Here is a 276726-nt window from a genome sequence, read left to right as displayed (position 1 = left end):
AATCACAATCTCTCTCTCTCTTTAGAAATAAAGAGTTTATTAGGCACACTGAACGAGACAGACGGAATCCCTGAGCACGAGACAATACGTTATCATTGAATCTATAATAATAAATGTCAGTGTGTGTATGTGTGTGTGTGTGTGTGTGTCAGTCAGTGTCTCCCCCATAACTCCAACACCATGCAATCTAGCGGCCTGAAACTTTGTATGAATACCAAGGGAACTCCAAGTGAGTGCATGGAAGAAAACTGGGTATTTGGGTAAATTTTAACACCCCTTTTTGAAGATAATTAACGGGTGCTCGTCATCAGGACATCTTTGGTCACCCTGCTCTCCCTCGCAGGGGCCTTAATTCACCCAACCTTGCCTTGGAACAGGCCGCACAGGCCTGTGTTTAAAGACTAAACAACGCATCTTCTATCATTAAATGAAGGTACCGTTTTGAGGAATCAAAGGTACATTTTGATTACAACTCATGCAGAGGAAACGAGTTCATGCATGCGTGCTTTCTTTGCAGTGATCGCAGCAGAGGTACGTTCTAATATGCACCGCCCAATTAAGGTACGTTCTCATAATTCAGATGGAAGTTTGACTGGCTTCTTCAAGGCTTATAAACAAACTTATGGACACGTAATTCACATATTATGTGAAGTAAATAAACATCAGCGGCACCGGAAATTGGCTTGGTAGAGCGAAATACCTGCTTATACCTAATTAATTCGTTGGGAGCTTGGGAAATTACCAAGAGATTTTTTTTCCCTTCCTCTTTTATAAGTTATGTACAAACTTAAAACATGTGCACACGTACTTTAAAATGTACATGTACACTTTCGTACACACGACATAAACTCTGAAATTATAGACATTTTATAAACGCGATGAAAATTGAACAAGGTACGTTTTCGTCACAAGAAAAATAGTTTAATATTTGACGTCTTTAATTTAAATAAAACTGTCGTTTTGTTGGCATTTTGTATGTATAATGTATGCTGTCGAGATGTCCAGTGTTGTATTTAGTTACCAAGCAGCTTGCTTGCCAAGCCATCCGTTCCTTATCAACAGTTTTGATTTGAGTGCTTAATCCACTTGGTGATTGCCCATGACCCCGCTAGTCCCTCCTTTTCCCAAAAGGTGGACATCAAGCCATGTCCTGCCAGCCGAGTGGCCAGGATGCGGGCGATGGCAGCAGCAGGCCACCGATCAAGGCTGTGTGCATGCATGAACCTCACAAGCAACCCCCAACCTTCTTCACCAGCTTCGAAGTGACAACACACGGCCTGTTCTGGCCCACGGTGTTCTTTCTGATCCAATGTCGACCACATTTACCTGGCCTCACTTGGTTCCAGAAATGAGGGAACATGAAAACACAATGCCGTCCTTTCTGTCCACTATTTTGGACAGTGTTGTCACCCTGGCAATGCAACGATGGACAACTTGTCCTTATCCCCATACACTCTATACACGTCAAAACATCCTAGAAAAAAACTACACAAACACAAATGGTGTTAAGGCTAAATACCCCTTTATTCCATAAGCCTGAAACGATTGTATGTCATTGTTAAGTGGGCTTAAAGAAAGAACAAAATGTAAAAAAGAAAGACAAAGACAGTGTTTGTTCTATCAGTTAAAGTCAAATGAAAAAACTAAGTTGAGTTTAATTTTTTTAAATGATGTAAACTTTATAAACAGCTTCAGTGCAACACAAAGCACCACAAACCTGCTGTCGGAGCGTATCACTTCCACATCGTCGCTTTGGCTTTTGTTGCCCGTCACTTCGGCAGCATCGTGCAGTGATGAGCTCCTGAACAGCCGTCGGAAGGCGACAGGCCTGCCAACACAGCAGTACAAGCTCACACATTGATGAGACATTGTCAACACAAGGTTATTATGGGAAAGCAATCCTTTAGGGAAGACTAACCTACCTGCTAATACTAACCTAGGAACGTTGAATATCCCACAGAATATTTTTCAAACAGTAAGCCCCTTAGTTTGTACCAAAGCCAAGGGGTACGGGAAAAAACAGCATATTGGTAACCATTGGCAACAGACAAATAATCCCAAAACTGGTTGCAGCATTTGAGTGCTGGATTTGTCGGTCTATGTTAGACTTCTCATCTTTTCAAGACTCACTTAAAGATGGTGATTTTTTATTACAACCTGATGATTTTTCTTGAAAATGTGTCATGTTCAGTAGATACGTCACCTTTCTTGTTTGTTGATGTTATTTTATTGGTCGTTAGGGTGTATCCGCGTCCTTGCTCATTAATTTAATCACTTAGTGGATCCAGAGCAAGGCAAGAGAGGAAGTGGGAAAGGCTGTCTCCTTGGAAGATCATGGGTCACACCTTTACTCTTGGTATTTCAATCTTTCCTTCTGAGTGCTGCAGGATTAGTGTGGTATTCCACAGATTCCATAGATCGATGGCTTTCTCAATCAGCTTGATTATTTGGGGATTTATCTGGTACATTTGCATGCACTTTATCATCCGTGAATGTGGGACACTGTCAAAAACCTAGCGGGGAAAATGGCCTTAAAAACGATCATTCATTCATTCATTCATGCTGTGGACATTTTGTTTCTTCTCTTACTGCAATTTTCGAGTATGGCTCTGCTTAGTCGTAAGTGGTCTATTGTTCCGTAACATCCTCTCGCATCCCTTGTGAATACGTGTGTATGTGTGTGTGCTCATGCAAGTTGCTGTTGTCAGCTGCTATCTCCACATGTGGAAGCATACCGGACCTGGGAATGTCATAGGAGGAAATTCTCCTGGGGAGGAGGAGGGGGGGGGGGGGGATGGGGAGCGAGGGGGGGGTGGCGAGGGAGGGGGGGGGGGTGGCGAGGGAGGGGGGTGGATTAATGGGGAGGGAGGGGACAGTCACACAGATCCAAGAAGGGCATTTTTACCATGGTCTATGTCATGTTCAGGGTTAAAGTTAACTCCACAACAACATAACATGCAGTGACAAGCATAACATAACATGCATAACATGACCGAACAACATAACATGCAGTTACGCACCTCATGTGAGAGGTATTTATGGGCGAGAGGTCATTTTTACATATAAATAACCAAATTTGGGGGGGGGGGGGGGGGTTGGGAGGGAAAATCATCCCCTAGAGTTCAGTTCAAATTGAAGAGAGTAACATTCACCCAAAAATACAATATTGAGTCTATTTTGCTATCGTTTCAAATAATACTTGATTATAAAAGCAAAAGGGATAACCTGCAGTGTATCCTAATAAAGATGGGAATTTAAAGTGAAATGGAATGAGTCACCTTCAAACGAACAAATAATTTCAGGCACGTGAGGAGTTTAGACCCAACGTGAGGAGTTTAGACCCAACGTGAGGAGTTTAGATCCAACGTCAGGATTTACATTCAACGTGAGGAGTTTAGACACAACGTGAGGATTTTATTTTTAGACCAAACGCGAGGATTTTAGATCAAACGTGAGGATTTTAAACCCAACATGAGGAGTTTAGACCAAACGTGAGGATTTTAGACCAAACGTGGGGATTTTAAACCCAACGTGAGGATTTTAGACCCAACGTGAGGAGTTTAGATCCAACGTGAGGATTTTAAACCCAACATGAGGAGTTTAGACCAAACGTGAGGATTTTAGACCAAACGTGGGGATTTTAAACCCAACATGAGGAGTTTAGACCAAACGTGAGGATTTTAGACCAAACGTGAGGATTTTAAACCCAACATGAGGAGTTTAGACCAAACGTGAGGATTTTAGACCAAACGTGGGGATTTTAAACCCAACGTGAGGATTTTAGACCCAACGTGAGGAGTTTAGATCTAACGTCAGGATTTACATCCAACGTGAGGAGTTTAGACACAACATGAGGATTTTATTTTGACCAAACGCGAGGATTTTAGATCAAACGTGAGGATTTTAAACCCAACGTGAGGAGTTTTGACCAAACGTGAGGATTTTAGACCAAACGTGGGGATTTTAAACCCAACGTGAGGATTTTAGACCCAACGTGAGGAGTTTAGATCCAACGTCAGGATTTACATCCAACGTGAGGAGTTTAGACACAACGTGAGGATTTTATTTTTAGACCAAACATGAGGATTTTAGATCAAACGTGAGGATTTTAAACCCAACGTGAGGAGTTTAGACCAAACGCGAGGATTTTAGACCAAACGTGAGGAGTTTCAACCCAACGTGAGGAGTTTAGACACAACGTGAGGAGTTTAGACCAAATATGAGGATTTTAAACCCAACGTGAGGATTTTAGACCCAACGTGAGGAGTTTAGACCCAACGTGAAGAGTTTAGACCCAACGTGAGGAGTTTAGATCCAACGTCAGGATTTACATCCAACGTGAGGAGTTTAGACACAACGTGAGGATTTTATTTTTAGACCAAACGCGAGGATTTTAGATCAAACGTGAGGATTTTAAACCCAACGTGAGGATTTTAAACCCAACGTGAGGAGTTTAGACCAAACGTGAGGATTTTAGACCAAACGTGAGGAGTTTAAACCAAACGTGAGGATTTTAAACCCAACGTGAGGATTTTAGAACCAACGTGAGGAGTTTAGACCCAACGTGAGGAGTTTAGACCCAACGTGAGGAGTTTAGACCCAACGTGAGGAGTTTAGACCCAACGTGAGGAGTTTAGACCCAACGTGAGGAGTTTAGACCTAACGTGAGGAGTTTAGACCCAACGTACCCCTCACAGGTCGAGGACTTGCCCACACTCGTGCTGAGGATGTGCCTGGTCCAACTCCAAGATGTCAATCTGTTTCTCAAAACAAACATGCTGTACCGTCTCACTGAAACGTTTATAAAACCACGCACGGCACACTTTAACCACCGTGGCGTATAATACACCACAGGTAACAAATCGTACAAAAAACCTTATCATTCACACCAACATCGCAGGAGAGACACGGACGAGAATGACGTCATGACGTGTTCAACATTGACCGCCCAAAAGTCAATTACGATGCTAAACTACATAGTAACGTGTTAGAAATTATTAACATTTTAATAGCCATTCAGTCATAATATAACATACACCACTTATTTACACGTAAAAATAATACTTTGTATAAAATATATCAGAACAACTAGCATGACGAAATGTTATACACCGCCCAGAAGTCCATCGTAAATTTATGATTGAGGGCAACACCTTTTGACTGACAAAAGCGATATATCACACGTGTTTTGTGTTGGTTCGACTGATGCCAATTGTGTATCCATGATAAGTTGATAACCTACTGCGTTACCGAGTTATGTGGAGGGGAAGGTGGAGTTGAACCATGAGCACCGAAGAGTCTGAAAAACGGTTTTAAAATTACAGAACGGATCAAATGATATAAAACTGCAGGAACTTGTGTTTATGCCTAAGCGTTGAAGTGCGTGGCGTATATAGAGTCTTGCGGCTATGAAAACGCCATTTTCAGAAAAGAAGAAGAAGAACAGTGTAATCCCGTCCCGGTGTATTATGGTATATTCCAATATGGCTGCCCCCATGCGGTCTCTGGCTTCTGTCATTCGATCAAATGGAATTCGGAAAACGGCGAAACCTCTCTGCCTCTGTCCAATTGCAGGCCGTCCGTTCGCGACAAAGGTCGAGGCCATGACCGACGTGGAGCGTCCGGCGGCGCCATGGCGGTTGTTCGCGGCCACTTGTGTGGAACGGTTTCCTGTGGTGACCCAAGAGCGCTCTGACATTGAGGAACAGTACTGGCGTTTCGTACAACAGCTGGAGCTACAGCAAAGCGCCTTGTCTGACCACGAGGTCCGCCTGACCATGGAAGCGGGTGTGTGTGTGTGTGTGTGTGTGTGTGTGTGTGTGTGTGTGTGTGTGTGTGTGTGTGTGTGTGTGTGTGTGTGTGTGTGTGATCGGTGGCTAGGCTTTAATATAGACCAGAAATCTACCAGGTCTCAAAGTAACCTCCTCTGAAGGTCAATGTGTGTATTGTAATTGTATAACATGTGTGTATATAATGTACAGTACATGTCATGTATAACGTGTATAAATCGCAATTATGCATGTGTACGTGTAAATTGTTGTGTGCGTGCGCATGTCCACGTGCGCATGTCTGCAAACCCCATCAAGCCACGGGTGCTTCCCCGTACCCCCACAAAGCGTCCCACAAAGCTGTGTTATTCAACGTGTTACTGTATCTCACGGAGCACGGTTACCTGCACGCAGAACATGGCATAAAGGGAGTCGCCAAATCTCCTGTTTTCGCTCTCAGCATCACGAGGTCTGAGAAACCCAGCAAGCCGCAGGGCCAGGCCATGTCCCAGACAATCCACACGACTTCAGGCTCTACGTGTGCGGCCTTCTGCCTCAAAGCTGCTGTGCATCCAGAAGCCGCCGCATCTGCGCATTTGATTACACCTCGGGCCCACTTCAACGCATGAAACACTGCTGGAGGAGGTCATGTGCGTGGCCTTCTGCTTCACCAAAGCTGCTGTGCACCTAGAAGCCATCACATATGCAAACACACACACACACACAACCATTACAACAACTATTGGGGATGCCTCTTTGTGGTGGTTGTACCACCCAACGCAAGTTGGGGGCCAAATCTTCCCCATTCTTCCCTGCTGCTCGGATTCCACAGGGCAGCATGGTCACAGTCAGAGTGCTGATCGGTCCCTATGGACCGGCCCTTTCCCTCTTGTCTGTCTCTCTTTCTAACTCTGTCGTGGCCCTGACTGTGGGGAGATCCATCCTGGATGGAGGTAGGGGCACACCATCCTGGATGTGGTGAGATATATAGGTCACTCCTGCGAGATTGATCGGCTATCTCTGTGCCGCAGGGTTCTTCGAGAGAACTGTCCAGGGCTATAAAACTACAACAACAACAACAACCATTACAACACACACTGACTTTGAGATGTGGTAGATCTCTGGTCTAACTCTTGAAGCCTACCCACATGTGGAGGTAGCCATCAATAACAGCAACTACACACACAAACACACTTTTAGGGACAACCATTATTCAAAGAAGGATGTAGTAATGGTTTCACATGATCATTTCTTGTAATCATCCCTTCCTTGTTTGCATACTTTTTGAAATAACATCCCTGCATCCCTTTGCATTAGAAAAAGTTTTTATTACTTGTAGAAATACATCTGTGTTGGTTGTTGCTGTCGCCAACGTCCTAATAATATTCCACCATTAACCATGCTGATTGGCACTCGGTCTGATTGGCACTCTGGCAAATGTGTCTAGCGGCCCAATCCCAATCAGGCTGCTCAACAGTTGTAATCCCGCCCACCCATCTGATCCCTTCCGCGCCCACCCCTGTGATCCCTTCCGCCCACCCCTGTGATCCCTTCCGCCCACCCGTCTGATCCCTTCCGGCCACCCGTCTGATCCTTCCGGCCACCCGTCTGATCCCTTCCGGCCACCCGTCTGATCCCTTCCGGCCACCCGTCTGATCCCTTCCGCCCACCCGTCTGATCCCTTCCGCCCACCCGTCTGATCCCTTCCGCCCACCCCTGTGATCCCTTCCGCCCACCCCTGTGATCCCTTCCGCCCACCCGTCTGATCCCTTCCGCCCACCCGTCTGATCCCTTCCGCCCACCCGTCTGATCCCTTCCGGCCACCCGCCTGATTCCCTTCCGGCCACCCCTGTGATCCCTTCCGGCCACCCGTCTGATCCCTTCCGGCCACCCGTCTGATCCCTTCCGGCCACCCGTCTGATCCCTTCCGGCCACCCGTCTGATCACTTCCTATTTACAAAGGAATGCAGTTTGGCGTAATTTTCTGGGAATCTTCAAGTTATTGTCCCACGTCGCACCGCGGAGCGAAAGGGGGACTATGGTTTTCACGTGCGTGCGTGCGTAAGCGAAGGACCGAATTCTAATTTGGTGTGTGGGTGCAACCCACGTCAAAATCCAAGATGGCCGCCTCGCGTCTTCCGTGTTGTCAACTCGCATCACTTCACCGACGGGGGACCTAGGCGTAACGCTCGTTTTGATTTAATTGTGCTTTTCACACATGCAGAAACATTGTATTTATTTTAATATACAACGTCATGTCTGACTTCTACATGTTTTTTTAAAATTGGTATTCAGAAGCAGATGAGCTGGGTGACCGTTCGACACACCAACGCCGCCTCACAGACAAGCTCGTATTGTTGTTTCGCCAACAAGTGGCTGCAGACGCCCCTGTCACCTGGTGCTTACCGCAGGCCGAATGGATGCCAGGCGAGAGTCTGCGACAAACTGCCGAGCGGGCCCTCATCACTGCTGCAGGTTGAATTGTCCCTATAGTTGTCTGGAGCTCCACCTATGCTCGAGTAAAATAAACCGGCTCGGCCAACCTCACAACTGCTTTTTGCATTATCACCTGTTCTGAAGTAACGAATTCCCGTCTCCCCTCCTTATTCGTTGTTTTTCGCAGGTGACGATTTGAATGCAAAGTTTCTTGGCAACGCTCCTGCTGGATTTTACAAGTACAAATTTCCATCGAATGTCCGTACAGAGAACAGTGTCGGAGGAAAAATCTTCTTCTTCAAAGCGTTCTTACAAGGGGGCGATGTTCGTGCAACGAAGAATGGCAGTTATGTTTGGGTCACGAAAGGTGAAATGCAGGAGTACCTGAAGCCAAATTATCTGAAAGAGATTAACAAATTCATCTTTGATCTTTAATTGTCAAGGCCTGTCTATTACAAACTTTGTGCATAAACTAGTTTGATAGTAAAACCGACCTTTGCCTCGGAACATTTTGGTTGTTCTCTGCCACAAAGGAAGGACGGACAAAGTTTAAAACCCCTTCATTAATACCAAAGATGTAAGCTTGAGGTACTAACAAAAAGGTGACTTGTGGATATGGTGGTGTTAATATGATAACTGAGAAAGATCGGATATCATGGGCAACGAGATGTTTTTCTCTCAGGTTGACGTCAGATCGTCGTTTTGTCTGTTTCTCATCACATCGTGCAAGTCGTGTGTAGCTTAAATAATTTATTCACATCATCTTGTACTCCTCGTCCAATAAGATCAACACAAAGCATGCAGAACGTAAAGTGAAGTGAAGCGGAGTACAAAATCCAGGTTTGTACATGACCTTATGTACCGACACACCTTGTCCAAAGTAACCGCAGGCTCTCCTCCACCTGCCTGCAAAAGTACAAGCTCAATATTGGGGATGAGTACCACAGATCAATACAATGCAATAGAATAATTTACACGTGTCATGTGATGATAAGTTTCCATGAGCCTCGATCTGTGTATGGAACTTCAAGGGTAAGATCAACATAATCCACAAGTTTACGATGTCGGCTAGGCCTTAGGTGCTCGAGCTGCTCTGCTGTAGCCAAGCTTTTGATTATTGCATCAAATAAATGTGACAAAAACAACAAAAATAAAAGATGAATCCAATCATGTGGAAATTGGTAATGTTTTCACCATCCATGGAATAAATTATTAATGAAACACGACGCAGGCCTGTCGGTTTCGCTTGATGATGCTAAACCAGGATTCCATTTGGGCGGAACGTCACGACACCGCCGGCCTGCTTCCCGCTTATCGACTTGGGTTTGGTACTTTTGTTGCGAGGGACTCATCTGAAGGCAAGGCCTTGAAACAAAGAAATCTATATATATATATAAATGGATACAATACATTCAAGTGCAGTTTCTAAATGTTTAACATTTCAGGTTCCCCCTCTTGCCCCAAAATATACCCTAAATGATCCTGGACATCAAATTCAAACTTTTGGAGCAACAGCGAGTTTCTAGATAAAAATTAAAGTGGGACTTGGCAAAATAAAACGTCACATTAAACACCGAGCAAAGAAAAAGTGTCACATGACAGACAAGTCGGCATGTTATTCCTCCGCTCGGCAGAATTCGATTTTTTAAACCCCTTTTTCAGTAAATTTGACAGGTAAAACGATGGGAGGGGGCGAGGGTCATCACTGGAGGGCCAGACACTTATTTAACGAGTATACATCGTTTCATAATGTCAAACGATAATCAAAACATTTAAACTGTGTCGTTAAACACAAACTCTACAGGCCAAAATATAGAAAGTAAGTACCGTTCAAGCATGGTCAAAACAATCATGATAAGAGACAAAGCTGCAGGCTGGACGAAGAAGCTCACCTCCTCCAGGTGTGAAAGCACCCACATGGATACTGGGGAAGAGCAAACTGTTTCTGGCACATTTGATGGGACTGGATCAAACCCGCAAGGAAATGCAGTCTCTAAGGCCACCAGAACTACAGAGATACGACCCAGCCAATGATCGATCAACATCAGAGGTTGAAAGGACATCAAGTGAACACCTGATTCAGGTATCGCTCACACTTCTGCAGCAGATTTTTTTAAATGTGGAAGAAGTTGTATGGGAAGTTGCAGGAACTGGTCGAATACGTGCCAAAAGGAGATGTTTTAATTATTATGGGAGCCTAGAATGCAAATGTTGGAGAAGCAGGAGCACCAGGTATTTCAGGAAAGCACGGATTTGGTATCCAAAATGAGCTAGGGGAGCGAATGCTGAAGTTCGGTCTGGAGAATAAGCTCGTAATTACAAACACGTGGTTCGTACAACCCAAGCATAGACTGCACACATGGACTTCACCTAATGGGCGACATATAAATCACATTGACTACATTCTAATCAATAGAACATGGAGATGCCAGGTGTAGACTGTGGGACAGATCATGATCTCTGAACTCCTTGTGGAAAAACGAGTCAAATTGAGAAAGGTAAAGGTAAATAAAAACTGATCAGAAAAAAACCTAACGAATATATGCAATAAAGGTAAAAAAACCAAAAAAACTGCGGAGCCTTCGGCATGCCGTGCAACCCTTGCCAAGAAATGGCTTTGGCAGTTCCACAAATTTCGCTTGGAAACACCTGAACAAACTTCATCGATCTGAGTGATCCACAATCACCATTTACCGATTTTAAAAAATCCAATCCTGCCAAGCAGACTTATTTTACAGGTAAGAGCAAAAGTTCATTTAAGTGTAAAAATTGAGCACAGTTGAAAACAAACAAAAAAAAAATGAAAAATCGGTCAGAGACCGAGGACTTGCCGGAATTTACCTTTTTATCGGCCATTTAGGACAAATATGGCGGACAAATATGGCGGCCAAACCACGTGACCGATGACGTCATCATTAACATATTTTATTCCCCATGGAGAGTTCTTTACAATGAGCCACGTCTCAATTTTTTCTATTCAGCACTTTCGGAGATATGGAGGTGCAAATTTTTTCGGTTTTTCCAAGATGGCGGCCGAACCACGTGACCGATGACGTCATCATTAACATTTTATTCCCCATGGAGTTCTTTACAATGAGCCATGTCTACATTTTTTCTATTCAGCACTTTCGGAGATATGGAGGTGCTAAGTTTTTCGGTTTTTCCAAGATGGCGGCCAAACCACGTGACTGATGGCGTCATCAATTGGGCACAGTCCATTCCAGGGCAAGATAAATAAGTGTGCAACGTTTGGCGATTCTACGTGCAATGGTGTAGACGTAGTGCTGCAAACAGACAGACAGACACAGACAAACAGACAGACAAACAGACAAACGAACAGATCAACATACTTGCCGGAATCTTTTCTGGCAAGTAATGAAAAATCGGTCAGAGACCGAGGACTTGCTGGAATGTACTTTTTTTATCGGTCATTTAGGACAAATATGGCGGCCAAACCACGTGACCGATGACGTCATCATTAGCATTTTATTCCCCATGGAGAGTTCTTTACAATGAGCGTCTCAATTTTTTCTATTCAGCACTTTCGGAGATATGGAGGTGCTAAGTTTTTAGGTTTTTCCAAGATGGCGGCCGAACCATGTGACCGATGACATCATCATTAACATATTTTATTCCCCATGGAGTTCTTTACAATGAGCCATGTCTCAATTTTTTCTATTCAGCACTTTCGGAGATATAGAGGTGCAAAGTTTTTCGGTTTTTCCAAGATGGCGGCCGAACCACGTGACTGATGGCGTCATCAATTGGGCACAGTCTCTTCCAGGGCAAGACAAATACGTGTGCAACAGTGTAGACGTAGTGCTGCAAAGACAGACAGACAGACAAACGAACAGATCAACGTACTTGCCGGAATCTTTTCCGGCAAGTAAAAAACTAATCATCAGCACCACTCGTTCACGTGATGAGATGCTGCCACCACCATTCCCCGGCCTATGATTCACGGGTCGCACATACTATCCAAATTGCAAGACAAAACGGAACACTAGTCTATGTGAAGGCTGCTGTCTGTCTGTATTGGCAGACAAGATGGATTTTACCAAGTTAGTTTGCTTTACCATGTGTGGTGACATTTCAAGCATTAGTCCATCATCATAACAACAACTAGGACGGCACTAAGTAGAGAGCAAACCTCCGCCTGGTTGGCCATATCACTCAATGGTGAAGAATAATTTTTAAAATTCTACTAGCTGGATCCGGATCTTCACCAACATTGAATCGATTCTTCCTTGTCAGACACACGACCTGTCCAACAAGTTTCGTCCAAATCCATCTGTAACTTTGAGATATCCTGCTATGTATCGTTTTTAGCCGCATCTCCCAATGGTGAAGAATCACTTTACAAAATTAAATAATTTCCATACCCGAATCCATATTCAGATCTTCACCAAAATCGAATTGAATAGTCCCTGTCAGACACCCAACCTCTCCACCAAGTTTCGTCCAAATCCACCATACCGTTTTGAGATATCCTGCTATGTATCGCTTTTGGCCCTATCTCCCAAAGGTGAAGAATCACTGAGAAAATTAAATAATTCTCATATCCGAATCCATATTCAGATCTTCACCAAAATCGAATCGAATCGTCCTTCTCAGACACCCAACCGATCCACCAAGTTTCGTCCGAATCCATCCACAACTTTTTGAGATATTTTGTTCACAAACAGACAGAAAAACGGACAGACAGGGGTGAAAACAACCTCCATCCACCTTGGTGGCGGAGGTAAAAAGGTATTCAAGGGAGTCGCACATCATCTCATCAGTTGGACTTTTGTCCCCTCAGTTTCCAGTGGGCCCAATTCCACAGGGTTCCCATTTTTTTAAAAAGCCCTTCCATGTGACATGCATGTTCCGTTCTGTGGGAGTGAAATGGCACAACGGTTGAAAATATTGAGCGGAAAAGCGGATGCAAAATCAACCACACAACTGTTGTTACAACAAAATGGAGTTCTGCGCGGCCTGGCAGCGTTCAAGAATCCGCCTTTGCAGAGGTAGCAATTGATAAGAAGCTCACACTATCGCTGCCTCATTGTGTAGAATAATCGGTATTTTGTTGGTGGAAGGGTGGTGACAGAAAGTCTTTTGGTTGTGCTCCGTAGCTCAACACCCCTCTGGTGTAACCTGTGGAACATGACAAACGAGTCAAATCAAATAGGCCCATGGATGCAATCAACGTGAAATTTTACCTGCTCTTATTCTAACTTCAATAATGAAATTAAACCTTGAAAAACAGTCCAAAAGGCTAGGAAAATGTACAATTCCACTCAAACAAACACAACATTCAAATTGGTCAACGGAACGCTGTATCTGTGCAGAGGACCACCTTCCGCGAGCTTCAGATGTCGTGGCAGCTCCTCCCGTGGCATGCTGGGATAGTGCCCGTGTGGAAAGCTGGGTGGGTGGTCGGGTTGCTGCCAGACATGAGTTCCGCTATTCACCTGTCCTGTTTGCGCTTGGAGATAATTACAGAACAAGGACACTATGAGCAACACCTTAACATGTTGCAGGTATTCACACCGACGAAACAGAAATGGGCTGGATTAGGATCAAACCATCTCAGATACACCAATCCATTTAGGCCCGATCCAAATGTACATTATTGTAGTTACTTTCATTGCCAACAGATTACAGATTAGACAAAGTATCCCATATTCAGGAAGTTTTGGAACAGTCGTTTACTTGGAGCAATCCACACAAAAGTTGTTTTTCAGCAGAATGGACAGAGACAGAATCAGGGGCCACGGTGGCCCAAGGAAAGGAGAAGAGAGTTGGGACGGTGGCATGGCAGGGGCGTTTCTCTCGGAGTAGTTAATGCAGGAAACGATCTCACTGGGAAAGTAGTGGCAGCAAAGCAGTGGATAGTTTCACTACCTACAATCAATGGTGGCAGTGAGGTTTAAATAAATCAGAGCCCTCTCCCACCCACACAAGCCTCTGTTCAATTGGATACGCACAAGACTTATCGATAGTCAAACCAGCCTCGGTGATCCGATGGTTGGAGCATCCGCTCAGAGTCTGGGAGGTCTTCAGTTTGGTTCAGACCTGGGTTGGGTCAAACTAAAGACTAAAAACAGTGTGTGCTGTTTCCTTGCTTACACCTAACATTAAAAAAATAGAGCAAGGCCAAATCCAATCCCAATGTTTGGCATCCATAGGGATGAAGTAATTCATCTGCAATTGCCTCGTGAAGGCGGAGAAAACCAACACCCATTATAACGGCGATCGGTAGAGCGCACACCTCTAACAGGTGAACGGTTTACGTTTTGTATCCCACCAATAGGTCGGATATGGATTTGGACCTGAACCAAAATACAATCTGCTTGTTCTCGTCACCGAACCAAATTTACTCCGAATACGTCCGTCTGTTTTGAGATACCATGTTATGTGTACTTTGACCCCATCTCTCAATGGTGAAGAATCACTTAAAAACTTATCGCATCTGGATCGGAATCTTCACCAAAACGTAATCATTTCATCCTTGGCACGCACCCAACATGTCCACAATGTTTTGTTTGAATTCATCCATAGCATTTTGAGATATCATGCTCGCAGACAGACATACATGAAAACATGACGTCCGTCCACCTTAGTAATAGGAGGTAATAAATATGGCGTCAGCGGTACCCACAGTGACTCAGGAAGTGACGTCATGACTCCCCAGCTCAGTGGCCGTTTCTCTGAAGTCAAGCCATGTGTTGGTCTGCAGGTGTGCACAATTTGGATTGCAGCTCTAAGCCTTCGACCACCCAAGTAAAAAAATAATATAAACAGAATCAAGCTCCCGGAAATCCCACATTGAAGGGCCAAAAGGAGTGTTATCAGATAATCAGTGTTATCAGTGTGCATCATCAGTGTGTGCCATGTATCAGTGTGCACCAGTGTATCATCTGTTATCAGTGTGTGCCAGTGTATCTGTTATCATCAGTGTGCCAGTGTATCACCTGTTATCATCAGTGTGCGCCAGTGTATCACCAGTATTATCAGTGTGTATCACCAGTATTATCAGTGTGCATCATCAGTGTTATCAGTGTGCATAATCAGTGTTATCATCAGTGTGCGCCAGTGTATCATCTGTTATCAGTGTGCACCAGTGTATCATCTGTATCAGTGTGCGCCAGTGTATCATCTGTTATCAGTGTGCGCCAGTGTATCATCTGTTATCAGTGTGTGCCAGTGTATCATCTGTTATCAGTGTGCACCAGTGTATCATCTGTTATCAGTGTGCGCCAGTGTATCATCTGTTATCAGTGTGCGCCAGTGTATCATTAGTGTGCGCCAGTGTATCATTAGTGTTATCGGTGTGCATCATCAGTGTTATCTGTTATCAGTGTGCATCATCAGTGTTATCAGTGTGCATCATCAGTGTTACCAGTGTGCATCATCAGTGTTACCAGTGTGCATCATCAGTGTTACCAGTGTGCATCATCAGTGTTATCAGTGTGCATCATCAGTGTTATCAGTGTGCATCATCAGTGTTATCAGTGTGCGCCAGTGTATCAACTGTTACCGTCTGTGTGCCAGTGTATCATCTGTTATAATCAGTGTGCGCCAGTCTGTCATCAGTGTTATGAGTGTGTGTCATCAGTGGTATCAGTGTGCGCCAGTCTATCATCAGTGTTATGAGTGTGCATCATCAGTGTGCGCCAGTCTATCATCAGTGGTATGAGTGTGCATCATCAGTGTTATCATTATTGTGCGCCAGTGTATCATCAGTGTTATGAGTGTGCGTCATCAGTGTTATCATCATTGTGTGCCAGTGTATCATCAGTGTTATGAGTGTGCATCATCAGTATTATCATCATTGTGCACCAGTGTATCATCAGTGTGCATAATCAGTGTGTGCCATTGTTATCAGTGTGTGCCATTGTTATCAGAGTGTGTCAACAGTGTGTGCCATTGTTGTCAGTGTGCGTCATCAGTGTGTGCCATTGTTATCATTGTGTCTCATTGTTATCAGTGTGCGTCAACAGTGTGCCATTGTTATCAGTGTGCGTCATCAGTGTTATCATCAGTGTGTGCGAGCTCCATTACGAGCCTTGGACCATGTTTTTTTTTATGGCAGTTGTGAAGAGTTGAATACGATTTTAAATGACAATCTGGATGTTGGATCCCTCCTTATTGAAATGTACATCTTATGATATTGTTGCGGTTTTGAGAACCCCTCACTTTGTAAATAAATAATCACTTCTTGTAAATATTCCATCATTTAAAAGGTCAAAGGTCGCACCCATAGTTAGTCCATATGCAGGACACCATAGGACTGTCAGTTATTTCCTTAGTATGTGTTTCAGATAAGGCTGTGTTCCCAATAGTTGAATCTGCGTTGCATTAATTAAATAAGATAGGCCCCATTCCGTCCATTTTGCCAGTCTCTCTCCAAATTGTGTTACACGCATCTGCTCGCCCAGCAGCGTTCGCTGCCTCGCTCCAAACGCCATTACGCACGCGGTCAAGCTTGGAGAAGAAGGGGGCGGAGCGCCAAGAACGAGGCGTGGCCCTGTCAAGGGCGGAGCCGGTGAGCCCTTGCTATCCAACCAGGGCTGAGGTGAGCTCACTGGCGGGCGTGTCTCTATGAAGCGCGCATTGATTTCAAAGCGCGTTATATAAGCGCAAGCTGAGGACTGCTTTCAAAACTGCGCAGGGGACCGTTGCTATTGACAGAACTGTGCAGGGGACCGTTGCTGTTGAAAGAACTGCGCAGGGGACCGTTGCTATTGAAAGAACTGCGCAGGGGACCGTTGCTATTGAAGGAACTGCGCGGAGACGTCTGATTGTAACGTTATCCAGAGGACAGCACGGAGGCACGCTTGCTTCAACGAACTGCGCAGGGAACCATCGTTTGATACGAACTGACGTTTGATACGGACCTTGATTGATCGGGAGAGAGAGAGCGTTCGGCACGCTATACGTACGCAGCATTCGAGCCCCTCGCATATGTAAGTTCCGGTCGCGCGCCAACGACACGCGAAGCTGCCTGCCGTTCTTCGCCCGCGGACCCGGAGCCTACCTGCCTGGACCCATCTGCCTGGACCTTCCCCCCCCCTACCAGCTGCCATCCCGTGTGAATCTGTCTGTTTGTCCGGGGTTGTAAGTAAGACTGTATTGTTATGATTGCCCTGTGTCCTTTTGCTCTTCTTCTTCTTGTACATTCTTTCCCTTTCCTCTTCTCTTTGGTTTGTTAATAAATGTACCTTGTTCTTTCTTGGTTTTTCCCTAATCCGATCGCCTCCGTCTTTTCTTCCAATTGAGTACCTGTGGCACGATTTGGAAACCGCTCAGGATCGGGTTAGTCTTTGTTAATGGCTCGGGCCGCGGATTGCTAACCGCTCGGCAATTTCCATCTTATCCGTGGTTCGAGCGTGAGTTATTTCCCTGCTCGCGGTCGGGGTTGGTAATTAGGTATTTGGGACCCCAAATTGACCAATCACCCTACCCAAGACCGACCGGGAGGAGTGTCATCATTTCCAGGATTGGGGGACGGCCAGCTTAAAAGACAAGGGGATTAACCACCCCCCCCCCCCCTTGATAAGGGGAGCGCCGACCCCAGAATCCGCAACAATATATAGTCCACTTTACTTCTCACGGACTCGATTATCAAATAATTATATCAACAATTACAATAATCACACAAAAAATAAAATTCTCACCAGCATTGATAAGCCAATGGGCACCAGAATAGGGCATGCAGTGTGGGTAATTGAAGAGGTTTGCGTGTGGTCGAAACACAGGCTGGAAATGTGGTAGGGCGTATGTCCCACCAAAAGGAAACTGCACTCCAGCATGAGGTGCTGCAGCAACAATGCCACCGAGTCCTGCTCCTCCAGCAACTGTGAGTGCTCCGTGATTGGGTGAAGTGCCAAAACCGCTCGCGCCGAGCAAATTTAAAGAGCCGTACGTGTGAGGGTCTGCAGCGAGTGGTGGAGGTGACGGACGCCTTGGAGGAACAATGACACCGCTACTTGTGTATCGACTCACCAACTCCCTGTCACTCGCCTGTCCGACAGCTGGCCTGCCTTTAGAAACATCACCGGGATTGGTAGACAAGGCGAACTTGGAGAAGCCATCGGCCGAGGTCAAAATATGAGGGGATCTACACGAGTCCACACAAGATTTCCCGTTGAAAGACAAGGGCGGTAGCTGCTGGGACATGGTACCGGCACCACACATGGGCACCAATTGGGGTACAGGGCCTGGAGAGGAAAGTGATTGATGCAAAGACTGTTGAACATCCGAGGTCAGTAATGAGGCCGAAACTCTTTGAATAACTGTAGCTGATTTGGGGGAGACATCTGTAGATGTCGTCCTCCTTTTGACCGGCAAACTACTGTTCCAAATAACATCATCCCTCACTCTCGCAGGGATATCATTAGGTGCCACACATTGCTGTACAATTGTCGAGGTGATGTTAGGTTTAAGAGTCTCGTCACACGGACTCATCACTGAAAGCTGCTGTTCTTGCAAAGGGTGATGGACACCTGGAGAAGCCGAGGGCATGTGGTGAGGTCTTTGGATTAAGGGCTGTTGCAATGGTGTCCTTTGCAAGACCGAAACGGCAGCAAGCCGCTCCATTTCACCGCTTTGCAAAGGTGAAGATTTGCTGGGAAAAGAGATCATTGGGATTGGTACACGAGGGGGAGCAACGGGTCTCGGGGAAGGATAAGGTGCGTGCTTTTTGGGCAAGCTGGTAGTTTGCCCATGCTTGGGCCAGTGAGTAATTGGCAAATGCCCACTTTCGCCCAAAGAGTGCCGGAGTGGATGCAGAGCGGCCTTGAGCATGCTGTCTCTGAGGCAGAGGCGCATGTGGCGAACCATGCTGAGATGTGTGCCGAACCTCTCTAAACATGTCTCGCACCTGCAGAGAGTGCAGACATTCACGAAAATGGCCATTCTCACAAAGGAATGCAAAAATGACCAAAAACACAAAAAAAAACATTCAGGATTTCTGAAAAATCAAGGTCAAACACAACTCTGCAGCAATGACAAGCACCTTACTTGTAATAGTGGTTCGGCTTGTGGTGGATCCGCAGGTGTTTCACCAAAAACTGCATACTCTCCGTTACTTCATAACATCCATCCACTGAGCAGTTAAACACCTTCCCTGATGGCAAGCAAATTGGCTACAGGTTACACTTTTAATAAATGGTGCAAAAAAATCATATACCCGTATCTTGAATCGATCAAGATTTGATTGGCTAATGGGGTGGCCTAGAGGTACGCGCACACACACCTCAAAGACGTCTAGCCTGGGTTCAAATCTCGGCCCAGCTATAAACCTGGTCATCCTGGTGTTATCGCCTGTCCGGCATATAAACTGCCATCGGATGGACATTAAACTGGTCGTCGCGTCTACCAGCATTAGTTGGTGTACGTTAGAGATGCCACGGTGTCCTTCACAAAGAGTAAGAGAGCTATCTCCAGCACCCTGAACAAATTCCAAGTTCCTTCCGTCATATTCTATGTGGAATCCTGGACCCGCCCAGGATTGTAACCTTGCCCAATAAACTGCTTCAGCAGCCCCGACGCTCTGTGTGCATGAATCATGAATAAATGAAAGATTTGATCCTTCAATTCCAGATTAATTTCCAAGCGAGCTCGGGAACCAAAGGTTGGTACGCAAGTTTTAACTTTACAAACCAAAGATTGGTACGCAAGTTTTAACTTTACAAACCAAAGATTGGTACGCAAGTTTTAACTTTACAAACCAAAGACTGGTACGCAAGTTTTAACTTTACAAACCAAAGACTGGTACGCAAGTTTTAACTTTACAAACCAAAGACTGGTAAGCAAGTTTTAACTTTACAAACCAAAGACTGGCACGCAAGTTTTAACTTTACAAACCAAATACTGGTACGCAAGTTTTAACTTTACAAACCAAAGACTGGCACACAAGCTTTAACTTTACAAACCAAAGACTGGCACGCAAGTTTTAACTTTACAAACCAAAGACTGGCACGCAAGTTTTAACTTTACAAACCAAATACTGGTACGCAAGTTTTAACTTTACAAACCAAAGACTGGTACGCAAGTTTTAACTTTACAAACCAAAGACCGGTACGCAAGTTTTAACTTTACAAACTAAAGACTGGTACACAAGTTTTAACTTTACAAACCAAAGACTGGTACGCAAGTTTTAACTTTACAAACCAAATACTGGTATGCAAGTTTTAACTTTACAAACCAAAGACTGGTACCCAAGTTTTAACTTTACAAACCAAAGACTGGTACCCAAGTTTTAACTTTACAAACCAAAGACTGGTACGCAAGTTTTAACTTTACAAACCAAAGACTGGTACGCAAGTTTTAACTTTACAAACCAAAGACTGGTACCCAAGTTTTAACTTTACAAACCAAAGACTGGTACGCAAGTTTTAACTTCACAACCAAAGACTGGTACGCAAGTTTTAACTTTACAAACCAGACTGGTACGCAAGTTTTAACTTTACAAACCAAAGACTGGTACGCAAGTTTTAACTTTACAAACCAAAGACTGGTACGCAAGTTTTAACTTTACAAACCAAAGACTGGTACGCAAGTTTTAACTTTACAAACCAAAGACTGGTACGCACGTTTTAACTTTACAAACCAAAGACTGGTATGCAAGTTTTAACTTTACAAACCAAAGACTGGTACGCAAGTTTTAACTTTACAAACCAAAGACTGGTATGCAAGTTTTAACTTTACAAACCAAAGACTGGCACGTAAGTTTTAACTTTACAAACCAAATACTGGTACACAAGTTTTAACTTTACAAACCAAAGACTGGTATGCAAGTTTTAACTTTACAAACCAAATACTGGTACGCAAGTTTTAACTTTACAAACCAAAGACTGATACGCAAGTTTTAACTTTCCAAACCAAAGACTGGTATGCAAGTTTTAACTTTCCAAACCAAAGACTGGTATGCAAGTTTTAACTTTACAAACCAAAGACTGGTACACAAGTTTTAACTTTACAAACCAAATACTGGTACGCAAGTTTTAACTTTACAAATCAAAGACTGGTACGCAAGTTTTAACTTTACAAACCAAAGACTGGTACGCAAGTTTTAACTTTACAAACCAAAGACTGGTATGCAAGTTTTAACTTTACAAACCAAATACTGGTATGCAAGTTTTAACTTTACAAACCAAATACTGGTACACGAGTTTTAACTTTACAAACCAAAGACTGGTATGCAAGTTTTAACTTTACAAACCAAATACTGGTACGCAAGTTTTAACTTTACAAACCAAAGACTGGTACGCAAGTTTTAACTTTGCAAACCAAATACTGGTACGCAAGTTTTAACTTTACAAACCAAATACTGGTACACGAGTTTTAACTTTACAAACCAAAGACTGATACGCAAGTTTTAACTTTACAAATCAAAGACTGGTACGCAAGTTTTAACTTTACAAACCAAAGACTGGTATGCAAGTTTTAACTTTACAAACCAAATACTGGTACACAAGTTTTAACTTTACAAACCAAATACTGGTACACGAGTTTTAACTTTACAAACCAAAGACTGGTATGCAAGTTTTAACTTTACAAACCAAATACTGGTATGCAAGTTTTAACTTTACAAACCAAATACTGGTATGCAAGTTTTAACTTTACAAACCAAATACTGGTACACGAGTTTTAACTTTACAAACCAAAGACCGGTACGCAAGTTTTAACTTTACAAACCAAAGGTTGGTACGCAAGTTTTAACTTTACAAACCAAAGCTTGGTATGCAAGTTTTAACTTTACAAACCAAAGACTGGTACGCAAGTTTTAACTTTACAAACCAAAGACTGGTACGCAAGTTTTAACTTTACAAGCCAAAGACTGGCACGCAAGTTTTAACTTTACAAACCAAAGACTGGCACGCAAGTTTTAACTTTACAAACCAAATACTGGTACACGAGTTTTAACTTTACAAACCAAATATTGGTACACAAGTTTTAACTTTACAAACCAAAGACTGGTACGCAAGTTTTAACTTTACAAACCAAATATTGGTACGCAAGTTTTAACTTTACAAACCAAAGACTGGTACGCAAGTTTTAACTTTACAAACCAAAGACTTGGGCACAGGTGCTCGGGATACCAACCTGGCTTGGACTGCGTCCCCGTTGCCTTGTAGTTGTTGTTCCCTCCCGGTGACTGGGATTTTCCCCCGAACCCCGTTTTGCCCTCATTACAAACCGGGGCACTGCATCCAATCACAGGGGGGCACACAGGTCATTCGTGTCACACCTGACGGTGCCGAGACTCTTGTAAAGGTGACAGGTAATAGGGTTTAAATAAGAAACGAGGTGTAAACTCACTGGCTGAAAGGCTGCTGGAAAAGTGGTACAGCCATGATAGATTGGTGCATGGTTATTCACCGACGGTACGTGGTGCACCTCATCGTGCACCACACATCTGCGACATCCAAGGAATCACCACAGGCAAGACCGACGGAGTCAGACGCAAAATGATCCGGAAGATGTCAGTGGTGTTCGTAAAATGCAACTCAACGTGAACCACAAACAAATGTCAACAATAACATGTGGAGGCCATGAAAATCACCGAACCAGAGTAGGGGAATCCGAGCAAGAGGTGCACTTACCCCCAAACCACCAAAAGTACACTAATGGGGCTTAGGCCTCACTTTCTTTAATCACCCCAAAGATCCAGGCCGAACCGGATTTCCTGTAATGTTAAACAATATTTAAATGACGCGAGTGAGAGAATCTACACAAATAAATACCTGATTTTAATACACGTCAAAATAATAACTACAATCGTCATATTGAAAGAGAAATGAGAAGAAAAATAACGTCAAATAAATTATCGCGATGTATCAGTTCACGTATAGTCGCACTTATCGCGAGATTTCACGAAGTTTAGTGCCTTCGTCGTGCTTATTGCCAGAATATCGCGATACTTCAACAAATCGCTGCGCGTCAGCCGTCAGATGGTTTACGTGGACCCGTGATGGGAAATTTAAACGTCCACGATCAGCTGGACTTTGTAACATCCGTCCACGTTTCTTCTCTCTCTCCAACGCAACATCGTATATTTTCTTTCTTTCCTATTATAATTTTTTAAAATCATTTAATTATTTGAGCCCATCTATTTATTACGTACGCCAATATCGCAGACTTACCGACGTCACGACAACCCCCGCGTGCGAAAGGAATCTTCTTCCTCTCGTTCGCTGTGGGTTGCACCTGTGAATTTACAGCACAAACCTAAATTGTTGTCGTGTTGTAGTCCGAATGGTGATCAGTATCGACTGGACTGGTAGTCAAGGCCGCAAGACCGAATGCGGCTGATCATCGGGATGGGTGCTCAGGTGTCCAGCGAGAGTCGATCCAGCTTCGTTGGATACCTGGGTAAGTTTATGGATACCTAGATAAGTCTATGGATACCTGGCTAAGTAAATGGCATGACAGAGGTCGCTAAAAATGGAAAAGAAAACAAGGACACAGACAAGAGACCCAGCATCACCACCAGGTACCATACCCCATACATGTACCAGACATACCACATACATGTTATGTACCATAAATACCCAACACATGCACCATACTTAGTACATACCCCATACATGCATCCATACTTAGTACACACCCTATAATAGCCCATACTGAACCATACTTAGTACATACCCTATAATACCCCATACATGTATCATACTTAGTACATACCCTGTAATACCCCATACATGCTATGTACCATAAATACCCAACACATGCACCATACTTAGTACATACCCTATAATACCCCATACATGTATCATACTTAGTACATACCCTGTAATACCACATACATGTTATGTACCATAAATACCCAACACATGCACCATACTTAGTACATACCCCATAATACCCCATACATGCACCATACTTAGTACATACCCTGTAATACCCCATACATGTATCATAACATACCCTATGCATGCTGCCAATGCAGTTACTAGACTACAACCCTAGTCAGGTCATCACCTCCATGTACCATACCCCATACAAATACCAGGATACATGCTGCCAATACAGTTACTAGACTACAACCCTAGTCAGGTCATCACCTCCATGTACCATACCCCATACAAATACCAAGATACATGCTGCCAATGCAGTTACTAGACTACAACCCTAGTCAGGTCATCACCTCCATGTACCATACCCCATACAAATACCAGGATACATGCTGCCAATACAGTTACTAGACTACAACCCTAGTCAGGTCATCACCTCCATGTACCATACCCCATACAAATACCAAGATACATGCTGCCAATGCAGTTACTAGACTACAACCCTAGTCAGGTCATCACCTCCATGTACCATACCCCATACAAATACCAGGATACATGCTGCCAATACAGTTACTAGGCTACAACCCTAGTCAGGTCATCACCTCCATGTGCCATACCCCATACAAATACCACGATACATGCTGCCAATACAGTTACTCGGCTACAACCCTAGTCAGGTCATCACCTCCATGTACCATACCCCATACAAATACCAAGATACATGCTGCCAATACAGTTACTAGACTACAACCCTGGTCAGGTCGTCACCTCCATGTGCCATACCCCATACAAATACCAGGATACATGCTGCCAAAGCAGTTACGAGGCTACAACCCTAGTCAGGTCGTCACCTCCATGTGCCAATTGTGCCATACCCCATACAAATACCAGGATACATGCTGCCAAAGCAGTTACTAGGCTACAACCCTACCAAGATACATGCTGCCACCTCCAAGGGCCTTTCACTCACTCACCGCAGGCAGGTTGGTGGTCTTTCCGTCTTCTACCGACTCCTCTCTGGCCTTGCCCCCCCAGCCCTCTCTGGGCTCTGTCCCCCAAATATTCCTACAGGTCGCACAAGATCTGCCTGCAACCCTCTTATGGTTAAACTGCCAAAATCAAGACTTTCTGCTCACCTTCACTCCTTCATTCCTCTTTTCTCCCGCCTCTGGAACAAACTCCCTCACTCTCTTCAATCCCACTCCACCCTCCAGGTCTTTAAAACAGCTGTTCACCACCAACTCTTATCCTCCCCCATCCAAAACCTTGATCTTTTCTACCCCCACTAATTTCGGTCCCCTTGTGTTTTATACTTCTCCCACCCCCCCCCCCTTCCCACTCCTCCTGCCCCCAATCCCTCTCCCTCCCACACTTCTCCCTGCTCTCAAATGTTGTGGTTGTGTGCTTCCCCTTCTCTCCCCATCTTGTCTTCCGCTCCCTCTTTTTGCATATTTTGTTTGTCTGGTTGATTTGTTTGTGAAATAAATGTTAGCTCTTTCACGAGCCTCGATTCAGTATACAAAAACAACCAAAAAAAAAACCCTGGTCAGGTCGTCACTCCGACGAGAGCAGTCACAGGAATTTGTTCAGAATGCCGGCGACAGCTCGTCGACTGTTTGCGAAGGATACCATCTAGGATCTTTAGCGTCCACCAACGAATGCCGGCAGCTGGGACGCCAGTTTAATGTCCACCCAAAAGATGGCACACACATTGTTGAATCACCCTACCTGTGAAATACCAAGATGAGTTTAGGGTGATGTCGGGATTCAAACCGACTCTCTACCCCATCCTACCAGCCGGAACCCATCCTGCGTGTGCCAAGATTCCGTCACCACACACCGAACTGGCTCCTCTTATTTAAAATCATCTGTAAAAAAAAAAAAAATAGGAGATAGGGGGGCACCTCAGGGACACAAAGGTGATCCCGGGGGAGGAGGCTGTTTCACAGCACCACTTGGTTGTCTGCGCCATAAGGGTGAATGGTGCGAGGAGAGCTCGGCGGGTGAAGTACCAACCGAGAATGAAGGTGTGGAGGTTGAAAGAGGTGACAGTGAGGGAGGCATTAAAAGAGAGGCTGAGTAGGGTAGAGGATGATGTGGCTGAGCTTGAAAGTGGTTCGATGTCAATGAAAGATAGTCTGTTGAGAGCCATTGGTGAGGTATGTGGATGGACAAAAGAACCACCGAGGCACTCGGAAACATGGTGGTGGGATGATGAAGTTCGAAAGAGGATTGACGAGAAGAGGAAGAAGTTCAAGGAGTGGCAGAAGGCGAAGGGTACGGGAGCAGAAACAGCAGAGCATGAAAGTTATAAGGCAGCCAAGAAGGCTGCAAAGAAAGAGGTAGCAAAGGCGCAGGAGGCATGTAGGAAAATGTTCGGAGAAAGCTTGGCTTTGGAAGAGGGTCAGAGAGCGGTATTCAGGATTGCAAAGCAGATAGCGAAAGAGAGGTGTGATGTGATGGGGGTGAGTTGCTTGAAGGATGAAGTGGGACAAATCGTTGTGGACCCAGATGGAATTAAAGGAAGATGGAAGAGATATATGGAAATGCTGTTGAATACAGAAAATGAATGGGATGGCAACATAGAGAGTAACCCAGTTTTAGGACCGGCAGAGAAGATAACTGAGAAGGAAGTTGAGGAAGCGATAAAAGCAATGAAGAGTAGAAAAGTGGGAGGGCCGACGGGAGTTGTGGGAGATATGTTGAAGGCAGCAGGAAGTTGGGGTGTGAAGAGAATGACAGAGATCTGTAATCTGGTGTTGAAAGAAGGTCGCATTCCAGTGGATTGGGAACTGAGTACCCTCGTCCGTCGATACAAGGGGAAAGGTGACGCTCTGGAGTGTGGTTCGTACCGAGCGATAAAGTTATTGGAGCATGGAATGAAGGTATTGGAAAGGGTGTTGGAGAGGAAGATAAGGAAGAAGGTGAAGATCGACGAAATGCAGTTTCGATTTATGCCAGGAAGAGGAACGACAGACACGCTCTTTATTGTGAGGCAGTTGCAGGAGAAGTACATGGAGAAGAGGAAGAAGTTGTTTCTTGGGTTTGTTGATCTGGAGAAAGCATTCGATAGGGTTCCACGCGAAGTATTGACATGGGCATTGAGGAAGTTAGGAGTGGAGGAATGGTTGATCAGAGTAGTGATGGCAATGTACAAAAGAGAGCGCACAGCTGCAAGGACGAAGCACGGGAATAGTGGTGAGTTTGAGGTGAAGGTGGGAGTGCATCAGGGGTCGGTACTAAGTCCACTACTATTTGTAGCTGTGATGGAGGTGCTGGCTCAGAACATAAAAGGGGGTTTGCCGTGGGAGTTGTTGTATGCAGATGATCTGGTGTTGATTGCGAAAAGTATGGATGGACTGAAGGAAAAGATGAACAAGTGGAAGGAATGTATGGAGACAAAAGGTCTGAAGGTGAATATAGGAAAGACGAAGGTGATGGCAAGTGGTAAAGCATGTGGTGAGGTGGAAAGAACTGGGAAGTGGCCATGTGCTGTGTGCAGGAAGGGTGTCGGAGTGAACGCCATTCAATGTACAATGTGCGCTGAGTGGGTTCATCAAAAATGTAGTGGTCTGAGAGGGTCATTAACCAGTGTGGCAGCTACCTTCAAATGTAAGGTGTGCACAGAGGGAGCTGCAGATGGAGGAAATGTTGAGTTGGATCTTGGAGATGGCGTGAAGCTGGAAGGTGTGAAAACATTTTGCTACCTCGGAGACATGCTGAATGGAGAAGGTGGATCAGACTCGGCAACGGTTGCTAGAGTGAGATGTGCATGGAAGAAGTTTCGGGAACTGAGTGGCGTGCTGATGAGGGGAGTGTCGTTGAAGCTGAAGGGAAAGGTGTATGCTGCATGTGTGAAAAGTGTTATGATTTATGGGAGCGAGACATGGGCCATGAATGTAAAGCAGCAACGAAGGCTGGAAAGGGTGGAAATGCGAATGGTTCGGTGGATGTGCGGAGTATCGTTGAGAGAGAGGAAGACAAATGATGAATTGCGAAAGATGATGGGAATAGAGCCTGTGATTGATGCTGTGAAGAGGAACAGGTTGAGATGGTTTGGTCATGTGTTGAGGAAGGATGAAAGTGACTGGTTGAGAAGAGTGATGGAAATGAATGTAGAAGGAAGTAGAGGACGGGGAAGACCGAGAAAGACTTGGCTAAAGATGGTGGAAGAAGAAATGCAGGCAAGGGGGTTAACAAGGAGAGATGCAGAAAATAGGGCAAGATGGAGAAGATTGTCATGGGGACCGCAAGGCTAACCCCCGCTCTAGCAGGGAAAATGGCCTTAAAATGCATGTTGTTGTTGTTGTTGTTGTTGTTGTTGTAATTTAAAAAAAGAAGTAATAATGCCTTTATTATTCTAAATAACTTGAGACCAAAATCATTTTAAATACTAGAATGGCACTCAGTAGAGAGCATACCTCCACCTGGTTGGCCATATCACTCAATAGTGAAGAATCACTTAAAAAATTATACTAGCCGGATCCGGATCTTCACCAAAATTGAATTGATTCTTCCATGTCTCACACACAACCTGTCCGACAAGTTTCGTCCAATTCCGTCCACAACTTTTTGAGATATCCTGCTATGTATCGTTTTTGGCCCTATCTCCCAATGGTGAAGAATCACTTTAAAATTTTAATAATTCTCATATCCGAATCCATATCAGATCTTCACCAAAATCGAATCGAATCAAATCGTCCTTGTCAGACACCAAACCTCCACCAAGGTTCGTCCGAATCCGTCCACAACTTTTTGAGATATTTTGTTGACAAACAAACGGACAGGCAGACAGGGGTGAAAACATAACCTCCATCCAGCTTTGATGGTGGAAGTAATGAAAACCTCTATGTGCAGTTGTACAATAATTAATTATGTTTGTTTCTTCCCCTCCACTACCAAACTCTGGATCTCTTTACCTTTTCAGGTCTTCCCAAACATTTGTGATCTTTCCTTTTTCAAAAAGCAGATTTTTTACTTGCTCAAAAACTTATTTTAACCTTCAAAAATTCTTAGACTATTCTTTATTTTTTCACTTTTCTATCAATGCAGCTCTTTTATTTAAAGCCCGGCCTAGATGAGGACCAAATAGTCCATGACTGGAGCCTTCAACATAAAATAAAGAAATATATATAGGTAAATAAATGTGTCGCTAATCAACACTTGAAAACCATCAACACTTAACCACTCGTTTGTAATGGGCTTTCAACATTTGACTAACTTTAGTCACGAGCTGGTGCTACATGTCAGCCGGTTGGACGATTGGTGTTAATTACAACTTATAACAGAGAAATGAAGCAACAAAATGGATTATTTAAACGATGATTTGAATTTTGAATAAGATTTGAACGATGATTTTGATTAAGATTATTTAAACGATGATTTTGATGAAGATTATTTAAAAGATGATTTGCATTTTGAATAAGATTATTTAAACGATGATTTTGATTAAGATTATTTAAATGATGATTTGCATTTTGAATAAGATTATTTAAACGATGATTTTGATTAAGATTATTTAAATGATGATTTGTATTTTGAATAAGATTATTTAAACGATGATTTTGATTAAGATTATTTAAATGATGATTTGTATTTTGAATAAGATTATTTAAACGATGATTTTGATTAAGATTATTTAAATGATGATTTGCATTTTGAATAAGATTATTTAAACAATGATTTTGATTAAGATTATTTAAATGATGATTTGCATTTTGAATAAGATTATTTAAACGATGATTTTGATTAAGATTATTTAAACGATGATTTGCATTTTGAATAAGATTATTTAAACGATGATTTTGATTAAGATTAGTTAAATGATGATTTGCATTTTGAATAAGATTATTTAAACGATTTTGATTAAGATTATTTAAATGATGATTTGAATTTTGAATAAGATTTGAATGATGATTTTGATTAAGATTATTTAAGCGATGATTTTGATGAAGATTATTTAAACGATGATTTGCATTTTGATTAAGATTATTTAAACGATGATTTTGATTAAGACTATTTAAATGATGATTTGCATTTTGAATAATTATTTAAATGATGATTTGCATTTTGAATAATTATTTAAATGATGATTTTGATTAAGATTATTTAAATGATGATTTGCATTTTGAATAAGATTATTTAAATGATGATTTTGATTAAGATTATTTAAACGATTTGAATTTTGAATAGGATTTAAACGATGATTTTGATTAAGATCATTTAAACGATGATTTTGATTAAGATTATTTAAATGATGATTTGCATTTTGAATAAGATTATTTAAATGATGATTTTGATTGAGATTATTTAAACGATGATTTTGATTAAGATTATTTAAACGATGATTTTGATTAAGATTATTTAAACGATGATTTTGATTAAGATTATTTAAATGATGATTTGCATTTTGAATAATTATTTAAATGATGATTTTGATTAAGATTATTTAAATGATGATTTGCATTTTGAATAAGATTATTTAAACGATGATTTTGATTAAGATTATTTAAACGATGATTTGAATTTTGAATAGGATTTAAACGATGATTTTGATTAAGATCATTTAAACGATGATTTTGATTAAGATTATTTAAATGATGATTTGCATTTTGAATAAGATTATTTAAATGATGATTTTGATTGAGATTATTTAAACGATGATTTTGATTAAGATTATTTAAACGATGATTTTGATTAAGATTATTTAAACGATGATTTTGATTAAGATTATTTAAACGATGATTTGCATTTTGAATAAGATTATTTAAACGTTGACTTTGGTTAAGATTATTTAAACGATGATTTGCATTTTGAATAAGATTATTTATATGATGATTTTGAATAAGATTATTTTAATGATGATTTTCATTGATTATTTAAACGATGATTTGCATTTTGAATAAGGTTATTTAAACGATGATTTGCATTTTGAATAAGATTATTTAAATGATGATTTTGATTAAGATTATTTAAATGATGATTTGCATTTTGAATAAGATTATTTTAACAATGATTTTGAATAAGATTATTTTAATGATGATTTTCATTAAGATTATTTAAACGATGATTTGCATTTTGAATAAGATTATATAAAACGATGATTTTGATTAAGATTATTTAAACGATGATTTTGATTTAGATTATTTAAATGATGATTTGCATTTTGAATAAGAATATTTTAACGATGATTTTGAATATAGAGGAGCCTGCTAAGTGTTAAATCATGTAAAATAATGGGAAAATGTTCATGTTGTTTCACGATCATAATGTGTGCACGGAGTTTGAGGTCTTGCTCCCAATGGGTCCTACAAATTTATCAACCAGCAAGAAACGCTGCCGCCCGATACTCACCCTGGCTCAGCACGTGCTAGTCTATGGCCTACTGCACATGAGCCGACGCAACGCAACAAAATTTTCTGTGACTGTAATCGGGCACAATTTTGGATAATCGTGTAATATGCGGAGGTTTAGGATCGTTGTGAACTAGTTTTTCGTGTACATTGGCGACAATCGTGAAGGTCAAAAATGTCTATCAATATAAAAGTACAAGCCTGAATGTCTCTCTCTACCTTTGAATTACATTAACATATGCATACTACATGTGTGTGTATGTGTGCGTGTGTGACAAGTTCCACGAGTAAGTTGTTGAACACTCCCTGAGCCAGTCTTCTCCCCACCTGAAGCAGTTTTACTCTCGGTACGCCAATAGTAACAGCACTATTGCCAAAGCAGCAAAGCTCAAAGCTCAAAGCTTTCAACCTTCTCATTCTCCAGTAAATTTCTTCATCGCCATTTTGTTGAAAGAAAATTGTGATGTCGACAGTCTGTCTGCAACCAAACAAGATTCATTGTTGACGGTCTCGTTTCGTCATGTTGGTACAGTGCCAGGTGGGCATAGCCATTTCTGCAAAAATCGATAAACTTTATTTTCCAAATTATTCTATTATTGCGGTTTTAGAACCCTCATTTGTAAATAATTACTTGTAAATATCCCATTATTAAAAGGTTAAAGGTTGCGCACCCCATAGTTAGTCCACAAGCAACATGTAGGCCACCATAGGACTTTAGTTATTTCATTATTATGTGTTTTAGATAAGGCCGTGTTTCCAATAGTTGAATCTGCGTTACATCAATTAAATAAGAGTAGGTCCCCCAATCCAATTCCGGCCATTTTGCCAACCTCTCTCTCCCAGCGACGCCATTACGCGCCTCTGCCAGCAGCAGCCGCCTCAGCGCTCGCTCAAGCCGCCATTAACCATGCGGTCAGGCCCGAGAAAAAGGGGGCGGAACGCCAAGAACAAGGTGTGGCCTGTCAACCAGCCGTCAAAGGCGTGGCCGGTAAGCCCTCACCAGCCAACCAGGGCTGATGTAACATCACCGACGAGCGTGGCTTTATGAAGCGCGGAGTGATCTTGGCCCGCGTGATATAAGCGCGAACACAAAGCCCTTTCAGAGGACTCGTGCGAGAGCGGCGCTATTAACGGGACTTCTTTTGATGAGAGCGCAGATTGAGAGGACTGCGTGAAGAGAGATACGGCAGCACTCGAGTGGAAGGCTGGCGGTAAAAAGGACTCGGGTGGGAGAGAGCGCATTTGAACGAGTTTGGTTGGAGACGCGCTTATTAACGAACTTGTCCAGGAGCACACACGTACAGGATACCAGCCCGGTACAAGATACCAGGATCAAACTCACAATCATGTAAGGTCCGGTCGCGTTCCAACGATACGTGGAGGTGCCTGCCGGGTTTTCGCCCGCTGGACTGGAGCCTCACCTGGAGCCGGACCCCATCACCAGACCTTCTACCTGACCACCTACCAGCTACAATCCCCGTGTGAATGTTTGTCTGGGGTATAGAATAAGACTGCTTTAAGACTGCCCTGTGTCCTGCTTCTTCTTCTTCCTTTCTTGTACATTCTTTCCTTTCCTCTTTTTGTTTGTAATAAATTCACCTGTTCTTTCTGGTTTCGTCTTAATCCCTTCGCTTTCGTCTTTTCTCAATTGAGTACTTGTGGCACGATTAGGAACCGCTCAGAATCGGGTTTAGTCTCTTTGTTAATAGCTCGGATCGCGGATTGCTAACCGCTCGGCATTTTCCAACATATCCGTGGTTCGAGTGGGAGTTATTTCCTCGTTTCCGGCCGGCGTTGGTACTTAGGTAGTAGTGAACCTCTAGGCCTAACAAACCCTATCTAACGCCGCGCCGGGAAGGACGTTATAACCCCCAGGACACGGGACGGCCAGCTAAAAGGACAAGGGGATTAACCCCCCCTTGATAAGGGGAGCGCCAACCCCCGAGATCCGCAACACTATATTTGACAGCAACGATTACAAAAATATAGAGGCCCCTACCAACCGATCGAAAGATATTTTTGTATTTCCACCCCTAATCATAACAATTCCTGCCTGGTCTGTAGCAGCTGCGAATTAATGGGGGCTCTTTTTTAAAACTCACAATCATTGTCAAATAGGATCATCAGTAGAAGATAAACATTTTTTGGGAGGTATGCCTTAGACTCCACATATTGCACTGGGATAAGTATCTCTAACACTTCCAACCCAGTTTCTAATTAGTGGGACAACTCTGTCATACAAGCAGCTGCGAAACCCCACCCACGTGGAGCGCTGCATGCAGCCATTGACTATATCGATCAGCCAGATGTTACCACACCGAAGCTCTCTTCCCGTACTCTCTTATTCTCAACTCTCAATGGCGGAGCAGATGTGATCTGTGATCTGTGACATGAGAATGCTCCAGCAGCAAAGAGGTTGTTGGCAGAGCAGGATAAACTGATCGATCAACACAACTTGAAATAAAACCAAACATTTTACAGGAACCAAATCACTCAAGTTACTCTTGAAACCATTTACTGCATGATTAGATTGCACAGAATTCAAATTTAAAATCCACAAAGATAAACATGATCTTCATTGTACAGACTTAAGATAATTACTCAGGGCTTCAATAAAACTGGTTTCACACAAGACATGTGAGAGAATTACTAGTGTTTGTTACTCAGATTGCAGGTAAAGACATAACCAGCCAGGAGTTTGATGGACAGGAAATTAGCAAAGGTGGATTGTAGAGGATTGTATATGGCTAAAGGAGGGGTGAGCGCCCCAATACCTCTGGGAAAAGGGGTCAGGGGAGTGGGGTGGATGATCAACACAAAGGTGCAAATGAAACGAGGAGGAAACAAATTCAGCACGTTCAACGCAACGGTTAAGTGAGCTAATGGGAAAAGGACGACGATGACAATTTTGCGTTCATATTTACAGTGGTTTTTCTCAAGAGCGGTTATTTCCTTTTTCCATTGCCTTTTCCAAGTTCTTGGTGATGGCACCAAGGAAGTCGGTTGTGTTCACAAAATGTTTGTTCAGTTTTACCCTGCGGGAGTGGTGAAGAAAACAAACCCAGCATATGCATGTGTCCAAGGGGTTTTAACTCGGCAACAGAATCAGAAAGGAAACGTTGCTTCATAATAATCCCACAATCAAAATCCCAAGAGTGCAGAAAAAATTCTATCCTATTTGATTTGACGTATCAAATCAAATAGGATAGAATTTTTTTTCAAAAGCCTCAATATAAAAATCTGACTTTTTGCTGCAGACTCGATGCACCGTGTTAACTAATAGCAATTGTATTTTTTTTTCATACTTGCTCATCCCGCCGTGGATGCAAGCCGCCAGATCCTTGGTCATGATGCCACTCTCCACCGTTTCCACACAAACCTTTTCCAGGGACTGCACAAACCTGCACGTTACACGGACACAGAGTAGTCAGCAAACCACATGTTTAAAGATTGAACATGGTAACATTCTCATGTGAACAATGAACATGGTAACATTCTGCTGTGAAGATTGAACATGGTAACATTCTCATGCAATGATTGTACATGGTAACATTCTGATGCGAAGATTGAACATGGTAACATTCTGCTGTGAAGATTGAACATGGTAACATTCTCATGCAAGGATTGAACATGGTAATATTCTGATATGAAGATTGAACATGGTAACATTCTGATGTGAAGATTGAACATGGTAACATTCTGATGCGAAGATTGAACATGGTAACATTCTGCTGTGAAGATTGAACATGGTAACATTCTCATGTGAAGATTAAACATGGTAACATTCTGATGTGAAGATTGAACATGGTAACATTCTGCTGTGAAGATTGAACATGGTAACATTCTCATGCAAGGATTGAACATGGTAATATTCTGATATGAAGATTGAACATGGTAACATTCTGATGTGAAAATTGAACATGGTAACATTCTGATGCGAAGATTGAACATGGTAACATTCTGCTGTGAAGATTGAACATGGTAAAATTCTCATGCAAGGATTGAACATGGTAATATTCTGATATGAAGATTGAACATGGTAACATTCTGATGTGAAAATTGAACATGGTAACATTCTGATGCAAAGATTGAACATGGTAACATTCTGCTGTGAAGATTGAACATGGTAACATTCTGATGCGAAGATTGAACATGGTAACATTCTGCTGTGAAGATTGAACATGGTAACATTCTGCTGTGAAGATTGAACATGGTAACATTCTGCTGTGAAGATTGAACATGGTAACATTCTCATGCAAGGATTGAACATGGTAATATTCTGATATGAAGATTGAACATGGTAACATTCTGATGCGAAGATTGAACATGGTAACATTCTGATGTGAAGATTTAACATGGTAACATTCTGATGTGAAGATTGAACATGGTAACATTCTGATGTGAAGATTGAACATGGTAACATTCTGATGTGAAAATTGAACATGGTAACATTCTGATGCGAAGATTGAACATGGTAACATTCTGCTGTGAAGATTGAACATGGTAACATTCTCATGCAATGATTGTACATGGTAATATTCTGATGTGAAAATTGAACATGGTAACATTCTGATGCGAAGATTGAACATGGTAACATTCTGCTGTGAAGATTGAACATGGTAACATTCTCATGCAATGATTGTACATGGTAACATTCTGATGTGAAGATTGAACATGGTAACATTCTGCTGTGAAGATTGAACATGGTAACATTCTCATGCAATGATTGTACATGGTAATATTCTGATGTGAAAATTGAACATGGTAACATTCTCATGCAATGATTGTACATGGTAATATTCTGATATGAAGATTGAACATGGTAACATTCTGATGTGAAGATTTAACATGGTAACATTCTGATGTGAAGATTGAACATGGTAACATTCTGATGCGAAGATTGAACATGGTAACATTCTGATGTGAAAATTGAACATGGTAACATTCTGATGTGAAGATTGAACATGGTAACATTCTGATGCGAAGATTGAACATGGTAACATTCTGATGTGAAGATTGAACATGGTAACATTCTCATGCAATGATTGTACATGGTAATATTCTGATATGAAGATTGAACATTGTAACATTCTGATGTGAAAATTGAACATGGTAACATTCTGATGTGAAGATTGAACATGGTAACATTCTGATGCGAAGATTGAACATGGTAACATTCTGATGTGAAAATTGAACATGGTAACATTCTGATGTGAAGATTGAACATGGTAACATTCTCATGCAATGATTATACATGGTAACATTCTGATGTGAAGATTGTACATGGTAATATTCTGATGTGAAAATTGAACATGGTAACATTCTCATGCAATGATTGTACATGGTAATATTCTGATATGAAGATTGAACATGGTAACATTCTGATGTGAAAATTGAACATGGTAACATTCTGATGCGAAGATTGAACATGGTAACATTCTGCTGTGAAGATTGAACATGGTAACATTCTCATGCAATGATTGTACATGGTAATATTCTGATGTGAAAATTGAACATGGTAACATTCTGATGCGAAGATTGAACATGGTAACATTCTGCTGTGAAGATTGAACATGGTAACATTCTCATGCAATGATTGTACATGGTAATATTCTGATATGAAGATTGAACATGGTAACATTCTGATGTGAAGATTGAACATGGTAACATTCTGATGCGAAGATTGAACATGGTAACATTCTGATGTGAAAATTGAACATGGTAACATTCTGATGTGAAGATTGAACATGGTAACATTCTCATGCAATGATTATACATGGTAACATTCTGATGTGAAGATTGTACATGGTAATATTCTGATGTGAAAATTGAACATGGTAACATTCTCATGCAATGATTGTACATGGTAATATTCTGATATGAAGATTGAACATGGTAACATTCTGATGTGAAAATTGAACATGGTAACATTCTGATGCGAAGATTGAACATGGTAACATTCTGCTGTGAAGATTGAACATGGTAACATTCTCATGCAATGATTGTACATGGTAATATTCTGATGTGAAAATTGAACATGGTAACATTCTGATGCGAAGATTGAACATGGTAACATTCTGCTGTGAAGATTGAACATGGTAACATTCTCATGCAATGATTGTACATGGTAATATTCTGATGTGAAAATTGAACATGGTAACATTCTCATGCAATGATTGTACATGGTAACATTCTGATGTGAAGATTGTACATGGTAATATTCTGATGTGAAAATTGAACATGGTAACATTCTCATGCAATGATTGTACATGGTAATATTCTGATGTGAAAATTGAACATGGTAACATTCTCATGTAATGAAATGATTGTACATGGTAATATTCTGATGTGAAAATTGAACATGGTAACATTCTGATGTGAAGATTGAACATGGTAACATTCTGCTGTGAAGATTGAACATGGTAACATTCTGATGTGAAGATTGAACATGGTAACATTCTCATGCAATGATTATACATGGTAACATTCTGATGTGAAGATTGTACATGGTAATATTCTGATGTGAAAATTGAACATGGTAACATTCTCATGCAATGGTTGTACATGGTAATATTCTCATGCAATGATTGTACATGGTAATATTCTGATGTGAAAATTGAACATGGTAACATTCTCATGCAATGATTGTACATGGTAACATTCTGATGTGAAGATTGTACATGGTAATATTCTGATGTGAAAATTGAACATGGTAACATTCTGATGTGAAGATTGAACATGGTAACATTCTGATGCGAAGATTGAACATGGTAACATTCTGCTGTGAAGATTGAACATGGTAACATTCTCATGCAATGATTGTACATGGTAACATTCTGATGTGAAAATTGAACATGGTAACATTCTCATGCAATGATTGTACATGGTAATATTCTGATGTGAAGATTGAACATGGTAACATTCTCATGCAATGATTGTACATGGTAATATTCTGATGTGAAGTTTGAACATGGTAACATTCTCATGCAATGATTGTACATGGTAATATTCTGATGTGAAGATTGAACATGGTAACATTCTCATGCAATGATTGTACATGGTAATATTCTGATATGAAGATTGAACATGGTAACATTCTCATGCAATGATTGTACATGGTAATATTCTGATGTGAAGATTGAACATGGTAACATTCTCATGCAATGATTGTACATGGTAATATTCTGATGTGAAGATTGAACATGGTAACATTCTCATGCAATGATTGTACATGGTAATATTCTGATGTGAAGATTGAACATGGTAACATTCTCATGCAATGATTGTACATGGTAACATTCTGATATGAAGATTGAACATGGTAACATTCTCATGCAATGATTGTACATGGTAATATTCTGATATGAAGATTGAACATGGTAACATTCTCATGCAATGATTGTACATGGTAATATTCTGATGTGAAGATTGAACATGGTAATATTCTGATGTGAAGATTGAACATGGTAACATTCTCATGCAATGATTGTACATGGTAATATTCTGATGTGAAAATTGAACATGGTAACATTCTCGTGCAATGATTGTCCATGGTAATATTCTGATATGAAGATTGAACATGGTAACATTCTCATGCAATGATTGTACATGGTAACATTCTGATATGAAGATTGAACATGGTAACATTCTCATGCAATGATTGTACATGGTAATATTCTGATGTGAAGATTGAACATGGTAACATTCTCATGCAATGATTGTACATGGTAATATTCTGATATGAAGATTGAACATGGTAACATTCTCGTGCAATGATTGTCCATGGTAATATTCTGATATGAAGATTGAACATGGTAACATTCTCATGCAATGATTGTACATGGTAATATTCTGATGTGAAGATTGAACATGGTAACATTCTCATGCAATGATTGTACATGGTAATATTCTGATATGAAGATTGAACATGGTAACATTCTCGTGCAATGATTGTCCATGGTAATATTCTGATATGAAGATTGAACATGGTAACATTCTCATGCAATGATTGTACATGGTAATATTCTGATGTGAAGATTGAACATGGTAACATTCTCATGCAATGATTGTACATGGTAACATTCTGATATGAAGATTGAACATGGTAACATTCTCATGCAATGATTGTACATGGTAATATTCTGATATGAAGATTGAACATGGTAACATTCTCATGCAATGATTGTACATGGTAATATTCTGATATGAAGATTGAACATGGTAACATTCTCGTGCAATGATTGTACATGGTAATATTCTGATATGAAGATTGAACATGGTAACATTCTCATGCAATGATTGTACATGGTAATATTCTGATAAGAAGATTGAACATGGTAACATTCTCATGCAATGATTGTACATGGTAATATTCTGATATGAAGATTGAACATGGTAACATTCTCGTGCAATGATTGTACATGGTAATATTCTGATATGAAGATTGAACATGGTAACATTCTCATGCAATGATTGTACATGGTAATATTCTGATATGAAAATTGAACATGGTAACATTCTCGTGCAATGATTGTACATGGTAATATTCTGATGTGAAGATTGAACATGGTAACATTCTCATGCAATGATTGTACATGGTAATATTCTGATATGAAGATTGAACATGGTAACATTCTCATGCAATGATTGTACATGGTAATATTCTGATATGAAGATTGAACATGGTAACATTCTCATGCAATGATTGTACATGGTAATATTCTGATATGAAAATTGAACATGGTAACATTCTCGTGCAATGATTGTACATGGTAATATTCTGATATGAAGATTGAACATGGTAATATTCTCATGCAATGATTGTACATGGTAATATTCTGATATGAAAATTGAACATGGTAACATTCTCGTGCAATGATTGTACATGGTAATATTCTGATGTGAAGATTGAACATGGTAACATTCTCATGCAATGATTGTACATGGTAATATTCTGATATGAAGATTGAACATGGTAACATTCTCATGCAATGATTGTACATGGTAATATTCTGATATGAAAATTGAACATGGTAACATTCTCATGCAATGATTGTACATGGTAATATTCTGATGTGAAGATTGAACATGGTAACATTCTCATGCAATGATTGTACATGGTAATATTCTCGTGCAATGATTGTACATGGTAATATTCTCATGCAATGATTGTACATGGTAATATTCTGATGTGAAGATTGAACATGGTAATATTCTGATGTAAGGTATTTCGGCAGATAAGCCATCAAATCATGTTTTGATTAACCTTTGGATCATTGCCATTATCGTTGTGTAAATAGCGGTTATGCGATGGTATTTTGACATTGAAAAGGTCTCACCGCACAAGATCTTGGTTTCCATCAAGCTTGCCCCGATGCTCCAAGCCACGGGTCCAGGCAAAGATGCTTGCAATTGGGTTGGTACTAGTCGGGTTACCCTACATCACAGAGTTTGATCGAGAGAAACGACCAAAAGGTGAGGCCTGCGTTCACAGGTGCACCATGGAATACATGGTGCAAAAATGCAATTGTATTCAACAGTTTACGTCAACTCCAGCGTGGTCCTCTTGGACCAATTTAATGTGTGCAGAAAAAAGGAAAATAAAAACCATGTATGTTTCCTGTTGTCTGGATGATCATTCAGGCCCCACGTTTCCTGTTCTCTGGATGATCATTCAGGCCCCACGTTTCCTGTTCTCTGGATGATCTTGCAGGCCCCACGTTTCCTGTTCTCTGGATGATCATTCAGGCCCCACGTTTCCTGTTCTCTGGATGATCATTCAGGCCCCACGTTTCCTGTTCTCTGGATGATCATTCAGGCCCCACGTTTCCTGTTCTCTGGATGATCATTCAGGCCCCACGTTTCCTGTTGTCTGGATGATCATTCAGGCCCCACGTTTCCTGTTCTCTGGATGATCATTCAGGCCCCACGTTTCCTGTTCTCTGGATGATCATTCAGGCCCCACGTTTCCTGTTCTCTGGATGATCATTCAGGCCCCACGTTTCCTGTTCTCTGGATGATCATTCAGGCCCCACGTTTCCTGTTCTCTGGATGATCATTCAGGCCCCACGTTTCCTGTTCTCTGGATGATCATTCAGGCCCCACGTTTCCTGTTCTCTGGATGATCATTCAGGCCCCACGTTTCCTGTTCTCTGGATGATCATTCAGGCCCCACGTTTCCTGTTCTCTGGATGATCATTCAGGCCCCACGTTTCCTGTTCTCTGGATGATCATTCAGGCCCCACGTTTCCTGTTCTCTGGATGATCATTCAGGCCCCACGTTTCCTGTTCTCTGGATGATCATTCAGGCCCCACGTTTCCTGTTCTCTGGATGATCATTCAGGCCCCACGTTTCCTGTTCTCTGGATGATCATTCAGGCCCCACGTTTCCTGTTCTCTGGATGATCATTCAGGCCCCACGTTTCCTGTTCTCTGGATGATCATTCAGGCCCCACGTTTCCTGTTCTCTGGGTGATCATTCAGGCCCCACGTTTCCTGTTCTCTGGATGATCATTCAGGCCCCACGTTTCCTGTTGTCTGGATGATCATTCAGGCCCCACGTTTCCTGTTCTCTGGATGATCATTCAGGCCCCACGTTTCCTGTTCTCTGGATGATCATTCAGGCCCCACGTTTCCTGTTCTCTGGGTGATCATTCAGGCCCCACGTTTCCTGTTCTCTGGATGATCATTCAGGCCCCACGTTTCCTGTTCTCTGGATGATCATTCAGGCCCCACGTTTCCTGTTCTCTGGATGATCATTCAGGCCCCACGTTTCCTGTTGTCTGGATGATCATTCAGGCCCCACGTTTCCTGTTCTCTGGATGATCATTCAGGCCCCACGTTTCCTGTTCTCTGGGTGATCATTCAGGCCCCACGTTTCCTGTTCTCTGGATGATCATTCAGGCCCCACGTTTCCTGTTCTCTGGATGATCATTCAGGCCCCACGTTTCCTGTTCTCTGGATGATCATTCAGGCCCCACGTTTCCTGTTCTCTGGGTGATCATTCAGGCCCCACGTTTCCTGTTCTCTGGATGATCATTCAGGCCCCACGTTTCCTGTTCTCTGGATGATCATTCAGGCCCCACGTTTCCTGTTCTCTGGATGATCATTCAGGCCCCACGTTTCCTGTTCTCTGGATGATCATTCAGGCCCCACGTTTCCTGTTCTCTGGATGATCATTCAGGCCCCACGTTTCCTGTTGTCTGGATGATCATTCAGGCCCCACGTTTCCTGTTCTCTGGATGATCATTCAGGCCCCACGTTTCCTGTTCTCTGGATGATCATTCAGGCCCCACGTTTCCTGTTGTCTGGATGATCATTCAGGCCCCACGTTTCCTGTTGTCTGGATGATCATTCAGGCCCCACGTTTCCTGTTCTCTGGATGATCATTCAGGCCCCACGTTTCCTGTTCTCTGGATGATCATTCAGGCCCCACGTTTCCTGTTCTCTGGGTGATCATTCAGGCCCCACGTTTCCTGTTCTCTGGATGATCATTCAGGCCCCACGTTTCCTGTTCTCTGGATGATCATTCAGGCCCCACGTTTCCTGTTCTCTGGATGATCATTCAGGCCCCACGTTTCCTGTTGTCTGGATGATCATTCAGGCCCCACGTTTCCTGTTCTCTGGATGATCATTCAGGCCCCACGTTTCCTGTTCTCTGGATGATCATTCAGGCCCCACGTTTCCTGTTCTCTGGGTGATCATTCAGGCCCCACGTTTCCTGTTCTCTGGATGATCATTCAGGCCCCACGTTTCCTGTTCTCTGGGTGATCATTCAGGCCCCACGTTTCCTGTTCTCTGGATGATCATTCAGGCCCCACGTTTCCTGTTCTCTGGATGATCATTCAGGCCCCACGTTTCCTGTTCTCTGGATGATCATTCAGGCCCCACGTTTCCTGTTGTCTGGATGATCATTCAGGCCCCACGTTTCCTGTTCTCTGGATGATCATTCAGGCCCCACGTTTCCTGTTCTCTGGATGATCATTCAGGCCCCACGTTTCCTGTTCTCTGGATGATCATTCAGGCCCCACGTTTCCTGTTCTCTGGATGATCATTCAGGCCCCACGTTTCCTGTTCTCTGGATGATCATTCAGGCCCCACGTTTCCTGTTCTCTGGATGATCATTCAGGCCCCACGTTTCCTGTTCTCTGGATGATCATTCAGGCCCCACGTTTCCTGTTCTCTGGATGATCATTCAGGCCCCACGTTTCCTGTTCTCTGGATGATCATTCAGGCCCCACGTTTCCTGTTCTCTGGATGATCATTCAGGCCCCACGTTTCCTGTTCTCTGGATGATCATTCAGGCCCCACGTTTCCTGTTCTCTGGATGATCATTCAGGCCCCACGTTTCCTGTTCTCTGGATGATCATTCAGGCCCCACGTTTCCTGTTCTCTGGATGATCATTCAGGCCCCACGTTTCCTGTTCTCTGGATGATCATTCAGGCCCCACGTTTCCTGTTCTCTGGATGATCATTCAGGCCCCACGTTTCCTGTTCTCTGGATGATCATTCAGGCCCCACGTTTCCTGTTCTCTGGGTGATCATTCAGGCCCCACGTTTCCTGTTCTCTGGATGATCATTCAGGCCCCACGTTTCCTGTTCTCTGGATGATCATTCAGGCCCCACGTTTCCTGTTCTCTGGATGATCATTCAGGCCCCACGTTTCCTGTTCTCTGGATGATCATTCAGGCCCCACGTTTCCTGTTCTCTGGATGATCATTCAGGCCCCACGTTTCCTGTTCTCTGGATGATCATTCAGGCCCCACGTTTCCTGTTCTCTGGATGATCATTCAGGCCCCACGTTTCCTGTTCTCTGGATGATCATTCAGGCCCCACGTTTCCTGTTCTCTGGATGATCATTCAGGCCCCACGTTTCCTGTTCCCATTAACCATGTGATTGAAGTCATTGCACTTCATGCTTTCAAACCTTCCAATGAGCTCCAAACCAAATTAGCATCGAGCTTTAAAGTGTGAAGCACCGTCAAATTAAAGGTCATGAAAGTATAGTACAATGCACTTGTGAAGTGTGTGTGTGTGCAGTGTGTGTGCAGTGTGCGTGTGTGTGTGTGTGTTCATCTTCTCCATAACTCCAAAACCATGAAACGTAGCGGCCCCAAACTTTGCATGCATACTTATCGACCTCCAATGGATTGCATGAATGAAAAATGGGTGTTTGGGAGTGTTTCTGAAGATCATTCATGCTAACAGGCTTACCTGTGGTCAGCCTGCATTCAGGTCGCCCTGCTTGGACTCTTAATTCTCCCATTCCCCTCCCCTATCCTCGACCTCTCTGCCCTCCTCCCCTCTCCCCACCCTCATCATATTCCCAGCACAAAGGGACTCTGCATTGCCCGGCAACACCGGTTACTTTTACAAGTACAGAATATAGATTGACAAATAAATTTGACATTTCTGAATTGAAACAAATTGGTTTCATGCCAATGTCGATGTACTCCCAATACACCAAATAAAATCAAAATAATTTATGTAACATGAAGATATCATTAATAAAAAAACAATCAATGTCACCACTGTGCACAAGGAAAGCAATAATTTTCATTCCGCAAGTTTCCTTTACCTGTGCAAACCGACATGTCCCCAGATTAGCACTGAACTCTAAACACCAACCCAACACCTGGCCCTCCGCCTTTACAGTTGTAGCCACTAATGGCATCATAATCCTAAAAATAATTATCCCAGATACCTTAAAAAGCCATGGCAGAATAGCAAATTATATATAAAATGAAAACAACTTTGGTTAATAAAATTGAAGAAGAAGGAGCAGAAGAAGAAGAAGAAGAAGAGTGACATGATGGCCAGAGGCATAATTCAGACAAACTACATTTCAGATCCATTTTACCCACAAGCACACACCTTCTGATGCTCACGGTAATGACGGGTCACCGTGCCATGGGCTGCTTCGGCCTCGATCGTTTTCCCATCAGGACACACAAGAACGGACGTCATAAGCCCCAGCGATCCGAACCCTGCGCGGCAAGTGCAGATAGTACTTAACCTCTCGGACAAACCGAGATTGTTTTAGAACCTGTGCAAGTGACAAGATATAAAATTAATGGTTCAGAAAGGAGATGGGGAGGGGACCGCAGGCACCAACTAACTGCTCCGAACCTTGAGCGAGGATGTCCGACTGCACATCTCCGTCATAGTTTTTGCAGGCCCACACAAAGCCCCCGGCTGATTTCAGCACTTGTGCCACCATGTCATCAATGAGCCGGTGTTCATACCAAATGGCCAGGCGGTCAAAGTCGGCCTTGTAATTTCTGGGGAGGGTCATGCACGCGTCGGTTTAATATTCTGACTCCCTTCAGTCTTCCATTTAGCACTCCACACTCTCCAAGCATTTCTGTCTCCAATTCATAAAAATATGCCATTCTATAATCGGTAATCCTTCACTTTCCTTTCCTTTTATTCTCAAGCTACATTACAGCCAAATTCAAACTTTAAACACAAATTATGATGAAGAAGCACCCACTTCTGAAAGATTTCCTCGAAGATGTCCTTGAAGCGACCGTCGTAGGCCTTCAAGATGGTGTTCTTGGTACTCAGGTACAGGGGCCACTGCTTGCCAATGGCGTACTGAAAGCAGCTGTGAGCAAAACCTGAGATGGACTGTGCAACACATGACCCGAGGTTTCATGTGAAAAAGAAGAAGAGTAAAAATTATGGTCTTCAGAGCACATCAGCATCAACCTACAGTGTTACTTTCCTGATGTGGAATACATGCTTTTGGGCAAGTCATACATGTTATTGTGTCACAATTTTATTTTTCACAGTAAAACTCAAGCTGTGTGGAAGAACAATTCCAACTCTGCACCCAATATCAAATCGTTCGTATGAATAAACGAGTGCTGCACCCAAAGTCAAAACATGCGCTTTGCAAGAATAAACTGGTGCTGCACCCAAACTCGAACCATGTGATTTGCATGAATAAACTAGTGCTGCACCCAATATCAAATCGTTCGTATGAATAAACGAGTGCTGCACCCAAAGTCAAAACATGCGCTTTGCAAGAATAAACTGGTGCTGCACCCAAACTCGAACCATGTGATTTGCATGAATAAACTAGTGCTGCACCCAATATCAAATCGTTCGTATGAATAAACGAGTGCTGCACCCAAAGTCAAAACATGCGCTTTGCAAGAATAAACTGGTGCTGCACCCAAACTCGAACCATGTGATTTGCATGAATAAACTAGTGCTGCACCCAATATCAAATCATTCGTATGAATAAACGAGTGCTGCACCCAAAGTCAAAACATGCGCATTGCAAGAATAAACTGGTGCTGCACCCAAACTCGAACCATGTGATTTGCATGAATAAACTAGTGCTGCACCCAATATCAAATCGTTCGTATGAATAAACGAGTGCTGCACCCAAAGTCAAAACATGCGCATTGCAAGAATAAACTGGTGCTGCACCCAAACTCGAACCATGTGATTTGCATGAATAAACTAGTGCTGCACCCAATATCAAATCGTTCGTATGAATAAACGAGTGCTGCACCCAAAGTCAAAACATGCGCATTGCAAGAATAAACTGGTGCTGCACCCAAACTCGAACCATGTGATTTGCATGAATAAACTGGTGCTGCACCCAATATCAAATCATTCGTATGAATAAACGAGTGCTGCACCCAAAGTCAAAACATGCGCATTGCAAGAATAAACTGGTGCTGCACCCAAACTCGAACCATGTGATTTGCATGAATAAACTGGTGCTGCACTCGAACCGTATGATTTGCATGAAATAACTGGTGCTGCACCCAAACTTGAATCGTATGATTTGCATGAATTAACTAGTGCTGCACCAAAACTCAAACCATGTGATGTGCATGAATAAACTGCTGCGACACCTAAACTCATTGATTGGAGACGACGTCACGAATTTTCGAAGCTCCACACGGTCTCCACGTTTTCAAAGTTAAGTCTGTTCACAATTGTATTTTGTCGGAACTGTATTTATCTTTCGGCGTGTGAACTTATAGTGTGTCCCTTGGATGTTTCTTGGTGTTTATCTTTCATAAATTAATCGTTTGTTTGCCGCACGGCGTGTGAGGCCTTGCAGCCTCAGGCTTCCCCCGTCGAAGTTTGTTTCTTCCTTCGCTGGTTTTGCTAGGTTTTTTGATTTTCCCTTCTCCCCCAAACTTCACCGAACATCTACTATTTGTCTAACGTTGAAACCCCCACACCCCCCTCCACCCCCCAAAAACACAACAAACAAACAAACAAAAAAAACTTTTATTTCCTTTTCTCCTCATGTGCTTTTGTCCCATCGTGTGCTTTTGCCTCTGCCCACGTGCGCTGTCTCACCCCGCCCCCATTTTCCCCTTGCCTTCCACCTTTTGCCCTGTTCAAGTGACTCGTGGTCGTCCCTTTAGGCTTCCTCTCCCCGTTGGTATTTTTGTGAATATAAGATTGTTCTTCACAGTTCTGTTTAAATATGTTTAAACTTTCCCCTTCATTGTTTTATTACAACATGCTGTTTTTCTTCTTATTTAAAAGGCTCCTTTCAATTTCCTCTTAACTCATTCCATTTCAAAAAACTATTCAATCTCTTATGATTCCAAATCCCTCCATGCTCTAAATTCTCATTCATTCCACCCCTCCTCCATCGTTCTTAAACGGATCGCTAACTTAAAAATCACAACAAACCCAATTTGTTATAAATGTTCATCTTTCATTAATCATCCACTTTATAAACTCCCCCCCTTGCCCCTCCCCTCCAAATCTCCCCCCTTGCCCCTCCCCTCCAAATCACCCCCCTTGCCCCTCCCCTCCTAAACTCCCCCCTTGCCCCTCCACTCCAAATCTCCCCCCTTGCCCCTCCCCTCCAAATCTCCCCTCTTGCCCCTCCCCTCCTAAACTCCCCCCTCCCATTCAAAAGTCTCCCCCAACCCCTCCCCTTCAAATCTCCCCCCCAACCATCCCTCCCAAATTCTCCCTCCTCCCACCTCCTTCTCAAAGCTGCCTCCTCCCCACTTCGTCTCCCTTCTATCTCATACCTCCACCTCCCCCAACCTTCTACTTTCCTCTGCCCCCCCCTCAAACAACCCCTCACTGTGCCTCATCCCATCACCATCAAACCTTTCGTCCTCCTCATCCTTCCCTTTCTTGTAACTCTTCTGTAATCTCTGACACACTATCAACTGCTCTTCCTACCTCCCCCTCTCACCCTTCATCTGACCCTACCCCTCCCATCCCCTGCCCTGCACCCGATGCTCCCCCTCTCTCGTCATTAACGGTATGGACCTCAAACATCCGGGGCCTTCGCTCAAACCTGATTGATCTCTCCATTCAGGTTGCTTCTGACAATCCAGACTTGATCTGCTTAACAGAAACTTTCCTCCTTCAAGATGTCTGATTCTTTAATATCTCTTCCTGGTTACTCCCTCCTCTGGTACGATAGACCTGAGCCTCGTCCTGGTGGTGGGGTGGCTATCTTTATCAAAAACTCTCTTCCTCACTCTCCCTGCACTGCCCTCTCTCCACCCCACCCCCAGGAGTACCTCTGGCTACGGCTTCCTCTCCGCTCCCACCTTTTGTACATATGTGTTCTGTACCGTCCTCCAAACAGTGATGACTCCATTTACATTTCGCTGTCGGACAACATGCGACCAACTTCTATCAACTCATCCAAACTCTCTCTTCCTCATATGTGGCGACTTCAACTGTCATCATGCCAGCTGGCTGGGTGTGGGTTCATCTCTCACCAGCCATGGCACCTCAGCAAAGGACATCTGTGACTCATTGGGACTGACACAATCTGTCAATTTCCCGACCCGGATCTCAGTCAATGGAGTATCTTCTCTTCTGGACTTGGTTATCACCAACTTCCCTGCAAATGTCTGCTGCTCTTCTGCTGCTCTTCTTCTGCTCCAATCGGTTCTTCTGATCATGTGCTTGTTAAAGTGGACATCTCTGTGGCCATTCTCAGAGAGCCTCCCCAGTGCCGACGAGTCTGGCATTTCACTCAGGCCGACTGGCATGGTCTGCAAGCAGCCATCAATCATCTGGACTGGTCTCCCATCTCTACTGCCTCTGACATCAATTCTTCCTGGGAATTCTTCCAAAGCAAACTGCTCTCTCTCTCTCATGCACAGATTTATCCCATCTCGTCTTCAGTTGTCTTACTCTTCCTCCCGTCCATGGTACACTGAATCTTGTGGTGAGGCAGTTGCCCTGAAACAACATGCCTTTGCCTCTTGGAAGGCAAATCCAACTGAAGGCAATCTCAGTTCCTTCCACCAAGCTCAAAACAAGTGTGTGTCTACCCTCAGGAGTGCCAGGAAGCACTATCTCTCCACACTCAAGATTTAACTCTCAAACCTGTCTCCTTCCTCCAAATCCTGGTGGCGTCTGGTCAAATCCGTTTCTGGTGTTTGTTCCCCCTCCATCCCCTCCCTTACCTCAAATGGCTACACAGTTGACACCGCACGTGACAAAGCCGAATGCCTCAACTCTGTGTTTGCCTCAAAATCTTGTGTCCCAAACCCATCTCTCTCTGTTCCCACCTTTCCTAGTCGAACCCAACTGCTCCTGGACTCTGTGTCCTTCTCTCCTGACAAGGTGGAGAAGTTTTTATCAAACCTCGACTCTGATTCTGCAACTGGACCAGACGGCATCAGCCCACGGGTCCTAAAATCCTGCTCTGCCGCTCTATCTCACCCTCTCTCTGTTCTTTTCACCCTCTCTTTTGCTCAAGGGCATCTGCCAGCATCTTGGAAATCAGCAAACATGACCACTTTACACAAAAAAGGTGCAAAAACAGATCCTTGCAACTACAGACCAATCCGCCTGCTTCCAATTATCAGCAAAGTCATGGAATCCATCATTGCTTCGGATGTCAAATCCTTCCTCTTCTCCAATGGCTTGATCTCTGATCATCAATTTGGATTCAGACCAGGTCATTCTACTCTGGACATGTTGCTTCTGCTGTCTCAACAATGGATGGAGGTCCTCAATGCCAAACAGGAAATCAGAGCTGTCTCACTTGACATATCATGTGCCTTCGATACGGTCTGGCACCCAGCTCTGCTCACCAAACTCTCCTCCTATGGTATCCATGGAAATCTCCACTCATGGCTTGCGGACTTCCTCTCTGGTCGTAGGCAACGTGTGGCCCTGAATGGATTTCTCTCATCTCCCCTTCCTGTTCTGGCTGGAGTTCCCAAAGGTAGTGTTCTGGGCCCTGTGCTATTTCTGGTCTTCATCAATGATCTCTCTGACTCTCTGGAAAATCCTCTCTATCTCTTTGCTGATGACTCCACTATCTGCCACTCCATTCCTCATCCCTCAGATCGGCAGTCTGCAGCCTCCTCACTCTCTGCAGACCTGGACAAAATCACAGACTGGTCAAACAAGTGGAACATGTCTTTCAATCCTGACAAATCTCACACTCTTACAATGTCTCTCCGAAAGGACCGACTGGAAAACCCTCCCATCTACTTTCTCAACAATCCTCTCCAAGAAGTTCTGTCGCTCAAGCTTTTGGGTCTCACTATCTGCCATGATCTTTCTTGGGAAAACCACATTTCCCAGCTGGCCTCCAAAGCCAGTCAGCGACTGGGCATCCTCCGTCGTGTGAAGTCCTTCCTTGGCACACCTGAGCTCCTCACCACATACAAGGCTTTCATCCGCAGCTCAATGGAATACTGTTCCCCCCTCTGGGCTGGTGCTCCTGCCTCACACCTAGCTCGGCTTCATGCTGTTGAGGCCAAAGCTTTCAGAATCATTGGAATCTCCTACGATGAAGTTAACTCCGAGGGCCTTTCACTCACTCACCGCAGGCAGGTTGGTGGTCTTTCTGTCTTCTACCGACTCCTCTCCGGCCTTGCTCCCCCAGCTCTCTATGTGCTCTGTCCCCCCAATATTCCTTCATGTCGCACAAGATCTGCCTGCAACCCTCTTATGGTTAAACTGCCAAAATCTAGGCTCTCTGCTCACCTTCACTCTTTCATTCCCCTTTTCTCCTGCCTCTGGAACAAACTCCCCCACTCCCTTCAATCCCACTCCTCCCTCCAGGTCTTTAAAACAGCTGTTCACCACCATCTCCTATCTTCCCCCATCCAAAACCTTGATGTTTTCTACCCCTGCTAATTCACCCCAGAGTCCTTGCAGTGTTCTTATGTTTTATACCTCTCCCACCTCCCCCCAAGTCCTCCCGATGTCCCTGCTCTCAAATGTTGTGATTGTGTCCTTCCCCCTCTCTCCCCATCTTGTCTGCCGCTCCCCTTGTTTTTGTGTGTTTTGTGTGTCTCGGTTTGACTTTTTGTGTGATTAATGTTAGCTCTTTCACGAGCCTCGATCTTGTATACAAAAAACAAACAAACAAAACAAAAAAAACTCGAATTATGTGATTTGCATGAATAAACTGGTGCTGCACCCAAACTCGAACCATGTGATTTGCATGAATAAACTGGTGTGACACCCAAACTCGAACTGTGATTTGCATGAACTAGGACGTGCCCGTACGTGGATGCCCGTTCCTTGCCAACAAAAAAAAAAAAATGTCTTCACCCATGCATGCATGGGCGTGCCCATGGGCCCATGGGCGTGCCCGTAAGTGCGTGATGTGACCGTACAATGAATGTATCGTCCCGACGCCGCAGCTCGGATGGCGCTGCAGTTAATCGGGCCTGTATCGGCAGAGTTATTATAAACGTGTACTACAATCGATCGTACCTTACAACAATCAACACAGATTGCAACGTCAAATAAATGAATACGCTCTCAAATGTGCCGTCCGAGGCAGCGTCTGCTCGCCACGTTCAGCATCAGTACGTCGTCACTATGACTATCCGTAAGTCCGGAAGTGACGTCCTCATTTGACTGTCCGGAAGGTCGCATATCGCAGTTACGATGAATCGCAAATTAGTTTTAATTAGTTTTAAAACATAGTTTAACGCCAACATAGCGCCAACATAGTTTGCCAACGTGAAATAAATGAATACGCTCTCAAATGTGCCGTCCGAGGCAGAGTCTGTTCGCCACGTTCGGCACACGTGATAGCTCGCTGCTCTCTGATTGGTTGAATCGTTTTTTGGACATAGCTCGCTAACTACTTGTCCGATTAATATGAAACCTTGAAAAGGCACATCCTCGGGTCCCCAGCAATATACCTGGCAAGTTTAAAGTATATCGGACCCGTGGTTGTCGAGAAACAGCGGTCACAGACATACAGACATACATACATACATACATACATACACACAGAGATTACTGGAATTATAGATAGATAAACTGGTGCTGCACAAAACTTGAACCATGTCATTTGCATGAATAAACTGATGCTGCACCCAAACTCGAACTGCATGATTTGACTGCATAAACTGGTGCTGCACCCAAACTCAAACCATGTGATTTACATGAATAAACTGGTGCTGCACTTGACCCGTATGATTTGCATGAAATAACTGGGTGCTGCACACAAACTCGAACCATGTGATTTGCATGAATAAACTGGTGCTGCACACAAACTCGAACCATTTGATTTGCATGAATAAACTGGTGCTGCACACAAACCCGAACCATGTGGTTGCATGAATAAACTGGTGCTGCACCAAAACTTGAACCATGTGATTTGCATGAATAAACTGTTGCTGCACCCAAACTCGAATCGTATGATTTGCATGAATTAACTAGTGCTGCACAAAAACGAACTGTACGATTTGACTGCATAAACTGGTTCTGCACACAAACTCAAACCATGTCATTTGCATGAAATAACTGGTGCTGCACCCAAACTCGAATCGTATGATTTGCATGAATTAACTAGTGCTGCACAAAAACGAACTGTATGATTTGACTGCATAAACTGGTGCTGCACCCAAACTCAAACAATGTGATTTCCATGAATAAACTGGTGCTGCACTCGAACCATATGATTTGCATGAAATAACTGGTGCTGCACATAAACTCAAACCATGTGATTTGCATGAATTAACTGGTGCTGCACCCAAACTCAAACTGTATGATTTGCATGAATTAAGTGGTGCTGCACACAAACTCGAACTGTATGATTTGACTGCATAACCGGTGCTGCACCCAAACTCGAACCATATGATTTGCACATAAACTAGTGTTGCACCCGAACTCGAACCACATGATTTGAACATAAACTAGTGCTGCAACTGAAGTTGAACCATGTGTTTTGCGGATAAACTAGTGCTGCAACTGAAGTTGAACCTTGTGATTTGCGGATAAACTAGTGCTGCAACTGAACTCAAACCATGTGATTTGCAGATAAACTACTGCTGCAACTGAACTTGAACCATGTGATTTGCTGATAAACTTGTGCTGCAACTGAACTCAAACCATGTGATTTGCAACTGAACTTGAACCATGTGATTTGCAGATAAACTAGTGCTGCAACTGAACTCAAAACATGTGATTTGCAACTGAACTTGAACCATGTGATTTGCAGATAAACTAGTGCTGCAACTGAACTTGAACCATGTGATTTGCAGATAAACTAGTGCTGCAACTGAACTCAAACCATGTGACTTGCTGATAAACTCGTGCTGCAACTGAACTTGAACCATGTGATTTGCAGATAAACGAGTGCTGCAAGTGAACTTGAACCATGTGATTTGCTGATGAACTAGTGCTGCAACTGAACTCAAACCATGTGATTTGCTGATGAACCAGTGCTGCAACTGAACTTGAACCATGTGATTTGCTGATGAACCAGTGCTGCAACTGAACTCAAACCATGTGATTTGCTGATGAACTAGTGCTGCAACTGAACTTGAACCATGTGATTTGCTGATGAACCAGTGCTGCAACTGAACTCAAACTATGTGATTTGCAACTGAACTTGAACCATGTGATTTGCTGATGAACCAGTGCTGCAACTGAACTCAAACCATGTGATTTGCAACTGAACTTGAACCATGTGATTTGCAGATAAACTAGTGCTGCAACTGAACTTGAACCATGTGATTTGCAGATAAAGTAGTGCTGCAACTGAACTTGAACCATGTGATTTGCTGATGAACCAGTGCTGCAACTGAACTCAAACCATGTGATTTGCAACTGAACTTGAACCATGTGATTTGCAGATAAACTAGTGCTGCAACTGAACTCAAACCATGTGATTTGCAGATAAACTAGTGCTGCAACTGAACTTGAACCAGGTGATTTTCTGATAAACTAGTGCTGCAACTGAACTAGAACCATGTGATTTGCTGATAAACTAGTGCTGCAACTGAACTTGAACCATGTGATTTGCTGATGAACCAGTGCTGCAACTTAACTCAAACCATGTGATTTGCAACTGAACTTGAACCATGTGATTTGCAGATAAACTAGTGCTGCAACTGAACTCAAACCATGTGATTTGCAGATAAACTAGTGCTGCAACTGAACTTGAACCAGGTGATTTTCTGATAAACTAGTGCTGCAACTGAACTAGAACCATGTGATTTGCTGATAAACTAGTGCTGCAACTGAACTTGAAACATGTGATTTGCTGATGAACCAGTGCTGCAACTTAACTCAAACCATGTGATTTGCAACTGAACTCAAACCATGTGATTTGCAGATAAACTAGTGCTGCAACTGAACTCAAACCATGTGATTTGCAGATAAACTAGTGCTGCAACTGAACTCAAACCATGTGATTTGCTGATAAACTAGTGCTGCAACTGAACTTGAACCATGTGATTTGCAGATAAACTAGTGCTGCAACTGAACTCAAACCATGTGATTGGCTGATGAACTAGTGCTGCAACTGAACTTGAACCATGTGATTTGCAGATAAACTAGTGCTGCAACTGAACTTGAACCATGTGATTTGCTGATGAACCAGTGCTGCAACTGAACTCAAACCATGTGATTTGCAGATAAACTAGTGCTGCAACTGAACTTGAACCATGTGATTTGCTGATAAACTAGTGCTGCAACTGAACTCAAACCATGTGATTTGCTGATGAACTAGTGCTGCAACTGAACTTGAACCATGTGATTTGCAGATAAACTAGTGCTGCAACTGAACTCAAACCATGTGATTTGCGGATAAACTAGTGCTGCAAATGAACTTGAACCATGTGATTTTCAGATAAACTAGTGCTGCAACTGAACTTGAACCATGTGATTTGCTGATGAACCAGTGCTGCAACTGAACTCAAACCATGTGATTTGCAGATAAACTAGTGCTGCAACTGAACTTGAACCATGTGATTTGCTGATAAACTAGTGCTGCAACTGAACTCGAAGTACGTGATTTTCACTTCCGAGCCGGGTCCGAGTCAAGTTGGGTTTGGCTGTCAAATCGGAAAAGAGCTCGATCTTTTTCTGTTACATGAAATGAAGTCATTGCAGAGTATTTGGAAGTGTTAGAAATGTGTGTTAGTGTACGAAGCGGATGTGCTATAGAATGGTCAGGTTGTTTCTTTTTGTGAGTTCAAAAGCAAAATGGTACCGTAATTGAGCACCAAGGTTGTAACTGTTACCTGTCCAGCTTCGCATTAGTCGTGAGCACGGCGAGGAATCGTATAGATAGCGTCGAGATTTGATTAGTCGATGCGAGTCACGCTTCATTGGAATAGGAATTGAAAAAACAACATGAGTAGCAGGCCTGCGGAGATAATGAGGAATTCTCGTCTCCACTTTCATGTCGTCAAGTATTCGTAATAGACTTCATTGTTGTGACAGATTACGGGTTTAATCAAAAGACAGCAAAGTTGTACTTGACAAACATATTGCATGTCTATCTGCAAGTGTCAATGAGGTTGTAAAATCCTTCCTAGAACTCATAGACTGATGTTTGTTTGTTTGTTTGTGGCGCTCCTACTCCTACAGTTCTGGGCCGATTACATCCACATTTGCTGCATAGGATCAGCATGACCCCAATTTGTGCAAAGGGGTGTTTTATCTTTGCCGGTGGTCTTAGGGTGTGGAAGAGGGGCTTGGGAGGGTCGAGGGGGAGGTAAATTGTCCATGTAAATGTGTACCGTTAAGCGCATCTCCAGGTGGGAGAGGGTATTGCAAGGTATTAAAGAAAGGATATTAAAACACCCTCCCACCTTTTACAGTATGTACAGTATATATTCCTGTCCCCATATTTTCCAGTTAAGTGAGGTGTTTTGAATTACGCAGAGAGGGATTTTGAATGACACGTTTGAATAAGGACAGCAAAAAAAAGCAAATTCTATCATATATGCATTCACAATAAATATATGGCCCCTTAAATTGCAATTTTAACAAAAAATTCCGAGCAATGGACTATACTAAGATTGCTTATCTCCACCCGTACTCCCCATTGGTGACAAAAGCAACATTTACATGCATCTGTGCTCGCACTGTCGACGGTAGAGTAGCTTGTACATGGTAAAGCCACAATGTGAACACGACCTCACCTCATCAGTGTTGTACATGCCCATACCCACGCCGCCAGCCAGGAACTTGAACACTTCCCACTCTTTACTGGCTGAGCCGTCAGCCGGAGAGAAGATCATTTTAAAGGTTCCTGCAGAATCAGCAACAAAGTCCGTGGCTTTGTACTGAGTGGGCCCGAAAGAAGAACATACAGGGTCAGAAAAAGTTTCAACAGAAACAAGATATATATATATATATATAGATATAACTGTAAGAAATAGTAGAAACTCCAAAGTACGAGCAGGGCGTCTCATTTGTATTGAATAAATAATCGTTAGATTAAATAAGACGCGGACGTAGCTTCAGGACGTCGATCTTTAATTGTCGACAAGCTTTCGACCAACAAAGGTCTTCTTCTGAGTCTACAAAAACAGCAGGCATGTATATCAGTCAAGTATGTATGGTGATATGTGTGTGAGATGTGTGATGTGTGTAGAAAATGCATACAGAAGGAAGAGCCACGCCAAAGTTCACTCACCAGCCCCAAGTTCAACGGAAGTGACCGTTTGCGTTACAGTTAGGGTGCACGTGCATATACAAATATAGAGATATACATACATAAACACACAAGCATATATTCATATCCCATTTATATTCATATAATATATTTATATATTTATATAAATGACATATAAAGGTAGAATGAATGAATGATGGATGAATGAATGAATGAATGAATGGGTTACGGTTAACAATTTGATTGGGTTGATGTGGGAACATGCTTTAGTCATCAAAATTTATGCCATGAGGGACTTTTGTCCGAAGTTTGTGTATCCAAAAGGACTCACGTTTCAGAATCGTGGTGTGTGATCGATTTGTGATTGATTCAATGGCAGAGATCTGAATGTCATTTATAGAGTGATCCGGTTGATTAAAGTGTATCGTGTAAGGTAGAGATTTGCCCTGACTGGTGTGGAAGTTATTGATTTCTGACCGGGTGTTATTAAATCGTGTGTAGAGTGTATTTTCAGTTTTTCCAACATATTGTTTGGTGCACTTTTGGCAAGTGATTAGGTATATGACCCATGTAGATTTGCAGTTCATATAGGAGGTGATGGGGAATTTTTGTCCAGTGCTAGAACTACAGAATTTGTTTCCTTCTAGTAAATGCTTGTGAATAATGCATTTGTTTGCTGTGCATTTATAGAAGCCAGGGATCCTAGTTTCTTTGTTGTGGGGCTGTGGGTGCTTTGCTTTTACCAAGAGGTCCCTGAGTGTCCGACCACGTCGAAATGATGTTAGTGGAGGTTGAGGAAATGTGGTGCCGAGTGTTTCTGATTGATGGAGGAGAGGAAGGGCCTTATTCAGAATACTTGGCAATTGGGATGAGGTAGCAGAGTAGGTGGTTACCAGTGGGACACGGTTAGTTGCAGGTTTGGGTTTGTAAGTCAGAAGGTCTGCTCTCGGTATGTGTTTTGCTCGGGTTATTGCTTCTTGCACAGAGTGAGGGTCATAGTTTCTTGCAATGAAGTGTGTTTCTAATTGGCAGAGAGAAGTTTCTTCTGCCATTTTTGTTGAGCAAATGCGTCTTACTCTGAGTGCTTGACTGTATGGTATGCTTGCAATTGTATGTTTAGGATGAGATGAAGAAGGGAGAAGGTAAGAGTGAGTGTCTGTTGGTTTGGTGTATAGTTCTGTTTCGAGGCTGTTATTTTGAAGCGTGAGTGATGTGTCTAGAAAGTGAACTTCGGACTGTGAGCTGTCGAATGTGAACTTGATGGTCGGATGAATCAAATTTAATTCATTTTGGAATTGTGCGAGACTACGGGGGGATTTTGACCAGATGAACTGGATGTCATCAATATAACGTACCCAGGATTTTTCCAAGATTCCGTGATGAGGTTGTGCATTGATCTTGGCCTCTATCATTCCCATGAAGATGTTAGCGTACGATGGTGCAACAGGGGTACCCATAGCGGTACCTTGAGTTTGAATGTAATGTCGTCCGTTGAATTGGAAATTATTCAGTTTGAGTGTCAGTTCTAATAGGCGCATAAGGTCTTGAGTAGGTGGCATTGGGACTTGTCGTGTATCGAGGGCTTTGCGGCATGCAGACAGGCCTTCTGAATGTGGAATATTAGTGTAGAGGGATGTAACATCTGCTGTGACTAAAATGGTTTGGGAGTTGAAAGGTGAGTATATTCTGTTCAATCCTTGGATGTGGGTCAGAAAACTGGTTGTGTCCTTGAGGTATGAGGAGAGCTTCAACACGAGAGGACGTAAATGACAGTCAACAAATTTTGATATGAGAACAGTTGGACATGTGCAGCCAGATACGATTGGTCTACCTGGATTGTTTACCTTGTGTATTTTAGGAAGAAAATAAAGGTTAGGGCAATGAGGATCTTTCAGAACCAAGCGAGATTTGATGGTTTTATCCACCCGAATAGAATCTACTACCTTTTTAACCTCTTCAAGATGTAAAAGGGTAGGGTCGGATGGGAGCTCTTTGTAAGTCGTGTAAGTGTAAAGAGATAAGTCGGATCTTTTATTTCAGAAAAAAAACTCGTTTTCAGAAACAACCTTGTTCTCACCAAATTAGTGCCCCGCCCACCACGTCACGTGACCTCCTTTCAGCCTCACGCGATTGGGTGGCGATTCGGCACGCGATTGGTGGACGGGGAGAGAGCGGGCCGCCATCTTGTGCGACGGACGTGGCTCGAAGGCGTCGAGTGGAAAATAGAAAAACGGGGATTTTTTAAGCCTCACGACAGCCGAGTTGTGCTGATCGTTTATAGTTCTGTATTTTAAGAGTGAGTAACTCCGGAAGAGAACGAGTGATTCCCGGATATTGTGGATTGAAACTGTGAGTCATATTGCCTGTGTCGTGTTTGGAGCTTCTGGTGCCGACAGTTCCTGCAGGCTTTGTGCTGTGTATTCCACTCGGTTACCATCCATTGTTTTGAGATCGAGCCAATAAATCATCGTGCCTACCCCTAGAGGCCGGTTAAAACACAGTTGTGTTTATTGAGTTCTCTTTGTCCACCCCGTGGACTACTTGAAGCCCGGACATTAACGTCAGTATTCCGGGCTGGAAGCATTTAACAGCCGGGATCGCGACAAATGGGTTGCTCGTCCAAGGATTATTCAAGTAAGAGACATTCGAACTGAGACGGGAATTCTGCAGTGGACGACATCTTCCTGCATCTGCTCATCGTTTCCTCACCAGCAGACGCCATCTTGGAGGAACTTTCTCACCAGCAGACGCCATCTTGGAGGAACCTTCTCACCAGCAGACGCCATCTTGGAGGAACCTTCTCACCAGCAGACGCCATCTTGGAGGTACCTTCTCACCAGCAGACGCCATCTTGGAGGAACCTTCTCACCAGCAGACGCCATCTTGGAGGAACCTTCTCACCAGCAGACGCCATCTTGGAGGAACCTTCTCACCAGCAGACGCCATCTTGGAGGAACCTTCTCACCAGCAGACGCCATCTTGGAGGAACCTTCTCACCAGCAGACGCCATCTTGGAGGAACTTTCTCACCATAGGACGCTATCTTGTGTGGTACTTCACTACCGGATAAGTGAATAGTTTCCGGATCCCTCCAAACAAACCGACATCATCAAAAAAAAAAAAAAAAAAAAAAAAAAAACGTGAGTTATTTGTACGTTGCATTTTTCTCATTGGCAATTTGATGTGCGTTGGTGATATTGTGTAGTTCGTGTCGTATTTCCCCAACAGAACGTTGTGTTTGAATTACGTGTACCACCCCAATATTGTTTGCCTCCCCTGGGTGAATTGCCGTCCCATGTGGTGAAAGATATTGCTGAAATATTTCGATCCAGCCTCCTTTTAGACTCAGTGTTTTGTGCCTTGTCTTATGATAACTCGTAGCCAAGCTATGTCGACCAGAGAAGTGAGAGTTCAACCTGATCATGTTGACAGTCACGTGGGTGGCGATGTGAGCGACGCAATCAGCCTTGACCCGGTCACTAAACCCGATATGTTAGGAAGCGATCCCATCATGACTAAATGCATGCGTTCGACCTTCTGGACCGGGCTGACTCCGGTTCAACAACTCGACATGTATAACAGGGAGAATGACAGGGCAGAGGCAGAGCGTATTAAGCGAGAAGACCGAGAGCAGGCGGCAGCAGAGAGAGAGCATGCGGCAGCAGAGAGAGAGCATGCGGCAGCAGAAGCTGAACGCGTCAGAGAGCATGAGTTGCGAATGTTGACTGAACGACTGCGGGCAGAGGTGTCTGCTGCAAGCGTCCCGGAAACTGTTCATGTTCGTTTGCCGGACTGGACGGGAGACACGAAGCCAGAAGCGTATCTGGAGATGGCGGAGAAGTTGTTGGCTTCCGGTGGCATTGATGAGAGCTTGTGGGTCGGCCATCTTGTTAGCCATCTATCTGAGAAGGCGAGGGAGGTATATGCGAGGATGGCAACCGAGGACGCAAACAAATACAGGAAATTGAAGGCCGAGATTTTGAACGCCTATGCGGTGTCCGCGTGTATTTATAGGCGTAATTTTTTCAGTTGGACTCGTCAGTCCAGTCAAACCTATGAGGAACATTCGCGGGTCTTGTTGGAACAGCTGCAGAGATGGTTCAAGGGGAGCAAGGTTGAGTTACCTCAAGCGGTTGCGGCACTCCTGGTGCGTTACCGTATCGATCAACAGCTTCCGCCTGACTTAGCGTTGTTTCTTGTCGACAAAGACACTGTTTCCTTGTCAGACTGCGTCAACCTTATTGATAAACATGTTTTGGCGTGCCAAATGTTGCAAGTCACGCAGTCGCGTCGTAAGACGGAGGATTCTGCGATCGAGACCGCCCCCCGTCTGCCCGGCGGCTGGATCGAGGGGAAGGGTTCTCTGATGCCCTCCACTGGTGGCGGTCGCGAGCTGCAGGCCAGGGCACGGCCCTGGTGCGATTTCTGCAAACGCGTGGGGCACGGTGGAGACCGCTGCTTCTCTAACCCAGCTAGTCCGGCCTACCGAGGCAACCCTGCTGTTAAATCGGAGGGAGGTCAGTGGAGGTCATCAACTGGGCCCTCGCACACGACGGTGGCATCGGTGACAGAGGTCACTGCCACCGAGGCTAATTCCATTCATCCTCTGTATCAGGATTATTCAGGGACAGCCTTAGTGGGTGGCCCTGATTCGGTGCTGAAGTTTGAGGCCCAATACCTTCGGGATACTGGGGCGACACTGTGTGTTCTCCGGGCGGGGGTAGTTCCGGCCTCTCAGATGCGTTATACCGGCGAGTATATCATCCTTCGGGGCATTAACCAGGTTCCTGGCCGGTATCCCCTTGCCCTCCTCGAGGTCCGGAGTGACATTTTTACGGGTCCAATGACCTGTGCGGTGGTACCCTACTACCCGGTACCCGGGGTCTCCTTGCTGATTGGCAATGATGCCATGGCCAGGGAGGAGTCATTGACTCTGACCTGTGGGGTGGTCACTAGATCCCAGAGTAAACAGGCGGAGAGAGTGGCGGAGTCAGACATATCTTCACTCTGGCCCGAGGAGCCTAGCGCCTCGACTCCAGTTCCCGACGGTGACGTTGCGTCAGTTGAAGTCCACCCGAGCCTCCCGTCAAGCCAACCTCAGGTGCCGTGCTCCTCAGGGACCGCTCCCGCCTGTAACACGGGGACCCCAGCTACATGTTCGCCGGTCGGCGAATCCGGGGAGGAGGATCAGTCCTCCGAGGCGGTTAGCGACCTCAGTTCTGGGCCGGAAGTCACTCCCGCATTGTCTGCGGTAACCAGTTTAGTGGAGGATCAGCACTTCGATCCCACCCTTGCCATCCTCTGGGAAATGGGAGACGACTCCGAGCCGGGACGAACAGGCTACTATGTGAATGGTGCAGGTGTGCTGATGCATAAGTATTCCCCAAAGAACATGTCCTCCACCCAGACGTGGAAGGTTCGACACCGAGTTGTCGTACCGGGGAGGCATCGTCAGTCAGTCATGCAATTGGCCCATGACAATATTTCCTCGGGTCATGTCGGAGCTGCCAAGACCTTAGCCAAGGTCAAGAATCAGTTCATATGGCCCGCCATGTCGCGAGACATCAAGCGCTATTGCGCTAGCTGTCCCATTTGTCAACGACTCGGAAAAGGAGTGAAGGTTTTCAAGGCACCCCTAAAGCCCCTCCCCGTGATCAGTCAGCCTTTCCAGTTTGTTGCCGCTGATTTTGTCGGACCTTTGCCCAAAACCAGTTCCGGGAAACGCTATTTGCTCCTCGGTCCGTTTTCCCTCCTGTAAACGCTTTCCCCAACTTGAGTTTGGCCCCCTTGTCTCTCTATTGTGCTTTGTGTGAAGTGTAACTCTTGTGGGGTAGATATTAATGTGGTGTATTGTGTTTAATATTGTGTTGTGGATAAACCTTGTTCATTGTATAAGCCTGTTAACGATTACCGCCATCATATTGCCATGTGATTTGCACCTACTACAAATACTGGTTTCAAAACGCCGTCTATCCGACGGGTTTTTTACTTAGGTGGGGAGGACTGTGAGAAACAACCTTGTTCTCACCAAATTAGTGCCCCGCCCACCACGTCACGTGACCTCCTTTCAGCCTCACGCGATTGGGTGGCGATTCGGCACGCGATTGGTGGACGGGGAGAGAGCGGGCCGCCATCTTGTGCGACGGACGTGGCTCGAAGGCGTCGAGTGGAAAATAGAAAAACGGGGATTTTTTAAGCCTCACGACAGCCGAGTTGTGCTGATCGTTTATAGTTCTGTATTTTAAGAGTGAGTAACTCCGGAAGAGAACGAGTGATTCCCGGATATTGTGGATTGGAACTGTGAGTCATATTGCCTGTGTCGTGTTTGGAGCTTCTGGTGCCGACAGTTCCTGCAGGCTTTGTGCTGTGTATTCCACTCGGTTACCATCCATTGTTTTGAGATCGAGCCAATAAATCATCGTGCCTACCCCTAGAGGCCGGTTAAAACACAGTTGTGTTTATTGAGTTCTCTTTGTCCACCCCGTGGACTACTTGAAGCCCGGACATTAACGTCAGTATTCCGGGCTGGAAGCATTTAACAGCCGGGATCGCGACAATATATATATATATATATATATATATATATATATATATATATATATATATATATATATATATATATATATATATATACATATATATATATATATATATATATATATATATATATATATATATATATATATATATATATATATATATATTGTTGCGGATATGAGATTGGCCTCCATCCATATCCGCTTGTAAATATTCCCCTATTTCCCCCAATACTTCCCAACTATCCCCAATCCCCCATTCCCTAGTCCCATTTTCTGTAAACAACACTCTGTAGCCCCGACCTTCCCCTATTTCCCCCATTAAATGTCGCACCCAGGTTCACCGCATCTCACGTAGACAACTATAGGACATCTTGCTAGTTATTCTTAGTCTATGTCAGTTAAGGACTCGTTTCCATTAATTCTGACTCTTCGTTGCACCAGAATGTGATTGTATGGCACCGTTAGAAAGTTTAGGACCTCCCAATACCTCCCCGCAGCTCTTCCTCATGGTACAACAACAACAACAACAACAGCGGCGCGGGGAGTGTGAGTCCTCACTCCGGCTTGGTTAGCCGCCATTGAACATGTGCTCCGACGGGGTTACCACGCAGGGGCTCGCTGTCAGCTCCTCGTCAAGGGCGGAGCCCGGTAACCCCCGCACCCAATAGAAGCGGCGGACCGATTCCATCTGGGGCGGAGCTAACGAGCCGAGGGCGTGTCACTCCCCGCTGGACATGCGCAGGAAGAGGGAGGTGACGTCAGATGCGCCCACACCACGGAGAGAGAAGACGCCACCTCCAAGCGCTGAATACCTCCCCGCATCTCTGGACTGGACCGAGCTGTATCCTGTCCCTGAGCCAAGGTGCACCTTGAACTATCGACTGCCTGCCCTTCCTGGCCATCAATCCCTGTGTAAGTCAGTCTTGTCCCGTTTGTCTGTGGTCTGTCGGGTATAAGATAAGACTGTGTCTAAGTGCCCATCTTTTCTGTGCTTTACCTCTTACCGTGTAATCTACCCGTTTCTGCATCACCAATATTATATCCTCCTCCGGAGGTCTTGAGAACTGTACCCCTTGTGTCGTTGCATTTATCCCAGCCGTTGTGTCCTTTCCTTCATTGATTTAGCATAGCGCGACTTGGTCAACGTCGAGTGGAATCGGGCGGGATAGGGTTCTAATCGGGGAGTAACTGTGCGGACGCGGTAATACCAAACCGCTCGGTAAACTAACATCTAAAACCGCGTCTGTAACAATATATATATATATATATATATATATGTATATATGCCAGGATCATGCCATATGCATGCCATATAGATATACATGCCAGAAAAATATATTAGGAGACTTCAGTGTACTTTTGCAGGAATCACAAGGATGATTATGAACAACTATATGGGATCTGAACTTGGAACCCAATATCATGAAGTAGGTGTGGTGTTCAGGTAGGAACTCTACCATTCAAGTTGCCTCAAAATAACAATAAAAACAGCCCCATGAGGGACTGACAGTCATTTCCCCAGCAGGAAGGGTGACCAGAGATGGGACACATCAAGCGGAATTCGGTAGGGACTGCTTCAACGGAATGGACTTTGGTTCATGGTGTCCTGATTGGGTTTTGCCAAAGCCCAGTTTTGAATGCCATAAAGTCTGAATTTCGCACAGTAGGGGCTAGCGGATCCAGATGAGAAGTACAATCCTAGAGAACTATGTGGCCCTGATGAATACTGTCAAATTTAGTTCAATTCTGGCTTGTAGTTATGAAGAAGATGTTGGGCGGGTCAGGGGGCGGAGCACACGGCGTCAGTTTGGTGGGAGCGGGTGCTTATGTGGAGCACAACTTTAGATCCTGGCCTGGTCCTAATGGCTCCAAGCGACTTTTGTTCAAATCTGGTGGTAAGTTTCAGAGGATGAGATTGGAAAAAAAAATATCCCAAGTTAGGAACTCCTTCGAGGAGACGGATCCAGAAGAGGAGCACAACCCAAGAAGACCTACCTGTCCTGATGAATCCTGTCAGATTTGGTTTGAATCGGCCAGGTAGTTTGGGAGCAGGAGGCATTTTAGTGAAAATGAAGTATTCGGGGAGGGAGCACGTGGGCCCCTTTCCAGGGGAGATTAGGGCATGGTGTCGATGCAGAATGGCCAGTTTGGTCTGGACTTGATTGGTTTCTGAGTTTTTTTTAATGACATACCCAAATTAGGGGCAAAACCCCACTTTTACTCCTCTATAAAAGCAGATCTGGATGGGGGAGCACAACCCCTCAAGACTTTACTGTCCTGAAGCATCGTACCAAATTTGGTCCGTACCGCTCAGGTAGTTGTGGAGAATAAGATGTTTTAGTGAAAATGAGAGATTCTGGGAAGGGGCCCAGGGCCACCTTTCCGGAGGAGATACGGCCATGAGGATCACAACTTAAGGTTAGGACATGGTCCCGATGCCTCTTGGTGAGAATCGTCTGGATCCGTCTGGTGGTTTCTGAGAAGAATATTTTTGAATAAAATACCAATATTTGGTGCAAATCCCCCCTTGCACTCCCTTTATAAGGGGTGCATCCAGATGGGGAGCACAACCCCATAAGACCTTGCTGTCCTGGTGCATCATACCAAATTTAGTCCACATTGGTTGGGTAGTTTGTGAGGAGAGGATGTTTTAGTCAAATGTGAACGGACGTCCGTCCGTACAGACACCGGGACCCACTATGAGGTTATTTCGGGGAAATAACCTAATAAGCAGGAATGTCTGAAAGGATGTAATCGATAATTTGATCACAAAATTAGCGAACCACATGGGCAGAACAACAAATAGGAAATAAAATATCTTAAATGGTAATTGATCGGCCACGAATAAAAGAGAAGCTGACGTCTCGGGCCTTGCCCTTCATCCGAACAAAAGGAAGGAAATGGGGCTGGAGCGGGAGTTGGTAAAATAAGACTTCCGCAAATGACTTCATCACTGACGCAAATGCCATAATCACTGACGTGCTGGGAGTGACATGATGGAGAGAGACGGTAGGGGGGAGGGGGTGGAGGGACCAGATACGGGGGGGAGGAGCTGAGATACAGGAGGAGGGAGACAAGATAGGGGGGGGGGGGGAGATGATATACGGGGGGCGGGTGGAGATGGGATACGGGGGGGGGGGGATGAGATGGGGGGGGGGGGTGGTCGGAGACGAGAGACGGGGGGGGGGTGGACGAGAGACGGGGGGGGGGGGACGTGAGACGGGGGGGGGGGAGGGGACGAGAGAGGGTGGGAGGGGGAGACGAGAGACGGTGGGAGGGGGAGACGAGAGACGGTGGGAGGGGGAGACGAGAGACGGTGGGAGGGGGAGACGAGAGACGGTGGGAGGGGGAGACGAGAGACGGTGGGAGGGGGAGACGAGAGACGGTGGGAGGGGGAGAGACGGTGGGAGGGGGAGAGACGAGAGACGGTGGGAGGCGGAGAGACGGTGGGAGGCGGAGAGACGGTGGGAGGCGGAGAGACGGTGGGAGGGGGAGAGACGGTGGGAGGGGGAGAGACAGTGGGAGGGGGAGAGACGGTGGGAGGGGGAGAGACGGTGGGGGCGGGGGGGGGAGACGGTGGGGGGGGGGAGACGGTGGAGGGGGAGACACGGTGGGAGGGGGAGACACGGTGGGAGGGGGAGACACGGTGGGAGGGGGAGACACGGTGGGAGGGGGAGACACGGTGGGAGGGGGAGACACGGTGGGAGGGGGAGACACGGTGGGAGGGGGAGACACGGTGGGAGGGGGAGACACGGTGGGAGGGGGAGACACGGTGGGAGGGGGAGACACGGTGGGAGGGGGAGACACGGTGGGAGGGGGAGACACGGTGGGAGGGGGAGACACGGTGGGAGGGGGAGACACGGTGGGAGGGGGAGACACGGTGGGAGGGGGAGACACGGTGGGAGGGGGAGACACGGTGGGAGGGGGAGACACGGTGGGAGGGGGAGACACTGTGGGAGGGGGAGACACTGTGGGAGGGGGAGACACTGTGGGAGGGGGAGACACGGTGGGAGGGGGAGACACGGTGGGAGGGGGAGACACGGTGGGAGGGGGAGACACGGTGGGAGGGGGAGACACGGTGGGAGGGGGAGACACGGTGGGAGGGGGAGACACGGTGGGAGGGGGAGACACGGTGGGAGGGGGAGACACGGTGGGAGGGGGAGACACGGTGGGAGGGGGAGACACGGTGGGAGGGGGAGACACGGTGGGAGGGGGAGACACGGTGGGAGGGGGAGACACGGTGGGAGGGGGAGAGACGGTGGGAGGGGGAGAGACGGTGGGAGGGGGAGAGACGGTGGGAGGGGGAGAGACGGTGGGAGGGGGAGAGACGGTGGGAGGGGGAGAGACGGTGGGAGGGGGAGAGACGGTGGGAGGGGGAGAGACGTTGGGGGGGACGAGAGACGGTGGGGGGGACGAGAGACGGTGGGGGGGACGAGAGACGGTGAGGGGGACGAGAGACGGTGAGGGGGACGAGAGACGGTGAGGGGGACGAGAGACGGTGAGGGGGACGAGAGACGGTGAGGGGGACGAGAGACGGTGAGGGGGACGAGAGACGGTGAGGGGGACGAGAGACGGTGGGGGGGACGAGAGACGGTGGGGGGGACGAGAGACGGTGGGGGGGACGAGAGACGGTGGGGGGGACGAGAGACGGTGGGGGGGACGAGAGACGGTGGGGGGGACGAGAGACGGTGGGGGGGACGAGAGACGGTGGGGGGGACGAGAGACGGTGGGGGGGACGAGAGACGGTGGGGGGGACGAGACGGTGGGGGGGACGAGAGACGGTGGGGGGGACGAGAGACGGTGGGGGGGACGAGAGACGGTGGGGGGGACGAGAGACGGTGGGGGGGACGAGAGACGGTGGGGGGGACGAGAGACGGTGGGGGGGGACGAGAGACGGTGGGGGGGACGAGAGACGGTGGGGGGGACGAGAGACGGTGGGGGGGGGGACGAGAGATGGTGGGGGGGCCGTGAGACGGTGGGGGGGACGAGAGACGGTGGGGGGAACGAGAGACGGTGGGGGAAACGAGACGGTGGGGAGCGAGACGGTGGGGAGCGAGACGGTGGGGGGGCGAGACGGTGGGGGGGCGAGACGGTGGGGGGGCGAGACGGTGGGGGGGGCGAGACGGTGGGGGGGCGAGACGGTGGGCAGGGGGCGAGAGACGGTGGTGGGAGGAAGGTGGTGGGGGGGGGGTAGATATGGTGGGGGGGGAGGGGGAAGAGACGGGGCTTCCGTCATTCATACCTGGTCGCCAAAAGCATGCCTGCCAATAGTAATGGCTTTCTCCCAGCTGGATACCAGGCGAGGAATATTCTTGCACAATATAGGCTCCCGGAAAACAGTGCCTCCCAAGATGTTCCTGATTGTTCCGTTGGGAGATTTCCACATCTTCTTTAAGCTGAACTCTGATGAAAATAATCAACAAAATGTGAGAAGCACAATGAAATTAAAGCTTCAAAATCAACCAAGAATCATGATGTATTTTTCAACTCCTTCAATGGTCATGCTAGTAATGATGCACACGGAGTGGGGCCAAGCATTTGGAATAACTACAAAATAGAAATCAAACATCAGTACCTGTTACACGTTCTTCGTCCGGTGTTATGGTGGCACATTTTACGGCGACATTGAACTTCTTTGTGGCTTCTGCCGAGTCAAAGGTGACCTGGTCATTCGTCTGCTCTCGGTAGGGCAGCCCCAGATCAAAGTATTTCAGCTCGACATCTACGTATGGCAGGATGAGCTGCAAATAATGATGTGATATCATGAGCTGTCCTCACGTTGGCCGCTAAAAATTCTGTGCAATAATTGTAATCACAATTGTTTCTGATGATTCTATTCCAAATATTGCTAAAAAAAAAAAAAATACCAATTTCTGATCTTTTCTATTCTCACAGACCTCAAGAACCTTCATCATTTTCCCAGCTCAATTTTTTATTTGAATGCCTGCTCTCTACCAACCTGTGGCCTCTGCAGTTTATCTCTCCATGGACTTTGACCTCTGCATTAAACACAAAACAAAACAAACCCACACATAGAGCTGTCCTTCAAATCAGGACTTCAATCTCGATGCTCCGACTTTTTTTTTTTAGGAATCATGTCAAGATTAACGACAGAACAGCAAGTTGAAAACATCATTTCCTTTCTTCCGGGGCTGACGTGAAAACGCACGTGGCTGGAAGTTAAACGTCCCTCGGATGGATGTTAAACGGACGTCCCATCTGCTGGCATTCATTGGTGGATGTTAAAAGTCCCATGGTGTCCTTCGCGAGGAGTAGGCAAGCTATTGCCAGAACCGTGAACAAATGACAAATTCCTGCCTTAACCAGCAGGGGGCACTGCATCAGCAGCACAGCCCTGCCCTCAGCCAATGACGCCACCCCACAGCCTTGTGCTGCATATAAATGAAGAAAACAACCTACGTACACTCTCAGTGGCTTAGGTAATAAAAAAAAACAAGTTTAATGATCAATAAATAAGGATAGGAGAAGCAATCATGTTGGCAGAAATGATGCTTCCTTAATTTTAAAACACAAACGCACTCACCCACTTAAAACTAAGCCTTAATCACACAGATAAATGCTTGAAGATAGAAAGACTGCACTGAGGGAAAGGAAAGATGAGTGATTACATGAGGGCCAGTCAAATAAGTAACCTTAAAATGCCGATATAAATACGAGAATGTAATGTGTGTAGTTGTAGACGACATATGTTGTATCTAAGGATAAGTCATGTTTTGCCTGTTTTAGATATGGCAACATTGAGCGTATGACGTCAGTAGAGCAGTTCCAAGATGGCGGCTCACTTAAAAGCATGCACCAGGGAGGAGCAACGTTCTGTCATCCGTTTCCTGGGAAGTGAGGGTGTGAATCCCAGTGAAATCCATTGCAGAATGAAGATGCAATATGGTGATGCATGTTTATCGCTACAGCAGGTGTACGACTGGGACAGGAAGTTTAAAAGTGGAGTGTCCATTGTGGCAGACGCTGCTCGCTCGGGCCGGCCTCACACAGCCGACACACCAGAAATGGTTGCAGGAGTTGAGCGCCTGCTAAGGGAAAACAGTCGCATTATGCTGGAAGCAGTTGTCTCCAAATTGAACATTATCCATGGTTCAGCACACCAATGAATATCATTCACAACGTGCTGGGGTTCCGCAAAGTGTCTGCAAGGTGGGTGCCGAGCCAACTCACACCCAAACAGAAAGAACGGAGCGTAGACGCATGTGAAGAACTTCTGCTAGATTACGAAACAAAAGGTGACGCTTTCTTACAGCGCGTAGTGACTGGGGATGAAAGCTGGGTCCACTAATTTCAGCCAGAAACGAAGTAGACCGTGGGCCGAGCCCCTGTTTTGTTTACTTTCGTGACCCACCTCGCATATCTACCTGCATTTATAATATGTTGTGTAAAAATATTACAGAATTAATATCTGAAACTCGTCAAGCACAAAACTTGCACGTATTTTCAAAATGCAGAAAAAACACCCAAAATGTTGACCATCTTTTTAATAAATATTGTCCAATCACAGCACATGTAACATAGGCCACGAGTGGCCGTGAGCGCTAATCAGCCAATCGCGCGCTTCGTTTCAGACTGTACATACAGTGCTGGCGCAGCTGTCATGGCGACTTACATGTAGTCAGATGCAGCCATGGAAGGCGAAGGAAGGCCATGGAATTATATGTTTTGGTTGCAAGTGTCGAGATGATGTTAACCAGACGAACGAGAGCATCTCGGAGCCTCGTGCCCGGGGCGCCAACAGACGCACGTTTAGAGGAGCAGGTCGACCCGAGCAAGTCGAGACGGCGGAATCGGGTCACGGTTCGTTATGAGCAACATGTAGATTCTGAGGGAAATGGGACAAAGTGCTGGGAACCTTTGCGTTGGCGGGAACAGCTGGAGAACATCCAGACCATGCGGCAAGCCAAGGACGCACCTGTGGACACGCTGGGCACCGAGAAGTGCATCGATGAACAAGCGTTATGCCTAGGTCCCCCGTCGGGGAAGTCATGTGAGTTGACAAAGTGGAACACGCAGAAAACATGCTATGATATGATATTTCGCTCACAAGGGTCAGACATACATGGAGGTGGCCATCTTGGATTTTGACGTGGCGACGCAATTTTCAATAGCGTTCTTCCTTATGCCTAGATACACCCACACACCAGAAGGTACTTCGCTTATTTTTCAAGATATTTCGCTCACAAGGTTCAGACATATATATGGTGGCGGCCGTCCTGGATTTTGACGTGGCGACCCACTTTACAATAGCGGTCTTCCTTATGCCGAGATACACCCACACACCAAATTAGAAGTTGGTACTTCGCTTATCTTTCAAGATATTCTTCTCACAAGATTCAGACATACATGGCGGCGGCCATCTTGGATTTTGACGTGGCGACCCAATTTTAAACAGCGTTCTTCCGTGTGCCTAGATACACCCACACACCAGATTAGAAGTTGGTACTTCGCTTATTTTTCGAGATATTTCTCTCAAGGTTCAGACATATATATGGTGGCGGCCATCTTGGATTTTGACGTGTCGACCCAATTTTCAATAGCGTTCTTCCTTATGGCGAGATACACCCACACACCAAATTAGAAGTTGGTACTTCGCTTATTTTTCAAGATATTCATCTCAAGGTTCAGACATACATGGCGGCGGCCATCTTGGATTTTGACATGGCGACCCAATTTTCAATAGCGTTCTTCCTTATGCCTAGATACACCCACACACCAGATTAGAAGTTGGTACTTCGCTTATTTTTCAAGATATGCAGGTTACAAGGTTCAGACATACATGGCATCAGACATATATGGCGGCGGCCATCTTGGATTTTGACGTGGCGACCCAATTTTAAACAGCGTTCTTGCTTGTGCCTAGATACACCCACACACCAGATTAGAAGTTGGTACTTCGCTTATTTTTCAAGATATTTCGCTCACATGGTTCAGACATATATATGGTGGCGGCCATCTTGGATTTTGACGTGGCTACCAAATTTTCAATCGCGTTCTTCCTAATGCCGAGATACACCCACACACCAAATTAGAAGTTGGTACTTTGCTTATTTTTCAAGATATTCATCTCACAAGGTTCAGACATACATGGCGGCGGCCATCTTGGATTTTGACATGGTGACCCAATTTTCAATAGCGTTCTTCCTTATGGCGAGATACACCCACACACCAAATTAGAAGTTGGTACATCGCTTATTTTTCAAGATATGCAGGTTGCAAGGTTCAGACATACATGGCATCAGACATACATGGTGGCCGCCATCTTGGATTTTGACGTGGGTTGCACCCACACACCAAATTCGAATGCGGTCCTTCACTTATGCACGCACGCACGCCCGGATGGACGGACGGACGGACACACGGACGGAGGGGAAAGCCATAGTCGCCCTTTCGCTCCGCTGAGCGACGGGGGACAAAAAGCACCTGCACAGGTGTGGCTCAGCTCGCTGACTCTGTACGTCTTCTGCCTTGGGGGTCGGCTCCCCCTGTAGGTTGTGCCGAGAGCTCACGTGGTCTGGACCAATATCCACAAGGGAGCGAAACCTTTCGTCGACTACGGAGTATGTTGTTTCCAATGTCACCCCGTTAACAACTTTCGCAAACGATTCGCTCGAGGACGTCAATGTGTCATAAAACCTCTAATGGCGGAAGAGAAACGGTCGATGTCGTGCTCTGTATGTTTATGAACGGTCGAGGTCGTGCCCTGTATGTTTAGGAACGGTCGAGGTCGTGCTCTGTATGTTTATGAACGGTCGAGGTCGTGCTCTGTATGTTTATGAACGGTCGAGGTCGTGCTCTGTATGTTTATGAACGGTCGAGGTCGTGCTCTATGTTCATGAACGGTCGAGGTCGTGCTCTGTATGTTCATGAACGGTCGAGGTCGTGCTCTGTATGTTTATGAACGGTCGAGGTCGTGCTCTGTATGTTTATGAACGGTCGAGGTCGTGCTCTATGTTTATGAACGGTCGAGGTCGTGCTCTATGTTTATGAACGGTCGAGGTCGTGCTCTATGTTTATGAACGGTCGAGGTCGTGCTCTGTATGTTTATGAACGGTTGAGGTCGTGCTCTGTATGTTTATGAACGGTCGAGGTCGTGCTCTATGTTTATGAACGGTCGAGATCGTGCTCTATGTTTATGAACGGTCGAGATCGTGCTCTATGTTTATGAACGGTCGAGATCGTGCTCTGTATGTTTATGAACGGTCGAGATCGTGCTCTGTATGTTTATGAACGGTCGAGATCGTGCTCTGTATGTTTATGAACGGTCGAGATCGTGCTCTGTATGTTTATGAACGGTCGAGGTCGTGCTCTATGTTTATGAACGGTCGAGGTCGTGCTCTGTATGTTTATGAACGGTCGAGGTCGTGCTCTTTATGTTTATGAACGGTCGAGGTCGTGCTCTGTATGTTTATGAATGGTACTGTAAACACAAGTCTTGCATTAATCAATTCATTCACTCATTCATTCACTTCACCTGGCTGCGTTCACACCTGATTTACATCATGCGTGAAACAATTTAATAAGATTTTTACTAAGTTAATTTTTTCATAAATGTTATTTTTTATAACATTCCAATTCATTTTTAATAAGAGCTTGGATAACTAGTTTGATAATTAATTTCAGTTCATGAAGAATTAAAAAATATATATCACTCAGTTTGATATTAAAATTAGAATGGCCATCTTCTGGCAAAAAATTTTTTTTCTCATTTCCTTGTTGTGTGTGTGTGTGTGTGTGTGTGTGTGTGTGTAGGTGTGTAGGTGTGTAGGTGTGTAGGTGTGTAGGTGTGTAGGTGTAGGTGTGTGTGTGAGAGAGGGTGTTGGACCTCGATCACCCAAACTCCTGGATGGTTTCCCCATCTCGACATAGACTACATACTTTATATTTAGAATTCCCATTCAGTTGTACAGTTGTACATTCAGTTGTACACTATATAATAATGGACACAAGATGGTGCTATAGATTTTGCTAATTAGCACAACTAATTAATGTGCAACTTTTTGCAATGACGAGTTGTGAATTCTTTCTAAGTGATTTTTTATCTAAATCTTTGCAAAATTTCAGGTAGATACCAGAGGTGGGTCATGAAAGTGAAAAACTAGACAGATTTTGGAGGCTTGGCCCACTGTCTAAAGATGGCAAGCAAAGAGTGGCGCCATTCAACTTCACCGAAGCACAAAAAATTCCGCATACAGCCGTCCGCTGGAAAAGTGATGCTGACGCTCTTCTCTGGGATAGCCGAGGCCCACTTGTAGAGCATTACATGCCCAGAGGGCCCAAAGTCACCAGTGCATCACACTGCGACCTCCTTAAAAATCATCTGAACCCAGCAATCAGACCAAAACGTCGTGGACGACTCGCTACCGGTGTTTTTCTGCAGCATGGCAATGCTCGGTCCCATACTGCCCGCACTACAGCTGCAACAATCGAGGACCTGCATTTTGAGTGTCTTCCTCATCCTACTCGCCAGACCTCGCCCCTTCCGATTACCACATATTTGGGCCACTTAAAGAGGCGCTTGGTTGAACCACTTTCCGATCCGACGAAGAGGTCCAAGAGGCAGTGCACAAATAGCTACACAAGCAGCTAAAATAATTTTTTTGGAGAGGAATCCAGGCCTCAGTAAAGCGCTGAAAAAAAATGCATTTAACACAATGGAGATTATGTTGAAAAATAACAATTGTTACACACGTACATGCAATAAACAAGTTGTGAAAAATATTTTAACATGACTTATTGACTGCCCCTCATGTATATATATATATATATATAATTGTATATGTATATGTGTATATATATATATATATATATACATATATATATGGTTTCGGCTCGTAGAAGAGCTAGAACACAGAAGAGATTAAGACACGACATAAAGGGAACAGCAAGAGACAGGGAAACACCAATGGCAGGGCGGATGGAGAAGGTAGACTGCAGGTAACAAAACAAAAGAGCAATCAGAGATTGCAGACCCTCGCCAGGATGTCTTTTCAGTGGTTTTTAAGGCTTTTGTGTTTTTTCACGAAAAACAAGATGACGGCCGAACCATGTGACGTATGACTTCGAAATTTTTTGCATTCTGAGTTTTTTTTAACTAAGCATCTGGGGAAAAAATCCCATTTTCGGTGGAGAAAATATTTTGTTTGACGAATTCTAACCTCAACGTCAGCATTTTTAATATACTCGATACACATGTCTTTTGTTCCCATTGAAGAGTTCTTTAGAATGAGCCATTCGTCAAATTTTTCCATTGAGCCGTTTCGGAGATACAGAGGGGCAAAGTTGAATGTGTTTTGCCAGATGGCGCCCATACCACGTGACCTATGACGTCATAATTAGCATTGAAAATTCTAGGAGCCGAGACAATCATTTGCTGAAAATTTCCTGTCAATTCGACCAGTGGTTGCTGAGAACATTAATTATGAAGTTTTCGGAGGTGCAAAATAGGGCGGAAGAATAATAAGAAAAACTCTAGCAGTAATAATAGGTTACTCTCCATTTCATGGAGAGTAAACCTAATAACCTTCTGTGGAATGTTTTTGGGTCCCAGCGGGTGTCGTATGGTAGGTATAAATCCCAGCGGGTGCCGTTTCAAATATGAATTTCAGAAATTCCTGAATACAATTATGATTTTGAAATACGATCGACACGGACCTTGCTCCCGAATCCGGAAGTGAACAGATGACGATGGTTCGCTGGTTTGATAATATCTCAATACAATCGTGATTTCACATTATGTTTTGATATATTAATATTATAGCATTGATTTGTGATTGGAACGATGAATGATGCTGTTTAGAATGATAATACGGAGATCGTGCTGTTAATGTCTGACGTTCGACTGAAGGTGGCACAGGAATGTGGAATTTATCGGTTCATCGTTTCCCATTCTCCGTTTTTTTTTTTTTTAACCCAAATCATTCATGAACCTGCTGTCCATTCCTGAAATCAAAACATTTAATACTTACATTATTTTATCCCCACACAGGTCCTACTATTCTCTTCAACTAAAGTATCAAACAAGCCTGGCTCCGCCGTTGTTAGACTTTCGGTCTTGTTGTTTTAGGTTTACCTTTCGAAAAACCACATGAAGATATGCTTTCCTTTTCAAATCACTGTGCTCCGTTTTGATAGACTGTAATGTACATGTGTGTGCATATACACAAGAGGATAATATAAAAGCACAGAAAGACATCTGGACAAGGAACACAGACATACAGAGGCAAATGCAGCGACAAGGGGGCACAGATCACTGAAGTGGTTCAAGATGCAAAGGTGGATGACGACAAACAGACGGGACAGCAACAAGGAAAATGTATTTGGGAAGTTAAAGGTTAACAGATGAATAAAGTCTGCAAGAAAATAAAATCATGGTTTAAACGTGGAAAATAATAATAGATGGTTGTGGGTCATTACCTGAATGAAAAAGAAGGAAGACGAGTCTATTATTGTGTTAAATCAGTCACGAGGATTGGCTTTCATCAAGCAGTACCTGTAATTCTTACAAAACCTCATGCTGTCAATTTGCTTTTCATACAAGAACTCTGACCCTCGTTGACGACACAGGTCATGCTCATTTGCCAAGTCAATGAAATATTTTCCCACCTGATCTTTAATCATGGACCATATGATTCGAGTCATCTCATCCCCATCCATCTCCACCACTGGGTTGGCCACCTTGATGCGTCTCCCAGCCCCAGCATCTGCAATGTACAAATAGATTACTCAAGGTTTGCACAGCCATGGAAGACCAAATTTCCAGGACTTTTCCATAAATTTTCCAGGACCTTTAATACAAATAGTTAACATAACAAATGACACTGGAATAAACCACAACAATAAGAATGAAACCTTGTTTGTTTGCTGTCATTCTATATAGTCTAGTAGGAAGACTAGGTCCCCCTGCACCCCCCGGAGATATACTTCTAATCAGTGTTTCTAGATTGGAAAAAATGTGTAGAAAATGACTAGCTATGGCCCCAAGCTGAAAAAATGTCCCACATACCATTTTTATGCAAATTACTGCTGCAAATTTTATGCAAAATTATGCAAATTTTATGCAAATTTTTGATGAGGAGTAGAGTTGAGGGGTCTTTGAGGGCTTCATCGAGGTGCTCTCGGTTGCAAGACTGGGTCATTCTGAGAAGCACAGCAGGGTCAGAGATCATGATGTTCTCCTCCTCAGTGAATCTCTCCATCAACAGCCTCTCCATTGCCTCACACACTGTTTTGAGGCAAAAGAGGGACTTTGCGTAGGCCTTTCCACTGAGAACACCTTTGAGAGATCCACTTGTTACTAGTTGTGCCTCAAAGAGAATCTCTGCATATCCAGAACCACGCATCTTGTGTCCAGTGAGCATCCCGATGTAGTTCATGGATGTGTGGAAGGGTCCAATCGTTACTACATGACTAGCAAATTCATTTGGCCAGCGCCAGATGATGGGAAGGGCTTTCATGCAGACACCCAGATCAAATGTATTCAGGACCCATCTCTGACCCACCTCAGCAGTTGCTGCCTCGGAACGCTTCAGTAGCTCACGAACAACTGCGTTGTCTGTGATCGGTCTGTGCCTGGTGCCTGCATGGCATGGCAATGGCCTGCAGCCTGTGCCTGGGCTAGGGGGTTTCACCTCTGCAACTGGTTCTCCCCCACCCAGCAAATCAACAGTCGACTACTGCACGCCTATCCACCAACCGATCACAGACAACGCAGTTGTTCGTGAGCTACTGAAGCGTTCCGAGGCAGCAACTGCTGAGGTGGGTCAGAGATGGGTCCTGAATACATTTGATCTGGGTGTCTGCATGAAAGCCCTTCCCATCATCTGGCGCTGGCCAAATGAATTTGCTAGTCATGTAGTAACGATTGGACCCTTCCACACATCCATGAACTACATCGGGATGCTCACTGGACACAAGATGCGTGGTTCTGGATATGCAGAGATTCTCTTTGAGGCACAACTAGTAACAAGTGGATCTCTCAAAGGTGTTCTCAGTGGAAAGGCCTACGCAAAGTCCCTCTTTTGCCTCAAAACAGTGTGTGAGGCAATGGAGAGGCTGTTGATGGAGAGATTCACTGAGGAGGAGAACATCATGATCTCTGACCCTGCTGTGCTTCTCAGAATGACCCAGTCTTGCAACCGAGAGCACCTCGATGAAGCCCTCAAAGACCCCTCAACTCTACTCCTCATCAAAAATTTGCATAAAATTTGCATAATTTTGCATAAAATTTGCAGCAGTAATTTGCATAAAAATGGTATGTGGGACATTTTTTCAGCTTGGGGCCATAGCTAGTCATTTTCTACACATTTTTTCCAATCTAGAAACACTGATTAGAAGTATATCTCCGGGGGGTGCAGAGGGACCTAGTCTTCCTACTAGACTAATATTCCATTGAATATTTCAGGGACGAGAAACACCCGCTCCCTTTGGGAGAAGCCTGGAGGGGGGTGGGGAGGGGGAGGGAGGGGGAAGGGTAGGAGAGGTGGAGCAAATATATTTTGTGCCATGGTGAATAATCCCCGGTCTACAGTAGGGGTTAGTGAACGACTTGCACTACAGCACGTGTACAGACAAATATTTCCAAGTAATCTTCCCTCCCCCCCCCCTCCCTCTCCCAAACCCTCCTTTGCAAGGGGGCAGGTTTGTGCCCATGCACTGACCCTGGGTACCACCAACACGGATGCAAAACCTGGTGAAGATTGGCCCTCCCCTGTTTTTACCTCCAACACCAAAGGTGGATGGAGGTTATGTTTTCACCCCGGTCTGTCTGTCTGTTTGTTTGTTTGTTTGTCTGTGAACAAAATATCTCAAAACGTTGTGGACAGATTCAGACGAAATTTGGCAGAGATGTAGCGTATGTGACACGGACGAAATGATTATATTTTGGTGAAGATCCAGATTCGGATCCGGCTACAATAATTTTTAAGTGATTCTTCACCATTGGGAGATCGGGCCAAAAGCGATACATAGCAGGATATCTCAAAAGGTTATGGACGGATTTGGACGAAACTTGGTGGAGGGGTTGGGTGTCTGACAATGACGATTTGATTCAATTTTGGTGAAGATCTGAATATTGATTCGGATCTGACATTTATTTAATTTTTACTTGATTCTTCACCATTGACGGATTGGGTGAAAAGCGATACATAGCAGGATATTCAAAAAAGTTATGGATTACTTATGACTAAACCAGGTGGATGAATGTGTTAGGTGACAAGAACAAGCCGAATAGATTTTGGTTCAGGTCCGAATCCAGATCCGGCCTATCAGTGGGATACAAAACAAACTGTTCAGGCTGGCGGAGGTGTTATAGTTTTATCTATGATGGTCAGACGTACGTACACGCACGCTCTCTCTCACACTCACACTCACACACACACACACACACACACACACACACACACACACACACACACACACACACACACACACACACACACACACACACACACACACACACACACACACACACACCTGCCTTATTTAATTTTGTAGGATACATTGTTGTAGATCCGGATTTCAGGGTTTACCATGAGGGGATCTTCTCGGACTCCTCCCGGTCCTGAGGCCATCGACTAAGGATAACTCTGTGCCCAGTGGGTTGTTTGCCGCCATACCTGGCAGGGTCCTTGCTGGTGGTTTGGCAGCATCAATTGAGGATCGCAACCTCGATGTGCATTTGTCTATCTACTTAATCGGGTACAATCGAGTGGTACTGTCAAGTACGTATCTGTACAGTCAAGTACGTATCTGTACAGTCAAATACGTATCTGTACAGTCAAATACGTATCTGTACAGTCAAATACGTATCTGTACAGTCAAGTACGTATCTGTACAGTCAAATACGTATCTGTACAGTCAAGTACGTATCTGTACAGTCAAGTACGTATCTGTACAGTCAAGTACGTATCTGTACAGTCAAATACGTATCTGTACAGTCAAGTACGTATCTGTACAGTCAAATACGTATCTGGACTGTCAAATACATATCTGTACAGTCAAATACGTATCTGTACAGTCAAATACGTATCTGTACAGTCAAGTACGTATCTGTACAGTCAAATACGTATCTGTACAGTCAAGTACGTATCTGTACAGTCAAATACGTATCTGTACAGTCAAATACGTATCTGGACTGTCAAATACGTATCTGTACAGTCAAATACGTATCTGGACTGTCAAATACGTATCTGGACTGTCAAATAAGTATCTGGACTGTCAAATACGTATCTGGACTGTCAAATACGTATCTGGACTGTCAAATAAGTATCTGGACTGTCAAATAAGTATCTGGACTGTCAAATACGTATCTGGACTGTCAAATACGTATCTGGACTGTCAAATAAGTATCTGGACTGTCAAATAAGTATCTGGACTGTCAAATAAGTATCTGGACTGTCAAATACGTATCTGGACTGTCAAATAAGTATCTGGACTGTCAAATAAGTATCTGGACTGTCAAATAAGTATCTGGACTGTCAAATACGTATCTGGACTGTCAAATACGTATCTGGACTGTCAAATACGTATCTGGACTGTCAAATACGTATCTGGACTGTCAAATACATATCTGGACTGTCAAATACATATCTGGACTGTCAAATACATATCTGGACTGTCAAATACATATCTGTACAGTCAAATACGTATCTGTACAGTCAAATAAGTATCTGGACTGTCAAATAAGTATCTGGACTGTCAAATACGTATCTGGACTGTCAAATACGTATCTGGACTGTCAAATACGTATCTGGACTGTCAAATAAGTATCTGGACTGTCAAATACGTATCTGGACTGTCAAATACGTATCTGGACTGTCAAATACGTATCTGGACTGTCAAATACGTATCTGGACTGTCAAATACGTATCTCTACAGTCAAATACGTATCTGTACAGATACGTATTTGACTGTACAGGGGGATAAGGAAGAGGGGGTTGGGGGGGCGGGGGGGGTGAAGTGAGACTTTGACAGTACAGGAAAAGTGAGAGGTGCAAATGAGTGTGCCTGCCCTGATGGCTAGGCTTGTTGTTGACTCTTTTTACCTCGGATCGTGATGCTCTTGTGTGGCAAGGGAGACAAACGAGATTAGTTTATCATCCCGGTGTGTACCCCGATTTAGAATAGGTACACAGTATCCTGCGCATCGTAGGAGGCGACTAAGGGTTGGTGTCAGGAAGGGCATCCGGCCCTAAAAAATTGCCCCAAACAGGGAACCATGATTGTCATGGGGCCCGCAAGGCTAGCCCCGCTATAGCAGGGGGAAATGGCCTTAAAACGATCATTCATTCATTCATTCATAGGGCAGCAAGACGCAGATGTGTACGCCAGTATGGAGCTTCAGTCTTCCCCAGAGACATCTTCCTGCGTGCTCTCTTTCACTCCTGACCTGACCCTTCTTATGGTGCTTCGGGCTTAGTTGACCGCAATGTAGCGAGTCCTCTTTCCAGCGCAAGGAGTATCTCTCAGGTCCTGGGGTTGGCAGGCAGGTTCTTCTCTTCTTGACAGTAGGTCTCCTGGTTCGGCCAGAAAGCGCCAAATGCCTCTGCGTTCTGCTTTTTATGCCGCTTCAGTGGGGCGGAGTCTGGTGGGATTAGAGTTCAAGAGGGGGCGGACCCTCAGAATGCAAAGTTCAGATCTTCACCTCTCATCCCACACAGAGCTTTCGGATTGGTGTTGTCACAGAAGCACCACCTTCCTTCCTCCCCTGTCAATCATCGCTGGCCGTGCCTGTGCAGTGCTCTGGAGTCCGATGTGCATCTTCACTTTGCAAAAGACATTCCCGACAAGGCACATTGAAAAAGGAAGCCGGCGTCACTTCCTTCCCAACCTTGGATTGGGGTTCATGTGAGGAGCTGGTGTTTACTAAAGGTGTCTGCGTGTGGTGTAAATTATGGGCAAATATGGAAACTGGTCATGGTGAATTTACGTTCAGTACAAGGATTGCTCATGTCTCAAATGTGTCCGGAGGGGTAAAGGAACCAAATTGGAGCTGTGTCTAAAAAGAGGAGAAGGCGAATTAAACACTGTGTGAAACTAGAACGGCACTCAGCAGAGAGCATACCTCCACCTGGTTGGCCATATCACTAAAAGGTGAAGAATCACTGAAAAATTCGAGTAGCCGGATCCGAATCTTCACCAAAATCTATTCATTTCGTAATTGTCACGTACTCTACCTCTGCCAAAGTTTGTCCGAATCCGTCCACAAATTTTTTGAGATATCTTGTTCACAGACAAAAACAAACGGACAGACAAACAGACAGGGGTGAAAACATAACCTCCATCCACCTTTGGTATTGGAGGTAAATATGCAATGGTGACCAAGCAATGTGGTCTCTGGATTTCAGGTTACGGAAGGGGGTGCTTGCCGGAGAGTAAGAAGGAGGAAGAAGAAGCTCTCTAAAGCCCTTCACAACGCATATGCCGCTCTCGTTTATACATAACAGTACATAATACAAAATAACAGTTTTTAATAAAAACTAGAACGCCACTCAGTAGAGCGCATACTCCCGCCGTGGGTCAAGTTGGAATAGTACGATTTCACAAAAGTTTGATGGAGTAGTTCAGTGACAAGACAAGACAACACAAGACAGACACTGCACAGATATATATTTAAAATATATATAGAAGATAATGTAAAAAAAAAAACAAAGCAATTTCACTTACATTTTCGGATTCAGCGTTCAATCCTATATAAGTGAGTGTATTTTGAGGCATGTGTGACGTCAAATAAAATTGTAAGCTAGGAAAACGTTCGTTTCATTCCTTCGGGATACAACATGTAAAACTGGCCCAAACGTGAAAACAACACTCGCTCATTTTAAGTCGCACAAGCTAATGCGACCACTCATTCTTCTGGGAAGAATCCCGTGCACATGCTGGTCACACTTATAACTCACCTAAGTCTTTATAAGTTCATCAAATACTATCGTTTATGTGAATCGTTTAAAATAAAAAAGCCTTCGATTTCTGATATTTTACCTTTTCATTTGGGCTTCCCAATTGAAGCCCCGCCGTAGGGCGGGTACTGTTGCTAGTATCATGTAATCTCCATCTATCATGTAATCTCCATCTATCATGTAATCTCCATATATCATGTAATCTCCATCTATCATGTAATCTCCATCTATCATGTAATCTCCATGTATCATGTAATCTCCATCTACCATGTAATCTCCATGTATCATGTAATCTCCATCTATCATGTAATCTCCATCTATCATGTAATCTCCATGTATCATGTAATCTCCATCTATCATGTAATCTCCATGTATCATGTAATCTCCATCTATCATGTAATCTCCATATATCATGTAATCTCCATGTATCATGTAATCTCCATCTATCATGTAATCTCCATATATCATGTAATCTCCATGTATCATGTAATCTCCATCTATCATGTAATCTCCATCTATCATGTAATCTCCATGTATCATGTAATCTCCATCTATCATGTAATCTCCATATATCATGTAATCTCCATCTATCATGTAATCTCCATATATCATGTCATCTCCATGTATCATGTAATCTCCATATATCATGTCATCTCCATGTATCATGTAATCTCCATATATCATGTCATCTCCATATATCATGTCATCTCCATGTATCATGTAATCTCCATGTATCATGTAATCTCCATCTATCATGTAATCTCCATATATCATGTCATCTCCATGTATCATGCAATCTCCATGTATCATGTAATCTCCATGTATCATGTAATCTCCATCTATCATGTAATCTCCATATATCATGTCATCTCCATGTATCATGTAATCTCCATGTATCATGTAATCTCCATGTATCATGTAATCTCCATCTATCATGTAATCTCCATATATCATGTCATCTCCATGTATCATGTAATCTCCATGTATCATGTAATCTCCATGTATCATGTAATCTCCATCTATCATGTAATCTCCATATATCATGTCATCTCCATGTATCATGTAATCTCCATGTATCATGTAATCTCCATGTATCATGTAATCTCCATGTATCATGTAATCTCCATGTATCATGTAATCTCCATGTATCATGTAATCTCCATGTATCATGTAATCTCCATCCATCATGTAATCTCCATCTCTCGGATGATTGCGTCGTGTTCGTGGACCTTGGTTTTTATCAATCTGCTCCCTCTCGAATTAGAAAATGAGGTTTCGAGCACGTCTGGCCCTTTCGAGGTGATTCGTCGTAACTACAAACAATGGTCTTCATGAATTATAACGTGTCACGTGGCAGGAGGCCACAGGCTCTCGGTGACCTTGCATCGATCGACCTTCCCACCATGGTGCAGCCGACACGGACAAAGTATTGTAACCCGAGGGGCTATCAACGAACTCAACGAGGTCCCGACCCCAACGAGGTCCCGACCCCCATTGTTAAACCAAACGAATCACACGATGAAGGTCGGTTCGTTGTTCATTTTATCATTCAGATTCACTCCTGACAAATACACCTCAAACCGCGAAATGCACTCACATTCGCGTCGTTGGTTCCCGGGGCAGAGCGCCGGCGCCAGAAATGCTGCGGTTCTGCCTTGTAACGAAGCAACAACATCGATAGATCGAACAAACCGCAAGTAACGCGCCATATTACTGAGGTAGACCCAAAAACCTAGGAAGACGGAACTAATTCCTTGCTCCCGGTATTCTACTTCCGTCGGAACGTATTTAGGACACTAAAATGGGCGTGGTTTCGCATGGCTCCAAAAAGATTAACCACGTGATCAGCTAATTTAATCTCATTGGTTGGTTTACAATCGAAACCACGTGATTCAGATAATTTAGTGTCATTGGCTGATTTACTTACATTTTAATCAACATAAGAGTGTATATAAAGCTCTGAACACAAACGGATTAAACGATGCATGTATATAATAATCAGCGATTCTGGTGTGTTCCATTACCAAGCAGCGTGCTATCGCTTGCTAAGCCACCCGTTCCTTATCAAGCGTTTCGACGGAGTGCTTGTTTGAATGCTTGAGCGATTTGGCGAGCGCTCTGCAAGCTGATTGGTTATGGAACACAACATTTTTCAGCAAACAAAATAAATATTTAACGTAATGTATATTACTGATGAAACAGAGAAAAACTTTCTAAGAATAACAGCGTCACTGAGTATTTAAAGAAATATGAATAAAGTCGGAGAATGAAAGGACGTGTTCGGGCGGTGTATGTAAACCAAAACACAAGTCGGTATATCTTGTGTTTCATAACGGCGATCGATGGTTTAAATGAGACAAAATGGCTTAAATATGTCGCTCGAACAACGTGATAAACATATATATAGAATACGAGTCTCAGAAGAAGAGTAGATTGAGTTCGAGATTGAAGACATAGTTATACTTATACTTATAGACATAGACATAGACATAGAGATAGACATGTGGACGTCCATGGCCGGGAGACAAACTGACTGCCATCCGTCGTCAACCGTGGAGGAGAAGAAGAAGATGGTGAAACAAACGTTGAAGTTTCTGTCGATGTTTGAAAACGTTTTGGACGCTTACACAATTGTATGTCGATTGTTGAAACGGTTTTAAAGCATTTTAAAGTGACCTGTACAGTGTGCACGTGTTGGCGGTGTACTTTATTTGCTCAAGCACTAAACGTACTGCTGATTTATGCAGGAATTCTTTACGGAAAATCATTGGAATAAGATTCCTGCATCATGGCAGTTTGTGCTGGAGCGTTTGTCTCAAGATGAACTCTGCCGTCTGCTGCTGGATGACCGTGTGGATCCGATCTGGTGTGTGCGCACAGTCCGATTAATAGAATCGTGTTTTTTTACATTCATTGATACCGTCGAGGCAATCTCCACCATAACGATTAATTATGATGCTCAGAATAATCATCGTGATCACTATCATGAACACGACCATAACACTTGACATCAACATATCCATCATGATCATGGGCAGCACTACCATCTCACTTATCGACATCACAATCACTAAAATCATGATCACACATCACCATTAGCTATGCCATCATCGCAATCATGGACAGCACTACCATCTCATATATATATATATAGATCACAATCACCAAAATCATGAGCATGGACAACACTACCATCTCATCTATATAGATCACAATCACCAAAATCATGATCATGGACAGCACTACCATCTCACTTATCGACATCACAATCACTAAAATCATGATCACACATCACCATTAGCTATGCCATCATCATAATCATGGACAGCACTACCATCTCATATATATATATATATAGATCACAATCACCAAAATCATGATCATGGACAGCACTATCATCTCACTTATCGACATCACAATCACTAAAATCATGATCACACATCACCATTAGCTATGCCATCATCGCAATCATGGACAGCACTACCATCTCATATATATATATATATAGATCACAATCACCAAAATCATGAGCATGGACAACACTACCATCTCATCTATATAAATCACAATCACCAAAATCATGATCATGGACAGCATTAACATCCCATCTATCTGGATCACAATCACCAAAATCATGATCACACTCATTATCACCATTAGCTATGCCAGACTAAGCTCCACATTAATTTATTTCAAACTCCAGCTTTAAATATGCTGTTACCTGTGGCTTGGATGCGTTTGGAGGGATGTTTGGGATGTTCGGGATGTTTTTAGATACTTGGTACCAATATACCTATAATTATTTTCACTGATTTGGTAATGCCATACAATATCCTCCCCAACCCCCATTTTTTTTTCCAGACAGATAGCAAAATCATTAAACTTGTACCGCGTGTTGCAAAAAAAAGGCGAACTTTTGAAATATAAATAACTTTTAATACAGGAGTTATTTATTCAACTGCATTAACATTTGTAAAGTACAGACAATGGAATTTATTCAGAATACACTCGGTTTTGAAAATGATGTCGGTTAAATGGCCTCCTTGGTGGGTAACACATTCTCCTGTTCAAGTATCCATACCATACCCCTCATAATCTTCACAAGAAAGTCCTTCGGAATGGCCTGAATTTCACTTGTTATCCCCACTCTTTTTGAAAAAGCAAGATTGAACGCACTGTCGTCACAACCTGCCACAAAATCCAGTCATGGGCCGACTTGGAAACCATGCATTAAAGCACTCTTAAACTAGAACGGCACTCAGTAGCGAGCATACCTCCACCTGGTTGGCTATATCACTCAATTGTGAAGAATCACCTTAAAAATTCTACTAGCCGAATCTGGATCCGGAGCTTCACCAAAATTGAATCTATTCTTCCTTGTCCGCACACACACACAACCTGTCCAACAAGTTTCGTCCAAATCCATCCATAACCTTTTGAGATATCCTGCGATGTATGGTTTTTGGCCCTATCTCCCAATGGTGAAGAATCACTTTAAAAATTATAGTAGTCGGATCCGAATCCGGATCTTCACCAAAATCGAATCATTTCATCGGTGTCACATACGCGATATCTCTGCTAAATGTCGTCCGAATCCGTCCACAACCTTTTGAGATATTTTGTTCACAAACGGACAAACGGACAGACAGGGGTGAAAACATAACCTCCATCCACTTTTGGTGGCAGAGGTAAATATGAACAGCTTGATTGGGATACACACATTTAATCCGCTGTTAAATAATTACTCTGAAACTTCTCATCCATGTCATCCTCAGCCATGGTTTTATCAGAACAAGCTGATTTGTCACACAGTCATGGATTGTTTAACACCAATATGGGGCCGTTCAAAAATTACGTAACTATTTTTTCAGGGAGGTGAATATCATGTGTGCTGACTGGCTTGATTAAACCTTACTATTAAGTTTTATTCGACATTGATTTGATTTTTCAGGGACGCCAACCCAGGGACGCCAATGATGAAGCAGGATTAATTGGGTGTGATGGGGTGTAGATGAGGTGTTGGGAGGTCTCCAGAGTAGAAAAGACACCGTTAGGTTGGTTAGGAAATTTATTAATTATTGGGAGAAGAAAGCTAGGCTTGATAAGCACAGATTACATACAAAGTGTAGCACACTTGCATGGAATAGTTCACTTGGTTACAGGACAGGATTTCACAGCATAACACAGAGCAGAGCAAGCAGAATCTTCTTCTCTCCTCCTTCCAGCTCTCTCTCTCTTTATAAGGCCAAAGTCCTTTGAAGCTTCTCTCAAGAGAGCGATGTGGGGTTTCTCAGGCATTCTGATCCCCACATCTGGCTCTGCTCATGCCGCAAGAGATAGGTATGTAAGAATAACAAATGTATTGGAGGAAACAGTTCTCTTGAGATCTCCCTGAGCATCATTATTTCTTTAGAATTATTTGGCAATGATTTCCACTGTCACAGTTTCGATGAATGCACATCTCATTTCACTTATAAAGAAAGATACATGCATTGGAAATATTTGCTGAGACCACAGTTTTTCATTGGCGCAGTTCGAGAGTACATACATTATTTACTGGCCCAGTACAAATTCATTTTCCATATGTGCCTGAGAGTTAAAATTGTGCATCCATTTTCTCTCCAGATCCAAATTTCTCTCCAATATCCAGATCTTCATCAAAATTGAATCGATTCGTCCTCGTCACACTCACAACTTGTCCAGCAAGTTTCGTCCAAATCCATTCATAACTTTTTGAGATATCCTGCTAGGTATCGTTTTTGGCCCTATTTCCCAATAGTGAAGAATCACTTTTAAAATTCTAGTAGTCAGATCCGGATCCGGATCTTCACCAAAATCTAATAATTTCGTCCTTGTCACATACGCTACATCTCTGCCAAATTTCGTCAGAATCCGTCCACAACGAGATATTTTGTTCCCAAACGGACAGACAGACAGGGGTGAAAACATAACCTCCATCCACCTTTGGTGGCGGAGCTAAATATGAACAGCGTAACAACAACAGCAATGCGGAGATCATGAAGACCTGCGATTGAGGGGTGGTGTGGAGGGGGAAGGGGTGGAGGGGGCGGAATTGTCATCAGCTCGTTATCTGTTTGTCCATTTGTCACGCCATCTCCTCATACACGGTTGGGCAGAACTTCACCAAACTTGATAGTTATGATCGCCACATGGCAAGAAGGTGTGACAGCAGTGTCATTTTTGGCCCTGCCTCGTGGGGCCAAAAGGTCAAATACCAGAAAATGCAATTATGGGCACATTTAAAAACATTTTCAAGGAAACTTTGTACATGCAATCAACATTGGGGGAACGCATGAAATATGTTACAATTTTGTGGATTTGATCCCCGGTTCATGCCCCATGGGGTGGGGACTTCGTGCCACAGGGGTTAAAAAAGAAGATCTTTTTCTGGTGTAGCCCGTTGGGCAATGTTGTCTAGAACAGTGTTTGTCTGTCCGTATGTCCCCACAAACAGATCAGACAATCAATCAGAGCTGAGGATTTGCTCACATGATGGGGGACGCATTTAGTAATCATTACAGTTGCATATTTTACTGAAAGGAAAAATAATTACCTTCTGTGGAACGTTTTGGGGTCCCAGCGGGTGTCGTAATGTAGGGAGGAGGTTTTGATTTTGAAATTATGATTTTGAAATGTGATCAACATGGATGGTAGATCAACAACATGCATTTTGATGTACATAAGTAGGGAAAATGTAGCTTAAGTTTGTGTTTAAATGCTCATCATATGAGGGACGATGACGTGTTAATCCGTAGTAAGGATTAAGATTAATTTGCCCTGTGCGTGAAACCCTCTGTGGCCATTCCTAACATTTTTTCCGGTACGGCCGGCCAAGTATGACATCGCCGGCCAAGTTAATCACGCTGCATGGACATGATACAGTGAAGACCCGCCGAGGAGAAGCGGAGCGACCATGGTATGGTGGGTGGGGGAACAGAGCCGGCAGGCCACACCTCCCGGGTGACGCAGCTGGATGATATGGCCGAGCTCGAAGTGGAAGCTTCACGATTGGTTCGGAGAGCGAGAGTGTGAGCGGTAGCAGGAAGCTTCGCAATTGGTTGGGTAAAGCAGAGAGCATGATTGGTTCTGGCTGGAGAAGAAGCTTGGAGATTTTGCTTCTGAGGAGAGCGCGTTGGTGGTGTGACTTAGGAGGCTCGTTGTCTCGAGTGTGCTTGCAGCAGGACGTTTTTCTTCCTTCCCCAAAAAGGAGGATTTCTTTCCTTTCTCACGCCGAAGGAGTGCGAAGCGGTGGACGGAGGAGAAGGGAACTGGGGCCGTGCTCGCCACCCACCTTGATACCGGGCACTTTCGACACGCGGCGTTGCTGCCATTTTGACAGGCTTCCCGCGTGGTGGCTCTGGGCTTCGACAGCTGCCGACCTTACCACAGGACCCATTTTGGGGCCAGCTGAGTGTGCTGGACCGTGAATTTTATTTTATTACCTCTCCCTGTGTGCGTGTTTGTGTCCGTGTTTGAGGATCCTCAACATAACCTTTTACCTCATCTTTATTTTCGTGTTTTCATTCCGCGCTTTATCTGATTATATATTATTATTGTTGCATTTTTGTTGTCGCGTTTCGGTTGGGTTTCGGAATAAACCAGTGTGTTTTATACAGATAAACGCTTTGTGTCTCTTCCATCCTGCGTGCACAATAACCACCATAATTGGGAGATCGCCTCGGGAGTTAAGGCTGGTGTTAACTAGCTACGGACGTGACATTTGGTGTCAGGAGTGGGATTCGAACCCTGCGGGACACTTGGTGTCCATGATTTTTCCCTAATGTTCTTATTACATTTGGCCAGCCAGGAAATCGAGGGCTCAGTAAAACAACAACTATAACAAATGGACTCATTTGCTCACAGCTCCACCAGGGCTGACAGAAACAGCATATGCCGATCTGCAAGGGAAAGACGTCATCTGAACATTCCCGAAGGACGAATACACTCCAGCCCTCCGACGACTCATAATGAGGAGGCCACACCGCAGTCTTCGTGATTGGTGGAGGCGCGATGCGATGATTGTGTCGCGCTCGATGATTGGACAGAGTGTGACGTCAGCATGGAACATTCGAGAGCTGAAGCAAAAAGACGTGGTCTCGCCATTTTGCTCTCTTTGTCCTGGCACTTGTTGGAGGCAGTCACATTTAGCATTTTCTCTCTGTCCTGACATTCGTTGAAGGCGGTCACGTGCTTCTCTTTGTGCTGGCGGTTGTTGGAGGCGGTCGCATTTCCCTCTTTGTCTGGCTTGGTCGCCTGGCGGTGGCACATCTTTGGCTCGTGTGCGCTGTAGAAAGAGACTGAAAAAGAGAGGTTCGTGGCAGTCAGCATCGTGAGAAGGACCTCACGTTGGGACATTGAGGAGCGTGACTCCGTGCCATTTTGTGTGCTTCCCGTGCAGTGGTTTGGAGGCGACGAACGACTAGCAAGCCTTACCAGCCATTTGGGGACGCAAAGCTGAATGCCGGCGGATTACCAAATCATTTTATTTTCTTTTATCATTCCCTTGTTTGTATATGAGTATGATTGGAGACGTCTCAAATTAGGAAATAGTCTCTACCTCACATTCATTTTATTTGGTTTACAATTACTTTTAATAAACTCATTATTTGTTGAATTTTACTTTTCTTGTCCTGGTTCGTTTCGTTGTTTTGTGGGTTCGGAATAACCCCATGTGTTCCCGATCAGATAAGAATTCGGGCCTTCCCGCACGCGCGATAAGATAATCCCGCCAAGTTCGAAATACACCTCGGAGTTAAAGATTGCTTTAGTCACTCGTCCTCTTGGGGTCTTAACCCCAGGGATGCGACAATATGTAGACAATATAAAAACATGTTGACATGGTCAAACATTTTCTCGCAGACTGCTGTACGTTAAACCCTATTTTGGCCAGATTTTGGTTCCCAAACTATAATATTGTCGTTTGCTCATTGCAGCTACCCGGCCGTGTGGCCCCTTTCACTGTTGGCTTTCAAGGCGACCTCAGCCGCTCTGACTCTGCCCCGGTGGCCCGCATTGGGGGGCAGTCTCGAGTTTAATGGCGATGGAAGTCAGAGCCGGCTGCTCGGACATGCTTTTCGCAGGCACGTCAAGCCCAAGAAACAGCATGAGATTTGCCGACTGGGTCAGGTATGTCTAAAAAGCAGGAAAGAGTGATTTTAATGCAGGCCTGGATGCATAGAGTAATTACCTATTTTCTTTTCTAAAACTATCATTTTCACTTCCTAATTACCTCTCGGTTATCGGTACTGCACAAACACCTTCTGTTGTTTACCTCTTCCATAAGTCTTGATATATGTTATTGTTTGGAAAAGTACTTACTTTTCCCAGATGGTGAAATGAGCAAAACTATGAAAGAAAAGAGCTGATTAAGTTTCTTCGGTAAACAAATCCTGTTGTAGTAGGAAATGAGTGATGCAGCCACCGGTCGGTTGCTATCACTGTGACGTCATTGTGACGTGACATGTACGTATATCATTACATTACTGTATGAGGAATGGTTGATCAGAGTATTGATGGCAATGTACGAAAGAGTGCGCACAGATGTAAGGACGAAGGACGGGAACAGAGGTGAGTTTGAGGTAAAGGTGGGAATGCATCAGGGGTCGGTACTAAGTCCACTACTATTTGTAGCTGTGATGGAGGTGCTGGCTCAGAACATAAAGGGGGGTTTGCCGTGGGAGTTGTTGTATGCAGATGATCTGACCTGTTGATTGCAGAAAGTATAGATGGACTGAAGGAGAAGATGAACAAGTGGAAGGGTAAAGTAAACCATGTGGGTAAAGCATGTGGTGAGGTGGAAAGAACTGGGAAGTGGCCGTGTGCTGTGTGCAGGAAGGGTGTCAGAGTGAACTCCATTCAACGTACAATGTGCGCTGAGTGGGTTAATCAAAAATGTAGTGGTATGAGAGGGTCATTAACCAGTGTGGCAGCTACATTCAAGTGTAAGGTGTGCACAGAGGGAGCTGCAGATGGAGGAAATGTTGAATTGAATCTTGGAGACGGCGTGAAAACATTTTGCTACCTAGGAGACATGCTGAATGGAGAAGGTGGATCAGACTCGGCAATGGTTGCTGGAGTAAGATCTGCATGGAAGAAGTTTCGGGAACTGAGTGGCGTGCTGACGAGGAGGGGTGTCGTTGAAGCTGAAGGGAAAGGTGTATGCTGCATGTGTAAGAAGTGTTATGATTTATGGGAGCGAGACATGGGTAATGAACGTGTAGAGCAGCAACGAAGGCTGGAAAGGGTGGAAATGCGAATGGTTTGGTGGATGTGTGGAGTATCGTTGAGAGAGAGGAAGACAAATGATGAATTGCGAAAGATGATGGGAATAGAGCCTGTGATGGATGCTGTGAAGAGAAACAGGTTGAGATGGTTTGGTCATGTGTTGAGGAAGGATGAAAGTGATTGGTTGAGAAGAGTGATGGAAATGAATGTAGAAGGAAGTAGGGGACGGGGAAGACCGAGAAAGACTTGGCTAAAGATGGTGGAAGAAGAAATGTGGGCAAGGGGGTTAACAAGGGGAGATGCAGAAAACGGCAAAATGGAGAAGATTGCCATGGGACCGCAAGGCTAACCCCCGCTCTAGCAGGGAAAATGGCCTTAAAATGCCTGTTGTGTGTTGTTGTTATGCAAAATGCCATGTTAGGTGAAGCCAACATTTTGTATAAAGCTTCATGGTCACCCAATAATCAAATGAGTGGGTTTTGTGAATGTTTCCATCTACAGTACAATCCTTTTGTTTGATGAAAATGAAATACAGTAAACCTTTAAATATTGCGGGGGTTACGTTCCTAGAAAATTCCGCAATAGTTAAAACCAATTTCCTATGGGAATAAGGGGCATTGAGAAAATATAGAGGTAGGTGGGCAGCAACTAAAATAAACACATCACAATTGAAATAAACATGTAAAATAAATATACTGAACATCACAAGAAACTTATCACTTTCATTTTTTGAAATGTGCAGCTTTACAAACACGTTTCTTCAATTGTAATGGCTGATTATGTAACGGGAACTTCACTTCAATCACCTGGTTGATCAACAATGGCATGCTTGAGGGGTTCTGTATAGGGATCTTTCCCTTTAAATAATGACCCTCATAATGAAATCCTTCAGTTCTCGTGGTTAGACATTCATTTACTGCTGTCTATAGTCACTCTAGAGGCTTCTGACAGGGAAAACAACAAGAAAATTCAAATTCTACGCCTGACATCTGAACAACGTTTAAGGGCAATCCTTGGGATGCTTGAGGCGGTGTAAGCCAGCGAACAATTGCCCAACGTCTTGGTTGATCACAGCCTGCAATTTCCAACCTGGCCAGGCGTTACGGTGAAACTGGAACTGTGAATGATGGTCCACGAAGAGGAAGACCATGGGTAACCACCCCAAACCAAGACCGCTGGGTTGTGCTGCAGCATCTTCGTTATCGTTTCCACCCTGCGACGCAAACAGCTGCAGTGGCAAAAGGTCGCCACAACAACCGCATCAGTGTCTGTACTGTGCTGAGGCGCTTGAGAAGTCGGAGCCTGGTGGCAAGACGTCCTTGCAGAGGTCCAGTGTTGGAACGCAGTGCATCGGCGGAACAGACTAAGATGGTGTCTGCAGCATCACCGCTGGACACAGCAACAGTAGAGTGCAGTCTTGTTCAGCGGTGAGTCCAGATTTTGCCTCCATGCTGCTGATGGGTGTCAACGGGTATGGCGCAGAGGTGGGGAAAGGTATGCATCATGCTGTATTCGCCAGATCAATCGTTGGGGAGGACCCAGTGTGATGGTATGGGCCGGCATTTCCACCCGTTTCAGGACACCTCTGGTCGTCATCTAAGGCAATCTCACTAGTCAGCGTTATGTCAATGAAGTTTTGAGACCTCATCTGCTGCCATTTCTCCAGGCTCATCCTGACATCACAGTTTTCCAGCAGGACAACGCTCAACCCCATGCTGCTCGCCTGCCCACCAACTTCCTCCAGGAACAGGGTGTTGAAGTGATGCCTTGGATGCCTTATTCCTCTGACCTCAATCCCATTGAGCATTTATGGGATGAGCTTGGTCGACTTAACGGCTGTCAATCGGAAAATGCTCATTCAAGGCTTGCAGGAGGAGTGGAACAGACTTCCCCAGGACCGCATCAGACGTCTGGCACAGAGCATGTGTCGGAGGTGTACAGCCTGCATCACAGCTCAGGGAGGACACACATGATATTGAGGACTGCTGTTATTCTGTCCTTGACTGTTCGGAGTGTTGTGTCCATTCCTGTGTCATTTTGTTATAATAATAATAATAATAATTCATTTATTTTGTATAGCGCTTTTCCAGAAGCCCAAAGGCGCTTTGACAGAGTGGAAAACATAATGCATAACAATACATGAAAACAACAATTGCAAAAAGACAAGAATCAAGAAAACAAACAGCAGCGATATACGGCATATATATAAGACAAGAATCAAAAAGACAAGACAAGAATCAATAGGGAAATATTTAAAGCAAAAGGAGGGAGAAGGAGAAGAGATAGTCAGGGGTTAAATGCTGTGGGTTGAATGTTGAATGCAGCGTTGAACAGGTGGGTCTTTAGTGATGTTTTGAATGTGGTGAGTGAGGAGGAGTCTCTGATGGTGTGAGGTAGTGAGTTCCAGAGGGTGGGAGCAGCGATGGAGAAGGCCCTGTCCCCCCAGGATCTGAATTTGGTCCGGATGGAGGGGGTCAGGAGGTTGGTACCAGCAGAGCGGAGGTTGCGGGTGGGAATGTGTCTGGAGAGGAGGTCAGCCAGGTAGGATGGGGCCAGGTTATGGAGGGCTTTGTATGTCAAGAGGAGGATTTTGTACTGGATTCTCTGGGGGATGGGGAGCCAGTGAAGCTTGTAAAGGACGGGGGTGATGTGGTCACGGGTCCGGGAATGAGTGAGTAGACGGGCAGCGGAGTTCTGAATGTATTGGAGTTTATTGGTGATTTTTGAGGGTGAACCATAGAGGAGGCTATTGCAGTAGTCCAGACGGGAGGTGATGAAGGCGTGGATGAGGGTTTCTGCAGCCGTGGAGGAGAGGGATGAGCGGAGACGGGCAATGTTTTTCAGGTGAAAGAAGGCTGACTTTGTGATCTGTTTAGTGTATTTGTCGAAGGAAAGGGTTTGGTCAAAGATGACGCCAAGATTCCGGATGTGAGGGGAGGTGGATACTGGGATACCGTCGATGTTGAGGGCAAAGTTATGGGTGGATTTTGTGAGCGTTTTTGGGCCAATGATGATTATTTCAGATTTATCACAGTTAAGCTTGAGGAAGTTGATTTGAAGCCAGGATTTTATTTCAGTGATGCAGTTTGTCAGGATAGAGTGGGTGTCGGTGGAGACGGACTTGGTGGAGATGAAAAGCTGGATGTCATCGGCGAAGCAGTGGAATTGGAGACCATGACGGCGGATTAAGTGACCGAGCGGGGACAGGTAAAGGATGAAGAGGAGGGGGCCAAGAACTGAACCTTGGGGGACACCTTGGGGGAGGGGAGCAGTGGGGGATTTGCAGTTATTGATGGAGATGAACTGGCATCTGTCAGAGAGGTATGATTTAATCCAAGAGAGGGCAGTGCCGGTGACGTTAAAGGTGGATTCAAGTCGGGTGAGGAGGATAGTGTGATCGATGGTGTCAAAGGCAGCGCTGAGGTCGAGGAGGACGAGAATGTTGAGGTTGCCAGCGTCAGAGGAGAGGAGAAGGTCGTTGGTGATTTTGAGGAGAGCAGTTTCAGTACTGTGGTTGGAGCGGAATCCGGATTGGAATGTTTCATACAAGTTATTGGCAGAGAGATGATGTTTGAGTTGAGTGGCTACAGCGCGTTCCAAAACTTTTGACAGAAAGGGTAGGTTGGAGATGGGTCTGAAGTTGTTTAGGGTGTCAGGGTTTAGACCAGGTTTTTTTAGAATGGGGGTAACAGCAGCAATTTTGAGGGAAGGTGGGACGATGCCTGTAGACAGGGAGGAGTTTATTGTTGCAATGATAAGTGGAGAGAGAGCAGGGAGGGAGGCTTTGACAAAGCTGGAGGGGATGGGGTCAAGAGTGCAGGTGGCAGTTTTCATTCCTATGAGGAGTTCAGAGAGGTCAGTAGGAGAGATTGGGGAGAACCGAGACAGGGGATGGCAGGACAAGGGGGGGCAGGTGGTTGGAGGGGGAGCGGGTGCGGCGGTGGTCAAGCTGTTGTAGATGTTGTCAATTTTGCGTTGGAAGAAAGAGAGGAAGGAGATGCAGTTGTCTACTGTGAATGACTGGGTGGTGGTGTTCAGGGGGCGGAGGAGTTTGTTTATTGTCGAGAAGAGTGCTTTTGGGTTTCCGGAGCCAGAGTGGATAATTTGAGAGTAGTAGGCAGAGCGGGCGCGGGAGAGGGCATCTTTGTAGTGTTGTATGTGGTCCTTGTAGGCTTGGGAGTGAACTGTGAGACCCGTTTTATTGCGGAGTCTTTCAAGTTGGCGAGCACGAGTTTTCATCAGGTGGAGTTCAGGGGTAAACCAGGGAGCAGAATGGGTGAAAGAAACTGTTTTGGTTTTTACAGGCGCAAGCTGGTCAAGGCAGGAGGAGAGAGTGTGGTTGTAGTAGTCAGTGAGGTCGGAAGGGGTGTGGAGGTCAATGAAGGGAGAAGTGGACATTTTTTCAGAGAGGGTGGATGAGAATGAGGTAGGTGAAAGAGCGTTTAGCTTACGGAAGTTGATTGTGCGATAATGCCTTGGTGTTGGGGCGGGGATGTTGATGGTCAGAGTGATGGCTAAGTGGTCAGAGAGGGTGAGGTCGGAGCCATAGAGATGGTGCAAATTTAATCCAGTGGAGCAGACAAGGTCCAAAATGTGACCACGGATATGGGTAGGAAAGTCGACATGTTGAGTGAGGTTAAAGCAGGTGAGTAAATCAGTGAAGTCAGTGGTTATTGTGGAGTCAGTGGAGTCCATGTGGATATTGAAATCACCAAGGAGGAGGATTGAGGGGGAGAGGGAACATAGCTGGGTCAGAAAGTAGGAGAAGTCAGACAGGAATGATGGGTGTGGTTTGGGAGGGCGGTAGACGACAGCCATGACTGACTGCGTGTGACCAGAGAGTTTTAAAGCCAGGTGTTCAAATGATGGAGCAGATGAGATGGAGATGAGGTTGGTCTTGATGTCTTGACGGTGGATAACGGCAATTCCACCACCTCGGCCCTCCGAGCGTGGTTTATTGACGTAGGAATATCCATTGGGTGTGGTGAGGTTGAGTGTGTAGTAGTCCAGAGGTTTTTGCCAGGTTTCGGTGAGACAGAGAAAGTCCAGTTTGTTATCCAGGATGTATTCGTTCAGGATGAGGCATTTATTGTTGAGGGACCGGGTGTTGAACAGGGTGAGCTTGATGTTGTTTTGAACAGCAGGGATGAATTCAGGTGATTTAGCCAGGGTTCGTAGGCAAGAGGTGCGATCGTGTGGGTTGCTGTGACCAGGTGCGCTGGGACGAAGAGTGAGAGTGCGCTGAGCCGACCAGAGGACGGGGATGGAGTGACCTGATTGCAAATAAACAAACTTGCGACCGGAGCCACGGTGAATGTACCTGGGTCGTCGGAGGAGTCCATTTGATTTGATGGCAGAGATGCATGATGGGGTGGAGCGGGTATTGAGCAGAAGAAGCCTTGCGGCGGAGTACTTCAGAGCCATGCCAGGCAGGAGCGAAGGGACGAGTACGAGGCCAAGGTCGAGGAGGCAAAGCGGCAAACGCAGCGGCAAACGCAGCGGCAAACGCAGCGGCAAACGCAGCGGCAAACGACTGCAGCCGCTAATCAAGACCACAGCGGCAAACAAGGCCACAAGGCCACCGGCAAACAAGGCCACGGCCACAATCAACGGGAGCGGGCCTTTCGAATTCCGTATTCCGTACCATCAAAAGCAGATTCCGTTATCCAGCCGGAGAACACGCGGCACGTGCGGGTGTGAAAAGGCAGGACAGGTGTGAGATGTCAGGTCAGAAAGGTAGAAGCAGACCCTGTACATCCATCCAGTCGGAGAAGCGGCGAATATGCAACGCCAGCGTCCTCTCGCAACCGAACCCGGAAGTCAATGACTGTTATGAAGTTATGACTGTATTCAGGTGCGTGCCTTTGTGTTGCAGTGCTGTGACTTTTGTTGCACCACCCCTTGTGATGTTCATGTTTTTTGTGATTGAGGCAACCTCTTGTTTATTGACAAGTGTTCAGTAAAGATAGCTGAACTTTACCTGTGTTCAAATATTTATCATTTTTGCATGGAGGATTTTAATGAGTGTCCTTCTAAAGATTTGATACGTTTATTTTGATGTTGAGTTTATCAATGCACAGCCTTTCCCTTCTGGAAATTGTCTAAAGCCCGCCTGCCTATCTGTCTATATCTGTCTATATCTATCTATCTATCTATCTCTCTCTTTCTCTTTCTCTTTCTCTTTCTCTTTCCCTCCTCCTCCTCCTCCTCCTCCTCCTCCTCCTCCTCCTCCTCCTCCACCTCCTCCTCCTCCACCTCCTCCTCCTCCTCTCCCAGAGTGTCGGTGATGCCGACGCAACTACCTGAGCAAGGGCTGAGTTATACTAGGTGGTTTGCCATTGCCCTCCCAACATTAGTTAGGACAGGAGTTTGTAATTTGTTCACGGTGCCAGCGATAGCTCACTTACTCTTCGCAAAGGACATCGTGGGGTCTTCGACGTCCTCCAAATAATCCTGGCAGACGGGATGCCTGTTGAACATTCATTTGAGGGATGTCACACGCATTGATGAATGACCTTGTCTCCGAAACACCGGGATGACAGTTTATAGCTGGGTCGAGATTCAAACCCCGACAAGATGGCTTAGCGGCGAGTGTGCGTACCTCTAGGTCATCCTTCCAGCACCAAAGCCTCCACCATTCCTCCCCTATGCCCACAATATCTTAAATTGGTTCCCTTTGTAATCTGTTGTTTCTTTTATATGTTGTTCTACAGCTCCTAAACCATCAAATAAATAAATATATAAACGCACTCTCGTCTGACCAAGCTTATCCAACACCTCCACTTTCTGAGTCAGACATCACTTTTCTTCGACATTTTTCCACTTGGGTCACTACTATAAACAGTTATCCTCTTGGGAGCGATGACTAAAAATCATTAAGGGCAATAATAACCAAAAACAAATAAATTTATTATGATTACACAGAAGATTATACCGGATGTAGTGTCTACGTGGAGATCGGTACAGTAAAGTACTGTACACACAACATGTTTCAGTTACCACCTGGACCTCAGCTGTGCTGCTGATTTACAATTATATGTGCAAGGTTGAAACTGGTAACATTCATCACATATTCTCCATCGTTTTATTCTTCAGCGTCATTATTAACGATGCACGAGAAACAGCAAAGGCTCGTGGTGGGAAATGAACTCGGTTCAAAAACTGTGATTGGTCGAAATTAAACCTGCGATAACTAATTCAATACACAAGAGGTTCCTCATAATTGGTCGAAATTAAACCCACGATAACTAAATCAATACACAAGAGGTTCCTCATAATTGGTCGAAATTAAACCTGCGATAACTAATTCAGTACACAAGAGGTTCCTGCGATAACTAAATCATTACACAGGTTCCCCACAATTGGTCGAAATTAACCCGGCGATAATTAAATCTGTCCACAAGAGGTTCCCCACGATTGGTCAAAATTAACCCCGTGATAACTAAATCAGTCCACAAGAGGTTCCCCACGATTGGTCGAAATTAACCCCGCGATAACTAAATCTGTCCACAAGAGGTTCCCCACGATTGGTCGAAATTAACCCCGCGATAACTAAATCTGTCCACAAGAGGTTCCCTACAATTGGTCGAAATTAACCCCGCGATAACTAATTCAGTGCACAAGAGGTTCCCTACGATTGGTCGAAATTAAACCCGCGATAACTAAATCAGTACACAAGAGATTCCCCGTGATTGGTCGAAATTAAACGCTATGTTTTACTAACTTTCCAACTTTGATGTACCAAGCTTTGTTTTCACTTTGTCTTTTGCAGATTGTGAAGGATCTTTGTGATGATTTAGGTTGCAGGGAAGTTGTCGACATTGGCTCTGGCCAGGTCAGTTGCTGTTTAATATGTTCTTATATATTTAAACGAGTTTACGAAGCTTTATGCTTTATCCTGGTACGAATTATTACGTGAGGCCTGCAGTACTTAAGTCGATCTTGGACCTGAGTCGATTGGTGTCCATTTTACGTGACTCTCGCACCTCGACTCATGACGTGGGAGATCGATGACTTAGCAGAATGTGGAACTCGAAGCTTTAGATTTGTTGTTAAATTTGCGACACTGTCGGAGTTATTTTCAAGATGGAAATTTAATTGTAAAAATGAAAAAACATCTCTAGAAAGGACTAAAGTAAATACTAGAAGTTAAAAATCAACTTGGTCTTGATCATGAAGGCTCGTGTCGTCCTGTGTCGCTGGACAGGTAGAACAATGGATAGAATGAACGGAGCATTGATCAAAGCATGCCAACCACCGTGGGTAACCAGGAGGTATGCCAACCACCATGGGTAACCAGGAGGTATGCCAACTACCATGGGGAACCAGAAGGTATGCCAACCACCATGGGTAACCAGGAGGTATGCCAACCACTGTGGGTAACCAGGAGGCATGCCAAACACTATGGGTAACTAGGAGGCATGCCAACCACCGTGGGTAACCAGGAGGCATACCAACCACCATGGGTAACCAGGAGGTATGCCAACCACCATGGGTAACCAGGAGGTATGCCAACCACCATGGGTAACCAGGAGGTATGCCAACCACCATGGGTAACCAGGAGGTATGCCAACCACCATGGGTAACCAGGAGGTATGCCAACCACTGTGGGTAACCAGGCAGTATGCCAACTACCATGGGTAACCAGGAGGCATGCCAACCACCGTGGGTAACCAGGAGGTATGCCAACCACCATGGGTAATCAGGAGGCATGCCAACTACCGTGGATAATGTAGTGGATTTTTAAATTAATTTAGCCTTTAAATTATTTGACAAGACTCGATCAAGGTCCACACTCGTCTCAGAAGACAATTAATGATTTAATGACACATGGGAGTACTTGATTCACCGGTACCAAAGGTATTTACAGAAAAACACTTCCATTTTGAGTTACACATACACGAATAAAACGAATACACTACGCTACATTCAACACAGATCAACACACTACATTTAATACATTACAACTGAACCAATAGCTCCCTGATCGTCAGCAGCATGGCTATTTATGGTCAAAGATCAAAGACAGTTCAAATGAGGTTTAAAGAGATAACAAGCATTGCGTGATTCAACTCCTTTGGTCAGCACCTCTCTCGGCCAAAAAATGTCAAGTCATGAAGAAACACAGAGATTTCTAACATCTTACAAAATAAACAAAGCCTACTGCTTCTTACAGATAATATGCATTCGCGTGACTGAGGACATCAGTTTTTTCTCAGTCTCTAAGAGAAAAACAGGGTTGGAGAAAGTTCAAATTAGTGAGGGTCATACATCATTGTTTTAAATCTTTTTAATATATGAGTGCATCTCCAATACTGCTGAGTTTTTGACACAACAGATATAATTGCCAGTGAATAAAAAATGTACACCTTTATTTAAATAAAGAACCCAAGAATTGCCTCATTATGTAAGAAAGATATAAGGAAAATAACATGGCGCCATTCACGTATTCTGTTTTTTTTGTGATTGATGCCTTAGCGGTCACTCTCTATAAGAAAACGGACACCAAAACCTGACATAGGGAACCGGGTTATAATTGAATGATTATAATTTGGATACAAACGTCGGTTGTGGTATGATGCTTCCCAAAACCATAACTTAGATTGTTGTTGCAAATTAGACATGAAAATTGTGATGTAAAGATTTGAATAACAAGAGTCAACAACTCGCGAAAATGGAATAACGATCGTTACCTGTCGTGTTTCTCTTCATGACGACCGTTATTGCATTGGTAGCTCATTCCAGCTTCGTGTTTGTACACTAACGGTATTACCTGCAGGAACACCTAAACATAGCCTACAGTTGTAGAGCCGGTTTAATGCAGCTGACTGAAATTAGTTATTAGTAATTTTGATTTGATGTTTAAAAATTATGGTGGTGTCCTCATCGTCACGATTGTTATTCAAAAATAAAACGGATTTTTTTTTTTTGTTCATTGCGCTACTTTATTTTAATAAAATAGTTATATTAGATAACTTTATACCCAGTAAATTTTCAATGCTATAGTAAGTCAGTTTAACTTGCGAGTCGGCTAGCTTCAGCTCCAACGTCCGCCGCGTCCTCCATTTTGCCGCGGCATCCATCGGCGACGATTGTTACTTCTGTGATTAACATCGCTAAAATTTAACTCTTTCATCGAGCCATCTGACAATCATCTTTCTTGATTTGTAAAGGTAAGATAATTTTGAAGGATTTTTGTTGATGTTTTGATGACTCATATATGTGCGCTTATAAGTTTTATGAGATGTTTTTTTTTTTTTTTTTTTTTTTTTTTTGTATACAAGATCGAGGCTCGTGAAAGAGCGAAATGCGAAAATTGTTCGTGAAAAGAGCGTGAAAAATTTCACGAAAAAAAATCGTGAAAAAGAGCGAAAATGTTTTCTTTTCCGTTCCTATCATGAGGTGTCGTTTACTTGTTTTGTCCTCTTGAACGCACGATCGTTATCTTGAAGATCGCATTCTATTTTTTTTTTGTTTACTGGAGCCGTCTACTGCTGTTTGAGAATACGGAGATATTATGAGTTATTAGCCACAGGTTTTACTGATTTAATATTTTTTTTCAAATGAAAAGTTAATTTCCTATGTTTACTTGTGCACATGCATGCTAGAAACGATCTTTGTGAGGACACCGAAATCCTAGTGTCGTTTATCACGAATGTTACCACATCGGGCGATTTCAACCCATAATCACTTTTACCAAAAGGAATGGGGAACTTTTGAGCTAGAATTATTCATGTATTTAATTGATGTCGAAAACAAAATGGTCGTCATATGGGTGGAGTTTTGTTGTTGTTAAGCCATTGTAAGTAATAATTGCTGCAGCTTTAGCAGTGCAAATTATTAACAGTTGGATGTAATTGTTGGATGCCAAGTTGGATCATGTCCCAATGTCAACATCACAGGCAAATGGGAATGGAGTTAAATAACAGATCAGTGCAAAAGGTAATTTTTTGGGGGGTACCAAAATTAATCCTAAGACGTTTTCTCCTTTCTTTCTCTTCCACCCCTCCCCCCCACCCCCACCCTCCCTTAGAGAAAGGAAAAAAAAAAATCTTACAATCCGTGCAGAAGGGAATAGTACACTTTGAATGTAAAAAGGGGTTAATATTTCATGAAATGGAATGATAAGATTACAATCTGCAAATTCTGATGCTTAAAATGGGGGGGGGGGGGGGGGATGTTTTAAAATGCTCAAGTTTCTGCTGACGAAATGAGGATTTATTTATTTTTTCAAATAGAAAGGGTATGACATCAGATGATGAACCTTCAAGCCTTACTGTTGCTGCTGCTACAATCAATTTATCTTTCCACTTCATGAAGTATGGTGTCACAGAGGACACCAAGTGATGAATGTTACTCTGAGCATAGGGTTATGTATCCAAGCAATTTTCATGAACTTGGCATTGTGATTTTATCTTTTGCAATGTTTTGTGTATTGTGGCAGTGTTTGAAGATTCTAATAAAGATAAAAGTTATGAGTGAACCTCAATTTGAAATTTTGAACCCATTATCACGTTTTTAGTAGCAGTATTGGAGACGCACTCATATATATATATATATATATATATATATATATATATATATATATATATATATATATATATATATATATATGTATATAGGTGTCATATGAAAAGTCGTATCATATATAAATATACTATTTATACAATATCAGGCTAACAAGGGACTTTAACACTGATTAATATCGTCACGTGAAAAAGTAAGTACATGCCAAGTAAAGTTTTGACTTTTTCAACATATTTCAACATACAGCTATTTGATCTTCATTTCAACAATATTGATAGATAAAGGTGATATAATATAACAAATATCATGAAACATTTACATTTTGTCGTCCATTGTATCTATCTATAATTCCAGTAATCTCTGTTTGTACGTTTGTCTGTGACCGCTGTTTCTCGACAACCACGGGTCCGATATACTTTTAACTTGCCAGGTATATTGCTGGGGACCCGAGGATGTGCCTTTTCAAGGTTTCATATTAATCGGACAATTACTTACCGAGCTATGTCCAAAAAACGATTCAACCAATCAGAGAGCAGCGAACTATCGCGTGTGCCGAACGTGGCGGACACACTCTGCCTCGGATGGCACATTTGAGAGCGTATTCATTTATTTCACGTTTGCAAACTATGTTGGCGTTAAACTATGTTTTAAAACTAATAAAAACGAATTTGCGATTCATTCGCTTTCCTGCGCGTTTGTGCACGCGATGGCGATTTCTTTACCAAACTCCGGAAGCCGTTCGCTTTGGACCAAACCATTTCATGTAAATAGAGGGGGGGGATATAATTTTAGATATAGATATAGTACGGGCAATGCCCTAGTAATTTAAATAAACATAAATGCAAATTTCGCATGTGGAAAAAGTAAGTACACCCCTACATTTATCACTACTTCAAATACCTAAAATTAGAATCAGGTGCACCAGCTCAGGTGCAAATGATTAGAACATTGTTGGAGAGGATCTTGGAGGAACCTGTCTTATTTAAACCTCAGACATTTAGTTTGGTTTGCTCTTTGTTGTTGAAGTGTGCGGCGTCACCATGCCTAGATCAAAAGAGCTCTCTGAGGCCTTCAAAAAGAAGGTTATAGAAGCGTACGAGTCTGGGAAGGGATTTAAAAAGATCTCCAAACAATTTGAAATCAATCATTCGTCTGTCCGGAAGATCATCTACAAGTGGAGAAGATGCCAAACAATTTGAAATCAATCATTCGACTGTCCGGAAGATCATCTGCAAGTGGAGAAGATGCCAAACAATTGCCAACTTGTTCAGGCCAGGCCGCCCCAGAAAGTTCAGCCCGAGAGCAGACCGCAAGATGCTGAAAAGTCTCTAAGAACCCCAGAATGTCATCACGGGACCTACAGGTAGCTTTTGCCACTGTTGATGTCAAAGTGCACGAGTCTACCATTAGAAAGAGGCTGCACAAATCTACATGGGAGGTGTGCCAGGAGGAAACCTTTGCTGTCCAGAAAGAATATCAGGGCAAGACTAAAGTTTGCCAATGAACACCCAGGCAAAGACCAGCACTTCTGGAACAATGTGCTCTGGACAGATGAGTCAAAGGTAGAGCTATTTGGCCACAGTACCAGAAGACATGTTTGGCGAAAACCAAAGACAGCATTTGACCACAAGAACCTGATACCAACTGTAAAGCATGGTGGTGGAAATATTATGGTTTGGGGCAGATTTGCTGCATCAGGGCCTTGGCTGCTCACCATCATAGAATCCACTATGAATTCTTCATTGTACCAGAGGGTGCTTGAGGATAATGTGAGGCCATCTGTCGGAGAAGTTGAAGCTCAACCGAAGGTGGACCTTGCAACATGACAATGACCCTAAACATACCAGTAAATCCACCTGGGAATGGCTGAAAAGAAAGAAATGGAGGGTTCTGGAATGGCCAAGTCAAAGCCCGGATCTAAAACCCATCGAGATGTTGTGGGGGGATTTGAAACGAGCTGTGCATGCAAGAAACCCTTCAAACATCGCACAGCTGAAAGAATTCTGCATGGAGGAGTGGGCAAAAATTTCTCCCAGTCGATGTCAGAGACTGGTAGACAGTTATGAGAAACGCCTACTTGAGGTTGTTTCTCCCATAGGGGGCAATACCACCTATGAGAGCCAAGGGTGTACTTACTTTTTCCACATGTGAAATTTGCATTTATGTTTATTTAAATTATACAATGGACTACAAAATGTAAATGTTTCATGATATTTGTTATATTATATCACTTTTATCTGTCAATATTGTTGAAATGAAGATCAAATAGCTGTATGTTGAAATATGTTGAAAAAGTCAAAACTTTACATGGGGTGTACTTACTTTTTCACGTGACTGTTTGTATTCATTAAGTTTACGTGTTTGCATGGCAAGGTCGAGGCTCAGGGAAAGCCACTTGATTTACACAAATTACGTACGCAAATTAATTTTCTTCTTTTACAGTAACCAGGAGGCATGCCAACCACCGTTGGTAAGCAGTAGGCATGCCAACCACCGTAGGTAACCAGGAGGCATGCAAACCACCGTGGGCAACCAGGAGGCATGCCAATCACCGTGGGTAACCAGGAGAAGCTAACATTTCAGGAGTTAACCCTTGCTTCCCATGGTGCTTGGTCATGGTTCTGTTGGTTTCATCCACCGACGTGACATCATGAGGTTGGCGATGTGAGAATTAGGAAATTGAGCGACTTGACCCGTGAGACCAGAGATGTGACTGAAGATCGTTACGATCATCAGTTATCCGATTGGTCTCCCATGTCCCAGATTTCAGTTCTTCAGACTTCTTCAGACTTCAGAATCGCCAATTACAGAAAAATGCCCGATCCACGACTTTACCCATGGCAGACTGGCTTTGAACAACCTTTTCCAATGTTGCAGCTTTCATTTTTTAAACTTCATAATAATTAGTCCACATAATGTAGACGCTGCAGTTATAAAAATTAAAAGTGCACAAAGTTCATATCCTTTTACCAACTGGCAGCTTTACACGGTAATCCCCTTTATTACCCCTTTACATGTTGTTTTTTGTTCCCAGGGTCACCTGTCTCGGTACATGGCAGCTGAACTCGATTTAACAGTCACCGCTGTGGAAGCGGATCCCCAGCTCGTGGCCATGGCAACCAAGTTTGATCAGCAGCTTGCTGAGACGCATCGCAAAAAGGTCACTATTTAATGTTTGAGTATTTTATATTATGTTCATTAAAATAATATAATTAATGGCCTGAAAATCCTTCCACAAAAAAACAACCTAGTAATCAAATGTTGGACTAGTAACTAGTAACTCATCTAGTGATCGAACACTTCTTTTCAGGTTGGACCAGTGGCAATCAAGCTGCCACGTCACGTGGTCGGACATGTGGAGTCAGATGCATCATGGGAAGAATTTGCTTCCATGGTCTGGCCAGAAGACAAAGGCCATAACTCTTTACAAAGTCTCGAACACCTTCACATCGACGGTCTTTCGGTTAAACGGTCTTCCGGTATGCATGGGCCTCGTGGTCGAAAAGACCGGCAGGTTTCTGAAACTTTTCCTTTGGCAGATGACGAGACAAAAACGGATGCTTCGACTCATCCGGTGTCCCTTCGGCATGCTGTGGACACCGGAGCGTTAAACGGTCTTCCTGGAAGAAAAGGTGGTGCGGGCATCGACGAGGTTCGTAACCGCGTGAGCGGGCTCGGTTTGGAGGGCCGACAAGCGGACGACGTCCGCGGAGGCCGCGCCCAAAATGGCGGCTTCGTGCTGACCGGCCTGCACGCCTGCGGTGACCTGAGCGTCACCACGCTGAGGCTGTTTGCCCAATGCCCGACGGCACGGGCACTCACGTCCATTTCTTGCTGCTACATGAAGCTGTCGACGCGTTTCCAGCCCCATCCACCCGGCGCAGCGGAGTCGCTCGGCAGGACACACAAGAGTATGAAGAGCGCACCCGTCTCGTGGGTGTTAAGTTGTAATCCTTGTAAAACATTCGCAACACTAATGTTGTTGAAGGTATTTATTTAAACATTTTTACTGTTAAATGCTTCGTGCTCATGGAGTCTTATTCACATTTCACTCTGACTTCTGTGTTTACAGTAATCCCTCATCACCCATACAATGTTTCTCAACACGCTTGTTCCGGTTTTACACGAGTTATGCATTATGAATACCCCCAATACCCCCCTATGAATACCCCCCCCCCCCCAATCCGCTCGCTCGATTCGGACATCCGCTCCTACAAAACGTGACCCAAACCTGCGATACGCCACATTGGGACTCACGTGACCACACTTACCTCAAGTTCACGTCCAGCTCGGTGTGGCTGAGAGTGAGTTATAGTTCACTCACCAAGGAGACAACGCATTTAATTTGTGCTTAACATGTCAAATGTCGAAGTCCAAGGAAATTAAACAAAGCTTTTCCCTTCAAGTTAAATTGGATATTTTTAAACGCTTCGAGAGTGGACAAGGCCGCGCTTGTGCATTTTCGTTTTCTTTTATACACTTTTATTAAACACTCGGAAGAGCACCTGTCCTGAGTGACGGAAAAAGCTGGATAAATGATCATCCTCCCTTCTGTCCCCCTCCCCCCCTCCCACCCACTCCACCCTCTGTCCCGTCTCCGCCACTCCCCCGTCTCCCCCACTCCTTCGTCGCCTCCACTCCCCCGTCTCCTCCACTCCCCCGTCTCCTCCACTCCCCCGTGTCCGCCACTCCCCCGTCACCCCCACTCCTTCGTCGCCTCCACTCCCCCGTCTCCCCCACTCCCCCGTGTCCGCCACTCCCCCGTCGCCCCCACTCCCCCGTGTCCGCCACTCCCCCGTGTCCGCCACTCCCCCGTCTCCGCCACTCCTTCGTCGCCTCCACTCCCCCGTCTCCCCCATCTCCCCCACTCCCCCGTCTCCCCCACTCCCCCGTCTCCCCCACTCCCCTGTCTCCTCCACCCCCTCCCCACTCCACATGTCTGTGCTTCCATCTTTTTAAACAGCTTTAATTTCCTTTTCAGGTTTTTATTGCTTTTGCTATTCAGTTGTTACTTCTATTTGATATGTGTTCCTGACCAAACTCGTTACAGAACGTGTGTGCCGCCAAATGAGCTTCCTGAGCAAGGGTTGTACTGGGTGGTTTGCCATTGCCTTGCCAGCGGTAGTACGGATTGGAATTTGCAATGTATTCAGGATGCCAGCGATAGCTCGCCCACTCGCCACGAATAGGACACCTCGGTATCTTTAACGTCCACTAACCCATGCCGGCAGATGGGCCGTCCATTTTGACATCCATCCGGGGGATGGCACACCCACCGATGAATCGACGAGCCTGTGAAACACCAGGATGAGAGTTTGTAGCTGGGTCGGGATTCGAGCCCAGCCTCGAGAAAGGTTATAGGTGAGGGTGTGTACGTGTAGGCCATCCTGCCAGCCCGATATGTACAATTACCTTTGTTTATTATATTTGTGCTTTTGTTCTGATATTATAAATCATATCTATTGTTACAGATACGACTTTGATGGTATGGTGGGCCGAGCGGGATGGCCGCCGTATCCGTACAAGTTACCCGATTGTGCCCGAATGTTGACTAATCGCGCTACGCTGGCTCAATAGGAAAGAGAAGACACCCGGCTGGGTTATAATGACACAATACGACACCAGGGGTTCAGTTCTCAAGTATATTCGTACGGAAAAAGGTTAGATTACAAGGACAAGAGGGAAACATAGGAAGGTGGGCACTTAAACACACTCTTATATTAACCCTAGACAGACCACAGATAAACGGGACAAGGCTCACTCACACGGGGTTTGATGGCCAGGAAAGCGGCAGTCGATGGCTCAGGTGCACCTGGCTCAGGGACAGAATCGCGTACGGTGGTGTCCAGCAGATGCGGGGAGGTCGCTCAGCGCTCGTGGGTCGCGACTTTGGTCTCAAGCTGGGGAGGTCGCTCAGCGCTCGGGAGGGTGGCGTCTTTTCCTTCCAAGCTCGGGGCGCATCTGACGTCACGTCCGGCGCGGGGCCGCGTATATCCGGCGGGGAGTCACGCCCTCGCTCGTTAGCTCCGCCCCATATGGCATCGGCCCATGGCTTCTCATTGGGTGCGGGGGTTACCGGCTCCGCCCTTGACGAGGGGCCGACAGGGAGCCCCCTTCTGGGTAACCCCGTCGAGCACATGTTCAATGGCGGCCAACCGAGCCGGAGTGAGGACGCAAAGCCGCTGTTGTTGTGGTTGTTGTTGGAGCTTGAGATGATGGGAAGAGATGCGGGGAGGTATGGGAAGGTCCTAAACTCCTACTGGTGCCATATCATCACATTCTGGTGCAACGAAGAGTCATAATTAATGGAAACAAGTCCTTAACTGACATAGATTAAGAATAACTAGCAAGATGTCCTATAATTGTCTACGTGTGGTGCGGGGGACCTGGGCACGACATTTAATGGGGGAATGAAGGGGAAGATCGGCTCTAATGGGTGTTGTTTACAGACAATGGGACTAGGGAATGGGGTAAGGGGAGAGTTGGGGAGTATCGGAGAAGATAGGGGAATATTTACAAGCGGATATGGAGGTCAAATTCCATATTCGCAACATTGCACCCTTCTCTACCCTCGGGGCGTCCCGACCCGATAAATTTTTACCTACTTTAGTGTGGCACGCAATGTAGTTCCCTCTACTATTAACTCTACCCTGAGTGCGACAGTTTTACAGATATTCACAAATGAGTAAATATGTCCCCCTGCGACGTTGCACCCTTCTCCTCTCAGAAACACACCCACAGGATAACCGAATCCGGAAAGAATTCTCAAACTAAACATACAGCCGGTAGGGAGCATTATTTACAAGACTACGCTGCTATTTACACTACGATCCAGGACCTGTTTTTGGAGGAACACATGCAGATGTTATGCATAGAGAGAGCGCGCTTGCCAACATCGATACACCAACCCACGAGTGCTCTGTGGCCGACGGCCTTTAATAACGTGCAGAGCACCCTTTCCTGAGCATCAACAGCACCACCCCACCACCAATCGGTGTAGTCACCATTGTTCATTGGAATAAAAATAAATTCGACAACCCCTAACCCTGCAGGTGTCTCTTGCTCTTCTTGTGGTGCACTTGGTGGTAACTAAAAGTGGTTCACCTGTATGGCATAGGTGCCACGTTGACCCATAGGTCCATCCCCGGGTGGTGCTTGGCCGCAAACGAACTGCGGTCCATTGTGGGTGGCCACAAACATTGCGGTCCATATGGTGTATCGATCCCGGCAGCAAACAGCGGAAGTGCAGGCCCACAACTGCGCAGCCAGCACCTCTCTCTCCTCTCTCTCTACCCCAAAGCCAGATCCTCGGAGGTGGGAGACAAAAGAAGAAACAAGTGAGTAAGGTGGTAAGGGCGCAAAAGTGCACGCAATATAAGGTAATGCACACTGGGGGCACATGGGAACCAGGTGAGACAGGTACGTTCCTATCGTACGCCCCCCCCCCACCAGGTAACCTACATGGCCCCTCCCTTACCCCTTACTGCATCCACACAACACAACACTACTCATAAACATCTACTTTACAAATCAACAAACATCCCTACTGTCTTCCCCGTTCCTCCCATATACCAAATTCGTCTTCTCTCCCTCCTAACCAATCAAATTTGCCATTTTCAACTCTCATCAAAATTTGCCATCTCCAACTGAACATCAAAATTTGCCATCACCAATTCATCATCAGTCCCTCCTAGGGAGGGAGAGATGGAATCACCCCAATGTCTCATCCACGTCGTGATGCGTCTCACAAATCCTCACAGCAATCTCATTTCCTGTGGTAAAACAAAGAAAACACAGGTGTGGAGTCATCATCATCACCACAGGTAAGTGGCTGCGTATGGTGCGACAGGTTCATCAATCCTAACTATTTCCTAAGTGACTTTAACAACTTTACACTACCCGGGGTCTTTCTCCGGCCAAACCATTGGCCCTCTTACACTATGGGTTCTAAAAACCAATTCCCATTGGCCAAACTGTGGTGCTTTCCAATTTGGGGTCTCACTCCCCCGATTCATCTCCCGGTGCCCTCGTACAATTTCTGGGCTGCGACGTGTACCTCTCCCAGTGGGTCTACCCACCTGCACACCTCCACCACTGCAGTTGCCTCCGAGCTTACCTGCTCCTTGCCCTAACCTAACTACCTGGGGAAGGCCCTCTGGCACTCTCCCCACTCGGTGCCCTCTCTGGCACTGGGCTACCCGGGTCCGTCCTCCGGATCCTCGGGCCCCATCCACAACTCTACCGGCTCCCAGAGCCCACCTGCGGCCTCACCTGGCCGACATCCTCACAGTGGTGGAGTGCTCAACCAACTACACACACTAACAGGCTACACGCCCAGCCATTTCCACAACACTAATGCACCCATTCACAACACCATTCTGCAACCGCACCACAAGTGCCAATATCCAACCACAATTTACCTGTACCCTCTACCTAACACTTACACTACCCGCCCCGGGTACTCGTGAAAGGGGGTCCACTCTTCCCCCATCCACACCTTCGCACCATGCACACCACTCCGTACCACTTACTCCAACTTTCTCCACACACCTGTACTTGCACACCTGTGCTCTCACACCTGGTGCCACCTGCACCCTTCTCTCCCCAAGCGCATTCGCGCTGATCCACACACTTACTACTCATACACTGCTCCACACACCTGTCCAATTGCACACCTGTGCAATCACACCTGTTCCATCCTCACACACACGGCATCATCCCAGCTAACTACTCCCTTCTGAAACTTGCGCTTCCCAGTCGTCCCTTTAAACTATTGCGCTCCCTCGTCATTATCATCCACTCTAATCTACCTGCGTCCCCACTACAGGTATCAGTCACTAACTAACCTTATCGTCACCTAATGTCAATCCTCGCTAGATCCCTACACACCATATCCTAACCCACCCGGGCTAGTTTTCACTGCCATACACCCCATAAACTATAGCTCCTTTGCCCCACTCATGGGAAGGATGGTGGATTTGCCATCCCACCACATCGGGGGTCTCTCACTACCAATTTTGCACATCAAATTCCAACAAATCAAAAATTTGGCCAATCACTGCCCATCATCTGCCAATCACTACTGCCAATCCTTTGCCAATCATCAAATTTCGCCTTTTTCTAATTTCGGGGCCAAAACACTAACCTCATCACCCAGTCTACTCACTAATACCTCTCGGTGCGCCAATCCCTGTCCAAAGCCCGGCTTCGTAAAGCCAAGCAATGGATGCTGGTTGTTTTGTGCCAGTGGCTGGATGCATCCCGCATTCGGTGCAGGGAAGGAGGTTTACCCGGGCCGAGATCCCACGCACCATCTCGGCACGGAGCCATCCCATGGCTCGATCTCGGCCTGCCGGAATGCCTCACCAAAAAGTGGTCGCCATGACGACCCTTTCTATCGGGCCGCCCGCTCCGCCTAGTGGAGCACGGACGCGGCCGTTCAAAGCGAGGCCCAGCACGCACCGAGGGCCCGATTCGGCTATAAGTCGTTCTCAACTCTACCCCATCTAACGTCGATGCTTCACCTGGACGCTTACACCCCGCAGCCCGTTCCTTGCTCACACATCCCGCCGTGCCCATGCTCCTCGTACCTTTCCTTACACACCCAGGTACACCCATTCCACTCACAGCCTTGGTCACACACCTGACCACCGAACACTTTGGCACACATTCGTTGGTAGCACACCTCACCAAAACACCTCTTCGCGCCCCCTCCTCTGTCACCTCCTCTGTGACAATCACAGGTGTGCCCTCATTCGCACACCCAACCACGTGCCTCACCACCAACTCCAGCGTGCATTCCCACTCACGCTCTACCATTCCAGGTGTACATCCTTCCATCCCAGGTGTACATCCTCGCTCACCTGTCACAACTAACTCACGCTCCATGTCACTCTCACTACTCTCACCTCCATTCTTGACAGCGCACTCACCCTTACTCTTGACAGCGCACTCTTTCCTCGTGCACCTGTCCGTCACACACCTTTCTCGCGCACACTCTCCCGTTACACCCTCTGTAACACTCACCACAGGTGGACACTCTTCCTTACTTCTGACAGCGCACTCTTTCCTCATGCACCTGTCCGTCACACACCTTTCTCGCGCACACTCTCCCGTTACACCCTCTGTAACACTCACCACAGGTGGCCACTCTTCCTTACTTCTGACAGCGCACTCTTTCCTCATGCACCTGTCCGTCACACACCTTTCTCGCGCACACTCCTGCGCACACTCTCCCGTCACACCCTCTGTAACACTCACCACACCACGCTTCCATGTGCTCCCTCGCACACGCGCTACGACCGACTCACTCTCGCCAGCACACTCACTCCTTGGCACGCACTTTTTCCTCACACACCCCAGAGTCGGACTTTCTTGCACACCTCCTTTTTCGCACACCAGACCTGTCGCACACCTCACCAACGGCCTTTCACGAACACCCGGGTCCATCTCGAACCCCAAGCCTCTTAAATCACCTGGCGCATCATACGCACGACCATATTGGTCACCACTTACACCGGGTCCTCTTCCTCTTCGCTTCTCCTCCATCACCTGCGAATCCCTCATCCGGTTAATGAGCACATCATCACGATCCAAACACAGACTTTGGACCAATTCTTTTACTTCCTCCTTTATCTCTTTCTTATCCTCTCTCCGTCGCTTCTTAATTTCGCTCACCCCTTCTTCCACTTCCTCTAATTTTTGCTTCATCTCCTTCATCTCTTCGTGCGCCCCTTTAAGTTCTTCCTCTAACTCCACTTTATTTTTTTCTATGTGCTCCCGCACCTCCCGCTCTTTAACCTCCATTACCTCTACCACCTTGTCCATTTTCCTCGTCAGGTCCTCATGTACCGTCTGGCACTCTTTTTTAATTACCCCTACGTCCTTTTTCATCTCCTTCTGTGTCGATTTTAAACCCTCTATTACCGCTGTGTTCTTCTTTACCTGGTCCCCCAACTCCTTTTGTCCCACTGTCAGTTGTTCTACTCCCAGCGTCAACTCCTCTATACCACCTTGCAATTTTACAGTCCCCTTTCTCACCTCTTTCTCCATGCGCTCCTTACAGTGCCTCACCTCCTCGCGCACTCCTCCGACCTCCTCACTCACTCCTCTTCTGATCTCCTCTCCCATCACTTGCATCTCCTGCCCAGATGCCACCCTCATCTGCTCCATTTCCTCCCTGTGAGCATCCAGTTTGGTTTCTACCCCCATTCTGACCCCCTCTATCTGCTGCTCCATTTGTTTAACTTCCCTTTCCGCTTGGTCCCTCATGTCCCTCAATTTGCCTTCCATACTGTTTTCTAACCCCTCTAACCCTTTTTGCATCCCTTCCATTTGATTCTCTTGAGCGGCCATTCTGTTTTCTACCCCCGTTAACCCATTCTTTACTTCTTTTATCCCGTTGTCTAACTCCTCAAAATTATTGTCTAACTTCTCAATTTTCTTGTCTAACTCCTCAAAATTATTGTCTAACTTCTCAATTTTCTTGTCTAACTCCTCAAAATTATTGTCTAACTTCTCACCGGTACCCCTCGCTTCGTCCCTCATTACCCCCATTTGGCCCTCTAATCGCTCACCCTGAGCATCCATCCGGTTCCCCATTACCCCCATTTGGCCCTCTATTCGTTCCATAAGGGCCCTCATTTGCAACATAAAAAGGTTCGGATCCACCAGGGGCGCTGCCACGGTCACGGGCGCGGTGACCAGCGAGGCGCCATTTTGCGCGTCTGCTACCCTCGCTGCTTCGCTCTCCTCACGTCCCTCAATTTGGTCCTGGACCGACCCTGCCTCACTCTCCCCTACCGGACCCCAGCCGTCTTGATCCGCCATAGCGCGACTTGCAAAATTCGAGTTTCGTAAAACAAAACAAATTTCGGCCGCTCCAAATTTTGACCAAATTTTTTTTTTTTCCTCTATTCGTTTTTTTTTTTCTTCAAAATTTGGTCGGGCCTCGAATCCCACTCCTGACACCAATTGTTACAGATACGACTTTGATGGTATGGTGGGCCGAGCGGGATGGCCGCCGTATCCGTACAAGTTACCCGATTGTGCCCGAATGTTGACTAATCGCGCTACGCTGGCTCAATAGGAAAGAGAAGACACCCGGCTGGGTTATAATGACACAATACGACACCAGGGGTTCAGTTCTCAAGTATATTCGTACGGAAAAAGGTTAGATTACAAGGACAAGAGGGAAACATAGGAAGGTGGGCACTTAAACACACTCTTATATTAACCCTAGACAGACCACAGATAAACGGGACAAGGCTCACTCACACGGGGTTTGATGGCCAGGAAAGCGGCAGTCGATGGCTCAGGTGCACCTGGCTCAGGGACAGAATCGCGTACGGTGGTGTCCAGCAGATGCGGGGAGGTCGCTCAGCGCTCGTGGGTCGCGACTTTGGTCTCAAGCTGGGGAGGTCGCTCAGCGCTCGGGAGGGTGGCGTCTTTTCCTTCCAAGCTCGGGGCGCATCTGACGTCACGTCCGGCGCGGGGCCGCGTATATCCGGCGGGGAGTCACGCCCTCGCTCGTTAGCTCCGCCCCATATGGCATCGGCCCATGGCTTCTCATTGGGTGCGGGGGTTACCGGCTCCGCCCTTGACGAGGGGCCGACAGGGAGCCCCCTTCTGGGTAACCCCGTCGAGCACATGTTCAATGGCGGCCAACCGAGCCGGAGTGAGGACGCAAAGCCGCTGTTGTTGTGGTTGTTGTTGGAGCTTGAGATGATGGGAAGAGATGCGGGGAGGTATGGGAAGGTCCTAAACTCCTACTGGTGCCATATCATCACATTCTGGTGCAACGAAGAGTCATAATTAATGGAAACAAGTCCTTAACTGACATAGATTAAGAATAACTAGCAAGATGTCCTATAATTGTCTACGTGTGGTGCGGGGGACCTGGGCACGACATTTAATGGGGGAATGAAGGGGAAGATCGGCTCTAATGGGTGTTGTTTACAGACAATGGGACTAGGGAATGGGGTAAGGGGAGAGTTGGGGAGTATCGGAGAAGATAGGGGAATATTTACAAGCGGATATGGAGGTCAAATTCCATATTCGCAACACTATAATAATCAATGTATTGTATGCGGTACTCAAACCACGGCCCATAACTCTAAACCGTGTCCTGTTTTTCCAACATCTTACAGTCTATGGCTTTCCACTGAGCGGCTGGCTGGCATCCCAACATCCTGATCCAGGTCGCCTGCTTACCTACAAAGCACGTGAGTTGGCTTGTCACGCACGAGAGGCGTATGGACGTCGGGCACGGAAGCAGGGTGCCACACCCCGAGCGCACGTGTACCGTGCCGCCCTTGAGCTCGAGCTGAGACGTCGGGCACCGCCGTCTGCTGCTCGGCTCAGTGTGCCAGGCTGGGCGATGGCCCAGAAAATGTCATTCGAAAAGTGAGCACCGACCATCATGACACGCATGTAATAGTGCGTAGTTATTTTGGAACATTTACATGTGGCGTGACTAACACAGGGAAACTAGAGCAGCAGTTTCATAGGAGGGTAAATCATTTTGAAAACTTCTGAAAATGTGGATGGGTTCATCAAATTGGGGCAATGGATCTTTTTTATATACCAGGTCGAGGCTCATATAAGAGCTTTTGTGAGGAGACTTTCCATACAAGATCATTGATGTTCCTGCTTTCCTGCACAAGTCTCTTTCATACCTTGGAAGAATCCACCTTGCAATTTAAACTTCTTCACCTCATTGGCTGGCAGGCTACTGCTTCATTGTCACTTCCTGATTGGCAAAACAAGCAAAATGGTCCACATCTTCAAAAATTATTTTCAACACAGACTCCCCCAAATCCAATCCCCCCCCCCCACCCCCTCAAACTCTGATTCCGTAATATCTCTTCCTGGTTACTCCCTCCTCCGGTATGGTAGACCTGAGCCTCGTCCTGGTGGTGGGGTGGCTATCTTTATCAAAAACTCTCTTCCTCACTCTCCTTGCACTGCTCTCTCTCCATCCCACCCCCAGGAGAACCTCTGGCTACGGCTTCATCTCCGCTCCCACCTTTTGTTCATACGTGTGTTGTACCGTCCTCCAAATAGTGATGACTCCATTTACATTTCGCTGTCTGGTAACATGGACCAACTTCTATCAACTCATCCCAACTCTCTCTTCCTCATATGTGGCGACTTCAACTATCCTCATGCCAGCTGGCTGGGTGTGGGTACCTCTCTCACCAGCCATGGCACCTCAGCAAAGGACTTCTGCGACTGACACAATCTGTCAATTTCCCGACCCGGATCTCAGTCAATGGAGTATCTTCTCTTCTGGACTTGGTTATGACAAACTTCCCTGCAAATATCTGCTGCTCTTCTTCTGCTCCAATCAGTTCTTCTGATCATGTGCTTGTTAAAGTGGACATCTCTCTGGCCATTTTCAGAGAGCCTCCTCAGCGTCGACGAGTCTGGCATTTCACTCAGGCCGAATGGCACGGTCTTCAAGCAGCCATCACTCATCTGGACTGGTCTCCCATCTCTACTGCCTCTGACATCAATTCTTCCTGGGAATTCTTCCAAAGCAAACTGCTCTCTCTCATGCACAGATTTATCCCATCTCGTCTTCAGTTGTCTTACCCTTCCTCCCGTTCATGGTACACGGAATCTTGTGGTGAGGCAGTTGCCCTGAAACAACTTGCCTTTGCCTCTTGGAAGGCTAATCCAACTGAAGGCAATCTCAGTTCCTTCCACCAAGCTCGGAACAAGTGTGTGTCTACCCTCAGGAGTGCCAGGAAGCACTATCTCTCCACACTCAAGAATGAACTCTCAAACCTGTCTCCTTCCTCCAAATCCTGGTGGCGTCTGGTCAAATCCGTTTCTGGTGTTTGTTCCCCCTCCATCCCCTCCTTCACCTCAAATGGCTACACAGTTGACACCACACGTGACAAAGCCGAATGCCTCAACTCTGTGTTTGCCTCAAAATCTTGTGGCCCAAACCCATCTCTCTCTGTTCCCACCTTACCCAGTCGAACCCAACTGCTCCTGGACTCTGTGTCCTTCTCTCCTGACAAGGTGGAGAAGTTTCTATCAAACCCCGACTCTGATTCTGCAACTGCACCAGACGGCATCAGCCCACGGGTCCTAAAATCCTGCTGTTCTGCTCTATCTCACCCTCTCTCTGTTCTTTTCACACTCTCTTTTGTTCAAGGTCATCTGCCAGCATCTTGGAAATCAGCAAACATCACCACTTTACACAAAAAAGGTGCAAAAACAGATCCTTGCAACTTCAGACCAATCAGCTGCTCCCAATTATCAGCAAAATCATGGAATCCATCATTGCTTTGGATATCAAATCTTTCCTCTTCTCCAATGGCTTGATCTCTGATCATCAATTTGGTTTCAGACCAGGTCACTCTACGCTGGACATGCTGCTTATGCTGTCTCAACAAAGGATGGAGGTCCTCAATGCCAAACAGGAAATCAGAGCCGTCTCCCTTGACATATCACAAGACTTCGATACGATCTGGCACCCCGCTCTGCTCACCAAACTCTCCTCCTATGGTATCCATGGAAATCTCCACGCATGGCTTGCGGACTTCCTCTCTGGTCGCAGTCAACGTGTGGCCCTGAATGGATTTCTCTCATGACCCCTTCCTGTTCTGGCTGGAGTTCCCCAAGGTAGTGTTCTGGGCCATGTGCTTTTTCTGGTCTTCATCAATGATCTCTCCGACTCTCTGGAAAATCCTTTCTATCTCTTTGCTGATGACTCCACTATCTGCCGCTCCATTCCTCATCCCTCAGATTGGCAGTCTGCAGCCTCCTCACTCTCTGCAGACCTGGACAAAATCACAAACTGGTCAAACAAGTGGAACATGTCTTTCAATCCTGACAAATCTCACACTCTTACTATGTCTCTCCGAAAGGACCGACTGGACAACCCTCGCATCTACTTTCTCAACCAAGAAGTTCTGTCGCTCAAGCTTTTGGGTCTCACTATCTGCCATGATCTTTCCTGAGAAAACCACATTTCCAAGCTGGCCTCCAAAGCCAGTCGCCGACTGGGCATCCTCCGTCGTGCGAAGTCCTTCCTTGGCACACCTGAGCTCCTCACCACATACAAGGCTTTCATCCGCAGCTCAATGGAATACTGTTCTCCCCTCTGGGCCGGTGCTCCTGCCTCATACCTAGCTCGGCTTCACGCTGTTGAAACCAAAGCTTTCAGAATCATTGGAATCTCCCGCGATAAAGCTAACTCCGAGGGCCTTTCACTCACTCACCGCAGTCAGGTTGGTGGTCTTTGTTTTCTACCGACTCCTCTCCGGCCTTGCTCCCCCAGCTCTCTCTGTGCAATGTCCCCTAAATATTCCTGCAGGTCGCACAAGATCTGCCAGCAACCCTCTTATGGTTAAACTACCAAAATCTAGGCTCTCTGCTCACCTTCATTCTTTCATTCCCCTTTACTCCCACCTCTGGAACAAACCCCCCCACTCCCTTCAATCCCACTCCTCCCTCCAGGTCTTTAAAACAGCTTACTAAAACCCCCATCCAAAACCTTGATCTTTTCTACCCCTGCTAATTCACTCCAGATCCACTTTTTTGAAATTCCAACTTCTTTCCTGGAAGTCCTTGCAGTGTCCATACGTGTTATACCTCTCCCACCTCCCCTGCAGACTGGGCATTCCATGTTAGACAAAGCCTTCCCATGCTATATTCCAGCACTTCATGATCTGTGGACTATTATGTGATGCAGACTGGGCATCCCTGTTAGACAAAGCCTTCCCATGCTATATTCCAGCACTTCATGATCTGCGGACTATCATATGATGCAGATTGGGCATTCCATGCTAAACAAAGCCTTCCCATGCTATATTCCAGCACTTCATGATCTGCGGACTATCATATGATGCAGATTGGGCATTCCATGCTAAACAAAGCCTTCCCATGCTATATTCCAGCACTTCATGATCTATGGACTATTATGTGATGCAGACTGGGCATTCCATGCTAAACAAAGCCTTCCCATGCTATATTCCAGCACTTCATGATCTGCGGACTATCATATGATGCAGATTGGGCATTCCATGCTAAACAAAGCCTTCCCATGCTATATTCCAGCACTTCATGATCTGCGGACTATCATATGATGCAGATTGGGCATTCCATGCTAAACAAAGCCTTCCCATGCTATATTCCAGCACTTCATGATCTATGGACTATTATGTGATGCAGACTGGGCATTCCCTGTTTGACAAAGCCTTCCCATGCTAGATTCCAGCACTTCATGATCTATGGCCTATTATGTGATGCAGATTGGGCATTCCATGCAAAACAAGCGTTATGCCTCGGTCCCCCGTCGGTGAAGTGATGCGAGTTGACAAAGTGGAAGACGCAAGGCGGCCATCTTGGATTTTGACGTGGCGACCCAATTTTCAATAGCGTTCTTCCTTATGCCTCGATACACCCACACACACCAGATTAGAAGTTGGTACTTCGCTTATATTTCAAGATATTCAGCTCACAAGGTTCAGACATACATGGCGGCAGCCATCTTGGATTTTGACGTGGGTTGCACCCACACACCAAATTCGAATGCGGTCCTTCGCTTACGCACGCACGCCCGCACGCACGCAGGGGAAAACCATAGTCCCCCTTTCGCTCCGCGGTGCGACGGGGGACAACAAAGCCTTCCCATGCTAGATTCCAGCACTTCATGATCTATGGACTATTATGTGATGCAGATTGGGCATTCCCTGCTAAATAAAGGCTTTATGGCTTTAATTTGCAAAATATTGGGACCGGTAGGGGACATGTATGTCAAAGCAATTTTCCCTCTTGTTTGCTTTCATTTCATACAATGTCATGTTGGCCCTGATTTTTCTTGTTTTATTCTTACTCACCTTGTATCGATCTTTTGACTTTTCCATGATGTCTGGCACTGTAATCAAAATTAACTTTGAGACTGGTGAAGATGAAGCTTTTTCCATCTGCTGTAGATATGCAGAGGAGGTGCTGAGGAGGCTGCAGCCTGGCAAAGCGGACGGATTGGAAGCGTCCACAGAAGGAAGCGAGACGGGGGACGAACGGTGGTGTGTGGGGGACGCAGCAAAGGCAGCAGCGCAGGAAGGTGGCAGAGTGGCAGCGTTCTTTGCCCTCTGCCTGCTTCTTGCCCCTCCTGCGGAAAGCCTGTTGTTGCTTGATCGGTCATTGTGGCTGCACGAACAAGGTAGAGCACAGTTTTCTCTATTCTCCTTTTGGCTCGTTCATGATTTTTTTTTTCATCGTGCTCCCAAATCACGCGAGCGTATCCCACACTTCTCATGGTCGAATGATTTTTGGGGGACATTACGATATCACTGATACGGGGCCCAATTTATTGTGGCTACAATTTATCATTTGGCTTTCATACCTGCACACAATGTCGTTGTTTTCCCCAAAGGCACAGTGGGATATTTAACATCCACAAGCGAATGCTAACAGATGGGCAGGCAGTTTAACATTTCCTTTAATGGACAACATACTCGTTAGTACAACACCCGCCCTACATGAATGACAGATTATAGTCGAGGTGAAAATCAAACCGAGACCATAGACCTCAAAGGTGAGTCCGCGACCTCCGAGACGTCCCCCGGCCCATGTTCATGAATGTTCACACAACTAACTGGTCCTTTTGTTTTTGTAATTCTCTGAAGATTCAGGTTTGACAAACCATGCCCACTCTGTTGTATCGTACTCTGCAGGTTTGGACAATGTCCTTGTGCCAGTGTTCAACCCATTACTCTCTCCTCGAAACCTGGTCCTCATCGCGAGCAAAGGCAAGACACTCGAGTGACATCCCGGAAATCCATGAAACACGTCCTTACGCACACACGGTGCAAAGGTTCAACGTTTCACTTTCAAATCCTGCTGCACCGCCGATATCCCCACTGAGCAACTGCCCTTAAAGAAGAAAAGTCTGCCAGTTCACTCAGTCTCCACAACACCTTCGGTGCACCACACTGGTTTTATTACCTTTATATATTTCCTCATTCATATGCAAGGTAAGCAGCATTTGTCATCAAAAATAAAACACTTTGTCACCATAGGGAGACATTCAGAAGGCAACATCAAATGCACAATCAAAATGATTCCCGCAGCAGGCAGGGAGCGGCGCAGTTTCAAGAAGCACTGGTTGTTGTGTCGTCGCCTTGTGTCAAACAAGCACAATATTATCGTATTTTGTGTATTCTCACCACGTGGCACCGCGGTGACAGTTTGCTACAGATTGACAATTCACCACGTGGGACAGTCAGAGAGTATTTGATAAGTTTCATGCCGGGCGATGCGATGGAAGATTTGATGGAGAGATGGGCACAGCACCTGGACAACCCGCTTCCTTATAAAAATGCACGGATCGGTTCTGCTCTGTTCGTCTGGCTAAACAACCTGGAAATTCTTCACCATAAACGAAGGGATTATAGAAAGTAAGAGTTTGTGAAGATTTTCTTTTTTTTAACTTTATATCGCCTCACCACATACAAGGCTTTCATCCGCAGCTCAATGGAATACTGCTCTCCCCTCTGGGCTGGTGCTCCTGCCTCACACCTATGGTGAAACCCTCTTATGGTTAAACTGCTTCACTCCTTCATTCCTCTTTTCTCCCACCTCTGGAACAAACTCCCTCACTCTCTTCAATCCCACTCCTCCCTCCAGGTCTTTAAAACAGCTGTTCACCACCATCTCTTATCTTCCCCCATCCAAAACCTTGATCTTTTCTACCCCAGTTAAAACACTGCAAATCGACCTCTTTCAATCTCCAACTTCTTTCCTGAAATTCCTAGTTGTGTGAATTTGTTGTATACCATGTACCCCTTCCCCACATGCCCTCTCTCTTCCACAGATCTACCGACGTCCCTGTTCTCCTCTGTTGTTGAGCTTGTATGTTTTCCTCTCTCTCCCCCTCTTGTCTCCCGCTCCCTTTATTTATTGTATGTTTTGTGGGGCTGTGCCTGTTCTCATGTGTAATGTGTTAGCTCTTACATGAGCCTCGACTGTATACAAAAAACAAACAAAATAAAACAAGAAGACGTCATGCAGAGCACGATACTTGCAAAAACCACCCCCAATCCCCCCCCACCCCCAACCCCAAAAAAGGTTTCCATTGATGCAGGAAATTGTCCATTTCATCAAGATTTTAATTGACGATCTTGATCAAAGCTCGGATTAATAGGATGAAAAGTGATGATTTTAGAAGTTTCACCTTGAGTTGACCTTTGACCTCAAAATAGTTTTGTTTCCCAATTCCGTGAGGCGCTATGCAAAGGCTGTTACATTTTCACTCAATACGACTGCAGAGCCGTTGGGAACAGCTGGAATATTTTAACTGTCGTCTGTCTTAGATATGCATGTTTTGTTGTCTTCGATATGCAATTTTGTGGCTTTTTGAAGAATGTTCCTTTTTCTTTATCAATCGTTGACAATATGTGGATTGTATTTATGTAGAAGCTTTTTAAAAATCCCATTATCCTCGATTAAAGTGCATTCAGCCCAGATTGTCAGGGATTTCCTTCTGCATAAAGATGTCGAGGCTTTTGTCATTTTTCCTGGAAGTTTTGCTTTGTTGTTCTTCTTTTACACATATTGTGTAAATAAATTTGGCAAACGTCTTCCAAGTGATATATCAAAGGAAACCAACTACAGGTCGTTCTGGATGAAAAGCCATGAATTTACACATTTACCAACAATGAAATATTAATGACACACATTACTTGTTCCTGTTTAGAGAAAAGTCTGAAGTTTTGGTTCAATCACGTTCCCACTACGGGCTGGCAAGATGGCCTGGAGGTACGTGCACTCACCTGAGCTGTCTCGCCTGGTTTCGGATCCATAAACAGACATCCTGGACCTTTGCATGGAAAGGTGAGACATCAATGAGTGTGCCGTCCTCCAGATGGACGTTAAGCCGGCCGTCCTTTGTCGACATTAGTTGGTGGACGTTAAAGATCCCAAACCCTTGATGAAGATTAGGTGAGCTAATCTCCGGCTCCCGTGACCAAATTCCTGCTCTAACCCACAGGAAGCAGTGCATCAGCGGCACAGCTGTACCCTCAGCAAATGTTGCTACCTGTCACCACAGGCTGGATAGAACCACCTTTAGAGGCCATTTTTCCCCACAGAGCAGGGGTTGGCCTTTTTGGGGCACTGTGGTCCCCTTTTTGAAGCAATGTTTTATGGCCGGATGCCCTTCCTGCCACCAACCTTGTTAGTCGCCTCATGCGACACACAGGGAATTACCAGTGAACTGGTACTCAATTTGCCGACCTCGGAAGGATGACAAGTCAACCCACCTGGTGTTAATTCAGCGATCGACCAGGATTCGAACCCAGGATCCTAGGATCCCAAGCCGGCACCCCAACACCAGGCTTAGCAACACCAGCACAGGCTGGATACCAAAAAACAAAAAGAAGACCGGGCCCTTCATTTTTTTTATGGTTATATCAATGGGAATGGATACTTGGAAATGCTTCAGACATTCCTTGTGGAATTGTGACATCAACATTTACTGAAAAAGGCGATACGAGAATACACCTGCCATGCACTCGTACCATCCAGGATACTTTGGGAAAAGTTAGACATGTGCAAACAGATACGTACTATGGTTAATCGGATTTGTGATCTGAACATGCAACAAAACTTTACACTTTCCTTTCTATAGTGGTACCAGTACCAGTTTATGCTCTTTTCATCAATAGTTCATTCTCCACAAAGGTGTAAAATCATGGCATATCAGGAACACTACACCAATTCACTGCAGTTAACGCAACGTCCATAGTTTCAGAACTGGAAGCTCAACTCCCAAAAATTTGTTCAGTTTTCAGAATTTCAGTGTCGGCACTCTGCGGACTCACAAATGAACTCCGAAATCTATAACAGAATGTGCCTACGTTGTACCTGTCAGATGACTTCACTTCCTATCAGACCCAAAACCCTCCCATGAAACTTTCCACTCGAACTAAAACACTCATTGGTGCAGAGACTGAACGAGAATTCTCGAACCTGTGCATTGTTGTCTCTCCTCCATGATCTTGGGCAGACTCTCAATGTCCACGCAGGGGTGTTTGTTGTGGAAAATTTGGTAATCCAGTTTGGTTTTGCTCACAAAATCAAACTCGGCGGTGTAATAGTTTGAGCGTCCGCTCCGAGTCTGGAAGGTCAGAAGTTCAAACTCTGGCTGAGTCATAATGAGTCAGCGGTTCAAACTCCAGCCGAGTCATAACGAGTCATTGGTTCAAACTTGGGCTGAGTCATAACGAGTCAGCGGTTCAAACTCGGGCTGAGTCATAACGAGTCAGCGGTTCAAACTCGGGCTGGGTCATGACGAGTCAGCGGTTCAAACTCAGGCCGAGTCATGACGAGTCAGCGGTTCAAACTTGGGCCGAGTCATGACGAGTCAGCGGTTCAAACTCGGGTCTAGTCATGACGAATTAGCGGTTCAAACTCGGGTCTAGTCATGACGAATTAGCGGTTCAAACTTGGGCCGAGTCATGACGAGTCAGCGGTTCAAACTTGGGTCTAGTCATGACGAATTAGCGGTTCAAACTTGGGCTGAGTCATGACGAGTCAGCGGTTCAAACTTGGGCCGAGTCATGACGAGTCAGCGGTTCAAACTCGGGTCTAGTCATGACGAATTAGCGGTTCAAACTCGGGTCTAGTCATGACGAATTAGCGGTCAAACTTGGGCCGAGTCATGACGAGTCAGCGGTTCAAACTTGGGTCTAGTCATGACGAATTAGCGGTTCAAACTTGGGCTGAGTCATGACGAGTCAGCGGTTCAAACTCGGGTCTAGTCATGACGAATTAGCGGTTCAAACTTGGGCCGAGTCATGACGAGTCAGCGGTTCAAACTTGGGCCGAGTCATGACGAGTCAGCGGTTCAAACTCAGGCCGGGTCATGACGAGTCAGCGGTTCAAACTCAGGCCGAGTCATTACGAGCCAGCGGTTCAAACTCGGGCCGAGTCATGACGAGTCAGCGGTTCAAACTTGGGCCGAGTCATTACGAGCCAGCGGTTCAAACTCAGGCCGAGTCATTACGAGCCAGCGGTTCAAACTCGGGCCGAGTCATGACGAGTCAGCGGTTCAAACTCAGGCCGAGTCATTACGAGCCAGCGGTTCAAACTCGGGCCGAGTCATGACGAGTCAGCGGTTCAAACTTGGGCTGAGTCATGACGAGTCAGCGGTTCAAACTTGGGCTGAGTCATTACGAGCCAGCGGTTCAAACTCGGGCCGAGTCATTACGAGCCAGCGGTTCAAACTCGGGCCGAGTCATTACGAGCCAGCGGTTCAAACTCAGGCCGGGTCATGACGAGTCAGCGGTTCAAACTTGGGCTGAGTCATAACGAGTCAGCGGTTCAAACTCGGGCCGAGTCATGACGAGTCAGCGGTTCAAACTCAGGCCGGGTCATGACGAGTCAGCGGTTCAAACTCAGGCCGAGTCATTACGAGCCAGCGGTTCAAACTCGGGCCGAGTCATGACGAGTCAGCGGTTCAAACTTGGGCCGAGTCATTACGAGCCAGCGGTTCAAACTCAGGCCGAGTCATTACGAGCCAGCGGTTCAAACTCGGGCCGAGTCATGACGAGTCAGCGGTTCAAACTCAGGCCGAGTCATTACGAGCCAGCGGTTCAAACTCGGGCCGAGTCATGACGAGTCAGCGGTTCAAACTTGGGCTGAGTCATGACGAGTCAGCGGTTCAAACTCGGGCCGAGTCATTACGAGCCAGCGGTTCAAACTCGGGCCGAGTCATTACGAGCCAGCGGTTCAAACTCAGGCCGGGTCATGACGAGCCAGCGGTTCAAACTCAGGCCGAGTCATGACGAGTCAGCGGTTCAAACTCGGGCCGAGTCATGACGAGTCAGCGGTTCAAACTCGGGCCGAGTCATAACGAAGACTTTAAAATGTTACGTGCAACTTTCTCGCTTGGCATTCAGTCGTTAAAACGATAAAAGCACGGACAATCCCCGTAGGTTGGCATCCGTTGAGAGGAGGAAATTTGCCCTTTGGAAATGCCCTGCTAGGTGCGGTGGAAAAAGGCAGAGCCATTGTTGTGACTACCCAGAGTTCCCCAGGAATTGACGTCACATCCCCCACTGGGTGTGTGTGTCTTGACTAAGTCGTGTGTCGTGTGCATGTGTCGTGTGTTGTGTGTGTGTGTGGGGCAACTTCACGACAGGCTTTTGATCCTCATTTAAAAATCCACAATTAATTGCATTGTTTGATATTTCCACTTTTTTCACCTCTGACTGTTTTATATGTATGTATCGCATGGCTATAAATGATGTTCGTCATCAACAGACTAGTTTTTATAGGTTTGCATCTTCACACGAGTGTAGCGCCGGTTCCAAGTCCTAAATATATTTATCGTTCTCAGACGATGCTCGGTGGTGACAAACCTCACCAAAAACCCGTTTGATGTTTACAATAATCCAATGGAATGACGAATGGAAATTTCAGATCGAGCAACAATGATTCACTTAAAACAAAAACATAAAACTCTTAAATGTTTCCTTGACCTGACATAACAAACGAAATGAACAAATAATGTGTGCCACCTTCGTCAAACAGTGTCAGCTGTCCTTGGAAATAATACAACCCGATCATGGTGAAAGGAGGACGCTACCGAGTGACGCTCTAGTTGGTCCAGGTGGAGGTATGCTCTCTACTGAGTGACATTCTAGTTGGTCCTGGTGGAGGTCTCTACCGCGTGACGTTCTCGTTGGTCCTGGTGGAGGTATGCTCTCTACTGAGTGCCGTTCTGGTTGGTCCAGGTGGAGGTATGCTCTCTACTGAGTGACATTCTAGTTGGTCCTGGTGGAGGTCTCTACCGAGTGACGCTCTAGTTGGTCCTGGTCGAGGTATTCTCTCTACTGAGTGACTTTTCTAGCTGGTCCTGGTGGAGGTATGCTCTCTACTGAGTGACATTCTAGTTGGTCCTGGTGGAGGTATTCTCTCTACTGAGTGACATTCTAGTTGGTCCTGGTGGAGGTATTCTCTCTACTGAGTGACATTCTAGTTGGTCCTGGTGGAGGTATTCTCTCTACTGAGTGACATTCTAGTTGGTCCTGGTGGAGGTATTCTCTCTACTGAGTGACTTTCTAGTTGGTCCTGGTGGAGGTATTCTCTCTACTGAGTGACATTCTAGTTGGTCCTGGTGGAGGTATTCTCTCTACTGAGTGACTTTTCTAGCTGGTCCTGGTGGAGGTATTCTCTTTACTGAGTGACATTCTAGTTGGTCCTGGTGGAGGTATTCTCTCTACTGAGTGACATTCTAGTTGGTCCTGGTGGAGGTATTCTCTCTACTGAGTGACATTCTAGTTGGTCCTGGTGGAGGTATTCTCTCTACTGAGTGACTTTTCTAGCTGGTCCTGGTGGAGGTATGCTCTCGACTGAGTGACATTCTAGTTGGTCCTGGTGGAGGTATTCTCTCTACTGAGTGACATTCTAGTTGGTCCTGGTGGAGGTATTCTCTCTACTGAGTGACATTCTAGTTGGTCCTGGTGGAGGTATTCTCTCGACTGAGTGACATTCTAGTTGGTCCTGGTGGAGGTATTCTCTCTACTGAGTGACTTTTCTAGCTGGTCCTGGTGGAGGTATTCTCTCTACTGAGTGACATTCTAGTTGGTCCTGGTGGAGGTATTCTCTCTACTGAGTGACATTCTAGTTGGTCCTGGTGGAGGTATTCTCTCTACTGAGTGACATTCTAGTTGGTCCTGGTGGAGGTATTCTCTCTACTGAGTGACTTTTCTAGCTGGTCCTGGTGGAGGTATGCTCTCTACTGAGTGACATTCTAGTTGGTCCTGGTGGAGGTATTCTCTCTACTGAGTGACATTCTAGTTGGTCCTGGTGGAGGTATTCTCTCTACTGAGTGACATTCTAGTTGGTCCTGGTGGAGGTATTCTCTCGACTGAGTGACATTCTAGTTGGTCCTGGTGGAGGTATTCTCTCTGCTGAGTGACATTCTAGTTGGTCCTGGTGGAGGTATTCTCTCTACTGAGTGACTTTTCTCGTTGGTCCTGGTGGAGGTATTCTCTCTACTGAGTGACTTTTCTCGTTGGTCCTGATGGAGGTATTCTCTCGACTGAGTGACTTTTCTAGTTGGTCCTGATGGAGGTATGCTCTCTACTGTGTGATGTTCTCGTTTATTCATGTGATTAACAGTTTCCCTCCCTCTCAAAAGTCATTATCTATTGAAGTAATTATTGTTAACAACAATGAGGGACCTTGAATAAAGTACAATATTTTGCCTATAATTTTGCCCTTACCAGTAAAAAAAAAAAAATAAAAAAAAATATTGATCCGTCTTCGCACAATATATCCGTTAACACAATTTCTGAAAGTTGGAATTGCAGCCGTGCACATTACTGGACTTGAGTTGATTCGAGAATTTTACTGAATCTGTTTGAAGATCATTTCTAAAAGACTGTTGAGAATACATGTTACGTGTGTGTGTGTGTGTGTGTGTGTGTGTGTGTGTGTGTGTGTTACATGAGTAATAAAAGTGTGTATTAAATGAGTAATAAAAGTGTGTGTTACATGAGTAATAAAAGTGTGTGTTACATGAGTAATAAAAGTGTGTATTAAATGAGTAATAAAAGTGTGTGTTACATGAGTAATAAAAGTGTGCGAGTGTGTGTGTGTGTTACATGAGTAATAAACGTGTGTGTATTACATGAGTAATAAAATTGTGTGTGTGTTACATGAGTAATAAAATATTTTGAGTGTTTGAATCTAAAGCCTCAATCTATAAACCAAAGTTATCTTGAGGTTCAAATGTTAAGTGTGAAATAATTGGACTTGATGGATTTGCATCTCAGGAAACTCATGTCTTCAAAACTTATTTCATAAAAAATCTTTGAAATTTATCGTTGAAATTTAAGCGAAAGACTTCGTTTCTTACGTCCTGCGTTTCATATTTAAGTTCCGCACATGCACGTATGCTTCCTGGATAAATTTGGTCTTGCTTGATACAGGTGTGTCATGTTCGAGATACAAAATGTCAACACCAGGCCACATATTAAACTCAACAGGTTTCTCATGATACTCTCCATCTTTGTTAGCTTTCCTGTTGTCACCACAAACAATGGAAGTTGAGGTTATTGTCTTTGTCAAATGCAAGGCCACACTAATCACCTAAACCAGAGCCACAAGCTGGAGCCGGCATAGCCGAGGTTCAACAATCACACGACAGGTACAAACACAAACGTGGATTACCAACTGTGCAAAATATTGAGCGATGTATTTTTATGTTTTATAAATCCTTCAAATGACCATCTGCGTTATCGTCACTGTGCTTTTAAAGGCCATCGCACTGTGATGTAATATGTGTGTTACATGAGCTTGCTGTGATGTAATGTATACGTGCATATACCCAATGGGTATGTAGACCCGCACCATTCGGAAGGTATGGAAAGAGACCATTATACACAGAGGACCGAAGTTGCCCACAGAGACGCTCAACTTCTTCAGCATGAATCGTTTAGCAGACTCTACCTTGGACTCAAAACTCAATCTTGCAAGCTGGAAATGAACCACCTTGGGTGACCACAGTGCTACTGCTTGCCAGGAGAGTAAGACCCAGCCTTTGTTGTTCCCTGCTGGTCTCTTGATACCACGAGCGAAGTTCTGGCGTGTCGTACGTAGGTATAAGGGTTACCTGCAGACGCAAAACCCGGTTAGTATTGGTGTTTCCACCAGTGGCTTTTGTTTATTCAAATTACTACAGTACTCAAACATGCTCGAGAAAAGCCAGGAAAATATATTCCAGCAGAATACCAAAGTAGGAAACTTTTCATTTTTGGTCTATACACCGATCTCACCTGCATGGGAGTTTCCCAAGATGCGATGGCAGCGAGAAGAGCATCTAGAGTGACTCTGCTCGGCTCACTGCGACTGTCGTCGTTTGCGCTCAGTACATAGTGAGCGGCTCGCACTCGATGGAAGAACCTCGTATCAACTCGGCCTGGACCACCATGCCCCGGCACGTATGCCAGGTCCAAGTAGGAGACGGGTGCTGGAGATCCTCTGGCGGTACAGTTTCCACCTGGTGATTTCAACCCTGTAACAAAGTCTCATGTTGAGTTATGTGGTTGGGAGTATGAAGCAGATGAAAAATGGCATGTTTGCATTTTTGACGTGTATCAATCGCTAAACGTTATTTTTCAAACTTTTTGGACATACTACAAAAATATTGGCACCCTTGCACTTTTTTCAAATAATGCACCATTTCTTCCACAAAATTGTTGAAATTAAGTAATCCTTTGGTTTCCACATTTGTATTTCTTTGGTTTGCAGTGGAGAAAAACAAAAAAAGCTGAAAAATTACTAAATCTTAGCTTATTCCACACAGGAATCATCCTAAAATGGGCCGGACAATATTATTGGCACCTTTTAGAAGTTGTTAGAAATAATAAGTTTTCAAACAGGTGATTCCTTTACTTTGGAATTGAACTCACCTGTGGTGAGTTGCAGGTGCCGGCGATATAAAAATCATTCATTCAACCAGTTTGAATAGAGAAAAGGAGTCATTCTGCTGTTTTGTGTCACTCTGTGTACCGCAAAGAGCATGGAGAAAATAAAGAAAACCAGAGAATTGTCTGAGGAGGTCAGGCACAAGATTATAGCCAAGCATGGACAATCTCAAGGCTACAAGTCTATCTCCGGAGACCTTGATGTTCCTGTGTCCACCATACGCAATGTTAGCAGGAAGTTTAAGGCCCATGGCACTGTAGCCAACCTCCCTGGACGTGGCCACAAGAGAAAACTTGATTGAATATTGCAGCGAAGGATTGTTCGAATGGTGGAGAAAGCACCTCGATCAACTACCAAACAGATTCAAGCTGACCTTCAAACACAAGGTACGACAGTTTCAACTCGCACTATCCGTCACCAACTCAATGAACAGGAATTCTATGGTAGGTGACCTAGGAGGACCCCACTGCTGAGAAAGCCTGACTGGAGTTTTCCAAAACACACCTGAACAAGGCAAAATCTTTCTGGGAGAATGTCCTGTGGGCAGATGAGATCAAATTAGATCTTTTTGGGAAAGCACATCATCTCTATGTTTACAGAAAACAAAATGAAACCTTCAAAGAAAAGAACACCTTCCCTACAGTCAAACATTGAGGAGGTTCAGTGATGTTTTGGGGTTGCTGTGTTGCTTCTGGCACTGGGTACATTGAATGTGTCCATGGCATCATGAAATCACGAGATTACCAAGGCATTTTGGAGTGCAATGTTCAATCTAGTGTCAGAAAGCTGGGTCTCCGTCGAAGGTCATGGGTCTTGCAGCAGGACAATGACCCCAAACACACTTCAAAAAGCACCCAGGAATGGTTCAAGACGGAATGCTGGACTGTTCTGAAGTGGCCAGCAATGAGTCCAGATCGAAATCCCATTGAACACCTGTGTGGAGATCTGAAAACAGCAGTTGGGAGAAGGCACCCATCAAAACTGGGAGAACTGGAGCAGTTTGCACAAGAAGAGTGGGACAAACTGCCAGTAGAGAGATGTAGGAACCTCATTCATGGCTGGAGGAAGCGCTTGACTGCAGTTATTTTGTCCAAAGTCTGTGCTAACAAATATTAAGTCTCGGGCATAAATAATTTTGTCAATTCCATTTCTTTTTATTTTCTGATTTAAAAGGATTTATTAAGTTCTGAATCAAAAACAAAGGTTCTGTAATATTAACAGTGAAATAAAGAATTGTGGAGACAAAATACTTTTTTCAATTTCAATTTCTTTTAGAGCAAATTGTGTTATTTGAAAAAAAGTGGAAGGGTGCCAATATTTTTGGCCATGACTGTATATACAGTCACGTGAAAACGTAAGTACACCCCATGTAAAGTTTTGACTTTTTCAACATATTTCAACATACAGCTATTTGATCTTCATTTCAACAATATTGATAGATAAAGGTGATATAATATAACAAATATCATGAAACATTTACATTTTGTAGTCCATTGTATAATTTAAATGAACATAAATGCAAATTTCACATGTGGAAAAAGTAAGTACACCCTTGGCTCTAATAGTTGGTATTGCCCCCTTTGGCAGAAACAACCTCACGTAGGCGTTTCTTATAACTGTCTAAGTCTCTGACATCGACTGGGAGAAATTTTTGCCCACTCCTCCATGCAGAATTCTTTCAGCTGTGCGATGTTTGAGTCATTGATGATGATGTCATGATGATGAATGATGTCATTGTCATGTTGCAAGGTCCACCTTCGGTTGAGCTTCAACTTTCCGACAGACGGCCTCACATCATCCTCAAGCACCCTCTGGTACAATGAAGAATTCATAGTGGATTCCATGATGGTGAGCTGCCCAGGCCCTGATGCAGCAAAGCTGCCCCAAACCATAATATTCCCACCACAATGCTTTACAGTTGGTATCAGGTTCTTGTGGTCAAATGCTGTCTTTGGTTTTCGCCAAACATGTCTTCTGGTACTGTGGCCAAATAGCTCTACCTTTGACTCATCTGTCCAGAGCACATTGTTCCAGAAGTGCTTGTCTTTGCCTAGGTGTTCATTGGCAAACTTTAGTCTTGCCCTGATGTTATTTCTGGACAGCAAAGGTTTCCTCCTGGCACACCTCCCATGTAGATCAAATTTGTGCAGCCTCTTTCTAATGGTAGACTCGTGCACTTTGACATCAACAGTGGCAAGAGCTACCTGTAGGTCCCGTGATGACATTCTGGGGTTCTTAGAGACTTCTTTCAGCATCTTGTGGTCTGCTCTCAGGCTGAACTTGCTGGGGCAGCTTGGCTTGAACAATTTGGCAGTTGTTTGGAATCTTCTCCACTTGTAGATGATCTTCCGGACAGTCGAATGATTGATTTCAAATTGTTTGGAGATCTTTTTAAATCCCTTCCCAGACTTGTAGGCATCGATAACCTTCTTTCTGAAGGTCTCGGAGAGCTCTTTTGATCTAGGCATGGTGACGCCGCACACTTCAACAACAAAGAGCAAACCAAACTAAATGTCTGAGGTTTAAATAAGACAGGTTCCTCCAAGATCCTCTTTAACGATGTTCTAATCATTTGCACCTGAGCTGGTGCACCTGATTCTAATGTTAGGTATTTGAGGTAGTGATAAATGTAGGGGTGTACTTACTTTTTCCACATGCAAAATTTGCATTTATGTTTATTTAAATTATACAATGGACTACAAAATGTAAATGAATGAATATGAATATGAATGATCGTTTTAAGGCCATTTTCCCCGCTAGAGCAGGGGTTAGCCTTGCGGGTCCCATGACAATCATGGTTCCCTGTTTGAGGCAATGTTTTTATGGCCGGATGCCCTTCCTAACGCCAACCCTTGGTCGCCTCTTACGATGCGCAGGGATACGGTGTACCTATTCTAAATCGGGGTACACACCGTGATCATTCATCCCAGCAAGCTGGTACTCAATTTGCCGACCTCGGAAGGATGACAGGCTGAGTCAACCCCCCTGGCGTTAATTCAGCGATCGACCGGGATTCGAACCCAGGATCCTGGGATCCCAAACCGGCACCCTAACCGCTAAGCCAAGCAACACCAGCCAACACCAGGTAAATGTTTCATGATATTTGTTATATTATATCACCTTTATCTATCAATATTGTTGAAATGAAGATCAAATAGCTGTATGTTTAAATATGTTGAAAAAGTCAAAACTTTACATGGGGTGTACTTACTTTTTCACGTGGCTGTATATATTTTAACATCCACATATTGTTGTTTCAACCTTTTGGTCACTATTGATTATTTAGCTTAACCACCCCCTCAAAATAAAAGGACTTAAAGGAAAGAGAAGGCAACAGTGCAAAAACAAAAATGTTATACTGCTTGCCCTTTTTCGATGGTGTCGGTGTCCGTGCTTGTCCACTGCTCTTTCTCCCAGAATTATCTTTTTTTCCTGAAGTAATTTTGGGTGTAGCCTTTCCAGAAGGGTGTGCTGCAGCTGCCTGGTTCTTATTCGCTCTTCCAGGCCCTTCCACTTTGGATTTCTTATGCATATCTCGTCCACTTGCTGCCATGCCCGCCCTCCCAGGCTCCGCCATGCCAACCTTCGGGTCCGGAGGAGCTGGCGGACGGTCAAAAAGGTGACCGACGAACGGGGTACCTGGTTGCCTGTCCTCTGGTTGCATCATCTCAGCGGGACGGTCTCGAAGTTGAGAAAAGCAGGTGTCACTTTCCATCTTATTCTGGCCAATGACGGCCCGGAAAGGCGAATAGTTTGCAGGACTTTCCGAATTAGGGTTCGTGCAAATGCTGTGCCCATCAGTGCCGCAAACAGTCGTGACAGCAACACTATTCATAGGACCAGTAGGAAACAAGTGGCCTTTGCAGTCCAAGCTCCCCGAGGACTGCTCGTCGAGCCGAGGAGACGTGAGCTGGTCTGGAGATGCCGAAAGAGGCCGTGACGAGTCATCCTTGCTGCCCGAGGCTTGCTCCATGGAGACCGACAGGGATTCGTCGACCTGCAATGTCGGATGAAATACTTCAAGAATTGCACCAGGAATATAGAATGTTCAAGGGTTGACAACACAATAACATAATGTGAACCATTTAGAAGGAAGGTTCACATTTTTAATATATTCAATAAGACAAAGTGTTTGCTTAGCGATTCGGGTGCCGGCTTGGGATCCTCGGATCCTGGGTTCGAATCCCGGTCGATCGCTGAAATAACGCCAGGGGGGTTGACTCAGCCTGCCATCCTTCCAAGGTCGGCAAATTGAGTACCAGCTTGCTGGTAATTCCCTGTGTGTCGCAAGACAGGGTTGGGCAGGAAGCGCATCCGGCCCTAAAACATTGCTTCAAAAAGGGGACCACGGTGCCCCAAAAAGGCCAACCCCTGCTCTGCGGGGAAAAATGGCCTCTAAAGGTGGTTCAAGACAAAGTAACAAAAGACTTAATCCAATCCGATTTATTTAAAATGTGAACATTCCACTCTGTGTTAAAGAGATGTTGGTTCTGCCCAAGCGGATTATAGTTCAGGGGCATGCAGGGAGGAGGTTTTGTTATTCCTCAGCCAGCAGTAGTTATGGCAGGAATTTGGGAATTTCTTCCATGGTTCCGGTGATAGCAAAGCTCTCCTGCTCTTTGTGAAGGTCACCGTAGGTTCTTTAACCTATGTCGGCAAATGGAGCACTATTTTAACATCCATCCGAGGGATGGCACACACAATGATGAATCACCGTGCCTGTGAAACACCAGGATGACAGTTTGTAAATGGGTCGGGATTCAAACTCAGGATAGACGGCTTAGAGGAGAGTGGTTGTACCTGCAGAGTGTCGACCATCTTGTCAGGCCAAAAATACAATAATACTTTATTAAAACTAGAACGACACTCAGAAGAGCGCATCCCTCCGCCAGGCTGGACAGTTTACGTTTTGTATCTGGATCCGGATCTGGACCTGAAACAAAATATAATCCCCTTGTTCATGTCACCAACTGAACTCATCCACCTAGTTTTATCATAAACCATCCACAACTTTGAGATTTCCTGCTATGTCGTTTTTGGTCCCATCTCTCAATAGTGAAGAATCCCTTTTAAAATTCTCAGATCCAGATTCGGATCTTCACCAAAATTGAATAGATTCTTCGTTGTCGCACACCCAACCTCTCAACCAAGTTTTGTCCAAAACCTTTTGAGGTACCCTGCTATATGTCGTTTTTGGCCCCATCTCTCAATAGTGAAGAATCCCTTTTAAAATTCTCAGATCCAGATTCGGATCTTCACCAAAATTGAATAGATGCTTCGTTGTCGCACACCCAATCTCTCAACCAAGCTTTGTCCAAAACCTTTTGAGATACCCTGCTATATGTCGTTTTTGGCTCCATCTCTCAATAGTGAAGAATCACTTTTAAAATTCTCAGATTCGGATTCGCATCTTCACCAAAATCGAATCAATTCTTGCTTCGCACACACACAACCTCTCCACCAAATTTCATCCGATTCTGTGCACAACTTTGAGATATCCTGTTCACAGACAAACAGGTGACAACATAACCTTCGACCATCTTTGATGGTGGAGGTAATAAACTCTCCACAGGTTGGAGTGAACTACAGAATCACAGTGAGAGCAAACAAGTGTAAACAAGTCAAGTGAATCCACTTGGATTCCGCCCAGGTTGGCACATGGAAATTATTATTCATATGGTACTTTCCATGGTGAAGTAGTTCGCAGCAGAACCGGCAGCATAATGATGTAGCATAATTATCATCTCGGGTCAAGATTTGAAATTATGCCATGGTTTTTGTAAAATTGCTACTAGTATTCACATTATGTACTTTTCACGAAATGTATTCACATTATGTACTAGCGAGCGGCCGCGTACCAGCCAAAGGGGTAGCCCATGGTTAGCCTAAATATAGATTTGATGACGTCATGTTTACACATCTGAGCGACAGAAACTGTTTACACATCTGAGCGACAGAAACTGTCGACACTGTTGGAGCTTCACTTTTGGAGAGACAGAAATTCCCAGGCAAACGCTATAACGCACCAGGTTTACAACCTGTGCGTTAATAATGACAACATGGTGTGTAAGCCTCACTTGGTACAAGTGTAAGGAAAGTGAAGAATATGACAAAACAAATAAACCGTCAGGGTTAGTGCTCTGTGTCCCAAAAGGTAGCGATGACGTATGCACAGGAAGTCCGACACGTGCACAGGAAGTCACGGAGAGCATTGTCTGCTTTGTGATTCTTTTGTGAATGTAGATTCTTCCACACACAAGGTATTTTATGATAGTTACAACTCCTCCATACCCTCTCATTCACTACGTCGATAAACATATCATTTTTACCTCCATCACCAAAGGTGGACAATGGTTTTCGCCCCTGTGTGTGTTTGTCTGTGAACAGGATATCTCAAAAAGTTGTGGACAGATTATGATAAATCTTGGAGGACAGGTTGGCTTTGTGACAAAGACGCATTGATTCGATTTTAGTGAAGATCAAAATCCGGATATGAGGGTTATTTTTATTTCAACGTGATTCTTCAGCATCGAGAGACGAAACCAAAAACGATACAGAGCAGGATGTCGCACAAACTCGCGGACAAATAATGACAAAACTTGGTGGACGAGTTGGCGAGGTGACGAGAACAAGCCGATTAGATTTTGGTTCAGCTCCAGATAGAGATCCGACCCATCAGTGAGACACAAAACATAAACTGTTCATCTGGCGGAGGTATACGCTCCACCGTTAGTGACGTTATAGTTTACAAACAAGATTTCCTTCAATTTTAATTCATTTTCACCTGGTGTTTTACTGATCTTGATTATCATATTTTACTCTGCTCGTAATATTACACATTATATCATAATACTACACATTATATCATAATACTACACATTATATCAAAATACTACACATTACATCATAATACTAAACATCATATCAAAATACTACACATTATATCATAATACTACACATTATATCACAATACTCCACATTATATCATAATATAATTAAAAAAAAATAACCACCTTTAGAGGCCATTTTTCCCCGCAAGCGGGGGTTGGCCTTTTTCGGGAACCGTGGTTGTTCTTGTTTTTTGGTCCCCTTTTTGAAGCAATGTTTTACGGCCGGATGCCCTTCCTGACGCCAACCATTTTTGCCACCTTTAGCGACAAATAGGGAATTACCAGTGAACTGGTACTCAATTAGCCGACCTCGGAAGGATGACAGGCTGAGTCAACCCCCCTGGCGTTAATTCAGCGATCGACCGGGATTCGAACCCAGGATCCTGGGATCCTAAGCCGGCACCCTAGCCGCTAGCCCAACACCAGGGATTAAACATCATATCAAAATACTACACATTATATCATAATACTACATTATATCATAATACTATACATTATATCAAAATACTACACATTACATCATAATACTAAACATCATATCAAAATACTACACATTATATCATAATACTAAACATCATATCAAAATACTACACATTATATCATAATACTACACATTATATCACAATACTCCACATTATATCATAATACTAAACATCATATCAAAATACTACACATTATATCATAATACTACACATTATATCACAATACTCCACATTATATCATAATACTAAACATCATATCAAAATACGACACATTATATCATAATACTAAACATCATATCATAATACTATACATTATATCAAAATACTACACATTATATCATAATACTAAACATCATATCAAAATACTACACATCATATCAAAATACTACACATTATATCATAATACTATACATTATATCAAAATACTACACATTACATCATAATACTAAACATCATATCAAAATACTACACATTATATCATAATACTAAACATCATATCAAAATACTACACATTATATCATAATACTACACATTATATCACAATACTCCACATTATATCATCTATCTATAATTCCATTAATCTCTGTGTGTATGTGTGTATGTGTGTTTGTATGTGTGTTTGTATGTGTGTTTGTATGTGTGTATGTTTGTCTGTGACCACTGTTTCTCGACAACTACCGGTCCGATATACTTGAAACTTGCCAGGTATATTGCTGGGGACCCGAGGATGTGCCTTTTCAAGGTTTGAAATTAATCGGACAAGTACTTACCGAGCTATGGCGATTTCTTTACCAAACACCGCAAGCCGTTCGCTTTGGACCAAACCATTTCATGTAAATAGAGGGGGGGGGTTCTGTGGTCGTTGCGAATGGACCAAACCATTCATGTAAATAGAGGGGGGGGGTTCTGTGGTCGTTACTGCCACGTGGTTTCAAAGTTTTTTTTTGTTGTTGTTGTTTGCACGCATGTTTTTTTGCACCCACGTACGGGCACGCCCTAGGATGTTTACACACACACACCCCTACACAAATTTTTTTTTTTTTTTTTTTGGCAAGGAACGGGCACCCACGTACGGGCACGTCCTAGCTTATATATAGTACGGGCATGCCCTAGTCTATCTATAATTCCACTAATCTCTGTGTGTGTGTGTGTGTGTGTGTGTGTGTGTGTGTGTGTGTGTGTCTGTGTGTGTGTGTGTTTGTCTGTGACCGCTGTTTCTCGACAACCACGGGTCCGATATACTTTAAACTTGCCAGGTATATTGCTGGGGACCCGAGGATGTGCCTTTTCAAGGTTTCATATTAATCGGACAAGTACTTACCGAGCTATGGCGATTTAGCCGTTCGCCGTTCGCTTTGGCGTTGCGAATGGACCAAACCATTGCATGTAAATAGAGGGGGGGGGTTCTGTGGTCGTTGCGAATGGACCAAACCATTCATGTAAATAGAGGGGGGGGGGGGGGGTTCTGTGGTCGTTACTGCCACGTGGTTTCAAAGTTTTTTTTTGTTGTTGTTGTTTGCACGCATGTTTTTTTGCACCCACGTACGGGCACGCCCTAGGATGTTTACACACACACACCCCTACACAAATTTTTTTTTTTTTTTTTTTTTGGCAAGGAACGGGCACCCACGTACGGGCACGTCCTAGCTTATATATAGTACGGGCATGCCCTAGTCTATCTATAATTCCACTAATCTCTGTATGTCTGTGACCGCTGTTTCTCGACAACCACGGGTCCGATATACTTTAAACTTGCCAGGTATATTGCTGGGGACCCGAGGATGTGCCTTTTCAAGGTTTCATATTAATCGGAGAAGTAGTTACCGAGCTATGTCCAAAAAACGATTCAACCAATCAGAGAGCAGCGAGCTATCACGTGTGCCGAACGTGGCGAACAGACTCTGCCTCGGACGGCACATTTGAGAGCGTATTCATTTATTTCACGTTGGCAAACTATGTTGGCGTTAAACTATGTTTTAAAACTAATTAAAACTAATTTGCGATTCTTTCGCTTTCCTGCGCGTTTGTGCACGCTATGGCGATTTCTTTACCAAACTCCGCAAGCCGTTCGCTTTGGACCAAACCATTTCATGTAAATAGAGGGGGGGGATTGTCACCGTACTCGCAAGCCGTTCGCTTTGGACCAAACCATTTCATGTAAATAGAGGGGGGGGGGGGGATTGTCACCGTACTCGCAAGCCGTTCGCTTTGGACCAAACCATTTCATGTAAATAGAGGGGGGGGGATATAATTTTAGATATATATATAGTACGGGCATGCCCTAGTAATACTAAACATCATATCAAAATACTACACATTATATCATAATACTACACATTATATCACAATACTCCACATTATATCATAATACTAAACATCATATCAAAATACTACACATTATATCATAATACTAAACATCATATCAAAATACTACATATTATATCACAATACTCCACATTATATCATAATACTAAACATCATATCAAAATACTACACATTATATCATAATACTAAACATCATATCATAATACTATACATTATATCACAATACTCCACATTATATCATAATACTATACATTATATCAAAATACTACACATTATATCATAATACTAAACATCATATCAAAATACTACACATTATATCATAATACTACACATTATATCACAATACTCCACATTATATCATAATACTAAACATCATATCAAAATACTACACATTATATCATAATACTAAACATCATATCAAAATACTACACATTATATCAAAATACTACACATTATATCATAATACTATACATTATATCAAAATACTACACATTACATCATAATACTAAACATCATATCAAAATACTACACATTATATCATAATACTACACATTATATCACAATACTCCACATTATATCATAATACTACACATTATATCAAAATACTACACATTATATCATAATACTACACATTATATCAAAATACTACACATTATATCATAATACTACACATTATATCACATTCCACACAATATATCATAATACTACACATTATATATCATAATACAACAACAACAACAACAGGCATTTTAAGGCCATTTTCCCTGCTAGAACGGGGGATAGCCTTGCGGTCCCCATGACAATCTTCTCCATTTTGCCCTATTTTCTGCATCTCTCCTTGTTTTGTTAACCCCCTTGCCCGCATTTCTTCTTCGACCATCTTTAGCCAAGTCTTTCTCGGTCTTCCCCGTCCTCTACTTCCTTCTACATTCATTTCCATCACTCTTCACAACCAGTCACTTTCATCCTTCCTCAACACATGACAAAACCATCTCAACCTGTACCTCTTCACAGCATCCATCGCAGGCTCTATTCCCATCATCTTTCACAATTCATCATTTGTCTTCCTCTCTCTCAACGATACTCCGCACATCCACAGAACCATTCGCATTTCCAGCCTTCGTTGCTGATCTACATTCATTACCCATGTCTCGCTCCCATAAATCATAACACTTCTCACACATGCAGCATACACCTTTCCCTTCAGCCTCAACGACACTCCCCTCCTCGTCAGCACGCCACTCGGTTCCCGAAACTTCTTCCATGCACATCTCACTCCAGCAACCGTTGCCGAGTCTGATCCACCTTCTCCATTCAGCATGTCTCCGAGGTAGCAAAATGTTTTCACACCTTCCAGCTTCACACCATCTCCAAGATCCAACTCAACATTTCCTCCATCTGAAGCTCCCTCTGTGCACACCTTACATTTGAATGTAGGTGCCACACTGGTTAATGACCCTCTCAAACCACTACATTTTTGATGAACCCACTCAGCGCACATTGTACATTGAATGGAATTCACTCCGACACCCTTCCTGCACACACCACATGGCCACTTCCCAGTTCTTTCCACCTCACCACATGCTTTACCACTTGCCATCACCTTCGTTTTTCCGATATTCACCTTCAGACCCTTTGTCTCCATACATTCCTTCCACTTGTTCATCTTCTCCTTCAGTCCATCCATACTTTCTGCAATCAACACCAGATCATCTGCATACAACAACTCCCACGGTAAACCCTCCTTTACGTTCTGAGCCAGCACCTCCATCACAGCCACAAATAGTAGTGGACTTAGTACCGACCCCTGAAGCACTCCCACCTTCACCTCAAACTCACCACTGTTCCCGTCCTTCGTCCTTACAGCTGTGCGCGCTCTTTTGTACATTGCCATCACTACTCTGATCAACCATTCCTCCACTCCTATCTTCCTCAATGCCCATGTCACTACTTCACGTGGAACCCTATCGAATGCATTCTCAAGATCAACAAACCCAAGAAACAACTTCTTCCTCTTCTCCATGAACTTCTCCTGCAACTGCCTCACAATAAAAAGTGCATCTGTCGTTCCTCTTCCTGGCATAAATCCAAACTGCATTTCGTCAATCTTCACTTTCTTCCTTATCCTCCTCTCCAACACCCTTTCCAATACCTTCATTCCATGCTCCAATAACTTTATCGCTCGATACGAGCAACAGTCCAGAGGGTCACCTTTCCCCTTGTATAGAGGGACGAGGGTACTCAGTTCCCAATCCACTGGAATGCGACCTTCTTTCACCACCAGATTGCAGATCTCTGTCATTCTCTTCACACCCCAATTTCCCGCTGCCTTCAACATATCTCCCACAACTCCCGTCGGCCCTCCCGCTTTTCTACTCTTCATTGCTTTTATCGCTTCCTCAACTTCCTTCTCGGTTATCTTCTCTGCTGGTCCTAAAACTGGGTTACCCTCGATGTTGCCATCCCATTCATTCTCTGCATTCAACAGCATTTCCATACATCTCTTCCATCTTCCTTTAATTCCATCTGGGTCCACAACGATTTGTCCCACTTCATCCTTCAAGCAACTCACCCCCATCACATCACACCTCTCTTTCGCTATCTGCTTTGCCATCCTGAATACCGCTCTCTGACCCTCTTCCAAATTCAAGCGTTCTCCGAACATTTTCCGACATGCCTCCTGCGCCTTTGCTACCTCTTTCTTTGCAACCTTCTTGGCTGCCTTATAACTTTCATGCTCTTCCTTTTCTGACCCCCGTACCCTTCGCCTTCTGCCACTCCTTGAACTTCTTCCTCTTCTCGTCAATCTTCTTTCCAACTTCATCATCCCATCACCATGTTTCCCAGTGCCTCGTTCTTTTGTCCATCCTTTTGTCCTTTTGTCCTTATACATACCTCACCAACGGCTCCCAACAGACTTTCTTTCATTGACATCCAACCACTTTCAAGCTCAACCACATCATCCTCGACCATACTCAGCCTCTCTTTTAATGCCTCCCTCACTGTCACCTCTTTCAACCTCCACACCTTCATTCTCGGTTGGTACTTCACCCGCCGAGCTCTCCTCGCACCTTTCAACCTTATGTCGCAGACAACCAAGTGGTGCTGTGAAACAGCCTCTTCCCCCGGGATCACCTTTGTGTCCCGGAGGTGCCCCCTATCTCGCCTACGCACCATCAGGTAGTCAACGGTTGTCGTAGACCCACCTGACGTGTATGTAACAAGCTTATTATCCTCTTTCTGGAACTGAGTATTACAAATCAACAAATCAGCTCCATCAGCAAACTCCAAAATCCTTTCACCTTCTCCATTTCTCACACCATATCCATAACCCCCATGAACTCCCTCAAAACCATCCATACTCCTTCCCACATGTCCATTTAGGTCTCCTCCTACCACAACAACTTCCTTATCTTTCACGTTTTCCATCAGCTTCTCTATCGCACACCATAATTTGTCCTTCTCTTCATCGCTCCGACCAACCTGCGGAGCATATCCCGAGATGACGTTCACCAAGAGCTTTCCAATCATCATTTTCACAATCATCAACCTTTCACTCACTCTAGTCACACTCACCACACTGTCTACAAACTTCTCAGAAAACAGGACACCAACACCAAGCACGCCTTCTGGGCACCCTTGCCACACAAACTTGTATTTCTGTCCCTGCCTACCCCTCACCATTCTCACACCACTTCCCTTCCATCTTGTCTCCTGCACACAACATATGTCCACTCTTCTTCTGACCAATACTTCCACCACTTCTCCTGATCTCCCTGTCATTGTCCCTACATTCCATGTCCCAAATCTCAGAAACCGATCTCCACGTCGGGGATCAGACGTTTCGTCGTCATAAATGGAGTGATTTCCACCCTTGCTTCGATCGGGTTCCCCACCTTGAGTTTTGACGAGAGGGAGTGGGGTCGCCCACGGGGTACTTCGGGCTGTACCCTGCCCATATGTAGTTGTAATTGTCACGGTTCTCTTTTTGAGGCAATGTTTTTATGGCCGGATGCCCTTCCTGACGCCAACCCTTTTAGTCGCCTCTTACGACACGCAGGGATACGGTGTACCTATTCTGAAACCGGGGTACACACCGGGTCTTATGATTATGACAAGATTATGGTCCGGTAGTATTATGACTATATATCATAATACTACACATTATATCATAATACTACACAATATATCATCATACTACACATTATATCAAAATACTACACATTATATCATAATACTACACAATATATCATAATACTACACATTATATCAAAATACTACACAATATATCACAATACTACATATTATATATCATAATACTACACATTATATATCATAATACTAAACATTATATCATAATACTAAACATTATATCATAATACTCCACATTATATCATAATACTACACATTGTATATCATAATACTACACAATATATCATAATACTACACAATATATCATAATACTACACAATATATCATAATACTACACAATATATCATAATACTACACAATATATCATAATACTACACATTATATCAAAATACTACACATTATATCATAATACTACACAATATATCATAATACTACTCATTATATCAAAATACTACACAATCTATAATAATACTACACATTATATCATAATACCACACATTATATCAAAATACTACCCATTATATCATAATACTACACAATATATCGAAATACTACACATTATATCATAATACCACATATTATATCAAAATACTACTCATTATATCATAATACTACACAATATATCATAATACTACACAATATATCATAATACTACACATTATATCAAAATACTACACATTATATCATAATACTACACAATATATCATAATATGACTCATTATATCAAAATACTACACAATCTATCATAATACTACACATTATATCATAATACCACACATTATATCAAAAAGTAACTTGATTTATGAGAGTCTGTGCCTTTACCCGACAGCAAGTGTTGTTGTTTTTTGTTTTTTTACACAAGTTGTAGAAATAATTTACCTCAGTTGAGTGAGGTGAGCTCGTGTCACGAGGCAGTGAGGGCAACACATCGTCCATTGTTCCCGCTGTGGGCTCATTCAGGACGGAGCTGGTCGCTAGGGATCCGGTGGATGCCGACGCTGCTCCGGTATCATCCGAGGGAACGTCCAAAACACCGATTCCTGAGGGTGTGCTCCTGCTGCTGTTGCCATTGAAAGGAGGTACCTTCGTTGGAACACGAGCCCATTGTGAGGTCAGGTGATTTGAAGACGGGCAACCTTGTGGTGACTGCGGAGATGTCAACGGTGGTGGCGATGTAGGAAGAGATAATGCGCTGGTGTCTGTAGTGCCGTATGAAAACGCTTTTCCTTCCGTGGGCGAAAGGTTGTAGGGAGTGTGTCCGGCACTCGATGGTGGTGTCCCGACAAAAGGATCCAGCTCCGTTACCCCATCAGCAATGCCCGCACCATAACCCGACCATGGAGTGGCCATGGATTGACATATTTCGATTGGTTTCAGGTCAAAGGTTACACTCAAGTCTGTTGAAGGAGCTCGAACCCTTTGTGCACCTCCAGACGTCGTGCAAGTGGAGAAACCTCTGTCCTTTGTGCTTGCACCTTCACCTACAGCGGGCACGTTTGGTGCCATAATACGAGCGTTGGTGGGAGGATTACTTGGTTGAACTTTTGAAAATGAAAATTGTGCATCACCTGTTGAAATTTCTACTTTGTCTTTTTCTGCCGTAGAGTTATAATATCCTGTGAGTTGTTGTTCCAGCGGTGCTTGTGGTACATTTGGCCGGAGCAATGATCCGGTCATACAACTGTCCTCCTGGCCCACACACACTGTACGCGGGTGACTAAACTCGATGTGTGATGGACTACGTCCATCAGGGGCTGCTCGGAGATCAAGTGGAGGGGAAATGGCTGTGGGCAAACCCCAAGCTCGAATTTCAGGCCTAAGCTCAGCAGAAGACAACCGTGCACCACTCAGTAAACTTTCTTCTACATCCCATTGCTCTAAAGGTGTCGGCTGTGATGTTATCCCACCTTCCACTATACGAGCTTCCACTCCAGAGCCACCAGGCATTGCATTTTTGACAAATCCTGAAAACGAGGGTGTTATAGAAGAAATCTGTTTAACCTCTGCATGCCCACCCATAAGATTTTTCATAATTGAAGAATCATGAGAAGGGAGAGATTCATTCGATATTTCTGATTGACCTGGAATTTCACCTGTTGCATGATGACCAGCCTTAGTGCTTCTCGGAATGTGTTGAAGCCGAGAATGGTCCAAAAGTCTCTGAGCATTGATGCTGCTGGCGTGCATTCCACTTTGCTTGCCCATCATTCCAGGTGAACCTACCATTTCATTGCTGTAGCTCAAGATTGCCGGTTCATGATCAAAAAGGGACGACTCCAAGTCTCCCTCAGCATCTGTAGAAGTGATTCCCTCATCAGGAGAAAGCAGAGAGCCCCCACCAGCACCAACAGCATCATCTTCTGATGATGCAGGTGTTCCACTTGCATCATCAGGACTAGGAAGAACTTTTGGCACAAAGCGCTCTTCAGAGATTAATATATCATTGGGACCACGACCAAAAGACGTCTGCAATTCGCGATGCCTCAGCGCTTCAAAGTCTTCACTCAGATCAACTGGTGGAGAAAGTGGACCCGGCCCACGACTGCTTCCCCTCGGGGGAACCTTGGTACCTCCGGTTGCCCCTCGGCCTCGGTTGGTTGTGTTTTTTGCTGGATTTCTTGGTGTGCATAGGTCTGCGGTCTCCTTTTTTGGAGTAGGCTGTCCCTTGGGGCGACCAGAAACTTTGCGGCTATCTACGGAGGATTCAGCCTTAGCAGGCTTTACTTTTCCACCTCTGGGTCCGATCGAAGGTTTTTCCTCTGAAGTAACTTTACTTCCTGCCTTTCCAGCCTTTGGACCATCATTTCGCCGAATCTCACGACCTGCTTTTGCCAATACATTTTTGTGTTCTCCAGCTTTATCTCCACGGTCTTGACTACTTCCCTTGTTTCTTGCCACACCAGCTTTTGCCACCGACACATTCTTTTTTGCCGCTGAAGTTGTCTTGGGTTCTGGCTCTGAAAACTGGCTTACTTTAGCTAATGGCTGCCTAAGCCACTCAAGATGACGCAAATTGTCTAAAGCATCAATAATACATTCTTGTGATGCAGCTCCTGGAAATAAAATGCGTACAATTCTTCCACCTGGTTCAGATGGATGCCAGGCAAGCAAAACAGCTACAGATTCACTGCTTTGTACCGATGTGCAATTGTCTGCAGCGGAGCAGAGCACGTACATCTCCAAACGTCCAACGCCCAACTTGTGATAAAACACGAGTGGAGACTGTGGTGGCCGGCTCGTGAAAGGAAGAGGTTTGGTGCCGAGGCAAGCGAGAAGGGCCAGGGTCTCCGCAGCATCAGAGCAAGCCCCACAACCAGACACGGTCTTCTCTCCAAAACGTGCGTCGAAAAACACAACTCCCAGTTCTGGAGACACCAGGAGGTTGGTGGGAATCTGGAAAAGCAAATGTGATCACTTTCAGGCCTCAAAATCATATCACCCTTAACAGAGAGTCAAATGTGGTAATTAAGTGAACAAAGTTTGTAGAAGATCAACTGAATAAATACTGTAGCGTCACAATGTTAAACAAACAAACAAAATACTCACCTGTCCTTTCTTGCTATTTCCTGACTGTTCATCTTCAACCAAAGTTGCTGCAACTTCTCTTTCCGCCATCTTCCTTCGTAAGAAAGAGTTCACCCCAGGAAGGCTATCAGGACCTGGCTGCGTGACGAGCAAGGCATCTAGTCGATCCAGGTGGCGTGCTAAGTTCCAGAACGCAGGCCGGACATCAGCACCCCCGTCCGCCAGCAACGTGAACCCAGGCACAGCCAGCAAGGCAGAGTCTCCACGTCCCGCCGGGAAGACGTAGCAGCAAGGCTGTACAATGCGCAGGAATCCTCTACAGGCTGGAGGCTCAAGGAGAGAGAATGGAGACATGGATGATGACCTATTGTGGAGCCCCTGATTTCTACCCAGCGGTGCGATAGAACTACCATTACTAATTGCCAATACAGGTACATCTCCTCTACCACCTGTATTGTAGTTTGGCGCCTCAATGCCAACGTTCCTCCTCTGAGCAATATGGCTGGTTTCCATCAAGTTATTGGTAGATTCTGCTGCCTCAATGACATTTCCCAGAATTCTCTCTGCAGGAGCTAGGCCATACTGTCCAGTTCTGTTCCTCTCTGTGGTTGCTACATTGCTCTCTCCAGTATTTCTCACCACGACAGCAGAGTCAGTTGTTACTTTGCTTCTGTCAAAAGTAGGGTCACTCTGTTTGAATTGTGTAAGCAACTCATTAGCCGGGTCTACATAACGAATCTCACCACAAACCTCAGGGTTTGGGTAGCTGGGTCTCATTATACTGCCAGCTCCAGCAACTGGGTAGTTCTGCCCAATTCCCCCAACTACTTTAGTAGTAGGATAGCTTTGTACCATGCCACTGTTGACTCCAGCAAGTTGGTCATGCGCTTCCATCGCATGACCAACCCTTGAAGTGGGGTAACCTTGTTCTGATTTGTTGCAAACATCATTAGCAGGGTAGTAGTTTCCTGTGTTGCCACTACTTACATCAGCATTTGCAGAACTTTGTCCAAGTTTACCACCACCCAAATTTAGTGAGTAGTTGTATCCCATTGGGTTCCCAACAACATTGGTGTCATAGCTTTTTGTCCCCATAGCTGTTTCACCACCACTCTCCACAAGTAAAGCCATGTGATGTTCCATTGCACCCCAACCACTTCCGTGCACCGTATTAGGGGAAAACCCACTTGAAATATTAGGTGATTTATTTGTAAAACAACCGCCACCCATAATGCCCTTGCTGGTAGTTGTGCCATGACTGGTTCGACCGACAGCTTCCATTCTGCCAGCACTGTCCTCAACAGCTGTCCTGACACTATTGTCCACGGCACCCACACGAGTCCCAACTGCAGGAGTTCCATGTGCCTCGACGTTGATGTCAAAACCAGCAGGAGTGTTGCTGTTCCTCTCCATAGGGAAGCAGAAGGTGCCTTGGGTTTGATGGTATAGATGGCAGAAAGAGGTGGAAGCAAATTTAGGGAGAGATGGGTTGATGGGAAATAAGACGGAGGGATATGTTAGACGTGCACAAAAGGTGAGAATTCAGAGTAGTGAGCAAGGAGTGTGAAAATACAAGCAAACAAGTACAGATACATTCAAAGTACACCGCCCCATGCCAAATAAATAACATCCTCCAGCGCGCGACATTGCCGGGGCACCTTCAGCGCCCGGCGATGCTGCCGTACAGCACATAAAGATGGTATTCGGAGGGAGAGGTGTATAATAATTTCTTGATTAGTTGCATCATTAAAATAAATAAATAACAATCATAAAATAATTTCTTAATCAATTGGCTAATGGCATCCCTAAACTGCCAGTGTTTCATCCAAAGCTGTAACTTTTTGAAAATGAAATAAATGTCATTAATTGAAAAACAAAAATGTTTTTTAAAATTAATCTATAAATAATCGATTTGTTGATTAATCAATAAATCAAAATTATCCTTTATAGCCACATCACCGTCACTGTCATCTCCAAATATTAGCTTCGTAGCTCAAAAGGTGCCCGAGATATTGCCCAGATTTTTAGCTCTTTCACGAGCCTCGGTGTTGTATCCAAAAAAAAAAAGATTAATAATGAAAATAACTACAAAATAATCATAAAATAATTAAATAATTTATCAATTGGCTAATAGAATACCTAAACCACCACCGTTTCATCCGAATCGAACTAAAAATTTTTTTTTTAAGCAAGTCATTAATCAAATAATTTATTGATTAATCAATAAATAATTAATTGACGAATTGATTAATCAATAAATCAAAAATATCCTTTACAGCCAAATCACTTGGTGCTTGTTATGTCCAAATATCAGCTTCCCAACTCAAAAGGTGCCTGAGATAGTGCCCAGAAGAGAAAGGAAATGTATAAGTACTTAATTAATCGATAATAATTAAATAACTAATAAATTAATTGATTAATCAAAAAACAAAAAAATCCCGCTTTTCCCAAAGCACGTGATCACTATTGTGCCCAAATTTCAGCTTCTTAGCTCAAAGGATGGCTGAGATATCGCCCGGACAAAAAACAAGAAAACAAACAAACAACCAGATTGAAAACTGAGTACTCCCTTTCAGCATGCATCATTGCCGAGCCCCCTTCGGTGCCCGGCAATGACGTCATGCAGCACCTGGCGATGGCATAGGAAAGGAGTGGTGTACAACAAACAATTAGAGCAAGCATACTGCTTTACCAGGGAGCGATCAAGATTCACCGGACGAGCTTGCACATATAATCATATGTAAAAGAAGATGAGGAGGCATTATTGTACTTTTACACAAATTATAACATTTGTATACAATAGAAAAGTCAACACAATTAATGAGATTTGAACGTGGGATCACATGGTCATTGCATCATCATCACATCATCAGGTGGGAATGCTCGACAGGCGGGCCCATGCAAACATAGACTGGTGCAAGACGAGGGCGAGACGTCTGGTGGTCTGGACACACAAACTTGAAAGGTTGGGAGAGAGGAGAGATACGAGGAGGAGGGAAAGTACAAGTGAAGTTTGTCAAAGGGCGAGATGAAAGCGTTTTTGTGAAAAGGCCCCTTTGATATCTCAGCTTTTAATGTGCACATTAGGACAGGAGCTTCATCGTCTGCACAAATCAACCAAAACGGCTGCACCAGCACAAGGGCGAATTACAGGAACACTACTCCAGGGCTCCGCTCTCTTGGAATGTCGAATGCCACCAAATTGAACCTCTGAGCTAACTGTGAACACCTGGCGTTAGCAATTCAACATCTGTTCCCGCAGAAGATCCACACCACAGGTATGCTACTGCTGCTGCACGTACCCCCGGAATCTGCCGACCAGCCATAAATGACTGCCACGGGTTTCACAACCATGGAAAGGCAAGAATGACGCCATCATCGCACCGTACCCTGCAAGGCGAGGATGGCGGTGCTGCCGAATCAGTCTCGTGGCAAGAAATACACCTTGGGGGTTTTTTTGCCATCGGCGTCCTCGCGGATTTTGTTCCAGGTTACCGAGTAACTCGACTACCCTCCAAGAGGCTCTGACGGACAATTTATATCCGGATCGGGAATCAACTTCAAACTACATCGAGCAAAGGTACGTGCCACGTGCACCATCTCGCCAGACAATAATTACCTGGGATCCAGAAAATTTAAATTCCAACCTTTTACACAAGGGCAAGATCAAGATCATTAGTGGGGCTAAAAAACAAAACAAGAAAATGTCAGTGATTCTTGTAAAAACAAGCAAACGTGGAAATTTAAACTTCCATCCCTCCTATTCCGTTACCAAACTCATTTCCCTCGTCTCAATTTTCTTTTCCCTCAATGTCCCCTCCCTCTTTTGTTTTGTTTTCCACATGAGCGAGGCTCATGGAAAAGTAAGGTTAGATTGACAATTGGGTAGCGGGGCAACAATTGGGTAGCCGGGCAACAATTGGGTAGCCGGGCAACAATTTAGTAGCGGGGCAACAATTGGGTAGCGGGGCAACAATTGGGTAGCCGGGCAACAATTGGGTAGCCGGGCAACAATTGGGTAGCCGGGCAACAATTGGGTAGCTGGGCAACAATTGAGTAGCGGGGCAACAATTGGGTAGCCGGGCAACAATTGGGTAGCCGGGCAACAATTGGGTAGCCGGGCAACAATTGGGTAGCGGGGCAACAATTGGGTAGCCGGGCAACAATTGGGTAGCCGGGCAACAATTGGGTAGCGGGGCAACAATTGGGTAGCCGGGCAACAATTGGGTAGCGGGGCAACAATTGGGTAGTGGGGCAACAATTGGGTAGCCGGGCAACAATTGGGCACAACCGGCAGGAAAGGGGGAGAGAAGGGGAGAGTAGGAGAGAGAAAAGAGGAGGAAACACTGTAACAGCAAGTAAGAGGTTTGGCTTAGGAAGGGTTAATGTGGGAATAAAGGTCTTCTGTCTCTTGTCGAGTGTTATCACTTCCTCTTTGAAGCTTTGGAGGGAAGAGTGATAAAGAACAGCCTCTTCCTCTGTGTTCTGTTACGGACCAGTATATTCATTTAATTGTGCTTGGAAATAGGTTACATTTCCTGTTTAATTTCCTGTTAAGTCACAACAACAACAACAACAACAAAACGGGAGTGAAAAGAAAACTGCAATTTTAGAATGGAAGAAGGTGATAAGGACGATGAGGAGAGGAAGACGTCGACACGCTCTGTTTCGAGGGGTGCACATCCTTTTAAACCGACATATACACAGTGAAAGAGGAATTGGGGCCTTCTGTCGCTGAACCGGTGGAGGTATTTACCTTCCCACAACAATGGGAGATTCAGCTTCTCGTATATACTGTCTTCAGGAAGTATTCACACCCCTTGACTGGTTTCCCCTTTTGTTGTGTTACAGCCTGAATTTAAAATGGGTTAAATTGGGATTTTTTGTTTCGATTTTTTTTAAATAGCCACAAGCGGACTCCAATCAAGTTGCAGACATCTCGAGGATGATCAAAGGAAACTGGATGCACCTGAACTCAATTTGGAGTGTCATCGCAAAGGGGTTGAATACTTATCGACTCAAAACATTTCAGTTTTTCATTTTTAATTAGTTTGTAACAATTTCTAAAAACAAATTCTACTTTTATTTATGTGTCGATCTGTGACAAAACATCTCAATTTAATCCATTTTAAGTTCAGGCTGCAACAACATAATGTGAAACAAGTGAAGGGGTGTGAATATTTCTGAAGGCCTTGTACATACCCATGGAGGTATTCATACCCATGGAGGTATTCATACCCATGTAGGTATTCATACCCATGGAGGTATTCATACCCATGTAGGTATTCATACCCATGGAGGTATTCATACCCATGGAGGTATTCATACCCATGTAGGTATTCATACTCGTGTACATACCCATCCATGGAGCTTATTCGTCCCTCAAACCTCTCCAGACCTTAAACCACCTCATCTATTTTTTTACCTTTGATTCCCTTCTTTCCTCCTTATCCATGGTGCAGCTTTGCCGGCTGACTCGGGTTCTCCTTCATGCTTTGGTGATTAATATTCTGAGAAATGGATGAAAGTGACTGACCTGCCTGTATCGGCTTCACCATTTGTGCGCACCGTCTGGACTTGGACTTCAAAACGGGTCTCACCGCCGCCCCTTCTCACATTAAACCCCAACGGGTTATAAATGGGTGAACTGCTCGATTAAACTTGGGCATGTATGTTCACGTGTTGCTCCACCCATGGCAATTTTGGACTTATTTAATTTGGCAATTCTTAGGAAAGTCATTAATTGGTACATTTAATTAATAGTATTGTGCTTTAGGTCGACATTAGGGATTGAATGAATTAATGAATGATCATTTTAAGGCCATTTTCCCCGCTAGAGCGGGGGTTAGCCTTGCGGGCCCCATGACAATCATGGTTCCCTGTTTGAGGCAATGTTTTTATGGCCGGATGCCCTTCCTGACGCCAACCCTTAGTCGCCTCTTACAATGCGCAGGGATACGGTGTACCTATTCCAAATTGGGGTACACACCGGGATCATTCATGCATGGCAAGCTGGTACTCAATTTGCCGACCTCGGAAGGATGACAGGCTGAGTCAACCCCCCTGGCGTTAATTCAGCGATTGACCTGGATTCGAACTCAGGATCCTGGGATCCAAAGCCGGCACCCTAACCGCTAAGCCAACACCAGCTTCAACCGCAAAGCCAACACCAGGCTCAACCGCAAAGCCAACACCAGGCTCAACCGCAAAGCCAACACCAGGCTCAACCGCTAAGCCAACACCGGGCTCAACCGCAAAGCCAACACCGGGCTCAACCGCAAAGCCAACACCGGGCTCAACCGCAAAGCCAACACCGGGCTCAACCGCAAAGCCAACACCGGGCTCAACCGCAAAGCCAACACCGGGCTCAACCGCAAAGCCAACACCGGGCTCAACCGCAAAGCCAACACCGGGCTCAACCGCAAAGCCAACACCGGGCTCAACCGCAAAGCCAACACCGGGCTCAACCGCAAAGCCAACACCGGGCTCAACCGCAAAGCCAACACCGGGCTCAACCGCAAAGCCAACACCGGGCTCAACCGCAAAGCCAACACCGGGCTCAACCGCAAAGCCAACACCGGGCTCAACCGCTAAGCCAACACCGGGCTCAACCGCAAAGCCAACACCGGGCTCAACCGCAAAGCCAACACCGGGCTCAACCGCAAAGCCAACACCGGGCTCAACCGCAAAGCCAACACCGGGCTCAACCGCAAAGCCAACACCGGGCTCAACCGCAAAGCCAACACCGGGCTCAACCGCAAAGCCAACACCGGGCTCAACCGCAAAGCCAACACCAGGCTCAACCGCAAAGCCAACACCGGGCTCAACCGCAAAGCCAACATGAGGGTTTAATAAACATTTTTTTATAAAGTTACTCTTCTGTCTCCTGTCATACGTTGGTGTCTCCCTTAAAACACGAAGGGCACATTAGTGTCTTTATTTTCTGCCGTGATGCCGTCCAGGTGTCCGACATGCAACAGTCCATAATACATGCGAATGTCCCCATATGGAAAACTCAAGATGTTGGTAATTAATCGAGGGCCCCAGACTTCACCAGGGCCACAGATATATTCGACATTTCCTTACACAGAGGTCGAGGCTCAATGAAGAGAGCCCCCCGCCAGCATGATAAACGCTTTGAAAGAAGTTATCAGTGATAAAGAAGTGGAATCGTTGTGCTCTGTGATACACAACATAAAACTACAACAGCACACGGTAGAGCGCATACCTCCGCGTGGCTGAACACTTTCAAGAACAGTTTCCATTTTATATCCCACTGATACGCCGGATCTGGATTCGGACCTGAACCAAGATCTAATTGGCTTCTTCTTGTCACTTAACCAACTCGTCCACAAAGTTTTGTCCTTACCTGTCCACTTGAGATATCATGCTGTGCCTTTATATATTTTGGCCCCATCTCTCAAACAATTAACATTCTTGTATCCGATTCCGGATCTTCACCAAAATCTAATCATTTTGTCCTCGTCACACAACAAACATCTGCAATAAACTTCGTCCGAATCCATCAACAAGTTTTTCGGGTATCCTGCTTACAGACAGACAGACACAGACAGACAGACGTGAAAACATAACCTCCGCCCACCTTTGGTGGCGGAGGTAACTAGAGCAGCACTCAGTGGAGCGCATACCTCTTCCAGGCTTGTTCTTGTCGCCTAACAAACTCATCCACCAAGTTTTGTCATAACTCGTCCTCAACTTTTTCAGACATCATCCATGTATCGTTTTTGTCCCATCTCTCAATGGTGAAGAATCACGAAAAATTCTCAGATCAAAATTCGGATTCGAATCTTCTCCAAAATCTAATCAATTCGTCCTTGACACACTCCCAACCTGTCCACCGAGTTTCATCCAAATCCATCCATAACTTTGAGATACCACTTTTGGCCCCATCTCTCAACGTGAAGAACCACCTTTAGGGGCCATTTTACCCCGCAGAGCAGGGGTTAGCCTTTTTCGGGCACCATGGTCCCCTTTTTGGGGCACCGTGGTCCCCTTTTTTTGGCACCGTGGTCCCCTTTTTTGAGCAAAGTTTTATGGCCTGATGCCCTTCCTGCCGCCAACCTTGTTAGTCGCCTCTTGCGACACACAGGGAATTACCAGCAAGCTGGTACTCAATTTGCCGACCTTGGAAGGATGACAGGCCGAGTCAATCCACCTGGCGTTAATTCAGCGATCGCCCAGGATTCAAACCCAGGATCCTCGGATCCCAAGCCGGCACCCTAACCGCTAAGCCAATGAACCCAGGATCCTAGGATCCCAAGCCGGCACCCTAACCACTAAGCCAATGAACCCAGGATCCTAGGATCCCAAGCCGGCACCCTAACCGCTAAGCCAATGAACCCAGGATCCTAGGATCCCAAGCCGGCACCCTAACCGCTAAGCCAATGAACCCAGGATCCTAGGATCCCAAGCCGGCACCCTAACCGCTAAGCCAATGAACCCAGGATCCTAGGATCCCAAGCCGGCACCCTAACCGCTAAGCCAATGAACCCAGGATCCTAGGATCCCAAGCCGGCACCCTAACCGCTAAGCCAATGAACCCAGGATCCTAGGATCCCAAGCCGGCACCCTAACCGCTAAGCCAATGAACCCAGGATCCTAGGATCCCAAGCCGGCACCCTAACCGCTAAGCCAATGAACCCAGGATCCTAGGATCCCAAGCCGGCACCCTAACCGCTAAGCCAATGAACCCAGGATCCTAGGATCCCAAGCCGGCACCCTAACCACTAAGCCAATGAACCCAGGATCCTAGGATCCCAAGCCGGCACCCTAACCGCTAAGCCAATGAACCCAGGATCCTAGGATCCCAAGCCGGCACCCTAACCGCTAAGCCAATGAACCCAGGATCCTAGGATCCCAAGCCGGCACCCTAACCGCTAAGCCAATGAACCCAGGATCCTAGGATCCCAAGCCGGCACCCTAACCGCTAAGCCAATGAACCCAGGATCCTAGGATCCCAAGCCGGCACCCTAACCACTAAGCCAATGAACCCAGGATCCTAGGATCCCAAGCCGGCACCCTAACCGCTAAGCCAATGAACCCAGGATCCTAGGATCCCAAGCCGGCACCCTAACCGCTAAGCCAATGAACCCAGGATCCTAGGATCCCAAGCCGGCACCCTAACCGCTAAGCCAATGAACCCAGGATCCTAGGATCCCAAGCCGGCACCCTAACCGCTAAGCCAATGAACCCAGGATCCTAGGATCCCAAGCCGGCACCCTAACCGCTAAGCCAATGAACCCAGGATCCTAGGATCCCAAGCCGGCACCCTAACCGCTAAGCCAATGAACCCAGGATCCTAGGATCCCAAGCCGGCACCCTAACCGCTAAGCCAATGAACCCAGGATCCTAGGATCCCAAGCCGGCACCCTAACCGCTAAGCCAATGAACCCAGGATCCTAGGATCCCAAGCCGGCACCCTAACCGCTAAGCCAATGAACCCAGGATCCTAGGATCCCAAGCCGGCACCCTAACCACTAAGCCAATGAACCCAGGATCCTAGGATCCCAAGCCGGCACCCTAACCGCTAAGCCAATGAACCCAGGATCCTAGGATCCCAAGCCGGCACCCTAACCGCTAAGCCAATGAACCCAGGATCCTAGGATCCCAAGCCGGCACCCTAACCGCTAAGCCAATGAACCCAGGATCCTAGGATCCCAAGCCGGCACCCTAACCGCTAAGCCAATGAACCCAGGATCCTAGGATCCCAAGCCGGCACCCTAACCACTAAGCCAATGAACCCAGGATCCTAGGATCCCAAGCCGGCACCCTAACCGCTAAGCCAATGAACCCAGGATCCTAGGATCCTAAGCCGGCACCCAAACCACTAAGCCAACACCAGGCTTTCAAGGTGAAGAATCACAAAACAAAATTGTACTATCCAGATCCGGGTCCTGACTAAAAATGTGCGTTGCTGTCCTGGGGCTGGGACGGTCACCTGCATTCCCAAAAAGATTCAGGACGATTTCTTCAAAACTGTGGACAAAAATCGTGCAAGAAATAGACCAACAGAGGCTAAATAATTTTGCCAAGTAACAAAAAGGGGTGAAAACGACTTCCGTCCACCTTCGACGGCGCAGGTAAAAAATATATAAACCCCAAATATGGAATAGGATAAAAGTGACGTCGCATTACCTCTGAGGAAGTTTTCGTTGCCGATTCGGAACTTCCTCAGCCAATTTAGTGCTTGCGTTGCCTGATCATAATAGCCCTGGCGAAAAGTTGGTGGCACCAGGTGTCTGCAATTTTTCAACCACAGGTGAGCTGCAGAAAGAAAAAAAGATTAACACGTGCTGACTGAGAACAAGCTGCATGCTTCCTGAAAACCCAATAAAGCTTTTGGCCACACAGGAAAACATATCCAAGACAAGAACGGCACTTGGTAGAGAACGTACCTTCGCCAGGCTGAACAGTTTACGTTTTGTATGAACAGGTCTGCTCCGCACCTGGACCAAAATCGAATCCTAGGATTGCCTCGTTTAATGTTTTTCGATTTCCTTTTTCTTATTAACATGATTTCATACCTGTTTGACATTAAAGTTACTCGGCGAATCATTAGTCAGCATCATGAACATTTGACCCCAGTCCACGTAGGCCCATTTCCATGACTTTATGACCCTCCGTGCGGCCTCTCCCTGCCCCACTGTGTGCGGAGGGTTAGTGAGCACACCCAGGGCCCCACTGTGTGCGGAGGGTTAGTGAGCACACCCAGGGCCCCACTGTGTGCGGAGGGTTAGTGAGCACACCCAGGGCCCCACTGTGTGCGGAGGGTTAGTGAGCACACCCAGGGCCCCACTGTGTGCGGAGGGTTAGTGAGCACACCCAGGGCCCCACTGTGTGCGGAGGGTTAGTGAGCACACCCAGGGTGCTTGTTACGCTTGGCCACGAAAAGGGATGGCGGTTTAGATCCCACCGAGGAATTGACCATCCACGGTGGACGTATCATCCTTAGGGAAATATACAAAGTACAGCAAGTACCGAGTCCTTGTTTAATCCTCGAGGTTTTCACGTTCGGACGATAAACGTGCGATTTCAACCGGCTCAATAAACACTGCAGCTCCAGCGACATTTGTTTTTACGGCGGCCATTGTAATGAGGTACGCAACACTGGCACACAATAGGGTGTGCTCAGGGTCTCCTATCAATAACCCGTGTCTCCCCCACCTCAGGATACAGGCATTGTTTGTCGAGGCCCGAGACTATGCCCAGACCCACGACAAGGCCACAATTGCAGGAAACGTCTATTTCAGGTTGTTGCAGTTTTCTCACAGTTCCCATCATGAAAAATTGCGGGGGAGAGACCAAAGGGACGCGAGGCCGGACCCCCCCACCACTCGGGGATCACAATTGGCTTCCTGCAACAAACTCGACTCAACCACGCACTCAAACTCGATACATTCATATGAAAAGGTATTCACGGTAGTTTTCATCACGGACGTTAATAATAACCAAGGTGCTGCTCATTGCTCAACAAAATGGAATTATGATATCACTGGAGTACATGATATTTAGGAACATGGGAAAAAGGTCACCGCCCCGTCCCCCGAACTCACACATGCGGTTCGTTATTGCTGTACATCGGTGTTCCATGAGCCTCGACTCGAGTGTGTGCAAATGTCGGGATGACGGGAAAAAGTGAAAAATAAAATGAAGGAAAAAGGTTAGGCATTTAAAAAGGGGGAACGACAGTAAAAATGGGGAGTAGGGAGGTTTTCATAAGGTACAAAGTAGAGGAGTGGTTGTACAAGGCAGATGGAGACACGGACCGACCACCACCACCACTTACCTATACACTGCTCAAAAGCGTGATGACGATGGAGGTGCAATTAGATGGAAAATCATAACGTGGTATCATACAATCAACAACAGAATTGCTGAAAGGGACGGCCGCTAACATTACGTGGGTCACCGCACTCAGTGGCACAGGATGTAAATTGGGAGAAAAATTAGGAGGAAGGAAAGGGGAGAATATAGAGAAGGAGATCCGAGAAAAAGAAAAAACAACTTTGGGTGAAATAGAAAAATACAAACGTTATTGCAGACATAATATGTAGATATCCCCTTCGTTAATTGGGATCATGCATGGTGATAGATCATCAGTGTGGATCCAATGGAACATCCTTGATATACTAAGGTGGTTTATAGGAAATACCGTTACAGGCCGATGAAAAGCAAAAACATTCCACACAATTTAATTTGGATACTTTGATTAATTTCGGATATTTCGTTATATTTACAAAAAGCGAAACAAACTCACTATCAAGCATTTTACAAGCAGACATGGGAAGCCTCTGGCGCAGACAAATGGGAAGCCTCTGGGGCAGACAAATGGGAAGCCTCTGGGGCAGACAAATGGAAATCCTCTGGCGCAGACAAATGGGAAGCCTCTGGCGCAGACAAATGGGAGGCTTCTGGCGCAGACAAATGGGAAGCCTCTGGCGCAGACAAATGAGAAGCCTTTGGCGCAGACAAATGGGAAGCCTCTGGCGCAGACAAATGGGAAGCCTTTGGAATGGGAAGGAACTTCTATTTCTGTAACATCAATGCCAGATGTTATTACGAAAGGTCCAAAATTTTCCCAAGATAATTGCAATATTGAAAAGCAAGTATGGACAAAAACTGTCCAAAATCATCAAGACGAATGATATTGTCCACCATCGTCCCGATATTGTCCACTATTTACAGACCATTACATATTGTTATGTCGGTGAGGGTAGTGATATGTAGAGCTAGATAGATCTGTGTCGGTAACATGCTTCGTCTGTCGCGGTAAGGAATCTACCTTGTAATAAGTTCCATGTCTAGGCGGTTTGTCGGTAAGGAGTATAATTGTGAACCTACCAGGAGGTTTGAGTGATAAGTAGAGTAGGGATTAAAGAGTAGCGCCCCTGTGTGTCTTACCTGGTCAGCCAAACCTTTGTCCCTTTTGGCACCGCAACCACTTAGACACTTAGTTAGGATCTTTATTGCAACACTAAATAACGATTCCCTTCCCCTGACACGACTTCGGAAAGAAACCAGGCCGGGGCACCGCCGATGGGCGCCGCTGCCAGTTACACCTCCGACAGGCCTATCCACCTCGAGTGCCACACGCTATGACCACGGAACAGGAGACGAGGGTTGGGGTGGCGCGGTAGGCGTGAACCTCCAGCCAGCGAGTCAGTGGAGGGCACTCATTGGGTAGCCCGCCAAGGCTGACGTGACGTCACCAGCAAGGTTATTTACGAGAGCGCCGAACACCATTTTAGAGAGAGACGGAGGGAGAGAGGGAGCACATCCAGTTCTTGTTTTACACAGCTCGCTATTGCAGCTCTTCTTCGTCTTGCGCAGCCCGAGGTGAGTTGAGATATAGCCCGAGTGGAGTTCGCTTGCTGGCACGTTTGCTTCGGGAGAGCTGACTGGGACGTGGCAGGCCGATCGTGTGGGAAGACTGACCTCCCTTGGAGCCGCTGGCCTGCGTTGGACGCGTGGTGCTTGGTGCACGGACCTAGTGGTGCTCGGTGCTGGAGTGTGGGACCTCGTGGGTGCATCGGGGCCGAACGAAGCCGCGTGTGGGCAGCGGAGACAAGACGACAAGAGCCAGATAAGCCCGAGCTGCGCGTTTACACTTTACACGATGAGACATTTTCTTTCATATTCATATTCCCTCGTCTTGTTTCTGAAGTCGGTGTGTGGGATCCCAAATTAGTTACTTTTATTTCATTGCCGTCACGTTTCATTGTTTCGGGGTCCGTGAATAAATCTATATTTTTGTACATTCTGATTTGTGTTTGTCAAGTTCATTAATCCTCTTACAGGACCGGGGCTACGTCGGTGCGCTGAAGGTAACCTTTTGCCGCAGCCTTCCATTTTCCTTCTTCCTCCCGCGTTAGATAACAAAATCCGTGTTTGGTCATTGCCTCCATTAAATCCGTTTCGGTCCATCCACGACTTTCTGGTGTTAACCGGGAGCCGCGCGACAATATGAAGTAATTACATACACTGTCTTTTTTATTTAAAGTGAACAAATGTACACGGGACATCTATATCTGTTTAATTACATACATTTTTGACCGTTTGTTCATTTTTACGGCGTAGCCTGTAGGCCAATGCCATCTAGAACAGCGTTTGTCTGTATGTATGTCCCACAAACGACCACCAATCAGAGCTAAGGATCTGGTCACATGACAGAGGGACAGCATTTAGTAACCATTACAGTTTCATATTTTGCTAAAAGGAAATATAATAACCTTCAGTGGAACGCTTTGGAGTTCCAGCAGGTGTCATAAGGTAGGTTCCTGGTTTCAGAAATTCCTCAATAAAATTATGATTTTGAAATGCGATCGACACAGACCTTGCACCCAAACCCGGAAGTGAACAGATGACGACAATTCGCCGATTTGATAATATCTCAATACAATCGTGATTTAACATTATATTTTGATATATTAATACCATTGTGTTAATTTGTGATTGAAATGATGAATGATGATGTTTGGAATGTAAATATAGAAATATTGAGCTTAAAGAAGAATGAGGAAATGACGTAAGGGTTTCCATCCGTGACATTCGCGAATTCCCCATTTGCAGTTTCTCCATTGACTGGATATAGCAACATTCAGACTGGGTACGTTTTTTTGTGCAAGTTATTCACGAACCAGCTGACCATGCCTGACGTTCGAATGAAGGTGGCACAGAAAAGTATCTCCTGAGGACATACGACGTCATATCTGTGGGCAATATCCCATGTTGAATTCCAGTATTCCCAACTGAGGACATATGATGTCACATCTGTGGGTAATATCCCATGTTTAATTCCAGTATCCCCGACTGAGGACGTATGACGTCATATCTGCAGGTAATATCCCATGTTGAATTCCAGTATTCCCAACTGGGGACATATGACGTCACATCTTTGGGTAATATCCCATGTTTAATTCCAGTATCCCCTACTGAGGACATATGATGTCATATCTGTAGGTAATTTCCCATGTTGAATTCCATTATCCCCTACCGAGGACATATGATGTCATATCTGCAGGTAATATCCCATGTTGAATTCCATTATCCCCTACTGAGGACATATGACGTCACATCTGTGGGTAATATCCCATGTTGCATTCCAGTATTCCCAAACTGACGACATATGACGTCATATCTGTAGGTAATTTCCCATGTTGAATTCGATTATCCCCTACTGAGGACATATGACGTCACATCTGTAGGTAATATACCATGTCGAATTCCAGTATCCCCTACTGATGTCTCATTGTACTATTTCTTGGTGGATACCCTTCTGAAATCAATCATGACATGAGGAACATTCATGGAAAATTTGTCACTTTTGGCCACCTGATGACAGTATTTCAAAAATATTTCATGAAGCCACCTTACTAATGTGGGTTCAGGAAGCATTTCCCACTCTGTTTTGGATCAAACAATCCATGAGGGCACAGCAGTCCTATTTATGCATCAGAGGCTGGAATTCAATGTCTAGGATTTGGAATCCAGTCTTTCGAAGCAATTTGTAAAAAGAAAAAAAAAGGAGTAAAGACTGGAAAAGCCAGAGAAGACTTGGAAGCACTCTTCCATAATCCTTGATCTTGGATGGAGGAGGAAAAGCCAGGGAATACTTGGAATCGTTCAGAGGCACAAGGTGCAGCTGGTAGGGATGAAGTGGAGACATCTTGAGAAGTATTTTATGACCGTTTCGTGGAGAGAGAGAGAGAGGGGAGAGAGAGAGCGCACCTGGTAGATATGAAGAGGAGACATCTTGAGCGGGATTTGGTTATCGTTTCGTGGAGAGAGAGTGCACCTGGTAGATACGAAGTGGAGACATCTTGAGCGGGATTTGGTTATCGTTTCGTGGAGAGAGAGACCGCACCTGGTAGAGACGAAGTGGAGACATCTTGAGAAGTATTAGTCATCGCTTCGTGGAGAGAGAGAGAGAGCGCACCTGGTAGAGACGAAGTGGAGACATCTTGAGAAGTATTTGGTTCGTTTCGTGGAGAGAGCGCACCTGGTAGATATGAAGTGGAGACATCTTGAGAAGTATTTTATGACCGTTTCGTGGAGAGAGAGAGAGAGAGAGAGAGAGAGCGCAACCGGAAAGAGACGAAGTGGAGACATCTTGAAAAGTATTTGGTTATCGTTCCGTGGAGAGAGAGAGAGAGAGCGCACCTTGTAGAGACGAAGTGGAGACATCTTGAGAAGTATTTGGTTATCGTTTCGTGGAGAGAGAGACGGCACCTGGTAGAGACGAAGTGGAGACATCTTGAGAAGTATTTGGTCATCGTTTCGTGGAGAGGGAGAGAGCACACCTGGTAGAGACTAAGTGGAGACATCTTGAGAAGTATTTAGTCATCGTTTCATGGAGAAAGAGAGCGCACCTGGTAGATACGAAGTCGAGACATCTTGAGCGGTATTTGGTTATGGTTTCGTGGAGAGAGAGACCGCACCTGGTAGAGACGAAGTGCAGACATCTTGAGCGGTATTTGGTTATCGTTTCGTGGAGAGAGAGACCGCACCTGGTAGAGACGGAGTGGAGACATCTTGGGCGGTATTTGGTTATGGTTTCTTGGAGAGAGAGACCGCACCTGGTTGAGACGAAGCGCAGACATCTTGAGCGGTATTTCGTTATCGTTTCGTGAAGAGAGAGCGAGAGCGCACCTGGTCGAGACATCTTGAGAAGTATTTTATGATCGTTTCGTGGAGAGAGGAGAGAGGAGAGAGAGGAGAGAGGAGAGAGAGGAGAGAAGAGAGAGGAGAGAGGAGAGAGGAGAGGAATGCGCATGTGCAAGATTGGAGGTCTCGTCTCTTCAAAGCTGTCCATGCGCGCTCGCTTTCGAAGTTAAGTAACTTTTCACAATTGCGTTTTTGTCGAAACTGGTCTTGTATGTACCTATTGGGGTGTCTTTAATAGTATTCTTGGCGTTGGTTTTTCATACCTGTGTACAGAATCGTCGGTCTTTCTTATCGCGTATTCTGAGGCCTAAGTGTAGTACTAGGCTACCGTGTCCCACTTTGGCTTGAGGCTTTGTTTTTGTCTCAGCGGCTCTCCGATCGCGCTGCAATTATTTTCCGGTCTCTGTTTTTCACGGTCTTTTCATCCCATACTTCCTTGTTTTAAAATCTCAAAAAAAAACAAAACAAACAAACAAACAAAAAAACATTTCCTTCTGTTCTTATTCGTTTATTCGTTCTTATTTGTTCGTTCGTTCTTCGACCACGTTGTTTGTGATCACGTTGTTAAAAAATGTCTCATCTGAACCCTGAAGACCTGTATTCTGTCATATTCTATAACACCTTTTTCTTCTTCTTCTATAAAAGGATGCTTTCGACTTGCTCACCAAATCAATTCATTCCAAAAAAAAATTCCATCTCTTATAGTGCATCTTTCATTCATTCCCTAAACTCTCCAGCACTCCATCCTCCCTCCAGCGTCCTCAAACGTATTTTTGACTCGAATGTCTCAAGAAACTCATTTTGCAATAAATGTTCGTTTCCCATTAATCGTACATTTTTCAAAATCCCATCACCCCAAAATCCCATTTCCCATCACCCCTCCCCTCTAAATCTACCCCCTTGCCCCTCCCCTCCAAATCATCCCCATCACCCATCTCTTTCAAATCTTCCCAATCACCCATTCCTTTCAAATCTCCCCCCACACCCCTCCCCTCCGAGACTGTCCCTCGCTCCTCCCCTCCTAGACTCCCCTCTCACCCCTCCCCCTCAAAGCGTCCTCCCCGCTTCTTCCCCCTTCCAACTTTCACCTTCATCTCCCTCAACCTTCTGCCTCGCTCTTCCCCCTCGTCAAATAACACCTCACTGCGCCTCTCCCAATCACTATCAAACCTTTTGTCTGCCCCATTCTTCCCTTTCTCCAAGCTATTCTGTAATCTCCGACACACCTTCAACAGCTCTCCCTACCTCTTCCTCCTCTTCCACATCTTACCCTACCGCTCCCCCCCCCCCCCCCCTGTTCTGTATCCGATGCTCCCCCTTCCTCTTCCTTAACAGTATGGACCTCAAACATCCGGGGCCTTCGCTCAAACTTGTCTGATCTCTCCATACAGGTTGCTTCTGACAAACCAGACGTGATCTGCTTAACAGAAACTTTCCTCCTTCATGATGTCTCTGATTCCTTGGTATCTCTCCCAGGTTACTCCCTCCTCCGGTATGATAGACCTGAGCCTCGTCCTGGAGGTGGGGTTGCTATCTTTATAAAAAAACTCTCTTCCTCACTCGCCCTGCACTGCCCTCTCTCCACCTCACCGCCAGGAATACCTTTGGCTACGGCTTCCCCTTCGCTCCCACCTTTTGTTCATATGTGTGTTGTACTGTCCACCAAACAGTGATGACTCCATCTACATCTCGCTGTCTGAGAATATGGACCAACTTCGATCTACCCATCCCAACTCTCTCTTCCTCATATGTGGTGATTTCAACTGTCACCATGCCAGTTGGCTGGGTGTGGGTACCTCTCTCACCAGCCATGGCTCTTCAGCAAAGGACTTCTGTGACTCACTGGGACTGACACAATCTGTCAATTTCCCGACCCGGATTTCAGTCAACGGAGCATCTTCTCTTCTGGACTTGGTTATGACTAACTTCCCTGAAAATGTCTGCTGCTCTTCTTCTGCTCCAATCGGCTCTTCTGATCATGTGCTTGTTAAAGTGGACATCTCTCTGACCATTCTCAGAGAGCCTCCTCAGCGTCGACGAGTCTGGCATTTCACTCAGGCCAACAAGCACGGTCTTCAAGCAGCCATCAATCATCTGGACTGGTCTCCCATCTCTACTGCCTCTGACATAAATTCTTCCTGGGAATTCTTCCAAAGCAAACTGCTCTCTCTCATGCACAGATTTATCCCATCTCGTCTTCTGTTGTCATACCCTTCCTCCCGACCATGGTACACGGAATCTTGTGGTGAGGATATTGCCCAGAAACAACTTGCTTTCGTCTCCTGGAAAGCAAATCCAACGGAAGGAAATCTCATTTCCTTTCACAAAGCCCGAAACAAGTGTGTGTCCACCCTCAGGAGAGCCAGGAAAAAATATCTCTCCGTTCTCAGGACCGAACTATCTTATCTGTCTCCCTCTTCCAAATCCTGGTGGCGTCTGGTCAAATCTGTTTCTGATGTTTGTTCCCCCTCCATCCCCTCCCTCACCTCAAATGGCCACACGGCTGACTGCGCACGTGAAAAAGCTGAATGCCTCAACTCTGTGTTTGCCTCTAAATCTTGTGTCCTAAACCCATCCCTCTCTGTACCCACCGTACCCAGTCGTACGCAGCTGCTCCTGGACTCTGTGCCCTTTCCTCCTGACAAGGTGGAAAAGTTTCTGTCAACCCTCGACTCGGATTCTGCAACTGGACCTGACGGCATCAGCCCACGGGTCCTAAAATTCTGTTCTTCCGCTCTTTCACTGCCTCTCTCTGTTCTCTTCACCCTCTCTTTTGCTCAAGGTCATCTTCCATCTGCTTGGAAATCTGCCAACATCACCGCTTTGCACAAAAAAGGTGCAAAAACAGATCCCAGCAACTACAGACCAATCAGCCTTCTCCCAATTATCAGCAAAGTCATGGAATCCATCATTGCTTCAGATATTAAATCTTTCCTCTTCTCCAATGGTTTGATCTCTGATCATCAATTTGGTTTCAGACCTGGACACTCTACTCTGGACATGCTGCTTCTGCTTTCTCAACAATGGATGGAGGTCCTCAATGCCAAACAGGAAATTAGAGCAGTCTCCCTTGACATATCACGTGCCTTCGATACGGTCTGGCACCCCGCTCTGCTCACCAAACTCTCCTCTTTTGGTATCCATGGAAATCTCCACGCATGGCTGGCGGACTTCCTCTCTAGTCGTAGTCAACGTGTGGCCCTGAATGGGTTTCTCTCATCTCCTCTTCCTGTTCAGGCTGGAGTTCCACAAGGCAGTGTTCTGGGCCCTGTGCTTTTTCTGGTCTTCATCAATGATCTCTCTGACTCTCTTGAAAATCCTCTGTATCTCTTTGCTGATGACTCTACTCTCTGTCGCTCCATTCTTCATCCCTCAGATCGGCAGTCTGCTGCCTCCTCACTCTCTGCAGACCTGGACAAAATCACAGACTGGGCAAACAAGTGGAACATGTCTTTCAATCCTGACAAATCTCACACTCTTACGATGTCTCTCCGAAAAGACCGACTGGACAACCCTCCCATCCACTTTCTGAATAATCCTCTCCAAGAAGTTCTGTCACTCAAGCTTTTGGGTCTCACTATCTGCCATGATCTTTCCTGGGAAAACCACATTTCAAATCTGGCCTCCAAAGCCAGTCGCCGACTGGGCATCCTCCGTCGTGCGAAGTCCTTCCTTGGCACACCTGAGCTCCTCACCACATACAAGGCTTTCATCCGCAGCTCAATGGAATACTGCTCTCCCCTCTGGGCTGGTGCTCCTGCCTCACACCTAGCTCGTCTTCACGCTGTTGAAACCAAAGCATTCAGAATCATTGGAATCTCCCGCGATGAAGCTAACTCCAAGGGCCTCTCACTCACTCACCGCAGGCAGGTTGGTGGTCTTTCCATCTTCTACCGACTCCTCTCTGGCCTTGCCCCCCCAGCTCTCTCTGGGCTCTGTCCCGCAAATATTCCTTCAGGTCGCACAAGATCTGCCTGCAACCCTCTTATGGTCAAACTGCCAAAATCAAGACTCTCTGCTCACGTTCACTCCTCTTTTCTCCTGCCTCTGGAACAAACTCCCTCACTCTCTTCAATCCCACTCCACCCTCCAGGTCTTTAAAACAGCTGTTCACCACCATCTCTTATCTTCCCCCATCCAAAACCTTGATCTTTTCTACCCCCGCTAATTTCACCCCAATTCCACTTTTTTGAAATACCAACTTCTGTCCTGGAAGTCCTTGGTGTCCTTGTGTTTTATACTTCTCCCTCCATCCCCCCCCCCTTCCCACACCTCCTCCCTCCAAGCCCTCTCCCTTCCACACATCTCCCTGCTCTCAAATGTTGTGTTTGTGTGCTTCCCCTTCTCTCCCCATCTTGTTTTCCGCTCCCTCTTTTTGTGTGTTTTGTTTGTCTGGTTGATTTGTTTGTGAAGTAAATGTTAGCTCTTTCACGAGCCTCGATTCAGTATACAAAAAAAAAAAAAAAAAAAAAAAAAAAGAGAGGAGAGAGGAGAGAGGAGAGAGGAGAGAGGAGAGAGAGAGAGAGAGAGAGAGAGAGAGAGAGAGAGCAACCGGGAAGAGACGAAGTGGAGACATCTTGAATAGTATTTGGTCATCGTTTCGTGGAGAGAGCGCACCTGGTAGACATGAAGTGGAGACATCTTGAGAAGTATTTTATGACCGTTTCGTGGAGAAAGAGAGCGCACCTTGTAGAGACGAAGTGGAGACATCTTGAGAAGTATTTGGTCATCGTTTCGTGGAGAGAGCGCACCTGGTAGATATGAAGTGGAGACATCTTGAGAAGTATTTTATGACCGTTTCGTGGAGAGAGAGAGAGAGAGCACACCTGGTAGATATGAGGTGGAGACATCTTGAGAAGTATTTTATGACCGTTTCGTGGAGAAAGAGAGCGCACCTTGTAGAGACGAAGTAGAGACATCTTGAGAAGTATTTGGTCATCGTTTCGTGGAGAAAGAGAGCGCACCTGGTAGATATGAGGTGGAGACATCTTGAGAAGTATTTTATGACCGTTTCGTGGAGAGAGAGAGATAGCGCAACCGGGAAGAGACGAAGTGGAGACATCTTGAGAAGTATTTGGTCATCGTTTCGTGGAGAGAGCGCACCTGGTAGATATGAAGTGGAGACATCTTGAGAAGTATTTTATGACCGTTTCGTGGAGAAAGAGAGCGCACCTGGTAGATATGAGGTGGAGACATCTTGAGAAGTATTTTATGACCGTTTCGTGGAGAAAGAGAGCGCACCTTGTAGAGACGAAGTAGAGACATCTTGAGAAGTATTTGGTCATCGTTTCGTGGAGAAAGAGAGCGCACCTGGTAGATATGAGGTGGAGACATCTTGAGAAGTATTTTATGACCGTTTCGTGGAGAGAGAGAGATAGCGCAACCGGGAAGAGACGAAGTGGAGACATCTTGAGAAGTATTTGGTCATCGTTTCGTGGAGAGAGCGCACCTGGTAGATATGAAGTGGAGACATCTTGAGAAGTATTTTATGACCGTTTCGTGGAGAAAGAGAGCGCACCTGGTAGATATGAGGTGGAGACATCTTGAGAAGTATTTTATGACCGTTTCGTGGAGAAAGAGAGCGCACCTTGTAGAGATGAAGTAGAGACATCTTGAGAAGTATTTGGTCATCGTTTCGTGGAGAAAGAGAGCGCACCTGGTAGATATGAGGTGGAGACATCTTGAGAAGTATTTTATGACCGTTTCGTGGAGAAAGAGAGCGCACCTGGTAGAGACGAAGTAGAGACATCTTGAGAAGTATTTGGTCATCGTTTCGTGGAGAAAGAGAGCGCACCTGGTAGATATGAGGTGGAGACATCTTGAGAAGTATTTTATGACCGTTTCGTGGAGAAAGAGAGCGCACCTGGTAGAGACGAAGTAGAGACATCTTGAGAAGTATTTGGTCATCGTTTCGTGGAGAAAGAGAGCGCACCTGGTAGATATGAGGTGGAGACATCTTGAGAAGTATTTTATGACCGTTTCGTGGAGAAAGAGAGCGCCACTGGTAGAGACGAAGTGGAGACATCTTGAGAAGTATTTGGTCATCGTTTCGTAGAGATAGAGATAGAGAGAACCTAGTAAAGACAAAGTGGAAACACCTTGAGCGGTTTTTGGTTACCGGTTCGTGGAGCGCGCGCAGAGATGGCGCAGGAAGGTGGACTGGCTGCACGTGACGTCATTGGCCTTTATTAATTTCCGATATCTTTAGCTTCGCTCACATTGATATTTCCAGGACAATCACGCGCCTAATCACGAGTCGCAGGTGTGCTCTGCCCCACGAGGTATGCAAGGTGATTGTTATATTAACGGTGACGTTGACACGGATCGCACCTTCACAATCGCATTTGAACCAATCGTGACGCATGAAGAAACGATGTAAAAGGAAAAGAACCCTTACCGCACACCACAACCAGGGCAAGGTCGCGCACACTAAAGCCGTAAAGGTACGAGTCGTTGGTTTCACCACTCGGACCCGCACACCTTGCTCGCCGCTCCTCTCGATCCGTCGGTCACCCGCGCAGACACGCGCCTACATCCCATGAAGGATACGCCCCATTCAGCCGTCAATCATACGTGTGTCCCAGCCCCGAGCTGTCCACGCCTACATCCCATGAAGGACACGCCCCATTCAGCCGTCAATCATACGTGTGTCCCCGCCCCGAGCTGTCCACGCCGACATCTCTTCGCCCACCTATTAATAAAGCGAACATTTTAAACAGCAAATTCGAACAGGTATGTCTTGTATCGACCTGGTGTCGAGATTCAAAACTAAAATCGCACGTGTTATAAAAAGATAAAAATCAATAAACAGATTATGTAAATTAAAACATGCATTATAGTTATCGTAAAGAGTGACAATCTTGGTTGCAAGGAAGACACGCTTGGATGTAAGGAAGCCAAGCTTGAATGTAAGGAAGACAAGCTAGGATGTAAGGAAGACACGCTTGGATGTAAGGAAGACAAGCTAGGATGTAAGGAAGACACGCTTGGATGTAAGGAAGACAAGCTTGGATGTAAGGAAGACAATATTGGATGTAAGGAGGCAAGCTTGGATGTAAGATAGAAAGCTTGGATGTAATGAAGACGAGCTTGGATGCAAGGAAGACACGCTTGGATGTAAGGAAGACACGCTATGATGTAAGGAAGACAACCTTGGATGTAAGGAAGCCAAGTTTGGATGTAAGGCGGACAAGCTTGGATGTAAGGAAGACACGCTTGGATGTAAGGAAGACAAGCTTGGATGTAAGGAAGACAATATTGGATGTAAGGAGGCAAGCTTGGATGTAAGGAAGATGTAAGGATGTAAGGAAGACAGTCTTGGGTGTAAGGAAGACAAGCTTGTATGTAAGGAAGACAATCTTGGATGTAAGGAAGACACGTTTGGAGGTAAGGAAGACAAGCTTTGATGTAAGGAAGACAATCTTGGATGTAAGGAAGACAATCTTGGATGTAAGGAAGACAATCTTGGATGTAGGGAAGACAATCTTCGATGTAAGGAAGACATGCTTGGATGTAAGGAAGACATGCTAGGATGTAAGGCAGACAAGCTTGGCATAGTCGTTGATTCTGGGGATGGTAGTTGATTCTGGGGATGGTAGTTTATCCTGGGCATGGTAGTCGATTGTGGGGATGGTAGTTTATCCTGGGAATGGTAGTTTATTCTGGGGATGGTAGTTGATTCTGGGGATGATAGTTTATCCTGGGAATGGTAGTTTATTCTGGGGATGGTAGTTGATTCTGGGGATGGTAGTTTATCCTGGGCATGGTAGTTTATTCTGGGAATGGTAGTTTATTCTGGGAATGGTAGTTTATTCTGGGAATGGGAGTTTATTCTGGTATGGTACCGGTAGTCGATTATGGGCATGGTAGTCGATTGTGGGGATGGTAGTTTATCCTGGGCATGGTAGTTTATTCTGGGAATGGTAGTTTATTCTGGTATGGTACCGGTAGTCGATTGTGGGGATGGTAGTTTATCCTGGGCATGGTAGTTTATTCTGGGAATGGTAGTTTATTCTGGGAATGGGAGTTTATTCTGGTATGGTACCGGTAGTCGATTATGGGCATGGTAGTTGATTCTGGGAATGGTAGTTTATTCTGGGAATGGTAGTTTATTCTGGGAATGGGAGTTTATTCTGGGAATGGTAGTTTATTCTGGGATGGTAGTTTATTCTGAGGATGGTAGTTTATTCTGGGAATGGTAGTTTATTCTGAGGATGGTAGTTTATTCTGGGAATGGTAGTTTATTCTGGGATGGTAGTTTATTCTGGGCATGGTAGTTGATTCTGGGAATGGTAGTTTATTCTGGGAATGGTAGTTTATTCTGAGGATGGTAGTTTATTCTGGGAATTGTAGTTTATTCTGTGATGGTAGTTTATTCTGGGCATGGTAGTTTATTCTGGGCATGGTAGTTTATTCTGAGGATGGTAGTTGATTCTGGGGATGGTAGTTTATCCTGGGCATGGTAGTCGATTGTGGGGATGGTAGTTTATCCTGGGCATGGTAGTTTATTCTGGGAATGGTAGTTTATTCTGGTATGGTACCGGTAGTCGATTGTGGGGATGGTAGTTTATCCTGGGCATGGTAGTTTATTCTGGGAATGGTAGTTTATTCTGGGAATGGGAGTTTATTCTGGTATGGTACCGGTAGTCGATTATGGGCATGGTAGTTGATTCTGGGAATGGTAGTTTATTCTGGGAATGGTGGTTTATTCTGAGGATGGTAGTTTATTCTGGGATGGTAGTTTATTCTGGGCATGGTAGTTGATTCTGGGAATGGTGGTTTATTCTGGGCATGATAGTTTATTCTGGGAATGGTGGTTTATTCTGGGAATGGTGCTTTATTCTGGGAATGGTGGTTTATTCTGGGAATGGTGGTTTATTCTGGGAATGGTGGTTTATTCTGGGCATGATAGTTTATTCTGGGCATGATAGTTTATTCTGGGCATGATAGTTTATTCTGAGGATGGTAGTTTATTCTGGGAATGGTGGTTTATTCTGGGAATGGTGGTTTATTCTGGGAATGGTGGTTTATTCTGAGGATGGTAGTTTATTCTGGGAATGGTGGTTTATTCTGAGGATGGTAGTTTATTCTGGGAATGGTGGTTTATTCTGGGCATGGTAGTTTATTCTGGGCATGATAGTTTATTCTGGGCATGATAGTTTATTCTGAGGATGGTAGTTTATTCTGGGAATGGTGGTTTATTCTGGGAATGGTGCTTTATTCTGGGAATGGTGGTTTATTCTGGGAATGGTGGTTTATTCTGGGAATGGTGGTTTATTCTGGGAATGGTGGTTTATTCTGTGAATGGTGGTTTATTCTGGGATGGTAGTTTATTCTGGGATGGTAGTTTATTCTGAGGATGGGAGTTTATTCTGGGAATGGTAGTTTATTCTGGGATGGTAGTTTATTCTGAGGATGGTAGTTTATTCTGGGAATGGTAGTTTATTCTGGGAATGGTAGTTTGTTCTGGGAATGGTAGTTTATTCTGGGATGGTAGTTTATTCTGGGCATGGTAGTTGATTCTGGGAATGGTAGTTTATTCTGGGATGGTAGTTTATTCTGGGATGGTAGTTTATTCTGGGAATGGTAGTTTATTCTGGGAATGGTGGTTTATTCTGAGGATGGTAGTTTATTCTGGGAATTGTAGTTTATTCTGGGAATGGTAGTTTATTCTGGGAATGGTAGTTTATTCTGGGAATGGTAGTTTATTCTGGGAATGGTAGTTTATTCTGGGAATGGTAGTTTATTCTGGGAATGGTAATTTATTCTGGGGATGGTAGTTTATTCTGGGAATGGTGGTTTATTCTGAGGATGGTAGTTTATTCTGGGAATTGTAGTTTATTCTGTGATGGTAGTTTATTCTGGGAATGGTAGTTTATTCTGGGAATGGTGGTTTATTCTGAGGATGGTAGTTTATTCTGGGATGGTAGTTTATTCTGGGGATGGTAGTTTATTCTGGGAATGGTGGTTTATTCTGAGGATGGTAGTTTATTCTGGGAATTGTAGTTTATTCTGGGAATGGTGGTTTATTCTGGGCATGGTAGTTGATTCTGGGAATGGTAGTTTATTCTGTGAATGGTAGTTTATTCTGAGGATGGTAGTTTATTCTGGGAATGGTAGTTTATTCTGGGGATGGTAGTTTATTCAGGGAATGGTAGTTGATTCTGGGAATGGTAGTTTATTCTGTGAATGGTAGTTTATTCTGAGGATGGTAGTTTATTCTGGGAATGGTAGTTTATTCTGGGGATGGTAGTTTATTCTGGAATGGTAGTTTATTCTGGGGATGGTAGTTTATTCTGGGAATGGTAGTTTATTCTGTGATGGTAGTTTATTCTGTGATGGTAGTTTATTCTGGGAATGGTAGTTTATTCTGGGAATGGTAGTTTATTCTGGGAATGGTAGTTTATTCTGGGGATGGTAGTTTATTCTGGGGATGGTAGTTTATTCTGGGAATGGTAGTTTATTCTGGGGATGGTAGTTTATTCTGGGGATGGTAGTTTATTCTGGGAATGGTAGTTTATTCTGGGAATGGTAGTTTATTCTGGGAATGGTAGTTTATTCTGGGGATGGTAGTTTATTCTGGGAATGGTGGTTTATTCTGAGGATGGTAGTTTATTCTGGGATGGTAGTTTATTCTGGGGATGGTAGTTTATACTGGGCATGGTAGTTTATTCTGGGGATGGTAGTTTATTCTGGGAATGGTAGTGTATTCCGGGAATGGTAGTTTATTCTGGGGATGGTAGTTTATTCTGGGGATGGTAGTTTATTCTGGGAATGGTAGTTTATTCTGGGGATGGTAGTTTATTCTGGGGATGGTAGTTTATTCTGGGAATGGTAGTTTATTCTGGGAATGGTAGTTTATTCTGGGGATGGTAGTTTATTCTGGGAATGGTGGTTTATTCTGGGAATGGTAGTTTATTCTGGGAATGGTAGTTTATTCTGGGGATGGTAGTTTATTCTGGGGATGGTAGTTTATCCTGGGGATGGTAGTTTATTCTGGGAATGGTGGTTTATTCTGGGGATGGTAGTTTCTTCTGGGGATGGTAGTTTATTCTGGGGATGGTAGTTTATTCTGGGGATGGTAGTTTATTCTGGGAATGGTGGTTTATCCTGGGGATGGTAGTTTATTCTGGGATGGTAGTTTATTCTGGGAATGGTAGTTTATTCTGGGAATGGTGGTTTATTCTGAGGATGGTAGTTTATTCTGGGATGGTAGTTTATCCTGGGGATGGTAGTTTATTCTGGGCATGGTAGTTGATTCTGGGAATGGTAGTTTATTCTGTGAATGGTAGTTTATTCTGAGGATGGTAGTTTATTCTGGGAATGGTAGTTTAATCTGGGGATGGTAGTTTATTCTGCAATGGTAGTTTATTCTGGGAATGGTAGTTTATTCTGTGATGGTAGTTTATTCTGGAATGGTAGTTTATTCTGGAATGGTAGTTTATTCTGGGAATGGTAGTTTATTCTGTGATGGTAGTTTATTCTGGGAATGGTAGTTTATTCTGGAATGGTAGTTTATTCTGGGAATGGTAGTTTATTCTGTGATGGTAGTTTATTCTGTGATGGTAGTTTATTCTGGGATGGTAGTTTATTCTGTGATGGTAGTTTAATTCTGTGATGGTAGTTTATTCTGGGAATGGTAGTTTATTCTGGGAATGGTAGTTTATTCTGGGATGGTAGTTTATTCTGTGATGGTAGTTTATTCTGTGATGGTAGTTTATTCTGGGCATGATAGTTTATTCTGGGAATGGTAGTTTAATCTGGGGATGGTAGTTTTTTCTGGGCATGGTAGTTTATTCTGTGATGGTAGTTTATTCTGTGATGGTAGTTTATTCTGGGATGGTAGTTTATTCTGGGCATGGTAGTTTATTCTGGGCATGGTAGTTTTTCTGGGCATGGAAGTTTATTCTGTGATGGTAGTTTATTCTGTGATGGTAGTTTATTCTGGGATGGTAGTTTATTCTGGGAATGGTAGTTTATTCTGGGCATGGTAGTTTTTTCTGGGCATGGTAGTTTATTCTGTGATGGTAGTTTATTCTGTGATGGTAGTTTATTCTGGGATGGTAGTTTATTCTGTGATGGTAGTTTAAATCTGTGATGGTAGTTTATTCTGGGAATGGTAGTTTATTCTGGGAATGGTAGTTTATTCTGGGCATGATAGTTTATTCTGGGCATGGTAGTTTATTCTGGGAATGGTAGTTTATTCTGTGATGGTAGTTTATTCTGTGATGGTAGTTTATTCTGGGATGGTAGTTTATGCTGTGATGGTAGTTTATTCTGTGATGGTAGTTTATTCTGGGAATGGTAGTTTATTCTGGGAATGGTAGTTTATTCTGGGATGGTAGTTTATTCTGTGATGGTAGTTTATTCTGTGCATGATAGTTTATTCTGGGCATGATAGTTTATTCTGGGCATGGTAGTTTATTCTGGGCATGGTAGTTTATTCTGGGCATGATAGTTTATTCTGGGCATGATAGTTTATTCTGGGCATGATAGTTTATTCTGGGCATGATAGTTTATTCTGGGCATGGTAGTTTATTCTGGGCATGGTAGTTTATTCTGGGCATGATAGTTTATTCTGGGCATGGTAGTTTATTCTGGGCATGGTAGTTTATTCTGGGCATGATAGTTTATTCTGGGCATGGTAGTTTATTCTGGGCATGATAGTTTATTCTGGGCATGGTAGTTTATTCTGGGCATGATAGTTTATTCTGGGCATGATAGTTTATTCTGGGCATGGTAGTTTATTCTGGGCATGGTAGTTTATTCTGGGCATGATAGTTTATTCTGGGCATGGTAGTTTATTCTGGGCATGGTAGTTTATTCTGGGCATGATAGTTTATTCTGGGCATGATAGTTTATTCTGGGCATGACAGTTTATTCTGGGCATGATAGTTTATTCTGGGCATGATAGTTTATTCTGGGCATGGTCGTTTATTCTGGGCATGATAGTTTATTCTGGGCATGATAGTTTATTCTGGGCATGATAGTTTATTCTGGGCATGATAGTTTATTCTGGGCATGATAGTTTATTCTGGGCATGATAGTTTATTCTGGGCATGATAGTTTATTCTGGGCATGATAGTTTATTCTGGGCATGGTAGTTTATTCTGGGCATGATAGTTTATTCTGGGCATGATAGTTTATTCTGGGCATGATAGTTTATTCTGGGCATGATAGTTTATTCTGGGCATGATAGTTTATTCTGGGCATGGTAGTTTATTCTGGGCATGATAGTTTATTCTGGGCATGATAGTTTATTCTGGGCATGATAGTTTATTCTGGGCATGGTAGTTTATTCTGGGCATGATAGTTTATTCTGGGCATGGTAGTTTATTCTGGGCATGATAGTTTATTCTGGGCATGATAGTTTATTCTGGGCATGGTAGTTTATTCTGGGCATGGTAGTTTATTCTGGGCATGATAGTTTATTCTGGGCATGGTAGTTTATTCTGGGCATGGTAGTTTATTCTGGGCATGATAGTTTATTCTGGGCATGATAGTTTATTCTGGGCATGATAGTTTATTCTGGGCATGGTAGTTTATTCTGGGCATGATAGTTTATTCTGTGCATGATAGTTTATTCTGGGCATGATAGTTTATTCTGGGCATGGTAGTTTATTCTGTGCATGATAGTTTATTCTGGGCATGATAGTTTATTCTGGGCATGGTAGTTTATTCTGGGCATGGTAGTTTATTCTGGGCATGATAGTTTATTCTGGGCATGGTAGTTTATTCTGGGCATGGTAGTTTATTCTGGGCATGATAGTTTATTCTGGGCATGGTAGTTTATTCTGGGCATGGTAGTTTATTCTGGGCATGATAGTTTATTCTGGGCATGGTAGTTTATTCTGGGCATGGTAGTTTATTCTGGGCATGATAGTTTATTCTGGGCATGATAGTTTATTCTGGGCATGATAGTTTATTCTGGGCATGGTAGTTTATTCTGGGCATGATAGTTTATTCTGGGCATGATAGTTTATTCTGGGCATGGTAGTTTATTCTGGGCATGATAGTTTATTCTGTGCATGATAGTTTATTCTGGGCATGATAGTTTATTCTGGGCATGGTAGTTTATTCTGGGCATGGTAGTTTATTCTGGGCATGATAGTTTATTCTGGGCATGATAGTTTATTCTGGGCATGATAGTTTATTCTGGGCATGATAGTTTAATCTGGGCATGGTAGTCGATTCTGGGCATGATAGTTTATTCTGGGCATGATAGTTTAATCTGGGCATGGTAGTCGATTCTGGGCATGATAGTTTATTCTGGGCATGGTAGTTTTTTCTGGGCATGGTAGTTTATTCTGTGATGGTAGTTTATTCTGTGATGGTAGGTTATTCTGGGCATGATAGTTTATTCTGGGCATGATAGTTTATTCTGGGCATGGTAGTTTTTTCTGGGCATGGTAGTTTATTCTGTGATGGTAGTTTATTCTGTGATGGTAGTTTATTCTGGGATGGTAGTTTATTCTGTGATGGTAGTTTATTCTGTGATGGTAGTTTATTCTGGGATGGTAGTTTATTCTGGGAATGGTAGTTTATTCTGGGAATGGTAGTTTATTCTGGGCATGATAGTTTATTCTGGGCATGGTAGTTTATTCTGGGAATGGTAGTTTATTCTGTGATGGTAGTTTATTCTGTGATGGTAGTTTATTCTGTGATGGTAGTTTATTCTGTGATGGTAGTTTATTCTGGGAATGGTAGTTTATTCTGGGAATGGTAGTTTATTCTGTGATGGTAGTTTATTCTGGGAATGGTAGTTTATTCTGTGATGGTAGTTTATTCTGGGAATGGTAGTTTATTCTGGGCATGATAGTTTATTCTGGGCATGGTAGTTTATTCTGGGAATGGTAGTTTATTCTGTGATGGTAGTTTATTCTGGGCATGGTAGTTTATTCTGTGATGGTAGTTTATTCTGGGAATGGTAGTTTATTCTGTGATGGTAGTTTATTCTGTGATGGTAGTTTATTCTGTGATGGTAGTTTATTCTGGGATGGTAGTTTATTCTGGGAATGGTAGTTTATTCTGGGAATGGTAGTTTATTCTGGGCATGATAGTTTATTCTGGGCATGGTAGTTTATTCTGGGAATGGAAGTTAATTCTGTGATGGTAGTTTATTCTGTGATGGTAGTTTATTCTGTGATGGTAGTTTATTCTGTGATGGTAGTTTATTCTGTGATGGTAGTTTATTCTGGGAATGGTAGTTTATTCTGGGAATGGTAGTTTATTCTGTGATGGTAGTTTATTCTGGGAATGGTAGTTTATTCTGTGATGGTAGTTTATTCTGGGAATGGTAGTTTATTCTGGGCATGATAGTTTATTCTGGGCATGATAGTTTATTCTGTGATGGTAGTTTATTCTGGGAATGGTAGTTTATTCTGTGATGGTAGTTTATTCTGGGAATGGTAGTTTATTCTGGGCATGATAGTTTATTCTGGGCATGGTAGTTTATTGGCGCTGAGGAAGCGCCTCTAGCGAATGACTTCCAGCCAGTGTAACGCTAATTCCTGTCACAGGAATTCTGAGATCATATAAGTGGGCGTGGCAGTTCCTGATTGGTTCGTGTTGGGGAACGCCTTCTCGCTGCCGACGTGACGTAAATTCGCGCACGCGCACTGGTGAAGCTTACTCGATCTTACTCGATCCCATATTACATGTACTTTCATTGCATACAAATTATACTTCCTCCTAGAAATTCCATGCCCGAACCTCAGCGCAATCCAAGAGGATTCACTTGTTCTGGGAATGGTAGTTTATTCTGTGATGATAGTTTATTCTGGGAATGGTAGTTTATTCTGTGATGGTAGTTTATTCTGGGCATGATAGTTTATTCTGGGCATGGTAGTTTATTCTGGGTATGATAGTTTATTCTGGGCATGGTAGTTTATTCTGGGCATGATAGTTTATTCTGGGCATGATAGTTTATTCTGGGCATGATAGTTTAATCTGGGCATGGTAGTCGATTCTGGGCATGATAGTTTATTCTGGGCATGGTAGTTTATTCTGGGCATGGTAGTTTATTCTGGGCATGATAGTTTATTCTGGGCATGGTAGTTTATTCTGGGCATGGTAGTTTATTCTGGGCATGGTAGTCGATTCTGGGCATGATAGTTTATTCTGGGCATGGTAGTTTATTCTGGGCATGGTAGTCGATTCTGGGCATGATAGTTTATTCTGGGCATGGTAGTTTATTCTGGGCATGGTAGTTTATTCTGGGCATGATAGTTTAATCTGGGCATGGTAGTCGATTCTGGGCATGGTCGTTTATTCTGGGCATGATAGTTTATTCTGGGCATGGTAGTTTATTCTGGGCATGATAGTTTATTCTGGGCATGATAGTTTATTCTGGGCATGGTAGTTTATTCTGGGCATGATAGTTTATTCTGGGCATGATAGTTTATTCTGGGCATGATAGTTTAATCTGGGCATGGTAGTCGATTCTGGGCATGATAGTTTATTCTGGGCATGGTAGTTTATTCTGGGCATGGTAGTTTATTCTGGGCATGGTAGTCGATTCTGGGCATGATAGTTTATTCTGGGCATGGTCGTTTATTCTGGGCATGATAGTTTATTCTGGGCATGGTAGTTTATTCTGGGCATGATAGTTTATTCTGGGCATGATAGTTTATTCTGGGCATGATAGTTTATTCTGGGCATGATAGTTTATTCTGGGCATGATAGTTTATTCTGGGCATGATAGTTTATTCTGGGCATGATAGTTTATTCTGGGCATGGTAGTTTATTCTGGGCATGGTAGTTTATTCTGGGCATGGTAGTTTAATCTGGGCATGGTAGTTTATTCTGGGCATGATAGTTTATTCTGGGCATGATAGTTTATTCTGGGCATGATAGTTTATTCTGGGCATGATAGTTTATTCTGGGCATGATAGTTTATTCTGGGCATGATAGTTTATTCTGGGCATGATAGTTTATTCTGGGCATGATAGTTTATTCTGGGCATGGTAGTTTATTCTGGGCATGGTAGTTTATTCTGGGCATGGTAGTTTAATCTGGGCATGGTAGTTTATTCTGGGCATGATAGTTTATTCTGGGCATGATAGTTTATTCTGGGCATGATAGTTTATTCTGGGCATGATAGTTTATTCTGGGCATGATAGTTTATTCTGGGCATGATAGTTTATTCTGGGCATGGTAGTTTATTCTGGGCATGGTAGTTTATTCTGGGCATGGTAGTTTATTCTGTGCATGATAGTTTATTCTGGGCATGATAGTTTATTCTGGGCATGGTAGTTTATTCTGGGCATGGTAGTTTATTCTGGGCATGATAGTTTATTCTGGGCATGGTAGTTTATTCTGGGCATGGTAGTTTATTCTGCGCATGATAGTTTATTCTGCGCATGATAGTTTATTCTGGGCATGGTAGTTTATTCTGGGCATGGTAGTTTATTCTGGGCATGGTAGTTTATTCTGCGCATGATAGTTTATTCTGGGCATGGTAGTTTATTCTGAGGATGGTAGTTTATTCTGCGCATGGTAGTTTATTCTGCGCATGATAGTTTATTCTGGGCATGATAGTTTATTCTGGGCATGATAGTTTATTCTGGGCATGATAGTTTATTCTGGGCATGATAGTTTAATCTGGGCATGGTAGTTTATTCTGGGCATGATAGTTTATTCTGGGCATGATAGTTTATTCTGGGCATGATAGTTTATTCTGGGCATGATAGTTTATTCTGGGCATGATAGTTTATTCTGGGCATGATAGTTTATTCTGGGCATGATAGTTTATTCTGGGCATGATAGTTTATTCTGGGCATGATAGTTTATTCTGGGCATGATAGTTTATTCTGGGCATGGTAGTTTATTCTGGGCATGGTAGTTTATTCTGGGCATGATAGTTTATTCTGGGCATGGTAGTTTATTCTGGGCATGATAGTTTATTCTGGGCATGGTAGTTTATTCTGGGCATGATAGTTTATTCTGGGCATGGTAGTTTATTCTGGGCATGTTCGTTTATTCTGGGCATGATAGTTTATTCTGGGCATGATAGTTTATTCTGGGCATGATAGTTTATTCTGGGCATGATAGTTTATTCTGGGCATGATAGTTTATTCTGGGCATGATAGTTTATTCTGGGCATGATAGTTTATTCTGGGCATGATAGTTTATTCTGGGCATGATAGTTTATTCTGGGCATGATAGTTTATTCTGGGCATGGTAGTTTATTCTGGGCATGGTAGTTTATTCTGGGCATGATAGTTTATTCTGGGCATGATAGTTTATTCTGGGCATGATAGTTTATTCTGGGCATGATAGTTTATTCTGGGCATGATAGTTTATTCTGGTCATGGTAGTTTATTCTGGGCATGATAGTTTATTCTGGGCATGATAGTTTATTCTGGGCATGATAGTTTATTCTGGGCATGATAGTTTATTCTGGGCATGATAGTTTATTCTGGGCATGATAGTTTATTCTGGGCATGGTAGTTTATTCTGGGCATGATAGTTTATTCTGGGCATGATAGTTTATTCTGGGCATGATAGTTTATTCTGGGCATGATAGTTTATTCTGGGCATGATAGTTTATTCTGGGCATGATAGTTTATTCTGGGCATGATAGTTTATTCTGGGAATGGTACTTTATTCTGGGCATGATAGTTTATTCTGGGCATGATAGTTTATTCTGGGCATGATAGTTTATTCTGGGCATGATAGTTTATTCTGGGCATGGTAGTTTATTCTGGGCATGATAGTTTATTCTGGGCATGATAGTTTATTCTGGGCATGGTAGTTTATTCTGGGCATGATAGTTTATTCTGGGCATGATAGTTTATTCTGGGCATGATAGTTTATTCTGGGCATGGTAGTTTATTCTGGGCATGATAGTTTATTCTGGGCATGATAGTTTATTCTGGGCATGATAGTTTATTCTGTGATGGTAGTTTATTCTGGGAATGGTAGTTTATTCTGTGATGGTAGTTTATTCTGGGAATGGTAGTTTATTCTGGGCATGATAGTTTATTCTGGGCATGGTAGTTTATTGGCGCTGAGGAAGCGCCTCTAGCGAATGACTTCCAGCCAGTGTAACGCTAATTCCTGTCACAGGAATTCTGAGATCATATAAGTGGGCGTGGCAGTTCCTGATTGGTTCGTGTTGGGGAACGCCTTCTCGCTGCCGACGTGACGTAAATTCGCGCACGCGCACTGGTGAAGCTTACTCGATCTTACTCGATCCCATATTACATGTACTTTCATTGCATACAAATTATACTTCCTCCTAGAAATTCCATGCCCGAACCTCAGCGCAATCCAAGAGGATTCACTTGTTCTGGGAATGGTAGTTTATTCTGTGATGATAGTTTATTCTGGGAATGGTAGTTTATTCTGTGATGGTAGTTTATTCTGGGCATGATAGTTTATTCTGGGCATGGTAGTTTATTCTGGGTATGATAGTTTATTCTGGGCATGGTAGTTTATTCTGGGCATGATAGTTTATTCTGGGCATGATAGTTTATTCTGGGCATGATAGTTTAATCTGGGCATGGTAGTCGATTCTGGGCATGATAGTTTATTCTGGGCATGGTAGTTTATTCTGGGCATGGTAGTTTATTCTGGGCATGATAGTTTATTCTGGGCATGGTAGTTTATTCTGGGCATGGTAGTTTATTCTGGGCATGGTAGTCGATTCTGGGCATGATAGTTTATTCTGGGCATGGTAGTTTATTCTGGGCATGGTAGTCGATTCTGGGCATGATAGTTTATTCTGGGCATGGTAGTTTATTCTGGGCATGGTAGTTTATTCTGGGCATGATAGTTTAATCTGGGCATGGTAGTCGATTCTGGGCATGATAGTTTATTCTGGGCATGGTAGTTTATTCTGGGCATGATAGTTTATTCTGGGCATGATAGTTTATTCTGGGCATGATAGTTTAATCTGGGCATGGTAGTCGATTCTGGGCATGATAGTTTATTCTGGGCATGGTAGTTTATTCTGGGCATGGTAGTTTATTCTGGGCATGGTAGTCGATTCTGGGCATGATAGTTTATTCTGGGCATGGTCGTTTATTCTGGGCATGATAGTTTATTCTGGGCATGGTAGTTTATTCTGGGCATGATAGTTTATTCTGGGCATGATAGTTTATTCTGGGCATGATAGTTTATTCTGGGCATGATAGTTTATTCTGGGCATGATAGTTTATTCTGGGCATGATAGTTTATTCTGGGCATGATAGTTTATTCTGGGCATGGTAGTTTATTCTGGGCATGGTAGTTTATTCTGGGCATGGTAGTTTAATCTGGGCATGGTAGTTTATTCTGGGCATGATAGTTTATTCTGGGCATGATAGTTTATTCTGGGCATGATAGTTTATTCTGGGCATGATAGTTTATTCTGGGCATGATAGTTTATTCTGGGCATGATAGTTTATTCTGGGCATGATAGTTTATTCTGGGCATGATAGTTTATTCTGGGCATGGTAGTTTATTCTGGGCATGGTAGTTTATTCTGGGCATGGTAGTTTAATCTGGGCATGGTAGTTTATTCTGGGCATGATAGTTTATTCTGGGCATGATAGTTTATTCTGGGCATGATAGTTTATTCTGGGCATGATAGTTTATTCTGGGCATGATAGTTTATTCTGGGCATGATAGTTTATTCTGGGCATGGTAGTTTATTCTGGGCATGGTAGTTTATTCTGGGCATGGTAGTTTATTCTGTGCATGATAGTTTATTCTGGGCATGATAGTTTATTCTGGGCATGGTAGTTTATTCTGGGCATGGTAGTTTATTCTGGGCATGATAGTTTATTCTGGGCATGGTAGTTTATTCTGGGCATGGTAGTTTATTCTGCGCATGATAGTTTATTCTGCGCATGATAGTTTATTCTGGGCATGGTAGTTTATTCTGGGCATGGTAGTTTATTCTGGGCATGGTAGTTTATTCTGCGCATGATAGTTTATTCTGGGCATGGTAGTTTATTCTGAGGATGGTAGTTTATTCTGCGCATGGTAGTTTATTCTGCGCATGATAGTTTATTCTGGGCATGATAGTTTATTCTGGGCATGATAGTTTATTCTGGGCATGATAGTTTATTCTGGGCATGATAGTTTAATCTGGGCATGGTAGTTTATTCTGGGCATGATAGTTTATTCTGGGCATGATAGTTTATTCTGGGCATGATAGTTTATTCTGGGCATGATAGTTTATTCTGGGCATGATAGTTTATTCTGGGCATGATAGTTTATTCTGGGCATGATAGTTTATTCTGGGCATGATAGTTTATTCTGGGCATGATAGTTTATTCTGGGCATGATAGTTTATTCTGGGCATGGTAGTTTATTCTGGGCATGGTAGTTTATTCTGGGCATGATAGTTTATTCTGGGCATGGTAGTTTATTCTGGGCATGATAGTTTATTCTGGGCATGGTAGTTTATTCTGGGCATGATAGTTTATTCTGGGCATGGTAGTTTATTCTGGGCATGTTCGTTTATTCTGGGCATGATAGTTTATTCTGGGCATGATAGTTTATTCTGGGCATGATAGTTTATTCTGGGCATGATAGTTTATTCTGGGCATGATAGTTTATTCTGGGCATGATAGTTTATTCTGGGCATGATAGTTTATTCTGGGCATGATAGTTTATTCTGGGCATGATAGTTTATTCTGGGCATGATAGTTTATTCTGGGCATGGTAGTTTATTCTGGGCATGGTAGTTTATTCTGGGCATGATAGTTTATTCTGGGCATGATAGTTTATTCTGGGCATGATAGTTTATTCTGGGCATGATAGTTTATTCTGGGCATGATAGTTTATTCTGGTCATGGTAGTTTATTCTGGGCATGATAGTTTATTCTGGGCATGATAGTTTATTCTGGGCATGATAGTTTATTCTGGGCATGATAGTTTATTCTGGGCATGATAGTTTATTCTGGGCATGATAGTTTATTCTGGGCATGGTAGTTTATTCTGGGCATGATAGTTTATTCTGGGCATGATAGTTTATTCTGGGCATGATAGTTTATTCTGGGCATGATAGTTTATTCTGGGCATGATAGTTTATTCTGGGCATGATAGTTTATTCTGGGCATGATAGTTTATTCTGGGAATGGTACTTTATTCTGGGCATGATAGTTTATTCTGGGCATGATAGTTTATTCTGGGCATGATAGTTTATTCTGGGCATGATAGTTTATTCTGGGCATGGTAGTTTATTCTGGGCATGATAGTTTATTCTGGGCATGATAGTTTATTCTGGGCATGGTAGTTTATTCTGGGCATGATAGTTTATTCTGGGCATGATAGTTTATTCTGGGCATGATAGTTTATTCTGGGCATGGTAGTTTATTCTGGGCATGATAGTTTATTCTGGGCATGATAGTTTATTCTGGGCATGATAGTTTATTCTGGGCATGATAGTTTATTCTGGGCATGATAGTTTATTCTGGGCATGATAGTTTATTCTGGGAATGATAGTTTATTCTGGGCATGATAGTTTATTCTGGGCATGGTAGTTTATTCTGGGAATGATAGTTTATTCTGGGCATGATAGTTTATTCTGGGCATGATAGTTTATTCTGGGCATGATAGTTTATTCTGGGAATGGTACTTTATTCTGGGCATGATAGTTTATTCTGGGCATGATAGTTTATTCTGGGAATGATAGTTTATTCTGGGCATGATAGTTTATTCTGGGCATGATAGTTTATTCTGGGCATGATAGTTTATTCTGGGAATGGTACTTTATTCTGGGCATGATAGTTTATTCTGGGCATGATAGTTTATTCTGGGAATGGTACTTTATTCTGGGCATGATAGTTTATTCTGGGCATGATAGTTTATTCTGGGAATGATAGTTTATTCTGGGCATGATAGTTTATTCTGGGCATGATAGTTTATTCTGGGCATGATAGTTTATTCTGGGAATGGTACTTTATTCTGGGCATGATAGTTTATTCTGGGCATGATAGTTTATTCTGTGATGGTAGTTTATTCTGGGCATGATAGTTTATTCTGGGCATGATAGTTTATTCTGGGCATGGTAGTTTATTCTGGGCATGATAGTTTATTCTGGTCATGGTAGTTTATTCTGGGCATGATAGTTTATTCTGGGCATGATAGTTTATTCTGGGCATGATAGTTTATTCTGGGCATGATAGTTTATTGTGGGCATGATAGTTTATTCTGGGCATGATAGTTTATTCTGGGCATGATAGTTTATTCTGGGCATGATAGTTTATTCTGGGCATGGTAGTTTATTCTGGGCATGATAGTTTATTCTGGGCATGATAGTTTATTCTGGGCATGATAGTTTATTCTGGGCATGATAGTTTATTCTGGGAATGGTACTTTATTCTGGGCATGATAGTTTATTCTGGGCATGATAGTTTATTCTGTGATGGTAGTTTATTCTGGGCATGATAGTTTATTCTGGGCATGATAGTTTATTCTGGGCATGATAGTTTATTCTGGGCATGGTAGTTTATTCTGGGCATGATAGTTTATTCTGGGCATGGTAGTTTATTCTGGGCATGATAGTTTATTCTGGGCATGATAGTTTATTCTGGGCATGATAGTTTATTCTGGGCATGATAGTTTATTCTGGGCATGATAGTTTATTCTGGGCATGGTAGTTTATTCTGGGCATGATAGTTTATTCTGGGCATGATAGTTTATTCTGGGCATGATAGTTTATTCTGGGTATGGTAGTCGATTCTGGGCATGATAGTTTATTCTGGGCATGGTAGTCGATTCTGGGCATGATAGTTTATTCTGGGCATTGTAGTCGATTCTGGGCATGATAGTTTATTCTGAGGATGGTAGTTTATTCTGGGATGGTAGTTTATTCTAGGCATGATAGTTTATTCTGGGCATGATAGTTTATTCTGGGCATGATAGTTTCTTCTGGGCATTGTAGTTTATTCTGGGATGGTAGTTTATTCTGGGATGGTAGTTTATTCTGGGATGGTAGTTTATTCTGGGCATGATAGTTTATTCTGGGCATGATAGTTTCTTCTGGGCATGATAGTTTATTCTGGGCATTGTAGTTTATTCTGGGCATGGTAGTTTATTCTGGGCATGATAGTTTATTCTGGGCATGATAGTTTATTCTGGGCATGATAGTTTATTCTGGGCATGATAGTTTATTCTGGGCATGATAGTTTATTCTGGGCATGATAGTTTATTCTGGGCATGGTAGTTTATTCTGGGCATGATAGTTTATTCTGGGCATGATAGTTTATTCTGGGCATGATAGTTTCTTCTGGGCATGATAGTTTATTCTGGGCATTGTAGTTTATTCTGGGCATGATAGTTTATTCTGGGCATGATAGTTTATTCTGGGCATGATAGTTTATTCTGGGCATGATAGTTTCTTCTGGGCATGATAGTTTATTCTGGGCATGATAGTTTATTCTGGGCATGATAGTTTATTCTGGGCATGATAGTTTATTCTGGGCATGATAGTTTATTCTGGGCATGATAGTTTATTCTGGGCATGATAGTTTATTCTGGGCATGATAGTTTATTCTGGGCATGGTAGTTTATTCTGGGCATGATAGTTTATTCTGGGCATGATAGTTTCTTCTGGGCATGATAGTTTATTCTGGGCATTGTAGTTTATTCTGGGCATGGTAGTTTATTCTGGGCATGATAGTTTATTCTGAGGATGGTAGTTTATTCTGGGCATGGTAGTTTATTCTGGGCATGATAGTTTATTCTGGGCATGATAGTTTATTCTGGGCATGATAGTTTATTCTGGGCATTGTAGTTTATTCTGGGCATGGTAGTTTATTCTGGGCATGATAGTTTATTCTGGGCATGATAGTTTATTCTGGGCATGATAGTTTATTCTGGGCATGATAGTTTATTCTGGGCATGATAGTTTATTCTGGGCATGATAGTTTATTCTGGGCATGATAGTTTATTCTGGGCATGATAGTTTATTCTGGGCATGATAGTTTATTCTGGGCATGATAGTTTATTCTGGGCATGGTAGTTTATTCTGGGCATGATAGTTTATTCTGGGCATGATAGTTTATTCTGAGGATGGTAGTTTTTTCTGGGCATGGTAGTTTATTCTGGGCATGATAGTTTATTCTGGGCATGATAGTTTATTCTGGGCATGATAGTTTATTCTGAGGATGGTAGTTTATTCTGGGCATGGTAGTTTAATCTGGGCATGGTAGTTTATTCTGGGCATGATAGTTTATTCTGGGCATGATAGTTTATTCTGGGCATGATAGTTTATTCTGGGCATGATAGTTTATTCTGGGCATGATAGTTTATTCTGGGCATGATAGTTTATTCTGGGCATGATAGTTTATTCTGGGCATGGTAGTTTATTCTGGGCATGATAGTTTATTCTGGGCATGGTAGTTTATTCTGGGCATGGTAGTTTATTGGCGCTGAGGAAGCGCCTCTAGCGAATGACTTCCAGCCAGTGTAACGCTAATTCCTGTCACAGGAATTCTGAGATCATATAAGTGGGCGTGGCAGTTCCTGATTGGTTCGTGTTGGGGAACACCTTCTCGCTGCCGACGTGACGTAAATTCGCGCACGCGCACTGGTGAAGCTTACTCGATCTTACTCGATCCCATATTACATGTACTTTCATTGCATACAAATTATACTTCCTCCTAGAAATTCCATGCCCGAACCTCAGCGCAATCCAAGAGGATTCACTTGTTCTGGGCATGATAGTTTATTCTGGGCATGGTAGTTTATTCTGGGCATGGTAGTTTATTCTGGGCATGGTAGTTTATTCTGGGCATGGTAGTTTATTCTGGGCATGGTAGTTTATTCTGGGCATGGTAGTTTATTCTGGGCATGGTAGTTTATTCTGGGCATGGTAGTTTATTCTGGGCATGGTAGTTTATTCTGTGCATGGTAGTTTATTCTGGGCATGGTAGTTTATTCTGGGCATGGTAGTTTATTCTGGGCATGGTAGTTTATTCTGGGCATGGTAGTTTATTCTGGGCATGGTAGTTTATTCTGGGCATGGTAGTTTATTCTGGGCATGGTAGTTTATTCTGGGCATGGTAGTTTATTCTGGGCATGGTAGTTTATTCTGGGCATGGTAGTTTATTCTGGGCATGGTAGTTTATTCTGGGCATGGTAGTTTATTCTGGGATGGTAGTTTAATCTGGGCATGATAGTTTATTCTGGGCATGGTAGTTTATTCTGGGCATGGTAGTTTATTCTGGGCATGGTAGTTTATTCTGGGCATGATAGTTTATTCTGGGCATGGTAGTTTATTCTGGGCATAATAGTTTATTCTGGGCATGGTAGTTTATTCTGGGCATGGTAGTTTATTCTGGGCATGATAGTTTATTCTGGGCATGATAGTTTATTCTGGGCATGGTAGTTTATTCTGGGCATGATAGTTTATTCTGGGCATGGTAGTTTATTCTGGGCATGATAGTTTATTCTGGGCATGATAGTTTATTCTGGGCATGATAGTTTATTCTGGGCATGATAGTTTATTCTGGGCATGGTAGTTTATTCTGGGCATGATAGTTTATTCTGGGCATGATAGTTTATTCTGGGCATGATAGTTTATTCTGGGCATGGTAGTTTATTCTGGGCATGATAGTTTATTCTGGGCATGATAGTTTATTCTGCGCATGGTAGTTTATTCTGAGGATGGTAGTTTATTCTGGGCATGATAGTTTATTCTGGGCATGGTAGTTTATTTTGGGCATGATAGTTTATTCTGGGCATGATAGTTTATTCTGGGCATGGTAGTTTATTCTGGGCATGGTAGTTTATTCTGGGCATGGTCGTTTATTCTGGGCATGGTAGTTTATTCTGGGATGGTAGTTTATTCTGGGCATGGTAGTTTATTCTGGGCATGGTAATTTATTCTGGGCATGGTAGTTTATTCTGGGCATGGTAGTTTATTCTGGGCATGATAGTTTATTCTGGGCATGATAGTTTATTCTGGGCATGGTAGTTTATTCTGGGCATGGTAGTTTATTCTGGGCATGGTAGTTTATTCTGGGCATGGTAGTTTATTCTGGGCATGGTAGTTTATTCTGGGATGGTAGTTTATTCTGGGCATGATAGTTTATTCTGGGCATGGTAGTTTATTCTGGGCATGGTAGTTTATTCTGGGCATGATAGTTTATTCTGGGCATGGTAGTTTATTCTGGGCATAATAGTTTATTCTGGGCATGGTAGTTTATTCTGGGCATGGTAGTTTATTCTGGGCATGATAGTTTATTCTGGGCATGGTAGTTTATTCTGGGCATGATAGTTTATTCTGGGCATGGTAGTTTATTCTGGGCATGATAGTTTATTCTGGGCATGATAGTTTATTCTGGGCATGATAGTTTATTCTGGGCATGATAGTTTATTCTGGGCATGGTAGTTTATTCTGGGCATGATAGTTTATTCTGGGCATGATAGTTTATTCTGGGCATGATAGTTTATTCTGGGCATGGTAGTTTATTCTGGGCATGATAGTTTATTCTGGGCATGATAGTTTATTCTGCGCATGGTAATTTATTCTGAGGATGGTAGTTTATTCTGGGCATGATAGTTTATTCTGGGCATGGTAGTTTATTCTGGGCATGATAGTTTATTCGGGGCATGATAGTTTATTCTGGGCATGATAGTTTATTCTGGGCATGATAGTTTATTCTGGGCATGATAGTTTATTCTGGGCATGATAGTTTATTCTGGGCATGATAGTTTATTCTGGGCATGATAGTTTATTCTGGGCATGGTAGTTTATTCTGGGCATGATAGTTTATTCTGGGCATGGTAGTTTATTCTGGGCATGATAGTTTATTCTGGGCATGATAGTTTATTCTGGGCATGGTAGTTTATTCTGGGCATGATAGTTTATTCTGGGCATGATAGTTTATTCTGGGCATGGTAGTTTAATTCTGGGCATGATAGTTTATTCTGGGCATGATAGTTTATTCTGGGCATGATAGTTTATTCTGGGCATGATAGTTTATTCTGGGCATGATAGTTTATTCTGGGCATGATAGTTTATTCTGGGCATGGTAGTTTATTCTGGGCATGGTAGTTTATTCTGGGCATGATAGTTTATTCTGGGCATGATAGTTTATTCTGGGCATGGTAGTTTATTCTGGGCATGGTAGTTTATTCTGGGCATGATAGTTTATTCTGGGCGTGATAGTTTATTCTGGGCATGATAGTTTATTCTGGGCATGATAGTTTATTCTGGGCATGGTAGTTTTTTCTGGGCATGGTAGTTTATTCTGTGATGGTAGTTTATTCTGTGATGGTAGTTTATTCTGGGATGGTAGTTTATTCTGTGATGGTAGTTTATTCTGTGATGGTAGTTTATTCTGGGATGGTAGTTTATTCTGGGAATGGTAGTTTATTCTGGGAATGGTAGTTTATTCTGGGCATGATAGTTTATTCTGGGCATGGTAGTTTATTCTGGGAATGGTAGTTTATTCTGTGATGGTAGTTTATTCTGTGATGGTAGTTTATTCTGTGATGGTAGTTTATTCTGTGATGGTAGTTTATTCTGGGAATGGTAGTTTATTCTGGGAATGGTAGTTTATTCTGTGATGGTAGTTTATTCTGGGAATGGTAGTTTATTCTGTGATGGTAGTTTATTCTGGGAATGGTAGTTTATTCTGGGCATGATGGTTTATTCTGGGCATGGTAGTTTATTCTGGGAATGGTAGTTTATTCTGTGATGGTAGTTTATTCTGGGCATGGTAGTTTATTCTGTGATGGTACTTTATTCTGGGAATGGTAGTTTATTCTGTGATGGTAGTTTATTCTGTGATGGTAGTTTATTCTGGGATGGTAGTTTATTCTGGGAATGGTAGTTTATTCTGGGAATGGTAGTTTATTCTGGGCATGATAGTTTATTCTGGGCATGGTAGTTTATTCTGGGAATGGTAGTTTATTCTGTGATGGTAGTTTATTCTGTGATGGTAGTTTATTCTGTGATGGTAGTTTATTCTGTGATGGTAGTTTAATTCTGTGATGGTAGTTTATTCTGGGAATGGTACTTTATTCTGGGCATGATAGTTTATTCTGGGCATGACAGTTTATTCTGTGATGGTAGTTTATTCTGGGCATGATAGTTTATTCTGGGCATGATAGTTTATTCTGGGCATGATAGTTTATTCTGGGCATGGTAGTTTATTCTGGGCATGATAGTTTATTCTGGGCATGGTAGTTTATTCTGGGCATGATAGTTTATTCTGGGCATGATAGTTTATTCTGGGCATGATAGTTTATTCTGGGCATGGTAGTTTATTCTGGGCATGATAGTTTATTCTGGGCATGATAGTTTATTCTGGGCATGATAGTTTATTCTGAGGATGGTAGTTTATTCTGGGCATGGTAGTTTAATCTGGGCATGGTAGTTTATTCTGGGCATGATAGTTTATTCTGGGCATGATAGTTTATTCTGGGCATGATAGTTTATTCTGGGCATGATAGTTTATTCTGGGCATGATAGTTTATTCTGGGCATGATAGTTTATTCTGGGCATGATAGTTTATTCTGGGCATGGTAGTTTATTCTGGGCATGATAGTTTATTCTGGGCATGATAGTTTATTCTGGGCATGATAGTTTTTTCTGGGCATGGTAGTTTATTCTGGGCATGATAGTTTATTCTGGGCATGATAGTTTATTCTGGGCATGATAGTTTATTCTGGGCATGGTAGTTTATTCTGGGCATGGTAGTTTATTCTGGGCATGATAGTTTATTCTGGGCATGGTAGTTTATTCTGGGCATGATAGTTTATTCTGGGCATGATAGTTTATTCTGGGCATGATAGTTTATTCTGGGCATGATAGTTTATTCTGGGCATGGTAGTTTATTCTGGGCATGATAGTTTATTCTGGGCATGATAGTTTATTCTGGGCATGGTAGTTTATTCTGGGCATGATAGTTTATTCTGGGCATGGTAGTTTATTCTGGGCATGATAGTTTATTCTGGGCATGATAGTTTATTCTGGGCACGATAGTTTATTCTGGGCATGATAGTTTATTCTGGGCATGATAGTTTATTCTGGGCATGGTAGTTTATTCTGGGCATGATAGTTTATTCTGGGCATGATAGTTTATTCTGGGCATGATAGTTTATTCTGGGCATGATAGTTTATTCTGGGCATGGTAGTCGATTCTGGGCATGATAGTTTATTCTGGGCATGGTAGTCGATTCTGGGCATGGTAGTTTATTCTGGGAATGGTAGTTTATTCTGGGAATGGTAGTTTATTCTGGGCATGATAGTTTATTCTGGGCATGGTAGTTTATTCTGGGCATGATAGTTTATTCTGGGCATGGTAGTTTATTCTGGGCATGATAGTTTATTCTGGGCATGGTAGTTTATTCTGGGTATGATAGTTTATTCTGGGCATGATAGTTTATTCTGGGCATGATAGTTTATTCTGGGCATGATAGTTTATTCTGGGCATGGTAGTTTATTCTGGGCATGATAGTTTATTCTGGGCATGGTAGTCGATTCTGGGCATGATAGTTTATTCTGGGAATTGTAGTCGATTCTGGGCATGATAGTTTATTCTGAGGATGGTAGTTTATTCTGGGATGGTAGTTTATTCTAGGCATGATAGTTTATTCTGGGCATGATAGTTTATTCTGGGCATGATAGTTTCTTCTGGGCATGATAGTTTATTCTGGGCATTGTAGTTTATTCTGGGCATGGTAGTTTATTATGGGCATGATAGTTTATTCTGGGCATGATCGTTTATTCTGGGCATGATAGTTTATTCTGGGCATGATAGTTTATTCTGGGCATGATAGTTTATTCTGGGCATGATAATTTATTCTGGGCATGATAGTTTATTCTGGGCATGATAGTTTATTCTGGGCATGATAGTTTATTCTGGGCATGATAGTTTATTCTGGGTATGATAGTTTATTCTGGGCATGATAGTTTATTCTGGGCATGATAGTTTATTCTGGGCATGGTAGTTTATTCTGGGCATGATAGTTTATTCTGGGCATGATAGTTTATTCTGAGGATGGTAGTTTATTCTGGGCATGGTAGTTTATTCTGGGCATGATAGTTTATTCTGGGCATGATAGTTTATTCTGGGCATGATAGTTTATTCTGAGGATGGTAGTTTATTCTGGGCATGGTAGTTTAATCTGGGCATGGTAGTTTATTCTGGGCATGATAGTTTATTCTGGGCATGATAGTTTATTCTGGGCATGATAGTTTATTCTGGGCATGATAGTTTATTCTGGGCATGATAGTTTATTCTGGGCATGATAGTTTATTCTGGGCATGATAGTTTATTCTGGGCATGGTAGTTTATTCTGGGCATGATAGTTTATTCTGGGCATGGTAGTTTATTCTGGGCATGATAGTTTATTCTGGGCATGATAGTTTATTCTGGGCATGATAGTTTATTCTGGGCATGGTAGTTTATTCTGGGCATGATAGTTTATTCTGGGCATGATAGTTTATTCTGGGCATGGTAGTTTAATTCTGGGCATGATAGTTTATTCTGGGCATGATAGTTTATTCTGGGCATGATAGTTTATTCTGGGCATGATAGTTTATTCTGGGCATGATAGTTTATTCTGGGCATGATAGTTTATTCTGGGCATGGTAGTTTATTCTGGGCATGGTAGTTTATTCTGGGCATGATAGTTTATTCTGGGCATGATAGTTTATTCTGGGCATGGTAGTTTATTCTGGGCATGGTAGTTTATTCTGGGCATGATAGTTTATTCTGGGCATGATAGTTTATTCTGGGCATGATAGTTTATTCTGGGAATGGTAGTTTATTCTGGGAATGGTAGTTTATTCTGGGCATGATAGTTTATTCTGGGCATGGTAGTTTATTCTGGGCATGGTAGTTTATTCTGGGCATGATAGTTTATTCTGGGCATGATAGTTTATTCTGGGCATGGTAGTTTATTCTGGGCATGATAGTTTATTCTGGGAATGGTAGTTTATTCTGGGCATGGTAGTTTATTCTGGGCATGGTAGTTTATTCTGGGCATGATAGTTTATTCTGGGCATGATAGTTTATTCTGGGCATGGTAGTTTATTCTGGGAATGGTAGTTTATTCTGGGAATGGTAGTTTATTCTGGGCATGATAGTTTATTCTGGGCATGGTAGTTTATTCTGGGCATGATAGTTTATTCTGGGCATGGTAGTTTATTCTGGGCATGATAGTTTATTCTGGGCATGGTAGTTTATTCTGGGTATGATAGTTTATTCTGGGCATGATAGTTTATTCTGGGCATGATAGTTTATTCTGGGCATGGTAGTTTATTCTGGGCATGATAGTTTATTCTGGGCATGGTAGTCGATTCTGGGCATGATAGTTTATTCTGGGAATTGTAGTCGATTCTGGGCATGATAGTTTATTCTGGGCATGGTAGTCGATTCTGGGCATGATAGTTTATTCTGGGAATTGTAGTCGATTCTGGGCATGATAGTTTATTCTGGGAATTGTAGTCGATTCTGGGCATGGTAGTTTATTCTGGGCATGATAGTTTATTCTGGGCATGGTAGTCGATTCTGGGCATGATAGTTTATTCTGGGAATTGTAGTCGATTCTGGGCATGATAGTTTATTCTGGGAATTGTAGTCGATTCTGGGCATGATAGTTTATTCTGGGAATTGTAGTCGATTCTGGGCATGATAGTTTATTCTGGGCATGATAGTTTATTCTGGGCATGGTAGTCGATTCTGGGCATGATAGTTTATTCTGGGATGGTAGTTTATTCTAGGCATGATAGTTTATTCTGGGCATGATAGTTTATTCTGGGCATGATAGTTTCTTCTGGGCATGATAGTTTATTCTGGGCATTGTAGTTTATTCTGGGCATGGTAGTTTATTATGGGCATGATAGTTTATTCTGGGCATGATCGTTTATTCTGGGCATGATAGTTTATTCTGGGCATGATAGTTTATTCTGGGCATGATAGTTTATTCTGGGCATGATAGTTTATTCTGGGCATGATAGTTTATTCTGGGCATGATAGTTTATTCTGGGCATGATAGTTTATTCTGGGCATGATAGTTTATTCTGGGCATGATAGTTTATTCTGGGCATGATAGTTTATTCTGGGCATGATAGTTTATTCTGGGCATGGTAGTTTATTCTGGGCATGATAGTTTATTCTGGGCATGATAGTTTATTCTGAGGATGGTAGTTTATTCTGGGCATGGTAGTTTATTCTGGGCATGATAGTTTATTCTGAGGATGGTAGTTTATTCTGGGCATGATAGTTTATTCTGGGCATGATAGTTTATTCTGGGCATGATAGTTTATTCTGGGCATGATAGTTTATTCTGGGCATGATAGTTTATTCTGGGCATGATAGTTTATTCTGGGCATGATAGTTTATTCTGGGCATGGTAGTTTATTCTGGGCATGATAGTTTATTCTGGGCATGGTAGTTTATTCTGGGCATGATAGTTTATTCTGGGCATGATAGTTTATTCTGGGCATGATAGTTTATTCTGGGCATGATAGTTTATTCTGGGCATGATAGTTTATTCTGGGCATGATAGTTTATTCTGGGCATGGTAGTTTATTCTGGGCATGATAGTTTATTCTGGGCATGGTAGTTTATTCTGGGCATGATAGTTTATTCTGGGCATGATAGTTTATTCTGGGCATGATAGTTTATTCTGGGCATGGTAGTTTATTCTGGGCATGATAGTTTATTCTGGGCATGATAGTTTATTCTGGGCATGGTAGTTTATTCTGGGCATGATAGTTTATTCTGGGCATGATAGTTTATTCTGGGCATGATAGTTTATTCTGGGCATGATAGTTTATTCTGGGCATGATAGTTTATTCTGGGCATGATAGTTTATTCTGGGCATGGTAGTTTATTCTGGGCATGGTAGTTTATTCTGGGCATGATAGTTTATTCTGGGCATGATAGTTTATTCTGGGCATGGTAGTTTATTCTGGGCATGGTAGTTTATTCTGGGCATGATAGTTTATTCTGGGCATGATAGTTTATTCTGGGCATGATAGTTTATTCTGGGCATGATAGTTTATTCTGGGCATGATAGTTTATTCTGGGCATGATAGTTTATTCTGGGCATGGTAGTTTATTCTGTGATGGTAGTTTATTCTGGGATGGTAGTTTATTCTGGGATGGTAGTTTATTCTGTGATGGTAGTTTATTCTGTGATGGTAGTTTATTCTGGGATGGTAGTTTATTCTGGGAATGGTAGTTTATTCTGTGATGGTAGTTTATTCTGGGATGGTAGTTTATTCTGTGATGGTAGTTTATTCTGTGATGGTAGTTTATTCTGTGATGGTAGTTTATTCTGGGAATGGTAGTTTTTTCTGGGCATGGTAGTTTATTCTGTGATGGTAGTTTATTCTGGGATGGTAGTTTATTCTGTGATGGTAGTTTATTCTGTGATGGTAGTTTATTCTGGGATGGTAGTTTATTCTGGGAATGGTAGTTTATTCTGGGCATGATAGTTTATTCTGGGCATGGTAGTTTATTCTGGGAATGGTAGTTTATTCTGTGATGGTAGTTTATTCTGGGATGGTAGTTTATTCTGTGATGGTAGTTTATTCTGTGATGGTAGTTTATTCTGTGATGGTAGTTTATTCTGGGAATGGTAGTTTTTTCTGGGCATGGTAGTTTATTCTGTGATGGTAGTTTATTCTGGGATGGTAGTTTATTCTGTGATGGTAGTTTATTCTGTGATGGTAGTTTATTCTGGGATGGTAGTTTATTCTGGGAATGGTAGTTTATTCTGGGCATGATAGTTTATTCTGGGCATGGTAGTTTATTCTGGGAATGGTAGTTTATTCTGTGATGGTAGTTTATTCTGTGATGGTAGTTTATTCTGTGATGGTAGTTTATTCTGTGATGGTAGTTTATTCTGTGATGGTAGTTTATTCTGGGAATGGTAGTTTATTCTGGGAATGGTAGTTTATTCTGTGATGGTAGTTTATTCTGGGAATGGTAGTTTATTCTGTGATGGTAGTTTATTCTGGGAATGGTAGTTTATTCTGGGCATGATAGTTTATTCTGGGCATGGTAGTTTATTCTGGGAATGGTAGTTTATTCTGTGATGGTAGTTTATTCTGGGCATGGTAGTTTATTCTGTGATGGTAGTTTATTCTGGGAATGGTAGTTTAATCTGTGATGGTAGTTTAATTCTGTGATGGTAGTTTATTCTGTGATGGTAGTTTATTCTGGGATGGTAGTTTATTCTGGGAATGGTAGTTTATTCTGGGAATGGTAGTTTATTCTGGGCATGATAGTTTATTCTGGGCATGGTAGTTTATTCTGGGAATGGTAGTTTATTCTGTGATGGTAGTTTATTCTGTGATGGTAGTTTATTCTGTGATGGTAGTTTATTCTGTGATGGTAGTTTATTCTGTGATGGTAGTTTATTCTGTGAATGGTAGTTTATTCTGGGAATGGTAGTTTATTCTGTGATGGTAGTTTATTCTGGGAATGGTAGTTTATTCTGTGATGGTAGTTTATTCTGGGAATGGTAGTTTATTCTGGGCATGATAGTTTATTCTGGGCATGGTAGTTTATTCTGGGAATGGTAGTTTATTCTGTGATGGTAGTTTATTCTGGGAATGGTAGTTTATTCTGGGCATGATAGTTTATTCTGGGCATGATAGTTTATTCTGGGCATGGTAGTTTATTGGCGCTGAGGAAGCGCCTCTTGCGAATGACTTCCAGGCAGTGTAACGCTAATTCCTGTCACAGGAATTCTGAGATCATATAAGTGGGCGTGGCAGTTCCTGATTGGTTCGTGTTGGGGAACGCCTTCTCGCTGCCGACGTGACGTAAATTCGCGCACGCGCACTGGTGAAGCTTACTCGATCTTACTCGATCCCATATTACATGTACTTTCATTGCATACAAATTATACTTCCTCCTAGAAATTCCATGCCCGAACCTCAGCGCAATCCAAGAGGATTCACTTGTTCTGGGCATGATAGTTTAATCTGGGCATGGTAGTCGATTCTGGGCATGATAGTTTATTCTGGGCATGATAGTTTAATCTGGGCATGATAGTTTAATCTGGGCATGGTAGTCGATTCTGGACATGATAGTTTATTCTGGGCATGGTAGTTTATTCTGGGCATGGTAGTTTATTCTGGGCATGGTAGTCGATTCTGGGCATGATAGTTTATTCTGGGCATGATAGTTTATTCTGGGCATGATAGTTTATTCTGGGCATGATAGTTTAATCTGGGCATGGTAGTCGATTCTGGGCATGATAGTTTATTCTGGGCATGGTCGTTTATTCTGGGCATGATAGTTTATTCTGGGCATGGTAGTTTATTCTGGGCATGATAGTTTATTCTGGGCATGGTAGTTTATTCTGGGCATGATAGTTTAATCTGGGCATGGTAGTCGATTCTGGGCATGATAGTTTATTCTGGGCATGGTAGTTTATTCTGGGCATGGTAGTTTATTCTGGGCATGGTAGTCGATTCTGGGCATGATAGTTTATTCTGGGCATGATAGTTTATTCTGGGCATGATAGTTTATTCTGGGCATGATAGTTTAATCTGGGCATGGTAGTCGATTCTGGGCATGATAGTTTATTCTGGGCATGGTCGTTTATTCTGGGCATGATAGTTTATTCTGGGCATGGTAGTTTATTCTGGGCATGATAGTTTATTCTGGGCATGGTAGTTTATTCTGGGCATGATAGTTTATTCTGGGCATGATAGTTTATTCTGGGCATGATAGTTTATTCTGGGCATGATAGTTTATTCTGGGCATGATAGTTTATTCTGGGCATGGTAGTTTATTCTGGGCATGATAGTTTATTCTGGGCATGATAGTTTATTCTGGGCATGATAGTTTATTCTGGGCATGATAGTTTATTCTGGGCATGATAGTTTATTCTGGGCATGATAGTTTATTCTGGGCATGATAGTTTATTCTGGGCATGGTAGTTTATTCTGGGCATGATAGTTTATTCTGGGCATGATAGTTTATTCTGGGCATGATAGTTTATTCTGGGCATGATAGTTTATTCTGGGAATGGTACTTTATTCTGGGCATGATAGTTTATTCTGGGCATGGTAGTTTATTCTGGGCATGATAGTTTATTCTGGGCATGATAGTTTATTCTGGGCATGATAGTTTATTCTGGGCATGATAGTTTATTCTGGGCATGGTAGTTTATTCTGGGCATGATAGTTTATTCTGGGCATGATAGTTTATTCTGGGCATGATAGTTTATTCTGGGCATGGTAGTTTATTCTGGGCATGATAGTTTATTCTGGGCATGATAGTTTCTTCTGGGCATGATAGTTTATTCTGGGCATTGTAGTTTATTCTGGGCATGGTAGTTTATTCTGGGCATGATAGTTTATTCTGAGGATGGTAGTTTATTCTGGGCATGGTAGTTTATTCTGGGCATGATAGTTTATTCTGGGCATGATAGTTTATTCTGGGCATGATAGTTTATTCTGGGCATTGTAGTTTATTCTGAGCATGGTAGTTTATTCTGGGCATGATAGTTTATTCTGGGCATGATAGTTTATTCTGGGCATGATAGTTTATTCTGGGCATGATAGTTTATTCTGGGCATGATAGTTTATTCTGGGCATGATAGTTTATTCTGGGCATGATAGTTTATTCTGGGCATGATAGTTTATTCTGGGCATGATAGTTTATTCTGGGCATGATAGTTTATTCTGGGCATGGTAGTTTATTCTGGGCATGATAGTTTATTCTGGGCATGATAGTTTATTCTGAGGATGGTAGTTTATTCTGGGCATGGTAGTTTATTCTGGGCATGATAGTTTATTCTGGGCATGATAGTTTATTCTGGGCATGATAGTTTATTCTGGGCATGGTAGTTTATTCTGGGCATGGTAGTTTATTGGCGCTGAGGAAGCGCCTCTAGCGAATGACTTCCAGCCAGTGTAACGCTAATTCCTGTCACAGGAATTCTGAGATCATATAAGTGGGCGTGGCAGTTCCTGATTGGTTCGTGTTGGGGAACACCTTCTCGCTGCCGACGTGACGTAAATTCGCGCACGCGCACTGGTGAAGCTTACTCGATCTTACTCGATCCCATATTACATGTACTTTCATTGCATACAAATTATACTTCCTCCTAGAAATTCCATGCCCGAACCTCAGCGCAATCCAAGAGGATTCACTTGTTCTGGGCATGATAGTTTATTCTGGGCATGGTAGTTTATTCTGGGCATGGTAGTTTATTCTGGGCATGGTAGTTTATTCTGGGCATGGTAGTTTATTCTGGGCATGGTAGTTTATTCTGGGCATGGTAGTTTATTCTGGGCATGGTAGTTTATTCTGGGCATGGTAGTTTATTCTGGGCATGGTAGTTTATTCTGTGCATGGTAGTTTATTCTGGGCATGGTAGTTTATTCTGGGCATGGTAGTTTATTCTGGGCATGGTAGTTTATTCTGGGCATGGTAGTTTATTCTGGGCATGGTAGTTTATTCTGGGCATGGTAGTTTATTCTGGGCATGGTAGTTTATTCTGGGCATGGTAGTTTATTCTGGGCATGGTAGTTTATTCTGGGCATGGTAGTTTATTCTGGGCATGGTAGTTTATTCTGGGCATGGTAGTTTATTCTGGGATGGTAGTTTAATCTGGGCATGATAGTTTATTCTGGGCATGGTAGTTTATTCTGGGCATGGTAGTTTATTCTGGGCATGATAGTTTATTCTGGGCATGGTAGTTTATTCTGGGCATGATAGTTTATTCTGGGCATGGTAGTTTATTCTGGGCATGGTAGTTTATTCTGGGCATGATAGTTTATTCTGGGCATGATAGTTTATTCTGGGCATGGTAGTTTATTCTGGGCATGATAGTTTATTCTGGGCATGGTAGTTTATTCTGGGCATGATAGTTTATTCTGGGCATGATAGTTTATTCTGGGCATGATAGTTTATTCTGGGCATGATAGTTTATTCTGGGCATGGTAGTTTATTCTGGGCATGATAGTTTATTCTGGGCATGATAGTTTATTCTGGGCATGATAGTTTATTCTGGGCATGGTAGTTTATTCTGAGGATGGTAGTTTATTCTGGGCATGATAGTTTATTCTGGGCATGGTAGTTTATTTTGGGCATGATAGTTTATTCTGGGCATGATAGTTTATTCTGGGCATGGTAGTTTATTTTGGGCATGATAGTTTATTCTGGGCATGATAGTTTATTCTGGGCATGGTAGTTTATTCTGGGTATGGTAGTTTATTCTGGGCATGGTAGTTTATTCTGGGCATGGTAGTTTATTCTGGGCATGGTAGTTTATTCTGGGCATGGTAGTTTATTCTGGGCATGGTAGTTTATTCTGGGCATGGTCGTTTATTCTGGGCATGATAGTTTATTCTGGGCATGATAGTTTATTCTGGGCATGGTAGTTTATTCTGGGCATGGTAGTTTATTCTGGGCATGGTAGTTTATTCTGGGCATGGTAGTTTATTCTGGGCATGGTAGTTTATTCTGGGATGGTAGTTTATTCTGGGCATGATAGTTTATTCTGGGCATGGTAGTTTATTCTGGGCATGGTAGTTTATTCTGGGCATGATAGTTTATTCTGGGCATGGTAGTTTATTCTGGGCATAATAGTTTATTCTGGGCATGGTAGTTTATTCTGGGCATGGTAGTTTATTCTGGGCATGATAGTTTATTCTGGGCATGGTAGTTTATTCTGGGCATGATAGTTTATTCTGGGCATGGTAGTTTATTCTGGGCATGATAGTTTATTCTGGGCATGATAGTTTATTCTGGGCATGATAGTTTATTCTGGGCATGATAGTTTATTCTGGGCATGGTAGTTTATTCTGAGGATGGTAGTTTATTCTGGGCATGATAGTTTATTCTGGGCATGGTAGTTTATTCTGGGCATGATAGTTTATTCGGGGCATGATAGTTTATTCTGGGCATGATAGTTTATTCTGGGCATGATAGTTTATTCTGGGCATGATAGTTTATTCTGGGCATGATAGTTTATTCTGGGCATGATAGTTTATTCTGGGCATGATAGTTTATTCTGGGCATGGTAGTTTATTCTGGGCATGATAGTTTATTCTGGGCATGGTAGTTTATTCTGGGCATGATCGTTTATTCTGGGCATGATAGTTTATTCTGGGCATGGTAGTTTATTCTGGGCATGATAGTTTATTCTGGGCATGATAGTTTATTCTGGGCATGGTAGTTTAATTCTGGGCATGATAGTTTATTCTGGGCATGATAGTTTATTCTGGGCATGATAGTTTATTCTGGGCATGATAGTTTATTCTGGGCATGATAGTTTATTCTGGGCATGATAGTTTATTCTGGGCATGGTAGTTTATTCTGGGCATGGTAGTTTATTCTGGGCATGATAGTTTATTCTGGGCATGATAGTTTATTCTGGGCATGGTAGTTTATTCTGGGCATGGTAGTTTATTCTGGGCATGATAGTTTATTCTGGGCGTGATAGTTTATTCTGGGCATGATAGTTTATTCTGGGCATGATAGTTTATTCTGGGCATGGTAGTTTTTTCTGGGCATGGTAGTTTATTCTGTGATGGTAGTTTATTCTGTGATGGTAGTTTATTCTGGGATGGTAGTTTATTCTGTGATGGTAGTTTATTCTGTGATGGTAGTTTATTCTGGGATGGTAGTTTATTCTGTGATGGTAGTTTATTCTGTGATGGTAGTTTATTCTGGGATGGTAGTTTATTCTGGGATGGTAGTTTATTCTGGGAATGGTAGTTTATTCTGGGAATGGTAGTTTATTCTGGGCATGATAGTTTATTCTGGGCATGGTAGTTTATTCTGGGAATGGTAGTTTATTCTGTGATGGTAGTTTATTCTGTGATGGTAGTTTATTCTGTGATGGTAGTTTATTCTGTGATGGTAGTTTATTCTGGGAATGGTAGTTTATTCTGGGAATGGTAGTTTATTCTGTGATGGTAGTTTATTCTGGGAATGGTAGTTTATTCTGTGATGGTAGTTTATTCTGGGAATGGTAGTTTATTCTGGGCATGATGGTTTATTCTGGGCATGGTAGTTTATTCTGGGAATGGTAGTTTATTCTGTGATGGTAGTTTATTCTGGGCATGATAGTTTATTCTGGGCATGATAGTTTATTCTGGGCATGATAGTTTATTCTGGGCATGGTAGTTTATTCTGGGCATGATAGTTTATTCTGGGCATGATAGTTTATTCTGGGCATGATAGTTTATTCTGGGCATGGTAGTTTATTCTGGGCATGATAGTTTATTCTGGGCATGATAGTTTCTTCTGGGCATGATAGTTTATTCTGGGCATTGTAGTTTATTCTGGGCATGGTAGTTTATTCTGGGCATGATAGTTTATTCTGAGGATGGTAGTTTATTCTGGGCATGGTAGTTTATTCTGGGCATGATAGTTTATTCTGGGCATGATAGTTTATTCTGGGCATGATAGTTTATTCTGGGCATTGTAGTTTATTCTGAGCATGGTAGTTTATTCTGGGCATGATAGTTTATTCTGGGCATGATAGTTTATTCTGGGCATGATAGTTTATTCTGGGCATGATAGTTTATTCTGGGCATGATAGTTTATTCTGGGCATGATAGTTTATTCTGGGCATGATAGTTTATTCTGGGCATGATAGTTTATTCTGGGCATGATAGTTTATTCTGGGCATGATAGTTTATTCTGGGCATGGTAGTTTATTCTGGGCATGATAGTTTATTCTGGGCATGATAGTTTATTCTGAGGATGGTAGTTTATTCTGGGCATGGTAGTTTATTCTGGGCATGATAGTTTATTCTGGGCATGATAGTTTATTCTGGGCATGATAGTTTATTCTGAGGATGGTAGTTTATTCTGGGCATGGTAGTTTAATCTGGGCATGGTAGTTTATTCTGGGCATGATAGTTTATTCTGGGCATGATAGTTTATTCTGGGCATGATAGTTTATTCTGGGCATGATAGTTTATTCTGGGCATGATAGTTTATTCTGGGCATGATAGTTTATTCTGGGCATGATAGTTTATTCTGGGCATGGTAGTTTATTCTGGGCATGATAGTTTATTCTGGGCATGGTAGTTTATTCTGGGCATGGTAGTTTATTGGCGCTGAGGAAGCGCCTCTAGCGAATGACTTCCAGCCAGTGTAACGCTAATTCCTGTCACAGGAATTCTGAGATCATATAAGTGGGCGTGGCAGTTCCTGATTGGTTCGTGTTGGGGAACACCTTCTCGCTGCCGACGTGACGTAAATTCGCGCACGCGCACTGGTGAAGCTTACTCGATCTTACTCGATCCCATATTACATGTACTTTCATTGCATACAAATTATACTTCCTCCTAGAAATTCCATGCCCGAACCTCAGCGCAATCCAAGAGGATTCACTTGTTCTGGGCATGATAGTTTATTCTGGGCATGGTAGTTTATTCTGGGCATGGTAGTTTATTCTGGGCATGGTAGTTTATTCTGGGCATGGTAGTTTATTCTGGGCATGGTAGTTTATTCTGGGCATGGTAGTTTATTCTGGGCATGGTAGTTTATTCTGGGCATGGTAGTTTATTCTGGGCATGGTAGTTTATTCTGTGCATGGTAGTTTATTCTGGGCATGGTAGTTTATTCTGGGCATGGTAGTTTATTCTGGGCATGGTAGTTTATTCTGGGCATGGTAGTTTATTCTGGGCATGGTAGTTTATTCTGGGCATGGTAGTTTATTCTGGGCATGGTAGTTTATTCTGGGCATGGTAGTTTATTCTGGGCATGGTAGTTTATTCTGGGCATGGTAGTTTATTCTGGGATGGTAGTTTAATCTGGGCATGATAGTTTATTCTGGGCATGGTAGTTTATTCTGGGCATGGTAGTTTATTCTGGGCATGATAGTTTATTCTGGGCATGGTAGTTTATTCTGGGCATGATAGTTTATTCTGGGCATGGTAGTTTATTCTGGGCATGGTAGTTTATTCTGGGCATGATAGTTTATTCTGGGCATGATAGTTTATTCTGGGCATGGTAGTTTATTCTGGGCATGATAGTTTATTCTGGGCATGGTAGTTTATTCTGGGCATGATAGTTTATTCTGGGCATGATAGTTTATTCTGGGCATGATAGTTTATTCTGGGCATGATAGTTTATTCTGGGCATGGTAGTTTATTCTGGGCATGATAGTTTATTCTGGGCATGATAGTTTATTCTGGGCATGATAGTTTATTCTGGGCATGGTAGTTTATTCTGAGGATGGTAGTTTATTCTGGGCATGATAGTTTATTCTGGGCATGGTAGTTTATTTTGGGCATGATAGTTTATTCTGGGCATGATAGTTTATTCTGGGCATGGTAGTTTATTTTGGGCATGATAGTTTATTCTGGGCATGATAGTTTATTCTGGGCATGGTAGTTTATTCTGGGCATGGTAGTTTATTCTGGGCATGGTAGTTTATTCTGGGCATGGTAGTTTATTCTGGGCATGGTAGTTTATTCTGGGCATGGTAGTTTATTCTGGGCATGGTAGTTTATTCTGGGCATGATAGTTTATTCTGGGCATGATAGTTTATTCTGGGCATGGTAGTTTATTCTGGGCATGGTAGTTTATTCTGGGCATGGTAGTTTATTCTGGGCATGGTAGTTTATTCTGGGCATGGTAGTTTATTCTGGGATGGTAGTTTATTCTGGGCATGATAGTTTATTCTGGGCATGGTAGTTTATTCTGGGCATGGTAGTTTATTCTGGGCATGATAGTTTATTCTGGGCATGGTAGTTTATTCTGGGCATAATAGTTTATTCTGGGCATGGTAGTTTATTCTGGGCATGGTAGTTTATTCTGGGCATGATAGTTTATTCTGGGCATGGTAGTTTATTCTGGGCATGATAGTTTATTCTGGGCATGGTAGTTTATTCTGGGCATGATAGTTTATTCTGGGCATGATAGTTTATTCTGGGCATGATAGTTTATTCTGGGCATGATAGTTTATTCTGGGCATGGTAGTTTATTCTGAGGATGGTAGTTTATTCTGGGCATGATAGTTTATTCTGGGCATGGTAGTTTATTCTGGGCATGATAGTTTATTCGGGGCATGATAGTTTATTCTGGGCATGATAGTTTATTCTGGGCATGATAGTTTATTCTGGGCATGATAGTTTATTCTGGGCATGATAGTTTATTCTGGGCATGATAGTTTATTCTGGGCATGATAGTTTATTCTGGGCATGGTAGTTTATTCTGGGCATGATAGTTTATTCTGGGCATGGTAGTTTATTCTGGGCATGATCGTTTATTCTGGGCATGATAGTTTATTCTGGGCATGGTAGTTTATTCTGGGCATGATAGTTTATTCTGGGCATGATAGTTTATTCTGGGCATGGTAGTTTAATTCTGGGCATGATAGTTTATTCTGGGCATGATAGTTTATTCTGGGCATGATAGTTTATTCTGGGCATGATAGTTTATTCTGGGCATGATAGTTTATTCTGGGCATGATAGTTTATTCTGGGCATGGTAGTTTATTCTGGGCATGGTAGTTTATTCTGGGCATGATAGTTTATTCTGGGCATGATAGTTTATTCTGGGCATGGTAGTTTATTCTGGGCATGGTAGTTTATTCTGGGCATGATAGTTTATTCTGGGCGTGATAGTTTATTCTGGGCATGATAGTTTATTCTGGGCATGATAGTTTATTCTGGGCATGGTAGTTTTTTCTGGGCATGGTAGTTTATTCTGTGATGGTAGTTTATTCTGTGATGGTAGTTTATTCTGGGATGGTAGTTTATTCTGTGATGGTAGTTTATTCTGTGATGGTAGTTTATTCTGGGATGGTAGTTTATTCTGGGAATGGTAGTTTATTCTGGGAATGGTAGTTTATTCTGGGCATGATAGTTTATTCTGGGCATGGTAGTTTATTCTGGGAATGGTAGTTTATTCTGTGATGGTAGTTTATTCTGTGATGGTAGTTTATTCTGTGATGGTAGTTTATTCTGTGATGGTAGTTTATTCTGGGAATGGTAGTTTATTCTGGGAATGGTAGTTTATTCTGTGATGGTAGTTTATTCTGGGAATGGTAGTTTATTCTGTGATGGTAGTTTATTCTGGGAATGGTAGTTTATTCTGGGCATGATGGTTTATTCTGGGCATGGTAGTTTATTCTGGGAATGGTAGTTTATTCTGTGATGGTAGTTTATTCTGGGCATGGTAGTTTATTCTGTGATGGTAGTTTATTCTGGGAATGGTAGTTTATTCTGTGATGGTAGTTTATTCTGTGATGGTAGTTTATTCTGTGATGGTAGTTTATTCTGGGATGGTAGTTTATTCTGGGAATGGTAGTTTATTCTGGGAATGGTAGTTTATTCTGGGCATGATAGTTTATTCTGGGCATGGTAGTTTATTCTGGGAATGGTAGTTTATTCTGTGATGGTAGTTTATTCTGTGATGGTAGTTTATTCTGTGATGGTAGTTTATTCTGTGATGGTAGTTTATTCTGTGATGGTAGTTTATTCTGGGAATGGTACTTTATTCTGGGCATGATAGTTTATTCTGGGCATGATAGTTTATTCTGGGCATGATAGTTTATTCTGGGCATGATAGTTTATTCTGGGCATGATAGTTTATTCTGGGCATGGTAGTTTATTCTGGGCATGATAGTTTATTCTGTGATGGTAGTTTATTCTGTGATGGTAGTTTATTCTGTGATGGTAGTTTATTCTGTGATGGTAGTTTATTCTGTGATGGTAGTTTATTCTGGGCATGGTAGTTTATTCTGGGCATGGTAGTTTATTCTGGGCATGGTAGTTTATTCTGTGATGGTAGTTTATTCTGTGATGGTAGTTTATTCTGGGCATGATAGTTTATTCTGGGCATGATAGTTTATTCTGGGCATGATAGTTTATTCTGGGCATGGTAGTTTATTCTGGGCATGATAGTTTATTCTGGGCATGGTAGTTTATTCTGGGCATGATAGTTTATTCTGGGCATGATAGTTTATTCTGGGCATGGTAGTTTATTCTGGGCATGATAGTTTATTCTGGGCATGATAGTTTATTCTGGGCATGATAGTTTATTCTGGGCATGGTAGTTTATTCTGGGCATGATAGTTTATTCTGGGCATGGTAGTTTATTCTGGGCATGATAGTTTATTCTGGGCATGATAGTTTATTCTGGGCATGATAGTTTATTCTGGGCATGGTAGTTTATTCTGGGCATGATAGTTTATTCTGGGCATGATAGTTTATTCTGGGCATGATAGTTTATTCTGAGGATGGTAGTTTATTCTGGGCATGGTAGTTTAATCTGGGCATGGTAGTTTATTCTGGGCATGATAGTTTATTCTGGGCATGATAGTTTATTCTGGGCATGATAGTTTATTCTGGGCATGATAGTTTATTCTGGGCATGATAGTTTATTCTGGGCATGATAGTTTATTCTGGGCATGATAGTTTATTCTGGGCATGGTATTTTATTCTGGGCATGATAGTTTATTCTGGGCATGGTAGTTTATTCTGGGCATGATAGTTTATTCTGGGCATGATAGTTTTTTCTGGGCATGGTAGTTTATTCTGGGCATGATAGTTTATTCTGGGCATGATAGTTTATTCTGGGCATGATAGGTTATTCTGGGCATGGTAGTTTATTCTGGGCATGGTAGTTTATTCTGGGCATGGTAGTTTATTCTGGGCATGATAGTTTATTCTGGGCATGATAGTTTATTCTGGGCATGATAGTTTATTCTGGGCATGATAGTTTATTCTGGGCATGGTAGTTTATTCTGGGCATGATAGTTTATTCTGGGCATGATAGTTTATTCTGGGCATGGTAGTTTATTCTGGGCATGATAGTTTATTCTGGGCATGGTAGTTTATTCTGGTCATGATAGTTTATTCTGGGCATGATAGTTTATTCTGGGCACGATAGTTTATTCTGGGCATGATAGTTTATTCTGGGCATGATAGTTTATTCTGGGCATGGTAGTTTATTCTGGGCATGATAGTTTATTCTGGGCATGATAGTTTATTCTGGGCATGATAGTTTATTCTGGGCATGATAGTTTATTCTGGGCATGGTAGTCGATTCTGGGCATGATAGTTTATTCTGGGCATGGTAGTCGATTCTGGGCATGGTAGTTTATTCTGGGAATGGTAGTTTATTCTGGGAATGGTAGTTTATTCTGGGCATGATAGTTTATTCTGGGCATGGTAGTTTATTCTGGGCATGATAGTTTATTCTGGGCATGGTAGTTTATTCTGGGCATGATAGTTTATTCTGGGCATGGTAGTTTATTCTGGGTATGATAGTTTATTCTGGGCATGATAGTTTATTCTGGGCATGATAGTTTATTCTGGGCATGATAGTTTATTCTGGGCATGGTAGTTTATTCTGGGCATGATAGTTTATTCTGGGCATGGTAGTCGATTCTGGGCATGATAGTTTATTCTGGGCATGGTAGTTTATTCTGGGCATGATAGTTTATTCTGGGCATGGTAGTTTATTCTGGGCATGATAGTTTATTCTGGGCATGATAGTTTATTCTGGGCATGATAGTTTATTCTGGGCATGATAGTTTATTCTGGGCATGATAGTTTATTCTGGGCATGGTAGTTTATTCTGGGCATGATAGTTTATTCTGGGCATGATAGTTTATTCTGGGCATGATAGTTTATTCTGGGCATGATAGTTTATTCTGGGCATGGTAGTCGATTCTGGGCATGGTAGTTTATTCTGGGAATGGTAGTTTATTCTGGGAATGGTAGTTTATTCTGGGCATGATAGTTTATTCTGGGCATGATAGTTTATTCTGGGCATGGTAGTCGATTCTGGGCATGGTAGTTTATTCTGGGAATGGTAGTTTATTCTGGGAATGGTAGTTTATTCTGGGCATGATAGTTTATTCTGGGCATGATAGTTTATTCTGGGCATGGTAGTTTATTCTGGGCATGATAGTTTATTCTGGGCATGATAGTTTATTCTGGGCATGATAGTTTATTCTGGGCATGGTAGTCGATTCTGGGCATGGTAGTTTATTCTGGGAATGGTAGTTTATTCTGGGAATGGTAGTTTATTCTGGGCATGATAGTTTATTCTGGGCATGGTAGTTTATTCTGGGCATGATAGTTTATTCTGGGCATGATAGTTTATTCTGGGCATGGTAGTCGATTCTGGGCATGATAGTTTATTCTGGGCATTGTAGTCGATTCTGGGCATGATAGTTTATTCTGAGGATGGTAGTTTATTCTGGGATGGTAGTTTATTCTAGGCATGATAGTTTATTCTGGGCATGATAGTTTATTCTGGGCATGATAGTTTCTTCTGGGCATGATAGTTTATTCTGGGCATTGTAGTTTATTCTGGGCATGGTAGTTTATTCTGGGCATGATAGTTTATTCTGGGCATGATCGTTTATTCTGGGCATGATCGTTTATTCTGGGCATGATAGTTTATTCTGGGCATGATAGTTTATTCTGGGCATGATAGTTTATTCTGGGCATGATAGTTTATTCTGGGCATGATAGTTTATTCTGGGCATGATAGTTTATTCTGGGCATGATAGTTTATTCTGGGCATGATAGTTTATTCTGAGGATGGTAGTTTATTCTGGGCATGGTAGTTTATTCTGGGCATGATAGTTTATTCTGGGCATGATAGTTTATTCTGGGCATGATAGTTTATTCTGAGGATGGTAGTTTATTCTGGGCATGATAGTTTATTCTGGGCATGGTAGTTTAATCTGGGCATGGTAGTTTATTCTGGGCATGATAGTTTATTCTGGGCATGATAGTTTATTCTGGGCATGATAGTTTATTCTGGGCATGATAGTTTATTCTGGGCATGATAGTTTATTCTGGGCATGATAGTTTATTCTGGGCATGATAGTTTATTCTGGGCATGGTAGTTTATTCTGGGCATGATAGTTTATTCTGGGCATGGTAGTTTATTCTGGGCATGATAGTTTATTCTGGGCATGATAGTTTATTCTGGGCATGATAGTTTATTCTGGGCATGGTAGTTTATTCTGGGCATGATAGTTTATTCTGGGCATGATAGTTTATTCTGGGCATGATAGTTTATTCTGGGCATGATAGTTTATTCTGGGCATGGTAGTTTATTCTGGGCATGGTAGTTTATTCTGGGCATGGTAGTTTATTCTGGGCATGGTAGTTTATTCTGGGCATGGTAGTTTATTCTGGGCATGGTAGTTTATTCTGGGCATGGTAGTTTATTCTGGGCATGGTAGTTTATTCTGGGCATGGTAGTTTATTCTGTGCATGGTAGTTTATTCTGGGCATGGTAGTTTATTCTGGGCATGGTAGTTTATTCTGGGCATGGTAGTTTATTCTGGGCATGGTAGTTTATTCTGGGCATGGTAGTTTATTCTGGGCATGGTAGTTTATTCTGGGCATGGTAGTTTATTCTGGGCATGGTAGTTTATTCTGGGCATGGTAGTTTATTCTGGGCATGGTAGTTTATTCTGGGCATGGTAGTTTATTCTGGGATGGTAGTTTAATCTGGGCATGATAGTTTATTCTGGGCATGGTAGTTTATTCTGGGCATGGTAGTTTATTCTGGGCATGATAGTTTATTCTGGGCATGGTAGTTTATTCTGGGCATGATAGTTTATTCTGGGCATGGTAGTTTATTCTGGGCATGGTAGTTTATTCTGGGCATGATAGTTTATTCTGGGCATGATAGTTTATTCTGGGCATGGTAGTTTATTCTGGGCATGATAGTTTATTCTGGGCATGGTAGTTTATTCTGGGCATGATAGTTTATTCTGGGCATGATAGTTTATTCTGGGCATGATAGTTTATTCTGGGCATGATAGTTTATTCTGGGCATGGTAGTTTATTCTGGGCATGATAGTTTATTCTGGGCATGATAGTTTATTCTGGGCATGATAGTTTATTCTGGGCATGGTAGTTTATTCTGAGGATGGTGGTTTATTCTGGGCATGATAGTTTATTCTGGGCATGGTAGTTTATTTTGGGCATGATAGTTTATTCTGGGCATGATAGTTTATTCTGGGCATGGTAGTTTATTTTGGGCATGATAGTTTATTCTGGGCATGATAGTTTATTCTGGGCATGGTAGTTTATTCTGGGCATGGTAGTTTATTCTGGGCATGGTAGTTTATTCTGGGCATGGTAGTTTATTCTGGGCATGGTAGTTTATTCTGGGCATGGTAGTTTATTCTGGGCATGGTAGTTTATTCTGGGCATGGTAGTTTATTCTGGGCATGATAGTTTATTCTGGGCATGATAGTTTATTCTGGGCATGGTAGTTTATTCTGGGCATGGTAGTTTATTCTGGGCATGGTAGTTTATTCTGGGCATGGTAGTTTATTCTGGGCATGGTAGTTTATTCTGGGATGGTAGTTTATTCTGGGCATGATAGTTTATTCTGGGCATGGTAGTTTATTCTGGGCATGGTAGTTTATTCTGGGCATGATAGTTTATTCTGGGCATGGTAGTTTATTCTGGGCATAATAGTTTATTCTGGGCATGGTAGTTTATTCTGGGCATGGTAGTTTATTCTGGGCATGATAGTTTATTCTGGGCATGGTAGTTTATTCTGGGCATGATAGTTTATTCTGGGCATGATAGTTTATTCTGGGCATGATAGTTTATTCTGGGCATGATAGTTTATTCTGGGCATGGTAGTTTATTCTGAGGATGGTAGTTTATTCTGGGCATGATAGTTTATTCTGGGCATGGTAGTTTATTCTGGGCATGATAGTTTATTCGGGGCATGATAGTTTATTCTGGGCATGATAGTTTATTCTGGGCATGATAGTTTATTCTGGGCATGATAGTTTATTCTGGGCATGATAGTTTATTCTGGGCATGATAGTTTATTCTGGGCATGATAGTTTATTCTGGGCATGGTAGTTTATTCTGGGCATGATAGTTTATTCTGGGCATGGTAGTTTATTCTGGGCATGATCGTTTATTCTGGGCATGATAGTTTATTCTGGGCATGGTAGTTTATTCTGGGCATGATAGTTTATTCTGGGCATGATAGTTTATTCTGGGCATGGTAGTTTAATTCTGGGCATGATAGTTTATTCTGGGCATGATAGTTTATTCTGGGCATGATAGTTTATTCTGGGCATGATAGTTTATTCTGGGCATGATAGTTTATTCTGGGCATGATAGTTTATTCTGGGCATGGTAGTTTATTCTGGGCATGGTAGTTTATTCTGGGCATGATAGTTTATTCTGGGCATGATAGTTTATTCTGGGCATGGTAGTTTATTCTGGGCATGGTAGTTTATTCTGGGCATGATAGTTTATTCTGGGCGTGATAGTTTATTCTGGGCATGATAGTTTATTCTGGGCATGATAGTTTATTCTGGGCATGGTAGTTTTTTCTGGGCATGGTAGTTTATTCTGTGATGGTAGTTTATTCTGTGATGGTAGTTTATTCTGGGATGGTAGTTTATTCTGTGATGGTAGTTTATTCTGTGATGGTAGTTTATTCTGGGATGGTAGTTTATTCTGTGATGGTAGTTTATTCTGTGATGGTAGTTTATTCTGGGATGGTAGTTTATTCTGGGATGGTAGTTTATTCTGGGAATGGTAGTTTATTCTGGGAATGGTAGTTTATTCTGGGCATGATAGTTTATTCTGGGCATGGTAGTTTATTCTGGGAATGGTAGTTTATTCTGTGATGGTAGTTTATTCTGTGATGGTAGTTTATTCTGTGATGGTAGTTTATTCTGTGATGGTAGTTTATTCTGGGAATGGTAGTTTATTCTGGGAATGGTAGTTTATTCTGTGATGGTAGTTTATTCTGGGAATGGTAGTTTATTCTGTGATGGTAGTTTATTCTGGGAATGGTAGTTTATTCTGGGCATGATGGTTTATTCTGGGCATGGTAGTTTATTCTGGGAATGGTAGTTTATTCTGTGATGGTAGTTTATTCTGGGCATGATAGTTTATTCTGGGCATGATAGTTTATTCTGGGCATGATAGTTTATTCTGGGCATGGTAGTTTATTCTGGGCATGATAGTTTATTCTGGGCATGATAGTTTATTCTGGGCATGATAGTTTATTCTGGGCATGATAGTTTATTCTGGGCATGATAGTTTATTCTGGGCATGATAGTTTATTCTGGGCATGATAGTTTATTCTGGGCATGGTAGTTTATTCTGGGCATGATAGTTTATTCTGGGCATGATAGTTTATTCTGGGCATGATAGTTTATTCTGGGCATGATAGTTTATTCTGGGAATGGTACTTTATTCTGGGCATGATAGTTTATTCTGGGCATGGTAGTTTATTCTGGGCATGATAGTTTATTCTGGGCATGGTCGTTTATTCTGGGCATGATAGTTTATTCTGGGCATGGTAGTTTATTCTGGGCATGGTAGTTTATTCTGGGCATGATAGTTTATTCTGGGCATGATAGTTTATTCTGGGCATGATAGTTTATTCTGGGCATGATAGTTTATTCTGGGCATGATAGTTTATTCTGGGCATGGTAGTTTATTCTGGGCATGATAGTTTATTCTGGGCATGATAGTTTATTCTGGGCATGATAGTTTATTCTGGGCATGATAGTTTATTCTGGGCATGATAGTTTATTCTGGGCATGATAGTTTATTCTGGGCATGATAGTTTATTCTGGGCATGGTAGTTTATTCTGGGCATGATAGTTTATTCTGGGCATGATAGTTTATTCTGGGCATGATAGTTTATTCTGGGCATGATAGTTTATTCTGGGAATGGTACTTTATTCTGGGCATGATAGTTTATTCTGGGCATGGTAGTTTATTCTGGGCATGATAGTTTATTCTGGGCATGATAGTTTATTCTGGGCATGATAGTTTATTCTGGGCATGATAGTTTATTCTGGGCATGGTAGTTTATTCTGGGCATGATAGTTTATTCTGGGCATGATAGTTTATTCTGGGCATGATAGTTTATTCTGGGCATGGTAGTTTATTCTGGGCATGATAGTTTATTCTGGGCATGATAGTTTCTTCTGGGCATGATAGTTTATTCTGGGCATTGTAGTTTATTCTGGGCATGGTAGTTTATTCTGGGCATGATAGTTTATTCTGAGGATGGTAGTTTATTCTGGGCATGGTAGTTTATTCTGGGCATGATAGTTTATTCTGGGCATGATAGTTTATTCTGGGCATGATAGTTTATTCTGGGCATTGTAGTTTATTCTGAGCATGGTAGTTTATTCTGGGCATGATAGTTTATTCTGGGCATGATAGTTTATTCTGGGCATGATAGTTTATTCTGGGCATGATAGTTTATTCTGGGCATGATAGTTTATTCTGGGCATGATAGTTTATTCTGGGCATGATAGTTTATTCTGGGCATGATAGTTTATTCTGGGCATGATAGTTTATTCTGGGCATGATAGTTTATTCTGGGCATGGTAGTTTATTCTGGGCATGATAGTTTATTCTGGGCATGATAGTTTATTCTGAGGATGGTAGTTTATTCTGGGCATGGTAGTTTATTCTGGGCATGATAGTTTATTCTGGGCATGATAGTTTATTCTGGGCATGATAGTTTATTCTGAGGATGGTAGTTTATTCTGGGCATGGTAGTTTAATCTGGGCATGGTAGTTTATTCTGGGCATGATAGTTTATTCTGGGCATGATAGTTTATTCTGGGCATGATAGTTTATTCTGGGCATGATAGTTTATTCTGGGCATGATAGTTTATTCTGGGCATGATAGTTTATTCTGGGCATGATAGTTTATTCTGGGCATGGTAGTTTATTCTGGGCATGATAGTTTATTCTGGGCATGGTAGTTTATTCTGGGCATGGTAGTTTATTGGCGCTGAGGAAGCGCCTCTAGCGAATGACTTCCAGCCAGTGTAACGCTAATTCCTGTCACAGGAATTCTGAGATCATATAAGTGGGCGTGGCAGTTCCTGATTGGTTCGTGTTGGGGAACACCTTCTCGCTGCCGACGTGACGTAAATTCGCGCACGCGCACTGGTGAAGCTTACTCGATCTTACTCGATCCCATATTACATGTACTTTCATTGCATACAAATTATACTTCCTCCTAGAAATTCCATGCCCGAACCTCAGCGCAATCCAAGAGGATTCACTTGTTCTGGGAATGGTAGTTTATTCTGTGATGATAGTTTATTCTGGGAATGGTAGTTTATTCTGTGATGGTAGTTTATTCTGGGCATGATAGTTTATTCTGGGCATGGTAGTTTATTCTGGGCATGGTAGTTTATTCTGGGCATGGTAGTTTATTCTGGGCATGGTAGTTTATTCTGGGCATGGTAGTTTATTCTGGGCATGGTAGTTTATTCTGGGCATGGTAGTTTATTCTGGGCATGGTAGTTTATTCTGGGCATGGTAGTTTATTCTGTGCATGGTAGTTTATTCTGGGCATGGTAGTTTATTCTGGGCATGGTAGTTTATTCTGGGCATGGTAGTTTATTCTGGGCATGGTAGTTTATTCTGGGCATGGTAGTTTATTCTGGGCATGGTAGTTTATTCTGGGCATGGTAGTTTATTCTGGGCATGGTAGTTTATTCTGGGCATGGTAGTTTATTCTGGGCATGGTAGTTTATTCTGGGATGGTAGTTTAATCTGGGCATGATAGTTTATTCTGGGCATGGTAGTTTATTCTGGGCATGGTAGTTTATTCTGGGCATGATAGTTTATTCTGGGCATGGTAGTTTATTCTGGGCATGATAGTTTATTCTGGGCATGGTAGTTTATTCTGGGCATGGTAGTTTATTCTGGGCATGATAGTTTATTCTGGGCATGATAGTTTATTCTGGGCATGGTAGTTTATTCTGGGCATGATAGTTTATTCTGGGCATGGTAGTTTATTCTGGGCATGATAGTTTATTCTGGGCATGATAGTTTATTCTGGGCATGATAGTTTATTCTGGGCATGATAGTTTATTCTGGGCATGGTAGTTTATTCTGGGCATGATAGTTTATTCTGGGCATGATAGTTTATTCTGGGCATGATAGTTTATTCTGGGCATGGTAGTTTATTCTGAGGATGGTAGTTTATTCTGGGCATGATAGTTTATTCTGGGCATGGTAGTTTATTTTGGGCATGATAGTTTATTCTGGGCATGATAGTTTATTCTGGGCATGGTAGTTTATTTTGGGCATGATAGTTTATTCTGGGCATGATAGTTTATTCTGGGCATGGTAGTTTATTCTGGGCATGGTAGTTTATTCTGGGCATGGTAGTTTATTCTGGGCATGGTAGTTTATTCTGGGCATGGTAGTTTATTCTGGGCATGGTAGTTTATTCTGGGCATGGTAGTTTATTCTGGGCATGATAGTTTATTCTGGGCATGATAGTTTATTCTGGGCATGGTAGTTTATTCTGGGCATGGTAGTTTATTCTGGGCATGGTAGTTTATTCTGGGCATGGTAGTTTATTCTGGGCATGGTAGTTTATTCTGGGATGGTAGTTTATTCTGGGCATGATAGTTTATTCTGGGCATGGTAGTTTATTCTGGGCATGGTAGTTTATTCTGGGCATGATAGTTTATTCTGGGCATGGTAGTTTATTCTGGGCATAATAGTTTATTCTGGGCATGGTAGTTTATTCTGGGCATGGTAGTTTATTCTGGGCATGATAGTTTATTCTGGGCATGGTAGTTTATTCTGGGCATGATAGTTTATTCTGGGCATGGTAGTTTATTCTGGGCATGATAGTTTATTCTGGGCATGATAGTTTATTCTGGGCATGATAGTTTATTCTGGGCATGATAGTTTATTCTGGGCATGGTAGTTTATTCTGAGGATGGTAGTTTATTCTGGGCATGATAGTTTATTCTGGGCATGGTAGTTTATTCTGGGCATGATAGTTTATTCGGGGCATGATAGTTTATTCTGGGCATGATAGTTTATTCTGGGCATGATAGTTTATTCTGGGCATGATAGTTTATTCTGGGCATGATAGTTTATTCTGGGCATGATAGTTTATTCTGGGCATGATAGTTTATTCTGGGCATGGTAGTTTATTCTGGGCATGATAGTTTATTCTGGGCATGGTAGTTTATTCTGGGCATGATCGTTTATTCTGGGCATGATAGTTTATTCTGGGCATGGTAGTTTATTCTGGGCATGATAGTTTATTCTGGGCATGATAGTTTATTCTGGGCATGGTAGTTTAATTCTGGGCATGATAGTTTATTCTGGGCATGATAGTTTATTCTGGGCATGATAGTTTATTCTGGGCATGATAGTTTATTCTGGGCATGATAGTTTATTCTGGGCATGATAGTTTATTCTGGGCATGGTAGTTTATTCTGGGCATGGTAGTTTATTCTGGGCATGATAGTTTATTCTGGGCATGATAGTTTATTCTGGGCATGGTAGTTTATTCTGGGCATGGTAGTTTATTCTGGGCATGATAGTTTATTCTGGGCGTGAGAGTTTATTCTGGGCATGATAGTTTATTCTGGGCATGATAGTTTATTCTGGGCATGGTAGTTTTTTCTGGGCATGGTAGTTTATTCTGTGATGGTAGTTTATTCTGTGATGGTAGTTTATTCTGGGATGGTAGTTTATTCTGTGATGGTAGTTTATTCTGTGATGGTAGTTTATTCTGGGATGGTAGTTTATTCTGGGAATGGTAGTTTATTCTGGGAATGGTAGTTTATTCTGGGAATGGTAGTTTATTCTGGGATGGTAGTTTATTCTGGGAATGGTAGTTTATTCTGGGAATGGTAGTTTATTCTGGGAATGGTAGTTTATTCTGGGAATGGTAGTTTATTCTGGGAATGGTAGTTTATTCTGGGAATGGTAGTTTATTCTGGGAATGGTAGTTTATTCTGGGATGGTAGTTTATTCTGGGAATGGTAGTTTATTCTGGGAATGGTAGTTTATTCTGGGAATGGTAGTTTATTCTGGGAATGGTAGTTTATTCTGGGATGGTAGTTTATTCTGGGAATGGTAGTTTATTCTGGGAATGGTAGTTTATTCTGGGAATGGTAGTTTATTCTGGGAATGGTAGTTTATTCTGGGAATGGTAGTTTATTCTGGGAATGGTAGTTTATTCTGGGAATGGTAGTTTATTCTGGGATGGTAGTTTATTCTGGGAATGGTAGTTTATTCTGGGAATGGTAGTTTATTCTGGGAATGGTAGTTTATTCTGGGAATGGTAGTTTATTCTGTGATGGTAGTTTATTCTGGGATGGTAGTTTATTCTGGGAATGGTAGTTTATTCTGGGAATGGTAGTTTATTCTGGGAATGGTAGTTTATTCTGGGATGGTAGTTTATTCTGGGAATGGTAGTTTATTCTGGGAATGGTAGTTTATTCTGGGCATGATAGTTTATTCTGGGCATGGTAGTTTATTCTGGGAATGGTAGTTTATTCTGTGATGGTAGTTTATTCTGTGATGGTAGTTTATTCTGGGAATGGTAGTTTATTCTGGGAATGGTAGTTTATTCTGTGATGGTAGTTTATTCTGGGAATGGTAGTTTATTCTGTGATGGTAGTTTATTCTGGGAATGGTAGTTTATTCTGGGCATGATGGTTTATTCTGGGCATGGTAGTTTATTCTGGGAATGGTAGTTTATTCTGTGATGGTAGTTTATTCTGGGCATGGTAGTTTATTCTGTGATGGTAGTTTATTCTGGGAATGGTAGTTTATTCTGTGATGGTAGTTTATTCTGTGATGGTAGTTTATTCTGTGATGGTAGTTTATTCTGGGATGGTAGTTTATTCTGGGAATGGTAGTTTATTCTGGGAATGGTAGTTTATTCTGGGCATGATAGTTTATTCTGGGCATGGTAGTTTATTCTGGGAATGGTAGTTTATTCTGTGATGGTAGTTTATTCTGTGATGGTAGTTTATTCTGTGATGGTAGTTTATTCTGTGATGGTAGTTTATTCTGTGATGGTAGTTTATTCTGGGAATGGTACTTTATTCTGGGCATGATAGTTTATTCTGGGCATGATAGTTTATTCTGGGCATGATAGTTTATTCTGGGCATGATAGTTTATTCTGGGCATGATAGTTTATTCTGGGCATGGTAGTTTATTCTGGGCATGATAGTTTATTCTGTGATGGTAGTTTATTCTGTGATGGTAGTTTATTCTGTGATGGTAGTTTATTCTGTGATGGTAGTTTATTCTGTGATGGTAGTTTATTCTGGGCATGGTAGTTTATTCTGGGCATGGTAGTTTATTCTGGGCATGGTAGTTTATTCTGTGATGGTAGTTTATTCTGTGATGGTAGTTTATTCTGTGATGGTAGTTTATTCTGTGATGGTAGTTTATTCTGGGCATGATAGTTTATTCTGGGCATGATAGTTTATTCTGGGCATGATAGTTTATTCTGGGCATGGTAGTTTATTCTGGGCATGATAGTTTATTCTGGGCATGGTAGTTTATTCTGGGCATGATAGTTTATTCTGGGCATGATAGTTTATTCTGGGCATGATAGTTTATTCTGGGCATGGTAGTTTATTCTGGGCATGATAGTTTATTCTGGGCATGATAGTTTATTCTGGGCATGATAGTTTATTCTGAGGATGGTAGTTTATTCTGGGCATGGTAGTTTAATCTGGGCATGGTAGTTTATTCTGGGCATGATAGTTTATTCTGGGCATGATAGTTTATTCTGGGCATGATAGTTTATTCTGGGCATGATAGTTTATTCTGGGCATGATAGTTTATTCTGGGCATGATAGTTTATTCTGGGCATGATAGTTTATTCTGGGCATGGTAGTTTATTCTGGGCATGATAGTTTATTCTGGGCATGGTAGTTTATTCTGGGCATGATAGTTTATTCTGGGCATGATAGTTTTTTCTGGGCATGGTAGTTTATTCTGGGCATGATAGTTTATTCTGGGCATGATAGTTTATTCTGGGCATGATAGGTTATTCTGGGCATGGTAGTTTATTCTGGGCATGGTAGTTTATTCTGGGCATGATAGTTTATTCTGGGCATGGTAGTTTATTCTGGGCATGATAGTTTATTCTGGGCATGATAGTTTATTCTGGGCATGATAGTTTATTCTGGGCATGATAGTTTATTCTGGGCATGGTAGTTTATTCTGGGCATGATAGTTTATTCTGGGCATGATAGTTTATTCTGGGCATGGTAGTTTATTCTGGGCATGATAGTTTATTCTGGGCATGGTAGTTTATTCTGGTCATGATAGTTTATTCTGGGCATGATAGTTTATTCTGGGCACGATAGTTTATTCTGGGCATGATAGTTTATTCTGGGCATGATAGTTTATTCTGGGCATGGTAGTTTATTCTGGGCATGATAGTTTATTCTGGGCATGATAGTTTATTCTGGGCATGATAGTTTATTCTGGGCATGATAGTTTATTCTGGGCATGGTAGTCGATTCTGGGCATGATAGTTTATTCTGGGCATGGTAGTCGATTCTGGGCATGGTAGTTTATTCTGGGAATGGTAGTTTATTCTGGGAATGGTAGTTTATTCTGGGCATGATAGTTTATTCTGGGCATGGTAGTTTATTCTGGGCATGATAGTTTATTCTGGGCATGGTAGTTTATTCTGGGCATGATAGTTTATTCTGGGCATGGTAGTTTATTCTGGGTATGATAGTTTATTCTGGGCATGATAGTTTATTCTGGGCATGATAGTTTATTCTGGGCATGATAGTTTATTCTGGGCATGGTAGTTTATTCTGGGCATGATAGTTTATTCTGGGCATGGTAGTCGATTCTGGGCATGATAGTTTATTCTGGGCATGGTAGTTTATTCTGGGCATGATAGTTTATTCTGGGCATGGTAGTTTATTCTGGGCATGATAGTTTATTCTGGGCATGATAGTTTATTCTGGGCATGATAGTTTATTCTGGGCATGATAGTTTATTCTGGGCATGATAGTTTATTCTGGGCATGGTAGTTTATTCTGGGCATGATAGTTTATTCTGGGCATGATAGTTTATTCTGGGCATGATAGTTTATTCTGGGCATGGTAGTCGATTCTGGGCATGATAGTTTATTCTTAGCATGGTAGTCGATTCTGGGCATGAGAGTTTATTCTGGGCATTGTAGTCGATTCTGGGCATGATAGTTTATTCTGAGGATGGTAGTTTATTCTGGGATGGTAGTTTATTCTAGGCATGATAGTTTATTCTGGGCATGATAGTTTATTCTGGGCATGATAGTTTCTTCTGGGCATGATAGTTTATTCTGGGCATTGTAGTTTATTCTGGGCATGGTAGTTTATTCTGGGCATGATAGTTTATTCTGGGCATGATAGTTTATTCTGGGCATGGTAGTTTCTTCTGGGCATGATAGTTTATTCTGGGCATTGTAGTTTATTCTGGGCATGATAGTTTATTCTGGGCATTGTAGTTTATTCTGGGCATGGTAGTTTATTCTGGGCATGATAGTTTATTCTGGGCATGATCGTTTATTCTGGGCATGATCGTTTATTCTGGGCATGATAGTTTATTCTGGGCATGATAGTTTATTCTGGGCATGATAGTTTATTCTGGGCATGATAGTTTATTCTGGGCATTGTAGTTTATTCTGGGCATGATAGTTTATTCTGGGCATGGTAGTTTATTCTAGGCATGATAGTTTATTCTGGGCATGATAGTTTATTCTGGGCATGATAGTTTCTTCTGGGCATGATAGTTTATTCTGGGCATTGTAGTTTATTCTGGGCATGATAGTTTATTCTGGGCATTGTAGTTTATTCTGGGCATGGTAGTTTATTCTGGGCATGATAGTTTATTCTGGGCATGATCGTTTATTCTGGGCATGATCGTTTATTCTGGGCATGATAGTTTATTCTGGGCATGATAGTTTATTCTGGGCATGATAGTTTATTCTGGGCATGATAGTTTATTCTGGGCATGATAGTTTATTCTGGGCATGATAGTTTATTCTGGGCATGATAGTTTATTCTGGGCATGATAGTTTATTCTGGGCATGGTAGTTTATTCTGGGCATGATAGTTTATTCTGGGCATGATAGTTTATTCTGAGGATGGTAGTTTATTCTGGGCATGGTAGTTTATTCTGGGCATGATAGTTTATTCTGGGCATGATAGTTTATTCTGGGCATGATAGTTTATTCTGAGGATGGTAGTTTATTCTGGGCATGGTAGTTTAATCTGGGCATGGTAGTTTATTCTGGGCATGATAGTTTATTCTGGGCATGATAGTTTATTCTGGGCATGATAGTTTATTCTGGGCATGATAGTTTATTCTGGGCATGATAGTTTATTCTGGGCATGATAGTTTATTCTGGGCATGATAGTTTATTCTGGGCATGGTAGTTTATTCTGGGCATGATAGTTTATTCTGGGCATGGTAGTTTATTCTGGGCATGATAGTTTATTCTGGGCATGATAGTTTATTCTGGGCATGATAGTTTATTCTGGGCATGGTAGTTTATTCTGGGCATGATAGTTTATTCTGGGCATGATAGTTTATTCTGGGCATGGTAGTTTAATTCTGGGCATGATAGTTTATTCTGGGCATGATAGTTTATTCTGGGCATGATAGTTTATTCTGGGCATGATAGTTTATTCTGGGCATGATAGTTTATTCTGGGCATGATAGTTTATTCTGGGCATGGTAGTTTATTCTGGGCATGGTAGTTTATTCTGGGCATGATAGTTTATTCTGGGCATGATAGTTTATTCTGGGCATGGTAGTTTATTCTGGGCATGGTAGTTTATTCTGGGCATGATAGTTTATTCTGGGCATGATAGTTTATTCTGGGCATGATAGTTTATTCTGGGCATGATAGTTTATTCTGGGCATGGTAGTTTTTTCTGGGCATGGTAGTTTATTCTGTGATGGTAGTTTATTCTGTGATGGTAGTTTATTCTGGGATGGTAGTTTATTCTGTGATGGTAGTTTATTCTGTGATGGTAGTTTATTCTGGGATGGTAGTTTATTCTGGGAATGGTAGTTTATTCTGGGAATGGTAGTTTATTCTGGGCATGATAGTTTATTCTGGGCATGGTAGTTTATTCTGGGAATGGTAGTTTATTCTGTGATGGTAGTTTATTCTGTGATGGTAGTTTATTCTGTGATGGTAGTTTATTCTGTGATGGTAGTTTATTCTGGGAATGGTAGTTTATTCTGGGCATGGAAGTTTATTCTGTGATGGTAGTTTATTCTGTGATGGTAGTTTATTCTGTGATGGTAGTTTATTCTGTGATGGTAGTTTATTCTGGGAATGGTAGTTTATTCTGGGAATGGTAGTTTATTCTGTGATGGTAGTTTATTCTGGGAATGGTAGTTTATTCTGTGATGGTAGTTTATTCTGGGAATGGTAGTTTATTCTGGGCATGATAGTTTATTCTGGGCATGGTAGTTTATTCTGGGAATGGTAGTTTATTCTGTGATGGTAGTTTATTCTGGGCATGGTAGTTTATTCTGTGATGGTAGTTTATTCTGGGAATGGTAGTTTATTTTGTGATGGTAGTTTAATTCTGTGATGGTAGTTTATTCTGTGATGGTAGTTTATTCTGGGATGGTAGTTTATTCTGGGAATGGTAGTTTATTCTGGGAATGGTAGTTTATTCTGGGCATGATAGTTTATTCTGGGCATGGTAGTTTATTCTGGGAATGGTAGTTTATTCTGTGATGGTAGTTTATTCTGTGATGGTAGTTTATTCTGTGATGGTAGTTTATTCTGTGATGGTAGTTTATTCTGTGATGGTAGTTTATTCTGGGAATGGTAGTTTATTCTGGGAATGGTTGTTTATTCTGTGATGGTAGTTTATTCTGGGAATGGTAGTTTATTCTGGGCATGATAGTTTATTCTGGGCATGGTAGTTTATTCTGGGCATGATAGTTTATTCTGGGAATGGTAGTTTATTCTGGGCATGATAGTTTATTCTGGGCATGGTAGTTTATTCTGGGCATGGTAGTTTATTCTGGGCATGGTAGTTTATTCTGGGCATGGTAGTTTATTCTGGGAATGGTAGTTTATTCTGGGCATGGTAGTTTATTCTGGGCATGATAGTTTATTCTGGGAATGGTAGTTTATTCTGGGCATGATAGTTTATTCTGGGCATGGTAGTTTATTCTGGGCATGGTAGTTTATTCTGTGATGGTAGTTTATTCTGGGAATGGTAGTTTATTCTGGGAATGGTTGTTTAATCTGTGATGGTAGTTTATTCTGGGAATGGTAGTTTATTCTGGGCATGATAGTTTATTCTGGGCATGGTAGTTTATTCTGGGCATGGTAGTTTATTCTGGGCATGGTAGTTTATTCTGGGCATGGTAGTTTATTCTGGGCATGATAGTTTATTCTGGGCATGGTAGTTTATTCTGGGCATGGTAGTTTATTCTGGGCATGGTAGTTTATTCTGGGCATGATAGTTTATTCTGGGCATGATAGTTTATTCTGGGCATGATAGTTTATTCTGGGCATGATAGTTTATTCTGGGCATGATAGTTTATTCTGGGCATGGTAGTTTATTCTGGGCATGATAGTTTATTCTGGGCATGATAGTTTATTCTGGGCATGGTAGTTTATTCTGGGCATGATAGTTTATTCTGGGCATGGTAGTTTATTCTGGGCATGATAGTTTATTCTGGGCATGGTAGTTTATTCTGGGCATGGTAGTTTATTCTGGGCATGGTAGTTTATTCTGGGCATGGTAGTTTATTCTGGGCATGGTAGTTTATTCTGGGCATGATAGTTTATTCTGGGCATGGTAGTTTATTCTGGGCATGATAGTTTATTCTGGGCATGATAGTTTATTCTGGGAATGGTAGTTTATTCTGGGCATGGTAGTTTATTCTGGGCATGGTAGTTTATTCTGGGAATGGTAGTTTATTCTGTGATGGTAGTTTATTCTGGGAATGGTAGTTTATTCTGGGCATGATAGTTTATTCTGGGCATGATAGTTTATTCTGGGCATGGTAGTTTATTGGCGCTGAGGAAGCGCCTCTTGCGAATGGCTTCCAGGCAGTGTAACGCTAATTCCTGTCACAGGAATTCTGAGATCATATAAGTGGGCGTGGCAGTTCCTGATTGGTTCGTGTTGGGGAACGCCTTCTCGCTGCCGACGTGACGTAAATTCGCGCACGCGCACTGGTGAAGCTTACTCGATCTTACTCGATCCCATATTACATGTACTTTCATTGCATACAAATTATACTTCCTCCTAGAAATTCCATGCCCGAACCTCAGCGCAATCCAAGAGGATTCACTTGTTCTGGGCATGATAGTTTAATCTGGGCATGGTAGTCGATTCTGGGCATGATAGTTTATTCTGGGCATGATAGTTTAATCTGGGCATGATAGTTTAATCTGGGCATGGTAGTCGATTCTGGGCATGATAGTTTATTCTGGGCATGGTAGTTTATTCTGGGCATGGTAGTTTATTCTGGGCATGGTAGTCGATTCTGGGCATGATAGTTTATTCTGGGCATGATAGTTTATTCTGGGCATGATAGTTTATTCTGGGCATGATAGTTTAATCTGGGCATGGTAGTCGATTCTGGGCATGATAGTTTATTCTGGGCATGGTCGTTTATTCTGGGCATGATAGTTTATTCTGGGCATGGTAGTTTATTCTGGGCATGATAGTTTATTCTGGGCATGGTAGTTTATTCTGGGCATGATAGTTTAATCTGGGCATGGTAGTCGATTCTGGGCATGATAGTTTATTCTGGGCATGGTAGTTTATTCTGGGCATGGTAGTTTATTCTGGGCATGGTAGTCGATTCTGGGCATGATAGTTTATTCTGGGCATGATAGTTTATTCTGGGCATGATAGTTTATTCTGGGCATGATAGTTTAATCTGGGCATGGTAGTCGATTCTGGGCATGATCGTTTATTCTGGGCATGGTCGTTTATTCTGGGCATGATAGTTTATTCTGGGCATGGTAGTTTATTCTGGGCATGATAGTTTATTCTGGGCATGGTAGTTTATTCTGGGCATGATAGTTTATTCTGGGCATGATAGTTTATTCTGGGCATGATAGTTTATTCTGGGCATGATAGTTTATTCTGGGCATGGTAGTTTATTCTGGGCATGATAGTTTATTCTGGGCATGATAGTTTATTCTGGGCATGATAGTTTATTCTGGGCATGATAGTTTATTCTGGGCATGATAGTTTATTCTGGGCATGATAGTTTATTCTGGGCATGATAGTTTATTCTGGGCATGGTAGTTTATTCTGGGCATGGTAGTTTATTCTGGGCATGGTAGTTTATTCTGGGCATGATAGTTTATTCTGGGCATGATAGTTTATTCTGGGCATGATAGTTTATTCTGGGCATGATAGTTTATTCTGGGCATGATAGTTTATTCTGGGCATGATAGTTTATTCTGGGCATGATAGTTTATTCTGGGCATGATAGTTTATTCTGGGCATGATTGTTTATTCTGGGCATGGTAGTTTATTCTGGACATGGTAGTTTATTCTGGGCATGGTAGTTTAATCTGGGCATGGTAGTTTATTCTGGGCATGATAGTTTATTCTGGGCATGATAGTTTATTCTGGGCATGATAGTTTATTCTGGGCATGATAGTTTATTCTGGGCATGATAGTTTATTCTGGGCATGATAGTTTATTCTGGGCATGATAGTTTATTCTGGGCATGATAGTTTATTCTGGGCATGATAGTTTATTCTGGGCATGATAGTTTATTCTGGGCATGATAGTTTATTCTGGGCATGGTAGTTTATTCTGGGCATGGTAGTTTATTCTGGGCATGATAGTTTATTCTGGGCATGATAGTTTATTCTGGGCATGATAGTTTATTCTGGGCATGATAGTTTATTCTGGGCATGATAGTTTATTCTGGGCATGATAGTTTATTCTGGGCATGATAGTTTATTCTGGGCATGATAGTTTATTCTGGGCATGATAGTTTATTCTGGGCATGGTAGTTTATTCTGGGCATGGTAGTTTATTCTGGGCATGATAGTTTATTCTGGGCATGATAGTTTATTCTGGGCATGATAGTTTATTCTGGGCATGATAGTTTATTCTGGGCATGATAGTTTATTCTGGGCATGATAGTTTATTCTGGGCATGATAGTTTATTCTGGGCATGATAGTTTATTCTGGGCATGATAGTTTATTCTGGGCATGATAGTTTATTCTGGGCATGATAGTTTATTCTGGGCATGATAGTTTATTCTGGGCATGATAGTTTATTCTGGGCATGGTAGTTTATTCTGGGCATGGTAGTTTATTCTGGGCATGATAGTTTATTCTGGGCATGATAGTTTATTCTGGGCATGATAGTTTATTCTGGGCATGATAGTTTATTCTGGGCATGATAGTTTATTCTGGGCATGATAGTTTATTCTGGGCATGATAGTTTATTCTGGGCATGATAGTTTATTCTGGGCATGATAGTTTATTCTGGGCATGGTAGTTTATTCTGGGCATGGTAGTTTATTCTGGGCATGATAGTTTATTCTGGGCATGATAGTTTATTCTGGGCATGATAGTTTATTCTGGGCATGATAGTTTATTCTGGGCATGATAGTTTATTCTGGGCATGGTAGTTTATTCTGGGCATGATAGTTTATTCTGGGCATGATAGTTTATTCTGGGCATGATAGTTTATTCTGGGCATGATAGTTTATTCTGGGCATGGTAGTTTATTCTGGGCATGATAGTTTATTCTGGGCATGATAGTTTATTCTGGGCATGATAGTTTATTCTGGGCATGATAGTTTATTCTGGGCATGATAGTTTATTCTGGGCATGATAGTTTATTCTGGGCATGATAGTTTATTCTGGGCATGATAGTTTATTCTGGGAATGGTACTTTATTCTGGGCATGATAGTTTATTCTGGGCATGATAGTTTATTCTGGGCATGATAGTTTATTCTGGGCATGATAGTTTATTCTGGGCATGGTAGTTTATTCTGGGCATGTAGTTTATTTTGGGCATGATAGTTTATTCTGGGCATGGTAGTTTATTCTGGGCATGATAGTTTATTCTGGGCATGATAGTTTATTCTGGGCATGATAGTTTATTCTGGGCATGGTAGTTTATTCTGGGCATGATAGTTTATTCTGGGCATGATAGTTTATTCTGGGCATGATAGTTTATTCTGGGCATGATAGTTTATTCTGGGCATGATAGTTTATTCTGGGCATGATAGTTTATTCTGGGAATGGTACTTTATTCTGGGCATGATAGTTTATTCTGGGCATGATAGTTTATTCTGTGATGGTAGTTTATTCTGGGCATGATAGTTTATTCTGGGCATGATAGTTTATTCTGGGCATGATAGTTTATTCTGGGCATGGTAGTTTATTCTGGGCATGATAGTTTATTCTGGGCATGATAGTTTATTCTGGGCATGGTAGTTTATTCTGGGCATGATAGTTTATTCTGGGCATGATAGTTTATTCTGGGCATGATAGTTTATTCTGAGGATGGTAGTTTATTCTGGGCATGGTAGTTTAATCTGGGCATGGTAGTTTATTCTGGGCATGATCGTTTATTCTGGGCATGATAGTTTATTCTGGGCATGATAGTTTATTCTGGGCATGATAGTTTATTCTGGGCATGATAGTTTATTCTGGGCATGATAGTTTATTCTGGGCATGATAGTTTATTCTGGGCATGATAGTTTATTCTGGGCATGGTAGTTTATTCTGGGCATGATAGTTTATTCTGGGCATGGTAGTTTATTCTGGGCATGATAGTTTATTCTGGGCATGATAGTTTATTCTGGGCATGGTAGTTTATTCTGGGCATGATAGTTTATTCTGGGCATGATAGTTTATTCTGGGCATGATAGTTTATTCTGGGCATGGTAGTTTATTATGGGCATGGTAGTTTATTCTGGGCATGATAGTTTATTCTGGGCATGGTAGTTTATTCTGGGCATGATAGTTTATTCTGGGCATGATAGTTTATTCTGGGCATGATAGTTTATTCTGGGCATGATAGTTTATTCTGGGCATGGTAGTTTATTCTGGGCATGATAGTTTATTCTGGGCATTGTAGTTTATTCTGGGCATGATAGTTTATTCTGGGCATGGTAGTTTATTCTGGGCATGATAGTTTATTCTGGGCATGAAAGTTTATTCTGGGCATGATAGTTTATTCTGGGCATGATCGTTTATTCTGGGCATGATAGTTTATTCTGGGCATGGTAGTTTATTCTGGGCATGATAGTTTATTCTGGGCATGATAGTTTATTCTGGGCATGATAGTTTATTCTGGGCATGATAGTTTATTCTGGGCATGATAGTTTATTCTGGGCATGATAGTTTATTCTGGGCATGATAGTTTATTCTGGGCATGGTAGTCGATTCTGGGCATGATAGTTTATTCTGGGCATGGTAGTCGATTCTGGGCATGGTAGTTTATTCTGGGAATGGTAGTTTATTCTGGGAATGGTAGTCGATTCTGGGCATGGTAGTTTATTCTGGGCATGGTAGTTTATTCTGGGCATGGTAGTTTATTCTGGGCATGATAGTTTATTCTGGGCATGGTAGTTTATTCTGGGCATGGTAGTCGATTCTGGGCATGGTAGTTTATTCTGGGCATGGTAGTTTATTCTGGGCATGGTAGTTTATTCTGGGCATGATAGTTTATTCTGGGCATGGCAGTTTATTCTGGGCATGATAGTTTATTCTGGGCATGATAGTTTATTCTGGGCATGATAGTTTATTCTGGGCATGATAGTTTATTCTGGGCATGGTAGTTTATTCTGGGCATGATAGTTTATTCTGGGCATGGTAGTCGATTCTGGGCATGATAGTTTATTCTGGGCATGGTAGTTTATTCTGGGCATGATAGTTTATTCTGGGCATGGTAGTTTATTCTGGGCATGATAGTTTATTCTGGGCATGATAGTTTATTCTGGGCATGATAGTTTATTCTGGGCATGGTAGTTTATTCTGGGCATGATAGTTTATTCTGGGCATGATAGTTTATTCTGGGCATGATAGTTTATTCTGGGCATGGTAGTCGATTCTGGGCATGATAGTTTATTCTGGGCATGGTAGTCGATTCTGGGCATGATAGTTTATTCTGGGCATTGTAGTTTATTCTGGGCATGATAGTTTATTCTGGGCATGATAGTTTATTCTGGGCATGATAGTTTATTCTGGGCATGATAGTTTAATCTGAGGATGGTAGTTTATTCTGGGATGGTAGTTTATTCTAGGCATGATAGTTTATTCTGGGCATGATAGTTTCTTCTGGGCATGATAGTTTATTCTGGGCATTGTAGTTTATTCTGGGCATGATAGTTTATTCTGGGCAAGATAGTTTATTCTGGGCATGATAGTTTATTCTGAGGATGGTAGTTTATTCTGGGCATGGTAGTTTAATCTGGGCATGGTAGTTTATTCTGGGCATGATAGTTTATTCTGGGCATGATAGTTTATTCTAGGCATGATAGTTTATTCTGGGCATGGTAGTTTATTCTGGGCATGATAGTTTATTCTGGGTATGATAGTTTATTCTGTGATGGTAGTTTATTCTGGGCATGATAGTTTATTCTGGGCATGATAGTTTATTCTGGGCATGATAGTTTATTCTGGGCATGGTAGTTTATTCTGGGCATGATAGTTTATTCTGGGCATGGTAGTTTATTCTGGGCATGATAGTTTATTCTGTGATGGTAGTTTATTCTGGGAATGATAGTTTATTCTGGGCATGATAGTTTATTCTGGGCATGGTAGTTTATTCTGGGCATGATAGTTTATTCTGGGCATGATAGTTTATTCTGGGCATGATAGTTTATTCTGGGCATGATAGTTTATTCTGGGAATGGTACTTTATTCTGGGCATGATAATTTATTCTGGGCATGATCGTTTATTCTGTGATGGTAGTTTATTCTGGGCATGATAGTTTATTCTGGGCATGATAGTTTATTCTGGGCATGATAGTTTATTCTGGGCATGATAGTTTATTCTGGGCATGGTAGTTTATTCTGGGCATGATAGTTTATTCTGGGCATGATAGTTTATTCTGGGCATGATAGTTTATTCTGGGCATGGTAGTTTATTCTGGGCATGATAGTTTATTCTGGGCATGATAGTTTATTCTGGGCATGATAGTTTATTCTGAGGATGGTAGTTTATTCTGGGCATGGTAGTTTAATCTGGGCATGGTAGTTTATTCTGGGCATGATAGTTTATTCTGGGCATGATAGTTATATCTGGGCATGATAGTTTATTCTGGGCATGATAGTTTATTCTGGGCATGATAGTTTATTCTGGGCATGATAGTTTATTCTGGGCATGATAGTTTATTCTGGGCATGATAGTTTATTCTGGGCATGGTAGTTTATTCTGGGCATGATAGTTTATTCTGGGCATGGTAGTTTATTCTGGGCATGATAGTTTATTCTGGGCATGATAGTTTATTCTGGGCATGGTAGTTTATTCTGGGCATGATAGTTTATTCTGGGCATGATAGTTTATCCTGGGCATGATAGTTTATTCTGGGCATGGTAGTTTATTCTGGGCATGGTAGTTTATTCTGGGCATGATAGTTTATTCTGGGCATGGTAGTTTATTCTGGGCATGATAGTTTATTCTGGGCATGATAGTTTATTCTGGGCATGATAGTTTATTCTGGGCATGATAGTTTATTCTGGGCATGGTAGTTTATTCTGGGCATGATAGTTTATTCTGGGCATGATAGTTTATTCTGGGCATGGTAGTTTATTCTGGGCATGATAGTTTATTCTGGGCATGATAGTTTATTCTGCGCATGGTAGTTTATTCTGAGGATGGTAGTTTATTCTGCGCATGATAGTTTATTCTGGGCATGGTAGTTTATTTTGGGCATGATAGTTTATTCTGGGCATGATAGTTTATTCTGGGCATGGTAGTTTATTCTGGGCATGGTAGATTATTCTGGGCATGGTAGTTTATTCTGGGCATGGTAGTTTATTCTGGGCATGGTAGTTTATTCTGGGATGGTAGTTTATTCTGGGCATGGTAGTTTATTCTGGGCATGGTAGTTTATTCTGGGCATGGTAGTTTATTCTGGGCATGGTAGTTTATTCTGGGCATGGTAGTTTATTCTGGGCATGGTAGTTTATTCTCGGCATGGTAGTTTATTCTGGGATGGTAGTTTATTCTGGGCATGATAGTTTATTCTGGGCATGGTAGTTTATTCTGGGATGGTAGTTTATTCTGGGCATGATAGTTTATTCTGGGCATGGTAGTTTATTCTGGGCATAATAGTTTATTCTGGGCATGGTAGTTTATTCTGGGCATGGTAGTTTATTCTGGGCATGATAGTTTATTCTGGGCATGGTAGTTTATTCTGGGCATGATAGTTTATTCTGGGCATGGTAGTTTATTCTGGGCATGGTAGTTTATTCTGGGCATGATAGTTTATTCTGGGCATGGTAGTTTATTCTGGGCATGGTAGTTTATTCTGGGCATGGTAGTTTATTCTGGGCATGATAGTTTATTCTGGGCATGGTAGTTTATTCTGGGCATGATAGTTTATTCTGGGCATGGTAGTTTATTCTGGGCATGGTAGTTTATTCTGGGCATGATAGTTTATTCTGGGCATGGTAGTTTATTCTGGGCATGATAGTTTATTCTGGCCATGGTAGTTTATTCTGGGCATGGTAGTTTATTCTGGGCATGGTAGTTTATTCTGGGCATGATAGTTTATTCTGGGCATGGTAGTTTATTCTGGGCATGATAGTTTATTCTGGGCATGGTAGTTTATTCTGGGCATGATAGTTTATTCTGGGCATGGTAGTTTATTCTGGGCATGGTAGTTTATTCTGGGCATGATAGTTTATTCTGGGCATGGTAGTTTATTCTGGGCATGGTAGTTTATTCTGGGCATGATAGTTTATTCTGGGCATGGTAGTTCATTCTGGGCATGATAGTTTATTCTGGGCATGGTAGTTTATTCTGGGCATGGTAGTTTATTCTGGGCATGGTAGTTTATTCTGGGCATGATAGTTTATTCTGGGCATGATAGTTTATTCTGGGCATGATAGTTTATTCTGGGCATGATAGTTTATTCTGGGCATGGTAGTTTATTCTGGGCATGATAGTTTATTCTGGGCATGATAGTTTATTCTGTGATGGTAGTTTATTCTGGGCATGATAGTTTATTCTGGGCATGATAGTTTATTCTGGGCATGATAGTTTATTCTGGGCATGGTAGTTTATTCTGGGCATGATAGTTTATTCTGGGCATGATAGTTTATTCTGGGCATGATAGTTTATTCTGGGCATGGTAGTTTATTCTGGGCATGATAGTTTATTCTGGGCATGATAGTTTATTCTGGGCATGATAGTTTATTCTGGGCATGATAGTTTATTCTGGGAATGGTACTTTATTCTGGGCATGATAATTTATTCTGGGCATGATAGTTTATTCTGGGCATGGTAGTTTATTCTGGGCATGGTAGTTTATTCTGGGCATGGTAGTCGATTCTGGGCATGATAGTTTATTCTGGGCATGATAGTTTATTCTGGGCATGGTAGTTTATTCTGGGCATGATAGTTTATTCTGGGCATGGTAGTTTATTCTGGGCATGGTAGTTTATTCTGGGCATGGTAATTTATTCTGGGCATGGTAGTTTATTCTGGGCATGGTAGTCGATTCTGGGCATGATAGTTTATTCTGGGCATGGTAGTTTATTCTGGGCATGGTAGTTTATTCTGGGCATGGTAGTCGATTCTGGGCATGATAGTTTATTCTGGGCATGATAGTTTATTCTGGGCATGGTAGTTTATTCTGGGCATGATAGTTTATTCTGGGCATGGTAGTTTATTCTGGGCATGATAGTTTATTCTGGGCATGGTAGTTTATTCTGGGCATGATAGTTTATTCTGGGCATGGTAGTTTATTCTGGGCATGGTAGTTTATTCTGGGCATGATAGTTTATTCTGGGCATGGTAGTTTATTCTGGGCATGATAGTTTATTCTGGCCATGGTAGTTTATTCTGGGCATGGTAGTTTATTCTGGGCATGGTAGTTTATTCTGGGCATGATAGTTTATTCTGGGCATGGTAGTTTATTCTGGGCATGATAGTTTATTCTGGGCATGGTAGTTTATTCTGGGCATGATAGTTTATTCTGGGCATGGTAGTTTATTCTGGGCATGGTAGTTTATTCTGGGCATGATAGTTTATTCTGGGCATGGTAGTTTATTCTGGGCATGGTAGTTTATTCTGGGCATGATAGTTTATTCTGGGCATGGTAGTTCATTCTGGGCATGATAGTTTATTCTGGGCATGGTAGTTTATTCTGGGCATGGTAGTTTATTCTGGGCATGGTAGTTTATTCTGGGCATGATAGTTTATTCTGGGCATGATAGTTTATTCTGGGCATGATAGTTTATTCTGGGCATGATAGTTTATTCTGGGCATGGTAGTTTATTCTGGGCATGGTAGTTTATTCTGGGCATGATAGTTTATTCTGGGCATGGTAGTTCATTCTGGGCATGATAGTTTATTCTGGGCATGGTAGTTTATTCTGGGCATGGTAGTTTATTCTGGGCATGGTAGTTTATTCTGGGCATGATAGTTTATTCTGGGCATGATAGTTTATTCTGGGCATGATAGTTTATTCTGGGCATGATAGTTTATTCTGGGCATGGTAGTTTATTCTGGGCATGATAGTTTATTCTGGGCATGATAGTTTATTCTGTGATGGTAGTTTATTCTGGGCATGATAGTTTATTCTGGGCATGATAGTTTATTCTGGGCATGATAGTTTATTCTGGGCATGGTAGTTTATTCTGGGCATGATAGTTTATTCTGGGCATGATAGTTTATTCTGGGCATGATAGTTTATTCTGGGCATGATAGTTTATTCTGGGCATGGTAGTTTATTCTGGGCATGATAGTTTATTCTGGGCATGGTAGTTTATTCTGGGCATGATAGTTTATTCTGGGCATGGTAGTTTATTCTGGGCATGGTAGTTTATTCTGGGCATGATAGTTTATTCTGGGCATGGTAGTTTATTCTGGGCATGGTAGTTTATTCTGGGCATGATAGTTTATTCTGGGCATGGTAGTTCATTCTGGGCATGATAGTTTATTCTGGGCATGGTAGTTTATTCTGGGCATGGTAGTTTATTCTGGGCATGGTAGTTTATTCTGGGCATGATAGTTTATTCTGGGCATGATAGTTTATTCTGGGCATGATAGTTTATTCTGGGCATGATAGTTTATTCTGGGCATGGTAGTTTATTCTGGGCATGATAGTTTATTCTGGGCATGATAGTTTATTCTGTGATGGTAGTTTATTCTGGGCATGATAGTTTATTCTGGGCATGATAGTTTATTCTGGGCATGATAGTTTATTCTGGGCATGGTAGTTTATTCTGGGCATGATAGTTTATTCTGGGCATGATAGTTTATTCTGGGCATGATAGTTTATTCTGGGCATGGTAGTTTATTCTGGGCATGATAGTTTATTCTGGGCATGATAGTTTATTCTGGGCATGATAGTTTATTCTGGGAATGGTACTTTATTCTGGGCATGATAATTTATTCTGGGCATGATAGTTTATTCTGGGCATGGTAGTTTATTCTGGGCATGGTAGTTTATTCTGGGCATGGTAGTCGATTCTGGGCATGATAGTTTATTCTGGGCATGATAGTTTATTCTGGGCATGGTAGTTTATTCTGGGCATGATAGTTTATTCTGGGCATGGTAGTTTATTCTGGGCATGGTAGTTTATTCTGGGCATGGTAATTTATTCTGGGCATGGTAGTTTATTCTGGGCATGGTAGTCGATTCTGGGCATGATAGTTTATTCTGGGCATGGTAGTTTATTCTGGGCATGGTAGTTTATTCTGGGCATGGTAGTCGATTCTGGGCATGATAGTTTATTCTGGGCATGATAGTTTATTCTGGGCATGGTAGTTTATTCTGGGCATGATAGTTTATTCTGGGCATGGTAGTTTATTCTGGGCATGATAGTTTATTCTGGGCATGGTAGTTTATTCTGGGCATGATAGTTTATTCTGGGCATGGTAGTTTATTCTGGGCATGGTAGTTTATTCTGGGCATGATAGTTTATTCTGGGCATGGTAGTTTATTCTGGGCATGATAGTTTATTCTGGCCATGGTAGTTTATTCTGGGCATGGTAGTTTATTCTGGGCATGGTAGTTTATTCTGGGCATGATAGTTTATTCTGGGCATGGTAGTTTATTCTGGGCATGATAGTTTATTCTGGGCATGGTAGTTTATTCTGGGCATGATAGTTTATTCTGGGCATGGTAGTTTATTCTGGGCATGGTAGTTTATTCTGGGCATGATAGTTTATTCTGGGCATGGTAGTTTATTCTGGGCATGGTAGTTTATTCTGGGCATGATAGTTTATTCTGGGCATGGTAGTTCATTCTGGGCATGATAGTTTATTCTGGGCATGGTAGTTTATTCTGGGCATGGTAGTTTATTCTGGGCATGGTAGTTTATTCTGGGCATGATAGTTTATTCTGGGCATGATAGTTTATTCTGGGCATGATAGTTTATTCTGGGCATGATAGTTTATTCTGGGCATGGTAGTTTATTCTGGGCATGATAGTTTATTCTGGGCATGATAGTTTATTCTGTGATGGTAGTTTATTCTGGGCATGATAGTTTATTCTGGGCATGATAGTTTATTCTGGGCATGATAGTTTATTCTGGGCATGGTAGTTTATTCTGGGCATGATAGTTTATTCTGGGCATGATAGTTTATTCTGGGCATGGTAGTTTATTCTGGGCATGATAGTTTATTCTGGGCATGGTAGTTTATTCTGGGCATGATAGTTTATTCTGGGCATGATAGTTTATTCTGGGCATGATAGTTTATTCTGGGCATGATAGTTTATTCTGGGAATGGTACTTTATTCTGGGCATGATAATTTATTCTGGGCATGATAGTTTATTCTGTGATGGTAGTTTATTCTGGGCATGATAGTTTATTCTGGGCATGATAGTTTATTCTGGGCATGATAGTTTATTCTGGGCATGATAGTTTATTCTGGGCATGGTAGTTTATTCTGGGCATGATAGTTTATTCTGGGCATGATAGTTTATTCTGGGCATGATAGTTTATTCTGGGCATGGTAGTTTATTCTGGGCATGATAGTTTATTCTGGGCATGATAGTTTATTCTGGGCATGATAGTTTATTCTGAGGATGGTAGTTTATTCTGGGCATGGTAGTTTAATCTGGGCATGGTAGTTTATTCTGGGCATGATAGTTTATTCTGGGCATGATAGTTTATTCTGGGCATGATAGTTTATTCTGGGCATGATAGTTTATTCTGGGCATGATAGTTTATTCTGGGCATGATAGTTTATTCTGGGCATGATAGTTTATTCTGGGCATAGTAGTTTATTCTGGGCATGATAGTTTATTCTGGGCATGGTAGTTTATTCTGGGCATGATAGTTTATTCTGGGCATGATAGTTTATTCTGGGCATGGTAGTTTATTCTGGGCATGATAGTTTATTCTGGGCATGATAGTTTATTCTGGGCATGATAGTTTATTCTGGGCATGGTAGTTTATTCTGGGCATGGTAGTTTATTCTGGGCATGATAGTTTATTCTGGGCATGGTAGTTTATTCTGGGCATGATAGTTTATTCTGGGCATGATAGTTTATTCTGGGCATGATAGTTTATTCTGGGCATGATAGTTTATTCTGGGCATGGTAGTTTATTCTGGGCATGATAGTTTATTCTGGGCATGATAGTTTATTCTGGGCATGGTAGTTTATTCTGGGCATGATAGTTTATTCTGGGCATGGTAGTTTATTCTGGGCATGATAGTTTATTCTGGGCATGATAGTTTATTCTGGGCATGATAGTTTATTCTGGGCATGATAGTTTATTCTGGGCATGATAGTTTATTCTGGGCATGATAGTTTATTCTGGGCATGATAGTTTATTCTGGGCATGGTAGTCGATTCTGGGCATGATAGTTTATTCTGGGCATGGTAGTCGATTCTGGGCATGGTAGTTTATTCTGGGAATGGTAGTTTATTCTGGGAATGGTAGTTTATTCTGGGCATGATAGTTTATTCTGGGCATGGTAGTTTATTCTGGGCATGATAGTTTATTCTGGGCATGGTAGTTTATTCTGGGCATGATAGTTTATTCTGGGCATGATAGTTTATTCTGGGCATGATAGTTTATTCTGGGCATGATAGTTTATTCTGGGCATGGTAGTTTATTCTGGGCATGATAGTTTATTCTGGGCATGGTAGTCGATTCTGGGCATGATAGTTTATTCTGGGCATGGTAGTTTATTCTGGGCATGATAGTTTATTCTGGGCATGGTAGTTTATTCTGGGCATGATAGTTTATTCTGGGCATGATAGTTTATTCTGGGCATGATAGTTTATTCTGGGCATGATAGTTTATTCTGGGCATGATAGTTTATTCTGGGCATGGTAGTTTATTCTGGGCATGATAGTTTATTCTGGGCATGATAGTTTATTCTGGGCATGATAGTTTATTCTGGGCATGGTAGTCGATTCTGGGCATGATAGTTTATTCTGGGCATGGTAGTCGATTCTGGGCATGATAGTTTATTCTCGGCATTGTAGTCGATTCTGGGCATGATAGTTTATTCTGAGGATGGTAGTTTATTCTGGGATGGTAGTTTATTCTAGGCATGATAGTTTATTCTGGGCATGATAGTTTATTCTGGGCATGATAGTTTCTTCTGGGCATGATAGTTTATTCTGGGCATTGTAGTTTATTCTGGGCATGATAGTTTATTCTGGGCAAGATAGTTTATTCTGGGCATGATAGTTTATTCTGAGGATGGTAGTTTATTCTGGGCATGGTAGTTTAATCTGGGCATGGTAGTTTATTCTGGGCATGATAGTTTATTCTGGGCATGATAGTTTATTCTGGGCATGATAGTTTATTCTGGGCATGATAGTTTATTCTGGGCATGATAGTTTATTCTGGGCATGATAGTTTATTCTGGGCATGATAGTTTATTCTGGGCATGGTAGTTTATTCTGGGCATGATAGTTTATTCTGGGCATGGTAGTTTATTCTGGGCATGGTAGTTTATTGGCGCTGAGGAAGCGCCTCTAGAGAATGACTTCCAGCCAGTGTAACGCTAATTCCTGTCACAGGAATTCTGAGATCATATAAGTGGGCGTGGCAGTTCCTGATTGGTTCGTGTTGGGGAACACCTTCTCGCTGCCGACGTGACGTAAATTCGCGCACGCGCACTGGTGAAGCTTACTCGATCTTACTCGATCCCATATTACATGTACTTTCATTGCATACAAATTATACTTCCTCCTAGAAATTCCATGCCCGAACCTCAGCGCAATCCAAGAGGATTCACTTGTTCTGGGCATGATAGTTTATTCTGGGCATGGTAGTTTATTCTGGGCATGGTAGTTTATTCTGGGCATGGTAGTTTATTCTGGGCATGGTAGTTTATTCTGGGCATGGTAATTTATTCTGGGCATGGTAGTTTATTCTGGGCATGGTAGTCGATTCTGGGCATGATAGTTTATTCTGGGCATGGTAGTTTATTCTGGGCATGGTAGTTTATTCTGGGCATGGTAGTCGATTCTGGGCATGATAGTTTATTCTGGGCATGATAGTTTATTCTGGGCATGGTAGTTTATTCTGGGCATGATAGTTTATTCTGGGCATGGTAGTTTATTCTGGGCATGATAGTTTATTCTGGGCATGGTAGTTTATTCTGGGCATGATAGTTTATTCTGGGCATGGTAGTTTATTCTGGGCATGGTAGTTTATTCTGGGCATGATAGTTTATTCTGGGCATGGTAGTTTATTCTGGGCATGATAGTTTATTCTGGCCATGGTAGTTTATTCTGGGCATGGTAGTTTATTCTGGGCATGGTAGTTTATTCTGGGCATGATAGTTTATTCTGGGCATGGTAGTTTATTCTGGGCATGATAGTTTATTCTGGGCATGGTAGTTTATTCTGGGCATGATAGTTTATTCTGGGCATGGTAGTTTATTCTGGGCATGGTAGTTTATTCTGGGCATGATAGTTTATTCTGGGCATGGTAGTTTATTCTGGGCATGGTAGTTTATTCTGGGCATGATAGTTTATTCTGGGCATGGTAGTTCATTCTGGGCATGATAGTTTATTCTGGGCATGGTAGTTTATTCTGGGCATGGTAGTTTATTCTGGGCATGGTAGTTTATTCTGGGCATGATAGTTTATTCTGGGCATGATAGTTTATTCTGGGCATGATAGTTTATTCTGGGCATGATAGTTTATTCTGGGCATGGTAGTTTATTCTGGGCATGGTAGTTTATTCTGGGCATGATAGTTTATTCTGGGCATGGTAGTTCATTCTGGGCATGATAGTTTATTCTGGGCATGGTAGTTTATTCTGGGCATGGTAGTTTATTCTGGGCATGGTAGTTTATTCTGGGCATGATAGTTTATTCTGGGCATGATAGTTTATTCTGGGCATGATAGTTTATTCTGGGCATGATAGTTTATTCTGGGCATGGTAGTTTATTCTGGGCATGATAGTTTATTCTGGGCATGATAGTTTATTCTGTGATGGTAGTTTATTCTGGGCATGATAGTTTATTCTGGGCATGATAGTTTATTCTGGGCATGATAGTTTATTCTGGGCATGGTAGTTTATTCTGGGCATGATAGTTTATTCTGGGCATGATAGTTTATTCTGGGCATGATAGTTTATTCTGGGCATGATAGTTTATTCTGGGCATGGTAGTTTATTCTGGGCATGATAGTTTATTCTGGGCATGGTAGTTTATTCTGGGCATGATAGTTTATTCTGGGCATGGTAGTTTATTCTGGGCATGGTAGTTTATTCTGGGCATGATAGTTTATTCTGGGCATGGTAGTTTATTCTGGGCATGGTAGTTTATTCTGGGCATGATAGTTTATTCTGGGCATGGTAGTTCATTCTGGGCATGATAGTTTATTCTGGGCATGGTAGTTTATTCTGGGCATGGTAGTTTATTCTGGGCATGGTAGTTTATTCTGGGCATGATAGTTTATTCTGGGCATGATAGTTTATTCTGGGCATGATAGTTTATTCTGGGCATGATAGTTTATTCTGGGCATGGTAGTTTATTCTGGGCATGATAGTTTATTCTGGGCATGATAGTTTATTCTGTGATGGTAGTTTATTCTGGGCATGATAGTTTATTCTGGGCATGATAGTTTATTCTGGGCATGATAGTTTATTCTGGGCATGGTAGTTTATTCTGGGCATGATAGTTTATTCTGGGCATGATAGTTTATTCTGGGCATGATAGTTTATTCTGGGCATGGTAGTTTATTCTGGGCATGATAGTTTATTCTGGGCATGATAGTTTATTCTGGGCATGATAGTTTATTCTGGGCATGATAGTTTATTCTGGGAATGGTACTTTATTCTGGGCATGATAATTTATTCTGGGCATGATAGTTTATTCTGGGCATGGTAGTTTATTCTGGGCATGGTAGTTTATTCTGGGCATGGTAGTCGATTCTGGGCATGATAGTTTATTCTGGGCATGATAGTTTATTCTGGGCATGGTAGTTTATTCTGGGCATGATAGTTTATTCTGGGCATGGTAGTTTATTCTGGGCATGGTAGTTTATTCTGGGCATGGTAATTTATTCTGGGCATGGTAGTTTATTCTGGGCATGGTAGTCGATTCTGGGCATGATAGTTTATTCTGGGCATGGTAGTTTATTCTGGGCATGGTAGTTTATTCTGGGCATGGTAGTCGATTCTGGGCATGATAGTTTATTCTGGGCATGATAGTTTATTCTGGGCATGGTAGTTTATTCTGGGCATGATAGTTTATTCTGGGCATGGTAGTTTATTCTGGGCATGATAGTTTATTCTGGGCATGGTAGTTTATTCTGGGCATGATAGTTTATTCTGGGCATGGTAGTTTATTCTGGGCATGGTAGTTTATTCTGGGCATGATAGTTTATTCTGGGCATGGTAGTTTATTCTGGGCATGATAGTTTATTCTGGCCATGGTAGTTTATTCTGGGCATGGTAGTTTATTCTGGGCATGGTAGTTTATTCTGGGCATGATAGTTTATTCTGGGCATGGTAGTTTATTCTGGGCATGATAGTTTATTCTGGGCATGGTAGTTTATTCTGGGCATGATAGTTTATTCTGGGCATGGTAGTTTATTCTGGGCATGGTAGTTTATTCTGGGCATGATAGTTTATTCTGGGCATGGTAGTTTATTCTGGGCATGGTAGTTTATTCTGGGCATGATAGTTTATTCTGGGCATGGTAGTTCATTCTGGGCATGATAGTTTATTCTGGGCATGGTAGTTTATTCTGGGCATGGTAGTTTATTCTGGGCATGGTAGTTTATTCTGGGCATGATAGTTTATTCTGGGCATGATAGTTTATTCTGGGCATGATAGTTTATTCTGGGCATGATAGTTTATTCTGGGCATGGTAGTTTATTCTGGGCATGATAGTTTATTCTGGGCATGATAGTTTATTCTGTGATGGTAGTTTATTCTGGGCATGATAGTTTATTCTGGGCATGATAGTTTATTCTGGGCATGATAGTTTATTCTGGGCATGGTAGTTTATTCTGGGCATGATAGTTTATTCTGGGCATGATAGTTTATTCTGGGCATGATAGTTTATTCTGGGCATGGTAGTTTATTCTGGGCATGATAGTTTATTCTGGGCATGATAGTTTATTCTGGGCATGATAGTTTATTCTGGGCATGATAGTTTATTCTGGGAATGGTACTTTATTCTGGGCATGATAATTTATTCTGGGCATGATAGTTTATTCTGTGATGGTAGTTTATTCTGGGCATGATAGTTTATTCTGGGCATGATAGTTTATTCTGGGCATGATAGTTTATTCTGGGCATGATAGTTTATTCTGGGCATGGTAGTTTATTCTGGGCATGATAGTTTATTCTGGGCATGATAGTTTATTCTGGGCATGATAGTTTATTCTGGGCATGGTAGTTTATTCTGGGCATGATAGTTTATTCTGGGCATGATAGTTTATTCTGGGCATGATAGTTTATTCTGAGGATGGTAGTTTATTCTGGGCATGGTAGTTTAATCTGGGCATGGTAGTTTATTCTGGGCATGATAGTTTATTCTGGGCATGATAGTTTATTCTGGGCATGATAGTTTATTCTGGGCATGATAGTTTATTCTGGGCATGATAGTTTATTCTGGGCATGATAGTTTATTCTGGGCATGATAGTTTATTCTGGGCATAGTAGTTTATTCTGGGCATGATAGTTTATTCTGGGCATGGTAGTTTATTCTGGGCATGATAGTTTATTCTGGGCATGATAGTTTATTCTGGGCATGGTAGTTTATTCTGGGCATGATAGTTTATTCTGGGCATGATAGTTTATTCTGGGCATGATAGTTTATTCTGGGCATGGTAGTTTATTCTGGGCATGGTAGTTTATTCTGGGCATGATAGTTTATTCTGGGCATGGTAGTTTATTCTGGGCATGATAGTTTATTCTGGGCATGATAGTTTATTCTGGGCATGATAGTTTATTCTGGGCATGATAGTTTATTCTGGGCATGGTAGTTTATTCTGGGCATGATAGTTTATTCTGGGCATGATAGTTTATTCTGGGCATGGTAGTTTATTCTGGGCATGATAGTTTATTCTGGGCATGGTAGTTTATTCTGGGCATGATAGTTTATTCTGGGCATGATAGTTTATTCTGGGCATGATAGTTTATTCTGGGCATGATAGTTTATTCTGGGCATGATAGTTTATTCTGGGCATGATAGTTTATTCTGGGCATGATAGTTTATTCTGGGCATGGTAGTCGATTCTGGGCATGATAGTTTATTCTGGGCATGGTAGTCGATTCTGGGCATGGTAGTTTATTCTGGGAATGGTAGTTTATTCTGGGAATGGTAGTTTATTCTGGGCATGATAGTTTATTCTGGGCATGGTAGTTTATTCTGGGCATGATAGTTTATTCTGGGCATGGTAGTTTATTCTGGGCATGATAGTTTATTCTGGGCATGATAGTTTATTCTGGGCATGATAGTTTATTCTGGGCATGATAGTTTATTCTGGGCATGGTAGTTTATTCTGGGCATGATAGTTTATTCTGGGCATGGTAGTCGATTCTGGGCATGATAGTTTATTCTGGGCATGGTAGTTTATTCTGGGCATGATAGTTTATTCTGGGCATGGTAGTTTATTCTGGGCATGATAGTTTATTCTGGGCATGATAGTTTATTCTGGGCATGATAGTTTATTCTGGGCATGATAGTTTATTCTGGGCATGATAGTTTATTCTGGGCATGGTAGTTTATTCTGGGCATGATAGTTTATTCTGGGCATGATAGTTTATTCTGGGCATGATAGTTTATTCTGGGCATGGTAGTCGATTCTGGGCATGATAGTTTATTCTGGGCATGGTAGTCGATTCTGGGCATGATAGTTTATTCTCGGCATTGTAGTCGATTCTGGGCATGATAGTTTATTCTGAGGATGGTAGTTTATTCTGGGATGGTAGTTTATTCTAGGCATGATAGTTTATTCTGGGCATGATAGTTTATTCTGGGCATGATAGTTTCTTCTGGGCATGATAGTTTATTCTGGGCATTGTAGTTTATTCTGGGCATGATAGTTTATTCTGGGCAAGATAGTTTATTCTGGGCATGATAGTTTATTCTGAGGATGGTAGTTTATTCTGGGCATGGTAGTTTAATCTGGGCATGGTAGTTTATTCTGGGCATGATAGTTTATTCTGGGCATGATAGTTTATTCTGGGCATGATAGTTTATTCTGGGCATGATAGTTTATTCTGGGCATGATAGTTTATTCTGGGCATGATAGTTTATTCTGGGCATGATAGTTTATTCTGGGCATGGTAGTTTATTCTGGGCATGATAGTTTATTCTGGGCATGGTAGTTTATTCTGGGCATGGTAGTTTATTGGCGCTGAGGAAGCGCCTCTAGAGAATGACTTCCAGCCAGTGTAACGCTAATTCCTGTCACAGGAATTCTGAGATCATATAAGTGGGCGTGGCAGTTCCTGATTGGTTCGTGTTGGGGAACACCTTCTCGCTGCCGACGTGACGTAAATTCGCGCACGCGCACTGGTGAAGCTTACTCGATCTTACTCGATCCCATATTACATGTACTTTCATTGCATACAAATTATACTTCCTCCTAGAAATTCCATGCCCGAACCTCAGCGCAATCCAAGAGGATTCACTTGTTCTGGGCATGATAGTTTATTCTGGGCATGGTAGTTTATTCTGGGCATGGTAGTTTATTCTGGGCATGGTAGTTTATTCTGGGCATGGTAGTTTATTCTGGGCATGGTAGTTTATTCTGGGCATGGTAGTTTATTCTGGGCATGGTAGTTTATTCTGGGCATGGTAGTTTATTCTGGGCATGGTAGTTTATTCTGTGCATGGTAGTTTATTCTGGGCATGGTAGTTTATTCTGGGCATGGTAGTTTATTCTGGGCATGGTAGTTTATTCTGGGCATGGTAGTTTATTCTGGGCATGGTAGTTTATTCTGGGCATGGTAGTTTATTCTGGGCATGGTAGTTTATTCTGGGCATGGTAGTTTATTCTGGGCATGGTAGTTTATTCTGGGCATGGTAGTTTATTCTGGGCATGGTAGTTTATTCTGGGCATGGTAGTTTATTCTGGGATGGTAGTTTATTCTGGGCATGATAGTTTATTCTGGGCATGGTAGTTTATTCTGGGCATGGTAGTTTATTCTGGGCATGATAGTTTATCCTGGGCATGGTAGTTTATTCTGGGCATAATAGTTTATTCTGGGCATGGTAGTTTATTCTGGGCATGGTAGTTTATTCTGGGCATGATAGTTTATTCTGGGCATGATAGTTTATTCTGGGCATGGTAGTTTATTCTGGGCATGATAGTTTATTCTGGGCATGGTAGTTTATTCTGGGCATGATAGTTTATTCTGGGCATGATAGTTTATTCTGGGCATGATAGTTTATTCTGGGCATGATAGTTTATTCTGGGCATGGTAGTTTATTCTGGGCATGATAGTTTATTCTGGGCATGATAGTTTATTCTGGGCATGATAGTTTATTCTGGGCATGGTAGTTTATTCTGGGCATGATAGTTTATTCTGGGCATGATAGTTTATTCTGCGCATGGTAGTTTATTCTGAGGATGGTAGTTTATTCTGGGCATGATAGTTTATTCTGGGCATGGTAGTTTATTTTGGGCATGATAGTTTATTCTGGGCATGATAGTTTATTCTGGGCATGGTAGTTTATTCTGGGCATGGTAGATTATTCTGGGCATGGTAGTTTATTCTGGGCATGGTAGTTTATTCTGGGCATGGTAGTTTATTCTGGGATGGTAGTTTATTCTGGGCATGGTAGTTTATTCTGGGCATGGTAGTTTATTCTGGGCATGGTAGTTTATTCTGGGCATGGTAGTTTATTCTGGGCATGGTAGTTTATTCTGGGCATGGTAGTTTATTCTCGGCATGGTAGTTTATTCTGGGATGGTAGTTTATTCTGGGCATGATAGTTTATTCTGGGCATGGTAGTTTATTCTGGGATGGTAGTTTATTCTGGGCATGATAGTTTATTCTGGGCATGGTAGTTTATTCTGGGCATAATAGTTTATTCTGGGCATGGTAGTTTATTCTGGGCATGGTAGTTTATTCTGGGCATGATAGTTTATTCTGGGCATGGTAGTTTATTCTGGGCATGATAGTTTATTCTGGGCATGGTAGTTTATTCTGGGCATGGTAGTTTATTCTGGGCATGATAGTTTATTCTGGGCATGGTAGTTTATTCTGGGCATGATAGTTTATTCTGGGCATGATAGTTTATTCTGGGCATGATAGTTTATTCTGGGCATGATAGTTTATTCTGGGCATGGTAGTTTATTCTGGGCATGATAGTTTATTCTGGGCATGATAGTTTATTCTGGGCATGATAGTTTATTCTGGGCATGGTAGTTTATTCTGGGCATGATAGTTTATTCTGGGCATGATAATTTATTCTGCGCATGGTAGTTTATTCTGAGGATGGTAGTTTATTCTGGGCATGATAGTTTATTCTGGGCATGGTAGTTTATTCTGGGCATGATAGTTTATTCGGGGCATGGTAGTTTATTCTGGGCATGGTAGTTTATTCTGGGCATGATAGTTTATTCTGGGCATGATAGTTTATTCTGGGCATGATAGTTTATTCTGGGCATGATAGTTTATTCTGGGCATGATAGTTTATTCTGGGCATGATAGTTTATTCTGGGCATGATAGTTTATTCTGGGCATGATAGTTTATTCTGGGCATGATAGTTTATTCTGGGCATGATAGTTTATTCTGGGCATGATAGTTTATTCTGGGCATGATAGTTTATTCTGGGCATGATAGTTTATTCTGGGCATGGTAGTTTATTCTGGGCATGATAGTTTATTCTGGGCATGGTAGTTTATTCTGGGCATGATAGTTTATTCTGGGCATGATAGTTTATTCTGGGCATGATAGTTTATTCTGGGCATGGTAGTTTATTCTGGGCATGATAGTTTATTCTGGGCATGATAGTTTATTCTGGGCATGGTAGTTTAATTCTGGGCATGATAGTTTATTCTGGGCATGATAGTTTATTCTGGGCATGATAGTTTATTCTGGGCATGGTAGTTTATTCTGGGCATGATAGTTTATTCTGGGCATGGTAGTTTATTCTGGGCATGATAGTTTATTCTGGGCATGATAGTTTATTCTGGGCATGATAGTTTATTCTGGGCATGGTAGTTTATTCTGGGCATGGTAGTTTATTCTGGGCATGATAGTTTATTCTGGGCATGGTAGTTTATTCTGGGTATGATAGTTTATTCTGGGCATGGTAGTTTATTCTGGGCATGATAGTTTATTCTGGGCATGATAGTTTATTCTGGGCATGATAGTTTATTCTGGGCATGGTAGTTTATTCTGGGCATGATAGTTTATTCTGGGCATGGTAGTTTATTCTGGGCATGATAGTTTATTCTGGGCATGATAGTTTATTCTGGGCATGATAGTTTATTCTGGGCATGATAGTTTAATCTGGGCATGGTAGTTTATTCTGGGCATGATAGTTTATTCTGGGCATGGTAGTTTATTCTGGGCATGGTAGTTTATTCTGGGCATGATAGTTTATTCTGGGCATGATAGTTTATTCTGGGCATGGTAGTTTATTCTGGGCATGATAGTTTATTCTGGGCATGATAGTTTATTCTGGGCATGGTAGTTTATTCTGGGCATGATAGTTTATTCTGGGCATGATAGTTTATTCTGGGCATGGTAGTTTATTCTGGGCATGGTAGTTTATTCTGGGCATGGTAGTTTATTCTGGGCATGATAGTTTATTCTGGGCATGGGAGTTTATTCTGGGCATGATAGTTTATTCTGGGCATGGTAGTTTATTCTGGGCATGGTAGTTTATTCTGGGCATGATAGTTTATTCTGGGCATGATAGTTTATTCTGGGCATGGTAGTTTATTCTGGGCATGATAGTTTATTCTGGGCATGGTAGTTTATTCTGGGCTTGGTAGTTTATTCTGGGCATGGTAGTTTATTCTGGGCATGGTAGTTTATTCTGGGCATGGTAGTCGATTCTGGGCATGATAGATTATTCTGGGCATGATAGTTTATTCTGGGCATGATAGTTTATTCTGGGCATGATAGTTTATTCTGGGCATGATAGTTTATTCTGGGCATGATAGTTTATTCTGGGCATGGTAGTTTATTCTGGGCATGATAGTTTATTCTGGGCATGGTAGTTTATTCTGGGCATGGTAGTTTATTCTGGGCATGGTAGTTTATTCTGGGCATGATAGTTTATTCTGGGCATGGTAGTTTATTCTGGGCATGATAGTTTATTCTGGGCATGGTAGTTTATTCTGGGCATGATAGTTTATTCTGGGCATGATAGTTTATTCTGGGCATGGTAGTTTATTCTGGGCATGATAGTTTATTCTGGGCATGATAGTTTATTCTGGGCATGATAGTTTATTCTGGGCATGATAGTTTATTCTGGGCATGGTAGTTTATTCTGGGCATGGTAGTTTATTCTGGGCATGATAGTTTATTCTGGGCATGGTAGTTTATTCTGGGCATGATAGTTTATTCTGGGCATGGTAGTTTATTCTGGGCATGGTAGTTTATTCTGGGCATGATAGTTTATTCTGGGCATGGTAGTTTATTCTGGGCATGATAGTTTATTCTGGGCATGATAGTTTATTCTGAGCATGGTAGTTTATTCTGGGCATGGTAGTTTATTCTGGGCATGGTAGTTTATTCTGGGCATGATAGTTTATTCTGGGCATGGTAGTTTATTCTGGGCATGGTAGTTTATTCTGGGCATGATAGTTTATTCTGGGCATGATAGTTTATTCTGGGCATGGTAGTTTATTCTGGGCATGATAGTTTATTCTGGGCATGATAGTTTATTCTGGGCATGGTAGTTTATTCTGGGCATGGTAGTTTATTCTGGGCATGATAGTTTATTCTGGGCATTATAGTTTATTCTGGGCATGATAGTTTATTCTGGGCATGATAGTTTATTCTGGGCATGGTAGTTTATTCTGGGCATGATAGTTTATTCTGGGCATGATAGTTTATTCTGGGCATGATAGTTTATTCTGGGCATGGTAGTTTATTCTGGGCATGATAGTTTATTCTGGGCATGATAGTTTATTCTGGGCATGGTAGTTTATTCTGGGCATGTTAGTTTATTCTGGGCATGATAGTTTATTCTGGGCATGATAGTTTATTCTGGGCATGATAGTTTATTCTGGGCATGATAGTTTATTCTGGGCATGATAGTTTATTCTGGGCATGATAGTTTATTCTGGGCATGATAGTTTATTCTGGGCATGGTAGTTTATTCTGGGCATGGTAGTTTATTCTGGGCATGGTAGTTTATTCTGGGCATGATAGTTTATTCTGGGCATGATAGTTTATTCTGGGCATGATAGTTTATTCTGGGCATGATAGTTTATTCTGGGCATGGTAGTTTATTCTGGGCATGATAGTTTATTCTGGGCATGATAGTTTATTCTGGGCATGATAGTTTATTCTGGGCATGGTAGTTTATTCAGGGCATGATAGTTTATTCTGGGCATGATAGTTTATTCTGGGCATGGTAGTTTATTCTGGGCATGATAGTTTATTCTGGGCATGATAGTTTATTCTGGGCATGATAGTTTATTCTGGGCATGATAGTTTATTCTGGGCATGATCGTTTATTCTGGGCATGATAGTTTATTCTGGGCATGATAGTTTATTCTGGGCATGGTAGTTTATTCTGGGCATGGTAGTTTATTCTGGGCATGATAGTTTATTCTGGGCATGATAGTTTATTCTGGGCATGATAGTTTATTCTGGGAATGGTAGTTTATTCTGGGCATGATAGTTTATTCTGGGCATGATAGTTTATTCTGGGCATGATAGTTTATTCTGGGCATGGTAGTTTATTCTGGGCATGATAGTTTATTCTGGGCATGATAGTTTATTCTGGGCATGATAGTTTATTCTGGGCATGATAGTTTATTCTGGGCATGGTAGTTTATTCTGGGCATGGTAGTTTATTCTGAGGATGGTAGTTTATTCTGGGCATGGTAGTTTATTCTGGGCATGATAGTTTATTCTGGGCATGATCGTTTATTCTGGGCATGGTAGTTTATTCTGGGCATGATAGTTTATTCTGGGCATGGTAGTTTATTCTGGGCATGGTAGTTTATTCTGGGCATGGTAGTTTATTCTGGGCATGGTAGTTTATTCTGGGCATGGTAGTTTATTCTGGGCATGATAGTTTATTCTGGGCATGATAGTTTATTCTGGGCATGGTAGTTTATTCTGGGCATGATAGTTTATTCTGGACATGATAGTTTATTCTGGGCATGGTAGTTTATTCTGGGCATGGTAGTTTATTCTGGGCATGATAGTTTATTCTGGGCATGGTAGTTTATTCTGGGCATGATAGTTTATTCTGGGCATGGTAGTTTATTCTGGGCATGATAGTTTATTCTGGGCATGATAGTTTATTCTGGGCATGGTCGTTTATTCTGGGCATGGTAGTTTATTCTGGGCATGATAGTTTATTCTGGGCATGGTAGTTTATTCTGGGCATGATAGTTTATTCTGGGCATGGTAGTTTATTCTGGGCATGGTAGTTTATTCTGGGCATGGTAGTTTATTCTGGGCATGATAGTTTATTCTGGGCATGATCGTTTATTCTGAGGATGGTAGTTTATTCTGGGCATGGTAGTGTATTCTGGGCATGATAGTTTATTCTGGGCATGATAGTTTATTCTGGGCATGGTAGTTTATTCTGGGCATGATAGTTTATTCTGGGCATGGTAGTTTATTCTGGGCATGGTAGTTTATTCTGGGCATGGTAGTTTATTCTGGGCATGATAGTTTATTCTGGGCATGATAGTTTATTCTGGGCATGATAGTTTATTCTGGGCATGATAGTTTATTCTGGGCATGATAGTTTATTCTGGGCATGATAGTTTATTCTGGGCATGATAGTTTATTCTGGGCATGGTAGTTTATTCTGGGCATGGTAGTCGATTCTGGGCATGGTAGTCGATTCTGGGCATGATAGTTTATTCTGGGCATGATAGTTTATTCTGGGCATGATAGTTTATTCTGGGCATGGTAGTTTATTCTGGGCATGGTAGTCGATTCTGGGCATGGTAGTTTAATCTGGGCATGATAGTTTATTCTGGGCATGATAGTTTATTCTGGGCATGATAGTTTATTCTGGGCATGATAGTTTATTCTGGGCATGGTAGTCGATTCTGGGCATGGTAGTTTATTCTGGGCATGATAGTTTATTCTGGGCATGGTAGTTTATTCTGGGCATGATAGTTTATTCTGGGCATGGTAGTTTATTCTGGGCATGATAGTTTATTCTGGGCATGATAGTTTATTCTGGGCATGGTAGTTTATTCTGGGCATGGTAGATTATTCTGGGCATGGTAGTTTATTCTGGGCATGGTAGTTTATTCTGGGCATGGTAGTTTATTCTGGGATGGTAGTTTATTCTGGGCATGGTAGTTTATTCTGGGCATGGTAGTTTATTCTGGGCATGGTAGTTTATTCTGGGCATGGTAGTTTATTCTGGGCATGGTAGTTTATTCTGGGCATGGTAGTTTATTCTCGGCATGGTAGTTTATTCTGGGATGGTAGTTTATTCTGGGCATGATAGTTTATTCTGGGCATGGTAGTTTATTCTGGGATGGTAGTTTATTCTGGGCATGATAGTTTATTCTGGGCATGGTAGTTTATTCTGGGCATAATAGTTTATTCTGGGCATGGTAGTTTATTCTGGGCATGGTAGTTTATTCTGGGCATGATAGTTTATTCTGGGCATGGTAGTTTATTCTGGGCATGATAGTTTATTCTGGGCATGGTAGTTTATTCTGGGCATGGTAGTTTATTCTGGGCATGATAGTTTATTCTGGGCATGGTAGTTTATTCTGGGCATGATAGTTTATTCTGGGCATGATAGTTTATTCTGGGCATGATAGTTTATTCTGGGCATGATAGTTTATTCTGGGCATGGTAGTTTATTCTGGGCATGATAGTTTATTCTGGGCATGATAGTTTATTCTGGGTATGATAGTTTATTCTGGGCATGGTAGTTTATTCTGGGCATGATAGTTTATTCTGGGCATGATAGTTTATTCTGCGCATGGTAGTTTATTCTGAGGATGGTAGTTTATTCTGGGCATGATAGTTTATTCTGGGCATGGTAGTTTATTCTGGGCATGATAGTTTATTCTGGGCATGGTAGTTTATTCTGGGCATGATAGTTTATTCTGGGCATGGTAGTTTATTCTGGGCATGATAGTTTATTCTGGGCATGATAGTTTATTCTGGGCATGATAGTTTATTCTGGGCATGGTAGTTTATTCTGGGCATGATAGTTTATTCTGGGCATGATAGTTTATTCTGGGCATGATAGTTTATTCTGGGCATGATAGTTTATTCTGGGCATGGTAGTTTATTCTGGGCATGATAGTTTATTCTGGGCATGGTAGTTTATTCTGGGCATGATAGTTTATTCTGGGCATGATAGTTTATTCTGGGCATGATAGTTTAATCGGGGCATGATAGTTTATTCTGGGCATGGTAGTCGATTCTGGGCATGATAGTTTATTCTGGGCATGATAGTTTATTCTGGGCATGATAGTTTAATCTGGGCATGATAGTTTATTCTGGGCATGGTAGTCGATTCTGGGCATGATAGTTTATTCTGGGCATGGTAGTTTATTCTGGGCATGATAGTTTATTCTGGGCATGGTAGTTTATTCTGGGCATGGTAGTTTATTCTGGGCATGGTAGTCGATTCTGGGCATGATAGTTTATTCTGGGCATGGTAGTTTATTCTGGGCATGGTAGTTTATTCTGGGCATGGTAGTCGATTCTGGGCATGATAGTTTATTCTGGGCATGATAGTTTATTCTGGGCATGGTAGTTTATTCTGGGCATGATAGTTTATTCTGGGCATGGTAGTTTATTCTGGGCATGATAGTTTATTCTGGGCATGGTAGTTTATTCTGGGCATGATAGTTTATTCTGGGCATGGTAGTTTATTCTGGGCATGGTAGTTTATTCTGGGCATGATAGTTTATTCTGGGCATGGTAGTTTATTCTGGGCATGATAGTTTATTCTGGCCATGGTAGTTTATTCTGGGCATGGTAGTTTATTCTGGGCATGGTAGTTTATTCTGGGCATGATAGTTTATTCTGGGCATGGTAGTTTATTCTGGGCATGATAGTTTATTCTGGGCATGGTAGTTTATTCTGGGCATGATAGTTTATTCTGGGCATGGTAGTTTATTCTGGGCATGGTAGTTTATTCTGGGCATGATAGTTTATTCTGGGCATGGTAGTTTATTCTGGGCATGGTAGTTTATTCTGGGCATGATAGTTTATTCTGGGCATGGTAGTTCATTCTGGGCATGATAGTTTATTCTGGGCATGGTAGTTTATTCTGGGCATGGTAGTTTATTCTGGGCATGGTAGTTTATTCTGGGCATGATAGTTTATTCTGGGCATGATAGTTTATTCTGGGCATGATAGTTTATTCTGGGCATGATAGTTTATTCTGGGCATGGTAGTTTATTCTGGGCATGATAGTTTATTCTGGGCATGATAGTTTATTCTGTGATGGTAGTTTATTCTGGGCATGATAGTTTATTCTGGGCATGATAGTTTATTCTGGGCATGATAGTTTATTCTGGGCATGGTAGTTTATTCTGGGCATGATAGTTTATTCTGGGCATGATAGTTTATTCTGGGCATGATAGTTTATTCTGGGCATGGTAGTTTATTCTGGGCATGATAGTTTATTCTGGGCATGATAGTTTATTCTGGGCATGATAGTTTATTCTGGGCATGATAGTTTATTCTGGGCATGATAGTTTATTCTGGGCATGATAGTTTATTCTGGGCATGATAGTTTATTCTGGGCATGATAGTTTATTCTGGGCATGATAGTTTATTCTGGGCATGATAATTTATTCTGGGCATGATAGTTTATTCTGGGCATGGTAGTTTATTCTGGGCATGGTAGTTTATTCTGGGCATGGTAGTCGATTCTGGGCATGATAGTTTATTCTGGGCATGATAGTTTATTCTGGGCATGGTAGTTTATTCTGGGCATGATAGTTTATTCTGGGCATGGTAGTTTATTCTGGGCATGGTAGTTTATTCTGGGCATGGTAATTTATTCTGGGCATGGTAGTTTATTCTGGGCATGGTAGTCGATTCTGGGCATGATAGTTTATTCTGGGCATGGTAGTTTATTCTGGGCATGGTAGTTTATTCTGGGCATGGTAGTCGATTCTGGGCATGATAGTTTATTCTGGGCATGATAGTTTATTCTGGGCATGGTAGTTTATTCTGGGCATGATAGTTTATTCTGGGCATGGTAGTTTATTCTGGGCATGATAGTTTATTCTGGGCATGGTAGTTTATTCTGGGCATGATAGTTTATTCTGGGCATGGTAGTTTATTCTGGGCATGGTAGTTTATTCTGGGCATGATAGTTTATTCTGGGCATGGTAGTTTATTCTGGGCATGATAGTTTATTCTGGCCATGGTAGTTTATTCTGGGCATGGTAGTTTATTCTGGGCATGGTAGTTTATTCTGGGCATGATAGTTTATTCTAGGCATGGTAGTTTATTCTGGGCATGATAGTTTATTCTGGGCATGGTAGTTTATTCTGGGCATGATAGTTTATTCTGGGCATGGTAGTTTATTCTGGGCATGGTAGTTTATTCTGGGCATGATAGTTTATTCTGGGCATGGTAGTTTATTCTGGGCATGGTAGTTTATTCTGGGCATGATAGTTTATTCTGGGCATGGTAGTTCATTCTGGGCATGATAGTTTATTCTGGGCATGGTAGTTTATTCTGGGCATGGTAGTTTATTCTGGGCATGGTAGTTTATTCTGGGCATGATAGTTTATTCTGGGCATGATAGTTTATTCTGGGCATGATAGTTTATTCTGGGCATGATAGTTTATTCTGGGCATGGTAGTTTATTCTGGGCATGATAGTTTATTCTGGGCATGATAGTTTATTCTGTGATGGTAGTTTATTCTGGGCATGATAGTTTATTCTGGGCATGATAGTTTATTCTGGGCATGATAGTTTATTCTGGGCATGGTAGTTTATTCTGGGCATGATAGTTTATTCTGGGCATGATAGTTTATTCTGGGCATGATAGTTTATTCTGGGCATGGTAGTTTATTCTGGGCATGATAGTTTATTCTGGGCATGATAGTTTATTCTGGGCATGATAGTTTATTCTGGGAATGGTACTTTATTCTGGGCATGATAATTTATTCTGGGCATGATAGTTTATTCTGTGATGGTAGTTTATTCTGGGCATGATAGTTTATTCTGGGCATGATAGTTTATTCTGGGCATGATAGTTTATTCTGGGCATGATAGTTTATTCTGGGCATGGTAGTTTATTCTGGGCATGATAGTTTATTCTGGGCATGATAGTTTATTCTGGGCATGATAGTTTATTCTGGGCATGGTAGTTTATTCTGGGCATGATAGTTTATTCTGGGCATGATAGTTTATTCTGGGCATGATAGTTTATTCTGAGGATGGTAGTTTATTCTGGGCATGGTAGTTTAATCTGGGCATGGTAGTTTATTCTGGGCATGATAGTTTATTCTGGGCATGATAGTTTATTCTGGGCATGATAGTTTATTCTGGGCATGATAGTTTATTCTGGGCATGATAGTTTATTCTGGGCATAGTAGTTTATTCTGGGCATGATAGTTTATTCTGGGCATGATAGTTTATTCTGGGCATGATAGTTTATTCTGGGCATGATAGTTTATTCTGGGCATGATAGTTTATTCTGGGCATAGTAGTTTATTCTGGGCATGATAGTTTATTCTGTGATGGTAGTTTATTCTGGGCATGATAGTTTATTCTGGGCATGATAGTTTATTCTGGGCATGATAGTTTATTCTGGGCATGATAATTTATTCTGGGCATGATAGTTTATTCTGTGATGGTAGTTTATTCTGGGCATGATAGTTTATTCTGGGCATGATAGTTTATTCTGGGCATGATAGTTTATTCTGGGCATGATAGTTTATTCTGGGCATGGTAGTTTATTCTGGGCATGATAGTTTATTCTGGGCATGATAGTTTATTCTGGGCATGATAGTTTATTCTGGGCATGGTAGTTTATTCTGGGCATGATAGTTTATTCTGGGCATGATAGTTTATTCTGGGCATGATAGTTTATTCTGGGCATGATAGTTTATTCTGGGCATAGTAGTTTATTCTGGGCATGATAGTTTATTCTGGGCATGGTAGTTTATTCTGGGCATGATAGTTTATTCTGGGCATGATAGTTTATTCTGGGCATGGTAGTTTATTCTGGGCATGATAGTTTATTCTGGGCATGATAGTTTATTCTGGGCATGATAGTTTATTCTGGGCATGGTAGTTTATTCTGGGCATGGTAGTTTATTCTGGGCATGATAGTTTATTCTGGGCATGGTAGTTTATTCTGGGCATGATAGTTTATTCTGGGCATGATAGTTTATTCTGGGCATGATAGTTTATTCTGGGCATGATAGTTTATTCTGGGCATGATAGTTTATTCTGGGCATGGTAGTTTATTCTGGGCATGATAGTTTATTCTGGGCATGGTAGTTTATTCTGGGCATGATAGTTTATTCTGGGCATGATAGTTTATTCTGGGCATGATAGTTTATTCTGGGCATGATAGTTTATTCTGGGCATGATAGTTTATTCTGGGCATGGTAGTTTATTCTGGGCATGATAGTTTATTCTGGGCATGATAGTTTATTCTGGGCATGATAGTTTATTCTGGGCATGGTAGTCGATTCTGGGCATGATAGTTTATTCTGGGCATGGTAGTCGATTCTGGGCATGGTAGTTTATTCTGGGAATGGTAGTTTATTCTGGGAATGGTAGTTTATTCTGGGCATGATAGTTTATTCTGGGCATGGTAGTTTATTCTGGGCATGATAGTTTATTCTGGGCATGGTAGTTTATTCTGGGCATGATAGTTTATTCTGGGCATGGTAGTTTATTCTGGGCATGATAGTTTATTCTGGGCATGATAGTTTATTCTGGGCATGATAGTTTATTCTGGGCATGATAGTTTATTCTGGGCATGGTAGTTTATTCTGGGCATGATAGTTTATTCTGGGCATGGTAGTCGATTCTGGGCATGATAGTTTATTCTGGGCATGGTAGTTTATTCTGGGCATGATAGTTTATTCTGGGCATGGTAGTTTATTCTGGGCATGATAGTTTATTCTGGGCATGATAGTTTAATCTGGGCATGGTAGTTTATTCTGGGCATGGTAGTTTATTCTGGGCATGATAGTTTATTCTGGGCATGATAGTTTATTCTGGGCATGGTAGTTTATTCTGGGCATGGTAGTTTATTCTGGGCATGATAGTTTATTCTGGGCATGGTAGTTTATTCTGGGCATGGTAGTTTATTCTGGGCATGGTAGTTTATTCTGGGCATGGTAGTTTATTCTGGGCATGATAGTTTATTCTGGGCATGATAGTTTATTCTGGGCATGATAGTTTATTCTGGGCATGGTAGTTTATTCTGGGCATGGTAGTTTATTCTGGGCATGATAGTTTATTCTGGGCATGGTAGTTTAATCTGGGCATGGTAGTCGATTCTGGGCATGATAGTTTATTCTGGGCATGGTAGTTTATTCTGGGCATGGTAGTTTATTCTGGGCATGGTAGTTTATTCTGGGCATGGTAGTTTATTCTGGGCATGATAGTTTATTCTGGGCATGATAGTTTATTCTGGGCATGGTAGTTTATTCTGGGCATGATAGTTTATTCTGGGCATGGTAGTTTATTCTGGGCATGATAGTTTATTCTGGGCATGATAGTTTATTCTGGGCATGATAGTTTATTCTGGGCATGATAGTTTATTCTGGGCATGATAGTTTATTCTGGGCATGGTAGTTTATTCTGGGCATGATAGTTTATTCTGGGCATGATAGTTTATTCTGGGCATGGTAGTTTATTCTGGGCATGATAGTTTATTCTGGGCATGATAGTTTATTCTGGGCATGGTAGTTTATTCTGGGCATGATAGTTTATTCTGGGCATGGTAGTTTATTCTGGGCATGATAGTTTATTCTGGGCATGATAGTTTATTCTGGGCATGATAGTTTATTCTGGGCATGATAGTTTATTCTGGGCATGATAGTTTATTCTGGGCATGGTAGTTTATTCTGGGCATGATAGTTTATTCTGGGCATGATAGTTTATTCTGGGCATGATAGTTTATTCTGGGCATGGTAGTCGATTCTGGGCATGATAGTTTATTCTGGGCATGGTAGTCGATTCTGGGCATGGTAGTTTATTCTGTGATGGTAGTTTATTCTGGGCATGATAGTTTATTCTGGGAATGGTAGTTTATTCTGGGAATGGTAGTTTATTCTGGGCATGATAGTTTATTCTGGGCATGGTAGTTTATTCTGGGCATGATAGTTTATTCTGGGCATGGTAGTTTATTCTGGGCATGATAGTTTATTCTGGGCATGGTAGTTTATTCTGGGCATGATAGTTTATTCTGGGCATGATAGTTTATTCTGGGCATGATAGTTTATTCTGGGCATGATAGTTTATTCTGGGCATGGTAGTTTATTCTGGGCATGATAGTTTATTCTGGGCATGGTAGTCGATTCTGGGCATGATAGTTTATTCTGGGCACGGTAGTTTATTCTGGGCATGATAGTTTATTCTGGGCATGGTAGTTTATTCTGGGCATGATAGTTTATTCTGGGCATGATAGTTTAATCTGGGCATGATAGTTTATTCTGGGCATGATAGTTTATTCTGGGCATGATAGTTTATTCTGGGCATGGTAGTTTATTCTGGGCATGATAGTTTATTCTGGGCATGATAGTTTATTCTGGGCATGATAGTTTATTCTGGGCATGGTAGTCGATTCTGGGCATGATAGTTTATTCTGGGCATGGTAGTCGATTCTGGGCATGATAGTTTATTCTGGGCATTGTAGTCGATTCTGGGCATGATAGTTTATTCTGAGGATGGTAGTTTATTATGGGCATGGTAGTTTATTCTAGGCATGATAGTTTATTCTGGGCATGATAGTTTATTCTGGGCATGATAGTTTCTTCTGGGCATGATAGTTTATTCTGGGCATTGTAGTTTATTCTGGGCATGATAGTTTATTCTGGGCATGGTAGTTTCTTCTGGGCATGATAGTTTATTCTGGGCATTGTAGTTTATTCTGGGCATGATAGTTTATTCTGGGCATTGTAGTTTATTCTGGGCATGATAGTTTCTTCTGGGCATGATAGTTTATTCTGAGGATGGTAGTTTATTCTGGGCATGGTAGTTTAATCTGGGCATGGTAGTTTATTCTGGGCATGATAGTTTATTCTGGGCATGATAGTTTATTCTGGGCATGATAGTTTATTCTGGGCATGATAGTTTATTCTGGGCATGATAGTTTATTCTGGGCATGATAGTTTATTCTGGGCATGATAGTTTATTCTGGGCATGATAGTTTATTCTGGGCATGGTAGTTTATTCTGGGCATGGTAGTTTATTGGCGCTGAGGAAGCGCCTCTAGCGAATGACTTCCAGCCAGTGTAACGCTAATTCCTGTCACAGGAATTCTGAGATCATATAAGTGGGCATGGCAGTTCCTGATTGGTTCGTGTTGGGGAACACCTTCTCGCTGCCGACGTGACGTAAATTCGCGCACGCGCACTGGTGAAGCTTACTCGATCTTACTCGATCCCATATTACATGTACTTTCATTGCATACAAATTATACTTCCTCCTAGAAATTCCATGCCCGAACCTCAGCGCAATCCAAGAGGATTCACTTGTTCTGGGCATGATAGTTTATTCTGGGCATGGTAGTTTATTCTGGGCATGGTAGTTTAATTCTGGGCATGGTAGTTTATTCTGGGCATGGTAGTTTATTCTGGGCATGGTAGTTTATTCTGGGCATGGTAGTTTATTCTGGGCATGGTAGTTTATTCTGGGCATGGTAGTTTATTCTGGGCATGGTAGTTTGTTCTGGGCATGGTAGTTTGTTCTGGGCATGGTAGTTTATTCTGGGCATGGTAGTTTATTCTGGGCATGGTAGTTTATTCTGTGCATGGTAGTTTATTCTGGGCATGGTAGTTTATTCTGGGCATGGTAGTTTATTCTGGGCATGGTAGTTTATTCTGGGCATGATAGTTTATTCTGGGCATGATAGTTTATTCTGGGCATGATAGTTTATTCTGGGCATGATAGTTTATTCTGGGCATGGTAGTTCATTCTGGGCATGATAGTTTATTCTGAGGATGGTAGTTTATTCTGGGCATGGTAGTTTATTCTGGGCATGATAGTTTATTCTGGGCATGATAGTTTATTCTGGGCATGGTAGTTTATTCTGGGCATGGTAGTTTATTCTGGGCATGGTAGTTTATTCTGGGCATGATAGTGTATTCTGGGCATGATAGTTTATTCTGGGCATGGTAGTTTATTCTGGGCATGATAGTTTATTCTGGGCATGGTAGTTTATTCTGGGCATGATAGTTTATTCTGGGCATGATAGTTTATTCTGGGCATGATAGTTTATTCTGGGCATGATAGTTTATTCTGAGGATGGTAGTTTATTCTGGGCATGGTAGTTTATTCTGGGCATGATAGTTTATTCTGGGCATGATCGTTTATTCTGGGCATGGTAGTTTATTCTGGGCATGATAGTTTATTCTGGGCATGGAAGTTTATTCTGGGCATGGTAGTTTATTCTGGGCATGGTAGTTTATTCTGGGCATGATAGTTTATTCTGGGCATGGTAGTTTATTCTGGGCATGATAGTTTATTCTGGGCATGATAGTTTATTCTGGGCATGGTAGTTTATTCTGGGCATGATAGTTTATTCTGGACATGATAGTTTATTCTAGGCATGGTAGTTTATTCTGGGCATGGTAGTTTATTCTGGGCATGATAGTTTATTCTGGGCATGGTAGTTTATTCTGGGCATGATAGTTTATTCTGGGCATGGTAGTTTATTCTGGGCATGATAGTTTATTCTGGGCATGGTAGTTTATTCTGGGCATGGTAGTTTATTCTGGGCATGGTAGTTTATTCTGGGCATGATAGTTTATTCTGGGCATGATCGTTTATTCTGAGGATGGTAGTTTATTCTGGGCATGGTAGTGTATTCTGGGCATGATAGTTTATTCTGGGCATGATAGTTTATTCTGGGCATGGTAGTTTATTCTGGGCATGGTAGTTTATTCTGGGCATGGTAGTTTATTCTGGGCATGGTAGTTTATTCTGGGCATGGTAGTTTATTCTGGGCATGATAGTTTATTCTGGGCATGATAGTTTATTCTGGGCATGATAGTTTATTCTGGGCATGATAGTTTATTCTGGGCATGATAGTTTATTCTGGGCATGATAGTTTATTCTGGGCATGATAGTTTATTCTGGGCATGATAGTTTATTCTGGGCATGGTAGTCGATTCTGGGCATGGTAGTCGATTCTGGGCATGATAGTTTATTCTGGGCATGATAGTTTATTCTGGGCATGATAGTTTATTCTGGGCATGGTAGTTTATTCTGGGCATGGTAGTCGATTCTGGGCATGGTAGTTTAATCTGGGCATGATCGTTTATTTTGGGCATGATAGTTTATTCTGGGCATGATAGTTTATTCTGGGCATGATAGTTTATTCTGGGCATGATAGTTTATTCTGGGCATGGTAGTTTATTCTGGGCATGATAGTTTATTCTGGGCATGATAGTTTATTCTGGGCATGATAGTTTATTCTGGGCATGATAGTTTATTCTGGGCATGATAGTTTATTCTGGGCATGGTAGTTTATTCTGGGCATGATAGTTTATTCTGGGCATGATAGTTTATTCTGGGCATGATAGTTTATTCTGGGCATGATAGTTTATTCTGGGCATGATAGTTTATTCTGGGCATGGTAGTTTATTCTGGGCATGATAGTTTATTCTGGGCATGGTAGTTTATTCTGGGCATGATAGTTTATTCTGGGCATGGTAGTTTATTCTGGGCATGGTAGTCGATTCTGGGCATGATAGTTTATTCTGGGCATGATAGTTTATTCTGGGCATGGTAGTTTATTCTGGGCATGATAGTTTATTCTGGGCATGGTAGTTTATTCTGGGCATGATAGTTTATTCTGGGCATGGTAGTTTATTCTGGGCATGATAGTTTATTCTGGGCATGGTAGTTTATTCTGGGCATGTTAGTTTATTCTGGGCATGATAGTTTATTCTGGGCATGGTAGTTTATTCTGGGCATGATAGTTTATTCTGGGCATGGTAGTTTATTCTGGGCATGGTAGTTTATTCTGGGCATGGTAGTTTATTCTGGGCATGATAGTTTATTCTGGGCATGGTAGTTTATTCTGGGCATGATAGTTTATTCTGGGCATGGTAGTTTATTCTGGGCATGATAGTTTATTCTGGGCATGGTAGTTTATTCTGGGCATGGTAGTTTATTCTGGGCATGATAGTTTATTCTGGGCATGGTAGTTTATTCTGGGCATGGTAGTTTATTCTGGGCATGATAGTTTATTCTGGGCATGGTAGTTTATTCTGGGCATGGTAGTTTATTCTGGGCATGGTAGTTTATTCTGGGCATGGTAGTTTATTCTGGGCATGATAGTTTATTCTGGGCATGATAGTTTATTCTGGGCATGATAGTTTATTCTGGGCATGGTAGTTTATTCTGGGCATGGTAGTTTATTCTGGGCATGATAGTTTATTCTGGGCATGGTAGTTTAATCTGGGCATGGTAGTCGATTCTGGGCATGATAGTTTATTCTGGGCATGGTAGTTTATTCTGGGCATGGTAGTTTATTCTGGGCATGGTAGTTTATTCTGGGCATGATAGTTTATTCTGGGCATGATAGTTTATTCTGGGCATGGTAGTTTATTCTGGGCATGATAGTTTATTCTGGGCATGATAGTTTATTCTGGGCATGGTAGTTTATTCTGGGCATGATAGTTTATTCTGGGCATGGTAGTTTATTCTGGGCATGATAGTTTATTCTGGGCATGATAGTTTATTCTGGGCATGATAGTTTATTCTGGGCATGATAGTTTATTCTGGGCATGATAGTTTATTCTGGGCATGGTAGTTTATTCTGGGCATGATAGTTTATTCTGGGCATGATAGTTTATTCTGGGCATGGTAGTTTATTCTGGGCATGATAGTTTATTCTGGGCATGATAGTTTATTCTGGGCATGGTAGTTTATTCTGGGCATGATAGTTTATTCTGGGCATGGTAGTTTATTCTGGGCATGATAGTTTATTCTGGGCATGATAGTTTATTCTGGGCATGATAGTTTATTCTGGGCATGATAGTTTATTCTGGGCATGATAGTTTATTCTGGGCATGGTAGTTTATTCTGGGCATGATAGTTTATTCTGGGCATGATAGTTTATTCTGGGCATGATAGTTTATTCTGGGCATGGTAGTCGATTCTGGGCATGATAGTTTATTCTGGGCATGGTAGTCGATTCTGGGCATGGTAGTTTATTCTGGGAATGGTAGTTTATTCTGGGAATGGTAGTTTATTCTGGGCATGATAGTTTATTCTGGGCATGGTAGTTTATTCTGGGCATGATAGTTTATTCTGGGCATGGTAGTTTATTCTGGGCATGATAGTTTATTCTGGGCATGGTAGTTTATTCTGGGCATGATAGTTTATTCTGGGCATGATAGTTTATTCTGGGCATGATAGTTTATTCTGGGCATGATAGTTTATTCTGGGCATGGTAGTTTATTCTGGGCATGATAGTTTATTCTGGGCATGGTAGTCGATTCTGGGCATGATAGTTTATTCTGGGCATGGTAGTTTATTCTGGGCATGATAGTTTATTCTGGGCATGGTAGTTTATTCTGGGCATGATAGTTTATTCTGGGCATGATAGTTTAATCTGGGCATGGTAGTTTATTCTGGGCATGGTAGTTTATTCTGGGCATGATAGTTTATTCTGGGCATGATAGTTTATTCTGGGCATGGTAGTTTATTCTGGGCATGGTAGTTTATTCTGGGCATGATAGTTTATTCTGGGCATGGTAGTTTATTCTGGGCATGGTAGTTTATTCTGGGCATGGTAGTTTATTCTGGGCATGGTAGTTTATTCTGGGCATGATAGTTTATTCTGGGCATGATAGTTTATTCTGGGCATGATAGTTTATTCTGGGCATGGTAGTTTATTCTGGGCATGGTAGTTTATTCTGGGCATGATAGTTTATTCTGGGCATGATAGTTTATTCTGGGCATGGTAGTCGATTCTGGGCATGGTAGTTTATTCTGGGAATGGTAGTTTATTCTGGGAATGGTAGTTTATTCTGGGCATGATAGTTTATTCTGGGCATGGTAGTTTATTCTGGGCATGATAGTTTATTCTGGGCATGGTAGTTTATTCTGGGCATGATAGTTTATTCTGGGCATGGTAGTTTATTCTGGGCATGATAGTTTATTCTGGGCATGATAGTTTATTCTGGGCATGATAGTTTATTCTGGGCATGATAGTTTATTCTGGGCATGGTAGTTTATTCTGGGCATGATAGTTTATTCTGGGCATGGTAGTCGATTCTGGGCATGATAGTTTATTCTGGGCATGGTAGTTTATTCTGGGCATGGTAGTTTATTCTGGGCATGATAGTTTATTCTGGGCATGGTAGTTTATTCTGGGCATGGTAGTTTATTCTGGGCATGATAGTTTATTCTGGGCATGGTAGTTTATTCTGGGCATGATAGTTTATTCTGGGCATGATAGTTTATTCTGGGCATGGTAGTTTATTCTGGGCATGATAGTTTATTCTGGGCATGATAGTTTATTCTGGGCATGGTAGTTTATTCTGGGCATGGTAGTTTATTCTGGGCATGATAGTTTATTCTGGGCATGGTAGTTTATTCTGGGCATGATAGTTTATTCTGGGCATGATAGTTTAATCTGGGCATGATAGTTTATTCTGGGCATGATAGTTTATTCTGGGCATGATAGTTTATTCTGGGCATGGTAGTTTATTCTGGGCATGATAGTTTATTCTGGGCATGATAGTTTATTCTGGGCATGATAGTTTATTCTGGGCATGGTAGTCGATTCTGGGCATGATAGTTTATTCTGGGCATGGTAGTCGATTCTGGGCATGATAGTTTATTCTGGGCATTGTAGTCGATTCTGGGCATGATAGTTTATTCTGGGCATGATAGTTTATTCTGGGCATGATAGTTTATTCTGGGCATGATAGTTTATTCTGGGCATGATAGTTTATTCTGGGCATGATAGTTTATTCTGGGCATGATAGTTTATTCTGGGCATGATAGTTTATTCTGGGCATGATAGTTTATTCTGGGCATGATAGTTTATTCTGGGCATGGTAGTTTATTCTGGGCATGATAGTTTATTCTGGGCATGATAGTTTATTCTGGGCATGGTAGTTTATTCTGGGCATGGTAGTTTATTCTGGGCATGATAGTTTATTCTGGGCATGGTAGTTTATTCTGGGCATGATAGTTTATTCTGGGCATGATAGTTTAATCTGGGCATGATAGTTTATTCTGGGCATGATAGTTTATTCTGGGCATGATAGTTTATTCTGGGCATGGTAGTTTATTCTGGGCATGATAGTTTATTCTGGGCATGATAGTTTATTCTGGGCATGATAGTTTATTCTGGGCATGGTAGTCGATTCTGGGCATGATAGTTTATTCTGGGCATGGTAGTCGATTCTGGGCATGATAGTTTATTCTGGGCATTGTAGTCGATTCTGGGCATGATAGTTTATTCTGAGGATGGTAGTTTATTATGGGCATGGTAGTTTATTCTAGGCATGATAGTTTATTCTGGGCATGATAGTTTATTCTGGGCATGATAGTTTCTTCTGGGCATGATAGTTTATTCTGGGCATTGTAGTTTATTCTGGGCATGATAGTTTATTCTGGGCATGATAGTTTCTTCTGGGCATGATAGTTTATTCTGAGGATGGTAGTTTATTCTGGGCATGGTAGTTTATTCTGGGCATGATAGTTTATTCTGGGCATGATAGTTTATTCTGGGCATGGTAGTTTATTCTGGGCATGGTAGTTTAATCTGGGCATGGTAGTTTATTCTGGGCATGATAGTTTATTCTGGGCATGATAGTTTATTCTGGGCATTGTAGTTTATTCTGGGCATGGTAGTTTATTCTGGGCATGATAGTTTATTCTGGGCATGATAGTTTATTCTGGGCATGGTAGTTTATTCTGGGCATGATAGTTTATTCTGGGCATGATAGTTTATTCTGGGCATTGTAGTTTATTCTGGGCATGATAGTTTATTCTGGGCATGATAGTTTATTCTGGGCATGATAGTTTATTCTGGGCATGGTAGTTTATTCTGGGCATGGTAGTTTAATCTGGGCATGGTAGTTTATTCTGGGCATGATAGTTTATTCTGGGCATGATAGTTTATTCTGGGCATGATAGTTTATTCTGGGCATGATAGTTTATTCTGGGCATGATAGTTTATTCTGGGCATGATAGTTTATTCTGGGCATGATAGTTTATTCTGGGCATGATAGTTTATTCTGGGCATGGTAGTTTATTCTGGGCATGATAGTTTATTCTGGGCATGGTAGTTTATTCTGGGCATGGTAGTTTATTGGCGCTGAGGAAGCGCCTCCAGCGAATGACTTCCAGCCAGTGTAACGCTAATTCCTGTCACAGGAATTCTGAGATCATATAAGTGGGCATGGCAGTTCCTGATTGGTTCGTGTTGGGGAACACCTTCTCGCTGCCGACGTGACGTAAATTCGCGCACGCGCACTGGTGAAGCTTACTCGATCTTACTCGATCCCATATTACATGTACTTTCATTGCATACAAATTATACTTCCTCCTAGAAATTCCATGCCCGAACCTCAGCGCAATCCAAGAGGATTCACTTGTTCTGGGCATGATAGTTTATTCTGGGCATGGTAGTTTATTCTGGGCATGGTAGTTTAATTCTGGGCATGGTAGTTTATTCTGGGCATGGTAGTTTATTCTGGGCATGGTAGTTTATTCTGGGCATGGTAGTTTATTCTGGGCATGGTAGTTTATTCTGGGCATGGTAGTTTATTCTGGGCATGGTAGTTTGTTCTGGGCATGGTAGTTTGTTCTGGGCATGGTAGTTTATTCTGGGCATGGTAGTTTATTCTGGGCATGGTAGTTTATTCTGTGCATGGTAGTTTATTCTGGGCATGGTAGTTTATTCTGGGCATGGTAGTTTATTCTGGGCATGGTAGTTTATTCTGGGCATGGTAGTTTATTCTGGGCATGGTAGTTTATTCTGGGCATGGTAGTTTATTCTGGGCATGGTAGTTTATTCTGGGCATGATAGTTTTTTTTTTTTTTTTTTTTTTTTTTGTATACAATATCGAGGCTCGTGAAAGAGCGAACATTAATCACACAGAAAGACAAACCGACACATAAAACATATAACATAGGGAGCGGTAGACAAGATGGGGAGAGAGGGGGAAGGACACAAACACAACATTTGAGAGCAGGGACCGAGAGACATGGAGACATCGAGAGATCTGAGAGAGGGCGAGGGCTTTGGGGGGGGGGGGGGGCGTGGGAAGGGGGCAGTGGGAGAGGTATAAAACATATGGACACTGCCAGGACTTCCAGGAAAGAAGTTGGAATTTCAAACAAGGTGGATCTGGGGTGAATTAGCGGGGGTAGAAAAGATCAAGGTTTTGGATGGGGGAAGATAAGAGATGGTGGTGAACAGCTGTTTTAAAGACCTGGAGGGAGGAGTGGGATTGAAGGGAGTGAGGGAGTTTGTTCCAGAGGCGGGAGAAAAGAGGATATTTATTCTGGGCATGATAGTTTATTCTGGGCATGGTAGTTTATTCTGGGCATGGTAGTTTATTCTGGGCATGGTAGTTTATTCTGGGCATGGTAGTTTATTCTGGGCATGGTAGTTTATTCTGGGATGGTAGTTTATTCTGGGCATGATAGTTTATTCTGGGCATAATAGTTTATTCTGGGCATGGTAGTTTATTCTGGGCATGATAGTTTATTCTGGGCATGGTAATTTATTCTGGGCATGATAGTTTATTCTGGGCCTGATAGTTTATTCTGGGCATGGTAGTTTATTCTGGGCATGGTAGTTTATTCTGGGCATGATAGTTTATTCTGGGCATGATAGTTTATTCTGGGCATGATAGTTTATTCTGGGCATGATAGTTTATTCTGGGCATGATAGTTTATTCTGGGCATGATAGTTTATTCTGGGCATGATAGTTTATTCTGGGCATGATAGTTTATTCTGGGCATGATAGTTTATTCTGGGCATGATAGTTTATTCTGGGCATGATAGTTTATTCTGGGCATGATAGTTTATTCTGGGCATGATAGTTTATTCTGGGCATGATAGTTTATTCTGGGCATGATAGTTTATTCTGGGCATGATAGTTTATTCTGGGCATGATAGTTTATTCTGGGCATGATAGTTTATTCTGGGCATGATAGTTTATTCTGGGCATGATAGTTTATTCTGGGCATGATAGTTTATTCTGGGCATGGTAGTTTATTCTGGGCATGATAGTTTATTCTGGGCATGGTAGTTTATTCTGGGCATGATAGTTTATTCTGGGCATGATAGTTTATTCTGGGCATGATAGTTTATTCTGGGCATGATAGTTTATTCTGGGCATGGTAGTTTATTCTGGGCATGATAGTTTATTCTGGGCATGATAGTTTATTCTGGGCATGATAGTTTATTCTGAGCATGGTAGTTTATTCTGGGCATGATAGTTTATTCTGGGCATGATAGTTTATTCTGGGCATGATAGTTTATTCTGGGCATGATAGTTTATTCTGGGCATGGTAGTTTATTCTGGGCATGATAGTTTATTCTGGGCATGATAGTTTATTCTGGGCATGATAGTTTATTCTGGGCATGGTAGTTTATTCTGGGCATGATAGTTTATTCTGGGCATGATAGTTTATTCTGGGCATGATAGTTTATTCTGGGCATGATAGTTTATTCTGGGCATGATAGTTTATTCTGGGCATGATAGTTTATTCTGGGCATGGTAGTTTATTCTGGGCATGATAGTTTATTCTGGGCATGATAGTTTATTCTGCGCATGGTAGTTTATTCGGGGCATGATAGTTTATTCTGGGCATGATAGTTTATTCTGGGCATGGTAGTTTATTCTGGGCATGATAGTTTATTCTGGGCATGATAGTTTATTCTGGGCATGATAGTTTATTCTGGGCATGATAGTTTATTCTGGGCAGGATAGTTTATTCTGGGCATGGTAGTTTATTCTGGGCATGATAGTTTATTCTGGGCATGGTAGTTTATTCTGGGCATGATAGTTTATTCTGGGCATGGTAGTTTATTCTGGGCATGGTAGTTTATTCTGGGCATGGTAGTTTATTCTGGGCATGATAGTTTATTCTGGGCATGGTAGTTTATTCTGGGCATGATAGTTT

The 276726-nt window shown here is 42.9% G+C and overlaps 6 protein-coding genes across 14 annotated transcripts in view; 2 read left to right on the top strand and 4 right to left on the bottom strand.

Moving 5' to 3' along the window:
• The window catches only part of MRPS11 (mitochondrial ribosomal protein S11), a 23273-nt gene extending 18316 nt beyond the window's left edge, over positions 1-4957 (bottom strand). For 2 of the 3 annotated variants that reach the window (XM_068127731.2, XM_068127732.2), the window contains exons 1-2: positions 4689-4957; positions 1718-1828 (exon numbers count right to left, since the gene is read on the bottom strand). In XM_068127731.2, coding sequence (XP_067983832.2) covers positions 1718-1828; positions 4689-4777 — 200 coding nt within the window. In that variant the 5' untranslated portion in view covers positions 4778-4957. The remainder of the gene's footprint in view (positions 1-1717; positions 1829-4688) is intronic. The other variant, XM_068127733.2, reaches the window with a different exon arrangement.
• Positions 4958-5306: 349 nt separating this feature from the next.
• On the top strand, positions 5307-9371 carry MRPL46 (mitochondrial ribosomal protein L46). Its single transcript, XM_078785186.1, has 3 exons — positions 5307-5787; positions 8064-8243; positions 8392-9371. Exons 1-3 carry the CDS (start codon positions 5409-5411, stop codon positions 8637-8639), a joined length of 807 nt encoding a protein of 268 aa, XP_078641312.1. The 5' UTR covers positions 5307-5408; the 3' UTR covers positions 8640-9371.
• LOC137434570 (uncharacterized) lies at positions 8940-23061 on the bottom strand. 4 transcript variants are annotated; one of them, XM_078785670.1, is made up of 7 exons: positions 22802-22912; positions 22518-22614; positions 22302-22402; positions 19215-19320; positions 17870-19074; positions 13546-13674; positions 8940-13343 (listed from the first exon to the last, which is right to left on the bottom strand). In XM_078785670.1, the coding sequence occupies exons 2-7, from the start codon at positions 22565-22567 to the stop codon at positions 13249-13251; spliced, it is 1686 nt and encodes a 561-aa protein (XP_078641796.1). In that variant the 5' UTR covers positions 22568-22614; positions 22802-22912; the 3' UTR covers positions 8940-13248. The 4 variants fall into 4 exon arrangements, with proteins under 4 accessions (XP_078641796.1, XP_067983827.2, XP_078641797.1 ...); XM_068127726.2 differs by having other exon boundaries at positions 22518-23061; XM_078785671.1 differs by lacking the exon at positions 13546-13674.
• Positions 23062-33845: 10784 nt separating this feature from the next.
• On the bottom strand, positions 33846-85459 carry IDH2 (isocitrate dehydrogenase (NADP(+)) 2). Its single transcript, XM_068127729.2, has 11 exons — positions 85254-85459; positions 77364-77461; positions 69313-69478; positions 68980-69140; positions 56724-56867; positions 45839-45975; positions 45475-45626; positions 45220-45332; positions 40686-40783; positions 34653-34748; positions 33846-34382 (listed from the first exon to the last, which is right to left on the bottom strand). Exons 1-11 carry the CDS (start codon positions 85363-85365, stop codon positions 34283-34285), a joined length of 1377 nt encoding a protein of 458 aa, XP_067983830.2. The 5' UTR covers positions 85366-85459; the 3' UTR covers positions 33846-34282.
• A 522-nt stretch (positions 85460-85981) lies between these two features.
• METTL25B (methyltransferase like 25B) lies at positions 85982-126027 on the top strand. 3 transcript variants are annotated; one of them, XM_068127718.2, is made up of 9 exons: positions 85982-86229; positions 86404-86522; positions 92611-92803; positions 101673-101735; positions 108462-108587; positions 108738-109338; positions 118576-118831; positions 123379-123608; positions 124123-126027. In XM_068127718.2, exons 1-9 carry the CDS (start codon positions 86158-86160, stop codon positions 124212-124214), a joined length of 1752 nt encoding a protein of 583 aa, XP_067983819.2. In that variant the 5' UTR covers positions 85982-86157; the 3' UTR covers positions 124215-126027. The 3 variants fall into 3 exon arrangements, with proteins under 3 accessions (XP_067983819.2, XP_067983818.2, XP_067983820.2); XM_068127717.2 differs by having other exon boundaries at positions 85982-86289; XM_068127719.2 differs by lacking the exon at positions 101673-101735 and having other exon boundaries at positions 85982-86289.
• Positions 124367-174461, bottom strand: LOC137434567 (uncharacterized). Of its 2 annotated transcripts, XM_068127714.2 has the most exons (7): positions 174340-174454; positions 161415-161543; positions 151281-152689; positions 148614-151127; positions 137252-137882; positions 133234-133472; positions 124367-133070 (listed from the first exon to the last, which is right to left on the bottom strand). In XM_068127714.2, exons 3-7 carry the CDS (start codon positions 152670-152672, stop codon positions 132915-132917), a joined length of 4932 nt encoding a protein of 1643 aa, XP_067983815.2. In that variant the 5' UTR covers positions 152673-152689; positions 161415-161543; positions 174340-174454; the 3' UTR covers positions 124367-132914. The 2 variants fall into 2 exon arrangements, with proteins under 2 accessions (XP_067983815.2, XP_067983816.2); XM_068127715.2 differs by lacking the exon at positions 161415-161543 and having other exon boundaries at positions 174340-174461.
• Positions 174462-276726: the final 102265 nt, after the last annotated feature.

The sequence above is a fragment of the Myxine glutinosa genome, chromosome 10 (assembly GCF_964187855.1).
Source record: "Myxine glutinosa chromosome 10, kmMyxGlut1.1, whole genome shotgun sequence".
Taxonomy (NCBI): Eukaryota; Metazoa; Chordata; class Myxini; order Myxiniformes; family Myxinidae; genus Myxine; species Myxine glutinosa.
This window is presented reverse-complemented; position numbering and strand designations above follow the sequence as displayed.

Coding starts and splice junctions, on each gene's coding strand:
- MRPL46 (XM_078785186.1), top strand. CDS start 5,409: ATGAAAACGCCATTTTCAGAAAAGAAGAAGAAGAACAGTGTAATCCCG. Junction 5,788..8,063: donor CCGCCTGACCATGGAAGCGG/GTGTGTGTGTGT, acceptor ATTGGTATTCAG/AAGCAGATGAGCTGGGTGAC. Junction 8,244..8,391: donor GGCCCTCATCACTGCTGCAG/GTTGAATTGTCC, acceptor TGTTTTTCGCAG/GTGACGATTTGAATGCAAAG.
- METTL25B (XM_068127717.2), top strand. CDS start 86,158: ATGTGGACGTCCATGGCCGGGAGACAAACTGACTGCCATCCGTCGTCA. Junction 86,290..86,403: donor TTTTGGACGCTTACACAATT/GTATGTCGATTG, acceptor TGATTTATGCAG/GAATTCTTTACGGAAAATCA. Junction 101,736..108,461: donor TCGACATTGGCTCTGGCCAG/GTCAGTTGCTGT, acceptor TTTTGTTCCCAG/GGTCACCTGTCTCGGTACAT.
- IDH2 (XM_068127729.2), bottom strand. CDS start 85,365: ATGGCGCGTTACTTGCGGTTTGTTCGATCTATCGATGTTGTTGCTTCG. Junction 45,627..45,838: donor TTCGAGGAAATCTTTCAGAA/GTGGGTGCTTCT, acceptor GACCCTCCCCAG/AAATTACAAGGCCGACTTTG. Junction 45,333..45,474: donor GTCGGACATCCTCGCTCAAG/GTTCGGAGCAGT, acceptor CTTGCCGCGCAG/GGTTCGGATCGCTGGGGCTT.
- LOC137434567 (XM_068127715.2), bottom strand. CDS start 152,672: ATGGAGAGGAACAGCAACACTCCTGCTGGTTTTGACATCAACGTCGAG. Junction 151,128..151,280: donor GAAATAGCAAGAAAGGACAG/GTGAGTATTTTG, acceptor TTGCTTTTCCAG/ATTCCCACCAACCTCCTGGT. Junction 133,071..133,233: donor CTTGGGAAACTCCCATGCAG/GTGAGATCGGTG, acceptor TTGCGTCTGCAG/GTAACCCTTATACCTACGTA.
- LOC137434570 (XM_068127726.2), bottom strand. CDS start 22,567: ATGCACCAATCTATCATGGCTGTACCACTTTTCCAGCAGCCTTTCAGC. Junction 19,321..22,301: donor GGGGACGCAGTCCAAGCCAG/GTTGGTATCCCG, acceptor GCTTGCCATCAG/GGAAGGTGTTTAACTGCTCA. Junction 13,344..13,545: donor ACATCTGAAGCTCGCGGAAG/GTGGTCCTCTGC, acceptor CATGTTCCACAG/GTTACACCAGAGGGGTGTTG.